This window comes from Labrus bergylta, chromosome 11, assembly GCF_963930695.1.
Source record: "Labrus bergylta chromosome 11, fLabBer1.1, whole genome shotgun sequence".
NCBI classification, from domain to species: Eukaryota; Metazoa; Chordata; class Actinopteri; order Labriformes; family Labridae; genus Labrus; species Labrus bergylta.
The window spans coordinates 22,334,534-22,578,326 of record NC_089205.1 but is presented as its reverse complement, the minus strand read 5'-3'; the positions used below and the strand labels follow the sequence as shown (position 1 = coordinate 22,578,326).

The 243,793-nt window shown below is 42.2% G+C and overlaps 1 protein-coding gene and 1 long non-coding RNA gene across 7 annotated transcripts; one reads left to right on the top strand and one right to left on the bottom strand.

Annotated features, from left to right (window-relative positions):
* Positions 1-7,690: 7,690 nt before the first annotated feature.
* robo1 (roundabout, axon guidance receptor, homolog 1 (Drosophila)) lies at positions 7,691-233,779 on the bottom strand. Of its 6 annotated transcripts, none has more exons than XM_065960085.1 (31): positions 233,455-233,775; positions 210,475-210,599; positions 153,448-153,537; positions 118,995-119,321; positions 49,591-49,748; positions 44,861-44,981; positions 43,645-43,783; positions 43,366-43,493; positions 37,698-37,822; positions 37,299-37,470; positions 35,483-35,688; positions 33,528-33,609; positions 33,068-33,236; positions 32,801-32,967; positions 32,592-32,713; positions 30,745-30,976; positions 29,691-29,812; positions 27,860-28,031; positions 25,647-25,847; positions 22,443-22,469; positions 20,906-20,948; positions 19,018-19,172; positions 16,672-17,070; positions 15,899-16,015; positions 14,573-14,762; positions 14,105-14,335; positions 12,892-13,394; positions 12,633-12,794; positions 9,366-9,641; positions 9,085-9,278; positions 7,691-8,976 (listed from the first exon to the last, which is right to left on the bottom strand). In XM_065960085.1, exons 2-31 carry the CDS (start codon positions 210,560-210,562, stop codon positions 8,962-8,964), a joined length of 5,133 nt encoding a protein of 1,710 aa, XP_065816157.1. In that variant the 5' UTR covers positions 210,563-210,599; positions 233,455-233,775; the 3' UTR covers positions 7,691-8,961. The 6 variants fall into 6 exon arrangements, with proteins under 6 accessions (XP_065816157.1, XP_065816159.1, XP_065816162.1 ...); XM_065960087.1 differs by having other exon boundaries at positions 14,618-14,762; positions 233,455-233,773; XM_065960090.1 differs by lacking the exons at positions 210,475-210,599; positions 233,455-233,775 and adding exons at positions 38,776-38,784; positions 172,650-172,850 and having other exon boundaries at positions 14,618-14,762.
* Positions 124,271-129,880, top strand: LOC136180458 (uncharacterized). Its single transcript, XR_010667110.1, has 2 exons — positions 124,271-124,922; positions 126,285-129,880. It is a non-coding gene; the product is annotated as an uncharacterized lncRNA (long non-coding RNA).
* Positions 233,780-243,793: the final 10,014 nt, after the last annotated feature.

Here is a 243,793-nt window from a genome sequence, read left to right as displayed (position 1 = left end):
TCTGAGATATTGATATGGTTATAGGGGATGTTGTATGCACAGGTTGTTGTGATGCATTAATTATTGTTGACGCTCTTGCACGTTTAGCCCCCACCAGTGAAAAATGAGATGACAAAAGAGGTAATTTCCTCTTTGTCTCAAGACGGTGGGTAATTGTGTCTCCGCCTGTGTGAAGCTTCTCCCTCCCGGTTCCTTCTGACGAAGACTTTAATTCACCGTAATTATACAGATGGATTGAAATATACAGCAAGACAGGGAATCACTCCAATTATGCAGAGTTGATTAAAACTTGGACCACATGCCAGGGTGCTGCAGCAGCTTGGGAGGAGTCAAGATGTGCACCGTTGGAGGCCCTTAACACATATGACCAGATATTATATGCACCACCAAAACCAAAAGACAGAAAGAAGTGTTTCCCTCCTTATGACTGAGCAGGGAAGTAACAATATGCAGAGGATGGTCTGGTTTCTAAGGAAGAGTTTCTGCTCCTGACAGAAGGCAAACTTCCTCCGATGAAATCTCACCGCCTCCTAATGAAGATGGATCAGTGCTATTCATCTACTGACAGCCACACACAGTGTACAGCACAGCCCATCTCCAGTGCTGTTCCGCCACGTATGGCTACAGCGTTTACGTGCAGTGGTGGGGATAAGTCCTTGGTATCTGGAGACCGTGGTCAGTGGAGGAGAACGAGGAAGGGAGGTAATAAAGAAAAAAACAGGAGATGGAGAATATAAGAGAAAGAGACACTAAGACAAAGAGAATGAGAGGTGGGAGAGAAAAAGATCACAAATAGGTGGGAACAGAGTGAAAAGGGCAAGACATTTGTCACCCTCTCCTGCAGGACCATAGGAAGAAAGAACAATATCATTAATCTCCTGACATTTCAATATTGTATTAACCTTTCTTGTGGAATTCGCTGGGCTCATTAGTCTTTTTTGAGAGGGAGAAAAATAATAATCAATAGAACAAGATCTGGACACGATCTATAAATACACCGCAGTCAAATAACATACAACCTCAAGCCAGTCATAGGATGCTGCCCTGTCTTCAGAAATCCTTTAATCCACTTTAAATTCTTTTGATAAAATGCAAACATCACAGTAAATAGATAAAAGGAGGTAAAGCAGGTTAGCCGTTGCTCTGAAGTAGGTCACCGCCATAAAAGAGAAAAATGGTGAGGCTGTAAAACAACATTTTAAGATGGCAACACAAGCACATAAGCTATCTTACATGAGGAGAAAAAAAAGCCCCAAGGCCACACAAGGCGTGATGAACCCATGTCTTATCTCCTGCACTCATTCAGTCAGCAGTGTGTCAGCTATGGAAATGCAAAAAGAAAGAAAGAGAGTGAAGGAGGACGGATCCAAAGGGTTAGACTCCACCAACACCATCCTCCCTTTCACAGCCCGCTCACCCATGTCCTCACCTTCCATCTTTCATTGCCTGAGGAACAGCAGCCATTCAAATCACCAGCACTCCCCATGTCATTTGACTAAGAAAACAACCTAATTTATCCCCATTATGTGCCCTCGCTGAACATGAAGCACCGCCAGGCCTTTTGTCCATCATCATTTACATTTAGCCTCTATGATTGGTCGTGTCAGTGTTTTGTTGAGCATGTGTGGCGATGCTGTTATGAAAATATGGTGTGGTTGTGTGTTACGCATTCCTAACCCAGGGGAGGAGTCAGCTGGGTTAAAAGGTTTTTTCAATACTGTTATTATGGATATACTCAACACCTTGACGATAAGACAAGAGCCTTGTAATGTGTGCCTTTGAATTGACATGGAAATGAGTGGGTGGCGGAACTCCACACCAACCCTATATGTTTGTGAAGCAGTTTTAATTAGTGCTTTTTTTTGTAATTTAGCAGAAATCAATTAGATTCATAATGGGAGACATATTGTATGGGCAGGAACTTGATTAAGAACCCACAGGAGTGAGACAGAAGGACATAAACACCTGTGAAAAACTTGGAAGAAAGACAAGGGAGATTTAATGCAGCTAATATAGGGCAAAATATGTAGATTACCAATCTAAATATCACTTTAAATCATTACATCCCCTGTTGTAAGCAAACATAAGAAAAAGAAAGCGTAGGACAATTTAATGGCAAATCTGACTCATACAAATTTTAACAGCAATCTGAAAAAGTCCCTCTTTAATGCAGTTAATTTATTTGTATTTACTAAAAAATATAGATGATGCTTATTAGAGCCCTTATCTGGCGTTTTTATAATTTAAGTCCACTACTAGTACCTTTGAATCTGCTAAATTCATCCACCCAATCAAAGGCTGATAATTATCATAAGCACTTTGATGAAGACCATTACTCATTGGTGTTATTAAATGTAAGATCAGCTCAGATGCAAAGAGGACGGAGGAGAAAACGCTGAGGGAGTGAAGATTTCCGGGTATGGCAGGAGGAGGCCATATTCCTCTGGGTTAATTGTGCGGACCCCATCGGCACTAAATAAGGATGGTTGGAATGACTGGCTAAGTGACAAATGGATGTACAAATCACCAAGATTACTTCCCAGTTATTAAAAAAACTTGGATTTGGCTGACTTCCATGAATTCCCTCCCTCATTATGCCTGGTGGTTTCTTCACTGATGGCTATCTTTCACAATAACTCATCTCTGTTCAATTTTCACAAGTCGAAACAAGCCTAAGTGTTTAACATTGATTAAAAACAACTTTTTGTAATGATGTGAAATTGTGATGAGACGGTTGGTGAGATCATTAAACATAAATGAGTTTTGATTGACTGTCTGAAGAGGTGGCGTCTGACCTGCAGCTGTAGTGTAATGGCTGTGGAGAGGTGCTGTAAGCTGTCTAAACACTGTGCACCTGTGATGACGGGCTCCTCGCCGGCATTCACGCCGAAGATAGCGACAGTAAGCCGAGTTGTCAGACATTGCACAGCTGTTCACTTAATTACCTCCTAGTTTGGGAAGGAGGTTAATGAAGCAGTTTGGCGATCAGAAATGAGAGACAGCCTGAATGTGCACAAAAGAAATTAGTTTCTGGCTGCTGGGAAAGAGTTGAAAGCCAACGCAGTTTAAATTATTGATTGCAAAAAGTGAACCACTAAACACACAAAGGAAGAGGAAACGAGGAGAGGAGGAGAGATTAGTGTGCTATACAAAACTGTAGATGTTTAGCATATTCCTATATTACAGTAAATATAGTGATGAGGCCTCATACTGGATGGTAAATTTGAAGTAATTAGCGCCAGTCTCTTACTTTAACTTGTGTTTTTCTTATTTTGAGAAGACATTGAACCTGATATCTGCAGATACAAATCAGGGTCCTGTGAAACAAGACACAACAAACACACAATGTAGCAGGACACAACGTAACATGACACAACGTGATGTAATGTGATGCAACATGACGTAATATAACTAGCGCAACGTAAAATTATTTAAATAATGTTGACTGTTGTTAATGCCCCACAGGCCTTTGTTAGTAAACTATCTGTTCTCAAATGGAACATATTGCAGTTCAGTATAATTTGGATGATTTACCATCTGAAATTCACAAAAATATTTTAAATTTAAAGTCCTTGTTTTCAGTCAAAGGTACACAAAAGCAGAGGCTTCTCATTCCTAACCAACAGAAGTCTTCTGCCAATTCAACAGAAAAACTTTGGTGGCAGAATTTTTAAGCCGTAAGCTAGCTAGCTAAGTAAGTAAGCTAACAGCAAATCTGTGGCTGTGTACAAAACAGCACACTTTCATGATCCAAAATCATAGTGTTCCATTTTTGTGTGTAGCGCTGTACCATTTTCAATAGGCAGCATCCTAGGCTCGTAAACTGAATTCCCTTATGTGTGTAGCTGGGGAGTCACGGCCCACTACGCAGAAATAACAGGTGAGTACCCACAGAAGCAGAGTTCAAGTAATGCACCTTGAAGCTGGTGGGATACACTGTCGGGCTGCTAGCGGGTTGACGACAAGCTGCTGACAGGCCGATGACAAGCGGGTGGCCGGGGCGGCGAAAATCTCCTTTCTCACTCAGTGGTCTCAGAGTACAGCTAGCCGCTGCTCTCACTCTCACAAAAAGTCTCACAAAGTAAAAAGTATAGGTCTAAACAGTCACAGTTACACACCTCAGAGCTGAAGACAAAGCGAGCGGATTAATGGCTGCGGCGGACCGTTGGAGGAGGTAACATTTTCTTCTTCCCTTGTTGTGTCAGAGCTCAGCTAGCCGCTGCAGCTCACGCTTAGCCTACATCAACCAAGCCCACCACCAAAATCCTAATTTCACGTTCCACACGTGGTGAATTACACTGAAAACTATTCACTGACCTGGCTGGACAGTAAACACTCCTTTCTGCGTCTTTTTGTAATGCTTCACGTCGCTGCCGCTACTGCTCTTGGACTTCTGTTTTCTTTATTTTTTTTTAGAAATAATAAATAACGTCAAAACGTGTTTACTCAATAAAAATGTATATGAACTTCTTAATTGACAAGAAAGCCTGTATTTAAGAACATTACGAGTAATTTTAATTACCCAGGGCTACAGAATTTTTAAGTATGAAGCAGCAGCATACCAGTCAACTAAACCGCCCCACAATGCAATACGGCTCTCAAATTGTCCAATTATATTACGGATTCACCCATTTTTCATTCCCCTTCCCCCGTTTGCATCTCTCGGTCATGTCACTACAACTCTGAGCCTCCCCCAGCACACAGGTAGTGTAACTGTGGAGACCATCCTCCCTCATCCTGCATATTCATGCCATTATGGGCTGAATTACCCTGGCAGACAGAGTATCCCCTTAATGTCCTTAATCACCTGCATCTCATTGTGGGGCCTGGCCACACCTCCACTCATTAAAATGATGGATGGAGGCATAAGGGGATGCTCTCCCCTGTTCCAAATTTGTTCTTGTTTAAAAAGGTGCTTATTAGGGAACACCTGGGGGAAAGAAGGGGGGAGGGGAACTCCAACAGGAGGAAAAGAAGAGGGGAAGGAAGGGGGCAGGATTTCAGGCACCACAGTTGTCATTGCTTCACCATTATAATAGTCTAATTGAATAAAACTGGTGAGTTTCAAATGAGTTTTTCTACGTAAATATCAGTACAAAAACAATCCCTTCCAAAACATAGCAAATAGGCTCTGCATATTTGAGGAAAAGCAGTGAAAAAAAGCAGTTTGTTGTTTTATCAGATTAATTTGTAAAAAAAATTAAATTAAAATAAAAAGTGATAAAATCATAAAAAACAGATGCTTGTAAATGGACAAATATTTTTTCTGCATTAATTAAGTCTTGCCTTTGTTGAGTCTCTAATTTCTCTGAGGGCTTTCAGCAGAAGGCTAAATAGGACTCCAATTTCACTTCTTTTTCATTCAGAGGTAATAATAAGAGGAAGAACCGGCTCTCTTCTTCACTGATGTTTGAATAAGCCAGAATGACATCGGTTGACATTAAGAGTCCCATAGGCCTATGTATGGCCTCTGTTAGAACAAGCAATCTGCAGGTTAGATGTAATAAACCGGAACGAATGTAGTTCGGCCTCTAATTAGGACAAGGCGGCTTCTATAGAGTCACTCTGTGTCCTCCTCCCATTTTATGGAGGTTTTGTTTTGCCGTGTCAGCAGCGATCCCACCGGCTACTGAATGATGAGCAGTGAGATGACTTCTGTATTGGCTCTCTTACGTAACCTCATTGAAGCCTCCTTACGCCTAATTGGCAGCAATCTAGGCCTGTCAAATTGAATATAATCCCTTCAGCGTTGGTTTTAGCTTCTCCTCTATGGCTCCAAATGCCTTCACTGAATGACATGGGGAGCTGATATTATGAGTAATGGAGAACACTAATGGAATTGGCATTAGGTAATACATTTGAACAGCTACTGTACAGAAGAGAAATAGCTGTTTAACCTCTGAGCTGAGGATATCGATAGTTTCCTCCTTCACTGTGTTGTTGAACTTCTTCAGTTGTCCTTTCAGTTGAGGCCGCTCTGGATGATTTCCAATTAGAATGCATCAGATGCAATGACATTGAGTTTTATTATGTTGCTGTTCAATTATAGCCTTAATAAACATGTCAGTAAAATACATTTATTACTTTTATGAATTGTTGTTCATATTTCCACCCATGTCAGTACCCTGTGTACACACTGTTAAGGATTATACCCTCAGTCTTCATGTTTATGACTGAAAGGAGTACAATCTTTTTTTTAAGTACTGCCTAAAGATTTATTTATGGTTAGGAAACTTGATGAAAAGACTAAAATCTACTGCAAACTGTTTGTAGTTCAGTTCATTCACGTTCAGCCAAAGCCTCTTTTTTCACAATTTTTCTTCACTGTAATGTATTTCTGAACAATGCACATGCACAGAATCATGAATCTGCTGTTTAATAAGCATATTGGGTACATCATCCTTTTAAAGATGATGACTCTTTGTGATGAAGATATCAGTGGTGTCGGTACATAAGATGATCTCATGATAGAGACCTATCAGTCGTCACATCTGCTGAAATGTTTACCCACAGCTGCTTTTATACTTTACACTTTAGCCTTGCTGCTGAAAACTATCAGTGAAACTGTGCTACTCATTTCTCATCTTTTCATTGAAAAGTCTAAAAGCCTTACAGAGCAGTCACAGGTATTCATACGCAAGGACGTTTCCATTGGAAACAGGCTCCTGCATGTGCAGTTTCCCAATGAAACCCATGCATATAGAGCTTAACAAGGATAAAATGATGTGTGCAGAGATTTAAGTCCTCATAAAGACCCTTGAGTAGCAGTCATTGCTAGAGCATGATGTTCTCCAACAAATGCTCCAATAACTAAGTTTTACATTAAATTAGTTCTCTAAAAATTGAAACTTTACATCTCTGACCCATTTTCAGATTCTCTCAAACAAAGAAAACACATCTTACTATGGTATAAAGCAGCGGTTCCTAACCTTTTCTTCTGTTAGAGCCCAAGAAAGCTGACCCCCCCCACATAAAAAAAAGTGATACATTGCTTTGAAAAATGTGCATTAACATCAAATGTTTTCATTGTCAAAATAGCAACAGACATATCCAAGACACACCCTGCTTCTCTCCAAATCACCTCTGAATAAACAATCCACTTTTTATGTTTTTAGTGCATGTGTAAATCTAATTTTGACAACCACAGACAAAAGCTTGCACCCGCCTCCACCCCCCACTTTTCTGAGAGATGGTCTCTTTTTTCCCGCCAATAACTGTTGTATGATCACATTTTATTTTAAAGCAGAAAAATCATATTTTTTCTGTGAGTTTCAAGTACATATTTCTGTAAGTGGCTGAAAAGAGATGTGTGCATCAGGCAGGATTTTTCACCAACAGAGAGAAGATAGATCCATGTTCCACCATCTCTGGAGAGTGTGTTTATGGAACACAGACAGATCTTGAACGGAGTAAATTTTCTAGTCAATGTTTCCCTTTAAAATACTGTCAGTGTTGGAATAATAAGACTGCCTGTAGCTTTTGAAAACTGGATGCAGTGTACTTTTGTGGATTTGAAGAATCTGTCACATTCTATGCTCACATTGAATTGCTGTATTTAGGTGATAAGACTCAAGACACAGATAAAGGATGTTACTTTGAATGCACCTTCTCCTTTCTTTATATCTTCAGAAAGCTCAAAGTAGAACAGCTTAACCATTTTAGAGAAAACAAATGACCAGAAGAACAGATGTAGTTTGAACTTTTTTATTCATCTCTTTTTTTTTAGTTCTTTTTGCTTTTTTGCTTTACGAAACAAATGTTTGCAGATGTCTTATGAATAAACAACAGCACCCTTTTCTCCTTAAAAACAGGGGTCCTCCACCCCTGCCCTGTCAAGAAAAGAGACTCTTCTTGTCCAATTACAACCTCTCCAGATTCCCAAAGTGACTCTTCGTTCCTGTCTCTGACATTCGTGTAAGTGCATTAGTAGACAATAAAACTGTTTTTTCCATTAATGTGCAATAGCTGAGTTTTATGGTCAATGCGAAAAAAGATATTTACATTGCAGCTATGACTCACATTAACTGTCTTTTTCATCACTTGAGCTAGCGTCAGAACTGGAGAGGGAGACAATCACAACGCAAGGAGTCTCCTTTCAAGTACAGCCTTCGTAAACAGCAACCTTTACCTACATCATCATCATCATCATCATCATCATCATCATCATCATCGGGATTAACTAGACTCTTTTGTCATACCTGTTTTCCTCCAGTAAGACAAAAAGGTTAATAGATAGAATGGTTTAAAATAAAGTTTAGTGATTGTGCTTTTAAAACCAAAGTAAAACAAATAACAAACATTGACGACAACACAAAACATAACAGTGCATTACAAAAAAACAAAACCAAAGAAAAAAAAAAATCCCAAAGTGGCACTTTCTTGGGGCAGCTAAATAATATAGCATTTACAACATGGATGGAAATGATAAAATAATAATTATATTTACTGGCATAATAAAATTAGAATTTCGCAAAATAAAAACATGGAAGACAAATTTGAGGTACCACGATGGGTAAAACAAGAAGACATCATGTTTACACGTATATTTACAGACAGTCCGCCCCTCTCTCTGCTTGCAGCTATTTTTATTACAGTAACATGTGACTGTATGGGCTCACACAGTTCTGGTCGAAGGCAAGCCGAGTCATGTCAATGTCTGGAGTAGGATTGCACTCCATATTGCATTGGAATTAAACATAAATATACTACTGCGTATTTTGTTTTGAATGCACCATTCCTTTGTCTTCAGACACGCTTTCCTTTTTTTTTTTTTTTTAAATGGACATAGAAAATGATAAGTTAGAAAAAAAAACAATTGGTCTGTTTTCCAGATGTAAAGAAACACTACTGATGGCAGCAAATATGATGGTGAAATACTGAGATATTTAAAATTGTAAGAGAAACAATGGTGCTCCACTCTTGGAAAAATCAGGACAGTTCCTTGTTTTTCTCCCCTGTTCTTCAGCTTTCTACCATCTGAAAAACAAACAAACATTTCTCTTAACTTCTGTCTTGCAAAAGTAGAGCAGACAAATGATGGCGTTACTCATTGGATTTCTAAAATTAATTTGTGTAGTTGGTTACCTCAAGCTCTTCATCTCCTGGTGCGAAGGCCCCCGTGGTGTTGTGGCCCATGTCTGCAGGGTTCCTGCGGCCTCCCTCTCCTCTCCGCCGGCCCCCTGAGCCCCTGGAGGACATGGAGCTGGAGGAGCTGGGGTCTCGAGGGCTGTTGACTGTGGGGAACTGTGGTCGGCTGTAGGGCAAAATATCCTCTGAACCTACAAAAGAACATTCAAAGGTCAAATTTTAACTTTTAAATTCAACAACCAAAAAGAAAGATTCCCTCATGTTGTGTTATTTTTTACCTGCGTGTTGGCGTGCCTTGTTGGCCATGCTACCCTCATGTTTATTCCCTTTCCCCCCGTGAGCAGTCTTTTGTCTCTCCTGAGCGTCTTTGCGCTCAGATGAGCTGGTTCTGGTGTCTGAGCCGTCTCGGGGTCGATAGCTTCCCGTCCCCCCTCTCTTGTCTCGACCCTCACCGGTTTTGGGAGAAACTACTCCTCTCCCCTCCAGGGCAGCCTTTGAGGGGTGTGTGGGCGACTTTAGCACTGCTGGAGGAGGGATGGGGGGAGGAGGGAGATCTGAAAGATAAACACAGGAGGGGAGAACACATTAACCACCGACATCAATAACTTCAGTTTATGTAATTACACAAGTGTGGGGAAGGAGAATCTGTGTACTCTTGAAACTTTTATGTTTACAATCTGTCACTCAGCTGTCTCACACCTGCGAGGTGATGCACAAACACAGCTGCAGTGTGGGAACATACTCCGAGCGCTGCACACTCCACAGTAAACAGAAGAAATGACATTACAGGAATAAGGCCAGAGGAGTTATGAGATCAGAGCGAGGAGGAAGAGGGGAGCGTGACGGTCAGCAGCTGGCTCTGTGACCGGCTCGACTTCCTCCTGTCGATGAATCAATGCTGCTCGTCCTTGAGCCATTATTCATACGAGACCGTCCGACGGGCTGCCTAGCCTCTCTCACATCACATCTAAACAGAACACCGAGTGAAGAAGCTTGTCCGACTTCGATCGATTGGCTTTTCATCTTCTAATCAGCTTCCGACCTGAAGGATGTCCAGGCACATAATCCAGTAGGATTAGAAAGTTAATAAACGTAGCAAGTGCCAACTCTTACACCTTTCTTAGACCCTGAAGGCCACCTCAGATACTCGTAGCCTTTGTGAAGCAGAATCAAAGCTTTTATTTCCTTTTAAACACACGAAAAGGCTAACGGTGCAGGTTGATGTCTTTGCTGCGTCTCATCGGCGGAATCAGGCAGCTTCAATACACTCCTCTGATTATCCTCCACCTCCATCCACTCGTCCTGAATACAAAAGGGGGGCGAGTCAATATCATACAGCGGAGAGACGTCTGCAGTTTTTTAATATCTCTCTTGCCTCCTGAGTCCTGCCTCGGTCTGAGTCCGATCAATGCCACAGTCGGTGAGATATAGCTCACAATACAGGAAGAGCAGAGTGCCGCTTAAGATTTATGAGGAAATATCAGCGAGGACGGAGCTCAGGACTGAAATGTGGCTCTGAGCTCGCCGAGGAGGGTGTAACGCAAGGCCTGGTGGTTAATTAGAGGGACAGGGAGGAGAGGGATCAAAAGGGACAGGAGAGGGTTAACTTCAGAGAGGAAGACAAAGGCAGTAGAGTCAAAAGCAATATATATATATATATCGTGGGAGGGGGGGATATAACTAGGGTGTTTCCACGTCCACTGTGCAAACGTGAGTAAAGACAGCAGGTCAAAGGGGGCTAAGGGATGGAGAAGGAAGGCTGCTTGGGTCTAAGGGGGGTTGTCTCAATTGCTGGCTCACATGTTTGTCTGTTTTTCTGCCATCTGATGGTATTCGTGTGCATTTATATGTAATGATATAGAAGTCTCAGTCGGAAAAGCAGGAAAACATATGAGTCAGATGTTTTTCTCTTTTCTGTTCCGCTTTGAATTTCAAGATATCACCGTCCCTCACTTCTCACCTCAGCACCAGCCTTCAAGACCACAGACATGGTATGTAGGGTGGGGGTTGATGAGGAGACAGAGAGAGGTGGGGGACAGACGAGGCAATAACCTCCAAATGAAAAACAATCCATTCAGATCAAATGCAATCAGCAGGAGGGCTGATGGACAGACAGAGGCGCAGAGCTGTCATCCGCCCCCCTCGCTGCTCAAACAAAGACGGAGGAGAGAGGGAGAGGAGCACTGGAGAAGAGGAGAGAGATGAGGAGAGGGATGGAGAGATCACTCCAGAGGGGAGGGGCAGTAGATGGGGAGGGAGCCAGGATATAAGGATGATGGCAGCAGGTGGGGGCTCGGGGTAGAGGGCTGGGATTTCAGCAGTGATATAGTTGGTCTGGCTCCCAGTGAGCTGGATATTAAATCTCCCTGCCAAGTGCTTCCAACACTCAAGGACACCTGACACTGAGAGGAGAGCCAGTGCTGGGACAGCACATACAGTACACAGCAGAGAGAGCGTAAGCACACACTCACATACTGATATATTTTTAAAAAGACCCTTCAAAAGATCAAAGCACAGAGGAGCCAGAGCAGCCACTGGTAGGCTGTGTGTGTTTTAAAAAATGAAGCAGTAAAAAGTCAATTGCCCTTTTACTTAACAAGGTTAAAGCTTCTCCTTCTGCTCCGGTGTTTAGCCCCTGTTTGCTTTATGTTCAGGCTCCGCAGAGTGAAAGGTGGCACTTCTGTATGAGCGTGTGCACCTGGATCAATTTCATTAGTGTTTGAGTGGAGAGATATCCCAGTGTCAGCAGAGCCAGGCTGGGCAAAGCACTTCTTTCCAGCCATCCCTACTTTGGCCCTGGCCTCAAGACCACCACTCGCCTAAATCTGTTCGGCAGCGTCACAGATCAGGGGTAAAATCATGTATGCATGAGCATCAACACACGAGGAAAACTTTGGCTGTAGCAGACCCATACTCCTTCATTTAGGGATACTACATCACAGTAAACTGCACTTTTCCCGCCATAGGGGAAATCCAGAGTGAGCCATTCATACAAAGTGACCATCTGTGCACTTGTTGGACGGAGCTTACCCACTTACTGCTGCTACATGTCTATCTCTTTATCAGTCTGTTGGCTCTATTTGCTTATTCCTACCATTGACAGAAAATCTCTGCCAAAGAGTTTCTGAAATATATATTTTTTTCCCCATAGCAGAAACAAGTCAGCCTTTAAGTACTCTTCTCTATTCAACAGAAACCCATGTCTATCCCCATAGATTCAGTCCTCTTAGTTTTTAGTATTTGATTCAAAATCTGTAAGAAAAAGTACTAATTACTGTAATGCATATTGAGTCTACCTGTGTAAGAAATGTGCTGTGCTGTAATTTTTAGAGCATATTTTTATTTACAAATTTTTTTTTTGCCTCAGATGGGTAAAGACAGCCGAATTTTGAAAGGCAAATCAGGTTGGCCCGAACTGGCAAATCATGCAGCAGAGTGCTGGGGTTTTAATTGAACCCTTGTTGCTCCATTAAGGACTTATATTTAAATTATGTTCACTTTAGCAGGTGAGTTACAAGCCCCCCTCCCTGAAATGAGATGTGTACCTTCATTATAGACTTCACGTCGTGGGTTCCCTGGGTGTCCTACAGGATGCTGTTTCTGCTTCTTCGGAGGCCTCCTGTGTACAGCTGCCATACTCATGTTACTGTCTGTGGACACCGGGCTACCAGGACGGTGGCCTGACTGGTTTATTTGGTATTTTCGTGCTGGGAAAGAAACATAAGGGAACAGTTAGCTCTATATTTCCCCACATTTTTTTGCGCTGACTTTTCTTGTAGATGTGGCTGATCATAAAAAACCTACCTGAAGCTCCTCCTACTTCGTGGCCCTGTGTGTTCGGATATTTGGCCACCCGGAGGCCAGAATATTCTGCCGCTGCTGCCACAGCCTGAGCAAAATCAGCATCAGTGAAGAAGGATCCATCTGATGAGCTGACAGCACTGGACCTCCCTGAAGAGACATTATCCTCTTCAGAAGCCGACCCCCACCCGTTGATCATGGAGCCGGTCACCGAGCTCTCCAGGTCGCCCATGCTGGACGCGGGCGTCTGTTCCAGCCCTCGTAGCAGCAACCTCCTCGGATGCATCTGGGGATGGTGGGGGTGTGTGTGGGGGTGTGTGTGGTGGTAGTGCATCTTGGCCACCTCTGCATCTGTATCGTCACCCTCCTCCTCCTCCTCCTCCTCTTCTTCCAATATATCATCTTCCTCCTCCATGCCGTCAGTGTCCAAGGCCAACGGGCTGGTGATGTACCCATATGTGTGTGATGGGGAGAGGGGCTGCAGAGGGGGGCTCACAGCGTGGCGCCTGCAGGGAGGTAACACACAGAATGAGAATCCGAAGAAGTTTGAAAGATTTGGAAACACAAATAGAAAGACAAATACACCAGACATTGATCATGGGACCATATAGTGGCTGTGCATGTATTAGCCATAAACTAAGAATGACTTGCGCTTTCAATTTCTGTTTATCAGTTAATGTGGAAGACGGAAGCACATGAAACTTCATGAAGCCGAGAGAGCACAGCTAGCTGTCACAGAATCAAAACTAAAACATAATAAAAACTAGAAAACATAACCTATGATGTAAATTCTTTCTTATTTTTAAAAGGTTTGGTTTGGTTTGTTGAGCCTTACAATTTAAAACTGTTAGTTGTCACAGCTGGATGAAAACACAATGTTATCACTTTTTTTTTTAAATGAAAAGACTCAAATTAGACGATAATGTATTACTCATTTTTAAGAACAAATCTCTGCAGGTTGAATTTGATGTTCTACAAATGGCTCTTTTGGACGTAAGAAATAAATCTGTAGGCTAGGATATGCTTTCGAATGAGATCTAATAGTACCGTACAATATACAGAATTGAGAGTTAATGGACTAAAACATGGTAAACACAAGTCAATTGGTCGTACTGGGAATCTCATGTTTCTCTATGAGTATCAGAGAACAGCTGTATTTCTTGATCACGTTTCTTTTACGACAAGTCCCTCCCGTCCATATCATATGAAGATGTACCTGCGTTCATGGCTATCCGGTGCGTCCTGGAGCATCGGCTGCATCTCCTCCTGGGGTGATGGTGTAAGGGTAGCTGTGGACTGGTGGCTGTAAGATACAGCAGCAGGTGAAGAGGCTGCCCCTCGGATGGGAGGAGTGGGACCCCTTTCCATCTCCTCTTCCTCCTCGAGCTCGTCTGGCTGCAGGTACATGTGAGAGGGGGGCATGGGGCACTGCATGTCTGGGTCACAGCTGCCAACGGAGAAAAATAAGCCTCATTACCTTCATATCACTCGCAGGAAACATGCATGTTTTTTATATACTGCAGGCAGAAAAACATGCACTAAATATTCATGCCACCTTTCTATCAAGGTTTGACAAGAAACTGGCGCTAATAGATAGAAAACCCTTGGGGGCAAGTGCTCGCAGTGAGTGAGAGAAACCAGAAAAAAATAGAGAAGGAAGTATTTAAATATAGTGTGTGCATGCCTGTCAAATTGTCTGTGTCTTCGCGTCTGTGCAGACATGTCCCACCTTTCTTCCATCGACAAAGAGTACTCCTCTGTGCTTCGGCTGGGGGGTGGGTTTGCAGGGGGAGGGGGCAGGAGGTCAGCCCAATTCATTGTGCTCTGTTTTGGTAGTTTGGGGGTGCGCACTCCCTTCTTATGACCCTGGCTCCCTGTTTTAAGAAAATGGGGGGAAAAAGGCACTCTGTTACTCACAAGATACCTACACACACATCGACTTACTTTCGCTTTGTGTCTGAATAACACATCAATTATTGATGCTGAAGAAATCAAGAGGTAATGAGTAAGGAATTGACGGCTTTAACATGACTGGCTAGGAAAAAGACGATCATTTTACACTTAGGAGTGCAAAGGCTAATGCAGCCCTCTACTTAATGCATGTATGCACACATACCTCTCAGTTATTAAACCATGAGAAATTCTATAAAACAGTTATTTCCCTACAGCGATATTACCCAGCACCAAGAGAAAAGGTAGGAAGAAAATGGGAGAAAAGGGTCCAATTAAAAGTGAACTCTTAGAATAGTGAACCAATGAGGTGTGAGGCGCAGCGAGCATTAAAGGCATCGCCTTAATGGCTTGAACTTCAAATGCAATATCAGAATGGATACATGGCATTAGGGTGGCAGCGTTGCATGCCGCCTCCAATGTGTTATCATTTGTCCTTGTCTGCAGACAGACATTGAGGCCCTGATGAAATTAGGCTGCGCCATACTGGAATTAAAGTAGAGCCAATTAATGGAAGCAATGCAAGGACAAAGAGAGATAAAAAAAAAATGCAAGAAAACAACAACATAAAACAGACTTGATTTTAAATGATCCTTTTATCTCCTTTGCGTTAAACAACCCATAGTTGACATTTCACCCAACAAGCATAAGGCTCAAGCAAAAATGCTGGTGTGGGTGCATGTGCCTTTGTTTGGAGGCATTGTTGTCTGTTTCCTCTTCTGTTTTTGTTCTGCAATTTTCCACCTTCTGGAGGCCGATCCCTTTCAAATTCTTTTCAGGATAGGCTGACATGGAAATTAATCGAATCACCATTTTAAAGCATGAATTGCTAGCATCTCAAATTGATTTATTGCTTTTGCGTATTTTCAAATGGGCAAGGGGGAATGATTGTGATTATATGTTTCAAAACAACAATTAGCTTGGAAAGTACTTTGACAGTTATATTAAAAAGAGCATGAAAAGACAAACAATCTTTAGAGGCAAAAAGTCCTCAAATGTGTTGATTTAAACAGAGAATAAAACTCTGACTTTCCAGCTGCTCTTGTGCCGGCCGTCTTACCGGAGGTGCTGCTGCTGCCTCGGTCGGAGCTGTTGTAGGAGCCTCCAGTGTGACTGTCGTGTGTCTGGTTGTAGGGGATGGTGGCTGGCATCGGGCTGTCCCCTCCTCTGTAGCGATCTGATGGTAGGCAGAATACATTTTATGGTTAGCAGACATCTTTCCAACCCCAAACTTTATAATCAAACAGCTTACATGATGAATAACAGAAGCATAACATTTACTAGTCGTAAAAAAAAACACTGCACAATGGAAAAGTGAAGAAGCATGCAGTCCATGCTGTATACTTTCAGGTGAGTATGTGAGGACATGCAACATCTGCACAAAGAAAATCTCAAAACTATCACACCAGCTGTGGTTCCTCCCTGCAGGTACAACAAGGTGATGATAGCTTTGTTGAAAGCCCCTAAAGATCCCAGAGTTACCTTTGTCTTTCCTTCAGAAATGTGACACCAAAGATAAACCCTCACACCTGCCTTCATCACAGAAAAGACGACCCAGATACCAACGACAGCAATTCAGGCCCGGGCCCTCATTTAGCAGCAAAGATTACAGATGATTGCATAGAGGGTGATGAGGGGTTACATGAACGGCATACAGACAAGCAGAGAGAAAGAGTGATGACGCTTATGTTGACTGAGGAGAAAATATGAGCGTGAAACTTTTCTACAGGCCTTTTAGGAAAGGATGAAAGAGCCATGAGAAGAAAGCGGGGAAGTATCAGGCGGAGGAAGATCATGGCTTGGCGCTGGCCGCTGGGTTTTCCACACACTCACCCTTGTTCAGCTTGTTTTGCTCCATGATGTTGTACTGCAGCTGGGAGGCCATGTCCTGTTTCTGCTGCTGGACTGAGGTGGGCTTCCAGCAGTGTTTCTCGTTCATCTCCCCTCCAACTCCAACTCCAAGTCCTCCTCCTCCTCCGCTCCCGCCAATTCCTCTGTCTGCGTTGATGTTGTTTCCCATGATGGCAGACTGGATGAGCTGGGTGGTGGCGTACGGCGTCGGCTGTCCCCCCGGACCCACAAAGCGTCCCTCTTTCAGGTTGGGGCTGTTGAAGGTCTTCATCTCATTGATCTTGTTGGACAAGTCTACATCTCCATAGACTCCTGACTCTGGCACAATGAGGTTGGTCTGCTTGTTTTCCATCTGGCTGTTATAATTGGCGATGCAGTCGGCTGGAGAACATGAGGAGGGTATTTAGTCAATCTTGTCTGCTGCTGATCAGCTTAGAAACAGTATGCCAGCGCGGTAAAAGCTTTAAAACAATAGGGCTTCATCTGACCTACTGCCGAGCTGAAAGCATTTATTGGAGGGGAGTGAGAGACATTTACATACTAATTTCAGAGAGCTTTTTCTATTTCTGTGTGAAGTCTCAGTTATCTTTGCCAAATGATGATCTACTTTAGGTGAGTGACACAGGTTGTATTACACCTTCCCGCTCAGCATCTCCCATGACTCAATGTGGGTGTCATCACTGTTCTTTCCCATCTGACAGCGGGAGCGTCTTTACTCATTGAGAGGGACAGAGAGACATGTCTGTATCAAAGACCTGGAATGGGGCGTGCAGTAAAAGCACAGCTTCCCTGACAGATCCAATTTTCCCTGGCTCATAAAATATTCAAATCCTCCAGCAGATCTGAGAGCCAGCCTTGCGGTAAATACCAAGGACGGCCATAGGTGCGTGCTGCTCGTGCCGCGTGGCTCACATTTCAGCTGCACAGCTCGATCAGCTCGACACTTCAAAGGTTGACGTCTGAAAGCGCCCCTATGGCTCAGATAAAGGGACATTAACTCCTATTTCTTTGCTCTGTCACCTCGTCAGTGATCCTCTTAATGCTCACAGAGTTTAGGTTTGGCACACACACAAAGCATGCGTCTGGCAAGCTCCTTAGTGTCATACAGCGGGGCGTCATGCGAAGAGTGAGGGCTGCCTTATTCCCTGTTCAACATCTCACATCATGTTAAGGTAGAGTTAAACACTTCAACCTCAGAAGAAGGGTGATTAGCACAGAGAGAAAAAACTCAACCTGATGACCATAAAGTCTACAAAATGAATTATTAATCTTCCCTGCGAAAGGTTTGAAGTAATGAGGAACTATTGCGGGGCAGGATGGATATTAGGCCAAACAGCTGCGTAGGAATTATGGGCTGCCCTTAAAGAAGGAGTCCCAAAGTGCATAATTTAGAACATAAAGCATTTCATTGCAGTCCAAGTTTCTGAGGAAAGGGTTAGGTCAGAGCTGAACATTAATAACGTTAAGTCCTGTGTCATCCAAGCTGAAGTTTTTTGCCCGAAGTTTTACTTTGTTCTCTTTTCAAATAGGGCAAAGTGCATGTGTGTAAGTAAAGTATACATTGTGTAGTCTTAGTGGATAACATTTGAGGCAGAGTTAGCTCCTGTTTGTTTCGAACTCCAGTAACGCTGAAAAACAAAAAGGCCACCTGCTGTTCTATAAGTGTCTTTGCTTTTACTTCCCTTTCTACTCTGCTTCACCCACTCTCTCTCTCTCTCTCCTCTCCAACATTTCAGTGTATGTTTTCGCATACACTTATTCCTCATCCCTCCGTCCTCCTCCCTCCCATCTGCTCTTCCAGGTGCACCTTCCTCCCTCTATCGCTCTCTCTTCTTCTGCTTCTGGCCACCGTCTGCAGTCCAGCCTTGACCTCTTCGCCCGCTGCACATTTCTTAAATAACTGAGCACTTAGGGGAAATTACATTACCGGCTATAACAACAGTATGGAAATCAGCAGAGCAATTCGATTAGCAACCGAGTAGAGCCATAAGCCCCTCTCAGTGTGCTCCTTTTATTTCCTTCCTAAAACAGCTCTACTTTAACCTGCGATAAATCAAACACACAAGCACACAGCCGCTCTTAATCCTAATATTTCTTCAGGTTTTTCTGGTGGAGACCTGCAGAAAGGAGAGCTACACAGAACAACTCTCCAGGGAGCTAACCCAGATATCAGATTTGACTTCCTTTTTCACTGCGGATTCCCCCAGCTCCTACATTTCTTATCTCTATAGTTATTTTGTCAAGGACTGCATTGTCGGGTTTGAGGGGAGTGTTTATTTTGGTAGTTTCCTGTGTATTAAAGAGTTGACACTACAAACAGTACAGTACCTGGTCGGCTGTATGTTGCCAGGTTGCTGTCGCTGTTGCCGTTGCCTGCAGTGCAGCAGTTGATGCTGCAATCGTTGTGGTTGGAGCAGGAGTTGGGCCATGTGTCAGCTAACCAAGGCTGTGTGGCTGATTCCCCGATGTTCAGCAAACCAGGCCTGAAGGAAGAAGAAAAAAATTGGACTAAATGTTTAACAATAGTAAGAGACTAAGCCAAAGCCACAATGACATTTATGTGAATGAACTGAAAGACCCGCAGAACATAATATTTGAAAGAGAAGATTATGTGGTGTTTATTTATCCAGCAGCTAAGAATAGGAAAAATAGAAATCCGGCTTTACTTCTTCTTGCCTTTTGGCCAAACACAGACATTCATACACATACACATAAACACATCACACACACACACCATCACACACCACACAAACACAGGCCCAGGGAGCACATTAGAGAAAAGCCCAGCTAAATAAATTGTGTGTGCTTGACTTGCCCTCAGCCGATGACACTTTCCCCGAGCCCTCATGAGCATTAACAATCCACATGGATTAGACAGCCAGATAAAATTCACTCCCAATGTTACGAAATATGCGTCATGAACAGCCAGTGAACCATGAACGCTCCCCAAGTAGATCCCATGGTGTCACACAACATCTCTATCATTTAAAAAGTTTTTCTTTTTTCGCTGTACAGAAGTTAAGAAGTGGAACTGTTGTACTTTTGGACCAATCGTCGTCTGGCAATCCATCTCTATTGTTTCCATGTCTTGCTCCTATTTCTGCAGCTTTAATCCGAAAAACAAATACAGGATCACTTGTTCAACAGGGATCTACTGTGCAACCTGACCTCAGGCCAACCACTGGGAGTTAAAGGAGCGGAGAATAAATAGCCTCCTATTGCTCATGAAATAATTCAATCCACTATTCGGAGAAAGAGCACGGCCAAACAATGTTTCACTATTCAAATCTCAACAGTACGACTCCCAGTTTGCATGTCCCAACACTGAATTATCGATGAATTACGTTTCCTCGTTCCCTCTTAAATGGCTCTTTTCTTGGATTCATTTTTTTGGTAATGAACACATTTGTCTAGAAACAGCCAAATACAATCTCACAATAGCTCCTCAATCACCCGGCATGCAGTTGAATGTGGATATTGAATCACCATTGTCTTTGTGCAGTGCTGACACAGCCTTGCTGCATATGGGATTCAATCATAGTGTAATGAATATGGATTTCCTGCTGATGGTTTCAAGCTAACTATTCATTAACACATGAACAGCACAAAAACGAACATTTTGAAGAGGGAAACAAACAATTGCATGTTTTCTTTTTTGTCTGCACACTCAATGTTCACCTTTCATACCTGTATGAAAACATGCACACAACCCATCCAGTAAATCTACAAATTAGTGTTAGCACATCGATGCAGTGTTTACTGACTGATTATGTACAGTGTCAGTGTTTGTGCACAATGCACCATTCCACAGCATAAAGAGGTGTGTCTCTGCCTCCCTCTGTGTGTGCACATGTCCCCATGCCTGTTTTTAAGGTGATGCTATGGCACAGCCTTGTGGTCGGATGTGGTTTTCCATCATATAGGGGAAGGATGGGCTCCTGGTAGACTACATGGGGCTTTGTTCATGTTCTGACAAACCAAATACAACTCCTTACCCCTCCTTAGCTCTGTGCTGCTTTAAAAAAAAGTCACAGCACTCCCCCTGGTGTTTGTTGAGGGGAAGTGCATGTGCCCAACCCTAGTCAGGCTGTTTTGTTAGTTATAATATTTTAATCATTACTATCCTCACATGTGATTTTGTTTGAATATATTAGTATGTACAGAGAGATACAAATCATCAAAATGATCTTATAAAAACAATTAATTCTTCTCTTACCTTCCAGCACTGCTAACACCTTCTCCACCTCTCTGATACGCCACTGAAAAGAGAAAAGAAACATTTTTAAAAAATGATTTCAACGATTTAACACAAAATGATTGATCTGATTCTGGATTCACAGTTTGTTAAGCTTTGATTTCAATACTACTTTTAGCCAGGATGAATGAATGTGTGTGGCACAATTTTTGGGCTTGCACACACACACACACACACACACACACACACACACACACACACACACACACACACACACACACAGAGAGCAGACAGCAACAGGAGCAGGAGGAGGACGTGTAAGAGGCTTATGAAGAACAGAGATGCAGAGCTCTTTGGTTTCCTGGCTCAGGTTCAGCGTGTTTGAAGCTCCTCGCGCTGCAAGTTGGACTCTTTCATGGAGCTCTAAGCTGCCGGTGTGTGAAGGAGAGATAAACTTCCAACTTTAATTACAATCTCTTCTCTGAGAGGAGAGGGGAAGGTAGGGCCTGAGCTGTGTCTATTCCTTGTCTCTCTTTTCAAAACAGGAAGTGTGCTTTTGGCCTCTGCATGCTGCCTGAGGAGCTCTTAGATTAGCTCTCTTTAATGTAAACCAAAATGTCACAATGTGGTTATAGATACAAATTGACACAATGCACTGCAACATCCTGGTTTTACACCAGGAACCAGGGCAAAGATTTACTTCTTTAAAGAGACTTAGAGCTAACCTCACATACAAAAGATGTGCGTCACCTGAAAGATTGCCAACGGATCTTAAAACACTTTTGCGACTTCATAAATTATTCTACCTGATTGAAAGCCTCAAGGCCATAAGAAACAACGCTGCTACTGTTTTGAAAAGACCTCTGCACAGACACGAACTGCCAGTGAAACCACAAACAAACTGTAGTTTTCTTTCTTTTTACTTTTACTTCCTCTCACCTTTTCACTTTTTCAAATTTGCAATTTCATTAACCTGTGCCAGCACCCCTGACACACCTCTGGGGAACAAAGAACCAATTCAAACATGTGAAGAAAAAGGAGAGGACTGGCAATACAAACTCTCACAGTGAGAGAGATAGAGACTCACAGAGAGAGCTTTGCTTTTATCTACTTTACACTGTGTCACTTCAATTGGCAGATAACCTCCTTAGCTCGGCTGCCGCTTGCCTATCTAATTGGCGTGTTGGAGTGCTGGTGAGGTGTCATCATCTTAAATCCCATCTTGGGTTGCCAGCAGCCCTTTGATCAAGTTACCACTAGTTTTAACTGCTCCTCAGTAGTGTGGCATCACTTCTCCTTCATCATTACGTTCTGACATGACCCAAACATTCGGTGGAACACTTATTTCTTGGTAGATCGTCAGACTGTGTCAATGATGGGCTGCTTTTATTGGTACACATTGAGTGTCCCTGACTGACTTCACAGTCAGTAGCTGTCATCACGTTCTTCTGTCTTTTAAAGGAAGTGTTTCACAAGTGTAGGGGAGAAGCTGGTGTGTATGTGCTGTACAGTGGATGGACATGAATACAAATGTTGTGAATAGAATATGAAGTCTTACCTGTAGGTGTGAATGTAAAGGATGGCACTGTTTGAACAGAGAAAAATAAAGAAAATTACATTAGAATGATGGTATATCAGAATTTACTTCCTGCCCCATGATTTATGTTCTTTATCCCCACATAGTTTCTGTTTTAAGGATGGCTGTATTCACACACTACTCGCTGTCCCCTACAGGCATCGTTGGATCCCAACCGAGGGACAGTGAGTGTTGCTGCTGGTTCAAATCCTGGACCAGAATGTCAGAGGCCCAGCTGAGCTGGAGTCACCCACCGTGGAGAAATTTGTTGCTATATCTAACACTCACATCATCACCCACACAGCTCAATAACACACATTTTGGCATTGAAGGAGCCCTAGTGTAAAACATAAAGCTTGTGCAGGCAGATTTAGATTCTGGAATGAGGGCTGGTGTAGGCTGGGCAGTACGGTATCTTCTATGAAATACATTCTGTTTGTTGTTGCCCTCTTTGAAGACCTGAGGAATGCTGCACTATGCATGAAAGTTGATGCAACACTCCCATCAAGCTGAAAGTCATCCAGTGCACTGCCTTAAATATGTGCATTTTAGAAAACGTTGCATTCTTATTTCAACCTTGAGTTTAAGCATCTGAGAAGATGATACACAGCTGATGTCAAGATTTCATTTCCTCAAACACTTGTGTTTGAGGAAATGAAAAAAATGTGCCAAAAAGTGTCCTCTGAATGCCTCAGCTGTCTTATCATGTTTGAATCTGTCCTCTTGGAGCACAAACAAATCTAAAGATAGGAGCACTTTGATGGCTTTATCTGTTTGATGAATGTCTTTGAACAAGAGGGAGACTAACACTTGATAAGCAAACCAGCCTGTGACAAATGCAAATGTAATTTAAATACATAAATCAGGTTTCTATTCTGACACAATTCACTCATGTTTGATACCCAGATAGGTGAAGCTAGGAATCCTTAAAATTTTTTTGATTGCAGAAATCTCAGACTTTTATTTTGATTATTGCACTTGCAAGATATTTTGTTGGAAACCTGTTGGATGTGAACTGCACAATATTGCAGTGTTGCCATTTCATTGACTACAAGCACACTTCTTCATTAATTCATGCACTGGCAAAAAGTAAGAAAAGGCTTTGAATCATCCTTGTTGGAGTTTGCAGTTTTAGAGGTAACACCAGAAAACAGACACATACAAAAGTCTCTATTCAGCCTATTTCACTTCAAGTGCAGATTGTTGCTTCATGTGGTTGCAATTATACTCCTTTCAAAACATTCTTAGTTACCAGTTCCAACAAAGACTGAGGCCTCTTGTGGTCTGTGTGCACTTGGAGAAGAAGGGGGGAGCATGTCTGCCTACTGTGCCCAGGAGGAGCTTTGTGAGTTCATGTGAGTAAACATCAACATATAGAATCCCAGAAAGTCACAGGGAACCTCAGACGGCTATTTTTTCCCTCCTTCGCCTGGCCATAGATCCTTGGTACAGTCATAAAGTTTTTTAAACTACTGTTCTATACTTGAATATTCTTTCCAAATAAACCATTTTATAATTACTTTAGTTAAAGAATGTTATTGGATGAAAACCTCACAGATTTCACAAACTTTCTTTCCTAGGGAAAACTAACTGCAAGGCCTGGAACAACTTGTTAGCATTTAAGAGTTAAAGCTCCTGTGAACAGTGTTTAGCTGGCTATGAGACATACTTAAATTAATATTGATGCCTCTATATGACCTTCAGCACCAATATTGTTTATTTCTATGTAGGTCTTTTTAATGCCTGAATAACTGCAGCTGGAAAGGTGTCAGATGAAGTGATGCCCAAAACAGCCTCTATTATATTTTCCAGGGCAAATATTTTAAAAGAGGGATACATTTGACTGGTAAAAAATAAGCAGGATCATTTTATGTTAAAAACGTTTACGTGTACGGGACAAAATCAGCAAACCAATAAAAGGCATGTCCTCATAGGGCCTTAAATCAAATCAACAGACATTTTTAAATGTCAGACTGGTCATTGTGTGGGTGTGTGTAAGATTATGTAAACCCTGTGAAAAGAAACATTTCTTACCAGTATAGATGACGTAAAGGTATGTGTAAAAGCCGTTAAAAACCACAGAGCTTAAGGGAAAGCTTAGCTGATGTCTCTCATTTTCATGAGATGTACAACTCCCACCAGTAGCATTGCTGCAGTGGCTCAGAACAAGTTTTCTTTATGACAGCCATAGATAAGCCACAGGTAAGTCAGTCTATTGTCTGTGTGTATCTCCAGGTTGAAGGGAGGATCTCCTCTAACCCCAGCAGTCAGAACCTGAGCCCAGCAGTGGGGTCGACGCAGGTAGTCCTCACAGGCAGCAGCTGCACAGCCCAAGGCCACACATTAAGGCAGCCCACACATAAATGAGGCTCAGAAAGAAAGGCTAATAGCTCTCCTTATACTGTAACTATTGCGAGCAGAGGTTGGGCATGTCGTGAACCCTGTCGCTTCGACTCAAGTCAGGTAGAAAATACACTGCGTTATGCCATGGCTACTCTAAGAGGGTTGAAACAGCCATGGGAATTGATTCTTCTATTTGAAAAACACAAGGGAAGTAAATGCTATTAAGAGGAATGCAAAATGCTCAACTCCTGCATATTAAAAGGCCCCTCTCTGCAAAGAAAAAAAAAGTACTTCTTGCATGTGAAAATGTCAGTATGTCCTTGATAAAGCAGGATTATAGCGAGCCACTCTCTCTTTCCCAGCACAGTCAAAAGGGAGTTGCTAAAAGGGGGGAGCTGTTGGACCTCTGAATGTACTTTACTGAAAACACTCTTCACACACGCCTGCAGAATCAGCGTGACAGAAGTATGAAAGAGAAATAAAAGACGTCTTCATGCGGCACTCTCAGCGGGGGCTCACATCACATCTTAAAGTACTCGACTGGAGAGTATACTTTCACTTAGACTTCACCTAGAGCGCTCTACAAAGACGTCTTTCTGTGAGTGTCAGGAAGGATCTGAGCGAGGGTGGCAGAATTCAAAAGAAAAAGAAGCAGAAGAAGAAGAAAGAGGGGACTGGCTTTGAACCAAAATAAATACAGGACAACAGTAATAAATATTGCATTGCATTTTGTTACCAAATTTTGTAAGTGAGAAACTTTCTCCAAACCAAGACCAGCTTTGCAAAAAATAAACTCAAGTGGATATTCCTGTTAAATGGGAATTGTTGGCCACATTTACTGACCTTTGCGGATGCCTGCGTAGCTGCTGGAGAGGCCGTTCCTTTTCTTTCGGTGTCTATACAACCAGATGCTGAACACCATGAGGATGATCCAGCAGGCAGCTCCGATGCCTGCTATGAAAGCTGGCTGCTTGACCACATCGGAGATCTGCTGGGACAGAGGGTTCTCGTGGATCACGCTCTCTGTCATGCGCCCGGATGCATCTGAAGGTAAGGACGGAGGAGACAAGAGAGCAGGATTAGACGTATGTTTGGTGGTGCAAATTTGAAGAGAACATAGCTGGTGTTACAAACAAAAATGTGGGGGAATAGAAGAGGAAATTATCTTAAACCTCAAACGGAAATCTTGTGGCAACGCTTGGAATAAGGAGGATATATATTTTTAAAAATAAAGTCAGCATTACACATACATAAGAACATTCCTCTTTCACCTGACACACAAAAGGATTCTTCATCTCAGCAGGTGTGTATCAGGCTAGGATGTGAAAATGGAGTCATTTCTCTCTATTATTCAAAAGGCTTTCATCACAAATCCCTGACAACAACGGCAGGTGAGCAGAAGAAAGCAACCGAAGACATTCAGACTCCGCCTGTGTGAACCACACGAGCCCGATCCAACTGGATAGGAAACCACAGAGAGAGGCCTCATTTACGCAGAGCAATGCCGCTTTCATAATCATATAAATAAATCCAATGAGATCATCCTCAAACACAGACACCACTGTAATTAGCAAACTCAGGCACATCTGTGGAAAACCGAGGTGTGAACGCCTTGAAGCTGTTTCTGCTGTGAATCGCGGCGTAAAGGCTCTGTCTGCTCACAACAAGCAGATCTCGTCTGTTTTTCTCATCTGTCTATTCTCTCTGTGCTTCTCCCTCATGCGTGAGACATGAAAGACTTCTTTGTGCCCCACCCCCCTCCGCCATTCCGAAATTTCTTCATGTTCGTGTTACTTTGTCTTCATCTCATTTTCTCGAGTCTTTCATGCTGCAGCCGCTCATCTCAACCAACTTTCACAGCCAGAGGCAAAAAACACTTCCCCCCCGCCTCCCCCCCCCCCAATGAAACCAGCCCCTCCACATGTACTCCTCCACATCCCTCCGCCTGGCTTTGTCTCAGTCACTCTGCCTGTGTCTCCATCCGACTGCATCTCTTCTCACTTCTCAGTTCTCTCAATTTGTGCCTCAGTCTGGCCGAGTGTACCCAGCATGCCAATGTGACTAAGCAGCCCACAAGGGACTGTACAGGTATCCAGGCTGGGATGACGCATACAAGCTCCAAGTGTGACAAATGCATTTGGGTGGAGAGCTGGTCCCTAAGGCACATTGTTCCACTCCAGTGTTGGAACATGGCAACAATCACCACAGGAACTCTTCAAGGGAGAGAAATTGTATCAGTCACAGCCGATGCTTCTTCATGCCCATCCCAGCCCACTCAATCACACATTTAAAACCAGACGGACATCTTTTCCTCCCTCTCTTTCTGCCTCATACTGATATTCACATGTCTTCCATCCGTCTCCTGAGCCCACCGCTTTAGGGAATAAAAGCTGACAAAACATCTCACAAATGACGAGAATGCGAGAAAACAAGAGATGCGTGAGAGAGAAATTGCCCCAGTGAAATTTGCAGCTTGTTTCTTAGCATTAATAACATGTCATGTCTGCACCCAGACTGCAGGATTCATTATTGCCTTTGTTGTTTGAAGCGAGGCAGAAGCAGAGAACACTGCATCCTTGACTGGAGAGAAGAGCAGGGTGGGGCACAAGCTAAACTGCTCTGCCACACAGGAATTTACTGTGTCCTTGTTGCAGAAAAAACCCCACGTCAATGTGCACAAAACTGCTTAAGTTCTCTGTCACTCAAACTCATCACATGCTTCCGTGTCAAAGATGATGATTGTTAAACAGTAATCACTTTAATTACAGTTTTTAAGCAAAGCTGTTGGAAATGAAAGACAAGGCAGGTAGCTGCTTGAACATGTCTGACACTATGAGATAGGAATTACATAACCATCTGATGACTCGGCAGAACGTTCCTTTATTTGAAATGACTGGATTGATGCCATAATAATTTGTCAGATGATTGTGTATCGTTCGGCATGTGACGATCGCCAGAGGACAAACAGAAACAACAACAAAAAAGATCCTCTAGAGGAGAAACAACATAATGACATGACCTCCTGTGAGAGGGAAATAAAGGCTGTTTCTACTCACCAAGCTGGAAGAAGGTGATGTCGCTCTTGACCCCAGGACCTGCCCCGGTGCTGGCTGCTACCTCCACGCTGTATCGAATCCCAGCGGCTAGACTGGGAATCAGCACGGATAAGGTTGAGCCGTCAACTGTGCGGTTGATGTGGTACCTGCTCTCGTTCCCCAAACACCAAATCTGCCATAACAGAGACAAGGAGAAAGTGGAGATGGAGGCGATGTTATGAGAGTTTCGTGACAACATTCGGCTTGGTAGCTGCCACCAATCTGTGTCTTTATAATTGGTTTGCGCTGCTATTGCTACGTTTCAGCACGCTGCGGGTATTATGTTACATCTCTGAGGTAGGAAAACATTTTACAGCATGCCTTTATGTTTTACAGGCTCTGCTCAACACAGGGTCAGTATTAGGCGAGGTAGCCATAACACAGCTCAGTGTGGCCTTAAGCCCAGGAAAAACAAATGGGGATCAGTAATCGCCTCCATAACCCAATTTGAGCTGAAGCTAAGTGCTGTCACTCCCAGGAAGCAGAGCAGTCTGACTCAAACCAGGGTCACAAAGAGACGTATACATTCACCTCAGCATGAGGCCTGCAGACCTCCACATCCCCAAGCCCTGACACTCTGCTTTCTTTACCCCCCTCAACCTCCTCCAAATAGTTAACAAGGTTACCATACACACTTCCTGGTGCGTGTGCTGAGCATGTGTACATGTGCCATATTTGCACTTCTATCATGGAGCTACGAAGTCCTGACATTTTCTGCGTATCTCGAGAAATGTCTGCTAGTGTAAGAGCTGCTGGGGAGGGGGCTCGGTAATGAGCAGGGAGCGCTCTCGAGCTGGACTTAAAAAGCATGAAATTACTATAAACCTATCATCTGAAAACATTTACCTGGAAAATTAACAGTGTAGCTTAACTTTTTTCCCATGCTCTGCCTCATCTCCCCCTACTGCTGCTATAACCTACAGTATATACCCTGTAACAAAAAAAAGAAAAAAAAAGAGGCTTTCCAATTAAAATACAGGACTTCCACAGCATAATGTATGAGAGCACAAGACTGTCCAGAGTGAGGCCATTACAAAAAGAGAATACATTATCAAAGTAAGAAGGAGGAGGAGAAGGAGGCTAGGAGAGAGGTGCTGTAGGTTGAAGGATGTATTAGCAGGGGCTCAGAGAAGGGAAATGACTGGAATTACAATAGAGGTCTGTCTCTTCATTGGTTTGTCCTTGGTCATTATTATAATAGCTTGTTGTTCTTCGCGCCATTAAACACACTATTACACGCCTTTATATGGATGTCTCTACTTAAACATAAAACTCCACTATAGTTAAGATTGATGTGGCTTTAAATATTTAATCCTTTGAATGTTTATTTGTGATCAAACAACAAATAAAAGCCGGCCCCACTTGCTATGAGAGGTCAAACATTTACCTCGACTTAACACACAATTATCATAAATCACCATCTCACTACTAAGAGACTTTTTTTTAATAATCACCACAGAAATTGCTCCACACTACTTTCATTCACCTTCATAGAGCCATAAGATGCATGATTCTACTATGTCCACCAGATGGCACCATTTCCCAACAGTTTTTGACCATTTCCCATGCTTTGCTTCCTTTCCTCCCTTGTGTCTGAGTCTCTGTCATTACTCAGAGGATGAGCATACAAAGGTGTGCCTCAACCAGGAATTCATTACCTTTCCATGTCTGTGCATTGTCTGGTCCTGTGTTATCTGCATCCCTGTTTGGGTCTCCTTTTGTGTCTCTATAATAATAAGTCCTAATCGCTCAAACCCGAGCAGGAGGCTGAATGTTTTGCTTTTTGTGTTACCTTGTACTCCTGGACCACCCCATTCTGCTCCTCTTCTGGAGGAGGTTGCCAGGAGACCAGGACGGCGGTCCCATTGTCCCCGCTCTCTGTCACTGTAACCTCGCGGGGAGGGGCGCTGGGGGCTGGGGTGTAGACAAAAGATGGGGGGAAAAAAAAGAACACACCTTCATATGTGATTTTTTTTTTTCTGACTGCATGTAGTCTCTCCCTGTCTCCTCTCATCACATTCAGCTGTCAGAAACGGTCCTTTATCTCTGCATGAGACCGAGGCTGAGCGCAGAACAAAGGACTAATCATCAAAATTAGCACGCTTTCATCTGAAAACTGTGTTTGCTTAATACAAGCGCTTTTGTCAATAAATAAAAGCAAGTAAGTGTTTACCCAAAAACAGTCGGGAAGTTATGATAGCGGAGTGTGGACGGTAGGGTATGAAAGCAAACCTGTGGTCCATTGGTAATTAAACTAAAATAATTATGATGCCAACATAAAAGACTTAATCACAGTGTGAGCAAGTGTTATAAAAATAGGCCTTTTTCTCGGTTTATGGGAGAACAACATGATGGTAATGCTCCAAAAACAATTATCAACAAAATTGGGAACAGAGAAGGATCTAGCTGAAAAATATCAAAACACTCCCACACACACACACACAGACACACACACACACAAACACACGCATACACATACACACACTCTCTGCAGTAAACACTCTGCTCTCACATTTCTCTTCACTGTTCGCTACAAATTAAAATTTGCAGTTGGGTTTCAACCAAACCTCACGAGAATGCCACAACCACGCCCTTAGAGAAATCAGTTTAACACTTGCACCGGAGTGTTGTATCCATCGGGCCTTTTAAAGAGCCGAACATCCACCCCAGCATGCTCGAATGCACCACATTTGAACAGAACATAATCCTGCTCTCCCTGCCTGCTGTGAACAGCTGTTGTATGCTCTCACACATGCAAGCTGTGCATATAAAACTGTGTAAACATGAAAACATGCATGCACACATGCAGGCACCAAAGCAAACTCGCACACAGTCACATCCCCCACCTTCCTCCAGCGTCTTGCCAATTTTGACATCGCTGTCTGTTCCCTGGAATTCATTGAAGAAGGGGCGGACTTTGAATTCATATGTGACTCCCTTGCGAAGCTGTGGCACGACAGCGCTGTCCTCCCCAGGGGTGCGGACCTCAAACACGGCCCACTCGCTCCTCTGCAGCCCCTCCGGAGAAGGCCTGTACATCACCTTGTAGCCCTGGATGTACTGCGACTGCTGCTCTGCCTAAATAAAGAAAATAGAACAATGATGGAGTCAGCTTGACTTGATTAGCAGCTGTACAGTGAAAAATAACATAGTGATGTGGATTCATGAAACTGGTACATCAGGAGCTGGATGGAATGGGGTGCTAACTCATCACATCACCTCTCGGTTTAACCATCCACATCTACATCTCTGGCTTTCTATGCGCCATTTGGAGCAGCAGCGATTTGTGCAAACCACAGTATGAGGTCATTGGCCAGAGGTTCCTCTAAGTCTGGAGCTGGTTAAATAGGGCCCAGACTCCCAGAGCAGCCTGTCTCATCCTGTCCTGCTCTCCAGCGTACTGACTGGGGAGAGGGGGGAAGTTGATCTTTATTCAGGGTACCATAAGTCTAGAATACAACAAGTTACAGGGCATCTGATACAGAAAAATGGAGAGGATAGGATTGGTTAAAGTTGCATTGAGCTTCAGCATGGTTTGAGGGAAGAATAACCGCTAAACCCGTATGCTAATACCCCTACGAGTCCCTGTGGAAGGCAAGCAGCCCTGGCTTGTAAAGATTTTAGTGATTTCTTTATCCCTCGCCTGTAAAACACGCTGCCGGCTCAGGTGGTCTTCATTAGCCTGAAAAGTGTGCAACCATTTACCACGACACAAAGGAAAATGTAAAACCAAGAAACTCCACACTGGGAATAGATTTAAAGCCCAAAGAACAAGGAAACTAGAATGTCAGTCCCTCTCTTGTCGTGTGTTTTTTTTTTTCTGGCACATTCCAAGGAGACAGAGTAACTGGGCAGTAATGTTTTTAAATCAGTCTTGACATGTCAGTATCCTTTTCACATTTCCTCAGACCCATTCATCACTCATTCTGGCACTTCATAATACCTGGGAATGTAATGGTGGCCGTGTGTCAAAAGGCAAAACTTGGGACTTTTCTTAGCCATTCCTAAGACAAATATCTACTATGAAAAGTGGGAACCCATGAACATGGGTTGTATTGTCTAATAAGCTGAAGAAAAACAATAACCAGATTTATTGTGGGGCAATATTTGAGCTTCATGTTCAGTTTTTACCAGCAAAGAAAGAGCACTATAAGCTTCCAGTTGTACTTGTCCTTCTCCCACCTATCCGCTCTAACATCTGTAAGCCATTTCCACTTAAGAGCATGAGTTGGCCGCCTCTTCCTTCTCACTTGTATTATTTTAACAGCCAGCAAGTGTTTTCAATCTGAGAGGGCACAGGCTGGCACGCCACACACTGCTGTATGGTACTACTTGGCCTGCAGAATGCTGGGAGCTGTAGTCTTGAATTTCGGGCGGATGAGTGGTCCACTGTGGGCGAAGCAGCAGATTTTTGGTCTCTGGCCAGTCGACCAGTTCAGGCTCATGCCAGATGGACACTAAGAGGACTTGGACTGTGTTCCAGGCAGCTTACAGCGGTGTCCTTCCTCTGTAGGGTGCTAGGACGGTAGCACATTAGCGCGACTGAGTGGCCTGACAAATTGACCGTGGGCGTATCGCTAAGCTAACCTTCGCCGATCTGGTAACCAAAATGACGAGTGATTCATATGTGAAACGGTAGCTGTTTGAAAACAAACCGATGAAAAATATAATTTAAAAGAGAAATAATACTTACTGTCCACTGCACCCTGACAGATGACGAGGAGAGAATGGTGGGGTTGTGCAGGTGGATAACCACTTCTCCCAACTCCCTTTGTATCTGACGATGATCCACGCCCTGACTAGTTGGAGGGATATCTGCAGGCAGAAGCACAGACAAGAAGAATTGAAGATCTTCTCTAAAAATACAAAAAACAATACTGTCAGTAAAGAGTATGTCCTCACCTTGTGTTTTCACAGCTTCAGTGATAGGACTGGGATCACTCAGCCCGTAGGCGTTGGCTGCCCGTACTAAGAAGAGGTAGACTGCGCTGGGCTTCAAGCCCTTTAGTACAAATGACTCTGTTTTCACATGCTCTGCCAAGGTCTGCCAGCTGCTCCCTGATGCATGACTGAGGACACACAACGGAGAGAATTAAAAGGGTTTTTTTTTTTTTTATGAAGGCAATGTGATTATTTTATTCATTTATCATCTAAGCTAATTCATTTTACCTGAAGGCTTCTACAATATAGGAGGTGGGTGTGGCTCCAGCATTCAGGTTGGGTTTCCAGGAGAGGGTGACGGAGGTGCGGGTGACATCAGTGACCTCAGGTTTGGAAGGAGCACTGGGGATCAGGTTTGGGTCAGTGGGTCTGTTTGGCTGGACTTGGACTCCAAACTCTGATAATAAAACGGAAATAAAAAAGAAACAGAAGGATAACGTTTCTGGTAAGGCCTTGTAAAGAAAAGCAAACATAAACAAACTTCATTACTACCTTTATTGTTAAACCTATTCTTTCATGAAGCATTACACATGCAATATGAGACACCCCCAATGATGTAAATAAAACATTAAAAAGGAAGGTTTTTCCCAGCTTTGGATAACACTTGGTGTGAATTGGTGCTATACAAATAAAGATTGGTTGATTGATTTATTCATGGACTCGAAACATTGCAATGATGTTAGCTTACCATGGACCTCCAAGAAGGCTTTCCATGAGGCCTCTCCACTGGGCGTGGAGGCGATGCAGGTGTAGGTGCCAGTGTCACCAAGCTGGAAGTGTAGAGTGGAGAACATTTGGTTAAATTGAAATTATTCAAATACTCTCCACAGTGACTGGAACCGGTAGTAGTCTTACTCCATTTTTTATGCCTCTCGTTATCTCTCCCCCACCATCACTGCTCTGCTTATTGAAATTCTAGTGGAGTCTGTAGCAAGCAGCTGTCATTGCCTGATAATCTCAATATCATTGCTTTCATAGCAGAAACCGGGGAAAAGCAGCTGGAAAGGCCAAGTGGCAGAGCATTCCTAGTCAAATGGAGGAAGATTTTCACAGGATCACAGACTAATTGGAGACCTTTCTCTCTGCCCTCCCCCTGAGCAGAAGGAGACATGGTAGTGAGTGCTCTGTGCAACAGATGTGGTAGCAACCTGTATTGAACATGTATGCTCAAACCTCGATTATTCATATGCTAGTAAGTACCGTTGTATGGTAGGAGTAGTGAATTTGAAGTTAGTTGCACTAATTCAGGAACCAAACGACTACAGAAAGTCGTTGGAGAACTAATATCTCTCTGTGTTTTTTTGTTTTTGATGGAAATGAAATCAGCAAATGATTTACATCTGCTCAGAAAATACACACAGAAAGAGATCAGTTAATGTGCCACATTTTTCCTGTGCAGTAGCCCATGAGCAAAAAGAGCTGGGAGAAAGCCCTTCCTTTAATAGAATACTTTGATCGACACCTTGATTTTGGATCAGGCTCAAAACAAATGATTTCTTTCCTGGCTCATGGCTTTAATTGGCTCATGGCTTACATTTTTTTGTTTCCAAATCCGATTAAAAACAGTTGTCAGGTTTTTGAGATATTCAGCTTGCTAATGGAATAATAAACCAACACAAAACACAAGCTTTTGGCCAAATTCAAAAAGGAATATGTTCTCACTGCTGCAATTTGAAAAATGTCTGCTCTGTCAACTACGGTTAAAGTGAAACAGACAAATAATTCTGTGGCATTGTGTAAGCGAAACTGAGGAGAGACACACACAGAAAGAGATCGCTGAATGAAGTGAGTGTGAACATGTTCTATGAGTAACACTCAAGGTGCATTTCTTCTTCTGTCTGGCAGGTGAGGCAATTTTTGTCAGCAAAAGCCAGCAACAACAACCCTCACGCGACCACATTAATAAAGTAAATTACCTCCCGCATCAAAACCATCTTCATTAAAAGGTTGTCAGGGAGAATTGACAAGTTCATTAATGCAAAGTGCCTGCGGAGTTTACACGATTACAGCAGGAGAGAGGGGTTCAGACGCATCCCCTCCCGCCTGCCTCGCTCCGGCAAACCCGATCGCACCGCAGCCCTGTCACCACAAGACACGCCAGCATTCATCAGCACACCGCAAACTGACACGAACTCTGACCCCGTGACGCCTCCATCTGGAAGACACGTCAGCACCCCCTACTTGTCTCTCCATGTGCTTGTGAGCAGCATCACATAGACACACACACAGATACACTCACACGCAAAATTACACACGGAACCCACTGTGCTCGCTGACTGACAGAAACTACAGACTGTTTCGACTTCACAGACTCCGTTTCAAACCCGCGACAACTGACTGACAGCCCACTGAGGGATGGCTGCTGGCAGGGAACATATGCTTTATTTACCAACCAGCGGGGGTTCGCCCGGCCCATTACAGATGTGTTACGGAAAAGCTTTGAAGTATATTTGAATAAATTTAGACATTAAAGGCAGCCTATCAGAAAGGAATTGATTAAAAACATAATTATACTTTTATATAAACATAGAATTCAAGGGAAAGTTTAAACCTTAATTGTGAAAATACAGACTCAAAGAGAGACGCTTCACTTTGTTTGGTGTTCAAAAGGGACCAGAGCATGTTTATATGCAGGTGTCTTACCTTGGCATAGCGAATCTGCAATGCACCAGTGTCCAGCTGTTTGATCCTGGAGTCATGTGTGGACACCAAGACACCGTCCTTCCTCCACAGGATGGTGGGGACAGGGTTTCCTGATGCCACACAGTTGAGAACCACTGTGCCGTCCACAGCTACTGTCTGATTGGAAGGGCCCTGCTGGATTACTGGTGGCGGGCGGTCGGACACAACTGTGTAAGAAAGAGAAGCAGCAATTATGTGGAGGAGGTGGAAAGAGGAAAATTGGGTAGGTGTTCATGTGTTTTGAAAGGGAATGAAGGAAGAGCGGATTCAGACAATTATATCCAGCTTATCTGAGAAAACATGCAAAAGGCTGAACATGGTGGGAATCTGACAATGTAATGTAAGCGTGTGAGACTGCAAGGCAAGTGGAAGAGGAATTAGATCCAATTTCTAAGAACTGGAAACAATTTTCGAATCATTCAGCAGCAGGAGTCGAACTTAGCCAAATACAAGCAGCGTAATTAAAATGAAACAGCCTCAGATACTTCAGTCTTCTCGCTTCAGCTCTACCAGACGCCTGGCACTACGTGTATGTGCACACTCCCAGCCAAAAACCCCCCCTGTAGCCCATCCCCCCAGCCACAAAACACAAAGCATGGGAGAAAAACGCCTTAAACGCCATGCAGCCTGAACAGACAATGTTATTAGCAAGAGGACGTTTGTACTTCCCCTCCATGGCTGTGAACCCTGAGTGTTCAACCAGTAAACATAAAAACAACAAAGACAGAGGGAGAAAACATGGATTTGACAAAAAGAGAAAGGACGTAACCGGGGGAAATGAGACAAAGAGGGAGGAGAGACTTAAATTACATTCACCCAATAATTTCTTCATTTCTATTTTGTCACCACTGTGGTGTTATCTGTCATGTTCCCGCTAGAGGTTGTCTTTCTCCCTCTGATTATTATTATCATTCATAGCACTATTGATGACCATTGCTGTCTGCCTCACTGATTTACTAGCATCTTCCACTCAGTGAGGAGCAATGACATTAATAGCTATCAAAGAGTAAAGGCAACACATAATGATGTATGTACATGTGCATGGATCCTCAGAAGCACACACCAATGTAATCTCTGGAACGCTTTGTCTTTGCTTTTGTGCAAGAGATGGTGCAATTACTAAAACATTGTCAGCATGACCTGTAATTACCAGATCTGCCTGCAGAGAAGTGGTGGCCTCGGAGCAGCCTGCTCACTTTAATAACTGTTATTATTATCCAGAGAGCATGACAGAACCGGAGAGAGAGAAGCGGATAGAGGCATGGAGCACACCATTGTAGGCCTGAAATGAAGAAGGACATTTTGTAAATGAAGGGATGAATCTAGGTGTGTCGGAGAAGAAATAATAACCGGCCAAATCTCTGTGGGAATGCTAGAAATGAATCCAAGGTTGGTCCACCAGGCTGACGGGGGATTGGCTAGCAGAGTAATTAGAGGACCCAATCCAGACCTCACCACACAGCCACAGTCTTCAACGGTAGACAGCAGCAAGCAAGCCATGGAATACCAATCCTGAGCCACGGTCTGGGTGCACAGGCACCAGAGAGTCTCTACCTCTGACAGGAACACATTGAACAGTCCAGACCAAACATCCATTTTGATATTAATACGCTCTGCAGCGCGACCACAGCCTTTCAGATGAACAGAATTATCCTCATGAGCCAAAGATTATCTGATATACCAACATTTATCCAATCAAGCGTCCTTGCAGTGTTCCTCTAATTCCCCCTGAGGCTTTTCTCCATGCAGACACTGTGTCTTAAAAAAATGTGCTTACCATCAGTGACCTCTAGCAGAGCCTTTGTGATGACACTGCCTGCTATGTTGAGGGCCTGACAACTGTAGTATCCCATGTCTGAGCGTTCAGCATCAGTGATGGTCAGGTCCCCAGTCTGAGATACAGACAACCGGCTGGAGGGCTGAGGAGGCTGGTAGGAGAAGAGCAGGTTCTGTGGGGGATGAAATCAGATGACAAAAATCAGACTTTCATAAACAGTAGAATGGCTATAATACATTTATTGGAAAGGTTTAAGATTTCACTCAAAAGTAGAAGTCCTTTCAAGGGAAGGTTGGCCATTTTTTCCCCCAAAGATTTGGATGAGTGTGCTAGCATGCTGTCCAAATGGATTAAGAGCATTTTGAAATGAAAACCTTTCTTCAAGTTTACTGTGTTTACCTGGCTGCCTTCCTGCTGCCAAAAAATGGCTGGCTGTGGGTTTCCAGTGGCTTCGCACTGGAAGGTGACAGTTCTGCCAACGCCAACCACCTGGTTCCTTGGTCTCACCACAAATGCTGGGGGCACTGGAGGACAGCCATGAGAATGGTTAGCCATTGAATAGACAAACTTGCCATAGTTTGTTATTATAGGAATCATAATATTACAGTTAGATGTAGCTAGGGTTATTTGAATAAACAACAAGGGAACTTTGACTAGAGCTGTGGTGCCTGTATTCACAGGATTTAGGCTCATTTTCAAACTTTGCACGGTGTGTGCACTGCAGATTAAACAGAACGTTGATCAAATTCAAAATGCAAGCATATTATAGATGTAATGAATAGAAAAAACAAGGGTTACTACCCTGCCCCCTCATTTACATGGGCAAGGGCATGAGCTGTTAAAATTTACATGGAAATGGGGAATAAATTTGAGCCATCTGTCCATGCTGACACCCTCCAACAGCACAGGCCTGAACCAGGATGCTGTATCCATGCATCTTAATGACAAATTCCATTTCAGACTAAGTGTGTTGTAGTAGCCCAATGCCATGTTTGCAGCTATACAGTGGAACTGGACCTGGCTTGTCTAATAGGCCATCAATGTGAGGAGACACATTTTGAACGTAAAGGTCAAGAGGCAGACCACCTTCAAAAGGATTTTTAGATATGTCCTCAAAAATCATAAATCTGCTGGTATTTTAATTCTTCCATACAGATGCTGTGTGATGTGTAGGGAAAAGCAATCTGAAAACTGTCATTTGAAATACAGACATAATTTGTCCGTAAATAAGACGGGCTGTGGTAATGCATAAAAGGAGCAAATAATAGAATGAAATGATGCAGCTTTACCTTGGAGGGCCCAAGCTGAGCACATTTTTACCCATTAATGTCCTTTTTGTCACTGTTGCCCATGACAACAGAAACATGAGTTCTGATTGGAGGGTGGAGTAGTGATGGGAGGTGGATGGAGGGGGGTTGTGACAGCTTCCTGTCTCTGTCAGGGCGGTGAATAGGTGACGGGTGACATTTCAACTTACCAGACACGACTAAAAAGGAAACAAAAACACAACAACAAAAAACCCAAAGATGAATAAATAAATAATAAACAGCATGAGAGAAAGAGGAGAGATATAAGAAACATAACAATGTGATGTCCATGGTTTCAAAAGAGTCATGTTTTTATGATTTGTGAGTGTAAAGAATTGTCATATTTGATCCTTTGGCTCAAACCAAAGGGAGCACATGTTACAAAAAGCAAAGAATAGGTACCATGAGTGATCAGGAATGCATTACAAATGAAAACACACAAAAAACATCTGATTTAACGTTCTAAAAAGGGCACGTTCAAGGACAGGAAAACCTCTGGATAAAATAAAACGAAATGAAAAAACACAAAAAACCATAAAAGGCACCATACAGATGTTTTATCCTTGCTCTGTTTATTTTTTCCCTCTTCGTCTAGATGTTGTGTGAAGGTGACCATCTTTGCACCCTTAATGAGGTTTAGAGCACCCCAGAGGAGCACACGCAGCCCTGTGTAATCCTGGGTTCATAAAACCACAAGGTGAATGTTAACTGTCACTCTTTGGCCATAAATCTCCCCTGGCCAATCACTCACCTTATCTAATCTGTCTGCTTCAACGGCTCCCACGGAAACATAAACGCTGTCAGTCAGAGTAATGACCCGCCCCTCCCTCCTCCCCCTTCTGGCCTTTAAAATGCAGATAAGACTAACATCAAAAGCTCCCAGAAGACGACGCTCACCGCCGTCCGTGTGTGACAGCATCTAGATGCACACAATCATGAGGCTATACACACCCACAAATAGACAACCCACCCCCCAAAACATCTACACACATGCACTCATGTGTGTCTAAGCCTTTAATGTGGTAACCCAACCTCTCCCATGCTGCTGTGATCACACAGATGCAGACCTGGAGGGAGAGGTGAGCCTTATAACTGGCCGCGGTACTTTGTTGTGGTCTTTCTGCTAGCTCACAGCACAGAGGGGAGTCGCTATCAATAAACTGATCAGAGTAGCTGAGAAAACACACTGAGCACTGTGGCCTCCAGCCCAACAGGAGGCAGGCTGTGTATCTGAGAGCACAGTGGAGATATCGATGGGAATTGTAGCTTTGCCGCTGTTCTATGGGCCTAACATAACAACAGAAGAGCAGGACTGCATGCAGAGGATTTATCATGATTAATAGTCACTCCCATTGGGAGATCGGTAGCATGCTTAAAATATTCTGAGCCTCGAATTTTAACTGTCGGACAACTTTGTGTGACAGTGAGTAATACAGATAATTCAAAGAAAGTTTCAATACAGAGATAGAGATACAGAGCAAACAAAAAAGTACATTTCTAGATGTGGCAGCAGACCAGGTTTTGGTATTTATCATCACACACAGGCTGCTGACAAGAGAGTTCCTCTCTTTCCTTCTCTTTTGGCACAGATTCCAAGTCTCCATCCAGACCCTTTACATGGGTTATTAGCAATGCTGCTCTAGGGACTACCATTCCATTCAAGGCTTTACTACACATAAATCACTGCTAACGGCAAACTCAACCAGCTGAGAAGAAATAACACGTTGATTTTTTGACTTCTGTCCAAAACAGTCTCAAACAATATTTACATTCCTATAGTGGAAGAGGAAGTCCACTGTTGAGGTTTAATTAACAAAATACAGTATAAACATTATCTAACCACAGCAGAGCCAGATCAAAAATGCCTTTGTGGGATTTGTTAGATCCTTAAAAAACACACTCCAACATGTACGCACACCCCAACTGACATAATAGAGCTCATCTCACTTACTGCATTCTCATGTGGTTTACATTAATGATTTTACGATGAAATAATAAATACGGCTTGTGACTTGGCCAATTATGCGTTTCTTCCATCAATCAATGGAGTATTTTACTTGACATATTTATAAGTCCGGAGGAGGTGTAGTGGACCGTCAAACACGTGTGTAAAACGATAATTCATAGATTAAGTTAGTAACGAGAGCACAGCACATTGAAAGAAAAACAGCCCAGGGCATGACTTCCACAAAGTCCACATTGTTCACTGACATTCAGACCATTGGAAGTGTGAATTGTGCCTCTGTCCACAGAGAGATGGAGTCTACTCATGAACTGTCCAGCTTTGAAATGGGATTTACTTTGAAGAACAGTTTCTTAATATTGTGTATTACTACACAAGACACAATATTACAAGACTTTTATTCACATACAGTATGGTTTCAAATCCTCTTAACTTGACTTCTCCTTGATAAAACAACATGGAATTCATTAGCTACTGTTCAACAACAGCCAATGTTTGCCTTCAACCTCTTCCTATCTACTTAGCTAGCTAACAATAGTTTCAGCCCCTAGCTAGCAATAATAATTCCTAGAAAGTGATTCAACGCTAACACAACATTTTGCCTGACCATAGTTCATGGCTCTTTAACAAAAACAGCTTCTTATCCCTCAAGATTTTTCCCATTCATTGAAGAAATGAATTGAAGTGATTGGTCCGACTTCCTTTGTCATACAAACCATTACTTCAAAAAGAGTAACAGCATTTCTGCTGCCTTCCCTGAGATTACATCAGAGGAAAATTGATACTGTGTCAATATGGTCAATAAGAAAAACTTTTTAAAAACTGTTTTAATTCCACTGACGTTATATTCCACTTATACCTCCCAGCTGATTTAGAGAAAAAACTTTAGTTCAAAGAATATTTACATTAACTCCACTTTGGTCTTAAGTATCAGATTACCCATTTTGTGGCTTGGTTCTCTCTGCCAGTCGCTCAATGCCACTGAAGTTATTTTATTCAGCTGCTCAGTTATTCTTATGCAGCGGTTTAGCAATCCTGCCATACTTTAACTCTTGATGTAGGGCGACAGCAGCGCCCACTTAACCCACAGACTAAACTTCTGCCCCCCCACATCACTGTTGTCTTCACTGCTACATTGAGCGACATCTTGCTACCTACACATCGTTTCGCTTCCTTGGCCAGTTAAGACCTACAATTACCCGGCTTTTCTTTCCTTTACTATACCCTCATCTGTAATTAGAAGCATGTCATTTCCGGGCGTGGGACTGTGGTCTGCTTGTCTTTAATTAGCTGGACTACTCAGTGCCCACAGCCTGCCTGGCCTCCTCATGTTTGGGTCTGGATGGAGCTTGGGGATCTGAATAGTATGGTTCTAGGAACTTTGAGTGATTGGGGGCAAATGTCAAATATACAGTATACCCATGAGATCAAATTCCTATGGTTTGTGTTTTTTCGGTTAACTTCCGGTCAATAATTCTAAAGAAAGCATCAACTGTGTCCCTCTACATCTTTGGCAGAGGTTCTTCTTTGCTGAAGCGTGATCAATTCAAGTGATATTACTTCTAAGTCCATGCCAATCTAACTCACAACATGGGGGGTTGAAAGGCATACTGTATGAATATGGTCAGTACCTTGCTTCTTCAATAGGGAATTGGCCTGAGGTTAAGACATTTCCAGAGAGGACAAGGACAGTTTTAGCATTTCAAATATGTCTCTAAGCCAGAAGATCACCTTATTGAACCAGGGCATCAATGCTGTTCCCTTTCATTAACTAAGCCTTCATCAGGGAGAGGGAAAGAGTGAAAAAAGGCAATAAGAGAAGCAGATGTATTGATGGGTGTATTGGCAGATGAGCCTAATCTTGCCCTCAAAACCAATCTAAAGATTTCTGTGTTGCGGAGAAAATCAAGAAATAATTGCAAAGGGTAGCCAAGTGAAGATGAAATATCTGTGTTTGCGGGTGGGGGTTGGCAGAGGAATAGGATTGCCTTGTCTCTTTATATCTCCACTGTGCTGACTGCTTGGAGTGACATTAATATGACTGACCTAACCGCAGAAACCTCTCTCCCCATATATCCTCTTCACCATAATCGCCCCCAGTCCCAATTCCCAACCCGTTCTGCATCAGTGGTGAGCCGCCACCAAGACCAACATACCCACTGTCCTACCAACCAACCCCTGTCTCCCATCCTCCACCCTCCTCCTCCTTCCATCCCTTCCCTCTTCACCCGACTCCCAACACTCCCATTAGTTTGGCGTTAAATGGCTCCTGTGTTAGTCTGATTCTCAGGAGGGTTTGAGGGTGATCCCCAACCCCCAGTCCCCTTCAATGGTTCCTTTCTGAATGTTCACACTCTGTGACCAGCTGCTTTATATTCCAACTGTGTTAATAAGATGTCCAAAGGAAAGGGTCACTGGAGACACAGATATTCCATAGGTTCCCAAATACTACTGTATATCTGTAAACATGAAGGAGGACAGGCCTCCGGAGAAATGCCACTTGTATAGGGCAAATGAAATCGATTGTTGTTGAGCTCCCTTGTGCACAACTCTACAGCTCTTATGGATTCCTGCGTTTCTTTTTATTAGAAATCAATCGGCTAATTGAGAGAGAAAAGTTGAATGTGATGACCGTGTAGCACTAAAGCTGGAGGCTATTATTGCAATATGGCTGGGCTAAACTGCATTTGAATCAAGCTGCACAGAAAACCCAGAGTGGAAATTAATTAAGAATGACTGTAATTGGAAAATTTTGCAAATTAACTTTGTAAAGAAAAAAAAAAGAACTCTGTCTTACCGTGGACGGTGAGCGTGGCCGATGCCTCCGCCTTGCCGACCATGTTCTCTGCCACACAGCTGTAGGAGCCCACATCTGCCGAGGTTAGACGACGGATCTTCAAGGTGTGGTCTTCACGGATCTCATATCTGGATTAAGGCATGTATTCATGTATTAACGCTGTCAAACACAAAAACTCACTGAATGCAACATGCGTCAGCAGATGCCGCAAACAAAAGCGACAGTGGATCAAACAAAAGGCAGGCAGAGGGTAAAGGAAGGAAGGTTTATGACTCATACCTTCCTTTAGGTAGGTCACCATCATCTTTCCTCCAGCGAACGGTGGGAACTGGGTCACCTCGGGCCTCGCACCTGAACTCCACACTTTGGTCCACTAATACCACCTGGCTGCCTGGGCGACGCACAAAGCTGGGACGCTCTGCACAGATAAAAACAGCACACAAATTAAGTTAAAGCCATTTAATCGGTGGCTTTGAATCCCTCAATATATCTTGGCTTTAGGCTTTACAGTCAGGCTTTAGAGCTACGATTGAATATAAATTGAAAATTGAATAAAACCCAGCGGAAAAATACATCTTGAAAAAGTTTAGTTTAAATCGTTCAGTTTGGGTCACATGAGGTGTTCTAGAATAAAATAACGAAATAATGTGACGTTATAACTAGGTTTTGTCTCCAAAGACATGACGTGAGGAGGTTGCAGATAATTTATGGTTATCCAATTAAACAAGTTAAAAATACAATCCAGACTAGACAGTACACAGTCTTCACAAGTCAAACTAAGAACTGGAAAGAGGTCCTGCTTTGTAGCGTGTGGTTTAAATTACGCATGACGGAACACTAAACTAATTAAGGACAGGACAATAAAAAAACCTAGACACAGAAAGCCTTACTCTCTTTTCATCTCTGGTTCACTCTGGTAACAAAAAGCGTAACTTTCAGTAGCTCCGAACACATTCCATCATACTTGTCCCAGAAATGGACCAGGTTTACGATTAATTCAGATTCACCAACTGATTTAAGCCCTGTCAGAATTATTGTAGTGGAATTATTTATCTTAAAGAACATGTGTTTGTTTTTCTCCTTCTGAAGGATTATAAGAGCTCTCTGAGGAGGAGAGGTGGAGGAAGTACAAAGCTGGTGAGAGAATCAGGAGTCTGGACATGCTCTCTGTTTGGGACACAGCAGAGTGTTGGGGTCAGAGGTCACTTGTGGTGAAATAGGGTGCAGCTGGTCATAGGAGAGAAGCCACTGGGGGCTGGCGTGGGATTCATAGTTAAGTGTGAGATTGGAGGTCATCTCACACTCTATCTGATACAGGTCAGTGACACCATTTAGCTCCCCGGGAGATAGACGATCAAAGTTATCATCTTTTTCTCGCTGCGCAGAAACAGAAAAAAAACATGTTGTGTGTGCGTGTGTGTGAATGTGCACTGACAGTAAAAAAAAAAGACAACAAATTCTCATTCTTTAAAGGAGAAAAAGGGAGATCATTTACCAAGCACTGTAAGTTCTGCTATTTCACTTTCTCGTTCTCCGACCATGTTTGTGCCGACGCAAACGTACTTCCCGGCGTCACTCTTCCTGGCATTTGTGATCATGAGCTTTCCTCCACGTATCTGAAGGAACAGAAGAGGAAGAGGAGGTGAGAGGCTAAACATGGAGAGGAAAAACAGCAATATTAGAGACATATTTGGATATTTGTTTGACGGAGAGAAAACAGAAACGAGCTTGAAGATTACAAAACATTTCCTTAATTGCTTTTGGAAATTCCTGTGAGTTTTAGTCAGCATTTCAACACAGTGAGGGAAAGTAGTGGAAAACACATAATGTTTTGGTGTTCAATTGTGTTTTTTGGGGGGTTTGTACTGAGCTTTAACAGACAGAAGAACAGGATTTTATCTTCACTTTTAGCGGTTCCCTCTCAGCTTCCACTTGAAGTCTAAAATCACTATCAGTCCCCCTCAGGATAAGCCCAAGCCAAAGAACACTTTCCCAATCCAACACAACTGCAGCTCCCTGAAGTAACACCTGAGGCTCTCCGGGACTGAAAGCTCTTTCCCAGTCGTCTCACAGATCTTCAGGACAGTTTCGTCTATTGTCGGGGGGGGGGGGGGGGGGAATGTTTGAAAGAATAGCTTTCTTGGAATTGTGTCTGTGTGTGCATACAACTGCAAGTGAGAGCAAGTGAGGCACACACACACCGAGTCGTGCATGTGTGTTTGTCCAGGTGAATGTCATGTCTGTTATTTCCCAGGGCTTTGATTACAGGCCAGAGGAGATGCTTTGTTCTCAGGCAGTCAGAGAGACAGCCCCAGCCCCGACACAGGCCCCTCAGTCCTTCTCCCAGCTCGCTAGCATGCCAGTCAGCGCAGAGACAGACAATAGCACGGAGCACCGATGATCTCTGTGCTTTGATGGGGCTTAAGGTTTAAAATACACACATCAGTCGGCGAGAGCAGGACCACCACCTGCAAGCATGTAATCGATACCCTCATTAGGGAGGCACTGACAGAGAACTTGACACACAATATTGCAAAAATGTGCTTTCCCTGTGATTGACATGTTAAAGCCCTCGTACATGTGTGTTCACTTGCAAGCTATGATATGTCTCATTTAATCTTCACTAGTTTTCATCACTTTCACAAGACAAACAGACCAAAAAGCGTTTGTATATGGATTTTTAAAGTGAGTTGAGATTCTTGTGGGATAACTTTCTAACCGGACATATTCTCCTTCTTCTGAGGCATTCCTCAGCCCTCTGCCCCTGTTTAATATTCATAGTAACTCAGGAGGAAGGGGCACTTGAAGAGGCGGTGGAAGCCTGGCTTATTTAGGGCACCCTGTGGTGCTGGAGGGGTTTGAAGTATCATTATGTTACTGTTTGTTTGAGCAAAGGCTTAACAGCTAAAACACTGTGACACTCACAAAGGCCCAAGGTCAGGGCAGACCATCCAGCCGAGAAAGAGGGGGGATGTTATGTTGGGTCCACAGGGCTTAGACATGAGGATCCACTTAAGGCAGCGTCCACTCTATCCATATTCTTACCTCTGTATGTGTGTCTGTGGCAGTTTCCCATTCTCCACAGGCATATTTGGAGTGCCAGAGCAGCAGGGACTCTGAGAGTGGGCTAAAGTAAATGAATGCAGCAGCTTGCCCTCTTTTCCTCTGCATGCATATCCTCTCCCCACAACACAGCAGAGCACACAGTCTGCTGAAAGCCCTGACAGTCTGACCATTATCCCTGCATTACAGGGAGATGGCTCTATCCTGTTGCCTTTTGTCTCATGTCATTTGGCATTGCTGATAATGAAAAAAAAAAAGCCCCCATTCAGTGTGCACTCTGTTGGTATTCACACAGCGGTTCATTTTCCAGGCTGATAATTAGCCACAACTATCACACAAAAGAAGGACAATGCTGCATTTTGGCCATTTCTGATGCCGACAGACTGCAGCTCAAAGCAGACAATGGTCAAGGCTTTAATACTGGAATCTCTCCTGTTTCTGTTTATTTATCCTTTACTTGTTGTTCCTGAAAGACCAGTTTGACAAAGTGGATTGGAATGCAGCCAGCTGCAGCTTAAGGGTAATAGACCAGCTTCACTTTTTATTGCTCAGTGGGAAACTTTTCACAGCCGCCCCACATGAAGTCATGAATAAATGCGAGATGGTACCCAGCATGTCATTTGTGTTTACACACAGCCGACTAAAATAGATAGAAAAACAGGAGGGTTCCCTCTGATGTGTCTGCCTCTCTCTGAAGTTCCCCTCCCTCTTCTTTACGCTGCAGCCACCAAAACCGAGAAGACCCATCCCAGCAATGTGGCGAACTGAGTGAATAAAATCCCTGCTGCAGGTGGTTTGGGACCTCTGATCACCAGCGATCACCAAGGAGACTGCACGTTCCAGCATGTCACATGGTGGGAGGAATGGACTGAAGCAAGCACAACAATGCTGGCGGGATGAGGGGGCCCTTTGACGAGCTCAGCTGTTCATCACATAATAAAGATTCCACCCTCTGCTTCCCCCTGCAAAGTCCTATTTTCGCTCCCACCAAATTTACTAAAGCATAAACACGCTCCGGATATCGCACCATGATTTGGCCTATTTCTAATTCAACTTTATCTGTTAGCATGGGCGTGCACGGGACAGCGTCCAGACTCGCATCTGTCAGCACAGTTGATTACACATACTTAGTGCTACTTTAAACTGCTCATTTGGGAACACTCAGCCTGTACGCTTTTGTGCTTGACAGGAAGTTTACAGTGAGTAACACCAGCTGGTTCAGGCCGCACGGTCAAATCTACCAGACCCTGTTTTCAGCTCCACAGAAGGCCCAACATGGCTGCAGGCTACAAGGACACAACTCTGAGTCATTCAGCCTGTGTCTCAGCAGCCGTGTTCACATCGTTTACTCCAAGGATTTCTCCCCCTCAGTGCACAAAATTGTACATACAGCAGCCAGGATAAGTGCTGGTTTCCACCATGCGGGGGGTAGGAGGGATGATTTATAAACAACAGAAAAAGTGTGTGTACGTGTGTGTGTATTTTTGTGTGTGTGTATTTTGTATTAAGTGGAGATTAAACAAAATTAAAAGAAAAGCCATATGCACAAGAGCAATGTTTAATACTGAGTTAAAACAGGGCTTCTTGTCCTTTAAGTACCCCACCTTTAACACTAAACATTTAACACTGAACATTTAACAGCATAGATTCAATTAATAAAACCCATAAACGCATGTGTTTCCATTTTGTCTTAAAGAAAATTAAGATCAGCTATCTGACACAAATGTCGGGAAATGTTTTTGTTTTGTTTTAAATTAAAGTTTCAGTGATACTGTTGGAACAAACTGAAAGTGAAATATGCAAATAGAAAATACAGCACAGACACAAACACAAGATAGAAGCTTAAATCAAAGGCCACATGAGCTCTCTATTTGCATTCAAAGTTCCGTGCTTGAACCACTAACAGGAACAAATATGACCTGATTTTCTTAATCATAATCTAAACTTAATTATGAGCTTGTTTCTTTCAATTAGTCTGCTCAGTAGCCAGACACGGACTCTTAATCTTCTGCCTGTGCGGCCTACAAACAGACTGAGAATAAGAATGCGTGCACTTTAGGAGTTTGAATTGCTGTCAGGTCCAAGTATGCCCGGCCTCAACTGGCCCTCATGGAGAAAATCTGTGTTTAGTCATTTTCAATCCTCAGCCCAGAGGAATAAATCCCTGTTTTTACTCACTGAATAATGAAAATGTATCGAGCAAGAACTAGCCAAGTCTGGACTCGAGTGCTTCGCTCCAGGCTTACACAGTGGAACATTTCTATTAGGTCCTTGTATTTATTATCTGGGGAACATTTGATTTCCAATGTTTGTAATGAAAAGTCAAAACTTGGGGACCAAATTATTTGTCTGCTCAACAAATGCACAAAATGCAGCCAGAAACTGTAAACCCAACTGGTTATATTGTTTAAATGGGATCCAGACTCACTGAAAACTACTCCCTCCTCACTAGCTGCTCATGCTAGCTGAATGCTAAGTAGAGATCTTCGCTTCCCTAAAGCCATATCCAATTAGTAAAATTACACGCAGCTAAAACTGCCTTCCTTCAATAGGAAAACGAGAATGGACCCAGTTGTGTTTAGTTTTAACAGTTTGAACTTGTACTGTTGTACACAGGGCTTTGGTAAGCTAGTTTATTTAGCTGATTGACACTGCAGTGCTGGCTAAGCTGTTGTTTTAATTAAAGCTAAGTAACCGCCTGTTTGGTTGCAAAGCACACACAGAGTTGTTCAGAGTCTGCAGGAGCTGCTGCTGCTGAGTGCAACTTTCTCCTCTTTGATTCTAGTCAGCTCATTTTCCCCTCAAGATCTGTGCTTCTCCTAGTGGATTTCATCAGCAGGCTATTCCTAATCAATGCAATGCTGCTGACTGATGGAGCAAGACTGATTCTATCTACCCCAGTCATTAAAGGTTGCAGCCACCGATACGGGCCGCTTTGGGCACTGGTAATTGCTATATGTGAATAATGAGGCAAACAAATCAATCTTTCAACAAACCCTGAAGTACTGGTAATGACGTGACCTGCATCCCTGGGTCATTCTGTCTTATACATTTTAACATGTTAACCTTATATACAAATCCATCTAAAGGCATCATGGCTATCAACATGTCAGCAACATCAATGTAAAAGTCGATGCAGTTTACGAAAAAGAAAGGTCTTACCGTGACTCTCTCATCTCGGTCGTCTATGTTCACTCCATCTTTTTTCCAGGATATGGTGGGTTCAGGGTGTCCACGTGGAGGTTGACACTCGAGGACCGCCGGCTCTCCTGCTGCCACGATCACATCTGCAGGGTTTTGTCTGAAGTCGTCACGTAGAACTGCAGGAAAACAGGAAGAGGAAGAAAAAATGTCAGTTTGATTCTTGGGGAAACAACAGAAAAAAAAGAAGCAAAAAAACTCAAAGCTGTTGCTACATTTATGAAGCCGAGGGCAGCTTGTAAAACAGCAGTCAAGGGGTTCTGAAACACATAATTAGTTCTGCACAGATGACAAAATGTATGGCACACATCTTTATTGATTTAGTGCAGCTAGCCAGCGTGAAAACTGTAACAACCAACTATAGCATTGACTAAATTAAACCAAGGTACAAATGTGGATACTACTCTGTATACTGGAACTTCTTTAATGGCATTCTTTGTGCAGTAAAACCTTTCCGACAACAAGCTTTACAAAATCCACAGTGAACACATATTTGTGCCCCTCAGCTTTCACACCTATGACCTTCCTCTTTGTTGACCCCACAAACCTGCATGCACACACATTTCATCATACACTGATCATCTCCTCTCCATCAGCGCTTCTTCATCTCCACCTGACACTTCATATTTACATCCGCTGCACTCACACACGCGTGCTTCCTATCAGAGATGAAAATCTACATTAGATCCAATCTACCACTGCCGCCGTGCTAAAGACTTTTGGTAGGATGTGATTCTTATTTGCATTGATTTCCTGAGAAGAGACGTTGTAAAAAAAAGATGACACAGCCATGGATTTTTATTATTCAGACATAAGAGGTCTACAGCTTTTCATTTCAGACTGCAATCTGGTATTGAATAGATGAGTGGCTTCAAGGAGATGGACAGAGCAATCCCCGTTTTCATTTGAAGCTGAATTACAGAACTTTCCCCACGTAAATTCATTAGTCTTTTCCCTGCTAGCTGTATCAGAACATCACATCAATATCACCACAAACAGGTACCTTCAAATGAGGCAGATCATGGCATATAGGGGGAGAGGAAGCACATATCTGTGGACTGCATATATCTGGTGTTAAAGATAAACTGGAGGTTTATTGAGAGGGGAGAAAGTAATGAAAAAGCAACAAGCTCCCTTCTGCAGACGCTGTGCCAGTAATCATTTTCCCAGCTTCCCTGCATATACATATAAAAAACACATGAAAATACCGCCTGTAAATTTCAGGCCACACACAAAGTATGCAAGGTCAGTGCAGTGTGTGCTTGTGAGTTGTGCACATGCAGGGAAAAGTAATGTGAATGTATGCTTGTATCTGTGTTTTGGGGATGAATCTCTGAGCTTTTACCATCTATTGTCTCACGCTCCTCAGCTCGCTCTAAAGTCATCTCTGTCCCAGATCAAAGTCAGGCTCACCACAGGACCCCTCACCTACTGACAGCCAACAAATTCCTGACTAAACCCTTTAAGCACTTAATTGGTCATCACCAAGCCCAGATACAGCTCTCTGCTTCTTGTAACGTGGAGAGAGAATCCAATCCAGCAGTAGGAACCTGGTCTTGGAGCTGGGATGGGCACATAAAGAATTGCCCCTTTTGCTGCACAGTCACACACACACAAACACACACACACACCTCTACATACAGCAGTTATATAACCTAACCTTCATTCTTATGCACATGAACAAGATTAATCCGATTAATCCGTGACTCATCTGTTGTTGTCACCCATGAAGAGGATGCATAACTCCATAGTAACGTGCACAACATTTACAAGTGTGACCTCCTCAATGTTCTACACTCACTCTGTTCCAATTTAAACTCAACAGTGCAGCTGCAGAATGAGTGAGCTCATTTGGTTTAGTCAAAAGCAGATACAGTCATCCAGGAATGCAAATGTAAACACTAAACATCCGATCTTTTAAAGCAACAGCTCCAACTGAAGAAACACCGTCTAAAGCGCCTTGTAAAAGTCAGCTGTAAATACATGAAGGTGAATGACTGGCTAGACTATAGGCTCAAATAATTCCTAAAAGTGCATTTTTTATTCTTCAGTTATCCCTGTTTTCCCTTTTTATTAAAGGTTTGAACATACTGCTTCCCTTGAGCGTTCCCCTGTTGATTTAAAGTTTGCACACTTAAGAAATTAAAAGTAAAGAGCGTATTCATGCGTTTTCCTGCAGAGTCTGTAATAAATGCTTGGTTGAGTGAGCTCAGTAACTTTAACTGCAACTATAAGTGCACATCGTCTCCTCTCAGCAGGTCTCTACATCCCCTGCCGGCCTCACTGTAACTCTTACAGCCTGCATGCAGATACATCTGTCCTTCTGGGGGAAAAAAAAAACTGTGTATGGAGTGGAAAAGAGGAGAAAAAAGGGATGCTGTATCGACTTGTTGGAGGCCAGAGGGAGAGCTGGCATCAACCAGTGTTTACACCAACAGCCCAATGACCTCCACCCCGAGAGCTCGGCCCCCCCATCGCTGCTCCTCTCTCCTCCTCCAAACCAACACCTCTTTGTTATAAACACAGCTGAGTGCAGCGCAGCAGACAGCCCCTAACATCTGCGCAGTGGAAAAACAAAATCCTCTGGGATGGAGGCAAAATGAGGGAGAGGGAGACAGAGGCAACCAGACAGCCAGACAGACAGACGGACGTAAAGAGCCAGATCTGGATTGGGTACAAAGCCCAAACTCTTCCGCCAGAAGCTCCATCAGATCCGGAGCTGTGGTGGAATCGGTTGCCTTTGGCCCCCCTGGTTTCAATAAGACAACCAGCATCCCCTTTTCCTGCGCACATCCTGCTTGCCAAGTTGTCCCAGAACTGGGTGAAAAAATGGGATAGACAGCTTCTCACACTGTCCTTAAAGTGTGTGTGTGTGTGTGTGTGTGTGTGTGTGTGTGTGTGTGTGATGTGGTCTGTGTCTGTGTTTGGGATAATGAGCCTACTCTACCATTCTGTCTCTCCAGTGAGCCTGCAGCTGTCCCCTAGCAGATAATATTTCCTGCACTATTAACAGGGAGGCCGAACTCAATGTGTGTGTGAGTGTGTGTGTGTGTGTGTGTGTGTGTGTGTGTGTGTGCGTGTGCGCGTGTGCGTGTGTGTGTGCAAAGAGATTTCAGTGTGTGGCTTAATGTGTGGAAATGGGCCAAAGTCACAGGTCTCAGCATGAAGACGCCTCTTTGTCCGTCCTGGATTTGCTCAAATATGCTGATGATGGGATGAAACAGAGTAAATATCCGGCCTGGACAGATATCAGAATGCTTTGTGGAGGTAAAGGGAATCTATTCTGCGTTGCATTTCCTCTTTTTCATACAACAAAACACATCCTACCTCATCTCTTTGTAATGCCCCGCTGTCAAACAAAAAAAGCTGACTGTGCATAAAACAACCATACTCTATCAAAGCAGAGGCTTAGTTTGAAGTAGCTAACATCTGCAGGGCCCCGCGAAGCCCACTTCAACCACACTCTAATGTTGCTTATGATAAATCACTCCCCTGGTCCAAAGTAGCAAATTGGAGCAGTGCCGAGGCTAACGCAATTAACTGCCATCATCTCTTACATCCAAACGATCTTGTAAAGGTCAGCTGAGATGGCGGCTCTCAGTGCCGAAAACTCCCAGGTTCATCACCCCAACAAACTATCCCCACTCAACCCGCACACACACACACACGGATGCGCACGCACGTATAAACACACACTCTTCCTCAGGAAATTGAAAACAGATGTTTAAATGTCAAATTAAAATGAGATTCCCTTGCTGCCCCTCCAACATTAATGAAAACGGAGACCTAATGCCACACGCAAGTCTGGGTGGGGAGATCAGATGAGCTTTGTTCTGAGGAAATTAAACCAAGTACAACAAGCCTCCACACAAATCTTTGGAGGGATACAAAAACAGACCCACAAGGGAATTAAAGATTGATCAGAAGGCACCGGGAGTCAATCCTGCTGAGACACAGAGCACAGCAGGGGTCTCGCCATTGGCTCTGGGTTTTTTCCCCTTGAAACAGAGTGGACGTTGCTAACCTCTTAAGCCAAGCAGAAGGGAAAATCAAGAAAGGAAGCAGAAGAGTAGAAGTAAGGGAAAATAAATAATCTGCTCCATATAAAGGAGGGTAAACTAGATCCCTTCCTTGTGGTCTCACTTCCTGGCTCCTGAATGTAGTTCTGCTTCTTTCAAACCGGACAAATGTGCTTTTTTTTTTTGCTTCACAAGATGATGCAATAGCTGGATATGAGGCGTCAAACATGGTCAAATATTACCCGAGGACATAAAAGGTAAGGGCGAATAAACATTGCAAAAAAACACAGAGAAAATATCAAATGGCTGAGCGGCCCCAGATGTTTGTTTTGTATATGGTGGCAACCTGCAGGAGAACTGATCTTTCTCTCCCACATGCTGAATGTCAAGGCTTTCCCTTTCGATATAGATGTGCATTTCAATGTCTGAATATCAGACAAATATGAGTCAAATAATAGAAAATCAGCCCAATGATATTTCACAGAGAGAGATATCAAAACAGCCCCCTTCTGTTACAAAAAGAAATAAAATAGGGCTTGCATAAGCTCCACTGTAGTCCATCTCTACTTTCTACTTTCTGTACAACATAATTCCTCTGCCCCTACAGTACATCTGTGTTGTTTATGCCATAGGCAAATAATCTGCCTTATTTGCACTGTAGCTATGTGCTGAAGTCTTCCATATTGTTGTTCTTCACCTCGCCTCCAGCTCTGTCCTCTGGGACAAACACCTCCCATCCTCTCCAGCCGTGTTTCTACCACTTTGTCTCGGAATTTCTCTCTCCCCTCTCAGCATTTGACCCCCTTATCTCCCCTCGCTCTCCATGCTCAAACACACACTGAGCAGCTTACATCAAAGACCGGCTCGTAGCGATGGCTTGCTAACCCATGCCACTCTGCTGCAAAAGGCTGCTGCAGGTGGATAATCTGCCAGCGGCATGCGTACAGAAAAGTGTGTTGGAGTGTGTGTGTTTGCACTGCATAAATCTGTAGTTTTGCTGGTGGGTGTGAAGCTATAACAGGACTCCGACTGTACTCTAGAGAATCACTGCCTCCCTCCTCCTACTCGTTCCCTTGTTCCCTTCTGACCCCTCCAACAGGGAGATGAGATTGGACACGGCAGGCTCCCCTCTCTTTCTCAATCTGGCTCTCGTTCTTTTGCTCTGAGCTCATGCCCTCTTGTCCACCGAGCAGAAACTTGATTCTATCCTGCAGCACGAGAGCGGCATTGAACAAGCCCATAATACTTTATGGATAGATGATTTATATAAACCGAACATGAAAGAAAGCTGTAAATAAAAGAAAACATCACAACAAAGTCACCCCTGTCTTTTTCTTCCTGATTTTTTTAAATGATAGATTTCACATTTATTACTCGAAGCATTTTTGATAAATCATGTTGAAAAACCAATAGAGGCTCCTGAGACAACCGTGACATTGAATGCGAGGTCACATCTGCAGAGTCACATTGGTTAAAAAACACCTGACAGTCTAAGAGCCTGATTGTCCCGCAAGACACCTTGTGGACACCCGTAAATATGTCGACAAGAACAGACGCACTTTAACCTGGACCGGGCCTTTTTGGGTTTGCACCTGCACGCCAACATGCCCGTGAGGTCATCCTAACAGACTCGCATGTGATGTCATCATGTCACAGAGCCGAGACAGGATGCCCCTGTTAGCTCGAGTAAATGAAACCATGTGAGTCCGTTAGCAAATAAATAGAATTTAGCCTGACATACCTCAATACTTCACTCTATGGAAGAAATAAATAAATAAACTGGGTTCAATTTGATCTAAAATCATTGGACGACATCTCAACAGCTGTAGGGATATACAGATTCAAATGTAAACCGCACTACGTATAGGGGGAAAAAATCCAGCTTTTGCTCTTGATGTGCGGATTGAAGCAGGGGTAAAGGCATTTACTCTGTGCTGTGCCAGGTGATTACAGTCTATAACCTGGCACAAGCATCCGAGCCAGATGGCTTTGTGGACCTTTCAGTGGCACAGCAGAGGGCATGTCTGCACTCGCTGTGGCCCGCTGAGGCTGCAGATAGCCGAGGGTAGAGGGTTCAACCTCAGCGCTTCATCCTCACACTTCTAAAACACATGCACACCTCATGGGTTTCAGTATCCAACTGCAATTATGTCTGTACATAAAGAAACACAAACATCTGCACACACACAGGCAAGCGTGCGCACACACACATGCACGCGCGCACCACATAAAGGGAACGTTAGCCCACAGCCGCACAGACAGAGAGGCCATTGAGTGCCTGTGTTTGTTTAAATGGTCGTAAGTCTTCTCGTCAGGCTCAGAGAGCGAAAAGAGAGAGATGGCGTTCAGCGAACACGGCGAAAAGGCACAGAGGGCAAGCAAGGGAGGCAGGTTTATGTGAGTGACTGAGTGAGTGAGTGACTTGGCACCTCATAGTTCAATAAACAGTGCCTGTGTGATTGGAGAGCTGGGTGAGCAGAGGTGGACTAAAATAAAGAGCTTCAAGTGCAGGCAGGAATGTTGGAGAAAAAAGAACAGGCGAGAGGTAGTCCAAAAAATGTTAGAGAGGGGATACAAATCCCATAAATCCTGATAGATGCAAACTATGTTGTAAACATCTGTATGGAATTATCACATCTAGATTTAATGATTTAAAAACATAGGCACAAGCCATTTTTGGATTTGTTAGCTGCTTAAAAGATCAGCCAGTGTTTGCTGGCTGCATGTGCAAGTTATTTTAAGGCAGCCTTCCTTCTGAAGACTATCATACCTGTTGTGGAAAAACAGCATCAAGAATCTGGGTTATTAAACACACTAAGACGTATATAGTTTTCTCATTAGAGCAGGCCAAGTTAAATCAAATATTCCGTTTACACAGCATAGAGCTGATGCCAATGGAATTCATTCTGTTTCCATTCCCAAAAACAGCGACGTTTCACAATGCAGTAAAATAATAATGAGGGAGAAAAAGGTGGGAGAGACAGGTAAATCAAAGTATTTTACAAGTACACGTTGCCTTGATTCGCAGCGCAGTTGCAACAAAAGCTAACGACGTAGCTGAAGCAGCACAGAGAGAAGCATGTCTATCATGTGTCCTCATTTCTAGGTGGAGCTCTGCTGTGTACTCCCCGAGGACCATGGAGGAGGATATTGAGAAACCTCAGTAAGTTAGCTGTCACCACTCGCTGTGTTGTGTAGAGCCTGGAGCTCTGTGCATGGACACACAAAAGAGCAGATGTAACATTATAGCACACACTCACATGTACACCTGTACATTCTGCTCTCTCATTCAATGTCTCTCTCTCTCACACAACACGCAGGAGGTAATGAGGCTCTGACCTGCCCTCTGTGAACTGAGGGAAAGATATGCATTCTGTATAAACATGTATAAAACATGGGCATAAAAAAATCTGTTGTTTTGGTGTTCGAGCATGTCCTAAAAGTAGGAGTTATTTGCAGCTAAAATATATCAAACCTCCACATTCTGCTGAACTTTTTTCATTAATTCTTAACTCAAGAGTGCTCATATGAGCAGCAACATAAATGTTTCAGCCTTTGTCTTCTAATATCTGACTGTTGGCTACAACTTTCTCTTCTTTACGATGTGTCTTGAGTTGTAAACTGACGACTGACATGCCTCACAGTAAGCGTGTTCCTAATAAGTATATCCCTCGAAGGATCTGCTGTAAACGTTTCCACTGCAAACACTTCTTCTGCAGAAGAAATAGTTCCAGTGAAAACCGCAGACGGTGCCTTTTCTGGAGGATCCACAGTAATGAGGGCATTGATTCTGGAGAGGAATACTTCAGTGCTGTGAGCTCCACAAACAAAATCTAGTATCTTTGTGGCTGGATAGGGGAAGAAATCTCAAAAAAACAAACCCAATGGATTCATCTTCATGCCTTGTTTAGGTAGCTTACATTTGTCTTCTTTGTTTATAATTACAAACAGAAAATTTCCTCTTCCTTCACACCATAATATTTCACTTTTTCCTCACTGCTGTTCTCCTGTCTCCTCTGTCTGCATTGAGCTTCACCAGACTGCACTCGTCTCTCTAAGTCTTCACACTGTAATGGGATTTTACACAACAGACAACTGGTGTAAAATGCAGATTGCGCATTCGTCACCATAGAATGCTCATTACAGTAAATCCCTTTACCTCCAGAAAAGCAGGCGTAAACACGGAAAGAGCCGTGGAATATCTTTATCCACTTGTGCCTTAATCCCCCTGCGTGTTTTATGCAGCTCAGTTCACATTGTGTCAGTTATGTTGGCTGACAATATCTCACTGTGAGCTGCCCTCCCGTCTGTGTGGCCTCCTCTCCCAGCATCTGCAGAGATGAGGGCCTTATTAAAACAATCTTCCCAATTAACATTCCTGGCCCCTGGAGCCCCCCCCGACAGCCCTCCCCCTGGACCTCCTCCAGACCTGACCCCTCCACGGATCTACAATGACAAAGAAGCTGTGTGGGACTCGGACCAATCACGGGACCCTTGAATATGACTGAGACTGAGATGGGGGGGGGGGGATGTGAGTGAGGCAACTTGTTTTTCTTCCTGATCGAGAAACCCAAATCTTCATGGTCATCTGTTTTTACATGTGTGTTTGTTTGTGTGTTAATCTGCAGAGCGTGTTAGTGAATGGAACCGGGTTAGAAGCAGATTCAATAAATGCACCAGTCAGGGCAGCAGAGTCACCGCAAACACTCCTAATTTGATGTGACATGCAATGATAAGGGCTCATTTGGCGCTCCTCCCTGAGCTCATGATCCTGCTCAGGAAGGAGTACTGTAAGAGGAGCCTGTCAGCCAGCTAACTCACACCATCAGAGAAATTACATCCATAAACACAGCTTGCTTTCCCGTGGAGTGCCATTTGACCTGCCGCTTACCCTCTTCTGAGCATTTTGGAACATCTGCAGCCGATCTTTTCACTTCTTTATTAGCCTGAGATCTCATGAGGAGATTACACGACGCTCCCAGGTCTCTCGCTTATCTTCCCAAAACAAAGATATACTATCGACAAACAGTGGAGACTGATACAGTGTTATTCCAGAGCGGCTCTGTGCAAACAGGACCGGGCCAGAGGGAATGAGTTCCTGGGGTGGAGGCCAGAGATGAACCCTTTGACAATGACTGTGGGTCTGGCTTTGATTCATGTCAGAGATAATGAAAATCACAAATATCAAACAGCTCCTGCTGACCTCCGCTCATCTGGACTTTCCACCGTTTAATGTTAGAAAACTTTCACAGCTACATTATGACAAGGAAAACAAATCAACAATAATTGTGTGTTAGACGTAAAACAGGATGATACATTTAAGATCTTTGATTAAACTAAATGGTGGAGAGGTGCTAATTTACAATGTTTATGTAATTCAGTGTTAAATTTAAACTGCAACATAGTTTCTCATTGTTCTGCAAAGTGTTTGTAATCTGATTGCCTGAGATTGATTATTTCTGCCTCCACTCAAATGTCAGGGGAAGTCTACCTCACTAACTTCAGTTTTTCACAGAGAAAACATCCATCAATCACTCTCCTGATTATTTCCCAACATTTTTCAGATATGTCGTTCATTTTAACCAGCGTAATTTGGCCGTTATAACTTGCTAACTCCTGTTAGGAGAGGCAGGAGAGCCGATTAAGAGAACAATGTAGTTAAGGCAACATTTAGATTATAAACGCGAACCTGCTGAGTCACAGAGGAAAAGAGACCTGAGTTGAACTGACACTTTTTAGAGTATTTTTTAACAAGTGTTGTGAGTATTTACTGAGTTCAAGCTCTAAACAAGACATTTTAAAAACAAATAGTCAAAATTCTTTTTTAAGGTCAATTCTGTGTGTTAAGCTGCAATTGAAATAGGCAGGGGTGGATCCAGGGGATGGGGAGGAGTGGCCTGAGCCTCCCTTAAAATCTGAGGGCCACCCCAAAATCTTAAATAGATTTTCTATTTGCCTTGTCAGACGAGGGACTTATGTTTAAAAAAATATGTTGAGCTAAATTGGGAGTTAAAGTAGATATGATGGCTATAGAAACTGTAAATAAATGCAAAACAATTGTGTGAAATACTTTCATCATCCCTGCAGAGGTCAGCGCCCCAGTTGGTCCATCACAGTCCAAACAGTCTGGATCAGTCCCTGGAAACAGGGCGTGTTCTTTCTACTCTTTACCTTCTTGGACATGTGTTAAAAATTGGCATGTGTTTGTATAAATAAATTCAACCACAGATGTAATTGTGATTACTCTTGGACCATTTTTCAGGGGCACATATTACAGTATGGAAGAAGCATTGAAGTGCAGGCAGGTGTGTTTGCTTGTGTTTAACTTCCCTGCTGATTTCGCTGCCACTCTGTTTGGGCTACACCTTATTAATGCATGTTTAATGAGAGCCAGTGGACATACGGTGTACCGATGTTCTCTCTCTAACAAATGTCAAACAAGCTAATTCAAAGCAGAATAGTTCGAAGTCTTCCTTTCATCTTAAATTGGCGTAATGGAAATTGTAGCCTAATTCACTGAGTTTCCAATGAAAGTCTAATTTGATAGAGGTTTAGGAAACAGTAGGAGTGAGGGATGGTCTTGGAGAACATCGGTCTTGGTCGGGACAGGACTATAAACTTGGATTACATCAGCGGCTGTTGCGGAGGTGACTGGGAAAGAGTAATATGATAGTGGCTGTGTGGAGGGAAACAGGCAGGCACAGAGGAAAACGGGGCAGGAAAAAACACAAGGGGATCCAATGTAATGTTACAGCAGATCCCTCAGCCTTTCGTCATGGCCACTTTCATTTCCACCATGCTGATCCCTCTCCAATCACTTTACCAGACAAAGGGGAGATAGGGAGGGAAGGAAAAGGGACAAGGAAAGGAAAAGGATAAAAAAGGGTTAAAGTAAAAGCACTCCGCAAGAGATAGAGGGCACAGGAATGTAAAAGATGGTGAGACAAAGCAAATAGGGTACAGGGATCCAAACATGTGCTACACCTCCAGAGGGGCACATCTTTGTCTGATCAGTCGCCGTTCCCGTTTGGATGGTTTCCACATGGACCTAAACTCTCCCAGATGGACCCCGGGAAGATGAAAAGATGTCCACATCCCTATCTGAGAGAGGATCTGTTACAGCAGGAAGAGATACTGAACGTCGGAATGCTGTCAGAGATAGTGTGCCAGAAAGAAATAAGAGAGTCGAAATTTCATCTTTAGCACTTGCCTACCAAGTGAGTGTGCGAGCCAGCGCGATCATTGCCAAACTCTTTGGTGCTATAGCTTTTCACTGCATTTGTCAAGTTGTCCAACATGCGATCTCAAACATGGCTGACGCTAAGAAGAGAGTATCGTACAGTAAGTGTGCCAGAAATTACCCTAATCCCTGTGAAATTGACACTGTGTAAGGTTTCAAGTCTGATGTTAAGCCCTGGATTTCAATCTTTACATTTTCATTAAACGAGGCACAGACAAAGGAAAAAGTGCTTTATAGTGTTTTGCTTCTTTGTTTTATGGTTTTCTTTGCTACTGTTAACATGGCTGAAGCCTTGTGAGCTGATTTATGACCTCGCTCCCCAGGGTATAAAGCCAAGCCAAGCAGTGAGGGAAATTTAAGGCAAATGCACCAAATCTACTGGGAGACGACTTTTAAAATATCTGCTGGATTTATAGAAGCGGGAGAGAAATCTTTTCCTCCTCTAACGTTCCTCTTTCAACTTTATTCAAGCTTGGCAGCCGGATACAAGCCCGATGAATAGATGATGATTTAGTTTCTGTGATGGTATTTGGGCTTCATTGTCTTGGGCCTGTCCATTCAAAGCCTGTCTTCATCTTTTTTTTCTCAATGTCAATGCAGTCAGGAAGCCCATTCTTCAGAAAGTAGCAAGAGGATTCTCTGCTGTGTTTTAAAAAAAAATCCAATTCTCACGGAGCTGTCCATTAAAACCTCTTTCGCATTCACACAACAATGTGAAGATGTCTATGTTACATAACGTAGAATAAGATTTAAGCATTGATAAAATTTAATGACAACTGCTGCCTTTTACTGAATGACATTAAAAGTTGATAAAAAGTTTAATGTATTTTCAATTCAATCAGCCGACTCTCTCCTGGTTACTTTTGATCTGTCTCTTACAGTTTCTGATTGCTGGGTCTTCAAAATTGATGAAGCTTTCTCTGAAAGTGACTCCTCTTTGGGCGGATGGTAAGAAAGTTAGCAATTGTAAAATTTAAAAAAGGTGTCGTTAAATGTGAATTATTTGGTAAAAATGTACTTAGTATGTTGCTTTCTTTCAGGGGTTTGAATAAATGGTAACTTCATTACTATTAACATGATATTCTGTCCCTTAATGTAGATTATATAAGTTCAAAGCGTGTTCACCAAAGTGATGTGATGCATAACGAATGTCAAGTTGTTCTGTAGTTCTACATTTTAGATACATGATTAAATGTCTACCAAGAATTTGCAGAAGTTGTCCTGTTGATCTGGGTTTACGCACATCGGAAACTTAAATTTAATGAGAAATATCAAGTTTATAGTTCATGCGAACAAACTCTAGTGTTACACTATTTACTAGCGTTACACAGGATCAGTGTTACATTATTTATGCTCAGCAGTCGGCCTTTTCTTTAAATAAGCCACTTTTCATTCTAGATTCTATTTTATAAACTATGTTCTCGTTATATATTCTCTGTTCCCCAGTCTGTTGAGGCTGGCAGTAGGAATGTTTTTTTCAAATCTGACAAAAGTTGCACATTTAAAATTTTCATGCACAAGTCTACAATGAACAAGCTAAAAAATGACCCTAGGGCTTCATCTTTTCTCCTTTTCTGCTATGTTTATGTTTGCTGAGCAGGTGTCTACAGAGACACCGGAAGCAGCAACCTCTAGTTCACCCCTTCATAGAAAAAAAAAACCCCACTCAACATGGATGCCATTCCCAACATCCAAAGGCATGTGGTCAACCCAAAGCCCCCCATACATCGCAGAAAGATTACTGTAGAAGAAAAAGAGGAGCCCATCTGGAGTGGAGGGGGGGGGGGGGGAGGAAGGAGTGGAAGAGGAAATTTAAGAAATGGAGGACAGAGAAGTGGTTTTGGGCGATTTGGAGGATAAGAGAATGCAGGAAAGAAAGATTGAGAAGTATTGGGGGAGGGGGTTGGATGGAGTTTTCAAGCCAGAGGGGGTGAAGGGAGGCAGGAGGTCTGGACTGCTACAAATTAGGATATGAAAGAGGCAAGCCAGGTATAGTAACAGATCCTGTGGAGTGCATTTAGGATCTTGTCAGTCTACATTTATCAAGAAAACACACAAAAAAATAAGAGGGAAATATTCTAAAAACAGCTTTGATATGATGACATGTAAATGCCTTTTCAGAAATTGGCTGTTGAATTCTTGGCTGAGATGAAGATCTGCATAAAACTTCAGGTTCTACATACAGGTTTGAGGGAGTGATGGGTTCATTGTGTATTTGAGGTCAGTGTCCACGTGTACACACACAGTAGTGTGTTAAGAGCTGGCAGTTTGTGTGGTCAGTGATACATCTCATTAGCACCTGCTGACCCAAACGGTTCACTGCACTCACAGAGCAGCAGAGCTGGGGCGTATCGCAAGCAAGCGTGAAAGCAAACACGAAACAATCCTCTGTGCCAGCAAACAAACTGTTGCCTGGAAAATAGAGAGAGAGAGAGAGGGGGAATGAGATCATCAGGCAGGGGAAGAAGCCCTCACAACAATCACCATCTCCCTCAGTATCTGCTCAGCAAACTCAACATCATCAGCAGAGAGAGGCCAGGACTCAGCAAACAGATAAACTCTCCCTCAGTTTTTCCCGGCTTTTCCTGAGATAAGACATGGCAATCGTGCCACATGTGGGGATACAATTCACCACAAAATGCTGCAACCCCCGCCCCCCCTGAGCAAATCATCAAATAAATCCATGTTTAGTTTCTGCCAGTCCCCAAAATATGCGCACAAAGCCATGATAAGAGTGTGTGCAGCTAAAAAGCTACATTGTGCTCAACAAAGGGAAAAACAGCAAATCCGGGGGAGGATGTGACAGGGCTTGTTGTCCTCTGGAGTCCCACATGAGGGTGTTCAGTTTGTTGTGGGGAAGAAAGAAAATAAAACAGAGCAGTTCATGTCATGCGGGCGAGACCTGCCTGGTAGCATAGGACATATGGGCCATGTTTTATCAATAAAATGTCCCTCCACTATTTCAAATGTTATATGTCTTTGGATTTTTTGATTGGAAGTATGCGAGATATGCATCCAAAATACCAGCCTGATAATTATCTGTGGTGACAGATACAGAGCATCAGGCATGGAAATAGCCAATGGGTGACCTGGTTTTATCTTGGTAATGTGGAAGAATGGACACTTAAACATGCAAGCATGCAAGTCATGCTGCCCGACGTTGAAGAATAGTAGCTGGAAGCAAAGCAAGTTTTGAAAGATGGAAAACTATGAAAAGGCAAAGGGACCATCTGAAAAGGCAGAACTAAAGTGAGGTTTGTTGTTAAGACTCAGAAAGCTAGACACTCTGCAGGCTACCAGTCTTGCACCTGATTTGCATCTTTTTGGAATGTGGGATGAAACTGGCAACACAAGGGTCACATTATGGTGCATGGAAACCTCAACATACTTCAAGTTCCCCTGCAACCAATTCCAGTCTGCCCGCAAATGTTAGCACTGATTATAATCCCCCTCCTGTTGTATCAGAGTCCACATGCCTTCTATTGTCTGAGTCCCAACCATGTTGTCTGTATCTGGGAGCGATAGCATCTCAGCAAAAGCCTCTCTGTGAAGCTCTGTGGCATTCTGAGAACCTTCAGAGCCTGTGTGAGGCAGCACACCTGCACGGCAGACAATGGCAGTGGCTCCTATAGATTGCACTGGTCTTTGAAGTGGCGATGGATGTGAGCTCAGTACCCCGGGCTCTGTGGTTTCAGCACGCACTCTTTGTGATGAGAGACGGCTTTGAGGTGAGTAGACCGCTGCTTTTAAAGGACGTTCGAGTGTTTGGTTGACCAGCGAATCCACATCTGACAAGGTGTTTATAAGAGACGCACACAAAGAACGAGGTACTCCTTTTGGTAGCCATCCACTGTGGTCTGAGCTGTTAAACTTCCATGCATAGATAATTGGCATGGCCCCAGGTATCAAAACAGACAGATTGATAATATACTGTACGTGTGGGGAAAAGACAAATCCTGGAAGATGAACCAAGAACTATACAGTTTGTTTGAGTTGGAGTGGGAAAACACCACAAAGACAGAACTTTACATTCCACACGAGAGTATAACAGCCATATTGAATATCTCTTCCAACAGTCTGTGGTGTAGGACGATTGTCTATCAGGCGTCCAAACCATAAACTAGCTGTGAAATATGACATCATAAAAAGGAGTGGGTTTGTTCGATTATGAAAAAGCTATGAATTATTCAGAAGCAAATGATGGCAATATATTTCTCTCTATCATGCTGCTTCCTTCTTTGTTTTGTAGCTGTCTCTGCTTTTTTTTTATACTCTGTTTAGCTTTTGCACTATATATACATTTTGTGTCTTATCTGTTCATTCCTCATCCAGAGAGACGAGCATCACAAGTGTTTGACAAAGTTCACGGGAAAAACATCTAAGAAACAGATTCTGGAAAACCACGCAGGGCAACCATGTGATTGACTGTTGCTGAAGTGGACACCTCACCTCTTGACAGAGTTACAACAAAGTCAAGTGAGTGGAAACCTTGACTAGTAAACAGAGACATCCCAAGCATGCCAGACGCTGTCTCAGTGTCAACTCTGTCATCATGTGGCTAAAAACCGCGCCGGCACTGTCCTTACAATCCTGTCGTCTGACCCTCGATCTGTCACCATCTATTTTACTACTTCTCCTTAACTACACACCATCAGCGCACAGGTCGAGAATAATAACTCTCGTATTGTACTGCATGGCGGATTTCTTTGCCCGCCTAAGCATGATACTGTCAAAGCCATCGGGGAATGAACCAGTCACATAAGTGCGTCTCCCCTCAGCGGTGACAGACAAGGCCGTACAGTATGTCTCTGCATAGTGATGAGTAATGATCTCTCTGGGGTTCTGTGCCTCGCTGCATCTCATACATGCATGCATTTTACTGAACGTCCCCCCCCTTCTAGCCATGAAATTGTGCATTAGGAAACAAAAGCTTACTGTTCCTGTTCAATGACATTTCAAGGCGGATTTAAAATCCTTAAAACTATACTGTACCTAAATTAGCTTAAAGGTTTCAGTCTCAAGATGTTTTTGGTTTGGGGAAAACATTTTAAAAGGAATTTTACCGAAATTTGGAAATTACAATGACATCATCTCATTTCAATAGCTGGAACCTTTTTCAACAATTCAGTTCTTGATTACTTTGCATTTTACATGCTTGAATACTGCTGATTATATAGGACTGATTGTTTTCTTCAAATCTCCTGAAGGTTGTTATCTGCACAATCTCTCAAGTATTTTTGGGACTAGTTTGCATATAACAAATTCATTTTAATTCAGTACATTCTGACGAAGCCTGCTTCAACTTCAGACTGATATGAGTGAGTTTTTACTTGGCCTACTTTCAGAGACACATTCTGGATTGCAATTTAGGTCGCTGAGGAAAAGGACATAATGTGTGTTTATCAAACTTTTGTGTTTCCAAGTTTTCACTGTATGCTCACTCAAATCATGACTTCGATAACTGGGCCAGAGGCTGCTTGTCATAAATTAGAGTTATGGAGCAGGCATGAGGATACGATTCTGTGCCCTGAGATGTTCTCTGCCTTCAGTGTGTTTTCTCTCATTCACAAGAGCTTAATCTCATGCCAGTTCAGCACATACTGGTCCACATCCAGCCACTGAGGAGGATACGATCCATGAAAACATAATTTCCTGGTTCATTTTTTCTTCTTTTCTGTAATAACTCCAGTAATGAGAAAGAAAATGAAATAACTTTTTTCATAACGGATGAAGCATAACATCCAACCCCAATGAGTTCACAAGCTCTGATTCTTCTTCTTCTTCAGGGGGGGGCCATGCAAGTGCAAATGGAAGCATTCAAATACAGTATTTCCAATGCCACACAGATATAAGCTGGACACTGGGTGCATTGCGGCACCCGTCACTAATGTACTCCAAAGTATGTGCTTGTAATGAGTCGCCAGCGCTAACAAAAGCCATTGTTTAGGAAGGCTGGAGTGAAGGACTGGCAGTGATCAGCCTAAATGGTGGAGTAAGAGCAATCCACAGCCACTCCACATGAGTTAGAAGAGCGATGCCCAGGCTGATGAGGCCCTCCACCTTCTCATCTGTCCACTAAAAGCACCTCTGTCACTGCTTCACGCATGCATCCTCAAACACCCACGCCCTGTACAAGCCCATAATGAGCCCTGGGCTAATGCATAGAAAAACACAATTAAAGGCAAAATGGACAACTCCCAACTTGAGAGGGCTCACACACAAGAGGGCTCACTGTGATGATGTTTTTGCGCAACCTGCAATGTGAGTTTGACCACTCGTGCATGCATATTCTGTGCCTCTGTCTATGTGTGTGTGTTTTCTCCACGAAGAAGAACAAGAGTTGACAGCTCCAGCCAGAAGCCCTTTGACCTGTGGCCTGAAGGCTTGGTATAAGACGGCAGCGATGGTCTGCAGTAAGATCAACCCTCTGGAACAGAATCCTTGGCAGGTCACCATAAAACACAAAAGCCACAGGCACATGGACCGGATCCAGGATGCCACGCTTGGTTTGAACTCTGTCTTGACAAAAAGGAAAAAAATAATTTCCTTTTAGAAAATCCTGGAAGGAAAGAAACTAAGGAAAAGTTCAGCAGTGTGCTGCAGTCAAAGAAATCTAAATCAGATTTCTGCGCCAACAGGCCAACCTCGGCTCCAAATAATAGTTTCACAGAAGCAACGTTTGCTTCCAACTACATGGTGTGATTTAAATTGCCTACACAATGGCCCATTTGTTATGGCCCTGATATAGTATTTGTCCATTTTAGCTCTTTTTTAGTTTGGGTCGAGAAGAAAAATCATTCTTGGTCTCTGTGCTGCCTTGCTTTCCTCATTTCTGTCACATCTATTATTTCATGAAATCTGCTCCCTAGTATTCTGTTTCTTTTCAATTTCCTTTGCAGCAAAGCTAAAGCGTTTCCTCCTCTCATGTCAACCACTTCTTAGTGCACAGCATAATGTGCCAAAAAAGTACATTCAATTAAATTTGCAATTCCAGCTAGATTTGTATTTAACCCTCAAAATAGAGGGGCGTGCCTTAAGTTTTCACTAAAATACAAACAACACCCATCCTTGGATTTGAGTCTGGCTTTTGTTTTATGTCTCTGGCCATCTGTTTATTTACTCCTGTTGTGTTTGGTTTCAGGCACTAGCTTTGGACGGACAACTTGAGTTCCACAGACTACAAAAGAGTCCCTGACAGCCCTCCCATCATTTCCCTTCCCCAAAGATAATATACAGTCCAATGTAGACGAAGAAAGAAGCTAATTGACCTGAAATCAAAGCTAATTGGCTTCTATTAGGCCACTTCCTGTCCCAGAGCATAAAGCATACTGGGGAGTATTCCCTGGCTAAAGTCACAGAATACCACCAACAAATAAGTTGTAAACAGCAGTGGGAAGTGTGACAGTGGACTGTATCTGCAGGGTGTGTCAGGCCCCTGGCTGAGCTGCAAGGTGCAGACTTCCTGACCTGTGTTTGCCCGCTCGCTGCAGGCTTGGCTGATGGATATCTGTGACTCTGACAGTTCCCACCATAAGGACTCATTCAAACTGCCCTCATACTTTATCAGAGGAGACCCCATGACCTGCCCCCAAACCCCCCCCAATGGATCATTTTCTAAAATTCTTTCCGGCATGATGTTGTTACACTTCCTCTGTGTGTGTGTATCAGTATGAGTGAGTTTGTGTGACTGAGGGCGTAATTCACACAGGGGGAAATATGGATGTCACATGATCACTTTTTTAAAGTCCTATTTCAGTTCTTACTCAGTAAAAACAATGAGTCATTCATCTGGATCCCTTTACCTCACAACAGCAGCAATATGCTTTATTAACAACAATATGTGTGTTTTAGGAGCCAAGGGTTGGAGTTGAACTGTCTGACCTCTTCAAGGAGTACAGCCTCTGCACATGGGGTGCATAAAGTAACCACTTGGCCAATCAGCACCCTACTATTCTGTCATTAGTCCTAATTGTCGAGTGTTGTGATTAAATGGGCGACTGGTGGCAGTGAATGGTGGTTGTTTGATGGATTTTAGTTTGACATAGTTTCTGTCGTTGATGTGTGTTTCTTTTAATTTTCTTTGCCCACACTCCTGAAAAAACTTGTGCCCTATCGTCTGACTTGAGTGAAATATGTGCGCATGGCCCAGAGAGAAGAGTTGATTTGATTTTATCTAATCTCTGTGGGTGCAGTGGAATAGACGAGGCAAAGTGGAGCAGGATACTTAATTTGATCTACGAGGTGCAAAGACAGAAGATTCACAGTACACAGTGATGGGTAATAAAACAAATGAAGCAAGACTTAAATGCTGCTTGTTCCACTGTGGCTACATGACCTACATCTGTAGAGTGGAGGAATGCTGATTCTTATCTAATGTAGGATATGGCCTGAGGACAAAGACAAGTCATCTTGGCACACCAACCTCTGTTAGTCACTGTAATCTTCTCCTTGGCTGTGTTTAAAGTGACAAGAGGGAGTGTCACAGTCAATGAGTGTGCCGCTTTTACTGATAGACGTTTCTTCATGTTACACAGATTCTCCGATGAGAGCCATGAGGGATCCAATGAGAGCCTGTGCAGGGCTACATTAAAGGCTTTCCCGTGAACCCTCACTCTGCTTCACAGGATCCAAGTCTCTGTTCCTCTCTTCCAGACAGATGCACGAGTCATTGTTGTTGTGAGCCTGCTTTTCAGACAGAAAAACCTGATCCTACTGGCTGCCAGTGTCACAAGCGGCCCCCCCGTCCTCCCTTGTCATTCAATCCCATCGCTCCTCCTTTCAGGAATGCACTTCAGTCACTCTTTTCTTATTCTCCCTCCTGTCTTTTCTTCGGACCCTGGTGCCCGAGGCAGTCTGGGGGGGCTGTGTGTGTTCGGTTGTCCCAGATCTATTCATCGTCTCTGGGTGAAACGGGATACAGTGACCTCCTCTGTGTCCGGTGGTCTCCATCCCAGGCTCCAGTCTGGTGAGTGTCAGAGATCTAGAACCTGGGAGAGGGAGGAGAAAAGCCCGGAACAAGAGCCAGCTGGGCGTGATTCTGGATGAGAGAGATTGGACCAGCGAGAATGGTCTTCACTGGAGTTATGTTATGTGCAACACCAATTTGGACCGAACCTGAGAGCCATCTGTTGTGCCATCATGTTTGACTCCCTCAAACAAAGCAGAGAGGAGTGTATGGATGATCCAAACCATGACCGATAAACGATGCAGATTGGTTCAACACAACATACTGTACCTCAGTAGGGGATATGCACATAAATGTGTCAATTTCTGTGTTATTTTAGCACACTGCAACATACTTCAGCACTCCTGGCTTCCCATTAATGTACAAAACTAGGGGCAATTACAGGAGGGGTTCCTCCATTATAATAGGGGACTACATGCCACCCCCTACCTCACGAGACACGGCAACCTCTCTGCACCTCACATTAGCATAATGTACGTTAACCACGTGTGCTGCAATTTGTCTCGAAAAATCTTTCCCCCCACAGGTTTATTATTGAGAGTGTGTCCATTAAAAACAACCGAATTACCATCTCAATTGGCTCACAATAAGGTACAGTGTTGGCTGTCTTTGTAAGAGTAATTGGATCCATTAAGGCGAGAGGAAAAAAAAAAAGGCAAGAGAATGTAAGATGCATGTTCTTTTGTGTCTGTATGGTCTTTGTGTGTATGCATTGGGCATGCGTGTTGTCGTTAGATGTCTGTAAAACAAAATTCCAATGAACATTGTTTACCTCTTGAATAGTTCTGCTAAGCTGGCAGAACAATGTTTAATTGGGACCAATTAAGATAAAGTTTAATAATTTAATTTGGAATTCTTTGAGGCATAAAGGACGCAAGCCATTTTAATGACAACTCTGTCTGCACCTTCATTTGAATGTGGCTCTGTCTGTCACAGAAATGTTCCCTGCCTGGTGGAAGACTTACTGAAAAATTACTGAAAAGACTGAAACCCTTAAACTTATTGCCCTTCCATTTTTGAACACTAAGAGGAGATGATAATCAGTTTTCATGATGCCCATCTTGGAAGAAGTGATCGTTTTTTTTTTTGTGATCAGCTGCTGTGTTTTGCCAAGTGAGTATATAAATGAGGAGAATCATACTGTGTATGTGCTTATGTACAACATTTGATGTTGCACTAATACAACATTAAATGTCATATTCGCAAGCTTGTTGAAGAAATGGCATCAAAACAAGAGCTGCAAACTAAAGTTAATCCATTATTAATCCTGTTGACTGTGCAAAGCCCAATGATGTGAATCCATTTGCAGTTTAGCCTTAATAAAAGCCCTTTAACTTTGGAGCACCTGCAGCCCTAGACAGCTCATCCAGCTAATGTTAAGAAGCAAAACAGGAGTTGTGATAAATCTGACCGAGGTAAAAAGAAAATAAAAAGCTCCACCAAAGAGCCCTTCCCCGATGATGAATGAACAAGCTTGTGCGAGTCCTTGAAACATGGGGGTTACTAGGCAATGCCACAAACCTATCTGTCTCAATTGTGTTCAATGGCCTGTGATTTCTATGGGTCCATGCAGGAATGTGTGTGTGTGTGTGTGTGTGTGTGTATGTGTGGCTGTGTGTGCAAGAATGAATGCTGTAAAGCCATTACCTGTCTGAAACGGTGGCCCAATTATGACAGTCTCCTTCAGCATGCAGCCTAGCAAAACCAAACTCCATGAAATTGATTACCCACACACCTGGACCTCATTTGTGACTCTGTTTTTCTTGCCCTCCCCTGTCACTGACTCTCTGCCAGGCTCTGCTTATTTCATACCAACAGGAAATAAACTCTTTAAAGATGCATGCATGCAAAAAAAATAATACTAAAAACCTATACACAAAGGCAAAAAAAAATGACTGCAAGAGAATTAATTTTTGCTGAGATGTTAGAAATACAACAATAGCTTTTGAGACAAAGAGAGTGGGAGCAGGAGATGCATTTCCAGATAATGAATAATCACCTGGCTCAAAGCTTTGCTCTCCTTACTATAATTAGCGACTCTGAGTCTTTTATTCCCTCATTCTATTTTGTTTTCCTCTTTTAAAGGACCCCCCCCTGTCTCCACATTTCCTTTTAGATTGACCTCCTCCATTATAGGCTCAAGGTTACTGGGGTGGGCACAAGGACATTCCTTTGAGAGAAACAGCAACGCTTGGCTGCCACTAAATAAATAGAGATGTTTTATGGGTGCTGGTGACAGTAAAACTGTATGACATGACAAATCTGCCGGTTGGGTTATTCTGAATAGGCACAGGGGGAAGTGTTTTATTGCCGAAGTAGGAATGAATGAATACTGAGTGGTTTTATGACGGAAATACACCAACTTATCTTGATTTTATTTATTGAGAGAAGAGGCATCCCTGAAGTATCAGCCTGATGCTTAAAGGAAATAAAGTTTTCCATAACACACAGAATATACTGAGGTCCAGCAAAGTCAGTGATGTCATTTCAAAGTGAAAGCCCTAACCCCAGACTTTGTGTAATCACCTCTTCCCTTCTTCTCTGTGGTGCACAATAATGAGCTCTCAGCTTTCAGGGGCTGATCAGACAGGAAGGTGGAGGAAGGGGGTCTAAGGGACTGTTGTTTCACTCCCTCACAATTCATCAAACAAAAAAAAGCCTAAATATATTCTGCTGTTGACCTCCGTCTCTCGGTGGGAAAATCTCCAAGGACGCCCTCGTTCAGCTCCCAAATCAGTCCATCCTTCCGCCCGGTCCATGCCTCCCTTCATCGCTGGCTGCCCAGTAGCTATGCATATCTGCTGATAATGTTACAAGGCTTTTTACCCTCACAGGGATGCCTTTCAGGGAGGCAGGATGACTAAACAGTCAAGTTCAATTGCACACAGACGGCTTATATCACCGGCTGTTTCATTTAAGCACAAATATTGAGTCAATTTTCACCGGGTTCAGCTGAATTTCTGGACTGATAGTGTCCAGGAGGCTGCCTGAAATCCCCACTCAGCAAACTCAGATTTGATACAATGCAATGCCATACATATGATGCCATTCAGTTTCTTACTGTGTGATGTGATATGATTTCGATAAGATGTGGAAATTCTAAAGAACAGCAGCCATTGGTAGGAATCCACCATACAGTAGTGTGCTAAAAAATGACTGTTATACAAAGCTTCTGTAAAACGAAGCTTGGAATGTTTCAGCTATGTGAGGTAAGACAAGAAGTCACGCGGTGGTGGGTCCCACACAGCAGTAGCCGGTGAGTAAGCCCGCCGTTTGGCTGACTGCAGGGCGACCTCTCCTGTCTCTCCTGACTGTTGTTTTGCATTCTTCATAATTAGAAGCACCCAAGCATGCCAGGCATTCCTAATAGAGGTGTTTTACACTAGCGGCTGACACCATCACTCAATCTGAAGCCAATGGTCCTTTCCCAAAGGTCAACAGCCAAGCCTTCTCCTCCTTTCGAGCGTTCTCCTTCCCAGAGACGTTGAGGCCCAGTTGTCAGTGTGACAAAGCCACACGCCTCCTTCTTTTGTTCCCTCCCTCCTGCCCTACCTCTGTAAACCTCGGCAGCCAACACTGGAGCGAGGTACTACTTTAACCACGGCTCCCTATAGTGATGGATGACTCCTCTGCCCCGTATACCAATGAAGACGGATGCTAAGCATGAATTATTAAGGGCCAGAGCGATGTGGAATATTTTGATATTGAACCCCTTATGAATAATTCCAGCAGGGCTCCCCCAAAATGAATTACCTTGTTCTGGATACACTGCAGAAGGAGAGGCTGCTCTCTCTTTCTCCAGGGGTTCAAGGTAGTGGGGGGAGATGTTGTATGCAACATACTGGACATAAAAAATCCATCTCACACTGATATTTGGTATTGCGAGCGAGGCGGGAACAGCCTGTGAGCCGCGATGTGTTGGGGCAGTACAGGATTGTATATTCCCTTTGATCCGGTGGTCAAAGACGGGTCCGTAGAGAGACTCACACTGGGATGCGGAGTGTGTGAAATGCAGAGGGGGGGGAGAGAGAGCCAATGATTGGGATGCGAGGGCTGGGGTTGCATGTCCAATTATCGAGCAGGCGAGAAAGGAGAGAGGGGAGCCGGCCAATTAGAGGAAAAGGGGAGAGCCCTCTGCCACAGAGTGAGTATACACCCCCACAGAGAGAGACAGACGGGCAGAGCAGACAGAAACATGGCCTATAGAGACATAAGGAGGGAGAGAAAAAAGGTCAAGCATGGAAAAAGATAAGGATGAAGTATATTTCTGTCATACTTTCTCGAGAGGTGAGGAAAAGTAAAGGTGATGACTTCCTGTAAGGTGGCAGTGAGGTTGCTTGCACTCAGTCCCACTGCTAATACTTATTGTTTTGAGAGGTTCATGACTTAAACTCCTGAAAAGCATCCTCATGTTCGCATGATTTGAGTGAGTATGGGTAACATCCTACAGTTCACCTATTCCTTATTCCCTGGCAACATACATCACGTCTTCACTGTGTGAATTACTGCTCTTAAAGGAATACACAATATGCTTTAAAAAACACTGAAATATAATTACCATGCAGTGCACTCGATCTGTTGACAGCAAGCTCAAGAAAAAAAAACGATGATTACAACCTTAAGGAAACGGCACCCAGCCAAATCCCTGATAGAATAACACTTAATAATGTTATTACTTAATAAATACTGTCATGTATCTACAAAAGCTCTCTGCGCTTTTTCTGCCACTATTCATGAGGTTCACTATAATTTACAGCAAGGCCGACTATAATTATTGTCTCCCTCAGAGTCACTTGTCAAATTGACTGAGGATTGAAGACGGGGCTAAACAAAGAGGAACACATAGTCTGCTTTTTATTAAAGACAATGCGATCCTGTTCTTCTCCGCGGGATATTTTATTCTGTGAAGTGGTAAGATGCTGTCGTAACGCAGGCCCTCCAGCACATCTGGAGCAGAGATAAAGGGAACAATTAAGACTCATCCATTCTCACTTTCTCATTAAAGGGGTCAGTGACTTATTGACTTTCACAACATAACCAATTGCACAGTTTAAAAGGTGCTTTAATTGGAGGAATATTCAATCGGTTAAGGTGATTTAATTACCTTTTGTGTCATTACATTAAGTATACGTGGAGATGTAGTTAAAATGTAATTTAAAAGCGTTTTTTTTTCTCATGATTAAAACTTTGTATACTGTATTTAATGGGGATTTTTCAGGGAGAGTCTATGTGTGTAGGCATGTTCAATACACTAAGGTATTTGCTCATTCCACCACATAAAGCATTATTGAAATCACCCAAAAACACCCACAGTTATAAAACCTCCGCTCTAGGAAAACCTCATTCGAGTAAACACAACTATATATGTGGCTATCCATGAACCTGCAACCTACCTTCACCATATCTCAATCATTTGATTACTTTCCCTTCATTTCTCTGCCCTGACAATGCAGAGTGATTGCTCACTCACTCCAGGAATGTCTGCTTTCTTCTCAATGTCTCATTTAAGTCAGAACAAATTGAGGGGTTTTGAGTTAAACAGCCCTGCACTCTGTGGCCGAGTCAAGTCCAAACAGCGGATTTTGTCATTTCAGACCGACTGTATAATTTCTGACACCGCAGGAATGGAGCCACAAACTCTAAGCCGAGACAATACTCACACTCTTTGAAAGGAGAGCGAGTTGCCCTCGGGTCTGCTGCTGCTCCTCTATCGTACGCTGCGATAACGGGAAATGTTCCTCACCGCAATCAGAGGTGAGGTATCTCTCCCTAGGCACGTGCACTGCAGATTATCATCTGATTCCAGGGCTAGAGGACAAGCCTGATCATCATCAAAGCAGCAGCCTCCATTGCTTTACTCCAGGAATGCTCCTCTTTGGTACAGAGCAACATTTTGGGGCTGCAAACAGGATATTAAATTGTCCTCTTGTCTTACAGCTGGCTGAGTACAAAGACTCCTGCAAGCCAATAATTAGCCACAGGTCCACTTCACACGCCCGCCAAGACCTCTGACCTTTTTTACTCACCACTACTTCCTGTGTGCATATTTAGAGTCCTGTTGTAAATGGCCCTTTGAACAAGCAGCAGCACAGATGTTTAATACATGCAAAGCCATTAGCAGTCCTTTGTGCCTTAATACATCATAATTTGGAATTAAGCAGCCAAAGGTCAAGAGGGCACTCTGGTCTGACCCAGGATGGCCCTTGGCGCTTGATCAGTGAACAGTCTCTTTAGCAAAACTCTTCAAGGAGAGCAAGTTTTCCCAACCTGAGAGAGAGAGGGGGGAGGCGGGGGGAGGCTTGGTGATGTGCAAAGTAATACATTTACTGCATATCTGAACAGAGATTAGAAGTAAATGGGGAAAAAAAGAGGGTCATCAGTCTTTTAGCCCTCAAGGAAATTCCTCCTTCTTGCATAGCCACTACCCTGGCTGATGGTATAGTTGTGCTAAATAGAAATCAGGCAAAGAGTGAGACTAAATGAAGCATATACTTCTTCATATGGAAGAAGAAAATGATCAGGGATTTGGGACAATTTGATGAGGAAATCTGTATTTGTTAAAAAACTTTTCCTGATGTGCAAAGCAAAATGCATTCAGATTTTTACTTCTCATTATTCCTTTTATTAAACCTTTCAACATTTAGTTCGATTTGTGGCCTAATTGCTCACTGTACTGTATTCTCCAATTCAAAGCTGTGGCCCTTATTATTCCATATGTGACATGATCGCTCTCTAAATCCTGTAGTTTTGGATGTATTTGCTGACAATATAGGAGTATAATAATGGGCCCTTTCAATTCAGCACACAAATACAGAGTTGAATTATTGCACACACACAGACACAGATGGTTTAGTGTAAATCATCAGAGGGGGAGGCAGTTTCTTCCACTATGCTGAGGTGGATATCAAATGAGGACATCAATAAAAATGAGTACAGAATCTGAAAGCACATTATGTACTCTGCTTTTAATAAATCAATCTTTTTCTGTTCTGAAGCGGGGGAAAAAAAAACAACCCTTTTCCTCTGTCAGCAATTACAAAGCCTCTCTCAGAGTAATTTATCTTCAAATATAGTGATTCATGCACAACCAAATAGCTCCAATAATTCCAGCCCCTAACCCGATACTCAAAGGACACTGTAAAAAACGAAAGACAGAAAAGGCAAGATCTATGAGCAAAGTTCGTGAGATGGAGGAGGAGGAGGGATTACAGGGTGGCATCTGGATGGATTAAGATGGAGGAACTTCACAGCTCAGCATCCGTCTTTTGTGTCCTCGGGCTTAAAGGAGAGGTCGGACCGTGCATCTTTCCGATCGTAATCTGTGGATGACCGCAATCAATGGAGGCTTCTGTTTGCTGGATCAATGGAGGACAACGGTAGGTGATAGAAATGTATCATGCTGGAGTGGTTTTGCCTGTGTGTGTGTGTGTGTGTGTGTGTGTGTGTGTGTGTTTTATATAATCACAACCCATCCTTACAAACCATAACAGCAGGAACAACAGCCCCCCCATCGGCACTCGTCGGCCTAAGTGGAAGAAATGAGGGTTGATGGGCAATCATCCCTCTGACCAATCACACTGCAGGACATAAACCCACCAAAGATAAACACACATGCAATTTCAGAATACAAATCTATTTCAAACCATCTTACACAATTAAAAATCATTTTGTTCTGAGATATTGTGTTTATAATTTGTGTTTTCAAAGAATGAAATCACATCATGCATCAGCACATTTGTATGTGCAGGCATTTTCACAATTTCCAAGCACATATCCAAACCTTAGAGACCCAACATAACAAGCATTTTCAGTTTTGGGCAACTGGAGGAGAAGCAGAATGATTGTTTGGAGTCTAATAAAAAGCAGAGGAGTAATGAAGGGTGCAGTCAGTGTCCATCCATAAAAGGCTGTCCTCACAGAGATAAAAGGAGAGAATGTAGGATACTAATCCCCCCCTCCCAAATTAAAGGCATAAAAGAGATTATGTGGACCAAAGCTCTCACTTCTAGGCCAGTACACTGCCATCCCCTCTCAGTTTGACTTACTTTCTGTCTACTCAAACAGCTTGTCCATCCCACTTCAGAGTTAGCGAGTGATGTTAAAAGATTACAGAGATCAGATGTGAGTCATGGAAAACACAGTAATGAAAAGACAAGAGAAGTAGCTCATGGCAATATATGAGCAGAGTCTTAAATCTTGTTCAGATCCTGAGCACAAAACTGTACACAAACACACGCACTTCATCGCACACTGGCCTGACAGCACATCGAATGCGCCTCAATTAGCATAATAAACTGTGCGTAAAGTGGCACGGGATAGACATTGCGGGTGATTTACTGAGGGAACACGGTCCACAGAATTGGTGGATTCACTGGAACACGCATGTAAACACTACTTAGACGCACTAACCTCCTTTTCTAACACCTGTCTAAACACAGCGAAACACTGAGATGGCTGTTTATGCTGGCGCTTGAGTTCTCTTTTATCCTTTGGATAATTTGAAAATAGAAAACCCTCCTTCAGCTCGTGCATATGTTAAACACAAATGCGCATTATCCTAGCTTCAAAAGCGACACAACGTGCTATTTAAGAGTAAACCTTCGTCTCAAATTGTGGAGTCAAGTTTTAACAGCACCTAACGCTGACTCTGTAAGCTTATTTTAATAGCAAACTGCAAGAAAAAGAGCATTTGGTTTGACTTCTAATTATATAAACCAGTCATTAATCACATCTGAATGACTAGCCTGCAGGCCTAGCACAGCTATATCATATTGTATGTGGATCAAACCTAAGTGGGCGAGAGAATGCTCTTCCACTCTGCAGAGCATTGGCTGCGTCTTCTAATGTAAAGAATGCACAGTGAACAGCACAACATTGTGTTATAATATGTGTCTAAAGACGATGTGGAGAGATGAGGGAACTCTAGCATAAAACCAGGGAGCAGATTTCCTGAAACACTGCTCGGTTATTTGCATGCAGGGCAAATAAAAGAGGAAAGGAAGGGAAACTACAGAGTGCATAACGCACCATGAACCCACCTCAGTCCCAGGTAATGACAGAGCAGAGGCCGTAAATGAGAAGGTGCGGGGAAACATGTGGAAAGACGAGCGAGTTAAATAGAGAGAGAGCGAGGAGGAAGGAAGAACTCACAGACAGTTATGAAGCTGTGAAGCGCTTCTCTGACTTTTTATCTTGAGAGGGAAAAGATACCCAAAGTTTCCCCCTTGAAAAAAAAAAAAAAAAATGTTCAAACGGAGGAGGAAATCCTCAAATGTCTGCTGCTCTTTTATTGTACACCTAATTATTGCCAACATATCTGTCAGAGAATGTGGCCTCAAAGACGTGTTTTGTCAGAGAAAATACATAAAAGATGAAACGAGCGGGGACTAGAGGAAATATTCGCTTTGATGGGAACACATTTCTGCTGGTTATGGACGTCTTCCCCTGTGTTGTATTTTCTTTGCCCTCCCTCATGTTCGGAGAGATTTTAAGGTCCTCTGGAATCTCCCAAATCTGTGTCGGCAGGAGGGCGGTTTTGAGAGCTACCACATCCTCGAGGGAAGCGCTGATGGGAATGCTTTTATCCTTCAGAAAAATCTCTGTACACGGTTGATCACAAACACCGCCGCCATGGATACACAGAGAGATTCAAATGCTTTAGAAAAATTGGCTTTCTACAAAGGTATAGACATAAGCAAAATCCATTCCTTGTGAAAGTCATTACTTGATGCTAGCGCTGGGCTCATTAACGGCCGCACTGTCAGCCTGTGATCATCCCTGCCCGTTTCTTCTTTCACCCTCTCTCCCCTGCCTTTCACAAAGGTTAAGAGGGAGGTGATTTGTTACAACGAGAGGATTAATCCAGCTGTCTGACCACAACTTGGCCACGGGACTGTGCTGATAACAGGTGCACAAAATGACACAGACAAATTAACAGCCTCTATATCCATTTATAGGTTTATTCACGCTGGGGAGATGCAATGCCACTCAGTTTGAGTCCACTTTATTTGTTTAAATCTTAACTAAAGCGTCAGAGCATGTGCATAGAAACACCCTCCTCACAGCTCACAAACTCTGTCATGGAACCCTTCATATGATAATTTTTCATGGTCGACGTCCTGGAACCCTGATAAGCCAACTCAGGCTGGGGAGATAAATGTGACAGGGCTTGCATGGGACCGCTGCCAGCATGTACGGAGTTTATTTGGGGGACAGTGTGGCGTGAAAGTGAGGATATGGCCCAGTGATCCTCCTTGTTCCAGGTGAGTGCTCTGGCTATTACGTTTAGCTTGATTACAGCGGCAGCAGCTGACAGTCGAGCAGAGGGAGCAGGAGTGAGATCAGAGGCGTCGTTGCCGAGGTGACGGGGAGGGAACAACACTCAAGTCGGGATTTGATGTTGTGGAATAATTTAACTACAAAGAACCTTTGTTGAGCTGACTGTTGGTACATTATTTGCATATCATTTCAAAAATCAATATATAATCTCTAAAAATGAATCGATTTGTAGTGTCAGGGTAGGTCATGCCTCAGAAGGAGTAATGCTTAACCCTTTCTGAGGCTATTGCAATATGAGAGCATGTTTTTTCAGCTGGAATATGAGCTTTCAAAAGAGATGATACCTCTTGTTTTCTATAAAGAATTATAACTAATTTATTTATTTCATATCTTGTGCTGAAATAACACACAAAATACTTATCTGAATTAGGGTTGGGTTGGGTTAGGGGTTAAAAACATTGTTCATAGTTTTCTGCAATAATCTTTAAATGCTTTATTTGTAATATTTCTTTTCCCCTTTGTCGTGCTGCTTTTGATGTCTTGTGAGAAGCTCTTTGAGCTGCCTTGTTGCTGAAATATGCTTTAGAGATAAATTTGGCTTTGCCTAAAAAAAAGAGCAAACATGAAATGCACCCATACGTCCATTATGACTCTCATGACTATTCAAGGAAAAAAAAAAACGTTAAGCTCTTTTGTGTTTTGTCACTTGGATATTGTACGAATTTTAGAGAATAATAAACATGCCATAAATTAAGAAAGAGTCAGGATCCTTTATCAAAGTTCATACACTGCAAAAATGTACCTCAGCGTGTCAGACACCACCATAGTAAAACTTTAAACACACAGCTGTTACTCACAACTGACCAGTTACAGTATTGTGTAGCTCATTGTTAAGTGCAAGCACTGAACATGTGAAAGTGTTGTAGAAACCAGATCACATCTTTTTTCCAGTTGAAAAAAAAAAAAAAGCAAGATAAAGGAGATCAACCTTGGTAGAGCGAGCCAGAAACTCATGCATACTCTAATGACGATAGGTCAGTTATTCCCACTTACACTGTAATAGTGAATCCTGCTGGTGTAAGTAATGTGACTGAAACTGTGCAGCAGGTCACCTACTGTAGCAAGTGTGAATTATGACCCATTATGGATAACTGATCCTCATATACTGCCATAGTAAAGATAGCTCAGGTCACAAGGGCAGCCATGGCGACCGATTTCAGTCCTATTTATAAACATCAGTGAAAAAAAAGCGTAGTGATAGAACAGATGATACGCAGGGATAAAAGGTTATTCCTCGGAGTCTGTGAGATTGTTTTTACTTCCATCAGTATGCTTTTTTTTTCCCATCCCAGGGATGTGATTTCTCTGAAGGTAAGATATTACATTCAGGAATGATAGCACATCTAGAGGCAGGCAGGGGAGCTTCAAGGATGTTCTGCTGATAGATAGAGAGGCTGTCAGGTGCTGAGGAACACTGCTAACTTCAACCAAGGGGGACCAATTACTTATTAGGAACTACAATCACTCATACTTACCTGCAGATAGTGATTAAGTATCTTTCAACACTCTTTATCTAATTAAGGAGTGTGTGTGTGTGTGTGTGTGTGAGAGAGAGAGAGAAAGAGTTAGGGGGAGAGGTTGCAAACACCTCCCATCAGACTTTGAGGTATGGTGATGAAGTGTGGCAAACAGATCTTATTAACACAGAGTAAAGCTTGGAGGCCCCTCTCGCCCCATCTCCACCCAAACACAACAATACAAACAGGGTGACCCCGCTCTAACCCCGGCTCTGTCAATCCATCACCCAGCAGCATACACACACACACACACACACACACACACACACACACACACACAAACACACACACACACACAAACACACACACAAACCTGACAGCCATATCTTTCTTGTCATCGTCGACATTAAGCCTACCCTGTGGAGAGATTCATGCTGCTTTACTCCATTAACAGTTCCAGCTCTCACACACACTTCACACCACGAGCAGTCTAACAGTCTGACAGAGCTTTTATATATTAACAGGTTTATATTACTTTACATTTCAGAGCAACAGAAATGCTTGTCAAATTAAAAAAAAAAATCTGTTCAAGTTTTTATACTTCACAGATTCAATGGCTTTCCACTCGTTTTGTGAGCGAAGTTGGAAGAGTAAATGTGTGCCACACTCAAAAACTGGTTCCAGGAGAAATGTTCCTTACTTCCTGGACCTTATCTAACTGTGAAAAAAACTTTCCAACATTTTAAAAAGGAATGCCATCAAACATGAGAAAAAAAAAAACCCATGAAAAGTATTTTTCTTCTTCGTTTTACAAACGGTGTTAGTGCCAATGTTCTCTGATCTCTCCAGTTTTGTTTCTCAATCTGCGTTTCTTATATTTCTCAACTTGGAGTATCAAGCAAAGTAGTTCGATGGTACTTCCACTCCTCAGAGCAGCAGACAGATACATGTAAGATAAGGGCTTAGACAGTCAGACTTGGTCAGTAAGGCAGAGGAAATCCCGATCATTTGTCTCAGGCCCTGCAGACGTATGTTCAAGCTCAAGTCTCAACCCCCTCTTTATCTCTCTCTGTTCTCCTCTCTCACCAGTCTGAGGTTCATGTGGAGGTGAGGGTTTCCTACCTCCCCTTCCCTGTGACCCCTTGCTCCCGACGTGTCCCAGTGCAGCAGACCCCCTCAGGGATCGACCTCTTTCCCCCTACAAACAAATAACACACACACACACACATGCACACGTGTTGCTTTTATGTGCTCTGCAGGTGCTGCAACACACTGTCAGGCATGCAGATTCCCAGCACATTCACACAAATACAGCACTGCTTGACCAGGGTGAAGGATCAGGCATTTTTCCTTTACAAAGAACGAATAGACAGAGCTGACACGTTTTTCAATTTAAGTCCTCATTTAACATGTTATACTCTGAGACTGATTGAAACATACCCACTCTAACCTCGGGCTATTTGTTCAAAAGGCAGGTACAGTCTGTACCGTATTCTTAACAGTTTGTGTAAGAGGATTTAGACAGTGCCAGGTGTACCCAAAGAAAAGGGTGTAATTATTGTAATATGATCTTGAATGGTGCAACAACAGAGGAAAGAAGTTCTATTGTTTCTTGGTGGGAGGGCTTCTCAGGTCAAGGGGCAGGCAGACCTGGGATGACCTTGTGAAGCACGGTGAGAACCATCAGTCAAAATGTCGAAGTGACTTTAAATCACTAAACATTTCAGAGCTTCGCCTGTGTGTCCTGACACATGTGATGAAGGATATTTCACGGTGTGGCACTCTGTCCAGAGTCATGCATGTAGTCCAAGTTACCTCTCACCCCTGTAAAATATATCTGCAGTTTTCTGGACAGTTTCAACCAGATAGTAGACCTGCACAGTATAAGAAAAGTTTGCTTGTGTGCAACAACTTAAATAATGAGATGACGATATAAAGTTGTTCTTTTGCAACACAAGGTCCAAATCAACCACATTTTTTTTCCTTCAACTCTCTCTACTACACCATCCTAGCCAACCTAACAGCGCACACAAAGTGACAAACACTCCTTAAAGGTAAGGTTAAATCTGGCAGGGGATCCTTTTGATATCCCAAAAATTGCATGCTGATTGTAAATATACCACGCATGTAAATCAAAATGAGTTTTTTTTCCAATTCATTGTGATTCAGGCTTATTCATGCAAAGCGTTTTCTTTTTTTGCATTTATTGTGCATCTCACCAGATAGTCCTTGAAAAAAATAAAAGCTCTAAAAAACCAAACTCAGCAACTATTTGCGTCATTGCTCATCTTCCCTGAGGACCTTCTGCCACTAACACTGATAAATGTGTGTATCCTGCAGCTAGTCATGACTAACCAGTCCTGAAAAGGAGCACACACAGTCAAACTGCAGCTGCACATGAGTGCAGTTCCCTACGCATAGATAATGTTATGCAGGGAAAAGCAGCTCAATCAATTCCCATCATCCATAATCAATAACAGACAGCCTTACATTTTCTCATCCATGACAATAAATTGGGGGATTTTCAACTATACCTAGTGTCATTGCGGGCAGGAACAGCATTGTGCCCTGACCCGGCTGCTTCACCTCTCAGTGCCAGTGCAGCACCCCTGGGCCTGGGGTGGTAATGAGAGGGCAAAAGGACAGGCATCCTGGGTTCACCCATGGTGCAGGGGGCAAGGGGGCAAGCGAAGGAGGCCAAAGGATACACAGGCCTGAGATGAATACTAAAGAGGCATCAATTACAAATTCCATTGGCAGCGTTCTTTGTCAGTCCCATCACTGCTAATAAAATTTCCCTGTGATCCAAAAACCTTGCTGAGCACAGAAAATCTTGAGGGAGAGGTCTGCATATCTTTATCCCACCGTCAAAGGTGGCACATATTAACATGAACAGTTCTTGTCACCTTTAGAGGGGGAGGGTTGGCAGGGGGAGAGGATTTCTTTCCATCATGGACAAGTGGCAAAGAATGATGAGTAGAAAAAACACCACTCATTTGAATATTTTAACATAAAACGATGACATAGAGATTGATTTATATTTAACAGGCAGCTCTTTAAGATGCAGAAGTAAGAGAAAGAGAGTGTGTTATGTCCTTTACTCCTGAAACTGCAGCTCATTCCCCCACAAGACTGTGGGTTAAGTGACAGCTTGGGCCCATCACTAAGATGAATGGTTCTGTCCTACACAAGGCCTTTTAATTAGCTCCACAAGCTGCCTTTTATGAAGAGCACACACACCGAAAAATGCCATACACACACACACACACACACACACACACACACACACACACACACACACACACTATTTTTTTTGCACTATTTTCCACATGCCTTCACAAACGTGCTCGAAATCAAATCCAAAAACATATTTCAAAATTAAAAGGTTTCGGGATAGTCTGAAGGAAAACATTCTCGAGGGGGAAACATTTTTTTTTGATTTCTCAGTATATTTCTAGAACACTTACACAACAACAACAGACAACAAATAAACCGCAGCACACAAAAAATGTGGGGGTGTTAAAAAGTCATTTCCGCTGAGTGAGATCAATCCATCATCATTTGATGAGTGGGAGACAAAAAGCAGGGGAGGGGGGGTGGGTAGCAGTGGTGGACTGGGGGGAGGAAGCAGAGGGGTTAGCAGCCTGGCAACCAGACGGGTACCCTCAAGACCCGGACAGGAAGCAAGAGATCAACCTCCTCCTCCTCCTCTTGCTCCTTTCCCTTGCCTCTTGTTCCCCCGTTTTTTTTTTTCACCCCTCCCTTAAGTCTTCCTCCACACATGGTTGCGAATGGAGAGCCCCATCCACCATTAGAGCGTGGGTGGGGTTAAAACAGGGGCCTGGGAAGGCTACAACCAACCATCAGGGCTGGTCCAATTACAGAGTGACTGATACCAGATGATGAAGCTGGCGGCATCTCACATTAACATTACCATATCCGCAGCATCTGCCCAGATGAAGGGATATAGAGGGACACCGGGTTCCATGCACATACACCGCACCATCCAATTAGTGGGCCTGCCAGCCATCCAGCATCTTGTTGGTGGGTGGAAAATAAAGGAGAGACTGCCTGAGTGGGACAAACCTGAGCCAAAGAAGCTGTAATTGTGCTACATGCTCTCATTAGGAAAAGGTCTTCCGCAGGCTGACTGATAACGGGCTTCTTATTTTATGTGTGTGTTAAAGTGTGTGGGATAAAAAGTAAATTTGTCAGAGAGAAAGAAAAGGAGAGAGACCTTTTTTTGTTTTTTTTTGTTACAGCCAGGAGGTCGGTGAAGAGCACATAATGGCTTGATCTGCCAAGCTCTTTCCTCTGGAATGTGCCCTTATTCTCCCTTCTTACCGCACTCGTCCAGCAGCTTAGACCCCCGCACACAAACACTAACACACACACAAAACACACAGACAATAAAAAAGCAGCAAAAGGCCATACAGTACATCTGTCACACTGCTGGAGCAAACACTGTAGCCTCGCAAGACACCACCAGCTGTTATGGAGCCTGACGGCAGGTTTGTTTATGACCCATTGTTTTTCCATGCCCTGTCTTTGGCGCCTCGATTTCAATTTACTCAGATACACGCTAGCACAAAGGAGGGCAGTGTGTCAACGCCCACAGGCCTTTGAAGTGAATGCCCAATGTTAGTTTAGACATCTGAGAGCAGCTTTGGCGTGAGCGTGCTCTCCTTCTCCGTCTGCTCTGAACCCTTTTATTGCACACTAAGGGCAAGATATAGGACACTCCGGATAAAAACTCCACAGTGGCTGCTGCCCAATTCCACCGTCATCCGAGCCTAATGAACATTCCTGCAGATGCAAAGGTGCAACAAAAGAAGCCTAATAATGATACAGAAGTGTTCCCACTTATCAGTCACAGTTGAATCATCTGTAATTGAATTGGCTGATACTGATTTGTGTCACATTTCTATTACTACTAATGGCATCCCTACTGTAAGTCATATTCTCTGTTGTTCTTGCTGTGTTTGTCTCCCTCGCTGCTTTTCCGTCTCTATCCCACTTTCTCGGCCCATCCAGTCACCAATCTTTCTGGTTTTTGTCAGGGTTCAGGGTTCTGCAGTTCCTTGAGTGTGCACTTGGGCCTGACTCCAAAGGCCAAAGAATCCAGATTTGGTCCCATTATAATATTATAAAAAAATAATGGATCATAAACAATGAAACACTTCAATTTGATCTTTTTCAAAAACCTGAGCGTGGCAGGTCTTTTTACAGCTTGGGCTTGCAAATCAGCCCTCCGTAGATATAAAACAATTCTTATCAGATCTACTTAAAACACTCACAGTGCTACAAATCTGTCAGCTGCACGGTGAGTTACTGCATTCCAATCACTCAATCCTGACGTTCTCTGTCTGCATGGAAAATGGTCATAGCTGCCGGGCAAGTCAAACAGATTTGATTTCACTCATATCTAGTAACAGTACGTTTTTCTTCCTCCTGCGCTGGCTGTAACAGAATCTGCCTTGTTCCCCCTTGGCCTCGGGAGAAATCTTCTGCCTAGCAGGGCTGGAGATGGTCTTAGAGAACCCTGACTGGCTGTGGCTGGCGGCGAGTCTGTGGGGAGCAGGATCATCAGCAGTCCATTGGAGAGAGAAAGAGGAATGGGGAGAAAGAGAGAGAGAGAGAGGGAGAATGTGTGTGTGTGTCTGTGCGTGTGTGTGTGCGTTGGGGGGGAGGGGGGGGTAAAGGGAGGTGGGGAAAGGGGAAATCAATAAGCCGGCCAAGTGTATCCTTTCTCTGGTATGAGCTGGTCCAAATTTCCCTCTTCTCACTTTCGCATAAAGGAACGGTCCACAGCACTCCAATCAAAGAATCACCGAGAAAAAAAGAGATATCTAGAGACAGATATTACAGACAATCTTGGGTGGACAAAGAATCCAATCACACCTCCACTAGGAAGACAACTTTTCTTAGTTTGTGGCAAGCGGTTGGTCCAAAACTTGTTTTTATGAGAAAGTTAAAGTGTAAGACATAGCTTGAGGCACAGAAATACACCAAACTGATATTACAACAGAGCCATGGGGTGCTTCTTGATGCCCCTGTATACTCCTAAGGGGGATTCATTCATTGCATAGAATAAATACAGACTTCTTCTGTGCTTCTTTTGTTTCCCTGTATTTCTTGCCAATTTCAGCTCAGTATACATCTAATCCTACTGTCACTGAGTTGTCAGTATACGAAAAAAATACAATGGTTATGACGAAACATTGAGGAGCGAGACTCTTTTGGGATGACGGTAAAAAGACAGAATCTCCTGAGAAGTGCCCTGACACTTCTTTGGAGAAAAGTCAAGAAATCCGACACATAACCAAACGCAATAAGTTCTTCTACATTACAAGCTTGGGGGCAAAATGTATCAGGCAACAGCAAACCCATGTCTGACTAATTCTTGATGGGATTTCCACTTGTGAGTCATGTGTTCAAAGGGCATCTCTGTTACCGTCATTAAGAAAGAATGCATAAGTGAAGTATTAGAACACTTAACCTCTGCAGCAAATGGCCTAATCGATTCCCTCAGATGAGTAAAGAATGGCAAACAATAGCCAACAACCACAGTGAGCTTGGCGCTGAGGGCAAGGCCAAAAGCCTCTCCCACAAGGTCAATATTGGAGTCACTCTGTTCTGATAAGGAGCTCATGGTTGATAAAGAGGGCGTGACAATGCGGAACTTTCCAGCTCGCGGGGTTCATCAAGAAGGTGACCTCATATCCTGTTTATGATTGACCACACGGCCAGGTTGAGTGTCCTCAAAGTAGGTGAGTCGAATAAAGGTTGGAGAGAGCTTTGACTTATTTGAAAAAACATACAAACTGGATCACATGAAGGGCCCTGAGGCTGTCTAATACAACCCAGATCTCCGAAGTGGCAGCTAAAATCATTCACCATGACGCTTGTCAACAGAGCTATGTCACTGTTACTCAGGCCACATTTATCTGAAAGCGCCATGTTTGATGAAAGGACAGCTGTCATAGCGGGGGTCCAGGATAAGTAGTATGATGACAGAGAGATGCTGAGAGAAAAGGAGGTCATGTAGCTGAGGGGCACTTAGGAGCCACGGACCAAGGGGGCCAGGATATTGTTCGTCAACACGACCGACCCCACGGGGCTCACAGAAAACAGTCTGGCTCTCATTTAGCCTGTCCTTGTCTCTTCGACGGCAGACACACAAGTATAACAAACATGCCAGGACTTAAACATGCACCTTTGAAATAAAGACTGACGGGAAAGTGGCAGTTTTTCTATCCAAATACAATCAGTCCTTTTGGTCAATGCAACTAAAACCATCTACATGGTGATATCGGTTCATTTTTGACTATACTGTATCCAATTTTTTGTTGTGGGTACATCAACTGTTTATTGATAACATTGGCCTCGAGTTGTACCAGAAAATCCAGGAAGCAACATAATTGAAGTGTAGATAGAAAGGATTCTCCCATACCAACTAATACCCTGTAAATCTATGCCGTTTATTACTGTTAAACTAACATGATCTGCCAACAGGAAGTCATTTTAGAAACAGTTTTTGGTTCAACAGAAACCTCGAGAACTGCATCCAGAGAGTGCTTCTCTCACCCAATACAGTACAACACCACAGACTGCTTGGGTTGTTAAACATAAGCATGCTATCTATGGTTCAATGACATTTTCCTGGCAATATTTCTGAGAATATATGTTGCAATTTTCCAGTTTTCACCCACTGCTATTTGAAGCCAACAATATGTGAGTTGGCTCGCATAGCCTTTAGACTAAAAAAAGAGGAAATGTTGAACATGCCAACACATTAAAATTAACCTAGACAGAAGCAAACACAGCAAACACTGGCATGTGTCTTGTTGGTTTAGAGTAACATGCAACTTCTCCTTTTCATCTTTTTTTTTGCTGACAAGGGTTTGCAAACAAAATCGCCTCGTTCGAACAAACGAGCCTTGATTGTTGTGGGCTGGACAGATAAGTGAAACATATCTGTCATGTAGCCCCCCCCCTGCTAGTATGCAGCAATGAAGCCTCGAGAATAAAAAGAAAAGCCAAAAAATGTCCCTCCAATACAATGGCTTCCTTTGTCAAACTGCAGGCTGATGCATAGCAAGAAAATAGACAATGTTTGAGCAATGAAACATAATCCATGTTCACTGAGCAGAGCATGGACTAACCTGCAGGGTTTTTGGCAGGAGACGAGGAAAGTAGAGGTAAGAAGTGGAGCATATAAAGACTGTTTCCAATGATTTATAAAATGCATAGCTATTTTCAATTGAAACTTTCCCCCCTGTAACTTTGTGCTTTTTAATTTTGTCTGAGTAATAACTTACGCGTGCATTTTTAATTGCTAACTACATGAGTCTTCAGAATTTCCAGATTTGGTCCTCTGGTTATAAACCTATGTTTGACGTAAGGCTTCAGGTCATGTGTTCTGTTTGGATTGTGGCCTCTGATCTGAGACTGCCAACACATATCGTACAAATCCAGAAGTCCCTTGGCTCACTGATGGACCCAAAAGTGAGCGTTTCTTTAGTCCAAGTAAAAAAAAAAAAAAAGGCAAAGATGATGAAGGATTTGCAGAGAACAGACGACTGCTTTCTTTGGTTGTTAGATCTAGGTGTTCTCTTAGATTCGGATGTTGGTCGTCGAACATGAGTGGACTTTGATATTAACATGAGGAAAGCCAGACTATTCCTTCCATCTCAAGGGCCAATGATTTGGTACCAGTCTTTGACATACTTGACCAGATTCAGAGCTTTGGCCACTCACTCACCCAGTGAGAATATCCAGATTTATCCTCTTTCTCAAAGTCACAGGCAGGGATACAAATTACATGTGACATCACATTGTAAAGACATTGAGCAGAACAGAAGCATGGAAGTAGGCATGGATGGGAGGAAGGAGAAGATGAAAGGAAGCGCCAGGATGTCACAGTGAGTCTATTGTGGACTTTTTTCAGGACCCAATGTGCCCTATTGTGGAGAGAAATCAACCGTGCCTTCCTGTGCGTGTCTGGTAATGAGGCTGTCCAACCAAGCTAGCAACTGCAACCCCAAAAGACCATCACCCACAGCCAAAAACATGCACTGAACACTGTCAAGACACTTTTACTACTGAACGCAGCTTTGCTTAGTCTACCTATCCACATTGTATAGTTCTACTCCATAAATAGATGCCGCCAAATGGTACAACATAAACTTAAGACGGAGTTGTGTCCCCTCAGCAGCATCTGCTGCGGAGTAAATCTGCCCACAGCCTGCAGCTGTCAACAGGAAGCCCAGAATGACCTCCACAAGCACACACACATGCTCAAAGAGTCAAACACACACATAGCTACACACACACACACACACACACACACACCAGCTTTCATCTGTCTATGACTGGCCCATTTCCAGCACTATCTGTTCCACTCTCTATAACAATAAAAGTTGATGTTTAGTCATCTTCAGCACTCTTTTTGGTTATTATTGCAGGAAAATGGAATAAGTTAAAATAAATTCCGTCAGTAAGCAAATAAAAAGGGACTATTTGACATTTTGTAAACACAAGCTATATTTAACCACAGTGCCAGCCCCACTTACCCTGTAGCAGAGCATTGACAAATTCTCAAAGGACTCCAGGGCTTCTGGTTTTTGTCAGTGCAATAACACATGTCTTTATTGTCAGGTCGCTCAAATTTCCCCCCAGCATGTCGGCAGAAAATTAGCATGAACACTTTTAAGACTTTGTTATTTTATGGGCTGGCAGAGTCAGTTTTGTTGACGAGCTTGTAAATGTCTTTTAGGACCTCTGATAAACAGGGGGGACTTCCGGGAGTGAGGCTCATGAAAATAGCACTTTTCAATCTTTCATGCAGAGACAAAGCGAGAGGCATAATTGGTGAATGTTCATGGGTGTGACCGCCCCTCTGCAGCCTGTATCAGAATGAATTATGCCTTGTTTCAATATTGCTAATTTTTCTAAACATATTCAGAGGGTAAGATATGCTGCTGCGGCACATAATGTACAGATGGGTCTTGGGACAATTGTTGTAAGTGACAGCTGACGCAACCGCCCTGTACAAATCATCTTTAATCAGTCTTCATTAAACAGACAACTGAAGCGAACAGGGTCAACACCCTAGATGAAACAACAGGTACAAAAAACATGTGTACACACACACACACACACACACACACACACACACACACACACACACACACACAAGTGAAGTCAGGACAGACCAGCGGCGTTCCATTAACAGTAATGAGAGAATAGCAGTCGGAGTGATCTCAGGGTCTGACAGCGGTAGAAAAAAGGGGGGTGTGCACCCGCTTTCAGTGCCAACCTGCCATCTGCGCCCCGTACTGGCTGAGTTAATGAGGGGATTAGACCCACGTGCACAGCCCAGGGACGGGGCCCCTACCCTGCCACCAGCAGGAGCCCACTATACCGGCACTTTAATATAGAAAACATGACAGAGGCAAGGTGGGCTACTGCACACATGCTGAGCAAGAACCCCCGTTGACTGTCGACGTGCAAGGGCATGCAGGTTGTCTGTTTGGCCATTCCTTTATTGATGTGTACCTGTGTGTGTGTGCAAGGATGCATGTGTGTGTTAGGGTGGACTGATTAAAGACTTATACTTAGAAAAGTTCTCGTACTTGAAAAATGTGTTTTCCAATTCTGTTTCAGATGACTAGACTTGAGTATTGGCCAATATCAAGTACCACCCAGATATCCAATATAAATATTCTACAATTCACTTAGAAAATTAGTGGAAAAACTTGTATTTCTTAAACTTCCATAGCTTTAACTTAAATTCCTCTCTTTGTTATCAATAGTGTTACTTGTTGTAGTGATATGATGACCTGAAATAGTTAATTTCATATTGGATGATTATGTTGTTAGATTGGTATATTGACTGGCTATTCTCGCCAATATCTGATACCACCTTTTATGCAGTATATTTTGAGCAGCTTAAACCCTCACTGGTATTAGTATTGAAGCAACCCTGCTCAAATCTTTATAATGCAAGGCACAATAAATCACCCGGCGCAGGGAATATAGAGACAATTAGAGGGAGTCTCTCCTCATGTAGCCCACACAAAGGTGCTGCTTGATAAAAGGAAACCAGGAGGGGAAACACAGAACACATGAATATGAGTAGAAAAAGACATTCTGTTGAACAAAGCAGTTAAAATGTTAACAGCTCCGCTTAGCAGTGACCCTGCAGCGGTGGGAGCATATCACTGTTTACACCCAACACGGCATCAAACTGCCTCCAGAGACCGTATGTCCCGGGGCATCCCGCCGCCTTACACTGGCCCACAAGGAGCACAAGGTCCCTCAGGCCTGCAGGGCTAATAGCAACACCTTTTATGTGTCACTGGTTTCCTCCTTATAGCCATCACCACATCCACTCAACTTACAAGGCAAAGGTGGTGTTCTGTTGCTGAGGAGGCGAGGAAAGGCTGGATACAGCCAAGGACTCAAATGCCAAACAGCGACAGAGTTCAAATTGGAAGAAAAAAAAAAAAAAAAAGGCTGATTACAAACTAAATGAAAGGATAAATGTAAAAAACCTCTGACCTTGGGTGCAATTAGCCCTTAATTACTGCACACAATGTGCCCTGGGAGATACATTAATTAAAAGAGGATAATGGAGGGAAACAAGAGAGGCTTTGTATGGAAATACCTGCCAACAAAAAGATCCACCACATGCATCAAGCAAAGAAATTATTTTTATTTAGTATGCCACACTGTAATATGGAGTTGGTATGCTGCAAAGAAACAAAAAATAAGTATAAAATGTGAGAAAAATGTGTTGTTTGCATTGTAAACCAGAAGCTTGTGATTTATTATTATGGGTCTGGGAAGTAATGAAATGTGAAATCGCAAATCACACTAATATGCCCCTGAAAATATCTACCATTATAGGAATATTGCCCAGACATGTACCAGCGCTCATTTTGGACACTTTAATTCAGACCTTTCATGCCTAATATTGCCTCCTGACCACAGCGAGGAAACTTTTATGACTAGTCAAATTGGGCCTTGGCAAAAACGATAATTTGCCCTGTCCCCCTTTTTACCCCGTCTGTGTCTGTGAGCATGTTTCTGTCCACAAACTGCTGCTGGTTCTGCTCCTAAAACAAAGATTGACATCATTTTCCTTTTTTCATTCCGAGGAAACTACCACTATCCTGCCCACCACCCACACTAAGCCCACGTCTGAAGGCGAGAAAAATCCAACTATAACCTTTCCTGTCACCTTTCATTTGGATCACAATCTCTCTTTTTTTAGTCTTAAGGATAAAGTGACAATCTTCCCATGAAATTGAAGGACAATATATGTGTATGTCTTGACCGCACCCTTCCTCTACCCAACTCCCCGCTGTCTCTCCACACTAGCAGATCAAGGCCCTGCACCCCCTATAATAACTGTGTGTTTAGACACTCGTCACTGATTGTCAATTAGAGCTTCTGTCTCTAGTGACCCCCAACACAGAGGCTTTATGGACCTGCTGACAGGCTCAGTCGCCTCTACCTGGTTACTTTTTGTCCTATTTTAAGACCATGTCACTACAAAGCGTTGATTTTCCCCTGAACTGCTGAGACAAAGCTGACGGATGAATGCAGTATGGGTCAAAAACAGGAACAAAATCCAACTGTAGGCGCTCTTAGATATGGAATGAGTCATCACCGTGTAACCAAAGGGTTGTAAAGAAAAGCAGAGCCCAAATGGCATGAATGGCATTGCTTTTCTGTGCTTCTTACACAGCCTATCAGACCACTGGCAGAGCTGGAGGAACATTGTCCAGCGGTGGAGTTTTATTGGAGGCTTGTATTTGTTAATGTGTCTGGGCGAGAGAGAGAAAAAGCCTAACAGAGAGGCTGTTGTGTGTTGGCCTGGCTTGGCTCCACAGTCCCCTCCAGCCAAACTACCATATTCACACTTTTTTTCACAAAGCCTTATGAACTGGGAGCACTGTGTGGGTGAATAGTCGCTTTACCACTCAACAAACAGGAGAACTTTTTTTTTAGAGTTCACAGTGTCAGCTGGGCTAAGAGGGATTGTTCCAACCAGAGTGCTTTTGCTCTCTCTCTCCATCACTTCTTCTCGTCCAGCCTTCCTCTGTGTCTTTCCGGACGGCTGAATAGCTGCCGACACCCTCTCTTTCAAGGTGCCCTCACTGTTGCTGGAGCTGTGACGCCTAGGCAGGACCTGGGTCTTAAATAAGAGCTGGAGGCCTGACACATGTGGCCCGTGAACTGACAGCAGCTTTGTGAGGCAAGTAGGGGGAGTGGGAGTTGAGGGGCCAGGGGCCAGGGACACTCAGGGAGGAGAGACAAGCTGAAGGAGCCCCTTGAGAAACGGCCAAGGCCAACTACCACAACAACACCTCAACAAGGGCTCCAGTCATCTAGCAGAGTGGAGCTGGAAGTGATGAAAGAAAGTGTACCACTGCTAGATGCCAACAGGAAGATGAAGAAACACGTCAGAAGGAGAGGAGGAAGACTAAGAAAAAGAAAAAGGAAAAAAGGAGAGTGGACAGATGATGGACAGAGGGCGAAGGGAAGGAGAGCAGACTATATTGGTGGGCAAAAAGCTCAGAGGAAACCCCCGTTCTGTTTGTCACAGAATGGAAGCCAGGAAAACAACCGGTTTATGAGAAGAAATAGGAACAGACAGGTGAGAGAGGGGAAAAAAAAGAGCATCTTGAAAGTGTGCAGGGTGTCACAACACATTGCTGCATATAGTGTGGTAAATGTGAAAAGGCCAGCAGGGAGATAAACAACTGCAGAAGACACATTTAAAAAGGAACAGGAAATAGTTCAATGTGACAGCAGGGGGAAAACACAAGTTTCAAACTGCACAAGAGAGTCTGTTTTTTTTTTTGTTTTTTTAAATGAACTAGAATAGAATAAGCTGCATGTGTCTGCAACATCACATATTCATGATTGCATATTAGTTATAACCTCTGAGATTTTAGAAAACGCTCCACAAAATGCGAAAGAACTTAATTGGGAGACCAATAGAAAAGGTGAGGAGGAGGAGTGGGTGGTTTTCCAGGATAGCAGACAAAGAGAAAGACGATTAAAGAGGCTCTAAAATCTATTCAGTGCATTTTTTTCTGGGAACTCTTCCATCTCGCTTTCTCTCTTTCCCCTGAGTCACTCTGCTCTCCTCTGGCCTGATCCCAGCCTAATCCTCCACTTTACCTCCATCTCAGATGATTTCACAGTTGTCGCTGAACGCTGAATTTCCTCTTTTCTTCCCACAAATGTTAACTGGGGGGCATGCCAGGATGGCGCCGAGATAGTGAACCGACTAAAGGGGGCAAAGTGTGTCTTTCAACCTGGAAAATACTTCTCTCATGGTTGTCAGCGTTCTCCACAACAAGTGGGCTTAAAGTATTATTTAGCAGGGGAAAACATCCAGACTGGAGTTGACAATATTACTATCAACATTTCATCTAAGAGACAAGACAGAGAGCCGAGTTAAAGGCCTCAAACTGAAGGTCGTGATGACATCCCCACCTGTCCCCAGCAGATCAACGTTTGTCCACACATTATCATGGAAGTCAAGGCCGGTCTTGAAGGGACTGAGCTGCTGCAGACTCCCTGTTCTAATTACAGTTGGAGAGGTCACTGTCCTTCCTGCAGCTAATGTGGATTTGCTGACACTAAATCCAGCCTTAACAAGGCATGGAATCCATCTGACAGAAAGAAAAAACAAACAGCTGTGCAGCACAGACAGTGAGTGAAACAAAACAAGGCACGGTAGATAATGGTTTAAAATGCCTCTTGACAGTTGCATCCCCTCTTTTAATTCCACATTTGTGCCCATTTACCAAATTCACACAGCTACCATGCTAACTGTGGGGAACTCAAATACTGTGTTCAATGTTACAAAACTTAAAATTGTCTTGTGTCTGACTAATCATTATCACGTTACCTCCAATAAGCATCGAAAGAAAAAAGAAGAAAACATATGTAGGGTCATGGATCCATATCTGAAGTTAAGACAAGATATTTAATTTATGGGGCGGCAGTAGCTGCGTCAGAAAAGGGACTTGAGTTGGGATCCAGAGGGTACCATTGGGGACCATGTATGGAAATTGGTCTGATAGCTGGAGAGGTGCCGGTTCACTTCCTGAGCACTGCAGAGTTGCCCTTGAGCACGGTACAGTCAAGAAAACAAGAACATTTAGCATTGAGAGACATACAGTTGTAATTGAATTATCAGGTTAACTATTGTAAGATAATGTTTGTGCAAGCCAAGAAGTTACTTAAAAAAAAAATCTGTTAAAGTTTTGCAGTGATAGGTTTAAGGTTTAAACTTATAGCTAATGTAATGTTAGAATTCTAGTGCTAGCTGACGTGCTACTGTATCAGAATGCTCATGATATATGTTGTTTTAATTTGTCACAATTTCCCGATGCAAGCCTACATTAACACAACTAACAAACTGGATCAAAGCAGTTTACCGTTAAAACAGCGAGTCAGCTTCCTATCATAAAAAAGCGACATCAGAGGAAAATGGCCAGCTGCAACACTGTTATGTTTCTACGCTTCAGATCTCATGGCAATAAAGCTATGCCATCGGTATGTGACTTGTCGGGGCAGCGGAGTAAGTTAACTTTTAAAGCAGGGTCAGAATAACTGAGCTGGGGTTATGTTCCTGGCAGAGATAGCAGCATGTGTTACCCGACTGGTTACCACTACACACAGAGGAGTGAGGTGTGGTAACAGTAAACAGCCCAGACACAGGAATGCACAGGGCAGTAAAACGCAATACAGCACCATTCATCACAGCACCCAGAGCTCGGCAGGGGCACGGACATCAATGTGTCCCCCACACACCCCGTTCCACAAACAGGTTTCAGCATACTTGCAGTCGCCCACTGTCAATAATTCTCCTCCGTGTGCCTTTCTGCCCGTAACTGACTGCAGAGGCATTCCTGCGGTCCAACGCTGACGTTCTTGTCTGTAAAGCTTTTTATTAATAGCACTGTGAATAAACAATTTGAGATTTAGTGTAATGACACATAGGCTGTGGTGATGGATGCCAGAGGGGACAAACTGGGGGAGGGGACCTCAGAAAATGGCTCAGGAGTGGAGGAGTGCAGCAGCTGAAGAGTCAAAGCCTTAATAAATCAATCAATCGCTTTTTATCTATCTTGAACCAAATCCCAACAGAATCACGATTTAAAATAACACATTATTCTAAGAGACCCATTATTAATCCACAAAGGAGCAAAAAAAAAAAAAAAAACATCTTTCAACAGGAATTCAGAATGCTAATTTTTACTGTTTACTCATTGGTAAAAAACAGAATGTGAATGTGTGTGACGAGATGCAGGAAGACTAAAGTCCATACTTTGCTGTAAATCTTAACTGTGCAGTGATGATTACATATGAGTCAACATTTTTATGGACTAACCTGGAAGATTCAATAAAAAGCAAGTGTGTGTGACCAATGAGAGGAGGTGCGGTCCATATACAGCGCTATGGATCATTTAGTCCAACATCAACAATGTAGGGCAGCAGAGTAAAAGCATGTGTGACATTAAGGAGGTGGAGGTGTCTCTGTGTGCGCGAGTCCCTCCTAAGCCTTTGGTGGTAAATCCAAACATTTCTGTCTGACTTAAACACAACATAAATCTGTCCTTCGAGCCGGACGGCAACAAACTGCTTGAGGGACAGATGTGTAAAAGAACACATTAAGAGTTACAGCCAACCATCAATTCTCTGATGACTAATTTGTCTTACTAAAGGTTTTAAACTCATTCCCCCTTTTTCTTTGGTTTAAAAATGTCAGATTATAGCAGAAGAACTAAGCATTTGTACCCACATGGCTTTCTCTTCCATTCCCAAGGATATTGGAAAGGCGAACGCTTTAACAAAGAGCAGGGATTAGAGCAGCGTCGAACAAGGTGCTCGAAGCAAAAACAGAAAAAGGGAAAACAATGAGCGATAAGGAAGACTGCGCCGGGAAGATAATTAATGAATAGCCTCGTCAAATAATACAAGCTGTAACAGTGGGAGCTCCTTGTCCTACTTCTGCTGCGCATTACACACACACACACAAAAGGCACACATAAAGATGGGGGTGGAGGAAGAATTAAGAAGCGGTTCCAAAAGGAATTTAATAGTGATTTACTGACAGACTTTCCCAGAAAAAGTGTCTTAAAGAAATAAAATGTGAATCAGCGAGCGTCATTGAGAAACCGAATGAAAAGGGAGAAGAGCTGGCAGATAAAGGCATTCTTAGAATAATAATAGGAAGGCCACAGTGCATTTGAAGAATAAACTGGTCAAACAGTGGTTTAAACCAGAACTTTAGGTGGAGCGGGGGGAGAGGGGGGAGAGGGGGGAGAGGGGGTCAGGGGGGGTTCAGGGATTTTGAGCAGTAGAGGGGGTTTTGGAGTTCACTTTTATTTGCCAGGGCCACGGGGGAAAACGACATGCCCAAAAAAAGCTGGACGGAGACGTGTTGTCTGAGAACTATTTTATATGGAAATTCTGGCTCTGTGTTGGCATTAAACATGCATGTCAGACCAGGAGAAAAAATGCACTGGGCATGTGATTAAAACCAGTAAGCAGAGGTTCACAGTTTCTGTGAGATAAGATCTGTGAATTAAAATTCAAATACATTTCCGTGTGTGCTGTCTTGAATCATGGGAGGTAAAAGTCCTGTGTCAAAAAGTGCCCTATTTCTGCGTCAGGTAATTGAGAGCAGTGATGTGAATAGAGCGTCGGATACGACGAAGGCCTGACTCTCCCCTCAGCGTCAATGTCTCTCTGAGGCCCAGGAAAGAAGCATTGTTCTATCAGGGGGGACACAAAAAAGGGATTAATTTAAATTTGGTTTACAATGCCATGCCTTTCAAGTTAATCCATCTGGCCTGTGCCCTGGAGTTGCCGGCTACTCCCTCCATTCCCCATTCACTGTGCCAGCTCTCTTTGTGTGCAGGAGGGGTAAATGTCAACTCCAGCACTGCTTGGATGGAGAGAGAGGACTGAAGGACACTCAGACAGAGAGGGGAAATTAAGACAGAAGGGAAATAGAAGACATTCATAGAGACTTTTTTACTCTGTTTGTTATAGATAATTCAATCAACACATCAGTCTTAATTTCACTCCCATTTTGTGCAACACATTTCTGTGCCTTCTAAACTCACAAAGCTGTATCTAATGCTTAATGAAACTGCTTTCCAATGCAGAGGAATTATGCACAGCACTGCAGCAATTTGGCTCTAACAGATGGAGATCTGGCAGTCAGATTCTATAAAAATACAAACGGAAAATAGTCGTGTCCTCGCTTCCTGTCTAGTCACTAAGTGGCTCACATTTTCTAGCACCCCTGCTGAGAGCGTTAAGAGGAGCGTCATTTCACTTCCATCATGTCTGTTTCCTCTTCTTCACTCATCTATCCAGATTTGAATATTTTATTATAACGGGTCACTGGAGGATATCTCGGCTCCTGTTTGTTTGTTTGTTTGTTTCTCTACTTTTAATTATTCCTTTAAAAAAAACATTTTCTGGCATTTGAACTCTTCTTGTCGGAAGTTTTCAAAAGCTTAAAACATTAAAAACAGGGTGTGTAATTTGTGCCAAACAAAAGCAACAGAACTCTTTGAATATTTGATGATGTCTACTTTGATTTCTACAATTAGAGCACTTAGAGCAACACTTTAAGTGTCCTTTAAGAAAGAAGGAAAATTGAGTTTTCTCTGCATAACTGTCTTGAATACTTTATATAAGAAAAGGCGCTGCAATGACCCCTTCCTCCCAATTCTTTTTTTTTTTTTTTTTTTTTTTTTACCTTTATTGCAGGAGAATAAAGTGGGAGGTTGCAAAGGGAGATGCATCTACAAGGGAAGATTGATGAGCTCCAGGGCACGAATGAAAGATGATAAAAAAAAAAAACTTTTCTGGCTATGATGATAGTCCTGCATATCCTTCACTCTCTCCTTTATCCTGTGCATGCTGCCGGAGGGACTGTAACACTACTGACCCGCGTTTCTGCAACACAACTCCCAATACACCCCTGAAGGACACACACACCTCGGCAGATCTACAGAGGACAGAAGTGAACAGTTGCAGCAGACATCTGCACAGTGAATGTGATGTGAGGAAACAACCGAGCGATGCAGATGGGCTTTGTGAAGTCTCTTGGCTGTGACTTAGTTTACAAGCCTTTCAATTAACAGGCATGGCAAACTACTGCAGCAAATATCACTAAACGCAGAAAAATGGCTCATTTGGAGCTCGACTTAATTAATGCAATTCATCCTGTCCCTGAGAGAGCCACGTAAAAATACTGATAATATATACAAAGAACAACAGAGAGGAAACATGGACTTTAATTAGAGATGTTTTATCAAACAACACTGCTGTCTAAGATGAAGTCCTCCTGGAGACACTTCAATACTTCTCTTGATTAATCAGGAAGCTCGCTGCGGAGTGTAACTGGGCAAAGATTATATAACACGGCACCAGTTCCCTCCATCTTTTCTCTAAATCTCACCGCTAGTAACTTCTTAGTGTGTCCTTTTCTCTGCAAAGCACATGATCTAAGCCAATTCAAAATAAAAACAATGAAAGCTTGATAGTTGTATGCAGTTTTCTGACATCTTCAAAGGCAAGAGGCTAATGATGCTAAAGGATTTCTGCACGACTCTCAAATTCATCTTTACTTGAAATGTATTGAAAGAATTGATGCAAGTGCAAACGATTCCTCCTCAAAATACATTTTAAAGCTCAGTCACATGGCCCTGAGTGCTCATATCATTATTTGAAGAAGATACACTGTAAGAAAATGTAAACCTAATTAAATTAAGATAAAATGCAATAGAAGAAGACCGACTGTGATGCCTGAGGGGGGACTGCAATTCCTCCAATTACAGATGTTCTTTTTAGGTCAAATCTCAGTAGTATGACCAGGATTTAACTAATTTTCAATTTCACACTGGCTTAGTTCTAATATAAGCCGGCAGATTTAGCTGTCAGTTAGAGTTTGACAGCATGCAGCATGTAAAATGAGAATAAATGGCCTCAGTGTTGTGGCCTTGACAGATGTGTTTAATCTACAAAGATTCTGCATCCTGCCTGCACTTCCTGGTACACAAGCATGCTGTCAACGTTGTTTACAACAGGACTTTTTCACAGGCCTAAAAACGTCCGCTTTCTGGACAGTGTGAGAATCACATTGCAAATGGCATGACCTGCACTTTGATTCAACAATGCTGCTATTCTCTAGAACTAAATTTGAAACTTTAGTTAGAAGTACAAAACATTGTGAGGCAGAGGACGGGAGAAATGCAGCTTGCAAAGCCCCCACATGAGGTAAAGAGGTGTATTGAGGTAGACAGCTCATACCACCCCCTCTCATACACCATTAGTCCTGACTGTGTGTTGCACATTCCAGCCCCCCCTGAGTGTGTCAGGGAAGTGGGGCCCCTCCACTGTGGACCCATCTATAGAGTGCTAATCCACCGCTGGGCCATGCAAAACAGGGGACGACCAAACATAAATAAATAAGAATGAGTTGAATCTCTGTCTACTTTTTCCCATTTCAATCAAGTGCTGCGATGGAAACCAGACGCCACGGTCACATTCAGGGGTCAGTCCGGGCACAATTAGAAAGCCCCTCGCTGAAAAAGAAGAGCGATTATTTTTAAGCCCTTAAAAGTGTCTCTCTCCCTGCTGGCTGAGAAGTGGGGATGTATAGGGCTCAGGAGGATAAAAAAAAAAAGACGTGCCATACTCCCCCAAAAACCCACTTTTTTTTTGTCCCTTAAACCGGCTGTCAAAAAGTATAAAGTTTATAAACAGAGACAGGCGGGATTAAAGGTGCAAGGATGGAGGTCAATGGCAAGGGAAAGGGGGATTGAGAACCCTTTACTCTTTAACTGACAGAACCCAGCCGCCAAAAAGAACCAACCTGGAAACTCCAAACTGGAAGCACCACATTGCTCCAAAGACCACATGGCCAGTAGTATCTGCAAACTAAAACAAGCTCTACTTATTCTTATCGTTCTTTCTTTGCCAGTATGCACAGTGTAATGATAGGCACCACACAGAGGGAAAAGCAGTGGAAAGAGTAGAATACATGGTAGTGGTGGTGGTTTATATACCAAGGGAGCATTATCATGTAAATGGTAGTTACTGTACAGTAAAAAAAAGTGCTTTTAAAAGTGATAGCAGCTGGGCTGCACAGGGCGAGATGCACCCTGAACATAAGTGCTCTTCAGGGACACCATCCCTGCTTTTTATCTGCCACATCAAAGAGATGCAGCTGAAGAGCTTCCATATCCGCCTTTAAACATTGCATACTTTTTCTATGGAACATCAACATCCATTATTCCAATGTGCACGCATAAGAAAGAAGGACAGGCTTTCGAGGAGGACTGATGCACTACCTTGCTGCGTCATGTTTCCTATTATTCCAAATCACCTCGTCCTTCTGAGCATGCCGTAGGCTTCCAAAAATAACTGGAGAGTCTTGTAAAATGGGCAGTATTTCATTAAAACTCTGCTTGATAGCACAGTTCACTTGATCACCTCAATGACATGCAGCAAGTTTTATGATCCACAGCTGTACGCTATTACCCCACTACTTATATCCACTGTCACTCAGCACCCAACGTCTAATTCCACCCTCAGCACAACAAAATTTCATTATCCCAATAGCAATCCCTGTAATTTTCACAAATATGGTGCTGACACTTTTTTGGATCGGGAACAGAAGAACGATATTGTTAGGAAAAGGACAGCTGGGGACAATCGTTGTAGTTCAGCGAAGCGGCGTGCCTCGCGGGCTAAAATGAGGTCCAAGAAGTATGAGTCATTTGTATTCTTTTTCTCACTGAACCACTAGTTTACCCTCTATGATTCCCTTTAGTTTCTGACCCAAGGGTCTTACTGTGGCCTGTGTGGCATTGCTCATATTAGATCGAATGACTCCTCTATTGGCCCACACTAGAGACATCTGACTCTGTAAACTCATTAAAGGCTGGTTCTGTCAGCAGGACAGGGTGATGCTTCTGCTCCCTGATGAATACAGGCATGTCCAGGATATAAATCGGTCTCATCTGGTGTCCGTCCATACGTCCAAGGTGCACAAACACACACAAGCACACACACACATAAACTTGCTGAAAGATGTTCCCGTGGGTCTCATCTGTCTCACTTAGTTCCACAAACTCGCTTGTGATCATTCGCAGAGAAAAAAGTGAGCATCTGTTTAACTTAGTTCAGCAGGAGTGCACCCAAAGAGTCTTTTAAAGTCTTTTAACTTGACATCAAAGCTGACTGATGAATAAGGTCCTTTCAGTACTTCGAAAATATGAGCCATGGGACTATGAGGAAGCCGTATTACTATATGGAAAAACCTCATAACATGGCACTATACTGAGCACCTTCAGACTGGGTTTCTAATTTTGGCTTTAATGCATTATTGAAGGACTTTTCGTATATTTATGTAACCTAAAAACTGAGTTCAATCTGTCTTTAAGGGGCTGTCTTAACTCAGAGAACCACACTTAAGTGATAAATGGTCTCATTCTGCAAGATCTGGACTCTCAGGGAAGCAAATTAGCTGCAAAGTACAATCTTAGGTGAGAAATATATGAACGACGATCCAATTAAATATACATATTTGAAAAATGATTTAATAATCCTTGACTTGTCCAGGAAATTTATCAAATCCCTCGACATTCCCTGTCTCCACAAAGTTACTCCCAAAAGCCCAGGACCAATGGGAAACCTGCTTAAGATAAAATATTTCCCAATTACTCCCCTGAATTCCTCCAGTAGAGCCAGATAGTCGAGGTAAAACAGGTGTGTATTAAATGTCTGGTCAACCATTTCCATTCAGCAAACCCTTTTGTCTACATGCCGGATTGATGCTCGCTCTCCATCTGTGGCTGAGAGGATTAACCGGCGGGCTGAGGGAGAGTCTTATCTCACCTTGCAGAGATAAATCAGACAGGGATACGGCGCTGCTCGCACACCGCTCTGCACGGAGGAAGACAGAGGCATTTGAACAGAAAAGCCACACACAGTCTCCCTTCCAGACTGTTTGTTTAAAACCTGCTTTAAAGGGTTTATGCTCTGCTCGGGCATGCCCTTAGGAAAGAGCGGCCAGTGGCGATGGGTTCCAGGGTTGTTTGGACGGGCGAAATGGTCACCTTGATCTCCTCACCCGTGACAGTTTCCAGATGACGTGTGAGAGAGAGAAAAGCTGTCTGCAGAGAACTTGGCCTAGTTCTTTTATACGCCTCTGTCCAGCCTCTTTGATTTTTCACCTCTTTGGGGAACACCTTGACACCCACTCATACACGCTTGTTTCAGTTTGAAGACTCGCTGTTTCTACCAAGTTGGAAAACAACAATGCGACTATGCATACGGATAAGAAGATTCTTGATTTGCATGCTCGGTCAACTAACTGACACCCATTTTGAGATGTGTGCACTCGTATGTCTATAACACAAAAAGGGATGCAGCCATTTCCCCCTGTGTCCAAAACTTCCTGCCTTAGTAAATGTTTTTGGTCTCCTAACAACTTCATGGCCAAGAAGAATAACAGTTGATGTTTGGAATGAGTATATTTATACTTATGAGAAGGCAGCTATAATAATGCCAATGTTTCTGAGGGACAAAGCTGGGTCTGTGTTGTGTTGCCTCAGGGGAAATAGCTGGAATCTTGGACCTGATGAAAGCAACTCTTTCCTGGTACAATTCAAGCTTGAAAGTGCGGCAGCAGAAATCATTTTTTTTGGGGGGGAAAGTAAATTTAAGAAGAATCCTAAGAGTGTGTGAGCTGTTCACTGCGAAGGATTGCAGCACTTCTTTCTTGCACAGTCATTGCTGAGACATATATCATTGCTGCAATCTGTCAGAAAATAACTTTCCAGAGGACAGAAGCCTCAAGTACCTGAGGAGACACAGACAGCTGAATCTCATTGCTTACTGATGTGTGAAAAACTCAACTATTCGAGCATATGTGATATTCTACGACAGAGATATTCTCCCCTCATACGCAATTTTCATTAAGCAGTAGGTGTGTGTGAACCACCCCAAGCAATTAGAAATTATTGATCTGCAGAATTGTCTCAGCAAACGGTAATTACAAAGAGCTTTAGACCTAATGATTACTTGATGAGATGCACAGTACAGATGAGCTAACAGGAGTCGTGTGCATAAATGATGAAATATATGTGCAAGATTGTCTGTAGGAAAGTGTAATTACGACATGAAGGGACATCAAATGTCCTTTAACAGCTGATTAGATCAGGAACAGACTCCCATCACAGTGATTCATATGGGAGGCTACAGCTTATAATCAAGACAGGTGGGGAGTAATGTATTCATAAAAAGGTGGTAGCGTGGATACAGATGGTGCAAGTGTGGAGAGTTCTTTCATCTTAAAACACTTGCCATCAGGTTTTGCATATGAAAAAGTTCCCGCCACTAAGAGGCCATCCAAGTAAAGGTGACCTTTTGCGGCGTGGAACATCAATGGATCAGGTGTGGGACAACGGTTCTATTGAAGGCGGGACGCTCATAGTACCTTCAAAGAAAGCATTGGAAGAAACGAGAGCACTTGTAACAGTTGACGTCAATCAATAAGGGTCTCTGGTAGGGATTTCCATTCTGTTGACCAGACCTGAAGCAGATCTCGAGGGGGGAGGGTGGGGGACGTTTATCCCGAGCATCCACCAGAGCCTGATGGCCATGCAGAGTTGAAGAGCAAGAATTACATTTAAGAGCAACTCACATTGTGAAGTGACTGCAGCGCCAAGAGGATAAAAGCCAGCAGGCAGGCCGCAGCAGCAACTGAGTGCTTCACCGCTGAGGACAGTTTGTGTTTGCCAACAGCAAATAACCGCCTCTGGCCCATTAAGTACCATCTCTTTTTTTTTCTGCAAACAAAAGCCGATTGCCACTGAGACGACACAAGCTCTTCTCAGTGGTTACCGCTACACCGCTCGATCAAACAAGGAGCTGTATGTGGAGCGAGCCCAAAGCCAACACAGTGAAGAACTCTGACCTAACGGGAGTACATGAAGACTACATACTGCCAGGTCTACATAAAGGAATCTTAAGTACTCTCTGTTTCGGCTCATTCGTTATCCTGGCATCTACTTTTTGTGTCCATTGGTCATGAAATCAGGTTGATGAGAGCTGCAAGCCTTTGGGAATTTGGATTGAAGTGGTGAGAATGCATTTATGATGTCAAAGGTGAATCAAAAGCATTTTTCATACATGCACAAAACACCTATGGTAATGACAAAAAAATGTACATAAGACTGTATTACTTTGATCAAGTTAAGTCCAAAGGCACATAAAAGGGCAGGGGAGTATGTAAAAGGCAACAACAAGCACACATCAGACTCAGAAACATAAAAAAAAACTGAACTGAACTGTTTGGCTTTCACACATAACACTAAAGCCCAAACGCAGAGGGAGTAAAAAAAAAAAAAGATTCTTGTTGAACAGACTGGGATGAAATGGCGCGATGCCAGTTTCTGTCTGTAAGAAGAAAAAAGGAACAAGGAAACTATAAAAAAAAAAAAAAAAAAAAAAAAAAAAAAAAAAGGTATGAGAGTAGAGACTGGCTTTAGGGAGATATCTCAGCTGGCAAGTGCTCAGACAACAACCAAATGCAGGCACATGTAGCTATAAACACACACGCACTCACAAACAAATGTCACACAAACACGCACATCACACTCTCAGGGACACGCACACATACATTCTATGGCAGCGTGCTTATAGCCAGAGAGTTGCCAGCTGTCGGAGATCTTTGAGGGAACAGAACACCACCTGTCCCCTTATCTTCCCCTCACGAGCCAAGAGAGACACTCCGTCCAACTGGAGCCACCTCCATCTCCCTCATCCAATGCTTAATGGCAGCTTGTCTGCTATTTTCTCTTCCACAATTTATCCCTGTCTTTGTTCCCATCTCTCCTTCTGCGCGTTTGATCTCGAAGCACAGGATTCTTAGCAATTATTCCGAAGCACATCAAGGCTTTTCCGACTGGAGAGAAATCTAAATGATGTACCTGTAGTCCTGGCAGTGATGAGACTTTACGAGGTTTAGATTTGGGTAAAGGGAGAATAGTTTATCCAGATGTTTCTTTTGCTGTTGCCAGACAGGAATTTGACCATCAGGTCAGTGACCGTGTGTGTCTGATGGGGTGCAAGGTTGACATTTCTCTGTTGCTGTGTTTACATTTTCTTACCCCGTCCCCTCTCTCCTCTCCGTGCCATTGTTTTGGTTCTGGTTAGTGGAGTGTTTGGGTGCAGACAGATTGATAGAAGCCAGGTTGAAGCACGGGCAAACTCTAACCACAGTTCAACCTGGTTTCTGCTGCTTTCAGTGTAAACACAAGCCAATGTGATACCCTCAAAAATAAACATGGTGGGCAGAGGACTTTTTGGTCCTGAATGATGGCAAAGTCCATCGTATCTGGGGTTGAGATGGAATAACTCAGCTCTGCTCCAGCCCACATGCTAATATCGAGCACAGTGTTAATGGCCGCTTTCATTGAAGCTGTTAAAATAGGGGAACATTCTCTCAATCTGTGCTGGTAGCTCGAGTGCCACCGGCCAAATAAAAGCAGCATGTGCAGTTTCCAGGTAACCAGGCGTAGTGAGAATGTGTATATGATGGCAGCGCTAATGGGCCAGAGTTCCTCTGCACATCAAGGCACACACACACACACATATATATATATATATATATTCACACACCAGCCATCCTGCTCGTATACTGTACACACTCCAGGAGCACTTTCGCCTGGGAAAGACTTGTGGAAGAATTGAATGATGGCCCTAACAGCTGTCTGGGAGTTATAGTCTGAATCCTGAAGGCCACGCTGATGTTTTTCAGTCAACCTGAGCAGTGCTCGAGCAGATGGAGGTCACCACTGGGTAGCATAGCTAAAATTAAACCAGCAGCTTAGCATGAATTAAGCCGGGGCCCCTGGGCAGCGAGAATGCATCCCACAGGATTGAGGCGGGTGCTGGGCAGGGAGCACCATTGCCGGCAGGGACCGGGCCGCAGCTGAGGGAAGGTTTCACCAAATCAGTCTCACTCCAACTCCTCGGAGGGCGAAAGTGAATTTACATGGCAGTGGTGAACCCTGGGTAATGTGATTAAATCCTGGCAACACACAGCGCGATGATTAACTTATTCTCTACCCTCCTCGTGCCCTTCCATGCTGCTTCTTGCGTCTCTGTCAGGCAATCAATAAGCTATTATAGCTCCAAACAGCGAGGGCAAATTAACTTACGGCTCCACCTGCAGAGTCGGCACTCTCCACTAATCCCATTGGCAGAAGAAAAAAAAAAAAAAAACGAGAGTGGACGCAAAGGCCAGGGCCCAAGATCATCTGCTGCCACACCGTGATTATCGGCAGGACGCTATCGGAGAAGAGTCAAACAGGTTCTGAGGTCCAAACGTGGCACTAGAAGTCACGTTGTAGTGCCCTAGGAAAGTCAGGTGGCTCTGAAACTCGGATGGAATGGATGATTGGTAAATGTGTGTTGGAAACTGGCACAGTTGAGTGTCCTGTCCTTATCAGGAAAGTGAAAAATTCCGAGAAAGAAAAAAAAAGAAAAAAGAAGCTATATCCCATCGGGTCACTGAGGGACTTTCTATCCCATCCATCAGTTTGGAGCCAATTGACTAAATGGAGCTGAGGCACCAATGACAGATTAGAATCTGATACTAGCGCCAGAGACAGCGAGAGAGTGGGGCGAGGGGGGCTCTGGAAGGAAGAATAGAAGTGTCACCCTGGAGCCCTACAGCAGCAGCACTACGGTCATACAATATGGGGCCTCACTGAGTCAGATGTCAGCTATTTCAGACTTTACCCACAGCAACCGACTACTGTTTGAATTTTCAATAGATCCTCTCCACTTTCCTCATTTTACACATGACGTCCCCCTGTCTGTCTTTCATCCACCTCTTTGCAGTATATTGTTACACGGAGATCCTTTTGTGCTCCTGCCACACCCTGTTCGGAAAGGTCAAACGGGCACAAAGAAGAGGTGAGAGAGTATCTGTTCTATTCATCCCTCTGCGACGCTGCCCTCCTCCTTATGCCCCTAATTAGACTATTGTAGTATGTTTACACACACTCCAAACGAGGATGATTATGTTCACCGCACATGTAGTGACGCCTGGGGTGTGTAAACATCACTCTCAAAAGTAATAGGATGCAACAGATGTTTAAAGAAGTCGAACGAAAACATCTTTCAGATACGACCTGCATGCTTTCAGTTTGGTTAAGGGGGTTTGTTTGTTGCTTTTCTCTTTAAGTCCTTTGTCATTAGTGCTTCATTACTGCAATAACAGAGTAAATCCTTCCATTTGTAACATGAGACCTTGTATGCTGAATATCTGCGGCTCAGAAGTGAACAGCCAGCATTACAAAAAGGTCATGATAACAGAGGGTACCACAGCGTGATAATGAGCAGCAACTCACTCATACTGACTCTATTTTAGGCGACACGACAAGGAGAAACTAATTTTCCCCCAATTGTCGCTTTAATGATCAGATTAGCTGCCACGGCAACCAAGGTCAATTAGATGACAATTGCACGCCATCATGTATCTCCTGTTTGCATGTGTCAGTGAGTAATGGCAGGGTTGTGACTTTCCGCAGTCAGCAACAACAAGACTGCACTGCATCTGAGTCACATAGCACGCAGCAGATCATTATCAGTGTTTGGGTCGACTGCTTAGCTCACCAGCTCTTCTTGCGTGTCTTGCTCCAGGCTCAGCAGCATGCTACAACTGTGATAATATTTCAGATACCCCCCCCCCCCCCCCCCCTCCCCCTCCCCCTCCCACTCCACTCTTTTCCCATTTCTTCTCTTTTCCACAGGTATTGGATATTAACTATGCCTCCATTGTCTGATGTCTTTCCTCTATCAGTTCTTATTGGAGACACAATGGGGGAAAGATAGAGGAAGAAATAGAAAAACAGGGGAGAGGAAAAGAAGAGATAGCTTGTAGGAATTGGAAGATTTATCAGATAAAGGATGACACTGAACCGGTAAAGCAAAACGCTATTTCCCCGTATCGTGACCAGAACCAGTCTGTCTTCCTATGGCAACCTGAGCTTTGCTTCTCAACACTTCAACAAACAACCCCATGAATAAATAAAAGTTAAAGACACGGTCAATGCCAAGGAATAAAAAAGTGTAATTTCCATTTCCTTACAACACAAATGCCACAGTACCTCCTCCTGTCAATTTCAGTATTCAGAAGCAAATTTGTTATTTTTAATGTGCCAATATACAAATAAACTGAATACATTGTTAATAACAGAAAGTCTTAAGATTTTTTTCAAAGAAGGATTTACAAGTATGTTACAGACGTTTCACTGGTCTTGCCTTGCTGTCACTTCACCAAGAGGACACAGCTAGATGTCTGCTCTCTGCTACAAGCTGAACAAAACCCATCAATATGTGACCAATTGGATGTCTGACTGCTTGGAGTAAACGGTGGAGACGGGGGGGGGGGGGGGAAACAGGCCATCACAAGGTCCGTGCAGGCTCACCTTAAGTGGACTGTGTGCCCCTTGAGCACATTTTTCAAACTTTGCCAAAATGCTTGCAGAAAAATCCCTAAAGTTCCCCTTAATCCTCCCTAACTCCATCGTCTCGGATCGAGGGGCATGATAGAAGGTTTCAAGAGAGGGCTTAACCCGGGTTTAATAACCAGAGCATGTCCACAGAGCAGAACACCTCGTCATATGACCAAACACGCACGCACCGACCTCCCAGACTCATAAACACACACACACACACACACACACACACACACACACACACACACACACACACACACACACACACACACACACACACACACACACACACACACACACACACACACACACACACACACACACACACACACACACACACACACACACACACACAGCTTCTCGGGCCACAGGAGAGGCTCAAACCTAGAGAAGATTACACCACACAACAAGAGTAATGCGCAGGTCTCTGCAGAAGAAGCAGAGATTAGAGTCAGCAGCATACATTCATCTGGTTGTCACAAGCACTGACACACCAAGAGCTTTTATCACATGTGGAGCAGAGCCAGAGGGGCAGGTCAAACAAATATGGAAACATGTTGATAAAGGATGCACATAAAAAACACACACTTACTGCACTCTTAAACATGCACCCACAGTAAAGATGTTTTTCAAGAGGGCAGGATGTTAAAGTACTCTGCTATCAGTGGTCTTCCTGAGTGATAGTACAGGACCACTGGACTCAAGAGCCCATATACAGTATCTTATCTGCCCTAGACTAGCACTTCATAACGGTAATATCATGCGCCACCATCCTGCCGGGACCCTGCACCCACCCACCCTACCAGTGATCCTGTTCTGTACTATAGCCAGAGGCCAGGATTACATAGAGATGAATAAGCAGTCACTGTGGCGACCAGAAAAAAAAAAAAAAGGTCTGACGCACGAGAGTTTGGGGAAGCATCCAGAGACACTCAGACAGAAAGCTGTGCAGTAGGTCTGCTTTTTAAAAGACATCAAGCGATATCTGGATATTATCATCGCACATACAAGGAGGGATCGGAATTTTTTTTTTTTTGCAGAAACATTGGAAAGTGCTTAAAGTGGACCCCATAAATCAGCATCCTCAGACTTTTTAAAGGGTCATTCCTGTATTTTTAAATATGGGCACAAATTGGGGTCTGAATGACTTAAATGTAAGACACATTTTGGGATTTCCCAAAAAAAAGCTTTATACTGAGGATCTTTGATGGAGTTGTTTGCCCTAAACGGATACATCTGCACCCATTACAGCCTGTTTCATGGCTGCTGGCTGGAATAATCTACTGGAGATATTCCAAATCTGTTTGCAATCATCTGTCAGTCGAACCCCAAAAGAAGCTAGGAATATACCTTTACACACACAAACCATTCCCTACAAAAAGACACAATGACAGGAGATGTGGAGTCAGTGTGAAACATCTGTGTTAAGCATATCTAATGCCTTTCATTCCCTATTTTGCAGATCAAACCAACATATCTAAAGGGCCTAACTCAAGCTATGCCTTCCGAGGAATTATTTAATGTGGCCAATAAAAAAGCCCAAAGCTGTGTTTTTATTGTTTGATGGTGCAATTTCCTCCTAAATTCAACCCGTGACAATCTGATTATGAAGATGATAAGATACAGAGTGGGAATCACGAGGAATCACATGCGATTGCATGCTTGATATGCTAATTTGGATTTTCTGAGTCTATAAATCTCAAATAGAGCGCTGCATTGTCTCATCCTCTTTTTCCTGTGAGAAGAAAAGAGACAGACGGAGGGATGAAGGGGATTCTGTTGTACTTTTGGATGCCGTGCCTCCCCTGTCTTCCCCGGCTCAGTGGGCTGTCAGAGACGGGCGGAGCATAAAGTGATTGATGGGAATTTGGGCAAGCTCCTTTTCACCTGCCCCTTTAGCTCATGTAGAGACTGTCATACAAAACTCTGCAAGACATTGTTCACTAAACCAGTGTAGACACAATGACAGATTGATGGAGTTTAATACAAACACATACAGACACAGGAAGTCTTGCCTCACCCAACCTGGTTCTATCAAACGACTTCATTCTTATATAATCCAATCCATTCATACTACCGTCTCTCACTCTGCAGCATGTGAGATTCTCTTTAGGCTTGGAGCCAGTGTTCGCTGTAAAACAACACAAAGCAGATAACTCTGTCAGAAAACCAGAAAACCTGCGCGGCTCGCCGGCGTTGGCCTTTATCCTCTTCTACATCACTCTCTTTTTTTTTTTTTTTTTCCCTGTGGTGAGCATATTCAGTGCTTGGCCTCACATCTAGCCAGCAGTGTTAGTTTTGGTGGGGGCGGGGTGTGCGTGGGCGGAAATATGCGTGTGTTTGTGGAAAACATGCTCCAGAACTCCCCAAATCAGTGTGACATTTGACACATTTTTACATGAGTGAAAGAGACAAGAGCATCTTCTTGCTTTTCACTCCAGGCTGCTGTCACGGCAGCAAGTGACGTCTGAGCTTTGGGTCGTTAATGTCAGCCAACATCAGTCTGAATGTTTCTTGCACATTAGTCAACACGGTCAAAGTTTTAAGGTATGCATTCAGGTCACTATCAACCAAACATGCCAAAAGAGGCACCACTCGTTTTGTCTTTTAAATAGTTTCCTCTCTTAGGATCGCCATCATTTCCACTTAAAATGGCATTTAGGTATCGACCGAACATAGCAAATACATTCTTCTGGTTTAATTACATGGATTGCATTGATTTATGCAAACACCCTGAAGGGCTAACTATCCGCAGACCACACGCAACATGAATGATAAAAAATGCCTTCTGCATATATGGATTAATAGCAGGCTAATTGGACTGCATGTGTTGATCATTTCTACCCTGCAGAGGTTTTTTACAAAGCCTGAGCTGACAGTAATGTGCTGTGTTCGGGGATAATTACACAGTGGCCAGTTGTTTCCCATGTGCAGTAACTTCAAGATTAACAGCATGGGAGTGGAATAGCCTTGAACAACAGCACACATGCAGCAGCTATGCAGGGCGAGATAACAAGTTAAGACATTATTTGTTAAATGAGAAAACATCAATTTGTTTTATTGGTTTCGGCCAAGAGTTAGTATGCAAAACTTTTTAAAGAAACAAAGTTTACTTGAGAGAGTTCAGCTTTGACAGCAACACGCGCACAAAATCACACGAAACACACACACAACAGGGCTTAGAGTTTGGAGAATGACTCTGTCTGCATTCCAACATGAAACAGATCGGAGTGGAGGCCAAGGAGAGTCTGTGGTGTGGAGCCCACGCCTCGGCTGCCTGTTGACTCATGAAGCAGACCCTGGCTGTGCCGTTTGCACCAATTTGCTGTGAACCTCCCTGAGACAAATAACTGCCACAGAGCTGTAACACACTCTGCCTCCAGTCGCCTGGCAGCTTGCCAGCACACCCTCTTCTGCTGCTGCCGCTGCTGCTGCTGCTGGGGTGGGCTGTCCTGATTTCTTCTCCATCTGCTGTTTGTCTTGTATTCTTTGTTACTGCTTTGCTACCTCAGTCACTCCATCATCCATCTTTCCTTTTATTGTTATGTAATTGAATTCATATTGGTGTGCATTAGTCTCTAAATCATTTTCAATAAACTACTTTTTGTCAACCCCTTCCCAACTCCCCTGTAAAGCACTTTGAACTACAACTGAACTTTTGATTCTTTTTTTTGTGCTTACTTTACAGAATATTTCTTATTTGGGACTCTTCCATATATCTGAGCAGGAAAGGGAGGTTACAAAAGGCCACGTGCTCCTGCCAAATGACAAAAACACACAGCAAGAGTGGGACTGAAACTTCCACTCTCATGATGAGCAAATGAAAGCAAACACCATGACAAATAAATAATTACTGTGCCACCAGGAAGCTGTTTCACTCAGAGGGCTTGTTCCATTTCAGTGGGTAGCAGTAGAGCAACAAGGAGTTAAGCAGTTATGAAAGAAATATGAGATGGAGCAAACTTGATGTGTCAAAAGGAGGCGTCGTGCTGAAGCAGAAAACATAAAGACCCTGAATCTTTGAGAGCAAACAGATGTACTACAAGGGGTTTTCTGAAAGAGAGACAAGCGAGCCATCCTATCAGTGGGAGGTTCAGGCGAGTGCATGCCGGCCAACTGTCTCCACGCTCTGCAGATGACCCTCCTGCATGGCCCCAAAAGTCTGTCAGGTTGAACCCAGTTTCCTTCAACACATCAGAAGCCTCCACCTTCCCCCACCAATCAAGAGAGTCGGCCAAGCCAGCTGGCTGCACGTGTTGAAAAGGATTTCAACAGGAACATCGAGATCAATGCGATTCTGATATAAACTTGGCAGAATAGAGTTATGTGCAATGGACCAAATTCAAGTAAACATCCCTTTGCTTCTGTTGTTAGTAGCTGTAAAAAGTAAACTATGCCTCTGGAGTGTGTGTATGTGTGTGTGTGTCAACATAAGACTGACAGCCAGCCCGATGCGGTCAGCACTGTGCAGGCAGCCAGGCCGCTAGACAGCCGGCCCTGAGGTTATCGCCTGCTGAAGTGGAGCAGTGTGCCGTCCATTACCTCACTTTACTATCTCTGCATCCAGGGGAAAGGACACAAGCTATTCATAGAGACACTCAGGGCCACAAAGAACGCTGGGTATAAAAAAAATCAGTGACAGAGCACCGAATATACATTAAGGAGTTCTGCTCCATAATGGTGAAGAAAATGTCTGTGATTTTTAAAATGATTTTTTTTTCATGTTTTTCACTTTAGTGGAATCACGACTTGCATTTAATTCTTCACAGGTCATGGGAGAGTTTGGGATACTTTTTTTGTAACAATGTAGGTCAAATTTTAATGTGGCTGGCCTTACCCTGAGTTCTTTATCAGCCTTATGGACAAAGGAAGCTCTTTATTTGACGTCCACATCCCTAACACACACAAAAAAAAGCAATAACCTAATAGGAAAAGAATCCAGTCTTAGGCTTGTTTGAATACACAAGTCAAACAGGATTCACGGTTAATGCATTAGCGCAGGCTTTGGGTTAAGAGGCTGTGATAGAGAGATTGTGGGCAGTACTGTACATGTGGTTAATGATAAGCCAAACAAACTGGGTTAGCTCTCCTAGTCTGACAAAACAGGACTTGTTGAAACTTGGATTACATGAACAATTGCTGGTGAGTAAGACCCAGGCTCTTAGAATAACATAGAAAATAAATTGTGTTTTTAGCTTTTAGAGTAAAAAGGTTAGAAGGGGGCGAGCGAGGCAAAGTAAACACAATTAAAACCAAGACTTCCTTCTTTGGAGTTTCATTGGAAATAAAGAGGCTGGTAGTTTCTTCAACTTAGACTGAGACTGAGTAAAGCATCCCCTCTTCAAGTGTTGAACTTTGAAAAGTTAAAATATGAGCCCCTTTTATGACAACACGGAACCAAAAGGCTCTCAAACTTTCTTTTATGCTCCTGTGAGTATAAGGTATATATGGTTTGTGGGGTTTTCACCAAGGAGTTCAAGTAAATCTTTGGCGAGAAATTTCAGTCTGCCTCTGACTTTTTTCTTTTTCTACGGCATTTCTTCTCCGTCAGGGTTCCTTCCAGGTTGCTCCGACAACATAATTATATGGAGTTAAGTATGAGCTGCAGAGAGGGGAGCGAGAGACACCAACAGAGCAGAGAAGGAGAGAGACTGCTGGAGCACAGTGGCTTGTCATTATGGGTCTGTTTGAACCTTGTACAGAATAAGCAGCCTAAATTGAGACTGAGCCAACGGTTCTCTGCACTCTGCTCCTCAAAAGTCCCGCCAAGTGTTTTGTTTTTCTACTTGAGAAACCCACCTCAGAAATAAACACTGCATATCATCGACTACTATGGAAAACATTTTTAGCGTTCTGACCTTTGGAAACATTTGAGTTTCTTCGTATTTTTCTTAGAATAATATTTCATGTGATTTATTGTCCCTCTAGGTAGTTTGAGTAATTACGTATGATTTGGGCTGCATTTTTATTTCCATGTTGACAAGCTTGGCTAACTTCAGATGAAACAGGATTTATGAGGTCAGGACTAATGTTGATTGTATGAGATTTGGCAGTTCAATACAAAGCTTTTGCTGACCCTTCTCTACTTTTGGTTTCCCATCTATCAGCCTACAAAAGTCTAATTTTGCGCATGCACATTTAGAGGATTTTTCCAAAAACACCTGTTGTCAACCAAATTGTCGCTTGCCCTGTCTTACTGTTGAAAGTCACATTCCCATCATTTTTAACTAATTTATCAATTCAATTCAAAAAACTTTATTTGTCCTCAGGGGGCAATTCAACTGGATTTATTTATTATTATATTATTTATTAATTTAACTGGATGAATGATATTAGTCAGCTAGATGAAGTTAACAGCAATTAGGCTTTATGGGTCCTGAACCTCAGACAAGTGACAGAGTGACCATAGCTTAATGAAATAATGTTTAATTATTTAATTTTGTCTTTTTTCCAGATTTATTCAAATAGCCTGTTTGTTTTGATGATGAAGAGACTTCTTCAGATTATTCAGCAACTGAAAAAAAAAACCCTCTTATCTAATGGCAGCGCATATTGAAGACCCCCTTATTTTGAGACTCCTATTGTAAATGTTACATCCTGACAATATGTTTCTTCTGCATTGCTGTGTGTACAGTACTAAAGGGTAGATTTCTGATTGGAAAAAGAGTCTTAACTAATAATTCAATCTTTAGGTTTTCAAGTGCAGTCCTACACAAAACAAAACAAACTGTGCCTAATAAATAAACAAATATTGGAAGCAGGAACACTTTAATTCACCTTTGTACTCCACTACTATCCAAAATCACCCACACTCCTAAAAAGCACCTAATACCTAAAAACACAAGCCTCACAAGGCCGGGAGCCAATGCCCAACTCCACAACCCCCCAAACTCCACACTGACTCACTTGCACACATTCAAACACACACAATTCTCTCTTTCCCCATCTTGATTAGATTACATTGAGCCGCTTGGTGACAGCCTCTGGGCATGCGAGAAGAGCGGTTGATATCTGAGCTCTCGTCCTCAGCCTTCACTCTCAGCCGGTCAAGAGAGCAAGAAGATAATAGCCTAATTCTAAAGAGCTGACCTCACTAACTACAGCAGCCTTTAAAGAATCATGGGAACAAATTTGTCAACGCAGGTCACTACTAACTGTAGGACTGAGACTACTTCTGCTCCCTATATTGCGTAAGTACTGCCAGCGGAACAAACACGTTGCTAATGTCTCCAAAACGGCTTGCTGACCCTCAAGATGATTAAATCCACTCAACTTCAAAGTAGACTGCTGTTGCATAAGTGTAACATCCGGTGAAAGGAATTCTGTGAGAGTACAATGAAACGTACAAGAAAGCTCTTCATTAAAAGATGACTAAACTCAGATGCAATGATTGCATTCCTTTCGAAATAAAACCTCATATCTATCTCTCTGACAAAAAGCAGAAACAGGACCACAACAGAAAAGGCTTTGTTCCCATTGTGCCTCCTGACCACCTACCAAGGGCCCTTTAGAGGAGCACTCACCCTGGAATGATCAGACCACTTCTCCCCCAAAGGCTCTGCAGGCCTACAGAGAGCGCTGGGCCAAACACATCCTGCCCATCTCCTAAGAGATTATCCAACTCAATGAACACATTCAGCAACAAACACTGAAGGAAACTGGAGCTGCTATTCAGCTGCATCTTAACCCAAACTCTTCCATTCACACCCACACTGGAAGCGAAGAAGAAATAGGAAGACATGTTGCACTTACTGGCTACTTCCAGCGAGGCGTTGTGACTCACTGCCTCTCCCAGGTAGTTTCGGGCAACACAAACGTAGGAACCTTCATCCGGTTTGCTCCGTCGTCCATGGACAATGCGTAGAAAGAAGAGCGAGCCGCTGGGAAGCAGCATGCGCTGAGATCGGGGATTGTCCCTGTCCGTTTCCACCCGCTCTCCATCCTTGTACCACTCCACTGTAGGGGTCGGCCGCCCCTCTGCTTTACAGTTAAGGGTAGCTGGTTCCCCTTTGGAGACAATCAGGTCAGAGGGGTGCTCCACAATCCGGGGTGGGGTGTCTTCTTGGCGCAGACGGGATCCTGTAAAGAAAATGTAAAAGTTGAAGCTTACATCTGCTAGAGTTTTTACACCAATTTATATTGACTTTAGATTATGTATTTACAGGTATTTTTGGATTTCTCTTAATGGATACCCATTATACCATACCATTACCCATTATGATATTGTTTCGACAACTATATCTCACTCTGAATGTGTAATAAACCTACGGTATGAGGCATCTTTGAGGGGTCACCATACAGGGTTAGAATTCCAATACTTTTGAGTAACACCTACAGTGTTTTTCCTGCCTTAATTATTGACTGTAAGGTGAACATGTCAACCCATTATGCAGTTTGGTGCATTTGACCATCTCCAGGGTCACAGAAGTCAACTTCTTAGGCTGAGTAACACACTATATAGACCTATGAATATTAATGTTCCAAATACATCTTGACTCCTACACAAATTATACAGAAATGTGTATTTAACAGCAACATACCATCAATTTAAAACAGCACCGCTGTTTTGAAGGAACACTGACAGGCACTTTTCATGAAAGCCAGCTCCATTAAATTGCCAATCTAAGAGCAAAGTCACCCTTTTACAGTATCAGTTTGTTTACTAAAGCTTGTCACAGTTCAGCAATGCGACTCTACCAATTATCGGATCAAAGAGCAGGAAAAAAAAGAAAAGAGGTCAACAGTAAACAAGAATAAGACACACCTTGGAGGTAGAGGGAAATGAAGAGATAAAAGATAAGATAAAGACACACTGCAGAGCTAAGCAACAAAGAAGGGGCAGGAGCAAAGATTACACTTTTGAAGGGAAGACAGAACAGCTAAAAGCAGTGCCAACAGCGGTGCAAATGGGGTTAACACTCCAGTGCTATCTCAGGCCATTACAATTGCTCTCTCCGACCAGTCAGCTGTGGCTATCATCCTGCTTTACATGCAAATTAGCTTCCTGTTGTTAATTCCTGAAGGGTGGGACTTGATGGTTGTGAACACATTGTGCTACTACACACAATTGTGTATGGGTGTGAGTGTCTATGTGAGGGAGAGGTTTTTTTTTTCCCCTACTCCCCGTATCTCCCAGCATAAGGCCTTTGGAGCCCATTCAGCACCAATTAAACAGAGTCTGGTCTAATTGGAGGCACAGGCCCGCAATTAATTTACCCAGCATCCCGTGAACTTGCCACACTGCCTCGTTTCTGTGCCCTCCGCCCTTCCCCCACCCAAGAAACCCTACAAATCTGGTGCTGCTGAGGAGGCATCTTCTTGTGTTCGCCATATCTTTTAGGTAAAGTCAGCATAATCAGTGACAGCTCTGTGGAAAGATTAATCACTTCAATGCAAATGTGTAGTGTTTCCAGTGAAGTATAATTAATCCAGTAGCCCAATGAAGGACAACATGATCAGGGGTCCTTTACAGTGAGTCCTAAACTTAGATCTATGGCGGAGAAGATTTTTATCTCTGCCGGGGATATGGTTTCATGTTTATAAGCTACAAATATGGGAACTGAAACTATTGGTGAGAAACTGCAATTATAGAAAAAAAATGAAATAAACACAATGCACCATATGCACACTGTGGCAATTTTTCTCCAATTTCATGCTCAGGATGGGTACTTCAAATGCTACTTCGTTGTAGACTTCTTCTGTCTATGTTAGCGTTCCCCTACTTCCTATCTAACAATACCGTTAGCTAAAAATGAAGCAGAAGTTTCTACAACACTGTATTATGCAAACAATCTCAAATGTTAGCTTTTATCCATTTCTTAGCTAAAAGTACACTTAGCTAAGATATGAGCTAAAAGGTGTTTGAATGATAGTGTTACCTTTTGTTTGGCTGTACTGTAGCTAAGAGTTGTTTTAGCTTAAAATATTTCCTATTGTCCCTCTGGATTTTAGCTTTACATTGTATTTTTTAGAAGCTTCCTTTTTACAACTTTTACCCAGAACACAATGCAGCACTTGAACTTCTCACCATGAGCTCAACATCAGAGGAAAAATACAGCCGTGTGAATATGGTCAATAGATAAAGAGCCGCTTTTTATAGGCTTATACGTATTTTTCTCATCCCCACAAGCTTAAAAGAAATAAATGAGATTCTGGGCTTAAGATTTCAGTTGCACAAACCACTATAGCTTCTCTACCATTGGATTCACAACTTACTTTTTAGAGGAATAACTCTAAATTAGATGATAATTATTTATCTTGTGGAACGTCAACAAACAAGACAAAGTTGTACAAAAAGCCCCGTTTTTCTGAAACAGTTTTTTCTATTGACACTGTTAAAACGAGGCCTATATCTGTAGAGATTACAGCATTTCTGAGAGAGTGACAGAAACAGATGGAGCGATAGCTGCATATGGTTCAGCATGAATACATCAGGCTGCTATCCGACGCTGAGTACTATTTATAAAAAATACATTTCTGTACTTCCTCACGTTTGGAGCTGCCTGAACCACGACTGAGCTAATTAACCCTCATTTGCAATCTGTTCCCATTACTAGTTTTTGAACCTGCAGACCATATGCTAACAAGGTCCAGCCCTTTGATTGGGCACCGTACTGGAGCTAACACCCCTCACTATGCTAACACACACAGGCCCATTACCACCTCACCAACTGCACCACCACCACCACCACCATCACCACCACCACCGCCACCGCCAACGCCCTTCACCAGACAAGGCAGGCTAATATGTTTTATTAAAGAGGACTTTGAAGCGCTCCGCCGCTATCTGCTCTGCCCGTCCCCTTCCTGATTTAGATGGCTCCTCTCTAATTTGAAATGGTCTGAAGTTTGGGGTTTTCTGGAGGAACCATTAACTATTTAGATGTGGCCCGCTGTGAGAAGAGCTGTGCAGTGTTTGATCAGCGGTTGTTTGCCGTAGATGATTACTGCAGGATTAATATGCAGACTAGGAATACAATATAGGTTACAGTATCATATTACATAGAAGCCTGTAAATAAATATTCCGCAGTTCTTGGAGAAATCTAAGAAGTGTTTGTGTGTGATTCCTGGGAGGGTGTGTGTGTTTTTGAGCAGTGAGTGTGTGCAAGCATGTATCAGTTACACAATGCTATTATGCTTGCCTTGTCCCTGATTAAATTTATTGTGTGCTACAGGTATATGTGGGTGAGAGAATAGGCTTGTGTGTGTGTGTGTGTGTGTGTGTGTGTGTGTGTGTGTGTGTGCATGTGTGCTGTGCTGATCTCCACAGACACTTTTAATGACCCTTGTTATTTCAGCTCCATTACCCATCACCATAGGAAAGAAATCAGAGGCAGCGCTGAGGATTATTCTCCCATGCCCCTCTCTCTACAGGTGCATGATTTTTAGAAAATGGCCAACAAGCTCACTGTACTCCTTCTCTGCCTCAAAGAAAACTCAGCAGGCAAAAGCTAAGGAAAAAAGCAGAAAAAAGCAGAGTGAACACCTCGCTTCTGAACCCAACTGTACATGTTTTCGTTCTCGCTTCACTTTGAGTCTTCTAACCCTTCCTTTATTTCAAAGCGCTGCCCTTCCTTCTCCTCTGCTGCTTTCAACCGCCCTCTCTTCTACTTTCTATCCCCCTCTTCCCCCCTCCTCCTCCGCTCGCAGACAGAAAATGTGAGATGAGCTAATGCAATACACAGCCGCACCAAAGGGAAGCTGGGACTTCTACTGCTAGGATCTGATCGATTGGTGCCTGAGGCGAGATTCTCCTTCTCCCTTAACCCTCTCGCTTGCTGGAGCGCTCGGTGCGGTTCTCTTTTTCTCAATTACTTGCACACACACACACAGAGTTAAATTCAGCTAGAGGGAGCGTTTGCTTGCAGTGGAGGTAATTAAAAAAAAAAAAACAATTCTCTGACTTTTCTCTAAGTGCTACGAGCAATCACAGTAATGAACAACAAACCCACGAGAGTCCAGAAGCAACAATAAGAACAGACATTTAACAGCTCCAGATTCAACCATGCAGCCACCACAAGGGTCCAGACCCAGACACTGACCCCTTACATGCACAGTGTCTGTAAGCATCCAAGGATTCATCAAGACCTCCGGGGTTTTTTGCCCACTCTATCAATGATGTGTGGGGCTCTTTCCCCCACACATCATTGATAGACAGGGAATAATCACATGATTTGTGATGGTTCTGAAGAATCCAAGGTCATCCATCTGGCCATTAGAGCATATACATTGATTGTATATTAACATTTTGGCAACCAGCTTCATATCGATTCATTTGTGTCTTGGAGCTACACTTGATTTTCACCATGCAACACGAGTGGATGAAATGTAAATCTATATTCCGAGAGATAAGCCTACATTTCTCAATATTGTTATAAAACCTAATCGGCATAAGAAGCAGACTGCTAAAAATCATGAAAATACATTTTAATATTATGTGACCTATTGAAGGGGGCACTCGTTTCTCGGGTCCCATCCATCCGTGGCTCTGTATAACTTAAGATGACCGAGAATAATTATATCTTTAAGTTAACAGTTTCATTCGATTTCTCACCAGTACACTGTTTGTGAGAGCAGACATGGTGCTCCACATGGAAGAACATTAATGCACAATATCTGCAAGGACAGAGAGGAGGGAGGAAGGATGGTGACAGAACATAAATAAAAAAGAGATGTTACTTCGGATTTTGTTCTCATACTTTCTAAAAATGTAGAACAATGAAAATATAATTCATTAAGCATATACCAAACAAGACTGGACCTGTTCAGATGAGTCAAACTTTTATCATTTCTAGCAATGACAACAACAACAAGACAATGCATCAAATCTTCTATTTGGAGGGACTGAAATCAAAAAAAAAGACCCTGGTATTAAGAAGTAGAGTGTGGGCAGCCTCTGGATGAAAAACAAACCCAACAGGGTCATCTCTATCAGAGCCAGGGTCATTCTTTAAACAGTGCACGTTTGCACTTTGCAATCAAGAGCTGGTGTCACACCCATGGGCTACATCATGTGTGCTGCATTTTTATCACTAATCACAGGAAAGCAGACCAGAAAACAGACATAAAAAAAAAACACCTAGAAGACATTCAGGCCCAATGATCCTCTGACTTTAAAATAAATTAAAAGTGCTTTGATCTCTTAGAGCTCTTTTTAATGCCTCCTGACTTGACAGACGAGTAGGCAGAAAAGGAGTCATGGCAGCTGCCCTTTACCCCTGAGAATTCATCAGGGGAGAGGGACTGTAAGGCCAATTTAGATACAACATAGAGAACAACTCCACAATACTGGGTCATTCAGTCCAATGGAACAAAGATCCCGGCCTCAGGTTGCATGTGATTATATGAGCAATCTAGCAGTGAGATTTTATTTCCCTCGTAAAGATCAAGGTCGCAGAATCTCATAAAGACAGATGCTAAAATCGAGAGGTGTTGCAGGAGCCTGAGCCATATCATCTCGCCCCATATCAGATGTCCAGCTGAGCAACCGCACAGACGTGGAATATTGGTCTGCGATAAGGAAGGCTGAGCACAGTAGGGCACTCCCTATCTTCAGTCCCATTAATCTGCGATTAGGGGACTTAAGAGGGATTTATGGCAGAGATAAGAGCAGAGGGCGTGTCCCTCGAGGCTGGTGACACGCCTTCACGGGACAGTGCAGGCCTGTGAACGACTGAAGGGTAAGAAAAGGCACCCTTTTCTCTTGAATTAGAGACGATAACAGCGAGAGAGGGCAGAGATAAGACGGAGAGACGGAAACAGAGAGAAAAGGCGAGGCAGCGTACTCCTGCTGATCAGATGACATTAACAGGAAAGTGAAACTGAATCTTTTAGCGTTTCCACATCAGGATCCCACCCTGGAATGCACTGCTTGAATGACTCTGCCAGTTGCATCAGATCGGGCCTGTTTTTAATGTTACACAAGGCTATCGCTTACACTCCTGAGAGGCAGGATTAGAGCCCTGTGTGTTTGTGTGCAAGAGTGTGTATGGGGACCCAGAGGTGGGGTTTTGCAGAGGGGGTGTGATGGATATCTTTATAGCCTCTTTCTTTTCTCATCTCTTTGTCTCCGTTTAGCAAACAGAACGGGTTAAGGTTACCTCGCTGATACTACTGCAGCACTTGAGAAGATAGATCGGTTTCCAAAAAATAGTACCAGCGTCCAAATCTGTGCTTTTTTTTTTAATCACAGCACGCATGAAACTGACTACCTGAGAGTTTATACACAACACTGCAACCCAACACTGCACAATTTGATTGTTTAGCTTTACTTGTTTCTAAACAAACTCAATAAAGTCTGGATTTGTGTAGAAGATCACAAAGCTTCTATTGATAGTTGAGGGAAATATGGCTTCTGCAGACTGCAGTGTAAACATGACACAAAGAACCTTTGTTTTTATTCAGGCAAAGACACTGAACAAGGTCAGGATGTAATCAGAACAAAACTGTGGTAACTATGACTGTAAAAGGCTTTCAACACAACTAGTTTGATAAATTGTTATTTCATTTCAACAATCAGAAATGATCCTGTAGGGCTGATACATTGTATCAGTAGTGATAATGCAATGTGCACGTGTGTAATGATCACATTGCAGGATGCGAGGTATATTATTATATTATCTTGCAAGATAATAAGGTAAATTAACTCAGACATATTTTGCAAGAGTTTTTTCTGCCAGCTACAAATAAGAAAACTCAAAAGTATCGGTTTTTCCAATAATTATCTCCTAAAAAACCGTCTGATATTATATAAGTACACCCATTAAAAATAAAACATACTTAATGCAATAAACAGGGAACGTGTTCCTATAAAATTTAGTTAAACCAATTGTAAACCTCAAAATCTGCACCACTTTCATCTTGATATGTTTTTAAGATCCATCAGCATCATACTGTGATATGCTTCTGCTTTCTTCTTTCTGTGGCTTAAAGGAGATGACAAATCTGCTGATGACACCATTCAAAAGCACTTTCTGCCTCCCTTGCTTGGGACATGGGTTTCAAGCTCAAGGCCTTAGGCATAATCATTTTTTTCTCATCAGGATGGGATCCAACAAAGACCTCCTAGGCCTGGAGCAGCAGCCCTTACTCCTGGTTGTGTCAGCCAGGGAACACATCCCTATTTCTCCCCTGGCAATGGAAGCCGAACGGAGTAAGCCAGCGCCAGCAGAGGAGTGCTCCTCTGGGAGGCTGGGGTCCATCCTGCTCTGAGGCGCCCATCTGGAGCTACAACAATAAGAACAGTATTTCCACTGCTGCTCCAGGCCTGACACATTTTCAAAACACCAGGCATGATGGGCAATATAATAAAGGACTGCTGGTGCTCAAGAAACACCTTCTAAGGTTTTTTGTGTGTTTTTAGACACTTTTGCAGTTGCATTCAAGTTAAGAATGGGATCTCCATAGAAGAATGAGGTATTTTCCAATGCAAAGAAAGCTTTATTCTCACAATGTACGTATATATCCATTTCACATTAACTGTCAGCAGCATAACAAAAGGATGTGACTATGGAGAGACATGACAAGAGGAAAATATACTATACATAATGAATTGTCAACAGAAACCCAGGGGACTCAATTGTGTACGACTTATAGCTCCTCCTGATGCCAAGCTGCTCCAGCGAGTGTCATTAGACACAAATACAAGCTGTCAAACTCTGCAAGAAGGCCATGAGGGCAGAACTCATTCCTGCAGGATAAAAACACATCTCCTATGCTTTATTATATCCATTCACAGAGACGAGGAGGGGATCTGTAGTGGAAAAGACTGGAATGCTTGTTAGGAGAGCTGCCTGTCAAGCCGGCTCTGGAGACCGTGCAGGCAGATGGGCTGAACAGAGCATGGATGGACACAAGAAAAGAGCCAGCCTGTCTATATGTGTGTGAATCCGTCTGTCTAGCATTTATCTATCATTCTGGTCACAATGTGCATGTCTGTTTTTTGACTTTGAGTAGACTCTCAGGCTCCTCAGGTTGACCCTGAATATTCACAGCGGTGACCTAAGAAGAAAACCCGGCCAGAAAGAGCTCCAGTACCGTTGTTGTCAAGGATGTCATTCCTTCAGCAGAGTGGATCCCCCTAATTAATATGAGCCATGCTTGGACCCTCTATTAGGAAGCTTTATTTTCTGTATGCAGCACAGGCAAGGCTTGGAGAGTGCAAGTGGGCAATTACTTCTTGTTTTGTTTTCTAGCTGTTTTTAATGAGGTCTGACCAGTGCAATCTCAGAGATACATCAAAGCAGCGTTCAGCAAACAGCATGGGAGAAGCGGGGGTAATTGAATATGCTGCTGCATTTATTTCCCAACAGGGGGATAGCGGCGTCTCACTGTTGACTTTTTTTAACATGAGCTGCTAGACATGGAATCCTTCATAGGTTGATAAACTATATTTCAGCCAATTTGCTGAGCATTTTGAGAAACAAACATATGAAAAAAGCAAGGATTATGAATACGATTCTTAGCAGAATGGTATGGCTCTACTTCACACGTATTATGCAATGATTACAGGATTAATGCAAACAGAACACAGGGTGATAGAATTCAAAGTCTGCTGTCTTCTCAGTTTTGCATCAATAACAATACAGCACAATGGTAGGCTCCCATCAAGGTCACTCTCTCAACCAGCTCCAATGGTTCTGTTCCTGTAACAGTCCATGAGGGGACTGGGTAGGTTGCAGGGGAGGGGCTGATGAGCAGGGAGGAGGAAGTAGGACCAGCACGCTCAGCTGGCACTGCACAGCCACAGGGAGTATGGCATTTAGGCTGGATGCCAAGAAAAAGAGCAGCTCTGTAGAGAAGCCAAAGTGAATGGAGGCAGGCACGGCCAAAAAGCACCTAATGCTTTTTAAATGTTATTTAGCTGATGGCAGCGGCTGATACGAGCTTGCTGCTGGATCAGTGTTGAATTACAGCCCCAGAGAGCGGAGCTGGTGACCTTATGTAGGCTATTCTAAATGTCCGGCCAAACACATTCTAAAGCAAATCTCAGACAGCTGGCTGTTGAAAGAGAATTTCAGTTACAGCATTCAGACCAGGGCACAGCTGTAATGCCATGAGTGCAGAAACTTGGCACATTTCCCTGTGGTACCCTTTAGGTTAAAAGGGTAAGCATGGAGCACATAGCATCGGCCTGTCAATGTGTGAAATCTTGTGCATGTGCATGCATACATGTGAGCGTGGTTCATGCAGTGTAGCTGTGGGTAGAAGGTATTATTAAAGTGAAACGTGGCTCCCAGAGGCACAGAGTAGGTTAAGACTCAGTGGAGCCAGTTTCTCATGTGGCAGGATCCCAGAGACAGCAGTACGGGCCTGCTGAGCGGGGCATGGCCCGAGTCCAGCCAAATGGAACACAAATCGCCCCAAACTGTTCAAACCTGGCTTGGAAAAACAAAAGTGGGATGTAAGGCTTGCCATGTGATGCACAGTAAATATTTGGTCAAAATTAATGAAGGGGCCAAGTGTGCCAAGAAGCCTTTTTCTCGAAGTCCACAGAGGGGAGACTGTGCCCAGTCTGGCATTGAAATTAAATTTCCTTCTGCAGACAACTGCTCACTGGTCTGTCGGCTTGCCAGCATCCACTTACCACGTCTCCTTAAAAACACATACCAACTGTCCAGGTACACAGTGTTTCCAACCTAAGACCGTTTGCTTTTCATGCTCTACCCCAAAACGACTTTATCATAATGAATCCCAGTTGCTGTTTCCCATATGTCAGTTTTTGACATTTGACGGCAGATATACTGTCAGACTTCTGAATAAAAGGAAGAGCTGTTTTCCTGCCGAGCTGGAGACGGAGGGGGAAGCAGATCAGCGGAAGACAGCTGTGATGACACATGCAAGAAACTAAATATCCCTATCACCAATGGAGTTTAGGAGGCTGAAATAAGCACACTGAGGATCTGTCTTCTCCACAGACACTGCATGATATTGATTTTCCAAAGTTCTTTTTTAAGGCCTCTGGAAACACAGCTTGAAAAAGTAAAAATGCATTTTTGATGACAAAGTACAGAGTCTTAATGCTTCCAGTTTAGACCACTTCTCAAGACTTTGTTGGCATGGCCTATCCAGTTTTGACTGACATCTGTTTGCCTCAGCACGCAGTAATATGCATGTGATAAATATTGTAGTGCAGCTCTTAACAGAATTATTGACTCTCCTGAGTGGGAATCAGAAGTGAAAGCAACAGCTCTTTCAACACAGAATGTATAATTTTAATGGGTCACTAAATGGTAAATTACAGAATGCTTTTAATCTAAAGACAGAAATAAGCATAAACATTCAACACTGGCGGAGCTTGCTCTTAAAGAAATTAATGCAATGCTTCACAACAGCTCTGTAGTTTTAGCTTGAGCAACAGTGGAAGTACAACAACAGTAAAATCCCTCCACTAAAACTCAACATGTGCCACTGAAGAACTCCCAAAAATGACAATTAACAGTCCTGGCTCATATTCAACATTTGTTGCCAGTAACACTTAGCCAATGGTCGAAGCTAACACTGGGAAATTATAGTTGCTTTTCTCTCTGATTGGTTAATTGTGTTAATTCAAGTGGAAACATTTTGTTTGGTTTTAAACTAATTTCTGATCATTTAAGATCCTTTCTTTTTGTGAATAAACTCCTCATTAACAAAGTGAGCAGGCTGTTGTGGGTTTGGGTTTCCAAACGCTGTAAAAACTGATCAGCAGAGAGGCAGTCAAGAAAGATTTTATAGGTTTTTGAATCCATAATGGATACTTTATAAGTATCTGGCAAAAAGGTTCAGTCTTCCCTGTTATATGAGAAGAGACAAATATGTCATGGTTATAAGGCTAACGTGTGCCGTGAATGTCTGAATCAAAAGGGAGAAAAAAAGAGATGTAAGTTCTGCTCAATCAAAGGGGAAATGGGAAAGAAGGCAAATACTCTTCATGATGTCGAAAGTGGACCCATCACAATCCTTAAAGCATTGAGCAAAGGTTGAGACCGAAGTGAATAGTGTGCTCTGATTAGAGGACATAATGAGACGGGATAAACACCGCCTGTCAACGCTGAATGTTGGAAAGAATCACAACCATCAAGTAGGAAAGCATTTATGACAGAGCACCTTCACACGATGTTACACTGGCTTCTGAGCCAAAATAATATGTAGCCAAGTGCATGCAGAGAAACAGAGGTGAGGCTCTAAACCTAAAGCACACGTTTTATAGTTTGAACTATAAAGCTTCCGATTAAGAGCTGGTGACAGACGTGCAGCCATAGAAAAAGAAAGAAAAAGCATTCCAGCGCTTGAAGAACCTGTCTCTCACCCGGTAACGACGATTGTTATTCAATTAAAGCTTTCATTGTATGAGCAGTGAGACAGGATGTGGGAGGCAGAGAGAGTGACTGTAGATTGTAAAGTGGAAGGAGAATGAAATGGTGAGAGGTAGGATTGATAAACAGCTCTTTCAAAACAGAAGAATATACTTTAAAAGCTATTTGAATTGGTGAAACTCCTGCAGCTTTAAGTGGAAGTCAAAAGTCTGGTTCCTGCTCGAGAGCAGCTTCGCGAAGTCGATATGCACAACAGGGGAGAGAGTGTTTGGGGATTTTGTTCATTTCAAAAGTGACATAAGATTGAAGTAAAACGTGCAGAAAGTAGGAAGTCAGGATTAGACTTAATCTTCACACAGTGTGCAGCTTTGTATTTACATGTCAGAAATGTGCGCCCGTATTTGAATCCTCCTCGCCATGGTTACAGCTGAATGGTGGGTGCAGCTCTGAAAGCAGTCCTAATGGTGAATTTCAAGGTCACCTTCTCATTAATTAGGTTTTCCAGCACTCTCTCCTACTTTTATCACCCCTCCCTTTGTGTGACGGAATTAGCCCCCAGGATCTCACAAGTTGCTGATGCAGCTCGAGGTGACAGTGGCTTCTGAACGTGAATCTCCAAATGCACTAATTGCACTGTCCTGTCTAGATTAAAAAAAAAACAAAAAAAAAACACACGCTTCATTACTAAAAATAAGCAGGGAATAATGTTTGATTGTGCAGGAGAACCTTGTCTACAGAGGGAATCTTAAAGCTAAGAGGGGGAGGAACCAAAGACATTAATCAACTAATTAGCAGTCTCTCTTTTAACTGCTAATTCAATCTATTCCTCTCAGCCTCTTTAATGGTATTTTCCCCTGTCAGTTATAACCAAAAGAGAGGTTTAGCATTTCAAAAGTGTATCCAGGCCTTGCAGTGTGAGGCTAATAGAATGGTCACAGAGGCCAGGAGGAGGCCTGAGCTCAGGGAGCGAGGAAGAAAAGAAGGATACTGGGGGGAAAAGGCTGTCCTCAATGCCACCTCTCCGTCTCCTCCAGTGGAGAAAATGAATGGGAGGGGAGGTCTGAGCCTTTTTAAAATGCGTAAGGCAGAACTCCCCACGGTAGCATAGCATTGCTTCTCCATCGCAGCTAGCTGCAAGGCCCATGGGCAAAACCTTCTGGGAGTTCCTGAGCGTGCAGATTTAGATACATGAGGGGATGCGGGATGTGCTTCACCCAACCAAACCCTCAAAGCCACAGGAGATCATTTATTCACTCAGCACTTTTAAAAAGAAACCTCACCTTTCCCCAAATGTCCACCTTTAAAAGAAAAGGTGTCCTTGCCTCACAGTTATTCCACCACCACCACCCTGATCAGCACTTTCCCCCGCCATGAGGGACCAGAGAGAGAATATGCAATGTGAGCACACAGAGCCAGATCAAGGGTACTCCCTGAGCTGGCGTATCATGGTATGTTTGACTGCTCTGTCCTCCCTCCTCTCCCCTCCCTTCCACACCCCGGGGTAGCCTTTGTGAAGCCGCTGCACCCCCCCCCCCCTCTACTATACTCCTCACGCACCCTCAGCCCTTCATGAAGCATTCCCTTCCCCTCCTCCACGCCTTACAATCGCCCAGTTAAGGCGACACAATGCAGCCTCCCCATCCCCACAGGCTTTTTTTTTTTTCTACTTTATTGAAGAAAAGGCTCTGCGCTGACCAGCCACAAAAAAGGCAAGTCTTAAAAAATTGGGACAAAACAAAAAGAGACAAAAAAGCAGGGGGATGGGTAAGAGGATGAAGAGATTCCTTAAGCCTCCTTTTGCCACCCTGCACATACACAAACACCCCCCCCCTCCCCTCTTTTCTGTCTCCCCGTCTTGCTCACATCTATATTAGCGGAGTCATGAGGAAGCTAATCCAGGCAGAAGTTTGATCAAGTTAACATGCATTAAAAAATACAGAATCAAAAATGAGGATTAGGTTTATGTAATTCTGCTCATGCATTACTGTCTACTATTTTTTCATAACTGGAGGCAAAGCTTGTGAGATGGTTAGCTTGTTGGTTAGAGTGTACGCCAAATACAGAGCAGCAGCGGCAAAAAATGCCCCAAAAAAACTGGTTTTAAAATGTATAAAAACAGAGAGCAAGGTTGTGTGAAATCCAAGTGTGCTCTTTGTGTACCAACACAGAAACCAACAACACCTTTTATCCCATAAGTACAAGACATTCAAAGCTTCTGCTAAGATTTGCTAAAGGTAAATTCCTCCTCCATGTCAACAGTCGGAACAAGATGCATTCACCCTGCTGACTGACCTGTGGGTTTAATATCCTGAACATGCCTTCTAGTATCAGCCAGCTCCAGACTAAAACGCTTCTCTGAAGTTATTTTCCGGAGTATTCTTAGTGTTGAGGGCTTAACTCTGTCTGGCTGTACGTTATTGCAGCTTACACAGACGGACAATTTGACAGACATAGTGATACGTGCTAAATGAGTCATAACAACATTATCAGCAAGCCATGAGCAGAGATCTACTCAATTCTGGCTGTCTGAACTGAAGCTGGTGCTACATTGTTTTTAATTCCTGAGGAATTTCGAGAGGTTGAAAGAGAGGGCAGTGGGACGTTCCCCTTAGTTTTACTAAATGAATCTAAATCCTCTGATTCCCCGTGCAGACGTGTGTATCAGTCGGGCCGTAGCCTCAGAAATTACAAACTATTGACGTCTGATGGATTTGTTAATTAATCCAATTACGCAGCGCTTTTGGGTCATTAAAGGAAGAGCGTTTGGGGGAAAGCAGATCATTAGGAGTCACCGCCTAATTATCTGCCCTCAAACAAACTGCTTTGAAATGTTTATATAGACACTCATTAATGACTTAGCCGCTAGTTCTCATGAGCAGGAAGAGGTAACGGCCTGCCCTCCTGCATTCCTCCATGCGGCTTCGCTAAGCCAAAGTCGGCCTAATCCTGGATCTTAGGGTGTAAAATCCTGCTTGATTTGGATTAGGATCAGATTAATGTGTATTAGTGGAAGTTATAAAGATACAGCTTTATGGACACTGTCACCAGACACAGGTGTGAGATTTTCTTTACTCAAGAGTATAAGAGGCTCTCTCCTGTTTCTCAAGACGCCGACTGCGTCTCACAGCTTCGGTTCAGAAGGTTAAACTCTCAGAAACAACATGAGAACTGGGGGATTTTTGAACTCTATTTCGCAAAAACTGAAAAATTGGGAGTGATGCAGAAGGAAAGAGGCTGCCTTTGCTAAGTGTGTTCTGGGCTTCAGTCAGAGATAGAGATGGGTCTCACCTGTGCTCTCTGGTCATTAATTGGCCCCGCAGCCTGCTGTGTGCTGTCATACAGCCATGATGTAGGAGGTGGAAGGACTCTGCAATTTATCAGCACTTACGAGTCAATTTGTCAGGACCTAGAGGAGTGGGTGCTGCTGAAATCAGGGGCTGATTACAGGAGCACCACCACCAGAGCCAATATTTAAATCACTTCTATGCTTGGGTCCTCAACAACAGTGTTTTCCATTTCTTTTTATTTGCCTTGAAATTGCCTTTTAATTTCTATTATTCTTATCTCCTCAACATAATCCCGGAGTGTCGTTGTGAGTGAGTGCGCCACCTCTTGCCCTCGTCTGAACAGCCCCTCTGAGGTGAGTAAAAGGTCTGACGAGGACTTGGAGGAGAGATAACAACCATTTAGTGTATAGCAGGAGGACAGATCGCCTGATAACAGGGCCAGGCCTGATAGATGGAGGTATCCATTTACAACCCTCAGACTGAGCAGGGCAGCAATAAGCAAGTCACCACCAGCTCGACGAGGGCAAAGGTCCTCTCATCTCTCTCGGCTTCTATTTCACACTTACGAGTATACTTTCTTACAGGCAGGTCAGCAATGTGAGAATAATCTAGATGTTATCCACTGAGACGTTATCAAACCCCACTGAGAGATAACTGGAGAGATTTAATACCTTCTCATACACCAGAATGAAGTGGTTAACCCTCCAATTAGCTGCAAATATGAAACCTTTTCCTGGCAAATGGCGTGTAATCCAATTTTCCTGACACTAGTGTCTAATCCAAAAGCAATCCTTTGAGAATCTGCTGTCTGGTCATCTCTATTAGCAGGCCTCATTCTCACGCCTCTCTCCAGAAAACATCCCACAGCGAGGCGTAATTGGAAACCTTGGTGTCTGAAAATCTTTCTCACAGGACTTGACCATTAGGGGCTCAAGATTCGGCCGAGGGTGAAAGCGCATGGAGCCACCACCTATAGCTCTTTAACGCTGATCTCTGACCCTGCTTCCTGTTTAGGTGTGACACAGTGTTTCCTCAACTGACTGTGAGGTTCACAGGTTTTAACTAAAACACTAGAAATCTGCTTCTTTTCAGGAAACAAGGACCCAATTCAGGAAACCAATCAGGAATCTGTGACAACATTTGAATATGGAAAGATGAAATCCTGCAGAGAGGTGCCGACTAAATAAATGGACAAACTTGACAACCAGAAAATGAATGTAAAACTGTCAGTCACAGCCAGCACATTTGAGCCTTCACAGTTGTGTTTTTAATGCAGAGATCATTGTCTTTTAGGGACTTCTGGACGCATTTCAGTTTGGCCGGATAAGCCAAAATAGCTTTTCAGGTTACAACTTGAAAACAATTACATCATTACTTACAGGTAATTGCAAAGGTGTGTTACAGAGCTCAAAAACAGCCCCGACATTTGTAAGTGTTTTTTGTCTTAAACTGTCCTACTTCTTTTGAAATCTTTTTGTGCGAGTTTTTCCTTTGTGTAAAATGCCCCAGTAGCTCCCGTTCACAATGCACTTCCCCTAATGTCTTATAATAGGGTGCAAGACATTTGCTTCCTCATAACAGAAGCAAGTGACCTGGAAAACTCCAGCCATCATGGTCCAGAAGCTCTGTAAAGACCACCATGTGATGGTGAGGACAGAGGAATAATGTGTAACAAACAATACAAGAAGACTGACGCTGATGTAGCTCCACATAAACTGTATAGATTGGCATACATTTGATTTTACAGAACCAATAGTGCAACAACCAGTTAAAAGAAAGGAAAGCAACGCCCTCTTATTGTAGATGCTGCCCATTTTCATTTGAAGAAGATGTAAAAAAGGTTGCACTCAGCAATAAGAGTCATGTGCAGGAAGGGCGACATGCATGGAAACATGGTCTCCACAGGGGTTTGTGCTGTCTGCATGAAGGATGATAGCTTCTCTCTGCACACATCCCACATGGCTGCACCACTTTATATGTGACTTTATGTGTGCTCAGCTATTCAAAGTTACACAACCCCCCTTTACCCTGAGAGTCCTTGGTCAATGGAGAACATCTCACTCCTGTGTGTATTAGAATGCAGCCTCTTTATTTCACAGCATAAAACTAAAAAAAAAGCACTAAAGGCGAGCCTCCTGAAACACACAGTTTAACTAGAGTCCAATGTTCAGAAAGTCTGTTCTGATGGCTGGGAAAGTTTGTGTCTACATGAGCCCTGCAGCAACCATTTTCTACTGAGGACGCATTCTAGTAAAATTAATACTTGAGTTGCGTTCAAATACACTGCTTTGTTCCAAATGTGTTGTATTCTTCGAGCAATATAGAGCCTTATAACATTTTTTTTTTTGTTCTCTTCTATTTTTTCTCACAAATTACCTTAAGACCATCTAAAAAATAAGGTCAAATCTGACGAACAACTTTGGAAAAAATGGTCACTGACTTACCTGAGCACACATGGAGAATTCCTAACAGAATTACAAATCCAATAGAAGTTGGAGACATCATTCAACGTCTCTCTTGTGAGAAATGTTATAGAGTAATCCAAATTATTCACAACACAACTCAGACATCCGCTCCTTCATGACAAACTGCAGAACAAAAACTTAAAATCCACTGAACATCCAGATTTTAGTTTTAGAGTCACAGAAAGTGGAAAAAATGAAAACAGTCCAAACGCAGTGAATCGGGAGCTTGTTAAGGCTTCTTTTTCTATGGAAGAAGACCACAGAAAATACTTGTATAAAAAGTACAAACAGCTGGATATTTCAGCACATGCTCCGTATCAGTGCATCAATTGGACTGAATGGAGAAATGTGTTAAAAGTATGAAAGAGCAGAGAAGCGCTATCCTTTTGATTTCATCCCGTTGCAGCTGTGCGCTCGGACCAGTCAGACGATCTCATTCAAAACATTTAGTTCCTTTGTGCGTAAAAAGGGACAAAATAATAAATCCACTGAAACTGAAACTTGAGTTAAAAGTGCGTAAAATAACACGAGCGGTCGCTGTAATCCACGCGTTGACGCTCTGTCCTTGCAGTCACATTATATCAGTCCAGTTTTGAATCTGTCACTCGAGATCGGAAACTTTGCGAGTTAGTCCTGTCCTCCCTCATCCACCAGATCCACACACACACGAGATCAGAGCAACTTTTCCATCACTTTTCCCCCCTGGTTTCTCCTCCGCTGCAACTCCGACGGATCCTCGTGCGCGTCGCAGACCCTGAAGCTCAGGCGCGAGGGGGCAAACACGGATTCATATTCACAGCATTTCATTCAAGGAAAAGCAGAATGGCTCGTCAATTGGTATGCGCCTTTCTACCCCCTCCATAGACCCGACAATGTTTCCCAGAGAAGAAATTTAACCTCTTCCCGCCTGGATCGCTCTGAGGAGCGCAGTTACGCACAAACTGGCAGGCTGCTGTGTTTTCTTTCACTTTGTCCAATAATGTAAGAAAGCTTGTAAAAACTATTCGGACATGTTGATTTTATTCTTCCTGCGGTTCATGACTAATAACACTTGTAAAGTCATAGTCCACTGATACTCCTGAAGGGATTTAAAAGTGTTTTTTGAAACTGGAGTTATTATATAATGGTTCTGACATAGCCTACTTTAAGCTTTTGTTTTGTCTAGTGTGGTTTTATAGTCCATTAATATTACAATATGACCGGCAGGATTAGCTATAAATGCTATTTTTTTTATTTTTATCCTTCTGAAGTGTTATAAAGAATACTAACCTTTAACTTAAAACTGTCAAAACATCATATCTTATACTGGTGTCATATTTCGATTAAGACGTTTTTTGTTTCATTTTTAAAAGGTAATGCTGTTCCATGTTAGATGAGCTTCATTCATGGGATTTCCAATCAGATTCTGGCTTCCAAGTAAAAGGAAAAAACAACTAGAAATCCAAAGGAAAAACAAAAACTAAAATAAAGTGCATCAATGCACTAGATTAAAAAATCTGGTTTGACTTTTTATCTTGTGATCCATGGCACTAATGTCACATTTTCCACTAATGTGATACAAACTCGGGACTCTCCCATAAAAATGTGTTTCTCATCTTTATTTTCAGCTCAAACTTTAGTGAACCGGGTTTTTCTCTGCTCTGGTGTGATCAATTTCTCCAACTGTTTCTTTGAAGCTCTGAGTCATCCACACTTCAGCCTCAGAGAACTTCTGTAAGATCTTGAAAGTGTAACTTATGAATGTGCAAAGTCATCCTGCAATAAAATATCTGCAATGTGTGTTTATGTGTGTGTGTGTGTGGGGGGGGGGGGGGGGGGGGGGGGGGGGGGGGGGGCGACGACGACACATAAATGACTTAAAGAAGAACTGAAGGATTTACATTTTCACGGCTCAGTTCAAATCTTCCGTGTCAGCTCCAATGGGTATTTGTTACCAAACAGCGCCCTCCAGTGGAGAATGCCTGAACTCGTAGGAAGACCTGTTTTCCACATGTGATATACGTCAGCTGAAGAGTGCCTGGTGACACATTAGTCATCAAGTCCATTGGTGCTCAATATGTGTCATGTTTCAAATACTAATTATAAGACACACAAACACAATGACGTTCTTGTCTCAGATATTCAATGCTGTGGGCTAAACTGTGGAGAATCATCACTTATTGAGTGATAAATGTAGTTTCATTAAAAACAACAACAACACTCCTTTACTTATACTGAAGAAGAAAACCAGAGTGAAGGGAGACTCAATGTGCCAACCTCCCTACTAAATCCTGAGTAAATATTAATAGCCCTCATTAACATTTCTGGGCCAAGATAGAGCCCAATTTAGCACATTACAAATTTAAAATGTAAATTAAGTTCAAACCGTTCATACCAAAGTTAGTCATCAAAAACATAAAACATCTCCTACACATGAAAAGATGAACATCAATGATCATATTAATAGTTACAAAGAGACTGTCACTTTAAAATGGCGGCCATTATGACCATAAGAACACGACATTTAAAAGAAGTACTTTGATCCATTTGAACCAATCTGAATTTTAAACTAACCTTTACATTTCTATGCAACAGTCTGAGACACTGCATGATCCTGAATGCTGCCTGACTGACACATTCATGTCTTCAAACTCTGAGCATGTTGATGCTTCTCACTCATCCATGCGCAGAGTTATATTACAGTTTTAAACACTCCATTACCACTCAGTCCTCATGTGCCCTGTTTTTTCTGAAAGCTTTTGCAGCCCTGGATCTGTAGAGAGGCTTTTCAGCTGAACAGAACCAATTGAATAGTCACATTTCCTCCAGCCAGAAGCAATTATAAGAAAGTATTTTTCTGGACCTCAAGCATTTCACACAAAACCACAACACTACGAGGACATTTACAGAAGCCCTAAGCGGACATACATCCTAACATTTTATTTGGCTCAGTTTTTCTGCGACAATGAGTCATTTCTGATTGTTTTCTCAAGATCTTGACTTATCTACCTCTTTATTTCGAGATAAAAGCGCTAGTGTCCCTTGATTGCATTTAACTTCAGATCAGATCCGTCGTGATCTGGAGGAAACAATCAAAATTGAGTCCTAATCAAGGGAAAGCGGTGAAAAATAGAATGTATGGATGCATGTCCTCTTAGGGCTTCCATACAGGTACAATGCTCTATCATCTTCTTTTTCTCATAATAGAAGAATAGGGTGTAAATGTCGATGAAAAGAGAATACAATCTGTAAATTATGTATTCTTGTATTTTTAAAATTAAATTCAAGCATAAAAAGTTTACATTTGCATGGCTTCTCTTTAGACTGTAACCATACCACCTTATCTTCATAATTTATCTCGCTGTAAACCACTTCAAGACGCACGTGTGACTCATTTCTCTTTTGCTGTCAAAAAAAAAGAAAGAAATATTGCACACTAAGAACAAGTTATGACACCTGAGCTCCATGAACAGGGAGGCTCTCTGTCCCTTCTCTCTCCCCGCCCCTTGCAACCTTGATCAGACCGGCTGAGGCATAAAAAATGACACATTGTCAAGGCTGTGATGGCGGCAGAGACAGCGGAGAGCTTTTAACACTAGAGCCAAATCGTTTTCACACAAAACAGCTTCCAAGGAAATACAAGGTGCAGAACCCCATCCAGGATAGCAGAGCTCCCCGAGGCTTTTAACAACTGATGAAGAGAAACCAAACAACGCCAAAGATTTGATGAGTCATGATATTTCAGATGATAGATGTGTAATGTAACACTTTGTGTACTCACTGTAAAAGCCGGGGTTACATTTGTGCTGTTTGTTGTGGGATTGCCTCAGAGTTTGGCGGTTTTGGTGAAGTCCAAAATTGATAGGCAGCCGTTTGCACCAGTGAGACTTCTGTGACCCTGTGACGCGATGGGACCCGTGTGGACTCTTATGGTGGTCTTTAGGAACTCCCAGCATGACCAGCATGGCAAACAGCACCACCAGCAAATTCAAAACCTGCATGGTGCCTGCTGTGCGTGGCCGGAAGATGGGCCTTTAAGTCTCATAAAAACTTGCTAGTTCAGCTGCTGCAGATTCTTACTCCTTGAAAATTTGAAAAGAATTACATCCCAACCAGAAGATCCCCTCGAAAAATGGTAAGAAACTGCAAACATCGGCGCACTTCCCACCAAGTATCCTTCATGCAGCTTCCCGTGAGTTCTGCCAAATACATAAACCCCTGCAGTCTTGGCCACTCTCCTAAATCCAGCGACAATGTTTCCCCCCAGAGCATGATGGGATCTTAATGAGGGCAACTCTGTAAACAATGTGCATGGTGAGGTTCACTCCTCGCTCCATCTCGCCGCTCAATGGAGAGTCTGTCTCTCATCTTCCCGGCCTTTTTTTAAACTTGATAATTCTCCTTTTAATATTCAAAAGGAGTTTGTGAACCATCCGGCTTCTCTTATGATGTTTCTATGCATGCAGCAGGACGGGGGATCCTGTAGCCGTCATGCTGAGTCTCTCCTTTCAGACATGTTGGACTCCTCACAGAACTCAGGCCCCCTCAGCATAGAGGTGACGGGGTGACACACAGACGGGGGGGAAAGCAAAGGAGCACATTCTCTTTTTTTTTTCCCTGACTAAGTCTATTTAAGGGCTTTCATTCCTGTCTCCCCAGTGCACCAAACAAGATGGCATAAAACAAAACCTTTCCCCCCCAAAAGAAAAGATACTCCCCATGGAGAGGCTACAAAACCTTTTTCTCCAATGGACAGAAAACTGCACTTTTCCATCCTCAGAAAAAAACAGTGATGCATTTTTGGATTTCACACTCCACAGGCTGAAGTTTTCCCTTCTGAATTTGTTTGCAAGTAAACACAAACTTGTCAAAGTAGTCGGAGTCACCTTGCCTAGAATGTGGTAGTTGCAGGTACAGTATTTCTGAGCTCCCTTCACAGGCACTCCAGCTGGATGGTTAGCATACTTCACTTGCCTCACATTCACTCCAGCCTTTTATCATCCACGCCCTGCCCTTGAGAAGCCATCCTTTTATTTTTATATCTGTTGAGCTACTTTTCTTTTTTTTTTTTTTTTTACAAGACAGCATTTCAAATGTGTAGTCTTTGTGAGTTGGTATTTGGGCACTGGGTCTCCAAGGTGTTTTGAAGAGATAAACACTAAAAACATGCGGGAGAGGACAACGTTTGGTGGAGCTCTTCTTGAATATTCCAAAACAATCAGGGAATAGCTGCAGGGTAACTTTGTCCTGCCTGCCTGTGGTTTTGGGGCTATAATCGGTTTGAAAGTTACACGGCCAGCTACTAGTGAATCAGAAACACAGTCGAGGATGAGTTTTTGAACCTGCGGGAGTGCAATGCCCTCTGATTTAAAGGGCAAGACTCTAAGGCCTGTTTTATGCTTAGAAACAGATTTGTGCAGAAATCACCATCATTTGAAGTCTTACTATGCAACATGCAAATTTCATTTCCAGACAACAACAAATACTCTCATTGGCACAAGTTCTTCGATACTCAGCTCACCCCTCCCCTCCTGCCTCCACACTTCACCTGCCCCTCCCGTCCTGTTTAACCAACAAGTATCTGTGAGTCAGAGAGAGGCAGACAAGTGCTGATAAACATCTGAAAACAAGATTCTGCAATCAATTTCAAGTTTCCATATGCATCTCAAAGATGACTCAGTTGTTATCTGCTTGTTTTATAGACTGGAGGAACTCTTCTTTGATTTGGGAAGTCTGTTTATTCTCCTTCAGTTGTACTCTTGCGATGACACTTTGTTATTATGCCCCACGAAACAGCGTCCCTGACTGGGCTGTGCTGTCCTGCTTCCCCCATGTGGTGGTGGTAGGGCTCACTGCTGAAGAGGGAGGGTCCATGAGGAACAAAAACTAATGAAACATGTTTGAGCCTCTGAGTGACACATAAACAAACTCAAGGATGCGTCCATGTGAACACAGAGCTGAAAAAAACAAACCTAGAGAGTTTGACTTCACTGTCTTTTTAGAAAACCATTGCTCCACAATAAATATTCACTTGGGGTATATTTGATTTTTGCTATATCCATTTTGAAATGTTACTAATTCAACTTTTAAAACCTCAAAAAGACACAAAGAATCTAGGTTTAGAATTGAGACTTTTAACCATATGGAAATGCAGTTATTAACCTGAGCCAGCGTTTCTTCATTCTCTTGCAACACATGGAAATCTCTTGTTCTTTAAAACTTCCTGTAAAAAGTAACTGTTGCATGATGGGTGTGTGTGGTCGCCTCGGAGTCTGCAGGATAGGATATATATCATGTGAAATGAACACTGCCCTGTCATGCAGTGGGCGTACAAACAGGAGACCTCTCCCTGCCCTGTCACGGCCCCCCGGAGGATGAGATGATTTTCAGGTGGGATGACAGATTGCTAACGTGGGACCGAGAAAAGACTGAGAGGAAGGGATGAGGAGATGGGAAGTGATGTGAGGGCGGAGAGGAGAAATGACCTGAAGTCATGAGGAGGTTGGATCATATTGGTGTTACTGTGTCTGCTAATAGAGGCAACAAATATTTTCTGATTGGTTGCTAAGTTACTGTGGAAACATTATGCCAAAGGTAACGGCTGAGACTTCATGTAAAATCTTCCTTATTTTTTGTAAATGACATTCTGTTTTGATTATTACTGCATATCAGCAACACATGTATATTTGATAAATAATGATAATAATGCTTGCTTTAATCTAAACTATGTCAAACAGTGTGAAAAAAAACATGACTGGGGATGATACATTTGGGCTGTAGTCAAAAGGTGAGTTCAGACCAGATCACTAAATGTTATATTTTGCACGATGATATGACAGAGAAGGTCAATGCCAACAAAGACGTTTGTGGCAGGCGATGAAAACACCAAAATGACGCAATGTGACCATGCAATTTTAACATAAGCAGTACATTTGCCGGTCACTGTGACATGAAAGTAAATCAGTTTTTAGTTAGATATTCATGGGATGCATCAAAGTGACCGATGCCTCCATGCAACAAACGAGCAGTTTAAAATTTACTTCCTCCTCTTTTGTATTTTTGACTTTCCAAGTTTCCATTTTTTTATTTAAAATATCTGCTTCACGATTTTGTTAGTTCAGTAAACTTTCACTCTTTTTGTTTGCAGTTTAATAAAAAAAAAATCTGGTTCATACCACTTTTATAAGCCAGAGTGCTGCCCTCTATGTGACTGGTAGTATTTTTTTCATGCTACAAACACAATTCTAAGATTTTCTTTGCTTTTTGTACAATCCCCTCAGAATGCAAATCATCAAAATGTGGAAATATGTCCTCAGAGTCAAAAGATAAATTTAAATTTGAATCCAAGCTTGTTAGTCGGACAAAAAGCACCCACATTTAGACCTTGACACATGTCAGCACAGACTGAAAGTGAAGCACTAAGTGCAGTCCTGTCATATTTCTGGATCATCTAAAAGTAGAGACCTCAGTGATTCTCGGTCAGTTTCCCTCTGCCTGTCCACTGTGGACAATATCTGGCCCTATAGTCCGATATAAGAGCCCAAGAATGTAAAAATCTGGGCTTCTTCCCAGAATAAATACAGTTTACCCACTCGGACGAACCTGAGAGGAGCCAAAACTTCCTTTAAAAAAAGCAGACAAGGCTTTAAATGTCTCCTGTCACTATTTTATTGAGCGATTGCCAGAGAGCAGAGACATGGACAAAGCAAGAAAGAAGTAAAAGAGTGTAACAAAACATAAATAGAAGAGTGAAGCAGTCTTCTTCTCACTGTACCCTCTCTGTTCAGTTTTCAGACGTGAAAAAAAAAAAAAAAAAAGGACAGGGTTCCAGAGAAGAAAAGGACAGAGAACCAAACAAATCTGTTTCTGTTCAAGGAATGCCCCCATGCATGACGTTACTGCAAGAAATGTGAGGCAGAAAGAACGAGGGGGAGCTTCACAGGATGCCGCGGCGAGGTTTCGGAGCACAAAGCAGGATGAGGCGATAAACAGGCTGTTGCTTTTCTGCTTGCCTGCACACACTGAATCCCCTCTTTTCTTCCCCGTGTCTTTTAATGGGCCTCACATTAGCATCTGTTTAGCGTCAGCCTCGACATGGCCTGTGGAGGCTGATTAAAATAACCCGGCTATCACATAACCCCCTGGCAGCGACTTCAAAATACAGTCACATGTAGGAATATTTGCTGCAGCAGACGTCCAGGAAGTTAGCGTGAATGTTTGCCACTTCTGTTGTCGGAGAAATGTTTATTAGTTGCTTATGCTCAATGGGGAAAGATGTGAAGTTTATTATGTTAGCAACAAGTATTCAGCCTTACAATCTGCACAACAGTATCAAACTTTTTCTTTTTCAAGACTGCACCAGCGTAACATGAAAACGAATACTGGAAAATAGAGGATATTTCAGTGTCTCTGGCTGTCCTTGAATTGCTCCTTTTTCTTCCTATGCAGCTTGTTTGGTGACCTGCACGTCACTCCTTCGCTCATATAAAATGCATAATGGCCGAAACAAGCAGCATTGTGTCTGATGCTTAATTGGCTTAATTGGTTTAGAGACAGGAGCGCTTTAATGACTGACAGTGGGCCTCAGAGTAACTGAGCCAAGAGATTCTATTGTTCTTATCGCTGCTGGAGCAAAGCCAATCGCATGCCAGCAAGATACAAGACGAGATCCCGACAGAGAGCAGAGCTCAATCACAGCAACAATCTGGGCATTGTTTAAGAGGAAACATAAACGTCAATTTCCTGATATAATCTTGTTCATTTTGTTGTAACTGCATTACAAATGTGAGCTTTAGCTGTTAGGCATTTTGAAAAGAGTTCATTGAAGTCTTTCTATTCAAATATCTTCTCAAGATAAAGATGATAAAGATGTGACAGTGACGGATGAAACAGCTCAATTAGTGTTCAGTTAAAGAAACTGAATGACATTCAGGACAATGTCACCAGTGTTCAACTACACAGCTGACTCTTTGTCATTGCAAATAAGTAAAAACGTTCAGCTTCTGGAATCCATACAAGAACAAATGTCTAACTTTAGAATAAGACCATGACAGATGTATCAGTAGCTCAGTTTGTCCACTTGAAGAGGGGGCATGATTCATGTGTACTCGAGTAGGTTCCGCGGTAGATGTGAACACAAATGAATAGCAAACTGTGTGACTGAGTCCATTACGCATACAACCAAACCTCACGATGTGCGCTCACTGTACGACCCGATTGTCGGGCCCAACCTGACAGCTCACATTGTACGAGTTAAATCGGGGGAGCATTCACAATCGGCAATAGAAGACTCCCACAGACGGAGGTTGATTCCAGTTGTCTCAAACGGCAAAAGTGTGCTCACTCTCTCACACACGATCTGTATCACCAATAAACATAATCTTCTAGCAGCTAAATCATAACAAATATTTCATGTTTGGAGGGAAAGAAAAAAGATTAAACAGACATGCCTACTGTTGAAAAGTTGATTTTCAGATGCTGTCTGTCAGTTTTTGCAGGTAAATCAGGGAAAAAAGCCCCGAAGTGGTACGACTCAAAAAACGGGTCTACATCAGCCTAAATTCACAAAGTGTATGCCTGGCTTTGGAAATTTAACCCAATAATGGCACTGTCTGAGAAACAGAGTTTATCCTGGGAGGGGGAAACATGTTTGTTCCAAAGTTCAAAGTGTTTAATCGTTGTTGAAACACTTAAAACCCCAAAGTCAAACTCAAAGAGCCACTTGAGGAAAAGTCAGAAGATCAACAACGTCTGCTGGTGTGGGCCATTAATATCTGTACAAAATTTCAACAATCCAACCAAGAGTTGTTGAGAGATGAAGTGTCAACCAAATCCTGCACTGTCTAACTAACAGAGGGACCAAACATTGCCATTCAACCTCACTACTGTGGCTGAATAATCTTGAATACGTTTGGGAGAGTTAGTGGATGACATAAATATACCTCGTTAAGAAATGTGTTTTCTACATTTGTTCTTTAATATTATTCAAAAGAAATCAATCAAATTAGAAAAACACAAACACTTTCTACATTCTAGACAAACTGCGACCGTAAAACCAAACTGTCAAGGAGCTGAGAATTGATAGGACAGTAATATTTGTCTTTCTCAAAGTTATTTCTCCCACAAACTTTCCAGAGTATCATTCTGCAGTAGTTTGTGGTTTTAATGGGAACTTCTGAGAGCCAACATCGGTGAATGATCTCTCTCTGAAGACCCTGAGTAGAGAAAAATGCAAAGACAGTGCTCAGACTAAAAGAATCCCTCCCCGCCCCTCGAATAAAAAGCCTATTCTTTCTTTCTCTCTCTCTCTCTCTCTCTCTGTCTGTCTCTGGTGCGATCAGCTGCCAAAACAAACTGCCGCTGTGATGAATGTAATAAATATGATCGATGGGATATCTGGCGCTGCTGACCTCACACCACGCGCCAGAGTCCAGGGAGCAGGTGCTGCTCAGATTTACAGCACGGCCCCCGGCCCCCCACCCACCCATCCCGTTATTCTCCTCCCTCCCTCCCAGACGCTGAGCCCTGCTGAGACACAGTCACACCACCCAGTCTCACACTGAGGCTCAGAGAAACAGGCCTAATATTGGCCATGGATGAATCATATCAGCGCTAATAAAACCCAGCAATAGTTTTACAGACCATCAAGTCGTCAGTCAGCACAGTCATTAGAGTAATTTCTGCTGGGAGGAGTAGACGTGCTGTCAGAGAGGAGGAGGATCACTCTTTATGTGTTTGCTCGTAAAGATTGCTAATTGATCTAAAGGCTAAGGGGGCTCTGGAAATGAAAGAATACAACTTTTTACAGTGTTTTGGAAGAGTAACTAGTAACGGCAATATATTATCAGTGAATTCTAATCAAGATTTTAATTATAATAAGAACTAATAGCATTTCAGACTTTGATGATCATAATATAACACTCCTCCTGTGCTGTATGTCTCTGGCTGATTCAACAGGGTAACCATCATGTCAAAGCCCTTTCACTTCAAGACTATGCATCCCAATAAGGTCTGGCAGACTATCCGTTTCACTTGATGCTACTATAGCCTTATTCAGACTGCCGTTTTAAGGCTCCATATGTAAACCCCTGTGATGTTTCGCATTCAATCTGAATGTCACGGAGGGGTAATTGGGGGGAACGGAGTAATCCATTTTCTGTACAGTCTTTGGCAGGTAGTAACAGAGGCATTACAGGGGCAAGACCGTATCAGCGTAGCCATCAGGGGAGCGCAGCGCTGTGTGTGTGTGTGTGTGTGTATGTGGAGCTCCCACTGTGCCATGCTTTCTTATTCAATATGATACTCATGTGTTTGAGTATCTAAGTGCCATGTTGTAACGTGGATCCAACTCAAACGGGATAGAACCAATCACAAGAAAGAAGGCAGGGCTTTGATTGGATCGTTAGCTGCGACAAAGCTTTTTAATTGGTCGAAAAAAAGAGTAGGATGAGTCATCAGGTTTCATTAGGTTTGAAACGTGTTTAAGAGAAGAGAAGATCAGTTATTTTTATTTTTTTTAAAAGCATTAGTATTACCAATTACCAATATTCATATTTGAAATATTTCCTCAGTAACACACGGTAAGTGCCTGAAACACTCGTTTTTGTTTTCCGTTGCTGTTTTTTCTGAATTGCACAGTGATGTAAAGAAAGTTGGAAAAAGAGAGGCTAAAGACTACACTGCAAATTATTTGAAAATTGGAATCCAAAGTCAATGTTACAGCAGTTATTTGAACCACTTACTCCTGTTAAGTCAGAGGAGCTAAAGAATTCACTCCCCTCCCTTTTTGAGATGCTGAAGAATGTGACCCATTTACATCATAAGACAACACTTGTTATCCTTTCACTAAGAGATGAAACCTTTCTGACGGGGCAGGAGCAGCTGATTATTAGCACTCAAGCAAACCCTATACCCAATCTACTCCCCAATTATCACTGGGACACAAGGAACGTGATTCTGAATATTCCTAATTTAATTCTCCTCTTGCAGTCTTGGCGCTTAGGTCCTCTGTACAGTTGAGCTAACTGGCGTCTAACCCCCCCCCCCCCCATCCCCCCATCTTTCTCTCACACACACACACACACAAACAAACACACTTCAGTGGCTCTTGACCACATTACTCCACTTTCCATCAGACGAGAATGACTATTAGACCCATTTCCTGGGATGGCGCTAAGCTAAGCTTTGCAGACAAGGGGGAAGAAATTAGATTGAATTGTGAACAGAAAAAAAACCTTAACTGCGTGTAGGACATTAGTGCATGGTTAGAACTAATTATATCTCATGTGAATCACTCCTCCAGGCATGGCTCGGGATCTTTCTCTTTTGTTGCACTGCTAGCAAACGAGCGCTGCTGCTCTACTGGGAGTAATATGAGAGCTCGGCTAGCCTAGCGTGTAGCTCCCTCTTAGTTTCCCGTATCATGATTACAATAGCACTAACACTGATGAACATAAGTGAGTGTCATGGCTATGTGCCACACTGACGCCGTGCTGACTCTTGGGTAATATATGAGGGGGGCGACACTGTCAAGGAAATTGGTTTTCAGGCTGGGAACTCTCAAGGCCAGAGCAGCAGCAGCAGCAGCCCGGTAATGAAAGCAGAGGACGAATAGAGAGGAGAACTCTCCATCTCTCTCATGGTAAAACTGTCAGGGCCATGTTTCCACACACAGAGCACTCAACCTCCATAGTAGGAAGAGGAAAACAGGCACCTTATAAGCTGTACCAATATGGGGATAATATTAAAGCAAGACATGCTCGATTTAAAGGCCAATATGTTCAGGTTTATTTTTTATATTGCTGTGAACAACAACTTGTTCTTCTTAAAACAGTTTGCGTCACCTGAATTGAATGCATGTGTCATGGCTGGAGGAGTGTCTATGTACAAGAAAGAGGTGTTTTATTTGCAGTGATTACCTCGGTAAAGCTCTTGATTTATTATTGTTCTGCAAAATAATGAAAGTGTTGTGACTGTGTGCAACAGCTTGTAGTAGCATGTCCTGCTGATTGTACTTTTTTACAAGCCTTGCTGCTTCATTGCATGTGAGCAGGCGTTGGCAGAGATGTTCGCTGATGTCTTCTTGTCAGTGAGTCAATGTGCAAAGCTCTCCAAACGTTAAGTTGATCTGAAGATAATGACATGATGAGCAGACGTCATTAGAGTACAGGAGTTGAGGTAATGAAATTATAACAGAAGGTACAAGAGATAAATAACTCATTAGTAATAACTTCATAAAAGCTCTGTGATGCTTTCTTCAAAGATTTGTAAACATGTTGCTAGCAGCTTCCTTTAAGATGTATTCTAAAATATTGACTATGTAAACTCTACCGCAAGAATATTAGGTAAACTTATACTCAGATTTTTTTCTGGAAACATTTCTGCAAACAATTGACATGATTCAATTAATATTAAAATATTGTCCTTTGGGTCTTTTATTTTCAGAAAATGATGACTAGATAACATCACAAAAGTTTTTTTCAGACCGAAAAAAATGCAATGAAAACAAGTTCATACTCATCTTTAAACTACACTATCCCAATGTGTTCACTTAGGAAGAGTTCAGAAAGTCATATTTGGAGGAACCACTCTGATTTTCAGATACAGCTTTCCTGTGTCTTGGCTTGTTCTCCAGCAGTCTTACACATGGCTGTTGGGCTATGCCAACTTTGAAACACAAATTCAAGCAGCATGCTTTGTTGGATGGCTTATCAGGTGATCACCAAATCAGTTCCTCATGAAGAACAATGAGGTGTACAGTACATGGGTTGACACTTGGAAAAAAACACAGTACATAAATGTAGAATTTCTAATTAAAGGAAAATTTGGAGAATTTCAAACATTCATTTCTGAACTCCTCCTTTTTTAAATCTATAGGAAAAAACAAACATATGATGGCATCGGAGAAAAGCATATTTTTGCAGTGGTCCCTTAATTTTTTTTTCAAGACTGTACATTAGAGGAATGGCTAATATGTGCCTTAGTGAAAATGTGTCATGTGACAGTGTGTCAGCTGGCAGAACTGAGTCACAGTCCCTGTCACAGTTTGTGTTAGAGGTCTAACTGACCTTTTTTTAAGTCTTTCAGAGAATATCACTCTACATATATATATATATATATATATATATATATTAGATTTAAAATGTTACAGGAAGAAGAAGAACCCTTATTTTCAATGAAAGTATGCATGATAACTGTTTCTGTGGCATAGTCCTTTCAGCAGCATATCAGCCACCATGGTATGCAGCTTTCACATGTTCACAATAGAAATGTGCTTCAAGAGCCCTCATTGTATTGTGTGAATTTCGATTGATAATTTCAATGCCATCCTCCTAATCTTTCCAATTGTACCAAAACATTAACCACCCAGACTCTTCAGCTCTCCAAAAGACTTGACTTTGTTTTCCCATGACCTCTCTGTACCTCAGTCAGAACAGTGAGGGGATTTTCTTTGTAGACATTCAGGGTTAAATGCTGTGAGTGAAGAATAGAATTCAATATTGCAGTACTCTGTACCCCTCTCTTCTGCAGCCAATCAATGGCTACAAAGCGACAACCTTCAATTTCCTCCCTATTTTTATTTCCATAACCTCAAAAATACAGCAGCTCTCCGAGGTCGCCTTCCTTTGTGATCTGGGATGAACACAACGGTAGCTGTCAGCAGAGAGGCGGGATATGAGGCATGATGTTCCGTCTGAAGTCACACTCTTCCTTTCATGTCCAGGCAGAAGAACCAAAGAGCCTTCTCCTTCTTGTGTGTGTGTGTGTGTGTGTGTGTGTGTGTGTGTGTGTGTGTGTGTCTCGGCCGACAAAGAGCGAGAGTTTTAGTAGACGCCTCTCTAAATCCTCTGCCTTCACACAGGTCAGTCTTATTTATTATAAATGTGAAGTTCTTTGCAAAACTCTTTGATATCGGAAAACAATTCAGAGCTGGCTGAGAGTCTGTGTCTGGGGGGACCAATAAAAAACCCTTTAAATGTGCTGGGAACGTCAAGTCAGCATGTGGTTCCTTATAAAAAAAAAAAAGGCTCAGATTACAGTTTTAGACACACTGAAAGACAACAGGTCATAAAACCATTCTGCCTCAATGTCATGTGTAGGAATGTGATCAGATAAGGAGTGAAACTTACTCTGAAATCAATGAACCTCTTTCTCCAAGAAGTTCACTTAGATCACATGACAATTAAACCCAAGCTGGCACCCTAAAGGATCCTGCAGTGTAACGCTTGAAGGTGCACTCCCTCCTTCACCTGAGCTCAAAGTGGCAGCTGTCAAGATTATCTTCATCCAGCGAGTCACGCACCCTGAAAATGGAGTCTTTGGCAGACGCCCACTTTGCCCTATCAGCGGCAGACTGAGGTATTAGGACACATTAGTCTCATTTCCAATCCACTGACTGGGCCAGATCAATTTCTTTCATTTCCATGCACAGATGGGATTAAATGGCCAGATTAAAGATGAACTCTGGCACTGTCCAACCAAGGTATTTATCATCCTTAAAATGAACTCAGACTCAGTGAGGCAGATATGACATGATTTCTCTCTTTAAACCTCTATTCCACACAAGCTTATCTTCGACTAAATGAGATCCCTATATGCTAAGTCTACATGGAGAGATTTCTGCACTAATAGCTGTTTGCAGTTAAAATGTTGAAATGTGTTGGCAACACAGCTAAAAAGCACAGTGTGATGCCAATTATAACTGCATGATTTTGTTGGTTAATTAAAGTATTCCAAGCAAATAAAATCCAGAGCTGTCATGGTATAAAACACAGCGATGACACTCACAACAGCTTTGGCAGTTCATTTGGGCTTTTGTTCCCCAAGAAGCTGTGTGGGGTCCAGTTATTTACACCTTGGGAGGTATGTGTCCTGCAGGGATGACCCACTGAGAACACTTTTCCCCCCCTCACATAAAGCCCAAATAATCCAAACCAAAACACATACGTAATCACAACTTCTCTCGCAGTATCCTGTGTGTGTGCTCATGAAGTTAGTCCTTCCCACATGTGAGGACCCCCAACCTATTCCTCTTCCTGTCAGAGGCCTGCGGAGATATTGACTGCTTGCACTGATTTACTTGGAGTATTCCAGTGCACTTCCTTTTCAACTCTTAAAACTCAGACTATTCTTATTCAGTTTGAAGAATTCATACTACAAAACAGATTTCTGCTTCAGACTGTAATTTACTCGTATTGTGTTTATTATCCTGGTTGGTATAATCCAACTCCCAAGCCCCATTTAGGTTGACTTGGTCACCTTAACTTGGTCTTGGTTGCCCAACAGGTCAAAATATGACACTTTAGATACTCCTCCATGTTGTGTCCAAGTAAGCTGCTTAGTATAGAGCGAACAGATGACTTAGAAAATACCACACTTTCACTGGGAGACTGGGGATCAAAAAGTTCCATTAATTCACATGAATTAGTTACGTCTTATATGTTCAATTAAAGGTGTCACAGTCTCTGGCCTGTTTGGTTGTGCCTTCTTTTCTCTTGTGTTGCAGGTACAGGTGAAAGGTGCCATCTTAGTCCTTTCAGCGAGACGCTCTGCATGAGCCTGGTCAGGTTTCTTTATCCTCCTTTTCCATCCAACACATGCACAATACACTTTCCACGCACCACATCCCATCCTTTTTGCAATTTGATTCGTGTTTTTGTACATAAATGTTTCATCAAGTGTATTCTTGGTGTCTTTTTCTTCATTTGCCATTGCCCTCAAGGCAGTCATGACGAAGGTTACTTTATATACAAGCATTACTCATTCAAGCGCATGGTCTTTTCCATAAGGAAGCTTTATTTTAAGAATAGAACTGGATATTGTGTATCTATTGTAGCTACATTGACTGCTTCATTTTGGGTGCCTAACCTGAGGTTGTCTATCTCTGTCTAAACTCAGCATGTACCAAATTGACACTCCAGTGGTATCTTGATTGACATATTTTGAAGCTTAGGGCAAAAGACCAAACCTCCGTATTTAGAGGTTTAAACATGACCGTGTGTTGGATAGACAACATACTTTATACAGTATGAATGGGTATTCTGTGTCATTGCAAGAAGTTTGATATTTTATACCAAGTAACCCAGGCTCATCTCATGTAGAATCAACTTGATATATTACCTCAGGTTATGTATGTATGCAGACACAAACTAAGAATCATGGGAAATGAGGCAGCAGTACCTGTGTAGCCCAGAGAGTTGTCATCCTCGTGTTCGCTGGTAGGAGCTGTTGTTGCCCCTTCGCTGGCTCCTTCCTGTGCGACTCCAGTCTCTGTCAACAATAATACCACAGGGACTGAGAACCTGGACGCATTCTGTCCACTTTCCCTCCCACCCACGGTCGGAACCTGCAGCCCTCTGCCTCGCTGACACACGCATAGAGCAAACACACAAAGAAGTGCCGAGCTCCATCCTTTGAGGGTCTGTCCCTGAGTGCAGAATCCAAACTCCCACATTGCAACAACAATCCCGAGAGTTGTTTATAATCCGAGTGAGTCTGCTGGAAACAACATTAAGATCTCATAAACGTGTCAACCATTTGTTGGGTTAAAATCCATCAGAATGATGTTTCTAGCTTTTCTCACAGCAGGAGGTTGTTCTCTTGTCCTGTGTTGGGGCTGAATGTTTTGTGTGTGGGTGTTAAACAGAATTATCTCTCCCGTATCAATAGCCATAAGTGGCTGCACCCCTAAGGGAGCACATGGGCCGGACAGAGGAGGGAGTGGCCGGGGACACTGTGCATGATTGACACCGCCACTCTGCATGCACACGCACACGGTCCTGATGCAAATATAGTGATGCACCATTAATTGCTAATCAGCTCCTTTTGATTTGGGCCCATCTTTTTGTGCATGTCGTCTTTTGGAGTGACAGGTTGAGTGTGCGCGACAGGAGGTGTGAGGGCGGGACCGAATGGGGGGGGGGGGGGAGAGAGGCCAAGAGAGCTTGGTTGTGCATGGCTTATGGGGGGAGAAGGGAGGCCAACTGTGCCCTCATGATGGCTCTGTGTGGAATAAATCAGACCCAGTCGTGCTTGTTCTCTTTGTGGCCCTCTGACAGGGGGTTAATTTGCGCCGGGGAGGTAAGAGGAATCTTAATCAAAGGGCGTCCAACCCCTTTAAGCTAACTGAGCGGCAGTCTGTCGGAAGTATCCGTTTCCTCAATGGGATCTGGCATCACTTCTGATAAATAGCAGACGGGCAGACGGAATCGCTCATTGGTGGGTACTTTAGATCACTGGAGTGTGAAGACGAGGGCGACCACTCATTTGATCAACCCCTCCCACTCTTAAAGAACTGACAGAAAAAAAATAAATGCAAGACTTTTCCACCCCAAAACACACTTTTCAACAGACTTCGACACAGAAATGACATTGAAAACATTGTGATCATTTCCCCCCTGCTGCCCGTGTATAGTGTTGCAATTTATGTGACAGTTGAAGGCCCTCATGCTAGGCACAACCTATCATCATGCACTTTTGTTTATCCAAACAGCAGCTTCAGACTGACAACTCAGAGGAGCAGGGAGTCTGAGTCATACACAAATAACCACGTAGGTTACTCTTTCATGCACATGAATGGAGCGAGATGATACACATAACACACAAGATGAAAACATGCTTGACTTGAAGAAACGAAACATCAAGCAGAGAGTGAAGTACTGTCTGACACTTACAGGCTGACACCAGGAAGATGTGGCTGTGTTATTTTGTGTTTTTAATCTGTTCAACCAGACAAATTAAACACAAAGGCAGCTTCTGCTTCACACACGGAAAGTATTGTGGCACTGGCGCTGACAATTTCAGGCTGGAACAAGTTTAAGAAAAAACAAAAAAATAAATCTTTTCCGAGAATGAGGAGGCGTCTGTGTTTGTTCTTGCAAAAAGTAAACATCGTTCAATCAAGAGCTATGCAAAAGGCAGATCAGATACAAAAGATGTGTGATCTCTTCCAGTATTTGATAGTTGGACTTCTTGGCTTGAAATAAATATGTCATTATAAACCCTACAAAGAGGGAATGAAGGTTCCTTCTTGGCTTTGAAAATACAAGTCCAATTTGTCCGTCTAATTAAAACCTTGTACATCCTAAAGTATACTTTTAATAAAAAATAAAAAACTTAAGATTGTTAGTAAGCCTATGAAGTAGAAATATTTTCTTCAAGCATCAATATTCAACTTCTTCATTATCTGAAATACCTTAAATTGCCCTTTGGTGATCCATTATAATACTTGTACTGGAGCTTTTTAATTCACTAACTTACTATTGGCATTTCTCAGTGACAACTCTTTCAGCTACACTGATCAAAAGCAGATAGTGTGCTCTGTTGAGTGGATTTTGGCGACCCCTGTGGACAAAGCCTGTACATGCCCTCAAGTGTTCTAAAAAAAAAAAAAAAAAAAAAAGATCTGCTGGGTCTGAGCTTTCTAAAGTACTACACAATGTGAAGAGAAAAAAAGCTCTTTTGGTTTTGCAGTTTGCAAAAACGATGTTGTGTTCTGAACCAATGGCAGCCCTCAAGTCTCTTGTGTTCTTTCTGTCTGATTCCTCGGGTGGTCTACAGTCCAATTAGAGACAACTTAACATTTAACGGGTGTCGCACCCAGCTCCCCCTTGGGTCTGAGGAAACAAAGTCAGGACCTCAATGTTGTCCCACTGGCCCCGATGTTACCCCCAACACTGCACCCAGCCCAAGAATCCCTCTAGGCTAATTAATGGGTCACATGTGCAGATAACTGACTGCTTACTAAATTATGCAAAAGCCGGCCTGCCCCCTCTTTGGTCAGTCTTCCTGGGCCTCTGATAGAAGTCCTGCCCAGGAGTCCTCCTCAAAGACACAAGCTGGCTCCATTTCTTTACTGTAACTTACATTTGGATAGTGACGGCCAGTGACTACTAGAAGAAGCAGTTGAACAGCTTGCTACATTTCTCTGGGCTATATCTCCAGTGTAGTGAAGATTAACTTAATATTAAGCTGGTCGCTTAGTTTACTACATCTTAAAAGTAACTTGCATAGCACTGCCTTTTCAGGTCTACTTTAACTGGCAAAAACTTGAGTTCCAGTTTACAACTTTGTCACTGTGTTGACCCAATCAGCACTTAACTCCCTGTACATCCAGCTGACATGACAATAAACCTGATGTCTGACTGATCGCTCCTGTTGTCGAGCTTGTTTATTGTGACAAACGCTGGGAGCTCTTAATAGACGAGGATGCAGGAGCTGAAGCTGTTGTTTCATTGTTATCTTGTCAAGTATTGGCAGAAGCGCTCCAGCCCCGGCAGCCTGTAGAAGTGATGGATGGCCTTAAAATGATGAGAGGGGGAGTCAGGTACTAGGACTTGTTATCAGGACTGAATGATTGTTTGCTGTAGGACAAGTTCCTCCACACAGCCTGACATGCCTGTAGCAAAACCTCGAGCAAATTCAATCATTAAATTGTTTTCTACCCTAACATCTGCTTACTTTTTGTCTGATGAAATAGAGAAATGTGAACAGGCAAGAAGAATGATAATTGTGCAGAAAAGCCAAGAGGTTTCCTTTCCTTGTTCCATTCATTATGGAGGTTGAACATTTACATCTGGTCTTTTCTTGTTAATATAATAACCTATAACACAATCATGAGAGTATCTTCATCATTTTGGACCCGCATATTCGGCATTCTTCACCATAACTGGCGGCACACAAAAGAACACAACCAGCACAGTCTTTCCAAAAAGTCATTCTCAGCAGAAGGCGGTCTGTGCGCTTCATCTGTTTCCACAGCTCCATTACACTAATTTACATTTTGATTACACTTTCTTTGTTTTCTGCATCACTAATGGAGTTTTAATCAGGCCTCCAGATAATACAGTCACAGTGAGCTCTCACTGCAGCAGAGGGAAAGAGAAGGACAAAGTCAGAGTGAAGGAGCAGGTTTTGTCTGAGACTTAACTATGAGCAAGAAGAAAATCTAGACTTACACATTTGAGATAAATGTCATATTATTTGATGGAAGATAAAAAATTATAATATTGCAACTCAAGAAACCCTAGCGTTGATTTGAAAATAAAACAAAATAATCCCCAAAAGACATCACACGACCCATAACTTTACATTTATGGGATGATTTCCAACTACTATGTCCTCACATAAGTCTTTTGAGGAATAGTCTGACTTCTGGGAATTAGAGAGAATTAGACGGTTTTAATTTGTAGCTGAAGTCAACAACCAATGAGCTTACAGTATCTTATTACAAAGACAGATTCAACATTTCAATGCTGAAATGTTTTGCAATGAATGGCCCAACAAGACCTCAGGAGTGACATCTTTCAGACAGAGAGAGACCAGCAGATACCCAGATGAAAGACATACAGGATATATATTTGTCTGACTTTATTAGCCTCACATGGAGCCATGCTAACCATAACCTCCTGCTTCTGGTCTTTATGATAAGCTAACTCACCTCTTACTGAATCTTATTGTTGACTACACATTAGAGATGAATCCATTTTTTTACGTTTATAACTGAAAATAAGTGAAATAATGAATTTCCAGATTAACTGTAATAACATATAATGAATAAGTATGAAAAAAGGTAACATATTTTAAACAATTACAAACACTGAGATAAGTCACAAGTTGTTGGATTTTTCAGAAAAAGAATAATGAGTTTGATAGCAATAGTTTGTAGACACAGAACCCGCTGGGTATGCAATTTGGAAATAACAAAAAAACAGTCTGAGTTGTGCTGCAGCTGTCGTGAGAAAGTGGAGTAGATGACACATACTTAATACACACGTGCACATTTGGCATGAGCTCTGCTGACCGACTGGTTTTTAACATTTCATCATGTATGAAGGTCTGCCACCACATCCACTGTAAAGTATATTAATAGCTAATTGATAGCTTTAACTCCAGGCTAGAGTCATAGCCCACCATACTATAAATCACTTAGGAGGGAAAACTGTGTTTATGATTATTACTCTATATGTTAAGGGTCACACTGCCAAGCCCTGCTCAGGCTGGCAATAAAACAGTCCTATTCATGTCCTCTTTTTAAGGATCTATATCTTGATTCGTAGAGAATTTATATACTTTGATTTATCTTTTGATAAACACATTACAACATAGAGACGGACCCTTTTTGTACACTATAATAAGGCCTTAGATTCTTGAAAACTATGGACATATTTGTAAATGAGTGGAAAAAAAACTAATGTTCGCTGCCTGATTTTGCAGATATTTTCCACACAACTCTTAAATGTCGATAACAGTCACAGTTTTTCTGCACGTTGCTCCAGCTGGACGAAGAATCAGTGCAATGACAAACAGATTGAGATCAGGTTCACCACCTCGTCACTGAACGGATGCACACGGGAGTTCACTGTTGACAGTCACACTGGGGTTGTGTTTGTGTGTGTGTGTTTTATCTCTTCCAATGTTTCGTTGGTTACAAAACCCACAGTAAATACATGCACGTCACTCTTCAAAGCTGGAATGTGACTCATCTGTTAACGCATGAGTGGCTGATTGTGGTTAAATAAATAAAACTGCTAATGTCAAGGAATGAAACATGTGCCAATTCGCTTACTGATGGATTTGCTTTGAGGGCATCAGCAAACCCAAACCACAGGAAGAAAAACAGAGAGACAGTTCCAGGACAAATAGAGCTGATTGGCTTGAAGGGTGTTTAATACTGCATGGTCACTTCACCAAACTTCTGCAGACTCTCAGTGTGTTAGCCGCTAGCACTGTTAGCATCACAGCTGCTGCTGGGCCCCTTTACCCAGGGAAGATGCAAAATTAAAAGGAAGGGGCTTTCATTTCCCACAGATCTAATTCCTCACACCTTTACGTTACATAAGATGCTTATTAAAACTGTTTTATCTCAGCTTTGTTTCACAACACCCATGTCAAGTAAGTTCAAAGCCTAAGAGGAGTCTCAGCTTGCTCCGACTCGAGACAAGCATCCTCAAAACTGGCAAAAGCCAGCATGTCTGATGGCCCTGAAGTATTTTTTTTCTGACCAGAGTGAGGCAGATTGAGGAAAAAGGAACAGGAGAAAAGAGAAGCTAAGTCGCGTCTCTTTCTGTAGGTGAGGAAAACGAGGTCCTCTAAGGATTTCAAGTGTTGTAGCCAAGGTGAACAGCCTCTGAATGCTTGTTATGTATCAGGCTAATCTGAAGTCTGCAGCTCATGGTCACGACTCATACGCAGCTTGTCAACAGCTTTGCCACGACAGCCGGCAGACGAGTGACCTTCTATGACTTCTCAATATAAAACCCTGCTTCTTCGAAAGTACTGTATGCTTCACTCCACTCCAAAGCAATGAGATTCATTTGCTTTTGCGAGTGATTTGACTGAATAAAGAGATTAAAGATGTTTTTTCTGTTGCCCTCCATTTGAAAATATCTCCTCCCTTGGCACTAACCATATTACAAAGAGAAAAACAGAGATCCAAAGAGTTTTAAAAAAAAGTCTTGTAAAAGAGACACTTAATGCATATAACAATTGCAAATGAGTTCAGAGGTCATTGGAGACGATAATACAGAGCTCATATCGAGGCTGAGGCACAAAAAAGACAAACTACAAGGATGCTACCTTACCTTGCTTTTTGATTCAATAAATCAGACAAGAATAACTATGAACAAAAGAAAATCTAAACTTAGAAATTTGAGATCAATTTCATACTGTTTGGAAGATGTGCTCTCAACACCAACAAGCAGAACATCTAAAGGGAGAAGGAGGGCGCTCTCGAGCTGCATCCATGATCTGTATCAGTTTTGAAACTTCCATCAACATGTTAATGGAAACACAGCTTCATGCCTTTTGCTATCATTCCTCCAAACAACTTTTTGTGAAGCGGCTTCACTGACTTATTATCCAGATTGGGAAAATCACACTTTCATACTAAAATGAATTCCATTAGAGCTGGTTTCATAAGCAAATCACTTGAGCCTGACTCCTGGACTCCTTTATTTTATTATTGTTGTTTTATGTGAACTGTAGCTGTTCTTGCGAGCTTGTAGAAACATCATATCAATTGTATTAAAAGAATAGCTTAATCGTTGTTTATTATCCCAAGTGCACCTGTGCCCTCCGTGGCTGACAAAGTTTCTGTTAAAATCCCTCGGGGCTGTTTGTGTCATTAAAGTGTGAGCCGAGGGGAATTCTGAAAAGTTTTTAATTAGACATCGTCAGAGAGGAAAACATCCAGCAGTGATGTCTAACCTCCACAGCCTTTGATGTGATGACACCCGGCTCTCAGTTCACACCAGGCACACCTAATAATCTCTTTCTTCTCTCAAGCTGTGTTATGGTCAAAACAAATGTGCAAACACTGAATGCTCCTCGGTTTGGCAATGTGTGCTGAATAGCACCACTGACAAGCAATTAATGCTTCATGCTCTTTAGATTCATCTCTATATTTTTATTATTCAAATGGTTTTTTTTTCATTGCATAAAGAAAATGAGCTGCAGACATGTAACAGCTGCAGCTTCAACTCGTTTCAATGTAAATTAAATGCAACTTCAATTTGTTTAAACCCCTCCCCCCCCTTTTTTTTTTACTACAAAATGTACCTTTAAACATGTATTAGCTGGATAGTCAACAAAACAAGATTTGTGTATCATACTAGCAACTCTGTGAGACTTGAGTTCAGCTTTAAGCTAACATACATGCACAACAAAACCGCAGTTTTAGCTCCATTTGCCCATTTAATTGGACTACTGTCCCAGTACACAAGCCCCTGGGAAGAATCGACAGAAGTATGTCGGACTCAGCTGCGGTATGAGGCAAAATGACCCCCCTCAGCTATAGTTACTTTTAGACCTTTTGTCCAGATGATCTACTACATCATAAATACCAAAGAATCAACAAACAACAGTTAGCAAGCAGCAAACTGGTTATATTTCGATCAGTAATAACATAGGCAGCTCTGTACATTTTATGCATACTCTACACTTTACTTTTGGTACAAATTAGATGCACGTCATCCTCAATGCTTATGGTGATATATGAAGGCAGACGACAACACCGGCTTTCCTCGACATATCTATGCTGTTCGACTGCAGGGTCAAAGCCCAGCATGGGTACTGTGGAGCATGCATCGAACGCCTAGACCAGTTTGGTGCCGATTGAGGTGTATGCATGAAAGACCTCCAACCGTATTATCTAGTTGTGTTAGCTCAACTCTGAGAAATTCGACTGAGTGCTTTTCCTAGTCGGACTTACACGTTTACATACAGAGTCTGACACAACCAGCTTTCAACCATTACAATCAAGTGGACCAAGAACACAAGGGCCAATACATACAGATCAGTTTTCATAAATCATTTCAGTGTGCCCAATCATTGTTGAGATATTTAAGATGAGTCCTGCAGAAAATCTGACAATAACATTCAAGAGCTTAAAGTATAGATATGACATGTTAATACAGGTTTCAGGTCCATATGAAGGATTCCCTTACATCCCTATTTAAGGAGGTAATCTGCTACTAAATTATAAACTTATTGATAGTGCTCCATATGTTTGCCCTGCTTGCTGATTAGGAACACGCAGACATCTACTTTGCACACAGCAGTTTAGTAATGACTTCAAGCTAATGATTCTCTTCATTTTTCTGTGATTGCCTGTGTCACAGTTTAGTCTCCATCTGATCTAAAGTCAGGCAAATTGAAAAAACAGCAGGCTCTATCTCCCTCACGCAGCCTCTCCCTCGCTCAGTCTACAAACAAACACACACACACACACACAAACTCATTCCACCACGCATTGGTGCTTGTCAGAGAGAAACATGTGTATGCTAATTCACTGGAGCGCTCACTAACTATTCACAGCCCAATGAGAGGGTGCAGATAAACCAACTGAAGCTCTCAATATGTCTCGTGGTGATTAGAGGAGCTGGAAACGAGGCCCTGAGAAGATGTGTGGTGAGAACATTGCCGGCGTGCAGCCAGTTTTTTCAGCACTCTTAAAAAGAAGGCTAACAATCTCTGCAGACAGACAGATCAATACTGGCAGCTTAGGTAGCAGAGGCGGTAGAATGATCTCAGTTCTCTTTGCAATATGTCCTTAGAAGTGAAAAACAGTTGGTGAGACCTCAAGGGGACTGTAAAGACGGTCTAAATCTGCAGGCTAACATGACAAGCATCACTCTTTCTTTTGTTGTTCTAACTTATAGTGGTTTACAGCTGGGACTGAGGATGAAATGACAGCTAGCCCGTGGCGTGGGCTTTGATTTCTCCTCTCTGTGACACTGGATAGGGAATACTCATACACTTCTCAAATGTGTCAAATGGTCACACACAATTTGTTGTATCATTTTGAGTCCAGAAAACCCAAGGATCAGTTTGTCTTACATCGGTTGAATCACAGGAAAGGAATGTAAGAGAAGTTTGTGAGTGAGTCATATGAGAATAGACCATTCATGATCTCCTTTGTTGTGAGAAGTAAGATTTTAGCATGAGAAGGACAGAATCATTGTGCTAAAAAACTAAGACAAATGATGTGTTAACTTGTGCAGAATTAAATTCATTATATTGTAGAGTAAAAGAGAGGTTAAAGTTAAAGGAAATGTAAGCGTGTATCACCTAAGGCGAGCTTTGACTCTGAATTCTTCAGGATGAAGGAAGGATCGAGATTTACAGCATGAGAACGCCCTGTCTGCTCCCTGACAGGTTAAGCCATACATGTTTCCTCACGGAAGTCACAGAACAAGCTGCAAAGCACTCAAGTGACATTTTGAAAATGTTTAAAGGATGTTGGAAGAAGTTATCAATCCAACCATCTCTTTAAAGATAATAGAACGAGTGAGTATTTCTGTGTACGTCTGACAAAATGACCTCGAATCTACCCTTAAAACAACATCCTGCCCTGCAATCCATCCAACTGTCAGCCCATCAAATCAAAGCTTGTTTGCACCTGATATCCTGCCAGGGGGTGTTCTGATGACGACATAATTATAGGCTATAAAGCAATTCATAATATTTCATTACGCATTCGCCCTAACTCATTTCAGTACAAAATCTTGTCAAAGAGATTTACACAAAAAATTCTCAAGGATATATATCAGTCAGCACATTTATTAAACTTCTACTTTATGTACCTTTCATAATGATAATCACCAATGAAAGATACTGATTGTAAAGTGTTGACGTTGTTTTTCTGCATAACAGACAGTGGAATGAGTCATATATCAGTGTGTATGGAAATGAATGTATCCACGCCCCTTCATTTATATAGAAACGACCATTTAAGTCTTTTTATTTCATTTTAGTTAACTCCAAATAGCAGCAATTATTTAAGGTGCAGTTCCATCTACTTCAGTATTTGCTATTAACTTATTGTTTTATACAGCTAATCATTTTTTTTTATTGGCAAACAAAAAATTTCCTCTGATTCTCACACTCTTGAATCATTAACTTCTGAATTAAAAACAACTGCACATATGAACCTCAAGAAATCATAAAACAGTAATGATTTTTTCAAGAACTACTTATGCCAAATACACCCTGCAACGATGTTCTCAGACGTGATGAGTTTTGCTAGCTACAAAGCCGGGGTGTCACATGACACATGGGAATGCCAGGGCCAGAGGCTGTGAGAAGCAGATCGTAAATCCCGAAAAAAAAGTCAAGAAATGCAACAAAAGACAAAGTGCAACTCTCCACACCTCCTGTCAAGGCCTCCCCTCTGCCGCCCCTTCAGCTCACGAAATCAGCCAGATTTATTAGTGGCAGGTGACTTTCTGGATCACAGCGAGGTTATGCACTGATGTGCTACAGTGAAGTGTATTATATTACCATCTGTTTGTGTTAAGCTTTGACACTTTTTTTCAAAAAGTGAGAGCATTCTTACTTTAAAGCAAGGTGTTATTTGTCCTTGAAAGTTGAGAGGGGAAAAATATAGCGCTGAATGTTCATGTTTTATTGAAGTCAAACCATATCACTGTAAATCATACGAGACACCAACAACATTTTTGTTACATTCATGTGTTTGAGGGGGCTACAGAGGGGGGGAAACCAAAGCCATGGTGTCAGACATCTGGTGGTAATATGTCCAATAGTGCCTTCATGTGGTGTGAGACTGTTTCTCTGCTAATTCACTTTTATCCTTCAAATATGCTGTGTGTTCTGAGTGTTGAAAAATCTGTTTCCAGCATTAGTGAAAAGACTGTTAGAGTGAGTAAGCGCACACAATGATGTGGTAACATAATTCAAAAGTTAAAATAAATGCAGTGGAACAATGACCAAATGTATGCTACTTAAGATCATCAATAGTTGTGTTTCACTTGCAGTGTTTTCAAAGTGAAGCTACAAAAAGACTGTTCAATATAATAACACAGACCTTGTCTCAATCCAGATTTCCAATTAGCAAATTAATTTGAAGGGTTCATTTTGGGTTTTTACGGCGTGCGGCTCCACTGCCAGTCTTCATTAGTGCTGATTAGTGCCACTACCTCGGCTGGCCTCTCACTGAGTCACAAGCTGTGGGTGACTCCCGATTGTTCTGCTGCTCACGCTGCTCTCGTAAAAGTCAGCAATATATTTGTAGCTTGGCATTTCAGAGCTGAATACCATTATAGCATGACAACTGACCAAATTCAAACAGTGGCGTCACGCTCAGGGTGGAAGGCTGAATCTCTGTTTAATGTTGCACAGCTCAATGTTAAGTTATATAGGCTACATTTAGTGTATCTCACAAAATGTTTTCCTTTCATTGAAAAGACAATGGATAGAGAAAATCCAACTGACAAACAACAAGCAAGATTCAAGTTTCAAAAAAACTTTCAAGTAATTTCCTGTGTAGGCCTACCGTCTTTAACTTGATAACATACATTTATTGGCAATGTTTCGATACTAGATATTCATCAGGCAAACAGATGCGCATAGTATTTAAAACACATACGCTCACACAACAGCTAACATAGCTTTTAGCATTCAGCCACTAAAATAAAGTACTGCTTGCTAGAAACCAGTTTGAAGATGATTGTTTTGTAGTGTTATGCTACACAATAGATATGTTATATAACCTATCCTTGCTGATATTAATATAAAAGCTAATAGACAGTTATGTTAGCTAGACATTGGCTAATGTTGTGACTAAGCTGTCAGTAGCAAATGAGCTTCCAAAACAACAAATTTGCAAACTCATTAAGACAGCTAAGTCTCAACAGACATTGTTAGCTATAGCCTTCAAACTACTTTAAGCTCCCAACTTTAGCTAGTTCATCATTAGCTTAGAATTAATATATTCTAGGCTATATTGTAACACTATAGTTTAGTTAGTTAGCTAGTTAGTGGTTGAATATTCACATTAGCTGTTGTCAAAAAACAATGAATGGGTTCTAAAATATGTAGTTTAATCTTGAGATATGGTCTAATACCGTTAGAAATGTATTTTTTTATTTTACAAGGAGAAGTACTAACATCATAAAAATAAATAATATTATACCAGCATTTGAGCTTCCAACACTTAGCATGATGTCATGATGAAAAGTAAAATGGCTACATGTGACTATGGTAAACAGCATCTCATATTACGGGTCATTTTCAGCTACTTCCTGAATGTTAAAACAGAAGAAAAGGCTTTCAGATGTACCTGTTGGATTAAAACAACTAGTATTATCTTCTACAGTAACATGTGAGACTCCATTTAGTGAGAATGAAGCTCAATTTACTGTTACGAGTGTAATCTATACTAAGCCTTGGATTCTACATTTCCTTCAGTAAAGCCAATTGACGTTGATTTCAATCCTGGGGAAAATCTCCCTTCTGTCTGTGCTGTGGAAACAGATGTCTTGCATATCTTTTAACTGATACAAAACAGGAGCAAACAGCTAGCCAGTGTTTAGTGAGGAATGAATTTCCATCATGGCCTTGCTGATGCTCGCGGACAGAGCTGGGGATTGTTGAGAGGAAATGATGTGTGCAAATGCTGCGTCAGCAATGGAGGGATGCTGATGCAGAGAGCGTCTCAGCTCCAACCGTGGAAGACCGACCACTGACACAGCTGGTTTGTGCTAACACTGATGCAGATCTGCCACTAAGCAAGCCAAGCAGACGCACTGAATTATTAGAATTGTGTGTCCATGAATACTGTGGGATTTTCTTTTCTATATTGCTTGAATACTTCTATGCTTCCAAGAATTGTGAGGAAGTAATAAAAAGGTGTCAAACAACCCTTTAAAGAAAATGCAAGTTGCAGATGCTACTCTCGGGTTTCCTTCACAGTTAGATGAGGACTTCCATTAAAATTGTACAGAATTACCATCTGTGATCGCATCAAATTGGCCCAATTGACAGTCACGCAGCAGAAATTACCCAGCTCCAATTTAACCAAGCAGCAGCAAGCCTCAGACATGATGTCCTCTGGTCAATGGCGTGACCGAAATGTGTCTGAGACAGCATAACAGCTGAGTGTTTTGCGTGCAAGATGTTGATCTCTCTGGAGGTGCGAGGCCTCTCCTGTAATTACCACTTCATCAGTGAAGCAAAGGAAAACAGAGGCCCCAGCAGAATGTTGTCTGGGATGGTAAACAGCTTGTCCCGTCTTTGCTGTGGTTGGATGGTAGGCTTTGCTTCTGTCAGCCAGACAGACTGCGTGCCCTATATATGCACGCATACATGTCTGACTGCCCTACAGTATTCATTTCAAAAGAGCAAAAGCAAGGCTCTCATCAGCTAAATGCAGTAATAAAAGAGCTGACAAAGTGTGCTTTAAACTGAACTCATTCTGTCACGCCTGAATATTATAATTCTTTCCCTGCAAAAATGTGCCGATTCACTATTTCTTCTAAACATTGGAGGAAGCATTAAAAGAAATAGTAATTTTTTTGTCTGACCTGAAGGCAAACAAGATTTTGTTTTAGCAACACATTCTCATTTCCCATGTATGCCTCTTAAAATCTCTTGTACTGCACTTCTTGTCAGTACTTTGTAGGACAACCGGGCTGTGTATCACAATATTGGCAGCCTTTCATCACTTAACAATAAGAGGAGTATCAAATCATTAGAACATAGACAAAAGTTCCCATTACTCAGTAAGATACACCTCTCGATGAGTAACCAGCTAAACATGATCCCTTTCTGGCTTCCCATTTGCAAAAAACTCAAAAGTGCTTCACATTGAGACCATCACAAAACCTGAGGGCGTGAATAAAATAATTATGAACACTTGACGATGCCCATTTCTCCTTTATCAAGATTAGCTCTACTTCTTATATTGGGTCCCAAAAAAGACACTGTATCATTGTTTTGACACTAAATTATTCACAAACAGTTTTTTAATTCCTTTAAAATTTGATGCACAATGTTTTCAGTGAAGGCTATGTATAAAATATGAATTGTCATCTTAACATAAGCCATTATAAATTTGGCAATGTTTTAATTTTTTTTAAATATGCAACCAATTTGTGAGTTATTATGTGTGTGAAAGACTAACTTTCCATTTGGTCTGCCATGTGTTAGAGCAGCATCCAATCTGAACAGATAACTAAATAATTGAACAGGATGGTATCCACACAGTATAATGTCAACTATCCATATTTGTAATTGTTTATGAATGTGTTCTCATGCTGTTATGGAAATGCAATTGCTAATGTGATTGTCTGTCAGCTAGCAGCAGACAGGAAGCACGTATTGGTTTATTGCCTATGAAGTGAATTCAAATAACCAGAAAAAAATGTATATTTTCCCATTTTATGTCATTGCACATGTCTCAGATCCAGATGTTGAACCCAGGGTCTCTGTAAGTGCAAACATCCGTCTGTAAAAAAGGCGAGGTGAAAGTAAAGAGGTGGATATAAAACATCAAGGAGTGGCGGGAGTGGTATCGTTTGATTTTTAACCTCTACAAACCCGCCTCAGCACTTGATGACCTTTGACATTTCATATTCTCAGAATCCTGGATCCCTGTGCTTTGTCTCAGGCCCACGCCTGTCAGAGCCCCATATTTATGTTCCATGTCTGATCACAGTGTCCACCTGTTCTTTCACTTTTCCCTGCTAAAAAGTTTCAAGTCTTGTCATAATTTACTTCATATGAGGTTGTCCTTTTAATGAGGATGCAACAAACACCCGAGGACTACGTCCCTCAGCACAACAGCTCTAAAAAATGAATACAGTAACTTTCAGCAGGATTTTGAGATAAACACAAACAGGCTTAGATAATGCATTATTAGATGCTGCCTTATGTGAAAGTGAAACAAGCATATGTCTGTCCTATGGCTTATTTTTCACAAAAACTGAGGGAATTAATTTTTTGTTTGATTAATTTTTGTTCCCTAAAAAATGTAGCATCTTGCAACTGTTGGAGTAAAGGTTCCTGGTTTGTATTCCTGTTCGGCTCCTCTTTGTGTAGTTTGCATGTTCTCTCCATGTATGTACAGGTTTCCTACGGGTACTCCTGCTTCCTCCCACAGTCCAAAGACTTTCTCATTAGATGAATAGATGAATCTAAAATTGCCCGTATAGGTGTGGATGTGAGTGTGACTAGTTGTTTATCTCTGTATGTCAGCCTTGTGGTTGACTGGCCACCACTCTCGTCCAATGACACCTGGGATTGGCTCCAGCCCCCCCACACCCCTCAGGCCTCCTTGGTATAGATAAGTAATGGATAGATGTAATGATCTTGCAGCAGAAAGAGAGACCTGGTGCATATTGGATTCATCCAAGATTGTGTACATTGCTTATATATCATGTGCAATTACTACTTAAATGCCTGCATTGATCTACTGATTCGGGATAAGTTTCCCTTGGCAGTATTCACATAGTTTTGACGGTCTGGACTCCATCTGGCCTGTGACCCAAACCACAGGTTCCACACAGTTCATTAGAACATTTACATTCAGTCCAACTCCACAAGGATGTAAGCCACTGTTGCCATCTATTGGTGCAAATGCACAGAGTTACACGGAGAACATATGCTCCCAGGGTGGTCTCAATGATTCTGGCAAATAAAACAACAGCCTTATCCAGTATACAGTCTGAACATATTTTAACTTTACGTTGTTTTAATCTGTCATCAACATCATCAGCTCATATGGGAATTCATCTATAGATCTGTCCACACTTTTTGACTCTTCTTGCAGTCATATGCAGAAAACATCAACATAGTACATTTTTGTTCCTGGAAAATGATGCGTGAGATATCTGAAATAAATAAGTGCCTTGTACTTTTAAATTCTGAGAGGCAGCCTGTGAAATTTCCAAGGCTTCTATTAGCATCCAGAGCAGAGTAAATCAGCCGTAAATTCTATAATCTTCTTCATCCATCATAGGGAAGAAACCGTGTCAGAGAAGAGAAACAAAACCTCAGCAAACAGGCTGGAGGTCCACTCTGTGGACCTGCAAGTACAAGCTGGACCAAAGCTCATATTTATGCATGAACACGGTAAATATACCGTATTAATTATGAATGATGATGTCATTTTAAAAGAGGGTCAGTCCATCTGTCTGCAGGAAAGCGGCAGACTTGCTTCTGTGAAGTCTTTAAAGTTGAAACTGTCGCAAGAACTGAGAAGGAAAAGATGTGAGAAGGCGGGAGGAAAGTTTCAGACGATAAGGAAAGGATTTCACAGAGGGACATATCGGAGCTGCATTGACTCGAGGAGACAAGTTGTCACTAAAAATAGATGATGTAATATTTTATTTATCATGCACACTAACACAAGCACACAAACACATAAAGAGCACACACACACACGCACACTCAAATCCTTCTTTACACATTAGTCCTGCTTTGGGTTCATGTGTTGGCCAGAGTGCATGTGTGTATTTCTATGTCAGAGAGATGGAGTGTGCATAAAAGTGCTGCTCTGTCAGAGAGAAGAACTGGGCCGCACACAGTCTTACACCAGATTTAGTCTCAGGTAGCAAATAATAGAAGATGACATTACCCCTTAAATCAGCAGGCTGTCCTCATGCATATCACTGTATTCTTTGTGCGGAGCCAAATGGAACTTTTATGTGCAGACTGCAGTGTGACACATTCAGTATCCAAGAGACAGGACTGATAAACCCATACACACTTTTGAAGGAAGCAATTTGATAATTTAGTGGTTATTGCAGATAAGGAGTTTTTCTATTTGCTGGAAAAGGCAGCAGGATGAGACAACAGTAACAGTGATTCTATCAAACGCAGTCTAGGAGGTTGTGCTAAAAAGGAAGACACATTTAAGGATGTTTGAATTCCTGTGACTCCATCAAGTTCTCTACTTTAACGTTGACCAGACTAGAATCTTGCAAAAGAAAGATGTTCCTTCTTTAAAAGTTAACAGATGATGTGAAAAGGTGTTGTTATCCATCAAATATGATACATTTAAACAGACAGTTTTCTAATTCTTTGGTAGACACATTGGTTTAGAAGTAAAAGGGTTGCAACCAAAATCACAAAACACCATTTTAATTTAAATGGTGTGGATTTACAGTGGCAAACACTTTTCACATTTACACATCCAGCCAACACGGAGCATCATTAGCATTCATTAGGAGTTATGTTCCTGGCCAGCTGGCATATGTAAGTCAAATATTTGCTCTCATTAAAGCTCTTGAGGGAAAAATCTGGATCGATCTATTTTTACCGCTCCCTGCTGCATCTGGAAAGAACCCTGACTGAGTGAGTGGTGAGATAAAAACCAAAACAGGGAGGATTAAGGATGCAAAAACCAAACTTCCTTTATATCTATAGACTCCATTTCAGTCACTATTAAAATAAAAATGTTGATTGTACTTAAATTGCTTGATTAATATGACAATCCAAAGCAGCACTGCACGCTTGAGTTGTCAGTGGATGTGAACTCAGTGAAACTTTCTGCATAAAGAATATTCATAGGGAGGAGTCTCTCTGGTCCAGGTTCACATAGAGAGGTTCAGGTTCAGGAATAGGATGGCACAGATTTGAGCTTTTAACTACACCATGGATTTAAAACTCTAGCTGAAACAACCTGTTTTCAATAGATTTTGATTGACAGGGAGAATTTACACCGGGGTGGAGAGGTGCATAACAGTCACAGCATGGGGATAAGAGTATAAAACAACACTTAAGTACATAACATAGCTCAAGCTGTCTGTCCTATATTTCATCACCTCTGTGAATCAAAGTTTTACTTTTACTAAGTGTATTCTCAAGAATGCAAGAAGAGAACAGCTTGCAAAAGTGGTGCACGCATTGCTGTTGCAAATGTATTGCTTTTGATTTTCAGTCTCTCAGCACAACTAACTCCTTGCTTGCCAAACACAGCTCTAAACACAGAATGCAAAGAGCCAATAACAAATTTAGATGAACATCTTGCAAAATTAAAAAAAAACTAATCAATTTAAGCAGAACATTTTACCTTGTTGAGAAGCAAATAAAAAATGGATACATAGTTAAAGAAAGTCATCTTTGAGGTATTGTGAGTTAAATAGGGTGCTGAATAGAAAGGAAGGGATGTGAAGCTAAATCTATCACGCAACTCAAGGAATCACCGTCATTGCCATCCAAATGTATAAATGATATCACTCTTCATAGCACCCGGGGGGCCAGCTCCTGTCTCCTTGGGAAGTCAGGCGACCTGCTTTACGTTGACTTAGTGCCTCTTCCATCCCATTGCAGTCATTTAATCTTGGAACAGTATCAAGATAGCGATCTCCCTTTAACCTCCACAGAGGGGACGGGCACAAGGGGACAAACCCCCCCCCACCTTCATCACTCAGCATCGAGCAGTGGTGGCATGCCAAACAATCCCATTAGCCTGCAGCCAAAAGCCATGGGGTACAGCAGCTATGTCCTGAACCAAACCGCAGCTCTCTGCTCATTAGAACATCCTCTCTCCTCCTAACATCCATGCACTCATGTGTCAGCATGCATAATGAACCCTCTCATAGCTGCACCCGGCTTTTACTCTGAGGAAATAGGCAGTAGCATCGCTCTGAGTAGCTTTTTACAACTCAACACTGATCAATTAATGACAACGAATGAGCCCCTATGAGATATTCATGCAGGAATATTACGGCGATGCTCAGAGAAAGAGGGATAATAAACTGTGAATTGCAACTCGCAGCAAATGCAACAACAGAGAGGCACTCTCGCAGTCATATTGATAGCTCTTAAAGCTGGCAGCGCAGGCCAAGGTCGCTGGCCTCATATAGACGATTTATTTTTCACTCTCATATCCAGGTGCCGCAGAGAAATGAGCTGAGACTCAAACAGCAACCGGAGTAATCAAAGTGGCACACAATGTTTACTGCTTCCCGGATCACACTCCACCAGCAGGGAATGTAAAAGAATAGTAAAACAAAGTACAAGGAGGAAGCGATGTTTCACTCTCTTATTTTTTTTTTTAAGAGCTGAGAAATGCAAGAAGAGGAGGAGGATAGAGAGCAAAGAAGAAGATCAACGAGGAAGGAGAAGGAGGAGTTACTCACGGCTCCTGTCACCTTTCCACCTCCAGCTCCCCTTGTACTTCCCAGAGCCGTCCCCTGGTACGCAGACCACGCTCAGCATCTCCACCAGCACCAGCAGCAGCAGCATAAGGGGTATCCGCCCGCCAGCCATGCCGGCCTCTGGAGCTCGCATAAGGGCTACAGCAGAGATTGGTGAAGGTCCATAAGGAGTGCTGTCCAACACTCAGTCATATCTCCCACAGCTGTGTGAAGACTTCCAAAACAAAAACACGTCCTCCTCCTCCTCCTTTTGCCCTGGCTTCCCTTGGAGTGACAGACCTGGGCCACGACACTGAAGCCCCCCACAGGGACACACACTCACCGCTTACAGCCCTCCTCTTCCTCCTGGGGGATTGGAGTTATCCTTCTGAGGGCATAAGCTGCACAGAGTGACTCTTATTCCAGAATGGGTTGACAGGCAAGTAAGCCTGGATTTCTGGAGATTCACTCTCAAATTTTGATCTGATCCTTTTCCTTCCTCTTCTTCAGTGCCTTTTGGAGTCAGGGAGGTATTTCTTGCAGTCCTTGTCAAATCCACAAACTGAGCTCAGTGGTAACAGCTCCCAAGACCAGAGATAGCACAAGAAGAAGCAAAATTGTTCCCCCCCTCTTGAAGAGCAGAAGTAGTTCTGGTCACAGTGTGGACGGCTTACACTGATGGTGACACATTACTGATCCAGCAGCAGCAGCAGCAAACTCCTGTCACCTGCATCAGGCAGTGTCTGAATGGGTGAGTGTGTCCAGGAGTGTAGATGCAAGTGTGTCCTCCTCCCCCCCTCCCCTCCTCTCTCTCTCTCCTCTTCCACATCAGACTCGTCTCAGATCACATGAGCCCATGTTGATATGATAATAAGGAATAAATCACAGAGATAGTTCACTTCAGAGCAGCCTTGACTTTGTCAACAGAGCGTCTGACAGAGAGAGGGAGAGAGAGGAGGAGGAAGAAGAGAGAGAGTGCATCAAGCAACAGAGGAAGCGAGGGAGGGGGCGAGGGAGATGTGGAGGAGAGAGACCGACTGAGACGAGCATGGGGGTGTGAGTAGCAACTTCTCAAGTGCCACAGCTCTTTTGCATGCCTGTGATGCTCGTTCACGAAGGGTTTTTTTCATCACTGACACCCTCCAGCCAATCTGAGCTCGACGGTTTAAACCTGTACATGAATCAGTGTGTGAGCTTCTGTGTGTGCGATCTGAAGCAGGACTACTGTAACCTAATGCTTTCCAAGATCAAAAAACAAAATAAGTGTTGCACCCACATACACAACCAACCCACTTGTCCCACACGCACCTGTTTGGACAGGCGCACAGACCAGTTTGACTGGGTGTGCTTTTGTGTGACAGTTAATCTGTAATTGCCGCAAATTGTTATCTACCACAGAGTTTAGAAAAGACGTTGAATGGGACAACAGATAGCCTCGCGGTCATGTTGCGTGCCCCTTGTACCAAGGCTGAAGTTCACCTCGCAGCAACTCTGGGTTCGAATCCAACCTCTACACTTTGCACACTTTTCTGCATGTCAACCCCCACACCCTCCGCCCTACATTTGCCATCTCCTGCAAAGCCTATTATCTTATATAAAGGCTATTGTCGTGCATACATACTGCCATTTACACTGCCATCACCTTTTTACTTATATAGAGATGAAAAAGCATCACTTGTTATCCTTAAAGTTATAATGTGCATTTCCATCATGCAATGCAATTTGGAGAGTTTTTTTCCTGCACTGTAGGTGTGCTATGAGTCTCACACATGCACTTTCTCTGTTTTTTTTTTTTCAATACTGTGTGCCACTAAGTTGGTCTAAAAGTGAGAGTAGGTTCAAACATATTTAGTCTGATTTTGGAATACTAAGCACCAACAATAGGAATTACAGATCATGTATATTCTGTATGAAGTTTAAAAAAAAAAGAGACATGTAGATGCCTTGAGTTGGTAAAAAGATAGCAAGTATAGTCTCACAGTTGTTTGCAATCGTTCAGGGAAAAATTATCCACAATTCCCCAACAAATGACCTCATCTTTCTGTCATTTGAGAGTCTTACAATTGCATGCCTTTGTTTTTTTTTAGAATGTGTACAACACACAAGGTGCAGTATGGGCAAAAGCTCACACACACGACACAAAGCCTATTTTTGTGAAAAACAAGCTCAGCAAGTCTGGGTTTAGAGTTACACTGCTCGTTTCCTTTGCTTGCCCGGGCTGTCAGGAGGCAGGTGAGTGCAGGTTAACGTGGGAAACCGGAGGTGTCAGCAGTACCTCTTCCCCTTCTGCCCTCTCCCCCGTCTCTCTCATTTGCCCTTCATTAGCGTCGTGTAAAATACCAGGACCAAGTTTAAACTGCTCCAAACTAACACAACACCTCCACTATAAATGGGATTTTAAAGGGTTTGAGGTCAGTTTGTGTACTGACTTGCTCGCAGAATGCCAACAAGGTGTTATTAAAAAAAACAGTATACCAGTCTCAATCTACACATGCTGTGTTCAAATTAAGTCTTCACTTAATCACATTGTGCTCTTATATTGCTGATAATGTGGACAATGCCCTACCTAAGAGACTCTATTCGTCAGTCATGTAATCCTGATGAAGTGCCCCTTAAGGGCCATGCTCCTGGAGATGTAATTAATCGCATTACATTAGCCACTGATGGCAGTCTGATTAAAACAGCTCTCTAATGATTAGGCCCCTGGAATAATTACCACTGCAGCGAGGACAGGCCACTTCAGCCCCTCAGGACGCCAATCTAACACTCCTTCTACCTGCAAAATGTCACCGCTATGCCAACAGCTTAGAGACTCCGACAATACACGGCTAATTCTATGTAGGGATAATGGATGGCGTAGCAAGTTAGAACAGGAGCAGCATTTACAAACTGTCTACAGGTAGCCTGATGAGTGTGTGTGTGTTTTTAGGGTGAGTGTATCTTTGTCGACATTCAGCCTGAGAAGTAGATTAGCCTCATGTTGACTCAGAGACAGAATGTACAACAGATTTAGAAACCATGGTGAACAGAAACACCCAAATGACTTTCTCTGCCAGGTCAGGGAGAACAGATACATCGATGAAAGACTATAAGGTCAACTGTCTGCACAGGCTTTATAGATTTAAGTCAGGTTCTTTTGTTTTGTGCTTTAGAAAGAGAGAGGCAAGAGTCGACATGTGCTACAAGTATTGTTAAAAAACGTCCGATTTTAATGCATCCCAGTTAATCTTGTATATGTGAAATGCTTGCTGCAGGAGAAGTTTTAATTTTAAGCTGCTTCACTATTCAAATTCTCCCATTCAGTCATTCCTGATCGAATGCTGCAGCTAATATGTTACATTATCTACTGTATCAAGATAGGTTGTTGTAAATCAATCACAGCGTAACATGTCATTCTAATATTCATAACAAATATTAAATCCCTAATTTACTGACCTGACATGGCTGTAGTGTTTTTTTTTGTAGACAGTAGTATAATGTCGTTTCAGCGCACAAATAAAGCACCACTGATGTGAGGACATTTCATTGCAAAATTAAAACAGTGAACAAATAAACAACATAGCATCCGTTAAACTCACTCACATTGTACTGCCAAGCTACGTATAGTTTTCATTCATGTGTTCTAGACTCAACTTGAGATCATTTTAACAACCCACCTGTCGTGCAAGGGGACAATATTGAACATATTATGTATGAAAGAGCATTCTCCAAATTGAATTTGTCCTCGGTTCCTAAGCTTAAAAATATGATTTAATTGGTGCCGCTCTTCTCTTGCACCTGTTTGGTACGTGTAGGGCTCTGTGGTCAGGTTATAAAATAAAAAAATAAATAAATAAAATAAATAAATAAAACCCTGCACATTTATTGACTGACTTGCAAGAAACAAACAAATATATAAATGACTGATTTTAAACTTCTAGATATTTATCAATCATTAGTTAGTTACTTAACATTGACAAACAGTCACAGCTGGGTTTATGTTAGGACTTGGTTACTTTTAGAGAAACATTTTATTTGTGCTTAAATACGTCCTAAGGTTAATAAATTAGTTACCTGAATAATGTATCCACTTTGAGGTTGACTTAAATAGGATTTATACTGTAACGCTTTCTCTTTTGGTAACTTAAAAGAAGTCTGATTTTTATCAGGAATCATATATACCTGTGTTTCTTTTACCCATTCTTGGTGACTATCAACCCAAGCAGACCTTTTTACACTTCATCTCACTTCAAGGCCTCTTCAGAACAATAAGCTCTAGAGGACAGCATCCAGACGAGGTGCACAACGGGTTTAAACGGCTCCATGGTTTGAGGACTAGCTGTGATATTCAAAGACTATGACGTGAGAACAAGCTGCAATTTTTAGCTGATCTAAATGTTGGACGATACATACATAACAGCCTTCTCTATCGCCTCCATACATCCATCACACTGTTGATCTCTAGCACATCATTGGACGTGGTTATCTCTATTTCTCTTTTGGCAGGATTTGCCTTGTCTCTTTATGGATCACAGAGCCGACACACATCTTGGCAGCTAGAAAGGACCACAGGGTCAAACCTCTGCCTTATCTTGTCACCCTCTTCAAGCGCTCTGTTGTGGGTGTCAGCGATTAGGCACGAGTTATCTTTTAAATGTGTTTGCATATAGCGGAGAATGATACATAAAAGCTGTGCCAAACTGTGCCTCAGTTAGATGCCTAGAAGGTAAAAAAGCCGGGATCAAACACAATTAACCCCTAGTGGAATAACTTGTTCCAACATCGCTCATTTCTCTGTTTGTGATGAGAACATTTCTTCTCCACCTTTGTCACAAGTTTTGTTGTCAGCTTTGATACTCAATTACCCTTTGAGAACAACATCGACGACCTCTAAAGACCTCACTACCTTGACTTCACCAAACTCTATCCCCCCTTAACCTCAGCTGCAGAGGAGCTAGTCCTTAAGGCTATTCAACTTTAGCACACTATTCACTGGGATGCTTGGCACAGGTCTCCAGAGACTCCAGTATATTCAGGACAAAGCTGCTTCACAGAGAGAGAAAACACCATCAAACCACACCTTTTCAGTTGCTGCTACAGCTGACTGTTCAGTGCAGCTGCAGACTGGAACAACTGCTCACCTTTGCAGTCCTCCACAGCTCAGATCAAGTTACTTCCCCTCCAGTGTGATAAAATGCTGATACTTAGAAAAGTATTAAATAGCTTAATATTAGTCTTACAGTCCCCACCTTATGTTTAAATAAAGCAAATGTGTTGTACAAGTTGTAGCTGGTAATTTCTGCCTCATACTACTTAAAAAGTTCAGCAGCTGAAAGACGAAAAACAGACAAATATCGCTTTGACAAGCTGAGAGACATTCTGCCGATGACCTCGTTCATGAAATTGATTTAAAATCTGACACACTGTTTTATGTCATAAACCCTGGTCAAGGTGGTTGTACACTGAATCATTTTCTCTGTAAACCTGGTACTTAACAATATTACTCTCTTGATACTAATATCAATTCTATGTCAAGCAGCATATGAGAAAGAATGTAATTAAAAGTGTTTCAGAGAATGCATGTGTCACTGGTTTGCCTTGAAAAACAAGACCTCCTTTGTATTTTGTCCCTCAATCTTCTCCTTCTTGCTAGTTTGGCATTTATGATGCTCACATTCTGGCCCCTCTCAGCTCTGCCAACATGATGCGACAGCAGGATTGATGGGTGGTACAAAGACACCCACTAGGGATGAACAGGAGGAGAGGACTGGACATTAGTACACAGCTTGGAGCACAGCAAGACACTCAGGAGGGGGGCGGGGGATGGCACCCACTTTCTGCCACTCATGTGCACCCACACATGCAGGGAACAAAAGAGGATTAGCTGGTTTCTGGGAAGGAGCAAAAATAGTGAGAAGTTTTTTGTTGTTTGACTTGACACAAAGAGAGTGAATGGGCCTTGTTTTAAACTAGGGTGACCAAGTGTCCCGCTTTGTGTAGGACTGTACAGCATTTTCACCACTTGTCCCATGCAAATTAAAACAATGTCCCACATTTGATTGGCTCTAGTTTTCCCAAAGTATTGGACGGTTACCTTTCTAAAAACTGGCTGCTTTCCAATGGCACTGTAGAAAGATAGAGAATGTTCTTTCAGATGTCAATCAATCACCCCAACATGTGGGATCAAGGCTTGCTAAACTGTCACGATCCTCATCTACGTTACGCCACAAAGCAACAAAAAAAAAGACACTAGTTAAGCGGAATGTTTTTTTGCAACATTTGCCAGAGTTTTTTTTGTAAATCGTACATTGAGGAGAGTATGATTTGAAGGGACACACTTCATGCAAGACTCACTAGATACGCCTGACTCATTTAAAGAGAAATGTCGATCTATGGACAGGCCGACATTCCTCCTGAAACCCAAAGAGGATTGCCCGACAGATAAGGTGACAGCAGCTAAAATAACTAACGTCCATCACACTGTGCAGCACTCAAAATCATACAGATCAGCAGACTGTGGCTCAGATCGTTTTTACAGACTTGGATGATGCAAAACAAATCTTGTGGACATACAACCCCATAATATGTGCTTACACCTGCCTCTGTGGTGGTATGTGCAACCAAATCCACCTGTGGTAAAGCATCGTTTCTATCTATTAGCTAATGGTTTAAATAGAAGTGTTTAGTTTTGAGGGTTATTTGAAAATTATTTTGATGTCTCAACTACCTCTCGGCATAGTGGAAACATGTTCCACATTGTCTGCACACACATAACCCACTCTTTTTCCCACATTTGGCCTGTTTAAACCTGCTCACCCCTTAAACCAATTCTTACAAGCTGCTCAACGTTACATTGAAAGTGTTAAGATCAGCACATCGACTGTTAATGTGTTGCAGCCTTCTAATTCAATGTTTTTCAAATGTTGTAATTCACTGCTTAATTTCACACAAAGATAGATCGCCCTGACATTTTTTGAATATGCTAATTAGCTTTCTTGCTAAAGTCGGCATGAGAAGACTGATAGCACTCTGAACTAGCATGAGCAAGTATGAAGCTTCAGCAGACAGAAAAATAGCTAAGCACCAAGATTTGAAATGGAGAGAAAGTCCCTTAATCTTTTAACACTTAACAAACAACTACCATAAGTATTTTGTTAGTTATCTTAAGAATGTCTGCAAATGTTTGTGTATACATTTTTGTCAAAGTGAGGCTTCTTGTTTCACTCCCTGTGAAGTTGTCGAGCTAAGCTATCTTGCTGCTAGCTAACAGAGATGAGAGGTCCTTGAGCTCACACAGTGTAAAATGTGGCTCATTGTCTGCCCTAAAATTTGTGATTCTATAATAAAATTAAGTCAAGCTTAATTTGAGTGTTTTTTTTTTACTCTATGAGACAATAGCTAATGGCATGCCCATTACTGGTGAATTTGATTAGAATTTTGATTCTAGTGCTTTGGAGGAAGGCAGATGGGGCATAAATTAGCCATCAGTTCTCTGGCTGAACACTGACACTACGTGTTGACAGATTTTTTTTTTCAACTTACATTCCAGATTTCCCTGCGAATCATATTTCATTACTGTCTCACCCCCAAAACATGCTGAGTGAAATCAAGATCAATCTACAGTTATAGAGATGGGGCGTTGACCCGAGCTAAGAAATACTGCAGGACATGCAGCTCAGTGACATTTAATCTACAGGTTGTAAATACAGCTCAGCACAGGGCCTGTGAGTGTGTGAGTGTGTGCACACTCTGTGGGAGTGTTGTAATACTGCACTTTACTTGGATACACATATCAATGCATCTGCTGCAGAGCCCCCGCTGGTCCTGAATGAGTTATGTGCAGCATGTATGGAGGATGATAAAGCAGACCACACCCAGAATTCCTTGCAGGGCCAAGTTACGAGGACCCACTCAATCAACACCCACTGTCCCACCCACACCTCAAGCCCCTATCTGTCTTCTCCAATACGCACACATAGCCTCTCCTTATATTGCCAATGTGCAATCAATAGGAGGTCACAGGAGGAACTTGGCTGAAGGTTAATGTGTGCAGGAGAAAAAACAGTTTGCACATGTTTACTGTACATATTATACCTGAAAGGTGAAGATTATTTATGTTCATATACTCTCATATACTTTACATGTTAGAAATAATGTAGTAAATGTGCAGTTAAAAGTTGATTTATCAGTGCAACAACGATTAAATCTCTCTGAAAGGTTTCATGGAGGTTTTCTGAGATGAAACCTGCCAAGGACTAGGCTTTTTCTACAGCTTCAGAAAACATTAAACATCAATTATCTTAAAATGCATGATCTCAATAGACAGATGCTGCAGACAAATGCAGAATCTTTGGGCACATGATTGGATTTTGCATGTAAGGGTTTTAGTTGCTGTTTGTATGTAGTATGATGGGTAGCATCCACTATGTAACAGTTTGTGTGGACAACAAAAGGGCAAACCTGAGGTCCATCAGGATCATCATATAACCACATTTTACCTTTACTCTATCTCTTTAATAAGATATCCACACGCAAGTGAAGCAAATAATCGCTAAGGGCTAGCTTCACTGTGTGCTGAATGTGACTGTTTCTCCCGGAGGCTGCGTTGTTAATTGCAAATGAAAGGGCAAAATCTCACTTGCAGAACAGCGCAAGTCCTCATTAACTTGTCTCTGATAAAAAAATAAAATATTTCATGAAATCAGCAAGCAAATTAAAATGCATTATGATTTATCCTAACAGTAACATTGGATAAACAAAAGAACAGAGGCTGAATAGAGCAGGCTGTTGATAATGTAATAAGATTTTATGACAATGAACTGCTACACCAATAGTAGCATCTGGTCCTTTATAGAGGCAAACAGAGCCAATGTCATTGGCCTCTCCATCCTCCTTCACCCCACAGTCTTGTTTTCATTCCCTATAATGGCTGTCGTCAGCGCTCTCACCTTGCAGAGAGATTCCTGCCCGCAGCACTATCGTCCAGATCGCACAACACGCAGTGATTTACAGCTGCTGCTGCTGCAGGGCCATCTGGACCATAACTATACTCCTGAGCACTCAGCATTACACTCCACATCTCTCTCTATCCTTAACTCTATCTTAGTACGTGGTGAACATTTGCTACATGACTTTTCTTCTGTTGCACAAATAAATACTCCGTTTCCCCAACAACATCATGCAGAAACTGCTGTTTGAGCTTCTTTTCTCACTAGTCTCTCTGTTTTCACATACACTCATGTACATACTCTAACATCATGCTCCCTCTCTCTTTGTTAGTAGTATAGATCTACTGACTAAAAACACAGATTTTAATCACTAATGGAATGGAGACTCTCATATAAAACACAAGAAGGGGAGTTTCATCACTGCAGCACATATGGAGATACTGTATTAACTTAGCCTTTAACACATGATCTTTTTCCATTTGTATTGTAGCATAAGACATTAAACAGGGAATAGGAAGTGGCTGAAGGTATTCAGAGCAGAATGATTCTCTATCTCTCTATTTTTCCCAAAAATCCCACGGATGATTAAGTCCACACTCAAAGCAAAGGTACATTTGCTCAACCCCTTTCACATTTGTGCTCTTTCCTAGAAATAGCTAGTACGAGCACTTTCATAAAGTCATAAATTATGTTTGATACTAGCCTAAAAGTCCACACTGTTGTCCAGGGTTGCATTAAGACACCTGAACCTTACACTGTCTGGAGTCATTTTGCCACACAAAATCCTCTGGCACACACTGGCGCTGGCTCTCCCCCAAGTACCGAGGTGATAATCACTAAACCCTCGGTGTAAATGTGCCACGTTCATGATTATGGGAGTGTCATAACAGTGGATCTGCATCCTTTAATGCTCCGCGCCTCCGATTCGGCGTGCCTCTAAAGAGCCTCCTGCTGCAGTTTGTGCTCAGCAGAGTGTGTGATGAGAAGCAGCTGAAACATCTGGTGTCATATAAAAGGTGTTCGAACATTAAAGAGCAGCGCTGAACAAGCTTCAAAAGAGCTGCCAGAAATACAGCAGATGTAAAGGAAGGTGCTGCTGAGGTCAGCTGCTGTAATATGAGAATCGTCCAGCAGAGGGCAGTGTTGGCTTCTGTCAATATCAAAGCCACTGATCACGCCCAAGGGAGGGGGTAAGGGGACACTGAGGGAAGATCAGGGTTTTAGGTGTTAAGGTGACACCTGGCAGCACGGTCCTGAATTAGATCAGATCTGTAAATCAGCCGCTCTCTATCTACAGGATCACTTACACCAGGATTGATCAGTATAAATTATTTACAGATCATACACATGTACACAACCTTCAGTCCGCTAAGAGCTTCAAGGACAAGTGCTTTGTTGAATGGATTGGACGAAGGAGAGAAGCATGTAAGTCACACAATGTAACTTAATTTCTTTTAAAGGACAAACATATGTTAAGTTTTTGTAGTTTAACTCATTCAGCTGACAAGCACACACAAAGTGTTTTATTTCTCTTGTCCTCAAAGTTCAAGTGACAAAAATATTCTGTTAAAAATACGAGCAACCTCAGGAAAAGGAACAAAAGCGGTGTTTGAAATCATATGTCTGCTTGGGGAGAGTTATAGGTAAAAAAGCAGAGAGAGGTTAGATGAGACAAGGTGAGCTTCTTTCACTTTTATACCTTTATTTCTCACTTCCCTAACATTTACTCAGCTTTAGATTTATTAATGTGTGTGCACATGCAGCGCATACACCGACTTGTGTTTTTGCGAGCATGCATGCGTGTCTTTCCTATTAAATCTCGCGTTGCACAGAGGGACCCTTTAAACAAAACTGCGCCTCACTATCTTTGCACTTGAACCACAATATTGCGTTGACCAGAAAAAAACATCTCTAAAGGCCTGCAAATGTTGTTCTCATAAAACATTTACTTCATTAAATTGTATGGGAATCCACTTGCACATAAAATGGAAATACTGAAGCCATATTTATTTGAAGATCAAACTTTAGTACTGGCTGTTGTGTGCAGTGGGAAGTGATGGGAAGGGTATTTGAAATACTCAGTCTGGCCAGGAGGTGGCACTGTGTGACAGCAAACATGCCTACACCTGAAACCAGGATCTATGACTTACTAAGATCTTTCTGATATCTTTTGTGCATGTTTCCTACCTGATCTACAACACTTGAGTCTTTTAATCTAATAACAGAGTGCAGCAGAAACCAGTCTGCTCAGCACTTTTTTTTTAAATATAAAAAAAGGAAGAAAACAACAGGGAATAAGAAATAAGAAATCAAAGTAAACATTGGATTGGTCCATTGTTTAAACTGTTGCACAAAGTGTTTAGTCATATTTGTAGCTTTAACACATATGTCTTATATTGATGTAAGGTTAATGATTTCTTATCTCTGTGTGCTTTCGTCTCTGAAAAACAAACTTGTTTTTCCCCTATTTCTTTATATTTTGCCTCATGTCCATCAAAACTCGTGCACTTCACCTCCAGCTTGCATTGTTAGAAGTGATATTCTGTCCTCTACCAAAAGGGGGCAGTAGGATGTCACATAGTGAGCCTGCAGCTTCCTCACAGCTTTACTTCTCTTAAGCACATCCTCCCCGTTTCACAGGGACTAATTACAGTGTTCTTCATCAATAGAATAATGTTAAGGATTGATCTGGTTTGCTCCCAAAGTAATACCAAAATGGCCGCACTGAGTAAGTGTTCATTATTTGAGCAAGGTAAACAAACACCTATAGTATATCCTGACATAACACACACATTAAATACTCAAGTCTCTCTCCTCCTCTCGTCCCCTCAGACCCCCCTGTCTGTTTTATTTTCCCACTCTCTTACACTGTTTCCTCTTTCTCTCAGAGAATTGACAGACCAATAAGCCTTTAATCCCTCTAATACAAACTTCCAACAGAATCACTTTTTAATTGCATAAAATAAACAGTGAATGCGTAACCAGATCTCCTCCCAGGATAGATTTAGCTCGGCTACAAGCGGGGGGATTAAGTTGAAAAGTAAGCCTGCTAGTTATTCTGAGGGAGAAAAAAAAAAAAAGAGTGGATGAAAGAGCGGCGAGGAGCACAGTGGATGTCACAATAATTCCTGTGCAGTGAGGAGTTAGCCAAGACATGAGGAGAATAATCATATGGAGATGATGTTGGTGGCTCTGTGATTAATGGGCCCATTTTCTTTGCACAGCTTGGATAGTGGGCCTACTTGGCCCCATTAGGAAGAGGCCTAAAGCCACCCGGTTTCACTGTACACCATTCATCAGGCAGATATGAGCAAAAGCAAAAGGTGTATTCCCAACCTGCATGCTCTATAGAACCAACAGAAACACACCCCTGTTTCTCTTTAAAGCCACTTTTTGATGTGATCTATGCATCAGACGACTTGGTCACAGGGTTTCATGTCTCCAGGACTCAGAGTGAGACCCAGCTTCTATTTCTTATAATTGCTTCTACCTGCTGCGGCAGGAACATGTTTGTGTATTTCCCTCCTTATTTAATAGACAACAGGGAGCAAGAGCATCAAACAGCGGCCAGACAGCCACAGAGACGTGCCAGTTCCCCCTTTTAGAGCTGTATGCAAATTCACTGTTAAATTTCATTTTTCTAATCCCTTTAATCAGAAACAGGGGAATAAAGCCAGCTGGTAGGAACCCATGTTAAGATGTAATTAAGCATCTGATTGAATTTCTATGCATACCAGAGTGTGTGTGCCAAGGCAGGGGCAGGAGAAAGAGGAGGAGGAGGGTAGTAGATAGAGTAGGAGGCGAGGAGGGAGGGAGGGATGGGTACTTGTGCAGCAGATTGAGCATTGAGGCTTCTGGTGGTGGTGGTGAAGGGGGGGGGGGGGGGGGGGGGGGGGGAGGGGGACATCGCCCGACGACAACGACGGGGGATTTGGAGCTTGCGGCGGGCTCGGTATTTTCCAGCATGCACCACTGCATGAGTGAGCAGCGATCAGAGGCACATTTTTATACATTATGAGGACGGCTCCCATGTCAATCATCTCCCTGCTGGCATTGGAATGGTTTTCTCCTGCTCGAATCTCAACATAAGGTCCCAGTAAACAGACACAACCAGCATCACTATCAGCAAACATGGGAAATAAATGCAAGTGCACAGGGTAGCTTTTTCTTTAAAAAAGCTACCCTTTTCTTTTTCTTCTATGTGTTTCCTTACACCTTTGAGTGTGTCTACATGCCCTAAAGGTCAAGAGAACTGGAACATGCTTCAGGGCTGGTGAAAAAATAATATATTTTAAGGGTCTCAAGAATGGGTGTGAGACATGGGCTATAACCCCCAACTCCACCTCCAAGCAGTATCCGAAGTTAAAGGCCCCTCCTTTGTTTTTAAGATAGAATTATGACATTTGGTAGGAAGACGCGGCATGCAGAGATCTACAATGAAACCTTGGAGCCGTACCCTAGCACCATTAGAAAATCCGCCATTAGTTAAAATGTGTTAATTTTTTTAAGGCCATTCCAGGGCGTTTATCAATCTTCTGTGCATGTTCAAATCAATCCAAAACTTGACATGTATTGTAATGGGTTTTTTTTTTTTGCCTGGTAAGTGAATTATGAGACAGACCCTTCCTACGCCTTATTCGACATGATCTTACACTACTCTTTTAAGTCAATGTTGACATTTATATTGCATGCATGCACACACTCTGCAGCCCACCAGGGAACAGGCCATAAATGTAACCTGATCCGAGTCAACAAAGCTGCTCACACATATGCATGCACACAAAGGGCTCTGTAATGAAATTCATTCACTCAGAATGTATTCTCCTGCAGACAGAGACAATATAAAGCTGGTCTGCACAGAGGGGAAAGCTGTCACACCAGTTTAGTCGGGCTTGGATACAGAAAAGATCCATTACTGAGGCCTTTCATCACCAAACATTGCTGCTCACTACCTGTGGGGCTCTGAAGCAGAGCAGGAGAGAATGGGGGAGGTGTTGGAAGGGTTGGGGGGGGGTCACGGAGAAAAGAAAGGCATACAAAGACAGGTGACAGAACCTGACAGGTCATCATGTGTGTGCCCTCCCACCGTCCTCCTCCAGTCATCCTTCACCCTTCGCTCTATCAGCGCCCAGAGCCCATCTGGTGAACAAGCTGCCTGCTGGTGAAGAGGGTTAAAAGAAGCAAGACTCAACCATCATGACCTCGACTAGACCAAACACAAAACAACCAACACATGGTTGAGATTTAAAGTGAAATCCTTTTTTAGTATCTTACCATTTTTAAACTTCAACGGGGCTTGACTCGGCTCTTACTGGTCCAAAATGTTTCGTCTTAAAAAGGTTAGCATCACAACAAACCATAATATACACACACAGCTGCGTTTTCAACACCGCCACCACCATGCAGCTTTTATTTAATTTACTCTTGGCTTGTATCTGTTCATGCCCATTACCACACCATTACTACAACTAACATGCTTTGTCGTATAAATAACGTCTGAGAAGAGAGAGTGGTAAAATAAAAAGCCAGAAAGAAAAAAAAAAAAAACACTTATCCTTTCCTTGACACTGACAGATTTAATGCCGTGTTTTCACAGCCATTTCCTGTTTGTGCAAGCAGCTATAGAAAGCTCTTTGTCCACAAACCACAAAGTGAAGTGGTTGTTTACAGTCTATTGTCAGAACTGCGCAGCCTCTCTCAGGCAGACAAAAGGACACAGGTAAGCAGCAGTTCAGAGGAACGTGATGTATGATCAGACGTGAAAGCGCTATTGATTTTCCTCAATTGTGTTTGCTCCGTTTGCCACTATTAAATATGGATTCTGCGCAACTGCCATCTTGACTTCGTCTTGAAATTGACACTCTCTCTCTATAGAGGGCTATAGCTTTTTCAATAAAGCCCTTTGACAGGAGAGAGATTGGCATGATGCAGGAGGGGACACTGTGTTTGATTTGCTTCCGAGGTGGCAAATCAGTGCTGCGGGTTAAACCTCATCTTGAACAGTGGCAAGGAAGAGAGTAGCTCGGACTGAAAAACCAGGGAGCAGGATGTGGTTTAATGTGGGAATGTCAGTTAATAAAGGACACTTTCATTTAGATTATTGGTGCCCTTTGTGTGCACATGTTGTTTAAAGACAAAGACATGTAAGAAATAAACACACCAGGCCCGGTTAGTGGAGGAGATTAATCTTTGTTAAATTCTGCTCTGGTGCTGCCCCAATACCCCAGGGATTGCGACACTTGTGTCTCAGTTTCAAATTCACACCCACTCTTTAATTTCTGTAGCTCAACTACCAGCCTTCAGGGTTATCAAAGAGAATCTTGATAACTGCTTGGAAGGAGACCAGGTTAAATAAACTATCTGCTGTAAATGTTTATACTTTTTTACATAAATCAAAACTTTATACTCATAAAATAAACAGGGCCTAAAGAAAAACAACCCTCAAAGTCAAACCGATGTTCCTTCGGTGTTAGAACAAAACCCAGTTACACTTAAACCTCCAGAGTGGCCATTAAGTTCATATCCATTAACAAACTCTGTCCTGGAGTAAAAAGCCTCTTTGACGGATTCCTCTGCAGGAGAAGCCTCTCTGTGAATTGTTTCAGAGAACACACCAAACACACTCTCCAAGGCATCCATAATGGCCAAACATGTTCCAGCCTTTGTCCGCAGATGAATAAATCCAAGTTTATCTCCACCTAATGCACACTTTAAAGCCGTTTTCTGTGACAAATTGTGCATTATCGTGGGTGTCATGTCCTCGTGAAGCCGTTTCTGTTTTGTAGCATCTACGAGACACATCTGTTTGATTAACTACAGAGATGTTATGACCTTTAACAGTCATTTTCAGGACCAGCTGCTGCACAGCAGAGGACTGTTGATCATCAACAGTTTAAAAAAAAATGTTTTGAAATGTGTGTGTCTCTGATTATTCCTATAGGAGGATGGCTGACACATGTAAGAATTGGTACCATCATTTAAATGTAGTTTGAAAAGGAGTTTAGAAGCAAATGGTGAAAAAACTGAAAGCAGTGTAAGACACTTAAAAAAGAAGTTTTACAATTCCTTGTCCAAAACTTTTGGTCGGTTAAGTCTCGGACCCCTTGGTTTAAATTTTTCATCATCATTTTCTCTATTGAGAAAGGTGTGTAGGAGCGCAATGTGTCTATAAAAAAATGTAAAGGTAAACTCCCACACATGGTCTAACTCGCAAATAAACATTCATTGTCAACGTTTGTTTGCCTGATGAAGGTCTAGTACTGAAACACGTGATGTATGATCAGATGTGAAAGCGCCCGTATTACTGCCTAAACAATGAGAGCAAGCATTCAAGCAATTCAGTTCTTCTAAAAAAAGACTGAATATAAGAGTGCAGCTTTTAATGGCTGTTTGGGAATTTTTAATATCAAGCAATGCAAAGCATTTAAGATACTGTAGAAAGCCAAATGGCTGTTCTAACTGACACACAGAGGAGAAATGTGTGGGTTTCACATTCACATGGTTCTGTGTCTGGGTCTCTACTCTGTCTAGTGTATTCTACTGACACATTGTGTTTTCTTTTTCAAATACAACGTACTAGAATCATAAAATCCTACTTAATATAAATAATTGGTTCTAAAGTTTCATTTTACGTAGATAATACAGTCAGCTTTAGTCGAATGAAACAGGTGCCTTCATGCTCTGTAGTGTAATTGTAAAAGCGAAAGCAATGTGTTAGAGAGCAACACGCTAGTTTCACAATAAAGACCACACATTTGACCTTCACATTAGTATACATCGACTCACAGATGTATCCAGACTGAAATATTCAGACACACACACACACATACTGGTAAGTATGTGCCCATACAGGTATGTTATCCCCACAAAGCCCCTCTCATTATTCTCTGTCCCCTGACATTTCAGCACCACGGAGAGCTCCAATATTAATCTTGAACTCTGCGTCTCTCGCTGCCTGCACATTCCTTCCCCCCACTAATGACAGTTTTATCATAACTTATTATTGCCGCCCCAAACCTGAGCTGAAATTATTCAAATGCTGCATGTTTGCTGACGAAAACATCTTCATGTTTTGCTCAATGCTCGCTGAAGCGGGAATCTAATTCAGCTCGCAGACAGCCTAAATGAATCGGCTTGTTACCGTTTGAATAATGGTCCACGCAGAGGGGTCGGCCGGCTGAAGGTTGAGGAGGAGAGACCCACTTAGTTAGGTGGCACCTTATCGGATTGTGCCCCCGCCTCATTCATTACCTTCCATCACTTCCCTCGTTTACAATAAGCAATATCATTACAGGATGATTTGGCTCAAACGCCGCATTGAAGTTACATCTCGAGGCAGGAATAACTGCTCAGATTTGTAATTTGGGCAGCAATATAGGCCGGTAATAAAGCTTCAAATCCACTCCAAACTACACACCCACTCTGTCTATTTTGTTTTGCCTCTCACACACACACATAACGAAAGGCAATAATGCAGAGAATAACACAACTCCTTGTCTTTAATAGGACTTTCTTGAATGCACTACATCTTAATTGCGATAAAAGCTTCACAGGTGCCCAAACTCTGCGTTTCTCTCTCGTCTCTTTTTCTCTCAATCAACCAGTCCCTTTGTGTCTCGTTCTTTCCATTGTTCCCTCTTTTTTTCTCCCCCCCTCCTAACAGACCAATTTGCAGTCAGCGAGACCCAACTCCTGCCATCCTATTTATTTAGCTAGTTAGCTGAGCAGCCTCACAAGCAGCAGGCCTGATTGCCAATTATGGCACATTTTTCTTCCTATAGAACATCTCTGGCTTTGAGAAGCTGCTCCTGCTCCAGCTCCTGCATGGTTAATATGTGAGGAGTGAACAGACCTTGAAGGCTATGCAGAGGTTACATATTTAACATGAGTGATGTCCATGCAGTTATCAGACACTAAGCTTTCTTTTGCTCAGAAGTTGCAAATAAGTTAGTAAGCAGGGGTTCTGAGTGCAGTTGGTTCAGCCTAAATTTGACATCTCAGACTGGCTTAGCACATGAATCCTTCCACTATTCCCACCACCATGAGACAAACCACTGGTGGGCACGTCTAGCATCTTAATGGCATCCCACGTGGTGCATCCAATCCTCTGTAATGAGATAAATGTCCCCTAACCAGCGTTTCAGTGCATGCTAGCGTGGTTAAGTGTGTGATTCCCAATAAATTAACAGCTTGTGATGAAATTAAAAGGATCAAAGACCTATTTTGAAATCTAAGCTTGCCTCTAGTTCATCTATCACTCATGGCATTGTAAATTCACCCAGGGAGCAAAATAAATTGAGAAAAGAATGTAGAGTATAGCTTCTGATATGGGCTTTAAGGATGACATTTAGCACCTCACCTCACCTCACATTTTCTGTCTCAAAATGTCATTCAAAGAAATTAAAAGTTTCTAAATCCATGCCCTTTGCAGCAAAGTTGATGCTGAGACGCAGGTCATTTTGGGTACAGGTCTAGTCAAGTGAGACCAGCAAAAATAAAATAAAAATGATCCCAATCAGTGGGGAAAAAACACAAAGATTTTTTTGCTTCAGGGGCTGCTGGTTTTGCTCATGAAGAATCTATACTGTCTGCCATTTGAAGATAATTCTGACTGCTAACACTCCCCCCCCCCCCCCCCCCCCCTTGTTTGCAGAAAGGTGTGCATGTTATGGGAGGGTGGAGGTTTGGAACTGGAGGGTGTAGGCTGTTTGTGAAACAGAAAACAGACAGGGATATAAAGAGAAAGACAGCCTGCCAGACAGTCAGAGCCCAAACACCTGCAGACCTGTCAGAGTTGGAGGTGCATAGAAGTGAGTGTCTGCACGGTCATTGATTGTGTGAGACAGCTGAGGATCGACACAACCGCCCCGCGGGCAGGGACAGATGGGCCGGTGCTGCTGGAGCTCACCGGCAGCTCTGACTCTGTCTCCCCTGTTGGGGCGAGAGGATCCCCAATGGGAGGGGGACAGTGAATTATGAGTGATGCGAAAGCACCGGGTAAGCACACTGGATACATTTGTCATGATTTGGATTGGTGTGTGGCTATGGGTATTTTCAGTGTATGGAAAAAAGTGATCAAAATAAACACATTTAAATTATGATTTTAGAGAATGGTCTTATTCAGTTTGTTGTCCATAGGATGCACTTTAGTTAAAGCAGATCTGCAAAAATATTTAGTAATTATGACTCAAGATGCAACAATTGCAGTCACCGACAAGCAAGTGTACTGCACATGTTTTGGCTTGTCTTTTTTAGGTAAATGGCTTTTGGACTGTTGCACTGGCTTATACCCAGTTACCCGATACCCTATTCATTATACCTGATATTATGGCAGTATCGTAGGCTGATACCGGAGGTTTATTTCCTGGCAGGTTTATAACAATGTTCACATTATGTCAGGAGGACTCACAATTTTCAAAAGTATTTCTTAGATTCAAGATCTTTCCGGTTTTGCTTCTGATATGTCTCGTTCTCCAAAAATAAACAAACAAACAAGTCCTCTCACCTTTCTTGGCGCACAGACAAACATGCCAGCACACATATACACACACACACACACACACACACACACACACACACACACACAACATCCTATCTCGTCCCAGCAGCTTTTTATTCTGTGATCACGTCTGTATATTTAGGAGGACTTGGAGTGCTTCTCCTTGGCTCAGGGTCAGAGGTTTAGTCCGCCAGGGACTCAGACTTCTTCTGGCTTCTCAGTGCTCTAATGGGGCACAGAGGGAGAGGAGGTTTCAGCGGGGACTACCTTCCCTCCCATGGCAAGCTTAATTGGGTATAAAGAGCTGCAGCCCTTTCTGTGCCCTCCTGCTCAGGGTAGAGCGTATGATATGTTTAAGTAAAGGCTCAAAACGTGGTGTGCAGGTTAAACCCCTTTTTGCCTGGAAGGGAAGGACAGGGCCAGATTCTTTGTATTCTAAAAGTGTGCGGGACATAACTCTCACATGAGCCATTTTCAGTTTCTCCTGATGACCACATTGGTGCACTTAGAGCTGTGCTGGAATTAGTCCACTTTCAAGGGGAAACTGGCCTTTACTTTGATGAATGGACTGGAATGTCACTGCACTCCTACTTTTTTTCAATTCCTTCTTTAAACAGATAAATCAAGTCAAAAGCCAGTGGATGTGGAGCATTTGCCAGGGGGGTACTACCTAACATAAAACCTCCTGAAACACACACAGATAAAAACAATCCTAATAAAAAGGTGTATAAATCACACCGAAACTACAAGTCAATAGTATTGAACAGTAAACGTCTTTTCCAGCATTCCTTCATTAGTGGTCGGAGGAGGGCTGGGAGAGGGGAGGAGGTGGGAGGTGGACGAGGTTGGCTCAGCATGGAGGGAAGTGTTAATGTGTGTTAATACACTAAAAGCCATGGGGCCTTTTCAAGATGATGGATTGTCGCTACTAAATTGGTGTGTGTGACAGCTCTATTGCTGCACTACAGGTCAGGAAGGAGCTGTCAGCTGAGGCAGGTAAAGAAGCCTTTCTAAGGAGGGTTCAGGTATAGAATCAAAACTGAGAGGGGCATAAAATCAGCCCTTGACACAGAGGTACAGTTGGCCCACCCTATCAGATCCATGGGAATGATGTGGAACTTATGATAACAAAGTGAAGCATTACAATGAGTGCCTATGTTTGTAAATATAGTATGTAGAAGTTTTTCTTACATTCATCTTGCATCTTATTCCAGTTTTGGCTTGTCCAACAAAAACATCATCCTTAGACATGTCTACACCTCCTGTTGATGTGGGCAGGTGCTCCAGAATGTCAAATAAAATTGCATTTAAAAAAAATCTGTATACTGAAAAAAGTTTACTTAAAAATGACGAGTTAGTAAATAGTGTTGAACCGCTAAAGAGGAGCTTAAAGCCAGCAAATGCCTTGGTAAATAAAATGTACTGACATCATCATTAAATGTGCAAAGATGTAAATGTGCGGAGACAGTGAGGAATCAGGGACACTGGAAATCATATCATATCACAAATATGCAAATTAAAATCATAAAAAATCATAAAAAAGCTATGAATTTAAAGAAGGACTTGTGTGTGCATCTCAACATCTGAACTAGCAGCACTGGAAGGTTGAACATTGATACAGCTGTGCTGGTGTTGAGCAGGTATAAGGACTATGATAGTCGTTTTATTGAAACACGTAGCCGTGCTTATATCTGCTGATTAATTCAAAACACAATGTGCATCGACGATCATTTAGAATATTCAATTTCTTGGCAATCCGTAGAAAGTTTGAGGCACTGCATGGGTTAAATCACATCGAGAGAAGTTCAAATATGTACACCAAAAGTAGACTCTGAGAACTCAAAGTGCAAAGAGCAAGCGCAAGCAAAAGCATTATATATAAAGCATAAAGAAACATTAGTTTGCTGCTATTTTGACATGAATCAGGATGGATGTTCTATTTCCTCATTATCTATCTGCTCTGTTTCCAGACACTGGGTGTATTCCTCAGTGCCGGGCCCAGCATAACCACATGACTGATGGTAAATCAATACTAAGCGGCCGACATCTCATTGAACATATGGCAGGAGAGCAGAAACATCTGGAAATGTCAAACCTTCTGAAAGCTCTGATATTGGAAGAGGTCAGCAAATAGAATCGGCCGAGCGCCAGGTACATGTACAGTAAAGTGGGTGTGTACAGTAGTGGATTGTAGAGAGCTGACTTAGCAACATGTCACAGTCCCAACAAAGGAAGCAATGAAATAGAATGAAAGTGTTGTAAATCTTTCCTGCAGACGTCTGCTGCTCTGATGCCATGGAGCGGTGAAGGGTCGGTGTTTGACGGGCGAATGTCAGATGTACTGAGGATGTGTCACACAGGAGTGATGGGAGCCCTGTCAGCTCTTCACTCACTTGCTGCGTCAGCTACCTCGCTATTGATTGTCAGGCTTCTCCGGGGAATTCGGCTTCATTCGTTGTCGCAGGAGCAGCTTAACCAATTGAATAGAGAAATCAGATGTATAAATAAGCAATGTTCTGCATGAGGGAGCCCGGGAATGACACCCTCACATAGTCACCTTGACATCACCCTGCAGCTCGCTCCAGCAGCATCAGCGCTGGCCACACACTGACACACGCTCGTCCCTAATCACCATCTAGGTGCTTTAAAATAGATCACAGTGCCAGTGGTGCTCGCTGGGTTCATTCAGGGGCTTTTTTCAAAACGGCAGGGAAATTTCTCCATCGATTTATATGGCGACTATAAAATTATAAGACAAGTGTTAAATCTGTCATTAAAGGGCTCATTAAAGTCTGTAATTGCCAAGTTGAATACATTTGGTGCTGTTAAAAAGAGAGCGTCGGCGCCATTTGTTACTGTTACTGTCACAGGGTGTATGAGAGTATGTATAGCACTCTGACATGTCCTGGCTGAGTTCTAGTTCTTGAGTACTAAAATATCGAGTGGAAACGTTCTTGAAACCGACATTGGTTTGTGGAAAACAGCATGATTCGATACAAAAATCTGTAACCATACTTTACCTTCATGGCATCATGTTATTTAAGCAATACAATTGAAAGGACAAAGGCAGATGGGTGAAAGAAATTGAAATATCTGATTCATAATATTCATCCCACAGGTGTCACTTGAGAGCATATTCATGCAGCTCAAGCACACGGGGCAAGAAAACCATTTCAATTGTGTTATCAATTTCATTTGATTCACACTTCATCACAGCTCATGAATAACTTTCGTTTCCAATTTGATGATTCATCTCTCTAGTGTCATAAAAACAAGACTCCTTTCCTGAAGTTAACACACACACACACACACAAATGAAGGATGAAAGAGTCATTGTCTTAAATTGGAATTTCTGGAAGTAGCACAAGTAGGTAGGAGCTGCCACCTCAAGATCCAGGAACTTTTGGGGGAACTTTCAACCACAGGGATGAGGGTTGAAATGAAGTTCTTAAATAAAGACTGAATATAAACCCTAAACGGTCTCTGCGAGGTGTAGCACTTTTGCAAAGTACTGTGACTTTTGCCACATATCAGCAGACTCACTTTCCGAATCTTCCCTGGAAATTAGGCCTCAGTGGAAACCAAAAGTATCTAGCACTTGGAAGCACAGCTATACTGTAGACTAGACCTTTAGGACTGTTAAGGACGAGTTTAGAGATCCTACTCTCATTTCTATGCTTTGCTTACTGCTGTTGCTGCTTGCTGGGTCAGGAAACATGAGCTCAGCACCCTTGGCCTCTCCCTCAGACATGCACAGAACGGCCATGTCAGCACACCCTGAGGACAGCTTCTTCCACGGTCCACTTGTTTCACTGGCAAGAAAATGTTAACCCTGCAGAATGTTCTGCATCGCACAATGAGCCTACAGAAAGACAAGTCCACAGTTCAACTATCTCTACTAGTTCTACTACAGTACAATCAGTAACAGGTGAAGATGAGCTGCCCCGTGGGTCTCTGGAGTCCTCCTCCACTCAGCCCACTCATCATCAAACACAGCTCTGATCAAGTGATTAGACGAGTGGTGTTTGGGCGGAGGCCTCACAGTGCCTGACCACCTTTCCCTCTACGCTCGTGACCCCTGGGCGGTCAGGATAAAGAGAGAAATAAGGGTGAGGCAAGGCAAAAGATACTTCGAATGACAGTTCTTTGACAGCAAGATTAATGACCCAACACACAAAGGCACGCCGCAGCGTAGCCTTTTGATAAGACACCCCGGACCCCGTCTGTCACCTGGCTCTAATCCCTACAAATCGAAGTCTTGAAGATTCAAGCGGCCAATTAATGAGCGTCCCTGGCAAACGACACTGTCCCTCAAACTCCTGAACCCAATAGCACTTCATCAGAAACTCTGAAACTGTATCACCGACGGAAAGAAGAAAAGAGACCTGTCAGACGCTGTGAAGGGCAGTTATCTATGCTAATGTGTAGCTGGTTTTGGGGATGGAAAAGTGGAGCGGAATGTGAGTAACTCTGTGTGTGTACTTTGGCGTCGCACAATTTATGAGCAGAGCAGAGGTAAGTGGGCAGGTTGAAGGCCTCTTCAGCGCTGGTGTTCATATGGAAATGAGAAGTAATGAAGTCAACACTGTCACTTCACATCTCTCTGCATTGTCACGGTGATAAAGGGCACTAGGGGTAATTAATTTCAGTCAAAATGCTGAATACACAATGGCAGCGGAATGATGTCATAGACTGTGAAGAGGCGGCTTTGTGCCGTCGTCGAGTTTTATACCCTCACAAATCTGTCAGAGTGCTCACATGATTTCTCAACAGAAGTCTCTAACCATTAATAACTGTCCGTTTTCACCTTAATTTGTGCAAATAGAGCAGAAGATGTGGCTATCACAGCCTTGTCAGGTGCATAAAACTCCAAAGAAGAAGCCAGTAAAAGTCTGTTTATGCACAAAGGCAGTGTATGCATAAGCATTCTATGCACCAGATATATTATCCTATGCAGATGTTGTGTAATAATACATCTCATTATAGTGGATGTCTCACCAATCATATAGCTCAGCCATTGGAAAATGGAGGAACCCACTCCCACAATACACCACAGCTGCATGCTGAACAGCTTGACACACGCCTTAGCATGTTTGGACACAAAGCAGACTCATTCTGTCCTTCATCCTACATCCTCATTGTGTCGTTAAACAGCCATTATGCATCCGCATGGTGTGAGCTTTAACAGCCTATTGATTGACAAGAAATGAGCCGGTCAAATCTATATTCAGATGCAAGTTTGATCAATGAACATGTGGTTGAGTTGAACACGAATGTAAAATATTCTGCAACACGTTAAAACAGTGCCTGTCAGCTTATGTAGTTGTTCTAGCTGTCCATATTGGTGCTAAAGAGGTCTGTTCGTTCCAGACTCGTACGATTAGTGCAAATGTCATCATCATCATCATCATCATGTGTTTGCACCATTCAGTCTAATCTTTCAACCAAACTCATTCAACAACAAATCATTGCAATCCTCACGCCTGTGGAGCAGCCAATCACAATGATTTGGTGGTCAATCACCAAAGACTGGGCAAAGACTGTTTTCTGAGGCAGAAGAAGAAGCAGAAGGGGGAGAAGAAAGACCGCTGTTAAATAAAATAAGAACTACTACTCCGTTATCCACAACCCTGACAAAAAAGACCCCTGAATCTCTTCTTTTTTTTTTCAACACACGAAGATGTTCCAAAATTCAGAATTCAAAATTCACAAATGAAAAACCTTTGACAATTATTCATAACAGCTGAAATCATAATGAGTTTTAAAAGGCCTGTATCACCACAAGACTAATGACTGCCTTTATGATGACATATTAACTGCCATCACCTGTAACCAGTAAACCTGATAAACGGGTCAGAAATCCCTAAATAGCCCCAATTAACTGACCATCAAACATATTCAGGCATAAAAAAGGTGTGACTAATAATAATGTTATACCAGTAAAATGGGCATGAAGGATATATCAATACATCATTTTGAAAAGCGGCTGCTCACAGGGCGCTGTAACCTTCAAGCTACGCCTCGTGCAGTCGGCTCCACAGAGCTGATAAAACCAAAGCTGAGTACACTTGTGCACCAAAGCCTGAAGGTGTGACAGACACAGGCAATAAAACTCAGCAAAGAACGGCGAGGTGGTAGAGGAAGCTCAGTTTCTCTCTACATTAATATGAGGCAGAGAGCGAGAGACGGGGGGGGGGGGGCTACATATGGATTCAAGAGGAAACGCTGACACTTGACATAAGTCACCTGAATGCTGTCTGGGTTCTTTCAGCATCACGATCAGCATCACTTTCAGGCTGTTCATTCAAAAAAAACATGTCAGAGGGGAAGCTTATATATATATAAGCCTGGTGACAGAGTTCAGAAGGTTTTTCCCTTTTATTTAATATCTGGGCCCGGCTGTGTGTGTTTAACCCCCATACTTGCCCCCCGCCGGAGGTCTCCCCATCCAAGCGACCACATGACAGAGGCCAACGTCCTCCCAGCATCCTTGAGCGCCTGTGATGGGCACCGAGCCAGTGACTGATCACCCGCCCGTTCTCTCTCGTCAGCACTTTCGCTCATCCAGCTCGTCATCAATGCTCGGCGGTAATAAAACCAATGTCATCCGGCTCCTTGTGAAGTTCACACGGGGAGATAAGGGAAAGAGGATCTGCCACCAGCTTTTTGTTCCAAATTAATTCCCCACTGTCTTTGTGTGTACACCATTTCCTCGGTGGTAGTTTGTGCTGACAGTGAGTCAATCTCGTGTTTTTCAAACTTTGCTTCTTAAAAGTAATTTTCTTTTTGACTTTTATGGTCAAGTGTGTGTTTCTAAATAGAAATAATCGATCGGTAGAGGCCGTTCAGGAGCAACAGGGGCCACTCTTTGGTTAATTAAAGCTGTGTATGGCTGCCGTAAACATTAGGTAAATGGGGCTGTATATCAGGCTTATTACCTGGACATAATCGTTAGTGAGGGGGACTTTGTACAGCGAAATCTATTATAGGTAGTGAAAACAGGAACGCTGCTTCTGTTAAGAGCACCTGGTCTGTGTGCCTGAAAGTAAAGTATAATGTTTTGATGTCCACACGAGAGTTTATAGAGTGATGGGAGTCTTAAAAGAAGGCAAGACAATAAGCCAAAAAACTTTTGCTAGGTGTGAGCTATAACTCACTTTGCAGCTGAGGCAGGCCATTTCCTTTTCTAATCTTTCTCCTCACATACTATTATATCAGAACAGGAAAAATTCCTGAAGTCTAGACAGAACTCCTATCGCCAAACGTGCCTCTAACATTTCTTATCCAAATCTGTTTGTGTGCAGTAGACGACGGTTTGTTGGAACTGAGCTATGAATGCCTGCGGAGATTACGAGGGTGCAGGTGGGAAAACAACATTAAGAGGAGATAAGAGGAAACTCATAAAATAGCAGCGTTTCATTTCCTAAAAACACAACAGGTGCCCGGGCTGGCTGACAGACGACTATCTGCCGGTCTGTAGAATCATAGCCTGGATATCCTTTCTCTAAATAGGAAACTAGGACCATACGCGAAGCTGTGGATGGAATGCTGATGCTAACATGCAGCCAAACTTGTCGTGCAAAACCTGCTGCAAAATGATCCCTCAATAGACATGAAGTGTTAAAATAAAGTGACATTACAAGTGAAGTTACCACATCCTGCGCCCGACTTTAAAGCTTCCTTCAAACTACATCCACATTCTCTCCAGGCACCTGACCTTCTGCCTTAGAAGCACAACGCACATTAATATTTCATATCACAAACACAGATAGACATTTTGACTTACACAACAGTGTTGGGAAGTCTCTACACCCAGCTGGGCGTCTTGCTCAATGTATTTCAGTGCATTCACACAAACACACTCTTTAAAACTTTCCTGCCCCCTTAGAAGTTTTCAAATGTTTTACTTTGACAAGTTTGAGCCGTTAGGAAATGTCATCTGACCTTTTTATCTCCTCTGTCGCCCCCCGGTGGTGGAATGAACTTCCAAACTCCATTCGATCTGCAGAGTGTCTCTGCATCTTTAAGAAAAAGCTAAAGACCCAGCTCTTTCATGAATACCTACTAACTTAATGATGATGGTCTCCATATCATTGATGATGATGATGATTGTGACGATTGTTTTTGTTTGATAACGATGACTTATAAGATGGTTTCTATACTCATTAGAGCTCTCAAGAACTGCCCTCAATGTTGTGCTTTGCCTCTGGTCACTTCCTGTCAGCACCTGTGTGTCCAATCGGACTCAAAGCTGATCGTTTGCTCTTACTGACATTGTTCCCTTTTTTCTAGATCCTTGCTTGTGTTGTACTTACTCTCTGATGTACGTTGCTTTGGATAAAAGCGTCTGCTAAGTGAATTGTAGAATTATCAATAGCCCTTACCCTAATGCAACACAGTGGCATCAATATTAGTAATGTTGATGGCATGTGTGAAGCACTTTGAATTGTCTTGTTGATAAAATGTGCTATAAAAATAAAAGTGTCAAATGATAAAGCTTGAGTTCCATCAAAAAATGTTTTTCCAGTCAGTTACAATCTTCACCAAACAAAAGCATGTATGATATAAAACAGCCTGTCTTTTCCATAGATTAAAACTGAATTACCTACAGGTTGATCCAGCCCTCTGAGCTGGATGTTAAAAGTTTTCACTTAGACAGAGGCTCAAGAAAATTACCAGACCCTCCTTCCTCCTCTCCCCTTCCTCATCGATTGTCTGCACGTCTGCGCCTCAGTGTCTCGTGGCAGCAGAAGCCAAAGTGATGGAGACAAAAGGCGGTTTGGGTATTAATTCAGCGCTCAAGTCTTCTTTCAGGATCCTTTCACATGCAAAACGTCGGGCTGCGCGTTGGGCAGAAGGGGACGCTGACAATTACTGGCTCACATTGAGCCGCCGTTGGAGACTGACTCTTCAGACTGATTGACAAATGAAAGAGCTGAAATAGCTTCCATTAAAAACGGCCACTTGCCAGAATAGGGGGGATCATCTCCAATATCTTGTCTCAAATGGGAAAGGGAAGAGATGAGCGTGCATGGGAAATTGAGCTCACAATTCAGAGCGTTACAAAGGCCATTTATACAACATGCACAGAATACCCAGCGGCCCTGCAGAGGCTTTTAAGCTCAAATTCAATGGAACATCAAGATAGAAAAGTGACTTTCTGAGGGGATTTGCATCCAACTGTTCTTTCCCTTCAATCTATAAACTTTTCACACCGCAATATGCTAACAAATCCATTCTGCTTTACATATACAGATGGACATAAATGAGCGTGCACACAGATTAGGACTGATTGGCCAAAATTGCCTTCTTCCTACAGAAAAAGAAAAATCAACCAATATGTCTGGAAATCTCTGTATGTGATTTCTGTGGAGACAAAGCGAGTTGTTCATTGTCCTGCGGAGCACGTAGACGGATAGATTTCCAATCACGGATGTTGCTCACTTTGTCTGCTAGTCCCTCAGTATGCCCAATCTACACAGCTGAGTCCAGCATCCAAATCAACAGTTTGTGCAGACGGAGGCCTGTTGAGCTCCTCATCTCATGTGGAAGGAGAATGCCATGGCTCCTGCCTGTGTGAGAATAGACAATGCCTTTTTGCTGAGACTGCCTTCAACTTCAATTCTGATACGAGTGAACAAAAAAGCATATATACATTTACTGCAAATGAATGACAAAGGCACAGACAAAAAAATTTATCAGAAAAAAGCTTCATATCCAGTCCTAAAATAAGAAATCATCCAGGCCTAAAGGGGGCAGCGCTAAGAGCAGCAGCTCTATTTTCAAGAGAACAGAGAGAGAGAGAGAGAGAGAGAAGTGGCAGTGTGACTTTACATGGGATATGAGGGCGGATTTGACCAAAGGGATCAATGTTACAAATCCAGAAGAGTCAAAGTGACTACCATAACAATGATTCTGAGGATGGCAAAGACAAAGTGGGATTGGATAGGACCAGCAGGGAGGTTGGGCATCAGTCAGCAGCCATCTTTGGAGGCCTGAGCTCGGGATTTGAATGCGTCAGGCCACGGATGCCAGGAGCCAAACTTGGCAAATCCTGTCAGACTTGGTTGTCTGGATGTGCAGTTTTTTTTGTTGCATAGTTTCCTTTGTTTGTCTTTAGTGACTTTTCCCAGTTTATGTATTTGTAGAATTATTTAAGCATTTTTCCAATCCTTGCGTTATGTGTTTTTTAATTGTCTTTTTTTAAGAATTTCTGTTTCTACCAATCGATATCGTTTAGGATCTTTGAGCACTTCAGCCCTTTTTGGCCACTATAGAAAAGATGAGGTGGATGCAGAAGATACACTGCCTTAGTAAAACTTGATGTAGGGCAGAGCACATAACCGGACAATGAAAGACAACAAATATGAAATGTAATGTGTGTTTCAGAGACGCTATTGCTGTTTTGGTTTGTAAGCCGAAACTACATTTTGGCCCTGGGTTGTGTAGCCTGGAGAGCAGCTGCTGCAATCTGAGAGCAAGCACGCCTCCAGTGATTAGGCAGAATCTTCACAACATCAAATGTCCTGAGGGCAAAATGAAGATCTTATTATCCATTCAAACGAATGAACAAAAGAACATCAATAAAGTAAATATTCTGACAAAGGATTAGCGTTTCTGTAGTTTGCATGAGATGCAGGTAGGCAGAGCGATTTTAAGTATAAATGAAGAGCACTTGGGTGTGAGAGCGCAAACAGCTGCAGGGGAGAGAGAGTGCTGCACGCTGCTGCAGGAGCACAAACAGCTTCTTTAATGGAGAGCGGGATGTGAGCTGAAATTCATTTGTGAGATGACACTCACCTGGAGTCCCACAGCACCAAACCCCGCAAGAGGGATGTTGTGGCTCCGAGGATGTGGAGCAGTGGCTGCTGGGATGTGTGTTTGAGTTTGTGTGTTTGTTGTGGGGGGGGGGGGGGGGGGGGACAAGATTGGGGAGCTGGGTAAAAAGATGCAGAGGTTCCTGTGTCATGTCTCTGAGGAAATCAATAAACTGCAGCATGCACAGCACACTGCTTCACGCATGTATACAAGTGTACACACACACACACACACGAACGCACACACACACACACACGCACACACACACGCACGCACGCACGCACACACGCACGCACACACGCACGCACACACGCACACACACACACACAGAGGGAGGGAGGGAAGAGGCATAAAGAAGCTGCATGTGAAAAACTGGCCAGCTGTCTTATTGTATTATCTGTTCCCTTATTGCTTTGATTAGATTCAAAAGTGACGGCAGCGATTTTCATTTTCATTCTTTATTATTCTAAACATTGGAATGCATCATTGTATTAATAAAAGGATGATTCAAACCACTCACATATGAATATTCAATAAAAAAAAAACGTCATATTGCTGCTGAAACATGTTCAGAATTAGAATAAGAAAAGCTTAAAATCAGCTTTTCTCATTGAAGTTAGAATTCCTGAGAGGTTGTCGATGCATGTGTGGGTGGTAATGACTTCCAAATTAGTCAGTCAGCATATTTTATGATGACATTAAAGAAACAGCATTTTCTGTTGATCTAGCTGAAACTGTTGCGCACACTTGTGGGCTCAAAGTGTCTGCAATTATCAAAGTTTGGTTCAGTATAATAAGCGTTCACTTTAATGTGTTTTAAGAGTTGTGTTTTGTCTTTCGGTTCCTTAAAGGAAGCACGGCCTTCCCTAAGTCTCTCCTTACTCCTTGCACTAACTGGGTTATAGATCCAGCTGTAAACAGCACTGAGCTGAGGTTCAAGGTGAAGTCACGATGGATGCATGTGAAGCTGTTTCCTGAAGGTGAAGCATAAAGAAATAGCACACTCAAGAGCCCAGGACATCAAATTTCAAGCCCGGGAGCAAAACATGAAAGAAAAACAGAAACAAAGCTGGCAGTGGCTGTACACAAAGACCAACCCCCTAACACACACAAACACACACCTCCATGACAAAAAAGAAAGACCCAGACAATCAAAAGGGAGAAAATAACAATAAAACAAATGTCCTGCTCCTCCTGGAGCAGATTTCTCATCATTAAATGATGGCCTGAGGGCAGAGGGAGTGTGATGAGGAAACAGTGGCATGTGCCCCGCTCTGTAATTAAAAGGTGTCCGGATGGAGAGACAGAGAGAGGATGATAAGCACCGGGCTCTGTGCCTCAGGACACACCAATATTGTCAGACACTTTCAACAATAAGCTTACCTATTTTTTTTTTTAGAAAGAAACAAAGACAGCAGACAGATATCTAGTGTTTCCAAAATAAATCACTGGAGTCGTTCTCGGAAACAGGAAAGCAAAAAAACAAAGAGAATATATTTACTATTACTATTATATTTATTATAAAAATGTACTGTATCAGTCAAAGACAAGAACGGTTGAAGGTGTAAAATGTATATTTTTTACACTAAAATATCTAAATTAATTAAAGACTGACTAAACCTATGTTATATTTTTTTATGTTGAGTACTTACATGACCTGAAATATTTCCAACAGTTATCAAAGCCAAAAATGAACTTAATTTTAGAGTTTCAATGGGACGTGTCTTTCGTGGCAGCCGCCAGACACGCCAGGCACAACATGACGGACACGACATGTTTATCATTGCCATGGAAACACTGAATGTTATGTCAAAGACTGCTATAGGAAAGCAGAAACTGTAACTAGTCTGGGGGTCTGGACTATACAGTCAACTCAGATTGTTTTGCTGTCGAGGGTGGTGGCGGAGTAGTAGAGGGAATCGCTCCCATGATTCCCTGCCAGCCTCGACATCATCTTTTCTAGTTGTTTTGATTGAGAGCCCCCTGGTGGCAGACAGATATCAGTGTCAGTGATATACATAATTGGATGTAACCATATGTAGTTCGGAGTTTGTAAAACTTTATAATTAATAGACTTTAGCTCAGAGAGCAATAGGCTTAAGTATTGAGTTCTTCATGTATTGTATCCGAGATAACAGGTAACTCGGCAGTCCAGGAACCACATTGTTCCCTTTTAAGTGTCCAGAAGGACTTCTTTACTGTCAAAGACAAAACACCAAGTGGTAATTTCATGCCTATATAAAGGAAACAAGGAGACGTTTATGGATCACAAAAGTTATGAGTATTTATCCTTAGGAGAACTATAATGCAGATCCATTAAAAGAAATGTTCAGATTGTCTACTTAAAAAGTCAAGTAATATTCTAATCCTTCAACCTGCTAGGAAAACAACAAACTCATCCAACATACTATCTCAAAAGCAAATAAATTCCATCCTATAAGGAGTGATGGAAAACAACTGCTGCCATGCAGGATGTAAGGCCATTAGATTACAGTCATTTACACTGCATCAAATGTTCACATTAGCTAACAGCGTAGGTGTAGGTCATATGCAGTCACAACGAAACACCAGACATTTCCTGACACTTGTTCAAGCCATTTCCGTGCACGCCTCAGTAATGAGTCTGCAATCGCACCAACACGCCTTCTTTTGATTCCATTTAACACAAATACATCCGTATATCCTACTTAGGGGTGTTGAAGTAGATTGAACTGAGCACAACAAACAACGACCTTCAATGCTCAATAGAATCAGTTCTTTTAAGATAAGAAAGAATAAATGCATGGAGTCACAACTTGGATCATTTCCCCTGGCAGAGTCTGATTGGTTCGCTTTGAGAAATCAGTGCGGGCAGTGTTCAGAGGAAACCAAGTTTGAGAGTATTTGAGCCTTTTTGACAAAGCTTTTTAATATGTCTTAATGGAATGAATGGTGCCACTAAATTGTATTGTTCTGCAAAATAACAGTCTGTTGCAAGACTTTCATTATATGGAAAGCTAAATCTTCCATCCATCTACTTCTCCAGTGATGGTTAAATCTCCCTGGAGAAAGGAGAATAAAACACACTGGTGAAAGGAGGATATTTCATTTGTATATAATTACAGAACATTTCGCAGAGTGCTGCATAAAGCAATCAGGAATCACTCCTCAAAGTTGGCAAGGACAGAAAGAAAAATGTTTCTTGTGTCTGAATATTTTATTTGGACTTTTTTCATTGGTAAAAAGCTTTTGTCTGCCCTTTGCCAAGTGGAGATTGTTGTATCACTGCCAGTCAGGTTTGGAATTCTCTGGATGGGGATTGAAGATGAGAACAGTCGCAGCTGAAAAATGGCTGCAACTCCATGGAGTCATGCAACTGCTGCCAGAGTAGACTGCTTCATTTTTCTGGCTTTAGCTTCAAATTAGATCAGGCATCAGAAACGACCTTCAGATATCAGCCGAGCCAATATGCTGACTAGGATGCATGGGAGAAAAAGGCCAGTGATTAAGATTTATGGAGTGCTGCGGGTGTCAGGAGTGATACGTGTCTCATCAACGGTGAAATGAAATGTCAAATTAAATATGTGTGTGGGCGTGTGTGAGAAGATCGAATGGCTGTTTGTACACTGAGACAGAGAGACGAAGACTTTCGCATCCAATAACAGACAAAATGAGAGAATGAGAGGGAAGAGCGGGTGTCAAACAGGGTGCTTATAGTGCAGAACACTAATAAGGAGCGCGTCAGCAGGACGGCGGCGGCAGATCTATTCTCCTTGGGGCTCCATCTTGGCAGCACCTGTTATAAACTTTCTCTGCCGTCTTGCACAATTGGTTCTGTAATTTAAAAAGGTCAGCATGGCTCTTGTGTAATTCAATACTCTCATGGTGCTGTATTAACCACATATTTAATCACCCTCAGGGTGGTGTGCGAGCTGAATACTTAACAGTAAAAGAGAAGAGGTAAAACCCACAGTTCAGCTCAGTACCCATCGCTCCCACCTGATATCTGTGACTCGTGATATGTAGGAGGAGAAGCTGCTTATCCATGAGTACCGCTCTGTGTTTATACTCCAGTGGAAAATGAAACCTGCAAAACTGAATGTGCAATGCAAAGTCACTTCCCCAAGAGTCTTCATTGGAATAGCCAATGCTCACCCAAATGGATGTAAGGTCACTCTACCATATAAGGCTATCCTCACCTGCTACATATTCCAAACGTATGCCTAATGGAAGCATCCTCACTTCTGCCCCTAGGAGGGAGAGAAGGAAACGTGTGTGTGCATGGCAATGTGGGCTTCTTATTGTGTATGTGAGACAAAGATAGTCTGCATCGATTCCACCTTGGGTTTCTTGGAGACAGATTTAAGTGTCTAAGCATGTGTGTGGTATCTGCATGTACCAATCATAATAAAAAGTGAGAGGCGGTTACTCTTTTCTGAGAGAATGCTATGACTCTAATCGTGACCCTGCAAGCCTATGTGTACCCTAACTCAGGAGGCACAACATCGTTTCCACCTTTATATGACCTAAAACTTAAAAGATCTGTAATATAATATGTAATCATACATTTTAAATTGCTTTTATTATTTAAATAAGGCGTTCAATCAGTCCCCGGCTGTCAGCAGCTAAACCCCAGCACCAGGGGCGTGTCCAGACTTTTTTGACCTGGGTGGCCCAACAGGAGCACGGACTTATACAGGGGTGGCATGAAGGGTGATGTGTGCACAAGCTCATTAAAATAAATATAAATTATTAACCCTTTCTAACCTCCCCAAACATGTCTACGTTTAGAACACAAGATGATGGCAATATGACATTTGACAAGATGTTTGGGGGGGTTGCACCTGGAGTGGTCAATCACATTTCTAGGGTGGCCCATGCCACCCCAGGCCACCCCTCTGGACAGGACCCTGCACAGCACATAAACACAAACTTTGGCCACATATATTGAGGCTAGGATGGGTTGATATGCATCACAGACATGAGAGTGTTTTTTGTTTTGATTTTTAAATCTGGATTAGCTGCTCTCAATGGCTCGATCTAAGAGGGAGACTTTGATATAAATGGTGAAAGTTGCATCACATCTGTAAAGACATGACTTCATGATAAATTAGTAAGATGTGTTCCATTTCATAAGCTTCGATTATAAGCTTGATAAATGGGGATATTAGCTGTCGTATCCATTCTTACTGAATCCCTCCTGTAAGTATTGGCAATGGATATATAAGGTGCATAAATGGCCAGGATACAAACGTATTACTCAGTAACCTGAGTGTGTTAACGGTGTACCTATAAAAACCCAGATGAAGAAAATGCAGCTGAAAAAAGGGAACAGGGAGTTATTGCTTTTGGACCTGGAGGTATTTACTCTAAGGACAGAAATTAAAAGAGCTCTCTGTCTGCGGGTATGCAGAGAAATCAAATCAAAGTGATAAGTCTATATTTCTCTCTCATGAGACACAATGATAGGAAGACACACCGTCCTTGCATTTTCCGACTTTCCTATACGTATAGATTTTTTTCCGACAGTAACTTTTCAATCATGACACATTTTCAAGACGTATAATTCACAACCTAGATGTGACATCGCTCTCTCTGGTTTGGGTGAATTGTCACTGAAGCTGAAAACCGTGCTTGAGGCATCAGATGTCTTACATAAGATGAAATCCTTTTTTTTCTTTTAAACTCCAACACACTTGTTGAGATGTCATTCTGCACTTTAAATTCTTGAGGGTATCAACCTTTCTTTCTTCTCAGCTGTAACTAGAGCAGAATATGAGATGTAGGCAACAAATGATAAGGAAAGCCCTTTGGTTAGAAAGCTCTGACGCCATCAGAGTTTTAAGCAGAAGTGTCAGTTACACAAAGTGCCGAATTCAATCTTAAAATAGCTCTTAATGCTGCCAGTCGAAGGGATATGATTGAGAGCTTTTTTTTTTTTTCACCAAGGTAGAGAACTCTCACCCTTGCACACACATGCTCAAACACACATGCTCACACACACACACACACACCATTAAATCAGAGTATAGGGAGCCACACATTGCCCTACACTTGACAAGTAAATTGCTTCCTAGATTGTGTTGGCAGAAGAGAATACGGAGAGAAAGAAGTTGGTAACATGAACATGGTTAAAGAAAATGAATGAGAGGTGAAAGGCGATAGAATGAATCGAAGCAGCCAGAATAAGTAGATAACAGAGAGCAGCGAGTGTGAAATGGTCTGCTAAGCAGGATAGCATTGGACCTGTCCCCCTGTCTGACGAGAACTGGGTGGGAACGAGGAGAAATCAACACGGTGTAACTGAGATGACTGTCACACGTGGTGACAATAAAGCCTATAGGTGTTTCTCTTATCTCTGACAGAGAGACATTTCAGCAGGGCAGGAGATGGGAGACTTCACTCCTTGTAACACATTTTGTAGATTGTCCAACAAAGCCGTGGGAACACAAGAACAACTGAAACAAGAGCTGAAGGACATGGAAAAGTCTGGAACAATGCAGATTGTGTTTGAGCAAAAAAAATGTTTTATCTTGCCACCAATTTCCACCTTCATAAGAACACACATTGAGATCTTGCTGTGCAGAGTCAGAAGCTACTTTTCTTTCATTGTACCACAAGGTTCTCTTTTTTTATAATTAGAGATGTTTGAAAGATCTTAAATTCAGTCATGAATGTATTATTGAACCACAGGGTGCTTCAATAATACATTTCAGACTCAATGCCTCAGTAACCTGAACTGAAACAGCTAATCTCTAATCCTTACAAAAACCCTCCTCATGTCAGTATTGATCTCAATGCTTCCTTGAAAAAAAGTTCTTTGTTTGCAAGAGGTAGAAGAGTCAAGTTTAGGATACTTAGATTTTGCCACACCACTGACTTCAGAGTGAATTCCTGCACGTCTAGTTAAGATACAGGATAACCCAACAGAGTTTCTCGCGCCTGCATCATGATTGGATGAGGTAAAGGTTTTGTTCAAATGTATTTTTTGTACATCATCAACTCAAATGTGGACAAAGAAATGCAAATTTCAGACACCAGTGCAATCATTCTTACTAATATGACATGATTGCTGTCTGGCCAGCATGATATCACAGTTAGATTTAACAATACTCGTAACTTTATATTAACAAATATCCTACCTGCGGTCCAATAGTTCTGTTTTTCAAATCCTTATCTGAATAGCCAGGAGAATATCACAGCATTTGTTTCTCAGACAAAGTACAACCTTGAAAGGAATCCTTAAACTTATCAGAAATGGATGCACAATTTGTTTTAAAAATACAGGCTGTGATTCCTAAGGGGTCAGTTGTCTAAGATAATCTATTTTTACAATCTTAAACCAGAGAGGAGAAAAGTTGCTGATGTGTGCTTATGAACTATGTTGCAGCCCTGGTGCCCAAAGGTGATGTAGCTCCTCAAAGTACTGGCGCTGCAGAGTTTCATCGCGGTAATAAATCATTAAAGCGAGTTCAAAGGTGTCAAGCATGTAAGAGTCGGACAGTAGATCAGGCTGACAGACACACAATGATGATACAGGCGGCCCATGAAGTGTTCACCACTGATGCAACGACAAACCAGTGCAGAGAAATATGGTCAATCTTACCTGGGACTACCGGAACCTCTTCAGCCTGAGCCAGCCTGAGCAGAACCATCATGAGGAGGGGTGTGGCCCCTGACCACGTGCCACGCATTATGATGCTCACAGTCCTGGCATCACTAGGCGGCAACCTGGAGAAAGAGGTAAAAGGTGTTTAAGTGTTATTGTGATGCAGGGACATTCCTCTTTTCACCTGGACACAAAAGAAAATGTAATTTATCGTGCAAATGAATAATTAAACGCCAGTGTGCAAGAGTAAACAACAATTTCTGCAAAGCATGACCACAATACATTAAACACCCCTCTAACAGCACTACTACAGCATAGTGAATAGAAAATGGCTAACAATTATCTATTGACTTCCTTTATGTTGTAATAGGATGTTAGTTGAATCCATTATTTTAAATCCCGAGAGGATTCATTCTTTGAATGTTAAGAAGATTGAAAATCGACTCTCTCCAATGCTAAACTCTTACTCAGTCCTTCCTTTTGTTCGCAAACAAACACACACACACACACACACACACACACACACACACACACACAGAACAAATGCCTGTGTGTGTCAAATTGATTTCAGACGGGTGAGACAAAGGCGTCAGAGTTTAGTGGTGTGTGCAAGACAATGCCGCCATGCTGACATCACCTGCACGGCGGTGACAGGGACCGTCTGTAGCATGGAAATAAATCGGAGGATTCCTTGGATCAGCCATCTGTGGAACAACCTGTTCACCCTTGTTTGATTACATCCTGCAGTCCGGGCGGATTCAACCGCTCCTGGTCTTTCTCTCGGTATCTCTCGCTCTCGTTCACACTTCTCTCTCTCTCTCTCTCTCTCTGCACTGCTACGCTGTGTGATTTTCTCTTTGGGGGCCCTTTTTCCCCGGCATGACATACTTCTTAAATTGGATATGCTTCAGCTAAAATATGATGGACCTGCTTTATCAGGAATTTCCAAGGCACTACAGTAGTGGTTGAGTCTCTTCAAGCCTGGCATCTTTTCAGATCATGTAAAGAATCATTAAATCATTTCTTGACAGTAAAGATGTGAATAGGCGGTCATGAAAAGGAGAAAACACCTTAGCTAGGGGAAGCTACCTAAGCTCTCAATACCACTTGTTTTACAGCTAGGGGAAGCTACCTATGTAAGTTCTCAATACCCTTTTTTTTTTTTAACAGGGTCACATGGGATATATGTTCCCTTCTATGTCTGACCTGTCAATATATTTAAAGGTAATCAACCTTGTTATTGTTATTTGACTTGGAGGACTACTAAACTCCAGAATTGCTGAATCTGAAACTCCCAACTCTAAAGACTCACAGACTTTGAGGAGCTTTCCCAGTGAGTGTGGGAGTGCTTGTGCTCTGTCAAAGTGCATGAGAGCTCTGATGCAAACATTTTTAAGGCAAATTACACACTTTACAGACAAATTACAGACTTTCCTGTGGGTCTTCCCCAGAGTTCATTGCGAGCTTGGTGTTGTGTAAGACGTGATCTTCCACTCATGTTGTATATTGAAGCAGTAATCAATAAAATGTGTTGCCTTCTTCATAACTTTTCAGCTTATTAATATCACATTTGTAGCTTTGTGTGTTTTTTTATTAATATTGGTGTTTTTCTTTTTAAGTTTGATAGTTTTCTTAAAACTTTCAACTCTAACTAATGAAAGAAATACAAAAGAAAGAACTGGAGGTGGGCTTTTTGTCTTAAAATATAATTGTGCATCTTGTTTCCAGGCGAGAGGATTGTGTGTCCCAGTACTCGTTTTTTTTTTTTACTATCTCGAGCCCTCACGGAGTCACTCACTGACTCACCTGAGGCCACTCCAGTCCGTGATGTTGCTGAAGTAAGCGCTTGGGCTTCTTCTGTGGTACCTTTCTATAAAACCCTTCTGCCCCCTCTCTCTGTCCTTTATTTACAGTCTATGTAGGATGGGTGGGTGTAACTTGTTTAAGCCCTCATGTTGACCCAATCCATTTAATTTTAGCTAGAGTGGGAAGTAAAAATGACCTGAAGGTTCTGTTTCACTGTTTATTGTTGCTTAACACGACAAACGATTTCATGTTTTTCCTTTTTCTCTCCTTAAAACAAATGTTACCATAAAGAGTTCCAGGTATCATGGCATTATTCATCCACACATTACACAATCACAAGTTAAATATGACAAACTTCCATTCCTTTTTAATTCACACAACTAAATGGATTTTTAGTGGCGCTTTCTTTTCTTGTCTCCGTCTCTTGCCACTCTCTTGAAAGGCGAGGAAGGCGGCGCAGGCATACTAATTTACACTCATACCTTTCTCTCCCATCTTATCTCCGGGTACTCAGTGGACACGCCTGCCCCCCTTTTATATGCATTTCATGTTCCCAGAATTAGAAGAGCCTCTTAAAGATGTCAGTCAGGTCTAAACCATGGGGAGCTCATTGTTGCAGGGTGTGTTATCATAACCTTTCATTGTTCCAGAGCCAAAGAAGAGCCGAAGAATTATGTGTTCTATTTGCACAATTGCGTCATTTGCATTTGATGATAGGACCGTATTCCCTGCAAAAAGTCAGATTAAGTAGTCCCTGTAGTTAGACCGGAAGATTCCAGTGTTTTTTATCAAACAGGGTGAATGTGAACCAGTTGCACGCCAGTATCCTGGAGCAGCAGCGGACTAGGTTCCTTCATTTTTCTTGATAATTGTGTCAGATAAGCACCGCATCATCCTCTTGCAGGCAATCTGATAAATACCCAATTACCAGTCAGGAGATTGCTGTGACAAGCAACCACACAAGGGGTCTTCGGTTTCGGGAATGGGGGAAATATGGCATTGAAATGGCCTCCTAAACGCAAAAGGATCTGGACTCGTAATTCAACTCATCACTCTGTCCCATTTGATTAATGAATGGATGGATTAGCGATTAAAGAAGATTCATTCGAGCCCTCCTTTTCTAGAAAACCGCAAATATGTTACACGAAGATGCATCAAAGCCCAATCAATGACTATTCCTCTCTCAAGTCAAAGGAAATGAGCATGTTTTACAAGACTTGTCTCGGTGGCTTCCTCTGCATTCACTACCAATTCAGTCCGAGAGGAATGAAAGGCCCTTATTGTCTCTCTTTATCTGACTCAATGACTGCTGAATGGATTGAAGCCAATTAATCAGAGCAGTGACAAGAAGCATTGCTGCTGGCTCAGTGACCGACTACCACAAAAGACAGGAACCATCAGCAGAACAGTCACTGCCCACAAATTGATTTTCTGATGCCGGATTAAACCGAAGCGATGTCATTCAAATCCTGTGGTTTCTCATCCTGACACTTCCACATGACCCAAGCACTAAAAACCCAACAGAGATGAGGCTATTGGGGATGACTTATCATTGTCAGCATGGACTAACGAACACATAGCTTTACTCAGATGCACTAATGAGATTAACAGTTCTTACAGTACGCTTGAACCCGGACAAAGTTCAGGTGAAGTGTTTAAAAGACGACTTTGAAGGTAACTTCAGGGAAGATAGTTGAAGGCCTCTGAGAGTACGAATGAACTTGAAATTACCTCTGACTGGCACCTCTACTCCTGACTGCCTGATCTGTTTCTCTTTCATCTCCCACTTTTGTGCTTTTGAATCAAACTGCCCGTTCTCACACTGGCAGACTAGGTGTGAGGAGGAGGAAAAGGCTCAAACATGAGGATGGAGCATAGAAGACAGGAATACAAATACAGTGGGTATAAACATGCAAACTAGTATTTACAAAAAAGGACAACTTCTTATAGCGCAAGTTTACATTCTTATGCATTCTGATCGAACTTCTTCGCCATAAAATCAGATTTTTTGATGCATATAATGTCCAGTCTATGGGTGAATTCATAGACTGAAATAACGTTTTTGGTGGTACAATAGTGTTGTTGTGGACTGTATAAGAATGAGGTCTGTCTAATATTTCCTGCAAAAAACTGAGAATCAAATATGAAGGTCATGTAGCCAGTACGACTTACTGTTAACTATCACCTCAACAATAATCATAAAATCAAACTTCCTAATTAAGAAAGAACAGTATTAACTTACAGGATGTATTTATTGCAGTGCTGCTGTATTATAGTACATTATTTAGAGGTATTGTGACCTCATTATAACCTTTGTATTCTTAATCATTTGAGACAGAAAATTAACACTGCTGAAGAAAACTTTAATGAAATACTTAATGTAAAATGTATTCTTCCCTCACGCAAGTATTTCAGGTTTTCTCAAGAATTGTTGACAATTAAGTCTTGTTAAAAAATGTGTCACTCCTTTTTTCTTTCTGAATGCTCTTGGGGCATTCACGTCAGTATCTGATGGAGCCAACCTACAAGCTATTTAAAACCTGTCTAACTGTAATTGATATTTTTATTCTCATAGCTGGGCACACCATGAAAAGGCCCTGTCTGTATGATACTTATAAAGTGAAATTCCTTTTTTTACACTGCCCATTGTTTCTGTGTTTTTCTCTGCTGCATTAAAACACAACCACTTCTCTTCAGGTTCGATGCAGCCAAAACTGCATTTTTATGCTCGACTAGTCCTCACCCACCCACAAGAGAGTCAAGAGTTTTGTGCAATTTAAGTTCAGTGTCAACTACAAAGTTTTAGACTCTGGAACACTGCATTAACGTGTGCCTCTGTACGTTTCAAGAGTCTTTTAAAACACAGCGCTGGAGAATTCAAACAAACAGGAGCAGGTACAGGGGATTAAACACTCTATACCATGAATCATTGGCTGCAGTTCAATGAAGTAGCAAATTGTTTCATCTATTGCAATATACTCTCTTAATAAGGGATTCAGATGAGGACAAAGATGCATTATTAGCTCTGTGGGACAAGGTTCCAGCTGTTTGGAAATCCATTACTAATGTATAGGTATACTAACTTCTAAGTAATTGCCGGCATATTTCAAATACTGGTGTTGTGCCATTAAAACATATTACTTTTTTTGCTTGCAAGTTCTTATGTATAACTCTGTGGTTCTATATAACAACAGACGTCACTATAGAGGCATATTTATTCATAATTTATTTTTTATATGTAAATACATGCTGCTGTTTTTATCCTGCACTACAACGGGCCAAATGCAACAAAATTTCGTTCTTATCTGCACTGTAAAGTACAAGTTTGAATGACAATAAAGAAAGTCTAAGTCTAATATTTAACAGTCTAAGGTGCCAGATATTTTATTGCTGTTGATTATTTATAAATTTAAGTGTTTTAATCTGTGCTACATCTGAAAGAATTTATATGAGAAATATCTCATTTAGCTAATATTCTGTGGTCTTTCCATTTAATCTCATTAATATGCATCTTATTTTGAGCATATTGTGTTAATTTTTGGATCAACTAAATATTTAATGACCCCGGACTAAATCCTTTCAGTTTCCTTTCAATATGAGAAAAATCAACCGGGAATAATCCGTGTTGATGTTTGCTTCATGAATTTATAAAGCTGAGAAAGCATCTGACTTTTTCCCGTTATACTGTGTACCATTGCACTGTGACTTCAGTTGCTTAAGAATTATTAAGCAGGTGTTGAAATTCAGTAATTACTTAATCTCTTTGTAAAGATTTTTAATAAAAAATGGTGACTCTGTACCCTGCAGTCTGGATTTTAGAATGGGAAGTGTTCTTGTTTCTGTATGTATATTTTAATATTTTGAGTAATATTGACCAATCAAGTAACATCTGGCTCAGAAGAACAGTAAAGATAGAGAGCACCATACAGACATCCTGGTCATCTGGCACTTATATATTATTACAGTCTCTCTGTCATGGTCACCACTCAGTTTGCTATTTCGACTGTAAACAAGGCACTAGCAGAAAAGTTAGCTGAAAGTCGTATATCTCTAACCGCTGGCTACACTGGAATTACATCATTTCCACAGACATCGCCGTCAGATGATAGCAGATGGACTCTCAGATTGCCTCTAACTAAGCCTTAGGAACTAGTTTGTGCAGCTCAATTTCATTCCTTACTTATTCAATTTTATTCAATTTCACAAGTAAGGTCTTTTTACCTGCTCTTTTGTAATGTTAACAGACAAAGAGTAAGGTATTTTACCTGCTTTTTGTAAAGTGTCTTGAGATAACACTTGTTATGAGTTGACGCTATACAAAATAAATTGAATTGAATTGAATTGAATTACCAAACCTCTTTTAACACTGATTTTGCCAACTGTAACCCTTAAAAATTCTCGGAAATTACAGGTTGCTGTTTTGCCCTTATAGCATGTTTATTGGAAAGCAGTGGAACTAAACTGAGTACGTCTTGAAAAATAGACACACAAAATCCGATAAACAAATCAGGTGAGTTTGTGTTCTGTTGTGTTGTGCGATGTCAGCGTCATGTCATGTGATGGATAGTTCCTCTGCCTCTCCAGCACTCTGTTCTCCATGTCACCATGGCTACTCCCTGCCTCATAAAAATGCCAACACTGGATTAAGCATCTCGCATTGACAGTACATTATGCCCCTTCACTTCATTACAATAAAAGGATTAACCTGCCGGGGACCTGGAAAGTGATCGGTGGGGAGGGTGGACGACATGTGGCTGAACTGTCCTTCCCCCTTAGCGTAGATCACTTCTCTGGTGCTCCTGCAAGTCGTGTTACTAATCATCCTCACTCCTGCGGGGGCCGCGGTGCAGACAGTGGCTGCACACAGGGAACAGAAACAAATCTGAAGCCATTAGGACGCCCTGCAGTTGACTTACATAATAGCATATGCTCCATCCATTCCACAGGGAAAGATGCTGTTTCACTGTCCCACTTTCTGTTCAGCACTTCTGTTTGTAGTGTAATGAATGCTGTTCCCTAGAAATGTTTTGAATGTTTGATGTGGCCTAGATTGGAGTTATATTCTCTGAGATAAATGTTAAAAAATTGCTTTAATTCAACAGGGGTAAAGGGTCTCTCATCCAAAAATGAAAAGAAAATGATGGAGACATGAGTTAAAAAAAAAAAAAAACCCAAATAAGAATAAATTAGCAGCGCTGAAAGCACTACAGCGTGACTGAGGGGAGATGGCTCAGGTCACATGAGGCCTCCGCACAGTGATCCGTCTTCTCATGAATGTGATCTGTGATAAATTAAAAGCTGATTATTTCCTGGAGGGAGAAGCCAAGCGCTTGGCCCCCCCCAGCCCCTCAGCCCCTCTCGCTGGCGGTGATGGATTGGTCCACAGTCTGCACTATGGACCTGTCCCCACTGACTGCACAGCCGCAGACGCCACAGGCCCTAAATGCCTGCTACCAAGATGCTATCTCTCTGACAACCCTTAATTTATTTGAATAAATGCGCTGCCATCTTTTTAAAGGACAACTCAATTTTTGCATAAGACAGATTGATGGTTCTTCGTATTTTTTTCCAAGTGGTATTAACATGCAAACATCTCACCCTGTTAAGCACTGACAGAGTATAGACCTAGTTCAGCAGCTGAAAAAAAAGAGAAAGCCTGTTTCATACACATTAATAGATCTATTTTCCTATAATGCCAACAGGCATTGACAAACAGGCATTTATTAAATATGAATCCAGCTTTAATCCGTTTGAGCATCCTGAGCTTTTTAAGATTGCAAGCAGTTTTCTTTAGTTCTAATGATATGGGCTAAAAACAGCTTTAAAGCCAAAGCAGACAATCTGATTCCCAGTAAGAAAAGCCTCCCTGTGAAACAGTATTTTTGCTGTTAGAGGAGCTAAAGATTGTGTGTCTTAGCTCATATTCACAGTCCATGAGCTTTCACATAGCTGAAGTTTTTACATTATAGTCCCATTCTCAAGTGTCTGAACCATTTTCCCGGGGTCTGCATCACTTGGACGGCCCACAGCGCAATTTGTCAACAATGATTGGGTCCTCGACTGGGAACAAAGGCGGTCAGCCTGGCTGCTGTCTTTTTGTGTCCCATATGTCAGAAGTCTGCGACACAAACAATGCAGCAACTGCAAACAGCGCCACAGTCATTATCCGCTGAACAATGGTTGTCATTATCTTGCTGCAATCATAACTCTAATTACAAAAGTTGCTTTGTAAGCAGGTAGATTATGCAGTGTTAATTGCCCGTGGACAATGCTGCTAGCGCATGTTTAAATGCCATACAGCATCGTGGCCCACACAAAGGCAGCGCGTTTTACCCACAAAGCAACGGCAGGGCAGTCTCTTGATGGCTGATTTAAACCCTCTTGGTACTGTCACACATCTCCTGTCATTAATAATATCTCATTCATAATAGTTGTAATGAATTACCCTTAACTAAATTATCTGACATAAACCAATATGTCTGTGTGGGTAGGCCTAATTGATGGAGCTCATTTTATCTACTGGTCCGTCTCATTACTCAATCTCACCTCGACCATCAGCAGGAGGAAGAAGAGTGGTGGGCTTTTTAAGACTCAATCACTTGCACAGATTTTATTCTTAGGGTACCATTTCCATTCCTCCTGCATATAGATACTTCACTGTCATCTTAATTCACATAAAACCTGCACGGCCACTCTACCAACAGGCTCGGAAACACACTTAATATAAAAATGTAAATGGATATAAAGCTTGCTGACCTTTCCACCAACCTGATAGAGGTATGTTGATCTGTGTTTGCAATTGCTCCGTGAGTTTTATGACTGTAACTCGGTTAATGTGCGGCTGCCTGTCTTGGAGAGGACATTCATGCAAATAAAATTCTGCAATTCATTAAGTAGATGCTTTTATCCAAAGCGACGCACATCAGAGAGTATAAGTACAACACAAGCAACGATCTAGAGAGGAGAAAACAACGTCAGTAAGCAACAGTTTTTTAAGTCCGATCGGACACACAGGTGCTGACAGGCAATGCACAGAGGCAAAGCCCAACATCGACCGTTGTTCTTGAGAGTTGTAATCAGCATTAAAACCATCCTAAATAATGTAATCGTCATTATCAAACAAAACCATCACCATTGTCGTCATCATCGCTATCCCTCATTAGTAATATCATTAAGTGTGTAAAGATTCTTAATGTCATTCAGCTTTTCCTGGTTAAATACATTTCAAATAAATACATTTATACAGTATATCATTTCAAGCCTAATAAACATTGATTTCAACCTGAACCTCCTTACAATCAGAGAAGTTCCTGTATATTTTCTACCTTCCCAATAAAGTAACTAAAACTGAGCCGATACCCTAAAATTAGAGAGTTATCAAAAAGTTTAAGAAAGAAGAAATAGTTGACATTGCTTGTCTGATTTGACTTTGAAATATTAAATCTTACGTTGACTGGCTTACTCGCCCAATTTCAACATTATATTTCAGGCATTGGAAGCTAACCAACACTAACACAAACTTTTGATGCTGAACACTAAAACACATTCGCAGTGAAGGGTGTTTAAATGTCCATGTTGTCGCAATACAGTTGAAAGATGTCGCTTCATAAAACCGAAAAGATCTCCCAAATAGAAGATACACACAGGACGATTTTCTCTCAGCACAGCACGGTAGCCTTTTTGCATTAATCACCATAAGGGTGCACTTTACCAAGCCACTCTGGCAAATTAAATCTCCAGAATAATATCTCCATCATTGCTGTATTCCTGTGCTCTGACACGAGCATTTATCTGGCTTTGGGAGGCAGTGCAGCAGAGACTGCCAACTCAGAAAGACCTGAAACCACGGGCCAATAAAAAGTGACATCAGCAATGGGAAAGTTAATAGTGTGTTTCAGATGCACTTTGTGGAGGACAGGAATAGCAGAGGTTTCATTCACTGTAAGTGACAGTGGCTGGCAATCTACCTCTGCCTCCCATATACCTGTATGTATTTCCTGCTCTCTGTGATATCTTATAAATAGGTACGGCTACCACAGGGGCTTATGTGACAGAATGGAACGTCTGGGCATCCGCTGCTTTTACAATCTGTGTGCAGATCATAGTCACAGCTTGTTTTGCTTATTCATCTATTGGGTGTGATGTGTGATTGCAGCAGGCAGCTCCCTGGTGCTGCGTGTTGTAAGAAGTGACACAGTGGTGGTTGTGTAAGGCTGTTTCTGACTTTACATGAGCACATTTTTAACTTTGACGAGCTCATTTCTGCACAGCTGTCAAAGAACGCCTGGAGCTGAATAAACAGAATGTAGAAGCACAGAGACAGACCGAAGACAACATGACTGCAGGCATCTGTTTCAAATTGGGCCACAGGCACATTTTGCTCTGAATGTTTCTTCAGCAGTACATGTTCTGCTCGTTTGTTATCTGACATACCTCTTATTGCCTGCGTAGTGAACTATATTGTATCATTTGTCTTTACAGTTAAAGTTAACCTAGTTGTCGCCTAAGCAGCATGATGAAACGAGGTAATTCTGCAAGGGGAGTGAGAATAAAAAAGATCTGTTGCTCAATGTTCTACTAGAGAAAACAGCACACTTTCCTATTATAAAACACCTTGAAGATATATTTGTAATGCAACTCTGAGTCTTCTTTTTGGGGTTAAATTTAAAGAATTACACTTAATAACACTCCGAAGAGATATCATCCAAGGGAAAAAGAAACGTTGAAAGTGAGTCATACTGCACATTCTCAGAGCAGGAGAAAAACTGTAACTCTCAGGTGATCAAATAAGAATGCACATTTATTCATACCAGAGCAACAGCCAGTGAATACTACATCCAGCCCCTATTACATTAAATAATGATGGCTGGATGGATGGATGGATGGGTTGATAGATGGATGGATCCCAAAGGGGAAATTGTTGACATTCATTGTTGCAATGTACAACATTTTACATAGGGATATGTTATTGAGAAAGTACAGACGTTATCATTATTTAAAGTAGGAATTTTACTTGTATGGAATCTAGATGTATCTAGTATGAGGGTAAATAAGCAAAGTTCAATATACTACATATGAAAGTGCAAACCATGTATGGGAATACACTGGAAATTAAATCAATATTGGTGTAACCATGGTTCTGAAATAAAATGTGTGATGAATTGCAGATCTGTAACTATGGGAACCTTTTTGTATTCTAATACTAAAGAAAACCATCCCCAAACCTTAAGAGGTAATCACCCAACCAACTTTAACCAAAGTGGGATGAACATGGACAAACTATGCTGTCTTGCCAGTAAAGTCAGATCTGATACGCTCCAGTGAATCATTCTGGGGTTTTGACTTCGTATTTCAGTTCAAAGTGAAATATATCTATATGGTCAATAGTTTTTTTCAAGTTTTATTGGTATTTGGTGTTAAAGAGCTTCACTAACATTGCCTGGACAAATACTTGATATGAAGCTAGAACGATCAATGACAGCATCAAATGTAAGCTCCGTTACCTTTTAAGCAAACTGTTGTTGCTTTAACAAGCTAACATGCAGACAGGACAAGACGGTTTCTGAAATCTACATGAAAAAACGTCTCTGCTACAGCGCTAACATCACAACTTCAACTACAAAATAAGCTCAATGAACATGTTCCCCTTTGACAGAGCCAATACTTTTTTATAAACAGTGAACACACTGAACAGAGAGCTAGCAGACTACATTGTCCTGAACTTTACAGAGAAAAAAAAGTTTTACATCAGAATCATCATGTCCCAAAATGTAACTTTTAGCCACATCACATCTCAAAGATATTCAGAGATCTGTGTTTCATGGGAGACAAATCAAAGCTGTGAAATTGGCACGGTTCTTCTCACTTCCCCTCCCGAGCATTCAAACCACTGGCCCTGCCGACTCATAGCGAGACTTTCATGCTCCAGCAAACAGCAGACAAAGATCAAATGTCTGACATGAAAAACTTCACAGTGATAAAAAGCTTCGGCAGCAAAGATCAACATGGTGAGGAACGAAAGAAAAAAAAACCAACAGGTAGATAATGAGAACACGGTGGGTTTGTAGCGTCTCTGCGCTGACAGACAGGAGCAGCAGTCCTGAACATGTACTTGGTTCAACAAGCATCTGACTTACCGAGCCCCTCTCCTCGGGACTGTCAGCCTTCAGCAGAGCACATCATCTCTCCATGAGGGTTTCATCACATTAGCCTAAGCCGGGTACACGGATAGGAAGACAGCAGCTTCAGTGTATCATCCACCGGCAGACACACAATCACCAATTAGAGCTATCACGCACACTCTAATTAGCAAGACTGACTGATGTGAGCTTGTGTAAAATGTATTCATATTATCCAGATTACAAATAAGCACATTCATCTAATTAGCGTGCATAGCTCACAAGCTTAATTAAAGTTAATACATTATGATACCCTAAAATCCAGAGATTACAATGCTCCGAGGTTCGAGTTAATTAGAGTATTCATACGTTGACAGGCACAGATCACAGCCTCCTTTTCCCTCAGCCAATTAAAAGTCAGGGTCAAAGGAGGCAAAAACTTTTTCAACCTGTGATTATTCCACCAGCAACCTTATTTGTAAATGTGCTCAAGATAACATTCTTCTTATTTCTCACCATGTTCCCTTCTCTTTCCTTTCTGGCCTTGTTGCATGAAATGACACTACCAGCCAAGGCGAATTGGCAATTACGTAGCCTGTCATCCGCGCAACTCCACCTTAGTGTTTGTTTACAAAGAGCCCCACAAAAAAAAAGGGCATTTTGCGATTCCTGCGTGTTTGTTTATCTTGACTGTGCCAGGCAAACAGCAGGAATACTGAGCTGAATATTCATTCTTACTCAGAGGACTTTCACACTTTGTAGAATTAGCTTTGCCCTCACATGCTCAGTGTAGCTGCATTCACACAAAGTGGCTCATTACAGGATTGCTTGTGTACGGGGGGCCAGCTTTGTTATTAATGTGATGTTGTATCCGACAAAAAAAAAAAAGGCGGACTTGTTAATTTGTTGTCAGGATCTCGGTGTAAATCACAAAGAGCAGATCAGGCCTCCTGAGATGTTGCCCTTACGTCTTTCCCTCTGAAGAGCAGGTGTCGCCCACGCTGTACTAAAACTGTGACAGCGGCGCTTGAACACACACTGAAATAGCGCCTGTTTTATAATTTGAAAGCAAATGAGTACAGAGGCGTCAAAAGAATGAAATCAAACTCTTTCTATTCTTCCATTAATTAGATGACAAGGGAAATACGGCGAAGACAAAACACAGGATTTGAAAGTTTGAAAACTTTTGACTTTGCACAACTTTAATAATTCAACTTTCAGATAAATGTTTCCTAGTCACCAGTGCACGACCTGTGTCACATCCCTTCTTGTACCACTGTCAACTCATTTTCCATTGTTCCTGGATCTGTGCGTTATTCTTAGCTGGCTGTCAGAAGAAGATGTCACCAAAGTGTCACATCGCACCTCTGTGTGACTCCTGCTCATGAACAATCAAACAGAGGAACATTGGCACTTGGCCAAATAACCATGGTGTGGTTCAAGATGGTTTCTCAGGCTGATATGCATTCTAAAAGTCTGACACTTTCCGAGATGAATTTTGGAAAAAAGAGGGAAATTAACGATTGTACTACAGTGTGATACTACCAACTTATTGCTTATTTGTTAAAGCTTATTTGTAAAAGCTTTCTCTTAATATGCACGTCAGGTTAGCTGAAATATACAATGAGACTTCTATATGAGAATTGCAGGTGTTGTGATAGTCTTTACAGATTCATTTTATATCTGTGGACTCTAATGCTGGAGTTAGTTCCCTTTTTATTAAAGATTTACTGAGTATGTGTCTCTACTTGGAGGTCACCAAAGGCAAAAAACATCATCACTTAGAACTTCAAAGCACAGATTTGAGATGTTGAGGCTCATGGCAGTCAAAAAAAAAATAGAGCAACTGGCAGAAAGAGTAAGAAAACAGAGAGATTTATTTATAGAACTGCTGTTAAACAGTACAATATAGGATCTTTTAGAACACACACATAAGTATGGCTTCGTGAAAAATACTAACAGTATGAAGAATTCAGGAGCAAAGCCAGGGCCACCCTAGAAATCTGATAGGTCACCCCAGTGGTCACCCCGAAATCCTTGACTATGATTGGCTACTTGTAGACTTGTCAGAGATGGGACTTGTGTTAAAATCCATTGTTTAATTGGGCTGTGCTGCTACAGGCTGCTGGTGTTCTTTGCATTTCAATGAGGCTCATTTTCTTATGTTAGTATTTTAACTTTTGTCCTTGGATACACATTTTCTTTTCGAGTCCTTAAAGAATTGAGCTGCGATGATTTAAACGTTGCTGGTCTGTTGTGTTTCTTTGTAAGGTTAAACAATCTACCAAAGGAATGTAACATCTGTCTGATACTTTAATGTCAGTAGTTGAGGAATATGAATACTGGAGATAGACAGGGTAGCTAAATGCAACTTGTGTGTTTTGGAGCAGTGAGTGCAATTCCACGGCTTCAATACACAAATCACATATTTTTATCAACCGCAAAAAGACAGCAAAATGGAACTTCACGCTTCAAATAGTTCAATATGAAAAATAAATAAATAAATCAAACGTGCAAGACTGAGTACATAAATAAACCTGGTAGAAGCGAAAAAGGGGAACAAAAGAAAGATCCATATAGTGTTCCTTTACACCCACTCACACATACAGACATGAAGCGGCACAGGTAGCAACATACAAACACAGACACACACAAACCAGCCGATAGACTTGTAGGGGTTTTCCTGTCTCCTGCACCCTGATATAGATGGATGTCCTCGGCTGCTGATCCTGAATCCACATTAGGTCATTACAATAAGCGGCCTGGCCCAACGCGGTCTGCAAAGTGGAGGGAGCCGAGCAGCATGGGAGGAGAAGTCCTCTTACAGCCTTGTGGGGAAACTACCCTGACACAGTCATCTGTCTTAGTTACACAGGAGTGAGACCTACTGACACACACACACACACACACACACACACAGAAAGCAGGCCAGCCTACAATTGCTGCAATGTTGTTATGATACTGCATTAAAGAAACTAATAGAGTGCATCTAGAAATATTGCAAATATCACAGCGGTTTGGCTGAATATAATGGAAGACAGAGGCATTAAGGCGTGGGGGGTTGTTGCTTCTTGAGCGGCTGCTTTCAAGGGTGTACCAAGGTCAGAAATAACCCTCACTTCAACACCTGTGACCTCTGGTCTTGTGCGTAGGGTGAAGGCAGGAGGTGGAGGGTTGGACCAGGTCAAGGCAGAGAAACACACAGAGATGAGATGTATGGGGAGGAGGAGAATGGGAGGGGAGGGGGGAGGAGGAGAAGGCGGGACAAGGGCGTCGTCACCACGGTGAGCTCTCACTCAGTCACCCTGAGGCTGGCGGCTGTGTTTACGGAGCTGTCAGTCACGTGGGGAGGCCTCTCCTTGGGGGGGGGCGAGGGCCACCGGGGCGATGAGAAAATAATAGCTCCTTCTGTCAGAACTCGCAGGGACAGGGGCCTGATGGACACCACTGGGAATTAGAGGCAGCCTGCGGGACACATCCCGTCCTACACTTAAACACTGGGAGGATAGACACCCACGCACTGGACACAGGAGGAAAAAAAAAACGCTCTTCAATGATATCAATATCCATGCTAAGAACCCTGGGTATTTGTTTTGTCCGAGAGCGTCTGGGTGACATTATTGATTTGTCCGAGGTAAAGGCGATCAAGGTCTAAGAACTCTTTGCACGAGTAAAATAAACAAACACGTTGAGCTGTCCAAAGAAGGATGATGCAACATGCTTTCTTTCTTTGTCAAAATGACCTGACCTTTGTGTGGTTATGTAGCTGTGACCAAGGACTTACTGGGTAACTTAAAGTCAAAGAAGTAACTTTTAGCTCATTAAACCAGGAAATAACAGCATATCAATGAATCACCTTTAACAAAAAAGGTTATTTTCTTATTGTTTGTCTCCTGGGACTGTTTTCTTTTATTATCCTCTGTGCATTTCACTGTCAAATCTGAAATGTCTTGGCCTCTTTGAATGCATCAACAAAGACAGTTTGCAAAGCGCTGCTTTTAAGTTAATACTAGGGAATTTCACACAGTCAAACATGATCGGCAAGTGATTGGATACTTTTTTATAGGACATTAAAGTTGCATTCTATGCAGCAGTGAAATGAATGGAGATCAGTAGCTGCTGTGAAAGCGGATCAATCTGAAGAGCTGTGTTGTGGTTTGGAAGATGATCAAGTTTAGTCAGTAAACACAATTTGCAATGAAGAGGAGAAAAATACTGATGTGTTTCTTAAGCAAACAGTACCAGACAAGCCCTCAACTCCATTAAGGATCGCAGTGTAAAGAATTGCAGTCATGCTGCATAAAAAGAGCCCAAGGTTGGCCCCTGGTGATGAGCAGGAGTGGAAACCACTGCTCCATCCATAAAATCAGACTTTAAATCAGGCTGAACCACCATTAAAAGGGTTGAAAGATAGCCTAGTGGAGCTCATCATTAGTACAAACACTCAGAAATCATGGGGTAGCATCTGCTTCGTGCACATCCTCCACATCAATGCTAAGAGCAGAGGCCTCAGGGAAGGGGGAGGCGTAGAGAGGGCTATTCCCCCGTCCCATACCATGAATAACAATCTCTACCTCCAGGTAATTAAAGGGGACAAACGATGTTCACAGAGCCGCGCCGGCCCATCATTAAGCAAAGCTACTATTGCACGGGGCATGTGCGTGCACACTCTCCACACAGCAGCCCAGGAAACATAATGGCCATTGATTTGGAGTGGACGAGCCGAGAGAGCATTTCACTATACCACAGATTAATTCATGTATCTGTTCATCTACCTGACTTAATGCAACGCTGCACTGTTCATGCTTTGTTCTCGGCTTCGGCCAATGAGGCGTCCGTCGCCTTTGTCTCTGCGGACAACGTCTTCAGCTCCGTACTGATGATGACCCGGCCTCTGTTGTGGTGCAGTGTGTACGCAGACAAACATATGGAAGTAGATGATTATTGCACGATCACCGCCGACATATTCTCATCAATGTGTGTAAGTGGACTTTTGCAAAGATATCATACGAATGAATGTACCAACACACATACTAGAGTACATTTGATCTCGTTTCAACGCGACATCAGAGACACAGACAGTCAACACGAACCAGCCATCTGTGTACTCTTCCTCATCCCGTTTGGAATTGTGTATTGACATCAAACACTGAGCCACTGCTGAGCAGGCACAAAGTTTGCCACAATGTTTAAAGATACTGCATGAGACAAACAGGAGCATGCAAACAACAGCCCGTTGCCTGAATCCAAGCTAACATGCACTCTGCAGAAGTGACCTTGTGTGTTTTTTTTTTCTTCTTTGTCTTTGATGGATTTCTCAGCTAGTGTGGTCATTGTGTTGCACCATAAAAGGCACACCCACATGTCTGGATTGATGATTGAGAGACACTCATGCATTTAAAAAAAAAAAAAAAAAACACAGAGTAGTCAGCTTGACATTGCATTATAAGGTAATGATGAGTGACATCAGCGAATCAGAGAGGAAGACGTTAGAGCTGGAGGATGAAGAAGAAAGGGGAGGACATGACTTTTATCAAATAAACGTGGTTCTCAGAAGCCCTTCACTATCTCATTCCCACATCTCAAACTTCGCCAAGTACCAGACAGTCCAAAATCAAAAACCGATTTAAAAACCTAAAGAATAAAAAAAAAAAAAAACAGCCAGAGTACAGCTCGGCGCCTCCCACTGAGAGCCGAGCTGTTTTATAACTTCAAGCCCTGCTAAATAATGCAGCATCTTACAGCAAGAAGAACCACAAAATAATAGACTGCAGATATCCTACCAAACGCTGGGCAGGGTGGGTGTCTACCTACAGACATAGGGGACGTCCAGAAAGTGAGGAAGAGGATCCAGAAAAAGAAATTGGACTTCCATTGAATGGGACAGAAGTGGTCCATAAAGTGAAATCATGACACTGCACTGATTGTATTACTTCCTACATCATGCTTCTTTAAGGTGTGAACATAACAGAAAGTTATAAGGGTAATTGTAACTTTTTCCACATTGAGGTTGAACTGATATTTCTATTGAACTTGAGAAAACATTGTCTACAACAACACTGCTAATATTGCACATATGTCCTAGCTTAGTATGCTATTGCTTTGAGTTTGATATAAACTATACTATAAACAGTATACTGGCTCGGCAACCTTCAACTCTCAGAAAAGCAATGCTTAGGCGCTAGCTAGCTTATCTTGCTAGTGTCGGCATTGATTCAATTCTACTTTTTGTACTTTTTCAAACACCTGCTGAGTCAGCAGCTTCATCATACCAAGTGTGATGTTTGTCTCCCATTATAGAGGAACAGTCATACATGTAGCGTGATCTCTTTTCTTTTTCATGGGTGGACAATGACCAGACTATGACGAGTTAAGACGGGGCTATTGATAAACACAACTTCCTTTTCAGCAAGGATCTAGCTGCTCATTTAGCATAAAGGAAAACTGATTTCAACTCGGCTTTTACCATTCACTAACATTAAGGAGCATCCTATATGTTCTGCCCAGCATCTTGTGGTTTACAGTCAACACGACTTTCTGCATCTGCCAAATGCGTTCACATTTGTCTGTAAGCTTTTCAATGTAAGTAAGCCTTGTTCATGCTGAGGCGGCTCACAGCCTCAGCTTATCGTCCCATGCAGAGGCATGAAGCAGCTTACAGCAGGTGTACAACACAAGACTGTGAATAGGGCAGCAGTCTATCACACAGGCTTACTCCAAATACATTTTGCTTTAATGCTAAGTGGCATGCAGCTCAGGATTGCCTCCTATTTTCTGGAAATATTTGTTACAGTGAAGCATGCAACTGAGCATCTTAGTGCCGACTACGGCTGATGGAGATGATACTTTCTATGGGGTTGTGTTGCCGTGAGTTGTGAGGCAGTAAATGCTCAGTTATCCTGAGACAAATGATAGAGTATACGGCCTCAGACACATTTTCTATCTCTTCTATTTCACACTTTATGGAGCTGTGTATTCGAAATGTATTACAGATTTGGGGAATGAAAAGAAAATGTGTCTGTAATGGTATGATCACATACTGTAAATACAAACAGGAAAGTATGTCTGAAATCAGAACTGGGAGAATGTAGTCAGTGTACAAAGATATATGAACTAAAATGTAAATGTGTATATCTGGGTATGTTGTGATGTCTTTCTCCAGAACAATCTTTCAGGTACCTAACAGCATTTATCTCCATGCAGATTATTTTTTGGATTTACACGATGCTGACTCTTCTTGAGAGGCAAGAAAAGATACCTTAATCCACGCCTTTGATTACCATCTCCTCCTTCCTATTTCCTTCTCTCTACTCTCCTGCAAGTTTTTGTTGCTGATGATGACGTCAGTTATTCTTAACTCAAAAGTATGTTATCCTACAGATGCTCTGGGTGTATTAGAGACTTATGTAACATGATAACTCAAAAGAAAGGCACTGATACAAAGTGGGAACAAATCCTAAATAATAACGGCAAAAATATTCAACTTGGGGTGCCGGTAGCATAGTGGTTAGTGTGCACGCGCAATGTACGGAACCTGTGGTCCAGGTTCGGATCCGACCTGTGGCTTCTTCCCTGCATGTCATTCCCCACTCTCTCTCTCCATGATTTCCATCTCTCTTTGCTGTCCTATCTCTCCAATAAAGTCCCAAAAAAGCCCAAAAATACATATCAAAAATATCTATGTTTTTATTCAACTGAACTGAATTATTTGAAGGAGGTTTATTTTGATATTTTTTTATTGGTTTTGAAAGACATGCTAAATTTGTTCCTAGCATAGAAAACACATGGAACACTTTCAATGTGGGGAGACTCTGGTATGCAAATTCAGTGACCATTAAAAAATAAAAACAATCATTTTGAAGGAGAAATCACACAAAAGCAAAATATAACCACAGAAAGATGTAAGAATTAACCTTTTATCCACAGCAAGGTGAAAAGATGTGTTACAAACAAGTTTAAGTCATAAAAGAGGATCCCACAGTCACTACTCAGACAAATCTTTCATTGTAATAAAATCCAAGAACCCCACCCAGGGAGACCCCACTGCCTCATGATGTCACTTAATCTAATGTATTGTTGATTCTAAAAACAGATTTAAAGCTGAATAAAATTCTTAATCCGCTCCATTCAAACAGAATGTATAGAAAAGGTAATTAGAAATTGTAATCGGCTTCCATTGTGACCCCACCTGCACACCAGTGTCAAAAATCCGACTAGCAAACACACGCTAACTCCCCCCAGACATGACTAATTGACTTGCCACCATGGGTGACTGACATGCCATCCAGAGGGCACCATAATGGCCGTGTCATGTGGGAATGATGAGACCTGCCGACAGCTAGCAACTCTCGACCTTTTGCATGTGAGGTCGGGTGTCGGAGGGGGAAACAGAAGCACCCTGATGTCGGACCCTCAGCCTCGGGGCTCTGCAGGGGGGGGGATGAGCCACATATGACTGGGGAACTGGAGATTTTCAATCAGGCATCCTTGCAGGGGAGTGATTTCATACGGAATGGTGTCGCAATGAAAAATAAAAACAATAAAACAGGAATCAATCGTCAGCAGCCTCGGGGCGTTTGAACATCTTGAGGGTGGAGGAGAGTGATGGGAACTTCCTCTATCATTTTCACCTATCACAGGGTTATTATTGTGTGTGTTTTTTTCAGCTGTTATTGCAGGAATGTTTCCTGTACTATTTCAGATTTTTGAGCCAGGTTTCATGCATCTTTACATTTAATTCTTACTGCTGTAACTTCTGAAAAATCTCCCTCACATTAATAAAGTTAAATCTTGTCTCATCATAATGAGTCTTGTTCAAACGCAGTCATTATTCAACAGCACACTTCTGGAAGATTTATGAAAGAAAAGTCTGTGTGCCTTTCAAAACAAATCTTTATTCACACATTAGTTAGTGTTGTTGGTTTTTTTTTCCTCACTGGGTATTAATGTCTTATTCAGTTTCTGCAGCCTGTCTCACTTCCAAATATCACTAATCCTGTTAGATGAAATCTATTAATGTTCTGCTTTTGGATGCCACACACTGAATTCCAAGTCTGCCTCATAAGCTCCAAATTTGCCATGAAGGCAGATCTGGTCCGCCTGTCTGGATTAGAGAGATTTACCCAGGCAGCCACAGACGTGTGACCAGCAGTTCACATTGGGTAAAGTCACCCATTCCACAAACAAAAGCAAGAGTAATCTGCACATAAAGTGATTTTCATTTTGGGCTTTTGTTCTCCATTAATGTGCCTCTAATTTCTCATTCATGGCTGTGTTGTATCTGATCGCAGTTATTGGACTTATTGCCATCTTGATCCAGTGCGATATGTCATATTCAGGATGTTGCCATGACAAAGAAAAGAAAATATACTGGCGTGTGGCACAGATGTACAGTGAAAAGGAAAGATAAAACTGACTTAATCAAGTATTGTTTAAAGATGTATCGTGTTTTCAATGTAATAAAAGGGAAAAAAAACACAAAAGAATGATTGATAGGTGGATGGAATTATGGTAATAAACCAGAAAGAGAGATGTATCCTTTAATAAAAACCACTTGACAACATGGAAGACCATGCATTTGTAAATCTTACAATACAATTAATGGTTTGACAAAAAAAAAAAGGAAAAGTGAAAACCCAATAAAATAATTTAAAAAGCAAAACCAGGGTAGAAGGGTTGGCTGGGTGGGGTGGGGGGCGAAGGAAAATCATTGATTGGAAAATCCACCTGACACTATCTCTTCCATCACATCGGAAGAAGAGAGCAAAAAGATTAAAAGAAAAAAAGCTCCTCAGTTCTGAATCAATCTGGAAAGTACCAGGGAGGCAACCGCTGCCAAGTTTGGTGAGACTCACAAACAAGGAGTGACTGAGAAGAAAGGACAAAAACATGAGGTAATGCAATGACAGCAGCATGGAGGAACCTCCACCTGCTCACAGAAATCCACACTGTCTTCTTGTAAATCTCAAAAGAAGCGCAGAGCGTTGGATTAGTGACAGCAGCAATCACTGAGAGGAGGATCGTCACAGCGGGTGACAGCGACAAATACACAGCACCCTCTTCATCTGACAACATATTAAAAGACACAACAGGAGGCACAGTAAACGTTAACAGTCATACATGCAGCATATATGACAACGCTTTGCTGAGTGTGAAAAAAATACACAAAAGCTGCAACAATACAGCAAAGTGGAAACTGGTTTTCCTATCATGCTGTGACATAAACCAGAATAGAACATCAATTTACAACAACTGAGAGCTGAAATGTTTCTTTAGACTGTAAGTCAAAGAGGGATTCAGCGTATTGCTGGACATTCACAGAGGAGACTCTGGCTTTTTGAATTCCTTCTGTGTGCATTTAAACTGTATTGATTCATCGTCCCTCACTGTCCAGTGCAATCCCTGCTGAGATCCTGCTTTCAGTGCGGCAAGATATTGCTAGCTGAGTAACTCAACACCCCCACCCCCACAAACCATGATCATTCATTCCATGGATATCTATAGAATACTTAAATCATATTTTCATTTACATACTAAGACAGTGAATATCCGCATGTGTCTCTCTCCAGTTTGTCCACTTCGGAAACTTTCAGCACCACAGACAGGCGGACAGCTCCTCCACAGCAGCTGTCAGTCAGTCTGTCAACAGGCTGCTGTGACAGGTAACACACACACACCTGTCAAATCACAACACAACACGACACAGTATGTGGAAAAGGCGCGTGGTTTGCACGCTGTCATGCCATTCAGACACTTTATATCAGATCAGATGTAAGATTTGCTGTCAAAAGAATGCGCTGCCCTATGAGGACAGAAGTCTGTCTGCTCTGAATTTGCGCAAAGGCACCGTCCTTTACGCATAACCGTAGCGGCTAAATCTGTATCTATAGTATGAAGAACTGCAGCCGAGCCTGTATGAATGATGCAGACAGCCCTGCAAAGCTTTCCTCCACATCGGCAGAAAGAGCAACGCGCTTCATTTTCAACCAAACTGCTGCTGTAGCACATGCACCATTCTTGACACACAAAGCCGGTGAAGTGAAATCCAACTCACCTTCTCCAAAATGCTGCTGCTGCTGCTGCACGTGTTTGTCCCTTAAAAGCAGAAGTGATCCATACCGGCGAGTCCGTAAAACTTTTATTCGCTGCGCGCGCTGTAGGGAGGGAAGCCAAGGAATTGTACAGCTTACAACTAGTGCTGGAGCGAGTTGAGAGGACGCCGGTTATCCCCCTTTTTCTTTTATTTGTTATTTTTTTTCAATTAGAAATAAGACATTGGAAACAGGAACCAAAGCAGTGTCCTTTGATAAAGCGTATCCTTCAGGGTAGAAAAAGAATATCCTGTGCGGTTATGTACGGTGAAGATCGCGCAGCCGTGGAGAGCCAGCGCATACAGATCTGTCCATGCTTCTCCTGCAGCGAACAGCCGCGTCAGCCTCCCCGGGTCCTAAAGCTGCGCTTAACTAATGACACCAGCATCAGCATCGTGTCTGAGAGACAAGGAGCCTCTTCACAGTATTTGTTTCCAATTCGAAGCACTGAAGAATGTTACCAAATCTCCTACTTGTATTCAAAACCTTTTATAAGAAACGTAACATCTCGACAAATTATCTTTCAATTCTTATAAGTAATTTGTAAGGATTCCTTGTATGAAACACTGAAATGAATCTATTCTGACTGTCTCTCTACCATGTCTGATAAGAAATAAAGCTTTGGACTTGTATACAGTATCAACCTTTGATTTTGCAGTGAATTTATTCAGAGCAGTGAACTTCTACATCCCACTGCTGGATCAATACCTGATTTATCACTAAATGTAGGAAAACATCACGCTAAGCTCTGGGGACGCTGCCCACTTGAATAATCGCCTTCTCACGGACACGTTTCGGTGGATACAGCTTAGATGTTGTGCATCTCTCAACTCACCCACCCAGGAGAGATAAGAAGTTAACGTGCACGCCAAAGGCCGCGACAAAGCGTCTGTGTACGACTTCTAGGGAACAGTAGATGAATTTGTCACTTGAAAGCCAATTATCAACCTCATCTTCCTGAAGTACCAAAAGAGTGTGTGCAACTTTAAACAAGTACTTTAACTGCTTTAGACCTACTTATTGTGTCAACTGTAGAATCCCATTTGAAAGACAATCGCACTGTGAAGGCAGCTGCACATCTATTTACTGGCGTTTTTAATGGACACAATTTAAAGGAGAGTGCAAATGTTGGTGTGGCCAATAATGGTTGTCTCATCAGTTGCATTACTCACCCTGTGCATTTAAAACAGCTATGGAAAAGGTGAGAACGGGTGAGCTTCTAAAATATATGTGCTGGGCTGTAGAGTGGCGTCTTTATACTTTATAATGCATTACAAAATGTATTAAACAGGTGCACTTATCCATATGCCATAGCGGTATTAGTCAAATTAGAGCTCACAGATATATGTGATAAGTGGTTGGTGATCCAAAAAGTTCATTTCAAAGCTGTAATTTAACTGTTGACTTATAATGATTTATAAAACGCAAACACTGTAGAAGCTTGGCCTAAGCATTAATGCAGTTCGACTAACTCCAGTCCTGCTTCTTATCTGTCAGTATTCTGCCACTGATGATTAAAGAGGACGTTTCTTTTTTCTAAAATGTTCACAGGACAAAAGATTCTATTTGGCTTCAAAATTGAATTTCTGTATTGATGCATTTATGTATTCCATCATCCTCTTGAATCAGTCCATCACTTCATGCATTATGCTCCCCAATTCTAATGCACCCTGTTTGGCTATTCAGTGCCAAGCCTTTTTGCACTCCAGTATTTCTTATGTGCGTCTTTTTTCACAATCTCATGTATTTCTATAAGGGTAAATGTAGCCTCTCCCCCTGTCAATCATTGCTGAGGCTGTCTTTTGGAAAATGGGCTGAGCCGACGTTCAAGCTGCTCTTCTTCTCTTCCTGCATCTTAACAGGCCTGTCTGCTGTGGGCAGGGAGGGAGAGAGGTCACGTCCAGAGGGAATGAAGAACGCCAATCAGTCCTAATTCTAACCACGAACTCATAATCCCACACACAGACCTTTAGTCACCTCATCATCTGCAGGTTGCATATGCTGTGTGTTCAGCGGCAGTGCCAACAGTGAGGGTGTTTCATGTCTGAATTGATTTAAATGCATCAATAGATAAGAAGTGCTGTCTGTTCAGTTGTTTAATAACAATTAGGCTTCATTATATTTTAGGGTAATTAGTTTCAAGGTCTTCGTATGGAGGTTAACATGACGAATGGCTGGGAGTATTGACTTGGACAACTGCATACCGCTGAAGTAAAGTGGTGTGTATAGCCAATATCACACCAATGAGGTGCACAGGAGTAAACAACGGCAATAAGAACACTGCTGTTGGCTCACCACATTAAACAACACTGAATTTACAACAACCACAAAACACTATAACAACCAAATGTTGTTTTTCTGCTTAGTCACTTAGTGTTTTATTTGTATTACTTTGTAATAAAACTAAACCCTACATGCACTCCAGCTCCATTCATCTCAATAAACCATGATGGTCTCTAAAACTGAGCTGAACATGCTGAAGTTCTGGTTATAATGTCTGGATTCTTTAGATCTGTTTCTTTCATTCTGAGTACTCACTAAAACATGGATCAGAGAACATAGATATGGGTAATATTTGTGATACTTTGGAGAGTAGAGGAAACATATGATGCTACAGATATACGAATAAGACGCAGTCAAAAACTCAAAGATATGAAACCAATATCTCCCCAATTGTCTGTATGTTGGACATAGAGGGGTAACGTCTGATATGTCCTTAAATCTTTACAGATCTAACTCAGCAAACAATAATGCACCAATTTAACCATTCATCCACACCTGAACACAAACCTGTATTTGACATTTTTGGCCACTTTGAGGATGTTGAGTAAGCCGGGAACTCTTTCTTACACAGCTTTTAACTGAAGTGGTATTTCTAGCCACCTATATGAAATCCAATTTTCACTCTCCTCTTAGCTTTGTTTCTGGTCTCAAATAACTTCAGACAGAAATTACTACCAAAGTGTTAAAGGAAAGCTCTATTGAATTTAAACATCAGTTGTCATTAACAGTGAGCTTATCAAAGCTTTAAACTAAAGAGAAGCCTGCTGTGACTGGAAATGTGATGGATGATAAAGTCAGTAAACATTACCTCCAAATGTAATTGAGTTTATGTTCTTGTGCATTAGTTTCAAGTCTTCATGTTTATTTTAGGTTAAAATTAAGTGACAATGAGGTGTATGCTTTGAGGTGTGGTTACTAGCACTGGTCATGTCAGTCAGGATAAAGGCGTAGTAATGGATATCTAATCTGTCCTCCAATGTGTTAGTATCTTGCTGCAAAAAAAAACACAAGATGGCGAGGTCCACGACGCCAAAATCAAGACTTCTAAGAAATTTTCCAAAAAACCTATGGCTTGTGCCTCCATGGCATCATAAACCTAACCAGAGCATGGTTTATTTTTATATTAAAAAATACATATTAGTACATCCATTACATTAAGGTAAATCTGTTATATAGTAGGTATAGTGGTGGTTCAACGCACCATCCACATTGACTCATATCTTTTGAGATTGCCTTTAAAGCCATTGAGGCATCAATCTCAGATCCGTTCAAAGTCAATTATTTTGTCTGTGACATGCAGCTGTAGGTCCTGTGTGTCAGAATATGATGTGGAGAGGCAGCTAAAGTTCAAATCCATTTACATTCACTCCATGTGCAAGAAGGGAGAAGAAAAGTGAGGAGTCAGCTGCAGCAGCTTCGCTTGATATGCAGGATAAGCGCCTACATCTGCAACTTGTTAATCATATAAAACCAAGAAAGCAATGACACACAGTGAGGTCAAGCATCAATCCTGGATGAGTGAATAAATCTCCATGACCTTTTAGTCATCTTTTGTTGGCGCATACAGGTGAGGCTGCAGAGAGAAGCTACCGTATATATCATTCAAGTTTTTCTAAGACCAGATGGCAGATTAAATAAATGACCAGGATTGTGAGATCTGTTCATGAAATCGGATAAAGCTGCTATAGTTAGTGTGATGATAACTCGTGCTATCCACTGTCACATGCATTGAGTTGGTGGTGTAGCAGCTGGAAGGTGGGAGAGTGCGAGATTTTACTTTTCACTGATTCTAACAGGACTTTTAGCTGAGATATGATCCGAGCATCTATTCCTTCATGTTCTTTGAAGACGATGCCCCATCAGCCAAAACTGCCTCCAGCATACTGAGCTCTAATTTTCACAGGTACTTGATGAAATGATGAATGGAGAATTTTATGCTTTTCAGCTCTGCTACCTTTCAGCAATACATTAAAGACATGAGTGTGTGTGTGTGTGTGTGTGTGTGTGTGTGTGTGTGTGTGTGTGTGTGTGTGTGTGTGTGTGTGTGTGTGTGTGTGTGTGTGTGTGTGTGTGTGTGTGTGCGCACAGCATTACCAGAGAACAGATGGAGAGAAAAGAGGAGCAGTTGCAGATGGGCATTGGGTGACTTGAACATTAACTTGTCGACAGACCGACACAGGTCAGCTTTCCAGGAAGAATGCCACATGTTCGGCTTAACCAGCCAGAAATATCACGCTGCTATTTCAGTGGAAAAACAGCTCTTCAATTTAGGCACACATGTACTGAAAAAGAGCACTGCACAGATGTTCTTAATCCTAATAGTGACACAGCTCTAAATAACAGTACTTCAATATCTGCTTTTATAACATGCATACTCACAGAAGAATGAAATATCTCTATCCCATGCAAGCTGCAGTACAGTTACAGTACATGGGAACACAGAGAGTCTCAATAGCTGCTGGCTAAACTGTGGTAAGTGAGGGGAGTCTGACAGGTTCAACTTTGGGATACGTAGGGGGACTCTAAGTAAGTGAAATGTAACATCTCTGAGGAATAAAAAAAACCAAAGCTGGTGCAGTCAGTTGAGAACTACCAATTAGATGTAGTTGGGCTCACTTTTGTTCAGGCTCGGCTCACAGTGGGGGTCAGCTCTCCTTGTTAAAAACATGTCCAAGGTGTGATGGTTTGGGCAAACTTGGCAAAACTTTTAGTTGTCTCTGGTTGTACAGAAAACTGTGTGGTAGGATACATATGGAAGTTTAGACCACCAAAGAAATGAAAGGCTAACTCAAGACAGGATATTTTCACAATGTTTTACCCAGGATGATGATACTATCACACTATGGACCAATGTACAGAATATATTGTCAAAGATAAAATGTATACAACTAAAATTTAATTTCATCAAGTGACTGAGATCTTTTGAGGTGAGTAGACACATTTTTGTTTTTTTATTTCTGTGATCTATAAGTGTCCTACAGTACTGTTTTATACTATGGTACATGTGTCTGCCCACTACTTATAAGTCAAAACTGCTCCACCAATCACTAATCCAAAATGTAGTGTTTTGTAAATTGTACTTTGTCTTTCTTTGTATTTCCGTCTGTAACTTGTTTGTTTTTTTGCTGCTGCCTGTCTCGGCCAGGTCTCCTTTGAAAAATATGTTTTTAATCTCAATGTGACCAACCTGGTAAAATAAAAAAATAAAAAAAAATAATCCTGTAAAAGATTGTAGGTCAACCACTCTAGAGACTCTATGAATCCTCCTTTAGTAAAAACATGTAAGGCAGACTAACAAAATTGTCTCTGACCCTAACCCTGCACTGAACAGTGAAGTCTCACTATTACCTTTAAACCTGAGACACAGGGCCTCAAGTTTTAATCAGATCAGAGTGAAAACACGCTTATCCAGTCCATCCTAAAACTGAATATGGAGCTGAAGCCCATATCACATTTCAGGCCTCTGAATATGTGTTGGGTGATGGAAATGTTGAGTCAAATGTTTGTTTCTTTGTATCTTGTCTTTAATTTGTATGTCTCAAATGGAGCCACTGTTATGCAAGACACATTTCAGACTGAATCCTATATAACGGATAAATGAAGTTATTTGAATTTGAATTGAATCTAATCAAATATAAGGAGACATATTTCTTAAAAAGCAGGATACAAGTCTGTTCAATGTGTTTTGACAAACTTTCAGTTTATACAAGGTTGTAAACAAATATTGCAATGGGAGGGAAAAGGGAAGGTCATTTCAACTCCCAAAAAATGGGAGAAAGAACCAAAATTATTCAGGGAAAAGAAAAGAAATGCTTTTGCCACAATATTGTTTTGCAAAACATACTGCAAAATGCTTCAGAGCAAGTGGCTACAATCCTACATGGCAACAGTGCGTGGACAAGGCTCCTTCTAATGACATGTTGTCTACTTGAGATATGTTCTCTGAGACACCAGGAGAGCCGTAACAGTGCTACTTCTCTATCTGCAATTCAAAGAGCCCTCAGATCTAAAAGAAGCACAGTCAACAATACTGGAAATATATTTTAATATTGAAATTAAGTTCCAGTAAAAAATGTACATGGAGATCTCTAATCATATGACAACCTTCAATTTTTTTTGTTGGTCTTCTTGATTACTTTTTATTATTTCATTTTTGGGGGGGCATTTAGGAAAGCTGCTGAGTGAAAGGAAATGTAGGGAGAGAAAATGAAGAATACATGCACCAAACAGTGTCAGGATCTGGAGTAGAACCTGCGACCAGTGCAATGAGGACTGTAGCCTCTGTGAAATGGGTGCCTGCTCATCTTAATCAGTTCAACAAGAACAAACCTTGTTTGCTTTTATGTACTAAATAAAGTTTTGCTTCTAAAAACATGCAATTCTGAGAATTCACACACATTTGTGGAAAGATATGGACAAATACTGAATGCAATAGATATGTTGCATGACAAGAGAAGCAGAGGATGGATTTCTCTCAGAGTTACTGATGCAGGTGTTGAATATTCTTGATGCAAGACTACAAACCTCATGGTATTAATCAGACTATATGCAAGAGAAATAAGGATGTATTCCATGTTTGACAATTGGTGTCACTTGTCAAATATGTGTTTTTGGAGTGTTTTTTTTTTAAACTTGTGTCTGCTCAAGTGTTTCTTTGGAGATATTTCAGGCATGGTTGAAGAGGATGAGCCCTTGGTGCAGGTGTGTGAAATGCCTGAGTTCACAGTGCAGTCTCTCACCGGCATGTGAGCACACCGAGATAAATGGAGAAAAGGATGTACAGTCTGCAGTGGGCACTAGGACCTTGACTCAGATTACTATAAAGACAATGGAAGCTGATGTCCACATCCAAATATGCAAACAACAATTATGAACCTAAACAATATTTCTTTTCTTGGCGACATTACAAGTTCTGGTAATTCTGCTTTAACGCTAAAGTAATGTACACTCTCAGCCAACCATTGTCCACAATCCATGTCCAGCCCATTTGCATTGCCAAGTCATCAAAACAGCAGCTTGGTCACTGGCCCAACCCATCAAAATATAAAGCTTAATGTTTGGTCCATGGCTTCATTATATGCAGTCCTGTAGTTCATTGTCCTGATGTAAAGTTGAAGATGGTGTCAAAGTATGAGAAGCGGGAAAGTTAACTTTGGGAAGCAATCGGGGGGATGGATGGGTGAAACAATCACGTTGGACTAAGCCAGGAGACTGGGTTTTGATTCCCTTCTTAAAGAAAAGCTGACATCTCTTTAAGAAGTATAAAGGTCACAAATTATGACAAATACTCTTTACAGTGTCTTCCTAACATGTGTCTCTAGTCTGCCTACAAACCCCCCAATCACGAGAAAAGTCCATTCTCTGCATCTTTTGCCTGCTCCACTTACCAGAAAATGTATGCTCAAACAGGCCGTTTGGAGATTTTCCCTTCATGACATCACAAAAGGCAGTGACCCCTCCCCCAGGTGGGTGGCACTCCCACAGCTAGGTGTTTGTTCTACTAAATGTGTTTAGATTAAGCATTATCTGAGTATTTTTGCATCATACTCATTGTTTTTTCTCTTCCTGTAAAACGTTTAAAATATCTGGAGAGTCATCCGGCACTCCGGGGGCGTTAACTAAGTTTTTGGCCTATTGAAAACCTTTGTCAAAGCTAATGATCCACTGAATTCATCCCAACGTTATGTCTCGCTGTCCAACTGGTGATTGGTTGGAAATACGTCATGACATGGCAGTTAGGAACTCTCGAAGTTCTGTTTCAGGGACTTTGAATAAATAAATATTATTGCTAACTATACTGCTTTATTTGTGTTTATATTTTTATTTCTTACATTTTAAGTGTTGCTAACCTAACTGCATAGTCCTACATGTGCCAATTACTGAAACAGAGTGATACCAATATCGTCCTATTTTGACGCTTCGGGCTGCAGACCGAGCTGATGTAATTGACGAGTTAAGACTCAGAATATGGTGGCATGTTGTTTTGCACCAATGTCTCTCTTTTAACTCGTTCTTTCTGTGTCATAGATATTGCAGCAGGAGTCATCACGATACCAAAATTCTGTTGCTCTTCACTGTACCCCTGAGCTGCAGAGAGGACACAGCTCAGATAAAAGGGGAGCTCTTTGAATGCCTGCTGGCTCGGTGCTCAGTGGGATAAAGACATGAAATACATTATGTGTCAGAGGTTTCCATCTACTATCGCCTCTTTTTTCAGCAGTGTGTATTTGGGCTATGAATCCTGTCCTGGGGTGGTCTGCTCTCTATCTGACTGAGGTGGATGGAGAGGAGACAGCGTGTTCTGTGCTCGTCTTCAAGCTCTCATTTCTTTCTAAAGCCCTAATTACTTGGCCCATTTATGACTGGGACTGTCATCTCACCTCACGACAGCCTCCAGCGGGCCAGCATTTGACTTTATTTTTTACTCTCAAATACTCTGCCCCAAATAAAGACGGGCCTCCTTTCCTACTGTTGTGTCGACAAAGGAACAGACGTAGTTGACAGAAATTGATCACAGAGCTGGCAGCATTGTGTTTACTTGTTATCGCCACTGCTTCTTGCCTTTGTAAGTCTGGAGCCCTACATTAGAGTCTGCCTTGTTTGTTTCAATCACAGTTACTGGCTTTGTGCTGTGGGCCACAAACTTCCCACAGTATGAAGTAAGAAATCCTCGTGTTAGCAAGCGTCTAACAAACAGGCTAAGCAGGAAAACAGCTCCTTTGCTGTATACACAGATACATTTGAGATAATATAATGAATTAGCTCATTAGAATAGCAGCTTATAGCGTTGATTAAATGTAAATGACCCACACTAAGAGTTTATAGATAAGCTAGCTGCTCTGCGAGGCTGTGCCTGAAGCTAAATGCTAATGTCAGAAATGCTAACACACTGTTGATGAAAATGATATTTAGCAGGTATAATATTAACCATGTTCACCCTCATGATTAAGTGTGTAAGCATGATAATAGTTTCTAATTAGCACAAAGACAAAGTTCAGGTAAGGCTGATTGGAATGTCATTTTTATATCATAAACAAGAATACTGGAAAATTATAAATGTTCTCCTGATTATGTTTATAAATGAATAAATGAAGAGCTCATGGGTCACAAAAGTTATTAAAAAATCATCCTGAGGGGACATGCGTGTCTGAACGACTGGCTCTAGTTCTTCTTGGAAAATCAAATTAAAAACAAAAGGTACGCTTATAAGATGGTCCCAAATAAATATAAATTCTCATAATATTGCTTTTCTATGTATCCCTAGAATTACATGAACAGTTTATACAACTATTTATTCCGTAAGAAATCTCACGAAAGATTTAAAAAAACTTAAAAACCAAACACTTAGTATAAAGAAAGAATTACAATAAAGGGTTAGCACCTTTAAATGTCAGCCCAGGTAACATCAGTTCATGAAATAGACACGAAATGTAATGTGTAGGATTCATTTAAATGGACATGAACTTTCCATTTTTCATTTTGTGTTCAGACAACGACCTCTTAACACAGTCTTAGTGGAGGAAGTAAAAACCCATTGTGCTCTGATAGCTGGTGCGTTACTCTCCGAGGGTGGCCAATTCTTCAAAGATGAACCAGGAGGTACAGCAAATTGTGCTTTTTTAGCTTGATACAAAAATATAGCGCATTGTGATTACTGACAGGATCAGATTTAAATAAATACAGATATATAAACTCTGATGAATATTTTGAGATACAGAATATTATTACATACCCTTAACATTAACTACTGGCCTTAATCCTTCCCAGCAAGCCTTTTTTTATTGTCCTCCACAGACCTTTCTCCTGGCACATATTTTTATCCTAGCAAACACAGGTGTAGCAAATAGCTTTAATAATGACTGCAATCCATTTAGAAGGGCCAGTGCCAGGACCCCAGCATTGTCCACGCTGGCTCCTTGGCATGGCTTACTGGGCAACTGAAATGGAAGTCAGCCATCACTAATGTCACACAGGTGCTTTTCTCCTTTTCTGTCTTCAGTATGAAGCGCTTTATTGTCT

Coding starts and splice junctions, on each gene's coding strand:
- robo1 (XM_065960090.1), bottom strand. CDS start 172,800: ATGCGAGCTCCAGAGGCCGGCATGGCTGGCGGGCGGATACCCCTTATG. Junction 22,470..25,646: donor CTACGCAGGCATCCGCAAAG/GTCAGTAAATGT, acceptor CTGTTCAAACAG/TGCCATCCTTTACATTCACA. Junction 17,071..19,017: donor GGCAACATACAGCCGACCAG/GTACTGTACTGT, acceptor CATGTTCTCCAG/CCGACTGCATCGCCAATTAT.